Source organism: Haliotis asinina, chromosome 15 (genome assembly GCF_037392515.1).
Source record: "Haliotis asinina isolate JCU_RB_2024 chromosome 15, JCU_Hal_asi_v2, whole genome shotgun sequence".
In the NCBI taxonomy this organism is placed as follows: domain Eukaryota; kingdom Metazoa; phylum Mollusca; class Gastropoda; order Lepetellida; family Haliotidae; genus Haliotis; species Haliotis asinina.
This window is the reverse complement of record NC_090294.1, coordinates 42,596,867-42,885,224: the sequence shown is the minus strand read 5'-3', so window position 1 is coordinate 42,885,224 and position 288,358 is coordinate 42,596,867. Positions and strand designations below refer to the sequence as shown.

General features: G+C 38.3%; 9 protein-coding genes, 1 long non-coding RNA gene and 1 pseudogene across 21 annotated transcripts in view; 8 read left to right on the top strand and 3 right to left on the bottom strand.

Annotated features, from left to right (window-relative positions):
* The window catches only part of LOC137265274 (dematin-like), a 124,062-nt gene extending 7,190 nt beyond the window's left edge, over window positions 1-116,872 (top strand). The window contains exons 2-16 of one of the 5 annotated variants that reach the window (XM_067800630.1): window positions 76,108-76,626; window positions 97,449-97,516; window positions 103,043-103,105; window positions 103,752-103,899; window positions 105,403-105,423; window positions 107,627-107,677; window positions 108,183-108,404; window positions 109,081-109,341; window positions 110,742-110,840; window positions 112,025-112,116; window positions 112,268-112,316; window positions 112,951-112,991; window positions 114,319-114,426; window positions 115,590-115,661; window positions 116,678-116,872. In XM_067800630.1, coding sequence (XP_067656731.1) covers window positions 76,108-76,626; window positions 97,449-97,516; window positions 103,043-103,105; window positions 103,752-103,899; window positions 105,403-105,423; window positions 107,627-107,677; window positions 108,183-108,404; window positions 109,081-109,341; window positions 110,742-110,840; window positions 112,025-112,116; window positions 112,268-112,316; window positions 112,951-112,991; window positions 114,319-114,426; window positions 115,590-115,661; window positions 116,678-116,791 — 1,928 coding nt within the window. In that variant the 3' untranslated portion in view covers window positions 116,792-116,872. Of the gene's footprint in view, window positions 1-76,107; window positions 76,627-97,448; window positions 97,517-102,246; window positions 102,325-103,042; window positions 103,106-103,751; window positions 103,900-105,402; window positions 105,424-107,626; window positions 107,678-108,182; window positions 108,405-109,080; window positions 109,342-110,741; window positions 110,841-112,024; window positions 112,117-112,267; window positions 112,317-112,950; window positions 112,992-114,318; window positions 114,427-115,589; window positions 115,662-116,677 lie in introns of all 5 variants that reach the window. The other 4 variants (XM_067800629.1, XM_067800632.1, XM_067800631.1 and 1 more) reach the window with 4 other exon arrangements.
* Window positions 116,873-129,443: 12,571 nt separating this feature from the next.
* LOC137266461 (dedicator of cytokinesis protein 1-like) lies at window positions 129,444-205,363 on the bottom strand. Of its 5 annotated transcripts, none has more exons than XM_067801959.1 (56): window positions 205,207-205,363; window positions 204,147-204,230; window positions 203,705-203,801; window positions 196,436-196,532; window positions 195,015-195,107; window positions 193,653-193,708; window positions 192,571-192,658; window positions 191,591-191,626; window positions 190,312-190,545; window positions 190,122-190,185; window positions 189,754-189,825; window positions 188,631-188,706; window positions 188,110-188,230; window positions 187,216-187,297; window positions 183,165-183,292; window positions 182,044-182,142; window positions 181,559-181,634; window positions 181,291-181,394; window positions 180,257-180,443; window positions 179,147-179,253; window positions 178,688-178,777; window positions 178,256-178,356; window positions 177,362-177,499; window positions 176,385-176,493; window positions 175,389-175,459; window positions 174,701-174,807; window positions 173,457-173,584; window positions 172,490-172,585; window positions 168,498-168,545; window positions 165,760-165,953; window positions 165,436-165,508; window positions 163,969-164,069; window positions 162,972-163,030; window positions 162,541-162,612; window positions 160,651-160,751; window positions 159,553-159,638; window positions 158,375-158,531; window positions 157,491-157,622; window positions 156,828-156,947; window positions 156,157-156,246; window positions 155,295-155,399; window positions 154,943-155,029; window positions 154,427-154,481; window positions 153,340-153,494; window positions 151,958-152,044; window positions 151,059-151,232; window positions 150,120-150,209; window positions 149,390-149,521; window positions 146,283-146,389; window positions 145,823-145,849; window positions 143,596-143,824; window positions 140,930-140,980; window positions 140,520-140,537; window positions 135,925-136,054; window positions 134,789-134,928; window positions 129,444-129,606 (listed from the first exon to the last, which is right to left on the bottom strand). In XM_067801959.1, the coding sequence occupies exons 1-56, from the start codon at window positions 205,250-205,252 to the stop codon at window positions 129,526-129,528; spliced, it is 5,688 nt and encodes a 1,895-aa protein (XP_067658060.1). In that variant the 5' UTR covers window positions 205,253-205,363; the 3' UTR covers window positions 129,444-129,525. The 5 variants fall into 5 exon arrangements, with proteins under 5 accessions (XP_067658060.1, XP_067658061.1, XP_067658063.1 ...); XM_067801960.1 differs by having other exon boundaries at window positions 168,498-168,542; XM_067801962.1 differs by lacking the exon at window positions 168,498-168,545 and adding an exon at window positions 166,426-166,446.
* Window positions 198,105-202,946, top strand: LOC137266139 (uncharacterized). Its single transcript, XM_067801628.1, has one exon. The coding sequence runs from the start codon at window positions 198,105-198,107 to the stop codon at window positions 202,944-202,946; it is 4,842 nt and encodes a 1,613-aa protein (XP_067657729.1).
* A 25-nt stretch (window positions 205,364-205,388) lies between the features above and the next one.
* Window positions 205,389-223,509, top strand: LOC137266470 (cilia- and flagella-associated protein 206-like). The gene is made up of 17 exons (XM_067801971.1): window positions 205,389-205,515; window positions 208,427-208,569; window positions 209,207-209,290; window positions 209,921-210,011; window positions 211,177-211,365; window positions 212,603-212,761; window positions 213,537-213,629; window positions 214,861-214,973; window positions 215,455-215,574; window positions 216,885-216,989; window positions 217,929-218,015; window positions 218,489-218,599; window positions 219,567-219,709; window positions 221,305-221,404; window positions 221,764-221,907; window positions 222,652-222,740; window positions 223,100-223,509. Exons 2-17 carry the CDS (start codon window positions 208,462-208,464, stop codon window positions 223,242-223,244), a joined length of 1,881 nt encoding a protein of 626 aa, XP_067658072.1. The 5' UTR covers window positions 205,389-205,515; window positions 208,427-208,461; the 3' UTR covers window positions 223,245-223,509.
* Window positions 223,510-224,745: 1,236 nt separating this feature from the next.
* On the bottom strand, window positions 224,746-233,729 carry LOC137265746 (solute carrier family 2, facilitated glucose transporter member 8-like). Its single transcript, XM_067801196.1, has one exon. The coding sequence runs from the start codon at window positions 233,709-233,711 to the stop codon at window positions 232,317-232,319; it is 1,395 nt and encodes a 464-aa protein (XP_067657297.1). The 5' UTR covers window positions 233,712-233,729; the 3' UTR covers window positions 224,746-232,316.
* A 7,110-nt stretch (window positions 233,730-240,839) lies between these two features.
* LOC137265030 (solute carrier family 2, facilitated glucose transporter member 8 pseudogene) lies at window positions 240,840-242,222 on the top strand (annotated as a pseudogene).
* Window positions 242,223-243,086: 864 nt separating this feature from the next.
* On the top strand, window positions 243,087-254,321 carry LOC137265029 (uncharacterized). The gene is made up of 4 exons (XM_067800356.1): window positions 243,087-243,157; window positions 243,778-243,830; window positions 251,553-252,011; window positions 254,251-254,321. The coding sequence occupies exons 1-4, from the start codon at window positions 243,087-243,089 to the stop codon at window positions 254,319-254,321; spliced, it is 654 nt and encodes a 217-aa protein (XP_067656457.1).
* A 1,351-nt stretch (window positions 254,322-255,672) lies between these two features.
* Window positions 255,673-261,361, top strand: LOC137266046 (uncharacterized). 2 transcript variants are annotated; one of them, XM_067801544.1, is made up of 6 exons: window positions 255,673-255,881; window positions 256,725-256,941; window positions 257,396-257,423; window positions 259,162-259,356; window positions 260,242-260,360; window positions 260,622-261,361. In XM_067801544.1, exons 2-6 carry the CDS (start codon window positions 256,744-256,746, stop codon window positions 260,754-260,756), a joined length of 675 nt encoding a protein of 224 aa, XP_067657645.1. In that variant the 5' UTR covers window positions 255,673-255,881; window positions 256,725-256,743; the 3' UTR covers window positions 260,757-261,361. The 2 variants fall into 2 exon arrangements, with proteins under 2 accessions (XP_067657645.1, XP_067657646.1); XM_067801545.1 differs by having other exon boundaries at window positions 255,788-255,881; window positions 256,731-256,941.
* A 3,249-nt stretch (window positions 261,362-264,610) lies between these two features.
* Window positions 264,611-268,752, bottom strand: LOC137265720 (uncharacterized). Of its 2 annotated transcripts, none has more exons than XM_067801161.1 (6): window positions 268,668-268,752; window positions 267,823-268,039; window positions 267,002-267,029; window positions 266,180-266,374; window positions 265,390-265,508; window positions 264,611-265,053 (listed from the first exon to the last, which is right to left on the bottom strand). In XM_067801161.1, the coding sequence occupies exons 2-6, from the start codon at window positions 268,018-268,020 to the stop codon at window positions 264,919-264,921; spliced, it is 675 nt and encodes a 224-aa protein (XP_067657262.1). In that variant the 5' UTR covers window positions 268,021-268,039; window positions 268,668-268,752; the 3' UTR covers window positions 264,611-264,918. The 2 variants fall into 2 exon arrangements, with proteins under 2 accessions (XP_067657262.1, XP_067657261.1); XM_067801160.1 differs by having other exon boundaries at window positions 267,823-268,033.
* A 938-nt stretch (window positions 268,753-269,690) lies between these two features.
* On the top strand, window positions 269,691-274,844 carry LOC137266074 (uncharacterized). The gene is made up of 3 exons (XR_010954963.1): window positions 269,691-269,798; window positions 272,484-272,749; window positions 273,179-274,844. It is a non-coding gene; the product is annotated as an uncharacterized lncRNA (long non-coding RNA).
* A 10,719-nt stretch (window positions 274,845-285,563) lies between these two features.
* On the top strand, window positions 285,564-287,482 carry LOC137266309 (uncharacterized). Of its 2 annotated transcripts, none has more exons than XR_010954971.1 (2): window positions 285,564-286,105; window positions 286,596-287,482. XR_010954971.1 is itself a non-coding variant. In XM_067801793.1 (2 exons), exons 1-2 carry the CDS (start codon window positions 285,796-285,798, stop codon window positions 286,901-286,903), a joined length of 636 nt encoding a protein of 211 aa, XP_067657894.1. The 2 variants fall into 2 exon arrangements, 1 of the variants encoding a protein (XP_067657894.1); XM_067801793.1 differs by having other exon boundaries at window positions 285,796-286,123; window positions 286,596-286,903.
* Window positions 287,483-288,358: the final 876 nt, after the last annotated feature.

The window sequence follows — 288,358 nt, the reverse complement described above, 5'->3', positions numbered from 1 at the left end:
AATGACAGAATTTCTTTGTTAGTGATTGGTAATGTGGGTACTTTTTCTGAATTAGATGTTTTGAAATAAGATATAGGTGAAGGTCAGCAAAAGTAGGTCACATGTGTAGAAGGGTGTAGGCTAAGTTTCAGCAACAATGAACTAATCCTTTCATGGTGACAGAAAGTGGATATTTTAAATGCCTCAGGATAGTCGATTAGGATGACCTCTTATTTTTGTGACTTATCAAGTGGTTAGTTTCTGTTGCATTGGTAAAAATAAATGTCACTTGGCATTTTTAAAAAACATTTTACTATTTGTAAAACATTTCAGTTTTCACAGCATTATTGTGATAATGTCAAAGCTCACTTCAGTCAGGATATACACAGTTTAGTATGTTCATTGAAATTTTTTATAAAATATTTTAAAAAGTAAACATCTGTAGCCAGGAGTGAGTGAGTTTAGTTTTATGCTGATTATTTTAGCACTATCCCAGCAGGGGATACCAGAAATGGGCTTCACACACACTGCTCATGTGGGGGATCGAACCCATGACGAGTTAACACCTTAGTCACTACTGCCCCAGGGCCCACTGTACTCAGGAATTTGCATCACAAAATATTTACTAAACTTACAACTGTGTGATCAAGCCTGTGAACAAACAAGTTTGTAGTCGGATTCAAAGTCATTATTTTCCAGAGTCCACTCTGATAGATAAGATGTTATCACTTCTGAGAGGTTGTGATAATTATCACAGAAAATTAAGAATAATATTCTGTGAATAATTGTTTTTCAAGGTGAAAATCTCTTTGTGCAAAACACGGGTGTTAAAAATGTTTTCATTTGTAAGATATAAAATTCACTATTTGGTTTGATGAGAATTTATTTGTATCTGCTAAGAGGGCACCTGTCGAAAGTTTACTGATCTCATGTGACCTTTATAAACGAGAGCCATTGAAATGGTGCTTTCAGTACCATCACTTATAAAGTCATCCCAAGTTTTAAATGAATCGTTTTGCGTCCAGACCTGTTAAAAGCAAAGGTCAAGGCATTGTAGCTTACGCACTGGTTAGTAATAGACATGTCACAGTTTTCAAATGAATGGTTTTCAATCTAGACCGTTGGCACCTACCATCTTCATTTATGAGGTTGTGCCTCAGGATTCATGGGGAGTTATGTCCTAGAAAGAAAAAGTGAGCCATTTACAACGGAATCCTTCCTCCTGGTATCTACACAGCGTAAGTGAAGCACCCATTATAACAGATCCTTGGAATTCCTGCACCTTGGCTTGAAAGGTCTTTGAGTATTCTACACATGGTGGTCAAAGATGTTCCTGGAAGATGGCTCAGCTGATCAACATCAAACAGCAGGGAAACATATTTTGTGTTCCCTGTGTTAGGCGGTCTCACTTAGCCGATATGCATTCATTGAAGAACAGGACGAAGGATCTGTTCTGCCAATTTGAGAGTCTGTGTTTATTGTGTGTTTGTGCAGAGGCGTTGATGAACCCCACTTGGACAAATTGAAGGAGGCAGGCTTGTTAAGAATTGTAATAAATCTCTCTGTGATTGCACAAACAGTGAGGTTTGTTTGGGCTATTTGAGAATGAAGGGGAGTTTGAATCAGATAGAGGTGGAGAGTTTTGTAGTGATGTTTATGGTTTTAATGTAACTGATTTTATTTTTCTGGTTTTCATACTAAAAATGTATATTTTTGGAAATGAAATGGTGGTAGGAATGTTTTTTGAATCAACAAGTAATGGATGACTGTGATTCCAGTCATTGCCAAGTTTTGGAGTCAGGTAGTATTTTAAACAGGTTTGGCGTCTCAAGGAAATCACAAATATTGAGTCACCCCGCTATTAGTCATAATAACAGATTTGTTAATCACTGTTAAAACTACTGTTGTTCTCGTAGCCCCAAGACTTCCAGGAAGTTTAGGCTTGGAGTGCTGTGAATATAGTAATACCGTGGAAAGTGATTTGCTTGTGTTTTGATGTGTTTAGTGGCCTGATCTTGTCTCTAGTGTTTTGATGTGCAGAAAAGGGTAGTTTATTTACTGCAGGATTGTTGATGTACTATATTTTGGACTAGATGGGGTAGGGTAGGATAGAACAGTATTTAAAGAGTCCGTTTATCATGCCAAAAACCTAGGTTTGATTCCCCTCATGGGTATGTGTGAAACTCATTTCTGTTGTTCCCCACGATGATATTGCTAATAGTGGCATAAAACTACATGCATGCTGTCACTCTCTCTGGACAGGTTTAAAACTATGCGATCTCTGAATATCTCTAATTTTGACTGTCCCAAATTATTCCTGAAAAGGCATGAATGAAAGTGTACGGTTTTAGCAATATTTTGGCAATAACTGGAGACTCCAGAAATGGGCTTCACACATTTTACCCATGTCTGGAATCAAACCCATGCCTTTAGCATAAGGAGCTGACACTTCAACCACAAAACTACTCCACCACCCTAATTAAAAATGAGCCTGAACCTGAGGAATTCTAGACCTGCATTAACATTGCAGAAAGATCTGGGGGGAAAGGAAATTAATGTGGTTCAAGGACTGCGAGACAGACTAGACAAAAGGGTTATGTGTTAGGTTAAGCAAAATGAATTCTTTAAGGAAACCAAGTATTGAGACCCTGAAGGCTCTTTAATATTGGGAGATGAAGAAGGATGATCATCTGCTACTGAAGGTGAAGAAGGGATCAGAATGGAATGAGGGGGCATTGTTTAACTAATATATGCTTGGGGACTTACAAGAGAGACTCTGGAAGCACATGTGTTAATTCTGCTTAGCCTGATGTCATGAATAGCGTTTGTGGTCAGTGTGACATGATGGGCTTTGCCTGCAAATGAGTCTGTGACGCCATGGCAACAGCTGGGCAGGCGATTGAAGACATGTTTCTATTTCTGGTGTTTGCGAACATGGTACAGTGCTTCACAATGTCTGACAATGTCACAGGGACAGTTGGATAAGCTTTGTCTTATTTTAGCTTAATCCAAGGTGTTGTAAATCTTGAACTTTTGGATATAAACAGTATGCTCTTGTGCAAAGAGTGTATGCTGAAAGGTTATTCAATGTTTCCAATCCTGTTGTTATATCTCCAGACATGGACCATCCTATTGATTTTTAAGTTTTATTCATGTTTAGATGAAATCTGTACATTTAAACTTCACAAAAGTAGTTTTGTGTCATAGTGTTTACAACCCATGAAGATCCAGGTTATAACTGGTCTTCATTGACCCATGTTTGTTGTAAGAGGCGACCAGTGGAATTGGGTGGTCAGGCTCACTGGCTCGGTTGCCACATGTCATCATTTCCCATTTGAGTAGATTGATGCTCATGCTGTTGATCACTGGATTGTCTAGTCCAGACTTGGGCATTTACAAACCACCACCATATAGCTGGAATATTATTGATGAGGGCACTAAAGAACACACCAGGTGCCATTGCATGCCTCTACTACTGTTGTGTGGGCCATTACAAAATAGGAAAACAAATCCTTGTAAAAGTTACAAGCTCACTCACTCACTCACTCACCCACCCACTCACTCACTCACTCACTCACTCACTCACTCACTCACTCAAGAGTACATAAACTCACAAATAGTGTTCAACTTTCAAGCAGTGTATCTTTGGGTCATAATGACCCCCCATTTTCATATGTGTGTTTCTGTAGAGCTTATGATTATAAATGAGTGATGGAATAAGGCTCTGTGCCATGTAGCCAAAATCAATAGAAAACGGGCAATAATGTGAAAATTCCTCGAACATTCTGTAGCATAATGGTGTTGCAGACGAAAAACTGCTGAGGCAACAATTTTCTCTTTCCAAATCCAGTGATTGCAACTGATCAAAATTAACATCGTCAAGTTGCCTGCTTGCCTGGTTATTGTTGAATTTGGGTGGTGATAGAGAAGGTGAAGGCATCTTCTGACATTGTAGCACATTTGGGTGGTGATAGTGAAGGTGAAGGCATCTTCTGACATTGTAGCACATTTGGGTGGTGATAGTGAAGGTGAAGGCATCTTCTGACATTGTAGCACATTTGGGTGGTGATAGTGAAGTTGAAGGCATCTTCTGACATTGTAGCACATTTGGGTGGTGATAGTGAAGGTGAAGGCATCTTCTGACATTGTAGCACATTTGGGTGGTGATAGTGAAGGTGAAGGCATCTTCTGACATTGTAGCACATTTGGGTGGTGATAGTGAAGGTGAAGGCATCTTCTGACATTGTAGCACATTTGGGTGGTGATAGTGAAGTTGAAGGCATCTTCTGACATTGTAGCACATTTGGGTGCCAATTGTCTAGGTGAGTGACCGCGTTCTTCTCTGTATTAGTCATGTCGGCGCGACATTGGAATAAATCGAACACTGCATTAATAAATCACATGAGGACCAGGATCGGATATTTATTTCCTTTGTTTGTACGGGAGGTCTTTGTATCGATATTGATATTCTGATGAAAGGTGTGAATTTGTTGGGGCGCGACATCATTAACTGATGTGAAAGCAAATGAACTTCTTTGAAGCCATCCAATAATATTTTTATACAGAAAAATGACCTTGAATATGTGTAACCTTTTGTCCACATCTTGTTGCAAGATGTTACAATATTCACATCCTGAAAAGAAAAATCATTGTTATCTTTTCGGTTTGGAAAAAGACCCCAATCTGTTGACAAATCTGATCATTTGTTTGAATATTTTTACTGTGGTATTAATATCAATGCATGGTAAACAGAAAAATTACAGAAGCAAACATGCTTGAATTGGAAAGCTTGCAACAAGTTTTAATACGCTGTGTCAAAGGCTGTCATTCAGTGAGGCCCGGAATACAAATGTGCAGGAATGACTCATATGAACCCTGTGAGTAATACTGCTACCTGAGGCTTGTGTTTCACAATGCGTTACCCATCCACAATACATCTCTCCTGATTCTATAAGTGCTGACGTCATTGTCATCGCATCAGTAGACATCTGGAGCCTTGTTAGCAAGGTTGATACCTTAGCCGTGGCCATTTTTTGTCTGTTTTTTTCCTGTGTTATTAAAAAATGTGTTTTTATGACCATATAGCTGTGTTGTGGATTTTGATTTTGTGGGCTTATGAGGAATAAATGGATGATTTATGGATCATTCGTTTTTTCATACCGGACAAAGGACTGTTCTTCAGGCAGCTGGTGATTGTTCCCTGACAACTACTCTGAAATGACAAAAAATAATAACAAGAATGTCTTTGTTATTTAATGTGTGAATTGCATGAAAGATTAAAAACTGAAATATGCACAACACTGAATGGATATTATGTTATTTTCTGTTTGGAAATATTTTGAAAGTCCTTAAGTTTGTTACCATCTGAGCTGTTTGGACACCGGCGTGTAAAATATGCTACAAAATCATTCAACAGAGGAAAACCATACTTTTTTGTCGGTTCGTAAAACATTGGGAATGAGGCTGTCTTCACACCTTGGTGCAAAGTTCGGGGACGAAAAAATAAAATAAAACACACCTGAGTCCCATGTAAACATTGCTCGGTCTTCAGGGCAGACATATTTGCCAAGATGACATTGTTGAATGGGGGAACCCATGATAAATGGAAATATAACTTTCTACTGGGGGGTCTGTGAATGAGTATCGTTTTACGCCGCTTTTAGCAATATTCCAGTAATATCTCGGTGGAGGACATCAGAAATGGGTTTCGCACATTTACAAATCAGTGTTCACGAATAGTGTCTGACCCTCTGACAAATCTGGCAGATTTGCCAATGGTCAGACAGAAGTCCCCAACCTGCTGGCCCCAGTGTCTGACTGAATATATTACAATGACTTTATCTGAAGTTGTTATTTGTGGCATGTGACACTTGTTCACTGTTTATAAATTTATGTTTATAATGTTTGTCATCATATAATGCTAATAATTTCAATGCCAATTATGAGAAATGTTAAATCTGAAATGTGTGTTCAATTTTATTTTGTGGGTCCTGTGAATTTTCAGTGGGTCAGACAGACATCTGAAACTTAAAGGACCCAATGTCCTGTTACTTTGAAACACCATTCGTAAACACTGCAAATGTGGGGAATTGAACCCTGATCTTTTGCATGACGAGCGATCACTTTAACCACTAGGCTACCCTACCGCACATGGGACGTCTGTGAGTTTGTTGTCATACTGCTTTGAGTATTCTTATATGACATTTTTTGACTTCAGAATGGTTTGGCACCAAACCTGACAACTGATTGATAAGGTTGGCGCTGTGATATGACAAGGTGCGGTGTACATGGTATTGGTTCGAGAGATTGAACCTAGAATTTTTCCATAGTGAGCAAGCACATGACCCACCCACCTTCCCAAATGGCTCTGCGTAAGACAATGTGGCTGTAAACTAGTCAAAAGAACATCTGATCCTTTCAAATTAGTTTCTTTTAGTGTGACAAGACTGGGTATTGCACTTGTACTTTCTTTTAGACATCTTTCCCTCCCCAGATATAACCAGTCTTGCATTGGCTCGGTACAAAGTTCAGTCCATTCAATCCCAATCAAAATGGGCCATTTATGGTTCATGATACATATTGCAAGGTTAAACTTTCAAGCCATTTTGTCATTTGTCAGATGGAGGTAGTGTTGCTTTTGCGTACAAAATTCAAGTCATTCAATCAGATGTAAGTCTTCTTGCTTTGGTCAAGCTAGACTGACATTTTCGACCCATAGAAAAATGTCAATACTTTATGATGTAATGTTATGTTCAAAATATATATCTATAAAAGAAATAACAATGAATTCCAAAAGGATCTTGGATCATTTCTAACAAATTTCTACAATTGAATCTACAAAACCTAGACCTGATGGATTATTCACTTGGTACGACTATTTCAAGGGTCGGGTCAGGGAGACTGATGGTCAAGCCTGACCTTAACCTGGTATGCCATGGCTGGTATACTCGCTGGTATATACGCATTCATACACGCAGTGTCAGATTTAAGTTGTATAGGAAACCATCATCTAGAACACATTCCACACCTGGTCACCAGTTGGTACATTAGTCGATGAAAGCTGTTACACTTTTCAGTCAGTTAATATACACACAGGCATGCTACAGTAGTCAGGGAAGATGTTTGAAAAGGAAATAGGCTATATGTTTATTCCTGGTTGGGCGTCATCGTTTGTGGTGTGCCTCATCGGACAAGACCACATTAACATACCTGACATGTTGTTGGTTCTTGCTTTCCATTGTGATTTGTAACATATATTCAAATGATCTATGTACAACAGACTGACAGCCTAATTGCATGTTTGGCTTATTTCAAATTGTCAAAGGGAGATGGTTATTGAAATTATTGAGGGCAAGTTAAATTCCATGTCAGCGTCTGAGCAAGAGAGAATAGACTTTAATTAATTTAAATGCTTATGAAACTTGATCTCTCGAGACATTTGTTTGCACTGACATTTTGTCAGTAAAATATCATGGATCTGTGGTCAGTTTCCATTTCTGTGTTTGAATTCAAGTAAAGAATTTCAGTCATTTCTTTAGATGGAATGTAGAAGCTGGTGTGACAAGAACAAGTTGTATTTGCTGCAGCTATTTCTTAATAGATGTTGTTAGAGATGCTAGTATTGTTATCAAGACCTTTTTAAGACTTTTGGAAACATTGTATGTTTTTGTTCTGCATGAAAATGCCAACTTGCCCAAGAAAGTAATACACTAAAACAATACTAGTATATTAGCAGAAATCATGAAGACAGTATCAGGTCAGCAGCACCACAGCTATTGAAGGGCATGCATAATTATTCATTGATCAAGTATATGAAAATGTTATTTTGTTTATTGGGATTTAAGATCCACATTTTCAAGAGGCCATTTTGAAGGGAAAGAAGTCTGCACTGTCTGCAAGTACAACAATGAACACTTTCTACACAAGGGTTGTTTCTGTGTAAATTTAGTGTTATATACAAGAAAAGATGGACTGTAATGTAAATGTTTGTGCTGCATAAAAGGTTCTCGTAGACTGGTGTAGAAACTCAAGCTAGACATGTTTTACATCTGCTTCTGTAGGTAAACAGGTGTGATTTCTAGAACCCAACTGTGATGTATGATATTTCCTATGTCTGAAGGTGTTTGTAGTATGACTGTGAGAATTGTGTGAGAAAGAATGTTGGGTGTTTTGTGAAGATAATGTCAGGTGCCCCTGCTTCATGTTAAGGCCAGGGTGGAAATAGGTTTTGCAGCTGTATATCTACTAGCTTACTGCTCGTTGTAAATGTAAGTGTCTAGGAGTCTTTGTGCTCGATATGGTGTTCATAATATCTATCACTTGTCTAGCTGATAACTTGCACTCACTCAGAGTGGTAGGGTGTGCATGTAGTTAAAGCATCCGCTTGTTATGCTGAAGACCCACGTTTGATTCCCATATGGGCACAATCTATGAAGCTGTTTCTGGTATACCCCTCTGTCATATGGATGGAATATTGCTCAAGCAGTTTAAAACTAAAGTCATTCAGGCAGGCATTGCCCACCCAGTCACCTACTCAGTCATCCACTCAAGTCACCCACCAGCTCACTCACTTTTCATCCATTTTGTTAGATTTCTTGTTTCCTTCTTGGGATCAAGAGCTATGATTACCTTGAGGCCTTGATGTTGTCATTAAGAGTGATATTGTATTGGATCAGTAATTGGAAACAAGGCTAAATTGTAACATCTGTAACCGGCTTAACAGCCTCTCATGTAAGTCTGCTTCAAGAGCAGATATTTTCAAAGTTTACACATAAATGATTAAATTGATGTCTATCTTGACTTGAGCTGTGAGTTCTCATGTTTTTCAAGAGAACTACTGACATGCCTCTGCATGGGTTTGTGACATATGCCAGAAACAGTGCTGGATATTCTCATTGTTGTGTGAACTCCTTTTTATTCATTTTTTGGATGTGATTCTTAAACTCATGCTCATGATATACAATCACCTTCATGATTATGTTGGACCTCTAACTGTCTTGCCTGGTTTTAATGCCATCCTGGATATAATGTCTTAAATTCTCCTGGACAGGTGGTGACATTATAACCAGGGTATACAGTAGTTAAAATCATGATAGCTGATTATGTCAAGGGTTTCATTGTGTTTGTCCACAAGGTCATACCTGTGTTGAGGTCTGGATATCTGATCAATACGACAAGGTGATTCACTCCAACCTATTTTGTCACTTGTGACAATATCTCTGAGTTTGTCATTGTAATGTGGTAACATTTGATCAGATAAGTTTTTCTGTGTGCTTGATACTGCTTGCTTACTACTGATCTCAGGGAGTTAAAGTTGATCTTGATGTCCTTTGCCATGATTCAGACAAGGACTACTGTTTAGAACTGACATAATGTCACACACTCCAAGCAAGCTATCCCGGAGATCTCTTATCAATGCTTTGTACTAAATGCTCCTGTGTTCTAGCTAGACAGATGTTACTGTTTCTTCCTCTGAAATCTAGAACTTGCTTCAGACTAGCTCCAAGGATGGTAGGGTAGATTTTGTGGTTTAAGTGTTCATTCATCTTGCTGAAGACCCAGGTTTGATTCTCCATATGGGTACAGTATGTGAAGCCCATTTCTTGTGTCCCCCGCCATAATATTGCTGGAATACTGTTGCTAAAAGTGGCATGAGCTCACTCACTCCAGACTTGCACACTATATTTGGATGGTTCTCTGCATATCGAAAGTTAAAGACAGATGTCATTGTTTCTTGTCTGATATCTAGGACCTTCTCCAGATGCACCACACTGTATGTGTGACACTAGAGCTAGCAAAAGCTATGGAAATTTAAAGGCAGATGTCTTTGTTTCTTATCTGATATCTGGGACCTTCTGTAGATCGACCACACTATATGTGTGACTCTAGAGCTAGCAAAAGGTATGGAAAGTTAAAGACAGAAGTCACTTTTGCTTGTCTGATGTCACAGACCTTTTCCAGTTTGATCACACTATGTGTGTGACATTAGTGCTAGCAAAAGTCAATTTAATTTATCTAAACCATGCCTAATCAACAACAGAATTAACCTGAAACGTGCAAGACCCAAAACTACATCAGATATGGAACAAGTATGAAATGATACTTGTCTTAAGGATTCCTTTCAACATCAGACAAAAACTGACTTGTACCAAGTTTAACCTTGCTTCACACAAATTAGGAAACAAAAGAACTCGAACAGGTAACTGTGATCTTGATTTTATTTGATTTGTTTAACATAAAGACTAGAAACCTGGCTTTGAAGGTAATCTTTTGTCTTTTGATATGCAGAAACCATCCAATTTTGATTATGACAGAAAGTTCTAGACATTGGGACAAGCAACAATGACATAGGTCTTTCACTTTGCATGTTTCAGGTTAATCCTGTTGTAGCCATTGATTAGGCATGGTTAGATTAATTCAAATCATTCAACTAGTCACACCTATGCCATTTTTGGGGGTTTTTTTGTTCAGGATATTTTTATTCATTTTTTTTACATATTTTATTGTACTGGTCAGGTTGAAATGTATAAAAAAATGTCCATTGCAGTGTGAAGAGTGTTAAGTGCAGCCTGTTTCATTATTTATAAAATATATCCTGTGTTGTCTGACAGTCATGTTTATGAACAAGGAGTATTCAATTAGGATCGTCCAGATCTCCAGTCCACCTGACACCTAAGCTTTGGTAATATGAAAATGATCCCGTTGTCTACATAACAGGGGAGCCATAATTACATGCTTCAGTAACCTGATGATGTAACCCTTTGATCATCTAAGTAGTGTGTGGTATGTTCATAGATCCACGCATGTGTTCAAGTACTGAGAGCAAGCTGACAACATTGTCCTCAGGGTGGGATTAGGTCACTTGTAGACTTATCGCGCCCCAGTTGCTTCACTTGCTGCTGTCTTAGTAAAGTGCAACTGTTATTGCTTCGTAATACCGAGATGAAAGGCGTATTTACAGAGTTACAGCACAAGGGACTAGCTGTGTTTGTTTGAGTTCATCAGGCTACAGGACTGTCAACCCAGTTGTTTGTGGCTTTGAGGTTACGGTGTTGACTATTGACGTGTTGCAGTGACACAATACTAGCGTGTGTTTGTGTGAGCAGTGTGACTATAAACTTGTTACTGACGCTGTGAGTCATCAGCTCTGTGGAAGATACACATGTACTTCATTGGTTAAGGAATGTGTGACTATTAAAATTTTGTTGAAAGAGTTTGTTCATGCATGCATTTTGTGGAGAAGCTGTGTCCTATTTAATCCTAACAAAACAGGTTTGGGATATTGCATGAAGATCTTTGTGTCATTCAAAAGTAGGACAGTTATGTCATAAAATCCCTCTTCCAGCATATTTAGTGTATCTGTTATGATTAACCAGACTGTCGTTTTGAGAGTTATTATGGAAATTATATAATTTTTGTGTAGGTCCTTTTGCCCTATGGGAAGAAATAGCCTTGTAACAAATAAATCATAAATTGGTAATAATGTTTACATATCTGACAGTGTACACAATAGCAACAGCAATATTGTTTGGAAGCCAATATGTACTTGCCGTAATGTACTACCATAAACCTATAAAAACATGAACCATGAACAGCGTAGCTCACCTGCCACTTTGTTGCGAATTAATGACAAAAGCCCTGCTGGTTTATCACAGAGACCATCAAGTTCAATGGCTGAGATCACAAATTGCGAACCCATTGTGGAAGTTGACAGGGTGGTGTATTTGGTCCATGTCTTTTCTATAAGGGTGTGAATAAACTTGCCACTACCATACAGCAACATGAAAAGTTGTTGTGTGATACCTGCCAAGTAAAAGTAATATGAGAGATGTACAGGAAACCCAACATGTTGTTTGTACAAAACTTTGTATTAGGTTTTCAGGAGTACATGATCGCAACAATGGTTTTTGTTGCTTCAGTGGGAACATTCAGAGAATCTTTTGAACTGCTTGTCAAGGTTGATTTGGCTCCTAGGTGTTGAAAATATTCACTTAAGCTACATGTTAAGATTTTATGTTTGTGGTGGTGTGTAAGTCACAAGAGTTTGAATTATTCCATTTGTATAAGTAGAGTTCATTCTTCTACTGAGGAAATGCAACATCTGAAAATATATGCATATGATGGTCATTTTATCATTTATGTATATCATCTATAGATTCAGTAGATATTTAGTCCTTTCATCGTCTTGATCTTGCAGTTTTTCTTGTCTTAGTTAATAGTTTGTTTGACTGTGCGAATGATGTCATCATGGTAAAACCTATGTCGTAGATATATTTTTGAGTTTTGGTATTTCAAGGTTTCACTGAACCGTTTCAATTGGAAAATGTTAATATTTTTAGGTCTTTTGTCATGGTTACACTGTTTTCACTACATAAAACAGGACGTTTTTTATTTTCTGCCCACATAACAGTTATATCTCACCCTGAAAGCACCCTTATGTTGCATGTGTTTATCATGTGTCTATATTGTGATTTGTCCAGTGAGGGACATCTACATGCATTATTCTGCCAGCAGAAAGGAATGCTGTGTTACAGCGGAACATGTGTATGTCGACACCCTGCTGCTTGATGACCATTGCTTCTTACAGGGCGGAACACCAGCCCTCTGATGTGCCAAACCAGCATCCATTTCATACCTTGTTTTCCTTAATTGTGAAAGCATTTGGGCGGAGATGGTGCCATTTTATGGTGATTTAGCAAGAGAGTTTGGGCAGTTTAATGTGTTTGTTGCCTGTGGTAATTTGGAGGTGCTTGAGCAGAAAGAATTTATATTCTCATATCTGTATATTTTGTTACCATGTCAGATTTTGTAGGTGGTTGTGGTAACCTATGGATCTTTAAAAAAGGAAAAAAAACCCCCATAAACTGCAGTGTGATTTGTTATTGAGATATTCTTTTTCAAAGCTGTTGGAATTTTGATTATGGATATTGGCCTGAATTTGTTCCTTTCTAAGAGTGTGGAGATAATGGCACCGGTAGTTACATGAAGAAATCTAACATTGCTTTCCTGAGTCAAATGTGTATCTCTGAGCTATCTTATTCTGCAAGGAAAGGAATTTCAAGATAAATTTTTCAGATCATAAACAAAACACCATTTTGATAAACAAAATACCAATGTAGTGGAAATATGCTGGGCTTTTCCTGAAGTGTGTTTGGGAATCTTTCCACGACATTCTAAGATTCTTCTGATGGCTAATTGAAAATGGTACCCATGTTATGGAATATGTCTGATATTGGTATCATGATACATATCTGATATTTGTGTCATAGTACGTATCTTGTTCTGGTGCCATATTGTATGTCTTTTATCATGGTACATGTCAGGTACTGGTGTAATGGTACATGTCAGGTACTGATGTCATGGTACTTGTCTGGTACTGGTGCCAGTGTATTGGTGCAAATCAGGTACTGATATCAAGTATACATTTGTGATAATGCAAAGGGAACTACTGTGAAGGTACTGGCCAAGCACTGATCTGATGGTACTGAAGGCAATGTACTGATATCAGTGCACAAATCAGGTACTGATATCATGTCACACAGCCGTATAGTTTCCATGGTGCACAGGATACTGATGTGATAGTACAAATCTGGCACCAATCTAATGGTATAGGTGTAAGTCACAGTCCCTATTTGCTATTAGATTTGCCATTGCTCAGCGCACAACCCTCCTTCTTGCTCTGAAACTGTGACCCAGGGTTGATATAGCATCCTCATCCATGACCCTGCTCCACCTATCACTAGCCCACCTATCTGCCTGTGTTATCAGCCTCACCTGATCCTCAGCCTGGCTGCCATTCTCAGCTGGGGCAGGAATGTGGGTGTGTTTGGGTATGTGCTAGAGGGCCAGGAACACAGGAAAAACACAGCGCTTGGGGAACACTTGTGTGTCAGTGCTGGGGATTTTTTTAACAGCTTGGAAGTTTGATAATCCAGGAGATGTGATGTGTATTTACATTGGCTTCCATGTGTTTAGATTAGATTTTGGTATTTTGAAAAGTGTGAAATAGAAGATTGTGTTGTTGTTAGTGTCAAACCAATCTCTGCTAAAGGGTTGTTTAGAATGTTATATGTATTTGTATCTGGAGAAGGTTGCTGGTTATCATAAGAACAGCATGGTTTTGAAATATTTGGCAATATGATCACTGGAATACATTTTGTTGTGTGCCATGAAATGATAATTGCAAAAGAAAAGGTATTATCACTGATTATATACTTAAACATGACAGGAGAAAGAATGTTCTGTACAATACATTTAGTATTGAATTATCCATGTTTAGTGGACTTGTCTTCAAAAGAGTAGGATTTTTTCATCAGTTATTTAAGGTACAGTAATCAAAACATCAGCATTTTGAACAATCCCTTTTCCAACATCTGACAAGACTTTTAGATTTTTAGAATATTTATTTTTTCAACCCTACTGTAATTCTAAAAAATCACAGTGTCCTTGTGTCCTGTTGTTTCTCCTGCCATTGTATGATAATTTTAACAATAGAAAAATATTGTTCTATGGAACAGGTTGAGTAATATCTTGTAGCCTCTTCCCTTAGTTATGTTATCATAAAATAAAACCTTTCACCATTCCACCTCTGGCATGTATTGTTTGATTATCATTTGAAAATGTGAAGCAGAGCGAGTCTTTAAAATGCAGCATAGGTCCCCCCCCCCCCATGTGTGGAACCACTGAAAACCTTACTTCACGCCCCAGGCGAGGGTCAGACGCCCTTTCCTCTATTGCAGCTGAAGGGAAACAGGGCGAGGGTTCTGTTCTTTGTCATCAGACAGTTTCTGATATCACAATGAAGGCCAACGTGAGAATCCAAACGAACAATGCTTGGGAAGAAAACAAGAATGTTGTGAAATTGATTTATCAATGTTTATTACCCAAAGGAGATATTAATTACTGGGGCCATGTTGTGTTAATTACTGGGGGAGGTTTGGGGGCACTTGCAGTGGAGGTATTGTGGGAAAGTGTTTGTTGCTTGGACTTGTCATAAATAGTGCAGACTTGAAAAGTGTATTTTGTGGAACTTGTGGGAGATGTTTTTATGAACTCTGGTAAATTTGATAATGTTTCATTTTGTTTAAATGAATTAATATTAGCTTGTTTATTGGTTTGTTGTTTAAGGCCCAATTCAGCAATATTCCAGGTATATTGCAGCAGTCTCTTAACAACTGAATCTGGACAAGACAATCCAATGATCAACAGCATGAGCATTGATTTATGCAATTGGGATGTGTTGATGTGTGCCAACAAAGTGGCAACCCTAATAGCACAATCCTGTTAGTTGACTCTTATAGACCAGCTTGAGTTGCTGAAGACTAATTCTTACACGTAATTTCACAGGTCATTGAATATTAAGGGATGTTTATGTTGGAATAGGTTCATGGGCAAATGAGCTAATCTTCTGTGTCAGATGAGCTGAATTCTTGTGATAGATGGGCTGCTATCTTGTGACAGATGAGCTGATGTCTTGTGATGAGCTGATATGGTTTCAGATGAGCTGATCTCCTTTGTTTGATGAGCTGATTTCCTCAGTGTCAAATGAACTGATTTCTTGTGTCAGTTGAGCCGATTTCTTGATCTCTTGTGTCAGATGAGTTGATTTCTTGTGTCAGATGAGCAATTTTTTTGTCAGACGGGCTAATCTCTTATGTTAGATAAGCTGATCTTGTGTCAGACGAGCTGATCTTTTGTGTCAGATGAGCTGATTTCTTGTGACAAGTGAGCTTATTCCTGTTGTTCAGGGGAGAAACATGAAAATGTATCGTTTCCATAGTTACAAGACTGATTATAGTGGAACTGACCAAATTGGTTGATGGTGCCAGATGTGTCTATATGCAGACAGTTTGCATGATATAGCGAGACATGATTGTTGCCGTCTCCTGTGATGGACACAGAACTATCACAGTGGATGAGCAGCTGTCAACTTCATAGCACTGGTATGTCAGATGAATGCTCATTCAAATCAGATGGTTTTCCGATCCAGTACCTTTCTCTGTGAGCATCTGATACAGCCTCTATGGGAGGTAACGTCAGCTGAACCTCTGACAAGTCATTCATTGTAAAGACTCCTGAGGAGCCAACCTTCATTTGGAGCATCCTATAGTGATTTCTGCGTCTAGAAAACGAACATCAACAGGCAGTTCAGGATGGAGGTTAATAAAGAATGTGCTCTGTTTGTTGTAGTTTGTGCATATTGTCTTTCATCTTGTCTTGGTAGTAAAATTGCTGATTTTGTATCATTTTTAAGGAGATTGTTTGAAAGCCATGCAAATAATGCTTAAATCTATTTAGAATTAAAACTGTTGCAACAGGTCTGTTATTTTGTGTGTACTTGTGTCACGTGTTCACTTGCAAATTGGTAAATTGAGACACTCCTGTTTTCTGGAGTGATATTATAGACAAAGGTGAGGCAAATCATTTCACACATAATGTAACTGATTGAAGGGACACATTATCTGCCCACTGTCACCTGAAAACACAAACTGTATTCAGTACAGTTGAGTTATAAAGCTGACTAACTCAGGGTAGTAAACATGACTTGTACAGTTGGGTAGTAAACATGACTTGTACAGTTGGGGAGTAAACACGACTTGTACAGTTGGGTAGTAAACACGACTTGTACAGTTGGGGAGTAAACACGACTTGTACAGTTGGAGAGTAAACATGACTTGTACAGTTGGGGAGTAAACATGACTTGTACAGTTGGGGAGTAAACACGACTTGCACAGTTGGGGAGTAAACACGACTTGCACAGTTGGGGAGTAAACACGACTTGCACAGTTGGGGAGTAAACACGACTTGTACAGTTGGGGAGTAAACACGACTTGTACAGTTGGGGAGTAAACACGACTTGTACAGTTGGGGAGTAAACACGACTTGTACAGTTGGGGAGTAAACACGACTTGTACAGTTGGGGAGTAAACATGACTTGTACAGTTGGGGAGTAAACATGACTTGCACTATATACAGGTGGAGAAAGGAGGCACATGCACATAAATAGGTACAGATAGATGAGTACTCAGAAACTTCAGTACAGAGAGTTGTTTAGAAGCCTCAGTAGAGAGAGAGAGGTTACTCAGAAACTTCAGTATAGAGAGTTGTTTAGAAGCCTCAGTAGAGAGGGAGAGGTTACTCAGAAACTTCAGTATAGAGAGTTGTTTAGAAGCCTCAGTAGAGAGAGAGAGGTTACTCAGAAACTTCAGTATAGAGAGTTGTTTAGAAGCCTCAGTAGAGAGAGAGAGGTTACTCAGAAACTTCAGTACAGATAGGTAGGTACAGTGGCTGGTGGAGGGAGCATCATCTCTCACAGCTGGTTTCAGAAGGGAGAATGTGGGGAATCTGCTCAACTTAGTGTAACAGGATAGAGTTGACCTACTCTGGCAGACTTCACCGACTTATCCAGGTCTACAGGCTAATCCCACCTTGCTATAGTTCTCTGTAGATGTAGTCCCACCATGGAAGTCTGTCTTTAGCAGCTGTGGCTGTACCAACCCTTCTGTGTACTTGTGTTGTGCTAAACTGGTCTGCAATGTGGCTTCAGTAGTTGTCATGCTCTTTATTAAACTAATATCTAGTCTCTGAAGTTAACACAAGGTAAGCTATATATCGCATAGCATTCCACAAAGAAACAGTAGCAATATTCTATAAATATAACTACAAATATAAACACAGTAGTTACAAACATTTTAAAATACAGATACATATTTTACAGACCTAAATTATGTTCATAAAGTACTTTGAAAACAAACTCAAAGACTTTCCTCACTTTTAGAAACTGTTCCCACGGTAATCTAGACTTCCCACACATTCTGGACTAGTCTGTCTCACAGTCCAGGAACCACATTATTTCCACTACAACCATTCCCTCCTGCAATGCTAAAGCCTTAAATGAAGCAAGTCATGTCTAGATTTCTTCAGTTTCAGGAATCTGCCAACATACTGGGACTCGTTTTCAGTTTTGCTATCAATATTGTATATATTCAGGAACTAAATGTTTGTCTCATTTTAGACTTGCATGGGCTGCATTTGCAACAGTGGCTGTATTTGTTTCAGGATCTCTATGACAGACTAATGCCTCAAGTACTGCAGTATCACTTGTGCAAGGATATGCTTGATGTTTGTATTCATCTGGTCATTTTGTTGAGCTTGAAGTCAAAACTTTCCCCTGCACATTTCAAGTGAAGATTGTGTTTGTATTGAACTTTAGATAACTAAAAGTGTTTACATAAATCTTCACCAGTGTTTAGCACCTATTGTTTTTATTCAACCTGTAGAATCTCCAGGATTTGGAATGACAAACAAACGGGTGTCAAGTACACACAGATTTAGAAAATTGACGCAGAAAAACATACTCTTGGTCCAGAGGGATGCTTAATACATTTCATTGTATCTACAACACATCTATGGCTTTGCTAAGTGTTTGGTTGTTTCTTTCAGAGTGGTTATATATATCATTTCATCCCTCAGTGATCAATGATTCATTCCAGGTTCCAAAGAAATTATGGAAATGTACCGTTCTTTACACTGTTACTTCACAGGACATAGCAACAAGGACCCTTAATACAATTAATTTGGGTCACCAAGACTGCCATGCTTGTGAGTCAATAATATTCAGGGACCAAGGTGACCTACCAATGTTAAGTAAAATGCAAAGTGAAAATCTAAACTTTTTCTGCCTTCTTCTTTAATGTAGTTTGAGGTGTGCATGGTGGAAAATTTATTCTGAATTCTTCAAGCAAGTTTGAAAATTTTTTAAAAATTTGCTTTCATTCCATTTTTGGATCAGACAGAATGCCAGTACAACATTCATGTCTCTGCATTTATTTGTTTACATGAGTGTTATGGTGAAAAGGAAAGGAAAGGACTCCCACATGAATTATTCTAGAAGTGACTGAATAAATTTATGCCTGAATGTCTTCGCACAGAGATAGAAAAACCCTTGTGGTATTATAGTCTAGACAAATTTCTATACTGCATAAACCGTACTGACTTGATTGCATGCTAAGCTAATATTGATATTAGACCATGCAGTGAATTACACAGTCGTTGGAGCAAGGCAATAACCAGATCCTCTTGTGCTCAATGATGGCAGGTCTTGACGTAATGAGAGCCATGACGATGTCTTGAACGACGTCTCATCTGAACAAAGCTGGTGTTCCAATCAATATGCAGTGGCGTTCTGTAGAACACAGGTGTCACTGAGTGCACCTGAACGATTGATTGACAGTGTGCTTGATTGGATGAGAATAACTAGCTGATGCACGTCTATGCTGAGTGTTGTGTTTTCAGCAGAATTGATCGGTGTATCGATTTGTGTATGTAGGTGTCTGTTCCTGAATGTCAGGCGACATGACCCAGTATGTGTTAAGGTTTGTTTTAGACTGTTGGAATGACAGGTTGGGCATGAACGAAGAGCGTGTTCCATTTACCTAGTCCCAGTGGTTTAACATGACTACTAGTCCTTCAGCCAAAGACTAGTCTTCTGGAGAATAGTCAAGTCCAGGAAGCACTAGCCAACTCCAGGAGAGACCAACCAACTCCTGGAAAGACAAGCAAACTCCAGGAAATACAAGCAGACTCATGGAAGTATCAGTGTAGTATAAAACCTAGCCAAATAATAGGACATACCAGCAAACTGTTGGAAAAAATGGTGAATTCCTAGAAAGACTAGCCAACTCCTGGAAGAGCTAGAATCCAACTACTGACCTCCAGGAAAGTCTAGTGAACTCCTGGAAAGACATGGCTGAGCCATGCGTGTCAGATGACATACTGGTGCATACATCATTAATTATCATTTATGCATGCTGTCATCCCACAGAGTTATAAGTCAGTTGAGATATGCTTTGTGCAAGTCGTTTAGCTTGTCAGTTAAGAAACTGTTAAGAAAAGGAGGCCACTGTGCCACCATCTTAGACAAAATGGCTAGTGTTTCTGGCATTGAACAAGTACCAGCTTCTGTTGGTTTGTTTGATTTTCCCATATGGATAGAATGTAAAGTCCATTCTGATGTTTCTAGGTGCTACTATTGCTCGAACATTGTTAGAGGTGTAAAATTTCTGTCACAGGTACATATATTTATGTATTTGACACACTTTCAATATGAGTTATCTCCCAACTGTTTGAAATATTTGTTTAAGGACTGTTTGGCTGACTGTTTCTACTTTTATACCCGGTACATCACAAGAGACTGGTACTGATGTAATTTGTGTCTTTGGCCTATCAATAGGTTGTGTGTGTATTAATCATTTATCATGAGTCTTCAGAGCCGGGTGGGTTAGATGGTATTTGTTGCTTGGTAACTGGGTGGCCTGTTTAACATGGCTGATGCTGGAAGTAGAGCAAAGTGTAGTCTGTTGTACAGACCCTGAAGCAAATATATCCAAGAAAGCCCATGCAGGTCTAGAAAATGTGGTCTAGATTTCCTTAGCTCCTGGAAAATGGAGAAAGTCTCATGGTGCCATTTCATTATATTATTCTTTTTTACTATGAACTTTTTGGAGTAAAATATGTTCATTTCAGAGGCTGGTTTAGCTTCTGGAAAATGGAGAAAGTCTCATGGTTCCATTTCATTATATTATTCTTTTTTACCATGAACTTTTTGGAGTAAAATATGTTCATTTCAGACGCTGGTTGTTAGTCTAAGGAAAGTAATACATTACTTTAGCCTACAGGTTATTGAGATTGCCTAAAGGTGGGGGTGACACTCTGGACCACCTTCTACTTTTGAAGATCCAGGTTAGAATAGGTCTTCAGCAAAGCATGCTTGTCGTAAGAGGTGACTAACGGGATTGGGTGGTCAGGATCCTTGACTTGGTTCACACATAACATTGTATCCTCGATTGTTATGCTGTTGATTACTTGATTGTCTGGTGTGGACTTGATTGCTGACGCCATATAGTTGAAATATTGCTTAGTGCAGTTTTTTGCAACAAATTTCTGTCTTCTCAGTGATGAATTACATGGGTCAAAAGGAAGGTTCAAGAATTACTTTTTTAATGATTTATAGACACCATTCAATTAATTTTGGGTTCTGAGCAGTCAGTGTGACCTTTTAAAAATGTGGATTTTTAATTCTATCTATCTTTAATGATCTGCATAATCAATGATTTCTTGCATTGAACAGTTCAGTGATTCAGTGTGTTCTGTTTTGTGTTTAAATTGTATAAATACATTGACATTACATATATCTTGTGTAAAGCATATTTACTTGTTTTGTAAAGGAAAAGGTCATAAAATGTGTAAACATGGGACTGAAATGTTCTAATAAATGTAAACACTCTGCTAGAATTCGACCTCTGTAAACAAATAGCTAGAGCTATGTCTAAAAAGGTCAGCTAGTGATGACATAATGAGATGTAAATCAATCGTCTGATTTCACCAAAATGACAAAATATGTGAAGGCACCATATACGTGCTTCTCTGTGTTCATGTTTTATTATGCTTTAACCAGTTTTAAAAATTTGAGAACATTGAAGCATGCATTGATATTTTAACTTTATTGTGAAATGAGGCATCAAGTACATTATCATGCTGCATTACTGAACAGTTTGATATGCTACCACTTGTTAAGTGCAAACGTGGAATGAAAAGGGAAAAAGTTGCGGATGCTAAGTTGCTATGGCAAGAAAAAAGACAGATTCAAGATGTTTTGCTATGGCAAGAAGAAACAGATTTGAGATGAGACAGTACTTAAACTTATCATGCTTTGATGTAAATATTATAAAAAATAACAAGTCTAATTTTAGCTGAATGTGATTGTGAGTTAGATATTGATTTGTGTCATTGTTGATGAGGGCAGATCAGCATTTGACTGTGTTTGACTTGGTGTTTGACGGAGTGTTCTTGGGAGAAGATCAAGGGGAAATTACAAGCCTCTGATTCAGTCAGCTGAATTGGGATGACTCAGAGCTGTGGACACTGGTTACTGTGATGGTGTGCTCTAGAGAAATTATCAAGAGTTTGGATTGAGTCATTGAAGGTTGGACGGCATTGGTAATCGTCTTGATCCCTGGATCCTGCTTTGTGGTGGGGATGGGCATGGGGATGGGGAAACTCTGGGGAGTTGACCAAAGGATGGGATTGATTCATTAAGCATCACACTAAGATAATTGTATTCTTCAACAAGGTTATGTCCTTTGAAGTAGTGAAGCAATGACTGGTCCTGGTGTGGTCTGTTCTGAGATAACAAGGATGCATATTGGTACTATCAGAGAATGAGGACCCATGGGAAGTGACCAGCGGTCAAATGGTTATCCGCTAATGTGTGTATTTGGAATAGGAAAATGGTTTCATTAGATGAGATGGTGAAAGTTTACACTTCTTTAAGCAATAATCCGTTATTATCCTGGTGCATGTCTCTGGAAAAATGCTGTGGATTAGCATCTACATATGAAATGGAACCTTGGTAATGAATGAATACTTTTAACAAAAGACAATTCCACTTCTCAAAGACAATTGAAATATGCTTCAATGACAGTCTAGTGCTATCTTTGTTGTTCACTATGTGGAATGGGGAGCTAGGTAGATATATATGCATGTTGAATTATATATTGATGGTAGTATTGATAATTGTCGTGTTAGACAATAAAAAGAAGTTGTCATCCATACACTTATCATATTCACCAACTTCTAAATGCCTCTCAAGAATCTCAGTATTAATATAGATATGAAAAAAGTTCATTCTAGGATTGAATGAAGTTTATAGGTAACTCATTTTCAAATAGGGGAAGGTGGCCTAGTTGCCCAATGTATTGGAATTTGCTCTGCAGAGTTGCATACCTTAGTTTCCTTAGTTGCTTGTGGGTTTCACAAAGTTTCATCAAGCTGACATACTTCTATAAAGTTTAAACATGAAATACTGTAGAAGGCAGGCTCTGACCTAGTGGTCTAGTTCTGTCCCATCAGTCTTTATACACAACGGGGTGTCAGGGTAGCAGAGTGCCTAAAATGTTCGCTTGGGATGCTGTTTGATTCCCGATGTGAGTGCAAAGTGTGAAGCCCAAAGGTGGAATATTGCTAAAAGCGGCGTAAAACCACTCTTAATCAGTTAGTTACAAACTAACATTCCAGACACATCATTATGGAGTATCTTGATCATGCTGGATATCGAATGTGATCGTAACTCACAAGTATTTCCCAGGGTTTAGGTTTTGTCATTTTTTAATTTTTTAAGTTTGATATTTATGATTTCATCTTGACAAGCAATCTTACAAATATCTTGATACCTCAAAGACATTGATATTACCAGTTTATCCCCAATGGAACCAAGGTCACTCGTTCTTTTCAGCACCTGAGAGTTCAGATATTAATCCTGCGAGAGATCAATTCTGCCAATTGAAGATGTAGCTTGACTGCTAGGAAATCAATCGTGTTGCCTGTGTGTGATATGAAATAATATGAGGTATAGATTTCTCTGATGTTGTCCATTCAGGAGACAGGAGTGTCATTGTCATTCTATCAGCATTTGTTAGTTCACGGCAAACACAAGACTAGACTTAATATAGAAATGAAGGATGGTGTATTTACGTTCTTGATTGTATGAATTGTAAGTGAATATGTCGATAACATTTTTATAGTGAGATGGTGTTGGGATGACAACCACTTAGTATTAAACAGTTTGGAAAAGTGTGTGGAATTGTATCGGAGAAGTGTTTTTGTGATCTTTTTTACGTACTGTAGTACTTTTTGTGACTAAATAACAGTGTCTTTGTGACAAAGATGGATGAAGGAAAGGAGAATTGTTTTTCTTGTTTCATCAATTTGTTCTGATGGTTTAACATTCATAGAAGTTCGCTCGCTCTGAAGGACACATCAGTGATGTAATGTGATAATATTGGACTAAAAATGGGGTTAGATTGAGTCATTGAACCTCGAAAGGGATTTTATTGCGAGAAACTTGATGATTAGGCCATCCTATTTGTCACCAGAATGCAGGGATCTCGGGGGAGATTACTCTGATTTGTCTCACTAGGTGGCGTGCTACTCCTAGTCCTCTGTTCATTGACACTCACGCTGCCATCACTGTGCCCAAATTGGCTAGGTAATCTGATTGTAGTGAAGTGTAAGCATGAAATATTTGTATGTGAGAAAGGCCAAGCGCCAAAAATAATTGAATTTACACCAAAAATGTGTAGAGAATTGATTAGCTGTTAGGTGAGTGTATTTGTACCCTTTTTGTATCGTTGGTTTTTCTAGTTTGATATACAGGCTCAGTTTATCTCTTAATCAATCTGTATGTTTAGTAAACGATATTCTTGTCTAGTATGATCAGCTTTCTCTTGTCCAGATACTAAGACTATTATCTAGAAGACTTATGATAGACTGTGATGTAATCATTTCAAGAGCTATGACAAAATACAAGTCTAAGTTAGTAGATTTGAAAATGTTTGTCACAGACAGCTAAGTGCTGAGCAACAGCTAGGTATGAATAAGTACCGTCTTTTAACATCATTTGTTGAATGATGCATCATCGTCTCATGCCTTGCTTGATTTACCTTGATGAACAACTGCCTTGATTTTGCATGTGTTTGTGATGGGTGATGCTGATGGTATGTTCACCTTTTGATGAAGACCTGTTAGGGATCGATTCAAGAGATGTTTACCTACTTGCACGAGGTGTAACCTAAGATAAGAACATAGTTGCACCAGACAAATTCCAGATGAACTGTTTTTGTTGGAAATGTAATTAAATAAATATGCATTTGAATTATTTAGATATTTTCTTCAAAAGTTTACCCACTCAAATACTAACTTGCAATTGCACCTGGTGCAAGTTAAACTAATATCTGGGTTGCATTTTTAAGTATTGGGTTGCACCAGTGCAAGTAACAAATCGAGCACTGCCTGGTTTTGTTACTTTTTGATACATACAAACATGCTCTTAATATAGATCACATGGAGGTGGATTATCCTTAACATAATACTTATTTTTGATAGATATCAAATTATCTTTTATCAAAAGTGTTAAATATATTTCCAAATGTAAATCATTTCTTTTGAATACGTAAACGGTTTTGTTTCTTTCATTAACAGTGTGAAAGATTGTTTCGAGTCACATTTACATTAGACACAATCCTAGTTAAAATTGACACATCTTCAGTGATTCGAAAACAATGTATTAAATTTGTTATTTATGGTTGCTAGAATTCAACATTTATGAATATTCGTAAGATAGAGTTTTCACCTGGAACTAGTTCGTTATTATTCAAGGAAGATATGCAAAATGCAACATCCCCAAAATTGTATTTTTGCAAATTTCTTTATGACGTTGTTTGTGATTTCTTGCTCTTTTTTTGGCTTTATAGAATGTATTATTGCAGTGTTTCAAATTAAGCAATTGCATGTTTGTTATTATAAGTACTTGATATTATGAATACAGTATATGCATGAATAAATATTCATTTTCATTACTATGTATATCTTGAAGACATATCATAATCACCTCAGAATGTATTTGTTGTAGCCCTACAGACAACTATCGGACTGAATACTGGTTAATCCAACATTGTTTAAGCTCAGTGTAATGTGGAACAATGAAAGATTAGGCAAGACACTAAGACAAGAAATCTATAGCAGAGTTGACTGCTCAGCTGGTTATATTGACCGAGTAAAGATAGATGGACATAGACGGTCAGTTTGACAGACACCTGATTACTGAGACCAGTCTGGTCAGCCAATATCAATAATTAACAAATTGTCTTCGTGGAAGGTTAATGAGTTCCAAATGTTACCTATTATTACCTGGCAATCTGGACCAGGTGTTCTTGGTATTGAGGTCAGTTTCATCCATGGTAAATATGAAAAAGAGGGATTCAGAGAAAATTAGTTTTTGTCACTGGTCAAAACAAAAAGTCGGATTCGGAGAAAAGTAGTTTAACATCACTAGTCAATGAAAAAAGATGGATTTAGATTACACTTTTCAATACTGGTCACTACAAAAAGAGGGACATACTACATACTTTTGGCCATCTGATGATACATGCAGGCTGTTTAGGCATAAATCATATTAGTTGATATTACTGTTATGAAATGAATCATGGTATTGGATCTGGTTAAGGAGATGAGTTTTGATTTATGCATGACTTTGGGCTATACACAATTGTATAATGTCCTGGTTAGGGATACTTAATCATCTTTTATGTCATAATTTTGATTCATAACCAACTGGATGATATTACATGAACAGACAGAATGCTTGATGGGAAAGGATAAGGGAGATATCCTCAGCAGATCAGTGAAAGGTGCTTATCATTCTATGATATCAACTTCCATAAAATCACGTCAAGAGAAATCAAGTATTTGGTGTTTCAGGTATGTAGATATGAATAGTATACAGTCAGCAGTGTTTGGCATCACAAATGCTGTCGGTGATATTTTTCCTTAGAATTTTATCACTCTCCGAATATTCATGATCATTAATGTTTTTGTTCAGTATTTTTACTATAATTTAGGGATAATAGCTTTAATATTGTTTTGTCACATTATTTTTACTATGCTGTTTATTTACTCACTATTCAAGTTACATTGGTATGCTGATGTGCATTTAGTCTGTATTCATTGGTTGGACATGGAGAGTATTATAGGCAGGCATTGTTCTAAGTATGGAATTGAGAACATTTGAAGAAGGGCAAAGCACTAGAGTGAACTTATATCAGTAGCTGCAACAAGAAGCAATGTCTTTTCAAGTATCCTACTCACAAGACTTTGCTTCCTTTTAAAGAGAAAACGCTGTGATATGCCTGCTAGAAAATGCAGAAACCCATTCTAACAGATACTTAAAATTCAATACACAGATTCCAGCCCTCCTGCCTTCAATGTGATAATATCTTTGTGAATGCACGATAATATGGCCGACTTGGGTGGAACTTGTTGGAGGCTGACAAGGACGAAACATTTGATATAGGTTGTCGTGGCTACCACATGCTCCAGTATTGGATTGTTCGCAAACACACCACCACCACATCAACTCAATTTAGAGAATTCGGATACAGAACATTCTGATCTGCTGGTCCACACTCAGAACAGACAGCTTCTTCGGAGGAAGGTGGACCTGCTGGAATTTGATGGGTAAGCTTTAGTGACCAAGTTTGCTTGTGTTTGGATTTGAGTCTCTGTTCAAACTCTACTGCTATTTTGATCGGGAGGACAAGGTTGTTGGGAGGTAAAGGTAAAGGTAAAGGGTTGAGAGGACCATTTGGTACAGAGGAGGGAGGGGACTTCTTGTTTGGGGATGACAAGGGGGTTTTGAGAGGGATGAAGGATTTCATCTGTTTGATTGAGATCAGGAATGGTTTTTGTGTCACTGTTAATAGGGGTCAATCTTGTAACTATTTGATGATGTTTTATTTTTTTGATGATTGTAGATAATTTTCAATGTTTTTTTATTGTTTTTAGATTCCTTTTTGGTGATCAGTATTTGGTTGGTTTTCATTAATCTATTGAAATAGCTATTGTATTGATGTGGTAATTTTGAAATCATAATTTATTTACAGGCTTGTATTGAAGATTCGGATGAGGTCTTTCATAGTCAGTGGGTCAGTCATTTGCTTACTGAAGTGTGAAGACAACAAGCGCTAAATTGTCATGTTTCCCATCAAGGGTTCTGCATCACAGACCATTTTAATGAGAATTCTACAGTAACATTAACTTGTGGCCGATTCCCAATTGTTGATGGAGAAAGTCATTTGTAGAAGTGTCAAGGACTGAAATGAATCTTGTTGATGCGTATCTATGATTAATCCTGTAACTATTTAAAAGGGATGCAATTTAGTGAGAAGCAATTATTCTGTCCCATGTTTATTGGTCTCAAAGATGACATTTCAAGTCATGATTTCCTTCTGTAAGAGTACTCAGATTGCATTGCGTTTTAAGTTTTTGGCTTTTTGTATTGCTGGGCAATGTTTTGTTTTGATGTACATGAAAGAATATTCAAATGTTGATATCATGTTTTGTTTACTGTCAAACCTCGTTAATCCAACCTCCTTTTATCTAACAGTTGACTTTATCTGAAGCTTTTGCTGGTAACAAATTGAGAAAATGTAACTTAGTCTCATTTGTTTAGTCCTTGTTAATCTGACAATTTGTTGTGCAATGGAAGATGTTGAGACTTGACTGGATGATGAAAATTAAAGTCAATATGTTCCTATCGATTCTGGATGAGTGAGTGAGTGGGGTTTTTAGATTGGTGAACATTGTCTAACATGTTTTACAGCATATCAGTTTAAACATTGATGGATACAATGTAGGAAGCCCATATCTGGTGTCCCCTGTAATGATGCTGTTGGAATATTGCTTAAAGCGGCGTAAAACTAAACTCACTCACACACTCACTCTACTGTTGGGTGTAATTTGTTTAAGGTTTTCATATTAATCTGCTTCAGTGAGTTGTAGCACAAGTAATTAGTGTGTGCGTGCATGCGTGCGCACACACAGAAATTACCTATAAAGACCTGCAGTTAATCTCTAAGTAACAACTAGGCTGATCTATCAATTGTTGAAAATTGACACTTCTGCCTTCTCTGTGTCCACCTGAACAAGCGTCGTCTTATATGTTCCTCTTGCATTGAAATTTATGTTAAATATCGATATTGGTAAATTTGAATCTGATATGGTACTGACATGGAACAATTTTTGAATGAAATGTCCATATATATTTATACAATGATATCCAGATTTTGTCACAAATTTATAAATTATTTCAAATAAGAATCACCATGTTCCTCTGCATCACAAGGCCTGTGAAGATGTTGGTTAGAAATGGTCTCCAGGAACCCATACTTGACATAAGTGGTGGAATCAAGTTGTCAGACTTGACAATTTGGTTTAAACATGTCATTTACAGATTGCTGCTTTGTAGCTAAAATTTTCCTGTGTGGTGGGTTAAGCAACAAACAAACTCTGTCACAAGCAAACATTTTGATCTCTTGGCCCTAGCAGTGATAACCACATCTTTGTTTTGAAACTGCACTGATAATCCAAATATTTATTTCAAAGTTTATGTGGCCATCATGTCTGCTTGTACGAGATGAGAGATTACAGTGACCAGACATTGAGCTATAAATGCCTGCAGTTGATAGCAGCCGTGATAAGATAGATGACTGGAAGACACTCTCTCATTGTGTATGACTGACCATCATCTATAAGTGTGGGTATTGTAGAGAATTTTCATGGTTTGATATATTCTGATGCAAAAGCGTATACAGCGATACATACTGCAATATATTTCAAGGATATCTTTTTCACAAAACGTTACTTACAATCAAGTTAATGTGTGATTTATAAAGCCAAGAAGACACCAAACTAACTATGCTTGATTAAGCTGCAATAAAAACTTTTAATAATATCAAAATGAGTGTTTGGAAACAAGGAAAAGTGAGTGAGTGAGTATAGGTTTATGCTGCACTCAGCAGTATTCCAGCTATATGGTGGCGGTCAGTAAATAATCAAATCTGGACCAGACTATCCAGTGATCAAATACATGAGCATCGATCTGCGCAACTGGGAACATGTTGACATGTGTCATGTGTCAACCAAGTCAGCGAGCCTGACCACCCAATCCCATTAGTCCCATCATTTGACAAGCATAGTCGCCTTTTATGGCAAGCATGGGTTACTGAAGGCCTATTCTACCCTGGGACTTTCACAGGTAGGGATTAAAAGACTAATTATTGGTCACTGAAAATATATAATTGCGGTGAAAACAAGCAACTGTATTTCATAAGGCTGGGGAATATCTTGACTTCATTTAGGGTTCAGTATCTAAGGGGCGGAGTGAGTCATGACCATATTCTTTCCCTAGTACTATCTTTGTGGCAGTAGCTTGACATGAAGTCAACAGGGGCTGTTTTTCAATTCAAAATTGAACTTGCAGGTTTCTTTCAAAATCCTAATTTGTCAGAGACATGGCTGGGTAGCCAATTTGGTTCAGCGACTGATTAATGAATTGGTAACCATGGTTTCTTGTGTGGTCCTCACCCCTAAATTGATGTTGCTTGTTTTGTTTCTGAGTTCTATACTTCCCTTGAGGATAATTAGGAATAATTTGTACCAAGTTTCGTAATAAGGCTACACTTGCAAATGTTCCAGCTATGTGATGGTGGTCCTAAATAATCAAGTATCAGATAAACCAGTGATTGACATCACAAGAAGCAGTCCATATTAAGGGATATGATGTCATACAATCAGCAAAGTCTCTGAGCTTGACTGTTCATATCCCTTTAGACTCCTTCCTTTTTCTACTCGGAGTCTTTCTCATGAAGATCCAGGTTAGAACTGGTCAACCCATTCTTGTCACATGAAGTGACTGTCAGGAATAGGTGATCAGTTGCACTTTCTTGGTTGACACGTCATAGTATCCCATTTATGTAGATCAGTGCTCATGATGTTGATCACTGGATTGTCTGGTCCAGACTCAATTATTTACAAAACACTGCCATATAGCTGGAATGTTGCTTAGTGCAAATTTAAGCAACAACGAAAACAAACTAAGAGCCAGTGGTTTCTAAATGAAAATTTCAAGATATGGAGGTCAAAGACACACTATTTGCTGACATTATGCGTAAGAAAGTTTTAATAATGAGTGGAACATTTTCAGCTACAAAAGATTCCACATAAAATTCTTCGTAACCGTTTCTTTAAGGCAAAGCATGGTTAATGTGTACTCATAAGAAACATAAAGATGTCCCTTGTGATTCTTGTTAGTGAGGTTGCTGCTTGAGCAGAGCTTGTAACCATATATGAACTCAGACAATTGAAGCGATAGTATATCCAATTACGATGTTTGCAGTGGGATAAGTGACTACCAAAGCATGTTGAAATCTAATGGCTTGTTAGCCGTCAACACATTCACATGCGTGCAAATGCAATAGAAGCTTCAGGGAAATTTTTATGAGATTAGTCTTCAGGAAAGTGTATTTGGTTGACAATTCAGTGTTCTCCATGGAATCTTGTGGCATTAATTTTGATTGACGGGTGCTAAACATGTCGTAGCCAATGTAATAAATGTGTGTCAACTGTTATCAACATTTATTTCATTGCCGTTAGTTCCAAGACATAAATTGGTTGCTCATTTGACAGCAATGGGATCACAATCGGGCCACTCGCCTCTTCTGACCAGTGGTCATTTCCGTTCCTCATCTTGCCAGTCCACTTAAGCTCTCCTATATCCCGACCTGACACTTGCGGGTAAGCACATAATCCAAGACTTTCAGGCTCTTAGAGAACTGTGTCTTCTGGCGCTGACGTCAGCCTGTGGTCCATCTTGACATGTTTGGTCATAAACTCATCGATCGATTGATGTAGGCAGTTCCAGAATTCATGCATCTGGTTATTAACATGTTTATGGTCAGCCATTTATGGCTCAAAGTAACTCCTTGACATCAGCTCCTTGTATGGTTACATCTCTCACCTGAATAATTCAAGTTCCAAATATGACACGTTTAATTGCCCATTCAAGTTACTGATCTATTTTCATAGGTATAAAACTTTTTTTGCAATAATTTTACCTCTCATGGTATTTGAGTCAAGTTCAGCTCCAGCATGTTTAACACAGTTCACAACTTGTTCTCTTTAATCATATATTGAGTTCCTCCTACAAACACTTAAGATGCTTGTTTACAATAGTTCTTAAAATCCTGCCACTTAGTTGTGGACAATATTTGACCATATTTCCTTTGGCGCCAAAGAAACCACTGATGGCACTGACCATTCCCCAGGTTTCAGGCTGTGCTCTCCTGTGTTGTTATCAGAGAAGATAAGCCAAGAGCATGTAATCTGGTAGACCTTTTGGCTTGTCAAGGGAGCAGAGCAAGGGGGAATAAAGTCTGGTGAGATATGAGAAACTGAACTGTTCTGGGTGAGCTTCTGATACCAGATATGTTTGTTTTGATGTCTATTGTATGGCATCAATCTTTGGTTACTCCCTTATGTGTTCCCTGAAGGATTTATTTGCAGATTTGAGGCAGAGTTTCTTGTGCGAAAGTGTTTTACGAACAATGAGTACATGTAAGTCTTCTGGTAGCTGACAGTGGATCCATATCTTGGATTGATTGGGTATGGACCATTTTTTGTGGGGCCATGATGGGGTTTTATGGCTTATGTTGTACTTGATGGAAGTTGGTGATGGTGCTTGTGTTGTTACTGAAGAAGGTGAATGATGTGTGATGGTGTGATTTGAATGGATAGATTGTGTTGTCATCATGTAGGTTGCTATTCATTCATTCATTCATTCATTCATTCATTCATTCATTCATTCATTCAGCTTGATTGACCCCACGTCACCTTTCCACAATGACCTCACCATGCTTCACCTTACCTTACCTTGTTTCCAAACCGTCACCTTGTTACCCCACTTCACCTTGCCTCAACCGACCTCACCCGGCTTCACCCCACAACCTTTGTCTTGCCTCACCCAACTTCATACTACCTCACCACATTTAGCCTCACCCTGCTTCACCCCACCTCTCCTCACCTCGCCTCGCCTCGCCTCACCTCACCTCACTTAGAGAAGCCAGGATTTCTTTTCTTTCCAAAAATCGCAATCATTATATAACTTGTTTGTCAGTCTAGTTTCATGTACATTTGTGCATGAGTATATTTGTAAATCATATAGTGTCATACGCATCTGAAAATGTTTAAAGCTGATCTATGTGACAGTATTTATTTAGCCTATATGATAAGTCTACACAGCTTATATTTCATACAGCAGACATGCGTCTTCAGAAAATAATTTATGATTATATATTTGTCTGGGTTTTTTTGAAGATCAGCCAGTGCTGTGTTGTGTTGTGTTGTGTTGTGTTGTGTAAGCTAAATACAGTCGACGAATCCTCATTACAACAAGTCAAGCACACATTTAAAAAGGAAAGATTATTTTGATAACATTTCATGTACGGATTCAAAGCATTACTTTAATTAAGGGATCAAGGCCGGAAGTATGGCAACTGTCTGAAATGTACATTTCAACACAGGGAGATTATATAAAAATCTGATAAGATTCTTTCGATGAGTTAGTCATGAGAAATCAGTGAAAAGTGTATCTTATGAAAATCCACTTGTGTGTCAGGTGATATGCAGATAGAAATGCAGTGTCTTTTCCTTAACTGCTAGGTGGCTAGGTGCACATTTCACCTGAAATTGACACCTGAAATGTATGTATGTGTCATCTCTTCTGGCATGCAAGGAAGTGATCATACAATGGTAGTTTCATGTGAATATTATTGAAAACCAGTATTAGCTAGTAAAGATAGTTTATTTATGGAAGGAAGTGACCTAACTTGAGTATTTTCCTCTGAATATTAGGTCAGATCAATTTTATTTCTAGTTTTACAGATCCACCTGTCATATCTTTTCAAGAATGCGAAAAAAAAAAAATATGAATGAATTTTCACTGCTCAAAAAAGAAAATTCTTATGCTTTTATTGACCAAAATGCTAACTTACATGAAAATATTCTTAAATTTTCTTTTTGCCCCATATACACCATGAATTGCCAAAAGTAAAATGCTTGCATTATTTGAAGGGAATATTACTTGTGAAATTTGTTCTATTTCCCTCTGAGTTGTTAGGTTTTCTGAGGATAGATATCCATAAAACAAGAAATAAAATTGGTCTGGCCTTAATGGAAATCAACAGGGTAAAGAGTATAAGTTTAGTAATAGTATGTTGTCAGGTTGGTAAGGTGATGAGGCTGATCAATGTTGGAACAGGTGTCAGGGGTCAACTTGTGTTCATTTGTTCGATGTACCTGGTAGCCTATGGGTGTGTGTTATGGTGTAACCGTGTATTTGAAATCTGCTGAGATAAAGTAGATTGGGTGATTTAGCAAAACGGTTACCTGATTGTTAATAACGGCTGTTGTAAGATGAGCTCACAATGTAAAGATATGGATTTTTTGGCCGCAGTGTTGCACATGCCAGTACAGCTGGTGTTTGTTATGCCTGTAATTGGAGGATAGATAGAGTTCGGGTTGTGTCAATTGTTGCATGTCATTTCCTGCAGATCCGTTTGGTTTATCATCTGAGAGAATTTCATCTGAAGCTTCCTTGCTAACTGAGCTAAATGACCATCTTGATATCTACAAAATTGTGCATACCTAGACTAACAGGTAGTTTCTGAAAGTAACATATTTTACTGAAAAAACGTTCATAGTGAAAAAAATATAGTATAATGAAATGGAGCCGTGAGACTTTCTTCATTTTCAGAAACTATGGAAATCTACACTTGCTACATTTCCTAGACTTGCGTGGGCATTCTTAAATTATTTATACTTCAGGGTCTGTACAACAGACTAGCGCATACCATACCTATGTAAATTTGACTTACTTTCCTTGAATGATTGTGGAAAAGGTGAGGTGAGGTGAGGTGAGGTGAGGTGAAATTGTTTTAAATGTCATATTTATTATTATTTCACTCATAAGACAACCTGCATGGGTGTGTATGAGTGGCTGCTTGTACTAGCCTAGACTTGAGCTGGTTTCATAGGGCTAGCTCACTGAAATACCATGCTGCAGTTAAGCATGAATGAACATATCAATACTTGTTTTCGTATCGTGATACATATCGTTTGCCTTAGAATTGTTAACTTTCACAGTCAATACTTGTTTTCGCATCGTGATACATATCGTTGGCTTTAGAATTGTTAACTTTCACTAGAAAATGACGGTTGTGTCAAAATTTACACCGTTACGTGATATAAAAAATATACAATTATCAAGAAAATATCTAAAGATAGCATATCATGATGTCCGTCGAATCGAATCGTATCGTTTCAAGATATCGTAATACGTATTGCATCGTGAGTCTTCCTTATCGTCACACCTCTATACATTACTTTGAGCTTTTATCCCACACTGAACTATCACGCCAGCATTGAACTGAACCACTTGAGACACATTCTTTTTGAGAGTCTTGTTGAGTAATTAATCAAACTTTGATAACATTTTTTCTAAGGAATATTATATAAACACATGACCTCGATCTGCCATACAAATACATTAAAGCCAAGGTAAGAAATGATGATTCATGATAAAGGTAATTTGGAATACAATTTGTGATCCATGGAGAAATTCTTCTCGAATACGCCAATGAATGAGCCAATGAATGAATCATGCTAGCGGCATTACAACCAAATTGCCCAGCTACTTTCCACACCACCACTTAGATGATTCGCAGAATTCACCTTAATCCCGATAATTGGCTCTTATTATTCAACCCTGAAGCTAGATAGTTATTCCGGGTCACGGCACTAGATGTCAAGTGACCTGCATCAATTACAATTGACATCGTTTGACTTCATGTTTTTGTCATACAATCACATGGCAGTGAATTAATCTGCCATCTGATCCTTGTCATTGATCTGATGGTTGATGTGGGTTTTTTGTGGCAAATTGTGGTATTTTCTTGGCAAGAGATCAGGTCATGTTGGTGTAATTAACAGTGAATTGTTGGATAATAGGGTGAGGATTGTTGCTGTTGGTGTGAACACAGTTGGTACTCTGATGTCAATGAGGAAGTTCTGTTTTTGTAGATATGTTTAACTTATTATGGTTTTATTACATCTGTGCTCGGATTTGTTTTGATTGATGGTTCCTGAAACAGATACGGCAAAGGTATTCTGTAAATGGGAAAGTACTCTAGGATTAAGAAATTGTTTCATGGAGGGGGGCACTTTTAGTTGTGTTTTGAAGAATGATTCTTTTTTAAAAATGTTTCCAAACACCTGTAATGTTTTGTTGTTAAATGCCCCACTCAGCAATATTCCAGCTAATTCCAGCTATATGGCAGCAGTCTGTAGATAATCAAGTCTGGGCCAGACAGTCCAGTGATCAACTGCATGAGCATCGATATACACGATTGGGATACGATAATGTGTCGACCAAGTGAGTGAGCCTGACCACCCTGAGTGAGTCCCCATACATAATCTTTGTGTAATATGTTCAGGTAGAGAGTACTCTCCCATGTCATTTGCATGGGTGTTTAAGCATGTAATGTTTACTTCTAAGCAAAGCAAAATGTAACATGTAACTGCCTTGTAATCACACACTTGAGATAAGCAAAGATTTACCAGTATTTCAGCATAGGTCTCTTAAAAGAAACTTCAATGTCAACTGAAACAAATTCTAACATAAGACAAAATGTTATGGATGTCAACTTCTTCTTTACACAATTTACACAATGTTTCTGGGCTATTCCTTGCCCCCTCTCAAGAACCTGAAACAAATTCTGATCAACATTTGAATTAACTATAAGTGTTCTCTGTTGCTGCTGTAGATTGTTCAGTTGATCGGCTGTTATAAAGATATACGCCCAGATTGTGAAGTGATGTTGCGAACAACAAATGAGCCTATGAGGGAGGGGATCAGTTACATTTCTAGCAGTGATTAGACGAAATAAAATGAAACTGAACAAATAAATAACACATGAACAGTCATGAATTTCCTGATAACAGACATATTTGATTTTTCTGTGAAAGGAGGTGAAACAACTGTGAGATTATTTTCCGTATATTGTCTGGCGTGATTTCTATTAAGGGAGGGTAACCAAAACACCATCCGTAGCCCTTCTCAGGAATGTTGGTCGCGTAAGATAGAAATATTGACATTTTTTGTAATTTTTTTGTTGCATTCAGCTGAAAATTATAGAGTGAGTAGGGTTCACTGAGTGGTCAGATTAAAGATTTGATGTATGGGGTCATGTGAAAGGTGTTTGTGATTAATGTTGTTGATAATAAAGTTATTTGAACAGTGCTACATCAAAGTTGAGGTGGTGTTTACCAGTGTCCATCTTGCTCATGGGTCAAGGGTGTCCTCTGACAATGACCATGGCTTGAATACCTGGCATTCTTGCACCTTGTTGACACTAGGGCGTTACGAGACTGAGCTTGAGCATGTGCATCAGCTGATGTTTATTGACCATGGAAATATGTCTATTGACAAATCCCTTCCCCCAGAACACTGAAATGAGCAACTGTAATTTATTTCAAATTAGCCTTGAGGCTTTACATCCTTTTTCAACATGAGAGGAATAGAATGAAACTGACGAGAATGGGGTAATGATGACAGGATTAGTTTGCTGGTTCAGGAGCTATTGACGAGTGAAATGTATCACAAAACCCTGTAACGGCTCTCTTCACTGTGGTGAAATAGACAAGGCCATGTTGTCGCACATAGCAAATTGACAGTAGCAAAAGATGATATGAACATGGCACTAATCCCCGGTGCAGGACAGGCTATCCATGTCAATATTGGTTCATTGCAAACCAGAGGCATTGTGTTCCCTATAAAGCAAAGGAAGGACTTTGCTGTAGTATTACTTCAACTATGTGTTGGGAACAGAGATGATTTCATCCGGGTTTGCTCTTTACACATGTACAGTTTCTTTTTGAGCTCAGTTCTAACAGAAATATTTCAGAAATTGGTTCTACAGATTTTTCACATATTTAAGGTGTCGTGTTTTGCAAAGCTGTATTTTTCGGCAAAATAACTGCTTGTCATGTTAGGTTTGGATAAATGGTGTGAATTTTAAAATTTTCCCCAAATTTTAATTTACAGCAACATTTGACAAGTGTAGAATATTTTCTTACGCGAAGGCATGAAATAAAGGTCCCTGGGATAAATTCATAAACTTTCGCTTTTTGTAGAAAAGAAAGAGCTTCTTAAAGAATTCATAAAATTCATCATTATTCATAGTGATATTTTAAGCTGAGAAAACAGCTCTGATATGACCAAAATGGTACAAGTGTTTAAGATTGGTAGCATAAAGGATAAAAATGATATAATATATATAATATAAATTTGAAATATGTTTTTGTAATTATAAAATGTGTTCTTTCCCACTTTCAATCAAATTTCAGCCAGAATTTTATTGATTGATGGATCTGGAAACAGATGTGGAAAAGACAGGGTGTCTGTAGTATTGATTGTCATATCATTATGACAGTCAGTTTAACTTAAGGTTCCTGCCCTATTATATCATATTCTTTTAATAACCTGTTGTTCTTAAATTGATTTATTCTGAGAGATTTCATGTACGAAAAGGTTCAGCACCATACAGTTTACAGTACTGGCTTTCTTGGACAGGCTTGGAATATCATAGTATCCTGATTCAGATGTTGCTCATGATATTGATCACTAGTTGGCAGGTTATTTACATTATACATTGGTCGTAAGGACCCATTCTGGTCATAACAGGTGACTAAAAGGATCAGGTTGATTTGATTGACACATCGTATCCCAACCCAATTGCGTAGACAGATACTTATTATGCTAATCACTCAGAATTGTCTGGATTATTTAGAGACCTCCGCCATACAGCTGGAATATTGTTGTATGTGGTATTCAACAACAAACCAACAAACCATATTTTGTATATCAATAAGAGAATGCTGCAGAGTTAAGCTCCTAGCCCCAAATAATCTTTAAATATAACACAAATCTTAGACACAAGACACAGAGTAGACTGTCACTGATACAGATATGTAAACATGTAAATCTGACTCCTTGTCAAATATATGGTCACAAGTTTCAGGTAATTAAAACAAAACAAGGACTTTGGGAGAGTCCAAGAATGACACATTGGGGAGACAGCCCATGTGCTTCAGGACTTTCCACTTTCCAATTCACCAGTTCCTCCCCCCCCCATTGATTAATAGTCCTGTCCATGATTCCAGCTTGCAGGGTTGGGTTGAGACTTGCAAGGTAATTATGTCACTGACGGGCCACATCAAAGAAATGTCATGTCCAGTGATTAACTGGACATATGTAATCTAGGTCTGAGGAATGGGATCAGCCTGAAATTGACACCGCAAGATCAGCTGGTGTGAAATGAACCTCAGACATATGACTGATTTATATTAGGGAATAACATAGAGTTTATATGATCAGGCGACAGCCACAACTGTCTTAAGTTTATGTTAAATTATGGGAGTTAAGACTGTCTTCTCCTATGGTTCCTTTGTGCATATTGCCCTGATTGACAGGGAATAACCCAATCAATGCCAGTTTTACCATTATGTCAAAGCCAATACGAAAATCCCTCGTATATTTTTACATACCATTAAGCTTTGATATCCTACAGAGGTGCTTTTGTTGTTTACCAACACCAGTATCATTTCAGAAGAGTTTAGATTATAGTCTTATTGCAGTAAAAATGTACCGATTCATTTCACTAAACTAACAAGAAAACCAAATAAAGTGAAATTATGATTGCGAATCCTCATAATTTGACCCTGTCGACTGAACATAAAATTTTATTCAATTTAGCATAAAAGTTGTGTAACAACCCCACTTCTTATCTGTGTCTTTCATTTTTTGTAGCAGTAATCTAGATAATGATGTGGATATATTTTAGGATTTTAAGGAGATGTAAAAATCTCAAAATCATAATTTAGGTAGGGGAGGTGAAATTTTACATTGGATAGCGTTATTTGAGCTGTAGAGAGACAAGACTAAATTCACACTTAAACCAAGTAGGTGGTTCGGATATTAATCTGTTTCCAACAGAGACTGGGCAAAGGTGTTGCAAAATTATCCTGTAATCACCTGGTCGAAAAAAGATGTTGGATGTTTATGTATACATCAAACCTACATCGAGCAATCATTTGCATTTTGTGAGAGGATAATTTGGAAAACTGCTAAGTCAGGTAATTCCACTCACAGCTGGTGAATTGGACAGTATTTATAACAACTGGTTTGAAAGAAAGGTTCTATTCATCGCTGTACAATTTATGGCCACATTAGGACCCTTAGTGTTTATTTACATAGGTTAAAGTCAGCAGAAAGGTGTATGGGTGTCTGCTAGTGTGTGTGGAGCATTTACGAGGCATATGTGTCATGTTTAATGAATCTCCGAGGTTTTGTGGCCACTGACTAGTTAATAGTTCAACAAGTACGCTTAGCCTGTTTTCTAGGGAATGTTACACCACCGTCAAGTTATCCCCGAAAAAAGCTTTTAAAACAAGTCAGAGTGCTGTGAAAGGAAAATGACTGAAAGTGACCTTTAAGAAATTTAAGCAAATGGTAAACTGGCCATGCTTAGGATTTCAGCCGTTTTGATATATATGTATTTGAGTATTTGACCTTGAAGGTGTGATACGTTTGTGGTGCTGGGCTTGTGTTGTATTGGGTATCACTTTAATGATCAGCGATTTCCGTCAGGTTTATGAGTAATGTTGGGCCATAGCTTTGCTCCAAGTTTGTACTGATAAATACCTGGACATACAACAATTTTGTCCTTTAGGGCAAGGCCAGATAAGTTCACAGTTCAAGGACACTCATCTTTTCTTGGGACCACTTGGTCTAAAATACATGTAATCTAGATATTATGTTTTATACTGAATATGCACACTAGAATAAAAACTGGCCCATTAAAATGTTACTATTGAAACAAGGGCAGTGGCCCATTCTGAATTCTCAAAATGGCTGATAATCCTGAAAATGCCTCCATGTCAAAGTTCTGAAGGCGTATTGCGATATTCGATGTACATGCCATTCCATGCAATCCTATAAGATGATATTGGTCGACCCAAGACTGGAACACAAGCCTCCTTTCATTTTGTTATCTGCCAATAAGGGAATAGAAGTCCTGATTTTTCTTTCTTTATGGAATTGTAAATAGAAAAAAAGAACAAATTGTGAAGCTTTTTTTAATATCAATTTTGTGAAAAATGTCTAAATGAAGACCAAATGCATTCTGGGAAAATTGATTTCCTGGCCAGATGGCAAAGTTTAACTGTGGAATTAGTTGTGAAAATGAGTAGCTGTGGAAATAGTTGTGGAAATAAGTAGCTCTGAAGTAGTTGTGGAAATGGGATGTTGGGATGAAGACAGTTGAAGTGCCTGCAAGCTACACCAACTTGACGAACATGATAAACAATGATATGTTACGCAGTGCAAATTGATCGTGCTGCCCTCTATTTTGGAATCAACCCGTGAGCACTGAGCAGACGCCATTACTCCAGCATGTGCGTTTGGCTTCGATCAATAAACATTCGGGATCGTGTGAGGGATTGTGGGAAGGGACTGCTGGTACACTGACTTGGATTCATGAACAGACAAACTGACACACTGAAAGGACATAGTATGTTGATTTGCTTATGCAAATGGCCGACGAAGTCTGAGGGTGTTAATTTGTTTTGGGGATTTGCTTAGAGCAACCAATGGCTGAAACTGCATGATGATCGATACAGTAGATGACATGCATGGATGTCATGCTCATGACAATTGCTGTTTCAGATAGAATGTGGACATTTTTTGCCAAGAGCAGCTCTTGGATTTGGGATAAACTGTTTAGTGTGGGTATGTTATTTACAGCTAAAATGGGTGATTACAGATTCCTAAAGAATGTTTTATGACCACAGTGGATCAAGTGTCCATATGTTAGGAATTGGGATGGAAGATGCATCTGGCAGATTTTATTTGTTTTGTTAAACTTTCTTTCTGTTGTGAGTCCTTTACAATTTAATTTTCATGTTGTATGGACTTTCTGTTCCTGTGTTCAAAGGGGTTTATGTTTGAAGCAACAAATATGTATTGTTTTGAGGTTAGTTTTTAAAAGATGTATTTTTTGTTTTGGTTGTTATTTCCAAAACCATTCACTCTCTTTTTCTAAACAAAATTGCTTTTAACACTCTCATTTTTCCATTTCCTCTTTTTCTTTGCTCTCATTCTTCCCCTTTTCTCTCTCAATCTGCCTCCTTCCTCAGTGAGCTGGTGGTTGCTCTTAGTAGCTAGGTAGCTTGTAGCCGCTAGTCTCTCTCTCTCTCTCTCTCTCTCTCTCTCTGTCTCTGAGCAGGTGGTTGCTTTTAGTAGGTAGTAGTAGCCAGTTCCTTAAGAACATGTCTTTAATTTCAAGATTTTCGCCTATTTTCACTCTAGTCAGTCACCCTGTCTAAGCTGAGAAGTTATGTCTTCTAGATAACACATGTGATACCACTACAAAATAGGCATGGATCAAATGGATTGATAGGAAAAGCCCACCGAACACACATATGTAGATACTGATTGCTGTTTGTCACGTGTAGTCATTGCATTGTCATCTCATTGCCTGCAAGAAGTGATTAGTGTCAGACCCAAGTTTGTATCAGATGGCTTTTTGTCAGTCAAGGTGAGGCAGTCATGATCAAGGTCAGTGAATAGATAAATTGAAAAGATCTTAGAGCGTGTTGATATATTAATGGTTGTGACTGCTATTGCTTCCGAAGATAGAGTTTTACTTTGGTATTTTCATTATTATGAGGAGAATTAATTATTTATTGTTGTATTTGATCTTGATTGTCACAAGATTTGTGTGTATTGTTTCTGAAGCTGTATGTGTCTACTGGTGACATTCAGAAACCATTTTTTACCCCTAATCCACAATATAATCCCTGTTATGGGTGTACAGAAAAGTGGTGATGTCACTTCTTTCTCATTGTTTATGAAAATGTTTTTAATACAATGACGAGGAGCCAAGTAGTTTGAACATTTGTTTGATTCCCCACGTTGTAGCAATTCTCCATGGTGTCCCTTGACATGGTATTGCATGAATACAAGGATGAGAACAAGCGAATGTGTTTCACACTGAGGAAAGCAGTCAGAGGGTAGTCGAGTGGTTAATGCGTTTCTTGTCATGTTGTTTTATTCCATGTTGGATTCTAGTTGCCCAATAACATATTTCTTGAACATTTCAAACTGCATAAAATCTCACTAACTCACTTTCACTGTTAAACCACACTAAAAATATATCAGATTCCACAGTTAAGACAGATATTTCAAATCAAAACTTAAATGTGATGTTGATTAAAAACATTTGTAGAACATCTTTGCAAGCCTTAACACTGTGTCCCCAGTGGAAGAGCACTAGTTCTAGAAGGCCTTGAATACAAGACCTGAAGTTTTGCTCTACAACATGATGCATACATATTACTGGCTCAAGTCTTGGTTAAAGATTTGTGATGCTGTCTCAGCTAATTATTCCACAGTCAGGGGAATTGCTCAAGTGACTAAGACAGGATTTCTTTGTTGACAGAAACTTGAAACTATTTCTGAATCTCTGCCTTCAAACAAACTGGTCAGTGAAACCCTTAAGAAATAAGCAACAAAAACAGAAAAACACAAAGAGCTTGTTGAAAAACATTTGCAAGAGCTCGAGAATTTTGTAGTTGTAAATCTGGGATGGAATGAGACTGAGATAGGGCGTGGCGAGGGTGAATTAAAATGTAAGCACACTCTAGACTCGATTATTTACAAATCTAATGTTATACTGGACAAAATAAGTTTGGGTATTGGTGTTTTTATGATTGATATTTTATCAGTTTGTCAATGAATAAGTAGAACATTTTTCACAATTTGCATATATCCCTAACAATTTTTGTCCAGTGTTCTTTGAGAGGCATTTTAGGAAATGTGAAGATGAAGGAAAACAGTGTAGACATCATAGGGCATTGTGTTCAGAAGGGGCTTTGGAACAAAGTCTCATTTAATTACGTAAAAGGGTATTATGACATATTTGTAAAGTTTGTTGTGCTTTAATCAATCAATAAGTCTTTGAAGGCCATAGGCCCATTGTATACATGAACATAGTACACAATATCAAAGGAATAATAATTAGTCACATCACATGTCCTCGCGCATCAAATGTATCATATCATAGGAGAAGATGAGGGTTATCATAATTGGTCTTCAGCAGCCCATATTATTATGTTGTGAAAAAAACTTGCAGGATTGGAGACGCTAACTGGGTTAACATGTTATTGTATTTCAGTTGCTTAGACCGATGCTCATGATGTCAATCACTGTATTGTCTGGTACAGACTCGATTACATACAGACTGCCATTTTACAGTGGTAAAATTGCTGAGCGTGGTGTTAAACAACAAACAAAGACTTACAGCACTTCCTTTACCTAGCTTCCCTATGTGAAGTTCGTGCTACTGTTGTTTGTAAACTGTAGTGTTAGTGATGAACATTGCCAGGAAGTTGGTTGTGAGTTGGTGGTATGTTTTTGTATTCTCTGTAGCTGTGGAAACACGGCTAGTACCTGTAGCAGTCTGCATCACCTCTGTGTGGAATGTTGTACCTGTGTTCTACCTATCTACAGGACGATAAAACACATCTAGACACCCAGCTGAAGATAACTTGCACTGGGAACTTGAGGGACTGTGTTGGTGGTGGTGGATGGATTAGTTGGTGGTGGACGTGGATGGTTGGATGGATGGATGGATGGGTTGGTGGTGGTCGTGGATGGATGGATGGATAGGTTGGTGGTGGTCGTGGATGGATGGATGGATAGGTTGGTGGTGGTTCTGGATGGAGGGATGGGTGGATAGGTTGGTGGTGTCGTGGATGGATTGATGGATGGATAGGTTGGTGGTGGTCATGGCTGGCTGGCTGGTTGGCTGGATAGGTTGGTGGTGTCGTGGATGGATTGATGGATGGATAGGTTGGTGGTGGTCATGGCTGGTTGGCTGGATAGGTTGGTGGTGGTTGTGGATGGATGGATGGATGGATGGTGGATGGATAGGTTAGTGGCGGTCGTGGATGGATGGATGGATAGGTTGCGGTCGTGGATGGATGGATAGATTGGTGGTGGTTGTGGATGGATGGATGGATGGATGAATGGATAGGTTGGTTGAAGGTTCAGGTGGACATGTGGGTTTAAGTCTCAGACTGGCAGATGGGTTTATATCTCAGGTTGGCAGATGGATTTAAGTTCCAGGCTTGCAAGCAGGTTGAAGTCTCAGGCTGACAGATGGGTTTTAAGTCCCAAGCTGATAGACAGCTTTAACCTCAAGTTTCAAGCAGGCAGACAGGTTTAAGTCTCGGGCTTACAGATCAGTCTAACTCTTAGTCTGGCAAATGGGTTTAAGTCCCAGACTGGCAGACAGCTTTAACTTTACGTCTCATACAGGCAGACAGGTTTAAGATTCGGGCTGGCAGACGGGTTTTAAAGTCTGGGTCCTGCAGATCAGTTTAAGCCTTGGGCTGGCAAATGGGTTTAGTCCTAGACTGGCAGACGGGTTTAAGTGCTGGCAGACAGATTTCACATCAGGATTATCTGTCTGTGATAAGTGAGCTATTTTCATGGCCACTGGGGTATGTTGGTATACTAGGAATTCCAAATTTAGAGATTATGAACTGCCATGAGAGTATATGTAGACTCAAAGTTTTACCTTCACACACCATTAGATGTAGAGTATATCTAAATTGTAGATCTTCTTGAACGTGACCTGATTACAGTAAGGTTGAGAAGCTAATCAGTATTCTGCAATGTTAGCGACATCGGTGAACATGAACAGACCCATGATTGCTACAGGGATTCTTGGTTATAAAGTTCACTTTCCTACCTAATTCAACAACAGACCTCACTCACTCCCTCACTGGCCCACTCTCACTCCTCAACTGGCCCACTCACTGTCCCCCTCAATCAACAACTGACCCACTCACTTGACAACCCACTCACTTAACAACTGACTGACCGGCACAACAGCTCAATCAAATAAGCTTATACCTTTCTGAATGTAATATTTCACAAGCAAATTGATACAACCAATTGGTATTTTCTACCTTTGGCAGCATTTATTCAGAATCATATTTGCGCTTGACTGTATTTATTATCTGGCATCTTCCAAAACTTATGTGGTGCACATACATTTGATGTAACATCTGCCACTGATAACAAACCTGCCACAAATCTATTACCGAGCTGGAAAATGGAATGGAAATATTCAAATGTACCAACTTTAGGGAAATTTGAATGATCAGTTTATATATAGGACCGAAGAAAACTCTTTGAGAACATTCTTACTGACAGTCTTTCTATGAATTGAGATTAGTTCTGCCCTGTATAGGTCACCAGACAGTTGCAGGGCCAATTTGCATTTGTTATTGATCAGAGCTCAAAGTGCCAGAATAGTAACATCCAGAATATCTTGACATAACAATATTATTATTCCACTGCGACCAAATCTTGCACAAGAATAGCAAGGATCTGCTATTAATGAAAGACTACACCACTGAGCGGCCTCCATGTGATATAAAGCCTGTCTGTTGCCTAGTGCATGCTTGGTCTGTCAGGAACTGTAATGGATGCAAGATGTCCATATGGTTGCATGTGCATGCACGTGCATGGAGGTGCATTAATGTGGATTAATGTTCTTTGATGTTTGAATAAGGTAATGAGGCATATTGAGCTTAATTGCCTGATGCTGGGCAGATGCACTGTGTTTGGGAGATGCTGGTTGTCTGATTTCATGGTGTCTATAGTAATGGATAGTGTTTTCTTGATGATTGTGTCCTGCCTTTTCTGGTTCCAACAGCTAGGTTAAATAGGAAATCGCACAATTTGTTGAAATTGGAGATTTTATCAAGTTGTCTGTTAATATAAATAGAATGTGAGTGAATTAGGTTTTATGCCGCTTTTTGCAATTTTCTCTCAATATCAAGATGAGGACATCAGAAATGGGCCTCACACATTGTATCCACGTGGGGAATTGAGCCCAGACCTTTGGCATGATAAATGATGCTTTAATGACTAGCCTACCCAACTTTCTGAAATGGAAGAATGAACAACATACATAAGGTGGGCAGCACTACTTTAAGTTTCTGTTTACATCAAAGTGAATTATGGAAGTACCATTCAATCTCAGCGGCAAGTGTGATCATAACTCCTATATTCTAGACCTTAAAGCCTAGAGACTCATAACAATTGTAGTGATCTGTGAAGGTCCGAGGTAGAATAGGCCATCCCCATGCTTGCCAAAAAAGCTGACTGTGCTTGTCGTAAGAGGTGACTAACGGGATCGGGTGGTCTGACTTGGTTGACACATGTCATCGGTTCCCAACTTGTGCTCATGCTGTTGATCACTGGATTGTCTGGTCCAGACTCAGTTATTTACAGACTACCATATAGCTGGATTATTGCACAGTGTAGCATAAAAATAAACCCACCCACTCATAACGATCGTACTGATGTCAGGTTACTGGTATACAGATGGGTAAAACTCTAGCTTGTCGTATCATGCCATGTTGTATGTTCCTGTTATGTTTAAACAAAATAATTAGAATTTGGAAATTTGGGCTATGTCTACAAGTGACCAAAGCTGTAGGAAACATCTCCAGAATGTTCTTCTCCATCCGTTCTACTGGCACTGCATTCCTGAAAGTGCTGGAACTGCCCATTAAGCATGTGCATTGTGCCCAATTACACAATGTCTACCAAAGGCTGGCTAGAGCATTAGATGAAGCATCAATGCTGAGAGTGAGGGCAGAGGTCCCTGATCAGCCTTGAGATCTCTGTGGACGTAGCTGTTTGGCCTCTCATGTTCCATCGTTCTTGGCTTCCAGCCATCCCATCAACAAATTACACCAAGTCTGATAGCCACTCTCTTAACCTTGGTGGCAGAATGTGTGTGTATGTTGGTAGTGCTGTCAGCGATGGAACCTGGTCCTGTAAATTGTGAATGGAGAGATAATTGTACAACTCTGGTTGTAGTTCTTGATTGCTCCACTGGGAGATAGATCGTTAAAGAACAGACTCATACATGTAATGGATAGTTTCTAATATGATGGATGAGACCTCTGTCTTAGACTGTGTTGGAGAGGATAGTGATGGATAGGTTGCTTACAGACTTTGTTATACTGAATAGTGATTGATAAGTCTCTTTTAGCCTACTTATTGTGGATAGTGATTGAAAGGTCTGTGTTTGACTACATTATTGTGATAGTAAAATGTAGGTTTGTTGTAGACAACACTGTTGTGGATAGACTAGTGATTCAAAGGTCTGTTTTAAACTACATTATTGTGGATAGTGAAATGTAGGTTTGGTGTAGACAACACTGTTGTGGATAGACCAGTGATTCAAAGGTCTGTTTTAAACTACATTATCGTGGATAGTGAAATGTAGGTTTGTTGTAGACAACACTGTTGTGGATAGACCAGTGATTCAAAGGTCTGTTTTAAACTACATTATTGTGGATAGTGAAATGTAGGTTTGTTGTAAACAACACTGTTGTGGATAGACTAGTGATTCAAAGGTCTGTTTTAAACTACATTATTGTGGATAGTGAAATGTAGGTTTGGTGTAGACAACACTGTTGTGGATACTGATTCAAAGGTCTGTTTTAAACTACATTATTGTGGATAGTAATGGGCAGATCTTTGTAAGACTGCTTTATACTGGATAGTGATGGATAATTCTTGACAATGGATAGGGATGAATAGGTCTCTCTTAAACATACTCTATGTTGAGGGATTACTCTATCCTACACTTGGTTAGTGATAACTTAGACGTCTTGGATACAGGATACTGATGTATCCACACAATGAAGGTATCTACCACGATTACCAGGGCTGAAGATGACAGTTCTGGATCATACATAGATGAAGCTCAGTCATTCCTCCACCACAGTTACGTTGGAACAGGGTCATATGATAGTGGCATTTCCCTTTAGACGTTTCAGATATGAGGTCTCTGATACTCTCGGTGAAGACTATCTGTGGAGCTGGTTAGCATCAGGTTGTGGAAGCTGAGTAATGAGCAGTGGTGCTTGGGAGTTATTGGAGAATTGATAGTGCTGACGCTAGGGATCAAGAAATGGTGACCAGGCCATTAGGACAATGATTCCATTTGAATGTGTATGTACCTTGATAAGTGGCGGTCTGATTTGCAAACAGGGCTGTGCTAGTTTACTATACATTGCCAGCTGTGTGAACCATTGGGCAATGGATAGAGCTTTATGATAGTGCTTACCATATTCACCATATTGATGGGCCTGCTGTAGATGAGGATCATGATGTAAGCTCTGTTTCACTCTGGTATACTGAATACTGCGTGTGTGTTATTGGGGCAGTAGGTCGATCTGGGCAAGAGGCCTCAGTTCAAACCTGAGCTGTTGTAGAAATGTGGGAAACTATTGTCCTCTTGTTTATTTTGGGATTTCATTATTGACATCATTCTTGTAGCCATCATCATCATCATCAGCAGCAGCATCATCATCATCAGCAGCAGCAGCAGCAGCAGCAGCAGCATAACCAGCATAACCATGCCTCTACTTTTCCAACCTCTGCCATTTGTGACATTGCTACAATGAGTGGTCCGATCCCGGAGGTCCTGTGTCAGCTAGGAGTAGTGACAGCTGTTGCAGCTGCATCTTTCACCACATGGAATGCTGGTGATGATTCACACTGATGAAGCTGGTTGTAATTCTGACAGAAGTTAAACGTTCTGTAGGTTACATGTACAGGAATTAATGGAATTAGGTAGTAGCCTGTAGGGTCTGTGTATGGGCATAAGTGATAGCTTGTAGGATCTGTATGGGGGCATAAGTGATGACCTGTTAGTTCATATATGGAGGCATGTGTGATGACCTGTAGGATCCATGGTGATGACCTGTAGGATCCATATTTAGACAACAGTGATGGCTTGTAGGATCCATATGGAGACATATGGTTGACCTGTAGGATCCACATGGTGGCATAATGATGACCTCTAAGATCAGTGTAGAGGCATAAATGATGGCCTGTTGAATCCATGTAGAGACATAAATGATGGCCTGTAGGATCCATTTAGAGGCATACATGAAGGCCTGTTGGATCCATGTCGAGGCATAAATGATGGCCTGTTGGATCCATGTAGAGACATAAATGATGGCCTGTAGGATCCATTTAGAGGCATACATGATGGCCTGTTGGATCCATGTAGAGGCATAAATGATGGCCTGTAGGATCCATGTAGATATACAAGTGACGTCTGTAGGATCCATAAAGAGGCATTTTCTTGGCTCTATGAATGTCAAGTAAGAATAAATGTGTGAAGATACCATTTTGATGAAACAGATTCAGTGTCGTGTCTCATTAACTGGTGGCACTTGAGACTGTGACATACCCAGAAACTTCAGTGTATCATCTGTCTAGTTAGAATAGAATCCTAGTATGTGATAAATAAACCCTGTAACTTATCTCCTTATTACTGCTTATCATCAAGGAGGTGGTAATTATTTCATGTACATTATACACCCCTGCTGCCGTCCTGTAGATGGCATGTTGTTTTGACCCCAACTCTCTAGAGTCAGAGGGAAGAAAGTCACACCCAGTGTATTGACATGGAGAATGTGTTTGGTATTCATGGACACATCCCAAGCCTGTCTCTTTCTGTAATGACTTGTAATAGGTTGTGCGGGGAATAACACATCAACAATGCTATTAGGGGTTGCTGATTAAAGCAGTTACCTTAATGGATCTAATTAATGGCTTAGACATTGAAAGCATACATTGAAATACATTACTGACCAGAGCTAGTCTTTTGGAGAATAGTGTTCAGAGCAATTTCTGTGAATATGTTTATGATAAATATGGACCTTTTGTGTCATATACAATAGATATTAAACTTTAGATCAGAATTATACTGCTTTTAATGTAATTAAAAATGTTAAATGGGGTTGCACAAGTTAGCAAACATTTTATTACAAAATGGTTGCACTGACTTTGCCTTGTATCTGTATTTGAAAAAAAAAATATCAGGGAACAAACTGCTTTTCTTACTAAAGTTGTAATATTATCTTTGGAATTACATCCCATTGAACCTGTGGTCCTTTGTGGTCATTGTCATCGTATTAAAAATATTATTATTCAAGTTACTAATATGGTTGCGTCTTTGAGAGTTAAAGAGCAAAGTTATGGTCCCAGACAGTTGCATACCAATTATAGTACTTGTTGGATGTCAGCATCATGGGTATTAAACAAGCACTGGTCAACAGGGAGCTAGTATATTGTGTCTGAGTTCGTATCCATGTTGATTTGCAGCATGGTATCTCAGCAGGCTATTCCTAGAACTGGCAACCCATGAGGACCCGTGTTAAAAATTGGCCTTCAGTAAGCCATGCTTGTCATAAGAAGCAACCAAGCAGATTGGCATTTAGGCTCGCTGACTTGCTTGACACATGTCATCGTATCCCTATTGATCAATGCTCATGCTGATGATCACTGGATTGTCCATATAGCTAGAATATTGCTGAGTGCTGCATTAAAAGACAAACCAACCAAAACTGGCTATAGTTTGAACTAGCACACGTGTCCATACACAGAGGTTGATGAAACCCATTTTACCTCCAAGACTATTGCAACCCACACAACATCGGAGATGGTATAACAAGTTATGAAATCTGATGGAAATAACCAGAGCTTATGACGGAAGGACGACAAAACACCAGAAGGACAAATCTCATCCTATCTTATCTAAACGAATTCCAGAGAGGCATTATGGGTAGCAAACTGTGGGATTACAGTCTAATCAGCTCTTGTTACATGGTGCTGAAGTCAACAGTGTATAATATGACCTTCCTATTTTTAAAGTCAAGCTTATTACAGTGATGATATGGTTTGCCTGCCTGCCTGCCTTGACCACTAGGTGGCGTTGTACATGATTGTTATGTCATTCTGTTGAGGCCGCAGTGGCGAGGGCCATTGAAGCTATGAACACTGCCAACAGAATATTCTAGTGGTTGCCTTGGCAAACACTTTTTCCTAAAAATCTATAATTTTGATAGAGACAGACAAGTCCTTTCAATTTGAAATGGTGATCCAATGAGATGGGAGATTCTGAAATCTAGTCTTGTGTTGTTTAGGGTTATATCATTGCAGTAATGGCTGGCAGAAGGGATATTAATCTGGTTCAGGGACTGTGAGACTGACTACTGGTTGCTAAACAGTCAGTGCGTCATTTCAGCTACCTTGTCTAACAATAGACATGTTATTTTCGTTACAAAAATTGCTCAATACGGAGTGATTTTAATGAGAGTGTTGTCGATGTTCCCGAATTAGAGTCAGACGGATATGCTGAAAGAAATAGATTTATTATGTTTTTTTTTGGGTATAGACAGTTATAATGAGGATGGCATTTATCGAGATGGCAGTGGGACAAGCTTGTGTTAGGCTTCTGAAGAATGACTGAACTTTGCTGTTGCTCCTGGTTACCGAATCAGTCTGTGATTCTGAATGAGGTGTTTTTTACACAGGTTTACATTCTGATAAAGAGATGATGAAAGGAGAGGAAGATACAATGTAAGAGATTGTTTGGGATGGAGTTCAGAGATGTGTGTTTTGAAAATGTCATGAACGATACCTGGAGGCAGGTATGAGATGTTGTCCAGCACTTACTTGACCGGCTTGTTTTTTCAAATGTGTGAAATGCGAACATATTCAGGGTGTCTCTACACAGCCAGAGGCTAAGAATGTTAAGAGGGTTGTAAACTGATCTTGCTGATTTAGGGGTTGAGACTGATGTTTGGTAGCTCAGTGGCCATATGTAAGTTTGAGTTCAAACATTTGTACATAACATGAGGCTTAGATTTGTGGTCTGGACACATTTACCATGGTGGTAAGCATTGAATATCTGCATTATTTCAGCATTTTGTTGCTTGTCACGGGAAATGAGGCAGCTAGAGCAACCCATAAAGAAATAGTCTTCAGCAACCATGCTTGTCATAGGAGACAACTCCCGGGATGGGATGGTCAGGCTGGCTGACTTGGTTGACACATGCCATCGTATCCAAATGGAGTAGATCTATGCTCATGCTGTTGATCACTCAGTTATTTACATATAGCCTAAATATTGCTGAATGTGCGGATTTACAACAAACATGGATTGACAACAAATGAACTAACAAACGTAAGTGGAGATTCTGGGAATCAACTTCAGTATGAAACTTTCATCGAGACATCAATAAAAATTATAAACAAAGTCAGGCAGTCAGGTATTTAATCAGCACTGAGCAGTTACGTGGCAAACAAAAAACTAAGTGAAAGAAACAACAGCAAATTACATGCTTAGAGTGTCTGCACTTAGGGCCCAGTAGCATTGCATCATTAATTTCACAAGCTTTTAAATTCACTGAATATATGAGATAATTTGTGCATCAAACACACAGGATTTCTTCAGCAGGGCTAACGCTGCTTGTGTTACATGGCAGTAAATGTTAGCTTAATGATTCCTATTAGAGGTAGTGGGGTGGGTCAGTTGTGTATGTGTGTTCTAATAACACTGTTCCCCAGGTTTGATTCCAAACATACTGTAAGATCAGTTTGACCTTGAACCTTCTTCTGACCATGACCTCTGACACACTTGATCCTCAAGCAATAAACCCAGTCTTCAAATATGGCAGATGGTGACAAGTCATGTCAAATTGTCATTTCAAGGTATCAAAGTCTTTGTTTAATACTGACACCTTGATAGTCCTTGCAGTGTTGAGTGACAGTTTGTCACGTCAGTTACCTTGTTAGACACTCTATTTACATGCCTATATCATATAAAAAAGTTTCCCCTTTTAACATGTTTACAAAAGTCTATTTATCTAACTGAGATAAAGTCAATCTCATACTTCCATCGACAAATAAATGTTACTTTCAGGAAGTCATATCAGCTTTGAGAGAAAATATTTCGATTAACCTTAATGTATACTTGTTTTTGTGTTATAATGAGGTAGGGCAATACACATGGCTTTCAGACATGACAGGTAATGTTGATTGCGGTCTGCAATAGACATCTATTTATAATGTCAGCTAAAAAGCATTAAGTGGTATTCAAAGTAAAGTACACAAATTGAAGTGTTGAAGAGAGACAGGCTTATGTAGCCAGGGGTTGCCATTGATCTTTGGCCTAATACAAGTAGTAATGATGCTTGATTTTTGCATGATAACAGCTTATAAAGGAGATGAAAGGAAATCAACGATACACAAGGCTATATGTTGTTACAGAGTAAATGGTTTACTATAGGGGGTTGATTTATTTCTGAAAAATAACTGCTTGATTCAACAAATGCAAAAGCCATGTAGAGTTTGTTTGGTGTTTGGCTTGGCTATGTTTTATTGAGCTGAGTCAATCCTTATCTTGATACTTGTATCTTTAATGTGTTATCACATATCAATGTTTATTATTGGATTTTCGTTTTGTTGCATTGGATGTCAGTCCTGGGTCAGATAGGGTATTAGATGGTATAATTGTTGTAAGGGCATGAAAGGCCTTTGATCTGCGACATAACATTCATTGTCATTACTTGGATTACTCGGTTGTCATCCAAACCTCATGGACGTTTCAGCAGGAGGCATGCTACTAATATTTTTAAAACAATCTTTAAACATTAAATGTCAACAGATATTACTTGATATATGTATATTTGATAAGTCTAAGGTGTATGTTTCTGGTGTATTACGTAGATAAAGAAAGATAAGGTTCATTGTCTCAGCACTAGGTTTGAGGGCATAATGAATTTGAGACTTGTTTTTTTGTAGGGCAACATGGGAGAAAATCTAACCTGTTTAGAGGATGCTCATGCTAATCATCATCAGTTTGTTTGGTCCAATATTTATTGAGGGATTATGTATGGATCTCATTTTGTCTTGCACAGACAGTTTTTACTGTATTTTGAATTATATCAATTGACTGTCACTGTGTTATAAAGAACTTTAACATTTTATAAGCTGTGATTTGCTTCTTCTAATTTAGAGAGAATAATGGTAAATGGCAGGGTTTGAATCTCTGGCAATATTCCTGGAATCTTATTAGAGAATATGCTATACTGGACAAAAATAGTTAGGAATATTTGTAAATTTTGAAATTATGAATAATGATGTATTTATATATTGACATACTGATAAAATATCAGGAAAAAAATACCAATTTCCCTGACTTATTTTGTCCAGTATATTAAATAGACATTATTGTAGAGAGTTGAACTCCTGTTTTAGGCATGCTGAGTGAACACCTGCATCCTTGGGCCACATTTCTCTTCATTTTCATTAACATTAAATGCCATGGTAACTTCATAGTCCTATTGACAGTGCTACATTTTGAGGACTTAACCTTTAGCCTGCTGAATTAATTTCAGCATAAGGCGCTAATAAGAGGGTGGGTGATTTCAAACACTCAGTGCGTCACTAAATAAGGGACAACTGAAAAAATATTCAGCTCATTAATACTACATACAAAAATAAACATTATTATCAAAAAATATCCAGGTAATTTCAAACGTACAGATATTAATTACAAGACAAACATAAATATAGTAAATTTTCCTGAATTTACCTGAATTACTCAATTGGTAGCCGGATGCGTTTTATACTAGGAACCGTATAAATTGTCCAATTATCGCAAACCGATTTCAATATTCGTATTACTGATATTTCATAAGTATCTAACTTTAATTTCGTATATTTGTATCGGCAAATATCCGCGCGACGACAAATTAAAAAATAATTCTGAAAAAAAATAATCGAAAACGTTCGTCGTAAACAAATAACATTTTCGATGTCATAACAGGTCTTACTGAAATGGCACTATTGCGTTTATTTAAACGTGTCATGTAATGAAAATAGCAGAATAAAATACATGATTCATAAGCATTCATGAGTGCAAATATCAAGTTTTATGGTTCATTAATTTTTGCACAAACCCACAAAAAGACGGTGTTAAATCGTGTTACGCATACTAAAAAACAAACATGGCGCGCTTCGTCGAACCCCTACATAAAATATAGCTTTTTTGGTCAGAAGAAAGATTACAGAACTCTTCTGTGTAAGACCTGGTGAAAGAGGGAGAATTTCTCATTCTACAAGTGTTCCATGTATCATTTTCCGTTTAGTATGACGAAAGACGGACGTAAATTAAGATCGTGAAATCTAACTTGTTTTCTAGTAAGTGCAAAGGTCACCGGATGTGATGTCACAGACGGGGATTGCCTGATGAAATTCATTCGGTATTGAATATGAACATAAAAGTTGGAGATATTTCGTCTGAATTTAGCACAAATAACTGTTTAAAGTGACTAATCAGAGCTCATAGAATTTTCTTGGTGTATTTTTGACTATATAATTCGCAAATAGCCGAACCAGTTTGACCTTGTATGCTCCCGTGACCCGGAAACAGTAGTCGATCAACACTGCAGATGCAAGTTTTTCAGTATCTTTTATTTGAATTTTTGTTCATATTAGGCACATTACTTTATTGTCCACTGAATATAAAGATAGCAAAGATATAATTGTGATGCATGTTGATCCCAGCTTATTCTTTTTTTCACATGGTCCAACACAGAAACGTGTACAAACATCATTCTCAACAACAGGTGCGCGGATATGGGCGTGGCATTTGTGTTTCAAAATAACATTCATGCTTTTCTTTTTATGACGATGTAGTGTAGTAAGAATTGCAGTATACATGTTTTATAAACAAAAATATATTTTCAGTTATAGTTTCACATGATATCGGAGGTGATCTGATAAAAATTGCGTTCATATTACATGATTGGGAAAGTTATATGTCTCACTTTAGAACAAGTTGAATTACATTCATAATTTTATGCAATGAATTAACGTTCTTGATGAATAATTATGATAGATTTGTCAATGCTTTATGTTTCATAACTGGTTACAACTTTAAATCTTTTCATATACTTTAATATGTTAAATGATATTAATAATTTGACAATTATTTTTCTCTCTCAAATAGACAAGGGCAAAGACACTTAAAATCTGTCAATGCATTAGCAACGTGTAAATAACCAAATTTTAATTAATGTCTTTCAGTAATGTGGAAACCTGACAGTTTTGCACAATTTTTTATTACAACTACATGTATGCCATAAAATATATGGATAGATGTTACAAATTATTTTGTGTATTTTATTTCTTCATAATATCATGCCAAAATGTATATCAAATACAAATGGGTGATGAGTTATTTTTGTTTTCAACAGTACCACTTTGTTTGCTGAATTATTTTGAATCACACGTGACAAATAATGTCAATTATGTTGTTGAAGTAACAGTACATGTAAATTTATCAGAAAATGTTATCATTTGATAAAAAAGAAACCATATACATATAAGAAGTTATATTGTCTCTGGTGAAAGTAAACAGGCTTCATATTCTGTAAATATATATTTTTCTACCTTATTGTCTTTTCCTGGGTTTAGGAGCAATGTCACAATATGAAATGGGTCTAATGAACTTTCAAGGATTGTTTCTGTTTGCTGAAGTGTCTGATGGTGATATACTCCAATTATTTAGTGTTCAATAGCCTAAACCATCATGAAACAAGAAACATGAAGAACGGTCTTCCTTGAATAACAAAATGCTAAGGACTGAGCAGTCTTCCGTTAAAGATCTGGAAGCATTTGATATATATGTCTTTGCCATCTACACATGGCAATGAAAAAAATCCAAATTGAAATCTTAAAGAATAGCTCCAAACTGGACAACAAAAACCACTCACTGCAGAGCTCAGTATTAGGAAAAAAGAAATTTACTTGCCACCACATGATTACCTTGATGCCAAAGACTAACATAGGTTGCACCTCCTACTCAACACTTAATTATCTGTCACTTGTAGTTTTGATATTCCATATTCAAAACATCACTACAACAAAATTATTCTAGGTCTGGTATGATAATTTCATATTACTTCATGAAATTTCATCACAAGAAAAAAATGAGTGTGTCTTTCAGTGTAATCACTGCTCCAAGAGTTTGGATCATCAGTCTGTTTCCCAGATGAAGTCTGTTTTAACAGTAAAATATGAACATAGACAGTGTGCAAGTAGGTAAAAAGTATGGCCATAAACATGAGGTACATTTTGCAGTTCAGATTGCACTAGTGCAATATCTAAAAGCTGTATGGAACCACGGACTGAGCCACATGACATGATTTTTTTTATACAAATATGCACACACGTCAAACAATTTGATCTGAAACATTGGCCAACAGAATATTCTAGTGGTTGCCTTGGCAAACACTTTTTCCTAAAAATCTATAATTTTGATAGAGACAGACAAGTCCTTTCAATTTGAAATGGTGATCCAATGAGATGGGAGATTCTGAAATCTAGTCTTGTGTTGTTTAGGGTTATATCATTGCAGTAATGGCTGGCAGAAGGGATATTAATCTGGTTCAGGGACTGTGAGACTGACTACTGGTTGCTAAACAGTCAGTGCGTCATTTCAGCTACCTTGTCTAACAATAGACATGTTATTTTCGTTACAAAAATTGCTCAATACGGAGTGATTTTAATGAGAGTGTTGTCGATGTTCCCGAATTAGAGTCAGACGGATATGCTGAAAGAAATAGATTTATTATGTTTTTTTTTGGGTATAGACAGTTATAATGAGGATGGCATTTATCGAGATGGCAGTGGGACAAGCTTGTGTTAGGCTTCTGAAGAATGACTGAACTTTGCTGTTGCTCCTGGTTACCGAATCAGTCTGTGATTCTGAATGAGGTGTTTTTTACACAGGTTTACATTCTGATAAAGAGATGATGAAAGGAGAGGAAGATACAATGTAAGAGATTGTTTGGGATGGAGTTCAGAGATGTGTGTTTTGAAAATGTCATGAACGATACCTGGAGGCAGGTATGAGATGTTGTCCAGCACTTACTTGACCGGCTTGTTTTTTCAAATGTGTGAAATGCGAACATATTCAGGGTGTCTCTACACAGCCAGAGGCTAAGAATGTTAAGAGGGTTGTAAACTGATCTTGCTGATTTAGGGGTTGAGACTGATGTTTGGTAGCTCAGTGGCCATATGTAAGTTTGAGTTCAAACATTTGTACATAACATGAGGCTTAGATTTGTGGTCTGGACACATTTACCATGGTGGTAAGCATTGAATATCTGCATTATTTCAGCATTTTGTTGCTTGTCACGGGAAATGAGGCAGCTAGAGCAACCCATAAAGAAATAGTCTTCAGCAACCATGCTTGTCATAGGAGACAACTCCCGGGATGGGATGGTCAGGCTGGCTGACTTGGTTGACACATGCCATCGTATCCAAATGGAGTAGATCTATGCTCATGCTGTTGATCACTCAGTTATTTACATATAGCCTAAATATTGCTGAATGTGCGGATTTACAACAAACATGGATTGACAACAAATGAACTAACAAACGTAAGTGGAGATTCTGGGAATCAACTTCAGTATGAAACTTTCATCGAGACATCAATAAAAATTATAAACAAAGTCAGGCAGTCAGGTATTTAATCAGCACTGAGCAGTTACGTGGCAAACAAAAAACTAAGTGAAAGAAACAACAGCAAATTACATGCTTAGAGTGTCTGCACTTAGGGCCCAGTAGCATTGCATCATTAATTTCACAAGCTTTTAAATTCACTGAATATATGAGATAATTTGTGCATCAAACACACAGGATTTCTTCAGCAGGGCTAACGCTGCTTGTGTTACATGGCAGTAAATGTTAGCTTAATGATTCCTATTAGAGGTAGTGGGGTGGGTCAGTTGTGTATGTGTGTTCTAATAACACTGTTCCCCAGGTTTGATTCCAAACATACTGTAAGATCAGTTTGACCTTGAACCTTCTTCTGACCATGACCTCTGACACACTTGATCCTCAAGCAATAAACCCAGTCTTCAAATATGGCAGATGGTGACAAGTCATGTCAAATTGTCATTTCAAGGTATCAAAGTCTTTGTTTAATACTGACACCTTGATAGTCCTTGCAGTGTTGAGTGACAGTTTGTCACGTCAGTTACCTTGTTAGACACTCTATTTACATGCCTATATCATATAAAAAAGTTTCCCCTTTTAACATGTTTACAAAAGTCTATTTATCTAACTGAGATAAAGTCAATCTCATACTTCCATCGACAAATAAATGTTACTTTCAGGAAGTCATATCAGCTTTGAGAGAAAATATTTCGATTAACCTTAATGTATACTTGTTTTTGTGTTATAATGAGGTAGGGCAATACACATGGCTTTCAGACATGACAGGTAATGTTGATTGCGGTCTGCAATAGACATCTATTTATAATGTCAGCTAAAAAGCATTAAGTGGTATTCAAAGTAAAGTACACAAATTGAAGTGTTGAAGAGAGACAGGCTTATGTAGCCAGGGGTTGCCATTGATCTTTGGCCTAATACAAGTAGTAATGATGCTTGATTTTTGCATGATAACAGCTTATAAAGGAGATGAAAGGAAATCAACGATACACAAGGCTATATGTTGTTACAGAGTAAATGGTTTACTATAGGGGGTTGATTTATTTCTGAAAAATAACTGCTTGATTCAACAAATGCAAAAGCCATGTAGAGTTTGTTTGGTGTTTGGCTTGGCTATGTTTTATTGAGCTGAGTCAATCCTTATCTTGATACTTGTATCTTTAATGTGTTATCACATATCAATGTTTATTATTGGATTTTCGTTTTGTTGCATTGGATGTCAGTCCTGGGTCAGATAGGGTATTAGATGGTATAATTGTTGTAAGGGCATGAAAGGCCTTTGATCTGCGACATAACATTCATTGTCATTACTTGGATTACTCGGTTGTCATCCAAACCTCATGGACGTTTCAGCAGGAGGCATGCTACTAATATTTTTAAAACAATCTTTAAACATTAAATGTCAACAGATATTACTTGATATATGTATATTTGATAAGTCTAAGGTGTATGTTTCTGGTGTATTACGTAGATAAAGAAAGATAAGGTTCATTGTCTCAGCACTAGGTTTGAGGGCATAATGAATTTGAGACTTGTTTTTTTGTAGGGCAACATGGGAGAAAATCTAACCTGTTTAGAGGATGCTCATGCTAATCATCATCAGTTTGTTTGGTCCAATATTTATTGAGGGATTATGTATGGATCTCATTTTGTCTTGCACAGACAGTTTTTACTGTATTTTGAATTATATCAATTGACTGTCACTGTGTTATAAAGAACTTTAACATTTTATAAGCTGTGATTTGCTTCTTCTAATTTAGAGAGAATAATGGTAAATGGCAGGGTTTGAATCTCTGGCAATATTCCTGGAATCTTATTAGAGAATATGCTATACTGGACAAAAATAGTTAGGAATATTTGTAAATTTTGAAATTATGAATAATGATGTATTTATATATTGACATACTGATAAAATATCAGGAAAAAAATACCAATTTCCCTGACTTATTTTGTCCAGTATATTAAATAGACATTATTGTAGAGAGTTGAACTCCTGTTTTAGGCATGCTGAGTGAACACCTGCATCCTTGGGCCACATTTCTCTTCATTTTCATTAACATTAAATGCCATGGTAACTTCATAGTCCTATTGACAGTGCTACATTTTGAGGACTTAACCTTTAGCCTGCTGAATTAATTTCAGCATAAGGCGCTAATAAGAGGGTGGGTGATTTCAAACACTCAGTGCGTCACTAAATAAGGGACAACTGAAAAAATATTCAGCTCATTAATACTACATACAAAAATAAACATTATTATCAAAAAATATCCAGGTAATTTCAAACGTACAGATATTAATTACAAGACAAACATAAATATAGTAAATTTTCCTGAATTTACCTGAATTACTCAATTGGTAGCCGGATGCGTTTTATACTAGGAACCGTATAAATTGTCCAATTATCGCAAACCGATTTCAATATTCGTATTACTGATATTTCATAAGTATCTAACTTTAATTTCGTATATTTGTATCGGCAAATATCCGCGCGACGACAAATTAAAAAATAATTCTGAAAAAAAATAATCGAAAACGTTCGTCGTAAACAAATAACATTTTCGATGTCATAACAGGTCTTACTGAAATGGCACTATTGCGTTTATTTAAACGTGTCATGTAATGAAAATAGCAGAATAAAATACATGATTCATAAGCATTCATGAGTGCAAATATCAAGTTTTATGGTTCATTAATTTTTGCACAAACCCACAAAAAGACGGTGTTAAATCGTGTTACGCATACTAAAAAACAAACATGGCGCGCTTCGTCGAACCCCTACATAAAATATAGCTTTTTTGGTCAGAAGAAAGATTACAGAACTCTTCTGTGTAAGACCTGGTGAAAGAGGGAGAATTTCTCATTCTACAAGTGTTCCATGTATCATTTTCCGTTTAGTATGACGAAAGACGGACGTAAATTAAGATCGTGAAATCTAACTTGTTTTCTAGTAAGTGCAAAGGTCACCGGATGTGATGTCACAGACGGGGATTGCCTGATGAAATTCATTCGGTATTGAATATGAACATAAAAGTTGGAGATATTTCGTCTGAATTTAGCACAAATAACTGTTTAAAGTGACTAATCAGAGCTCATAGAATTTTCTTGGTGTATTTTTGACTATATAATTCGCAAATAGCCGAACCAGTTTGACCTTGTATGCTCCCGTGACCCGGAAACAGTAGTCGATCAACACTGCAGATGCAAGTTTTTCAGTATCTTTTATTTGAATTTTTGTTCATATTAGGCACATTACTTTATTGTCCACTGAATATAAAGATAGCAAAGATATAATTGTGATGCATGTTGATCCCAGCTTATTCTTTTTTTCACATGGTCCAACACAGAAACGTGTACAAACATCATTCTCAACAACAGGTGCGCGGATATGGGCGTGGCATTTGTGTTTCAAAATAACATTCATGCTTTTCTTTTTATGACGATGTAGTGTAGTAAGAATTGCAGTATACATGTTTTATAAACAAAAATATATTTTCAGTTATAGTTTCACATGATATCGGAGGTGATCTGATAAAAATTGCGTTCATATTACATGATTGGGAAAGTTATATGTCTCACTTTAGAACAAGTTGAATTACATTCATAATTTTATGCAATGAATTAACGTTCTTGATGAATAATTATGATAGATTTGTCAATGCTTTATGTTTCATAACTGGTTACAACTTTAAATCTTTTCATATACTTTAATATGTTAAATGATATTAATAATTTGACAATTATTTTTCTCTCTCAAATAGACAAGGGCAAAGACACTTAAAATCTGTCAATGCATTAGCAACGTGTAAATAACCAAATTTTAATTAATGTCTTTCAGTAATGTGGAAACCTGACAGTTTTGCACAATTTTTTATTACAACTACATGTATGCCATAAAATATATGGATAGATGTTACAAATTATTTTGTGTATTTTATTTCTTCATAATATCATGCCAAAATGTATATCAAATACAAATGGGTGATGAGTTATTTTTGTTTTCAACAGTACCACTTTGTTTGCTGAATTATTTTGAATCACACGTGACAAATAATGTCAATTATGTTGTTGAAGTAACAGTACATGTAAATTTATCAGAAAATGTTATCATTTGATAAAAAAGAAACCATATACATATAAGAAGTTATATTGTCTCTGGTGAAAGTAAACAGGCTTCATATTCTGTAAATATATATTTTTCTACCTTATTGTCTTTTCCTGGGTTTAGGAGCAATGTCACAATATGAAATGGGTCTAATGAACTTTCAAGGATTGTTTCTGTTTGCTGAAGTGTCTGATGGTGATATACTCCAATTATTTAGTGTTCAATAGCCTAAACCATCATGAAACAAGAAACATGAAGAACGGTCTTCCTTGAATAACAAAATGCTAAGGACTGAGCAGTCTTCCGTTAAAGATCTGGAAGCATTTGATATATATGTCTTTGCCATCTACACATGGCAATGAAAAAAATCCAAATTGAAATCTTAAAGAATAGCTCCAAACTGGACAACAAAAACCACTCACTGCAGAGCTCAGTATTAGGAAAAAAGAAATTTACTTGCCACCACATGATTACCTTGATGCCAAAGACTAACATAGGTTGCACCTCCTACTCAACACTTAATTATCTGTCACTTGTAGTTTTGATATTCCATATTCAAAACATCACTACAACAAAATTATTCTAGGTCTGGTATGATAATTTCATATTACTTCATGAAATTTCATCACAAGAAAAAAATGAGTGTGTCTTTCAGTGTAATCACTGCTCCAAGAGTTTGGATCATCAGTCTGTTTCCCAGATGAAGTCTGTTTTAACAGTAAAATATGAACATAGACAGTGTGCAAGTAGGTAAAAAGTATGGCCATAAACATGAGGTACATTTTGCAGTTCAGATTGCACTAGTGCAATATCTAAAAGCTGTATGGAACCACGGACTGAGCCACATGACATGATTTTTTTTATACAAATATGCACACACGTCAAACAATTTGATCTGAAACATTACCTGCATTATACTAGGCAGAATTAACTCCGAAAGCTCTGCTGTTTGGAGTAACAAAATAATTTCAATTTTGCTCCAAATTCGTGAACAAAAGATGTGATGTTTAGCTGTTTTAATGTCTAAAATAAATACTGATTCACAAAGGCGACGACAGTTGTTTTCTAAGCAGTAATTAATTTTTATGACATACATTTACTGTACGTTACATTCTCACACTAGCTCTGGTTTCGTTCGTTTCTGCAAAAGGAAAAATGATTTTTTTTCATGACATCTTCAATCATCAAAATTGTACTTCTTGTAACGATATACACAGAAGAATATTCTGTTATTGTTACGACACACTGACAATTTATATGTCTCCCCGTGTCAGAACATTCTTTGAAAAAAATAGACCGCGAAAATCATCGACTTCGGATTTGCTAAACTAAAGATCAACACATCGACGGCCAACTTCAGGAGAAATACTACAACACAAGCAACAAATGACAACTGCTATTGAACACAACTAACAGTAAATGACTGAGGATGACTGAAAGGTAATTCTGGTGTATAGTATGGATCTTAAGGGAATTTGAATCAGTTTAGAAAATGTATCAATGGTCGTTTTCCAACTCGTTCACATTTTACTTCCACGAGTGCCATGCCGTGTACGTGCTTCCGGTTTCATCAAGGGTGGGTACAATTACAAATATTGTGATACCGTTTCATGATCTGCATTATATAGGTATTGAGTCGTTTTCTTTCAATGTATATGTGTTCAGATTCTGCTTATGAACGCGTATTTTCAAACATCCTTCGTATCTTGTCACTTAGAAAGACCGCGAGTTTGGCCACGCCCTTTCGAGTCACCAACGGCTCTGAACTTTGTGAATGTTGGAAGGTTTATCAAACCAAATCAAAATAAAATCGCTAAATCTGGTAATTTCTGTGCACAGGCAATAACATTTACCTATTCACACCGTGTAATTAATTCCAGATAAAATAATTGGATATGTCAAAAGGATGGCACATTTTCTTCGGCATCACGATACATGTGGAGTTGTTTGTTTACCGCCGTTGCCATGATCGTTTCTATTCGTCCAATCGATGATATAACTTTGAAATTGGTTTTGTTTATATTTATTTGAGCCGAAAGTTACTAAGTTTTAGAAAATGGGAAACTTATGAGCTTTCTCTTCGTCAAGGAACAAAAAATATCGACTAAACTATCAAAAAATACTTCATTATGAAGAAAATATTAGACTGGGTACCACACGGCGTGGTGCGCTGGAAGTCAACAATGGCCGTTATTTTCGACTGCGTGCCGAGAAATTCGGCGATCTCATTTTTAATTCGCGGGCGTTTCGTTTTAAGGTATATAAACGTATTGAACATTGCATATTTAAATAGTTGAGAATTAGCACATTCCATACATAATTCATATGACACGTAAATCCGACTCGTTGAATAATTATTGCAAGTTTTATTTGGAGATGTCATTATCCTGCACTCCTGTCGAATGGGTTCGACGGTAGCATTGAGAGGATTAAAGTAAATGCTCTCGTCTCGCAATATTGTTATTGTATGATGTTATTCAAGATGTGAATAAACATTCATAAAGATTTAGCATTAATCACCAGTACTGTTTGCATGGGAGACAGTTGATGCTTGGCTTGCAGGTAAACTTGATTGTGGTTGTTCTCAAACATCATTAATACTAATCAGTGGATTTTATGGAGTTTACTTTGTTAATCATTTGTGCAGATAACATTATCTTGTGCGTGTTTTATTATTTTGTTTTGACCAGGCAATGTGTTTTACATCAATTTCATATTTTATCAGTGAAATTGATTTAATGTATTTGATGCTTTTGAAAGAGTATCTAAAGTTTTATCAGGAACTTTGTGAGGCAAGACCTATTGAATTTACTCTTTTATCAATTTAGCCTTTACATTGTACAGGAATACCGGTAGACCATTACTCTGGATTTGAATGAATCTGTGGATTAAGATGTGTGTTTATATTGTTAATGACATTTGTTTCTGTTCATACAACATAATAGTCCCATTCAACTGAAAACTTACTGTTTTGGATGGGATTTGTTGACCTTACTTTGAAAATATTTGCTTTAGGAATTAATTGAAAAAGATCTGCCACATGTTTGAAAAACATGTTGATATCCTTAAATAAGGTGATGTTTCTTAATTAACTGTTTGGCTTCGTGGCTCAGAGAATGTGTTTTAGCTGTAGTGAAATGCCTGTTATATGTGATCTCGGAGTATGATGGTACATGGCATGACCAGATCCAGAGGGGAAGTGCAGGAGTGCACACTTGCAGATTGCCCCCATCACGACTGAGACTCCTGTGAAAACGGATGAAAATGAACTGTGCACCCCCTTCCTCTAACAGCTGTACCCTCCTATGCTCTGGGTGTCTGGTACTTGGGTTGGATGGGTTTTCAGTAGCGCCTACTGGTCTACCGACATACGTAGTTAGTCATATGATTTATTGTTTAACTGCAATAAAAGTTTCTGGATTTCACTACAGCTTACTATTGTTCACATTAGTCTCTGACTTTGCATACATTCCTTAGCTTTTAAAGCTTGCGTAAGATAAAAACTAATCTATGAAGATCGGGGTTAGAACTGAACATCAGCTACCCATGCTTGTCGTAAGAGGGTGTGATTGGGTGGTCAGACTCACTTGGATGACACTTCATGTCCCATTTCCATAGATCAGTGCTCATGCTGTTGATCACTAGATTGTCAGGTCCAAACTCAGTTGTTTACAGACCACTGCAATTCAGCTGTATTAAGGGCAGCTTTAAACAAAAATGTTCAAGAAAAATCTTCTGTCAATATAGTGTTTGCATCATCAGGTTGTTCTACAGACCTTGTGTATCTAAATATTCTTTGCAAGGGCTGTGTTTGATTAAATCTCAGTTGGATAGTTTAACCCAGATCTTGACACCTAGAGATGGTTACTGAGTGTAATGTGTTCCCAACACCTGGGGAATACATTTTGGACTGTGACTATGTTGCATTCATGTGAGATGTTGATTGCTCTTGTATAGAAATACTCAGGTTAAAAAAAAACAAACGATTAATTGAATATTCTAGTAGCAGGCTGTCAACAAATGACCACCTGATCTGCTAGATTAGGTTTCTATAGTAATACTTTGGCGAGTTTTGTGGATAGAGTTACTAGAGAGTAAATAGAGCAGCCATGGGTTGACAGGTGGAGATTGGAGTTACCTCCCATGTCACACTCTCATTAATTACTTGCAACGTAAGATCAGCATGGAATTGTTTGCTTGTGTCACTTGAATACTTGAGCCAAAGTTATGATATTCACACCTGGGGTGTTCTCTTTGAAGTTTGGTGTTGATTACTATCAAGAATGTTTCAGTAGCAGCTTAGTCTGTTTTTTATGTTCATTCAGTGGTTTTCATTTCGCTTGAAACTCAATAGAAACCAGAATGGCATATATGCAAGTTTGTGCATTTCATTCGTTAGGTTTTAACTGCTGAATTGCTCAGTGTCCCTTGCTGTGATATTGCTGAAATATTGCTAAAACTGGTGTGAAACTAAACCCACTCTTCTGAGTTTTGTGGGATACACTTGTGAATGTTTTCAATGGATGTGATTATCAAACAAAATTTCCTAATGCCGATTTACTTTTCGAATTGAAACCGATGGGGTAGCCTAGTGGTTAAAGCAGTCACACATGACATCGAAGACCTGGGTTTGATTCCCCACATGTGTACATGTGAAGCCCATTTTCTGGTGTCCCCCGCCCTGATATTGCTGGAATATTGCTAAATGCAGCGTAAAACTAAACTCATATTGAATCAATTTTTCTAATCACACACTTCGCCAGTTTTTTAAATTTTAAAGTGAAAGGGTCCATGTTATAAAGGTAATGTTAAAAAGTACAAATATATATGACATATTTTTGGTTTTAGGGGGTATAATTCATTTAGTTACTTGAATTAGGTAGTAACGAGATTTTCTGCTGGCATTTCATTTCATTAGTTAACAATGTCTGTTATTCAAACACATCATATAGTGATAGTCTTAAATATTTAAATCTTGTTTTTAGCTTGTATTATTCCTGTTGCATGCCAACTGGAGCTGAAATAAGTATCTGATGAACAATATATCATGATACAAATTGTGTTGTGACCCTTGTGTATAATTTCAGACAGACTCTCTGAATCAGGCTCCAACCATATCATATCATCTGCACAACGTGTTGATGGAAAACACATGAAAATCCATATTGAGCAAGAGAGAATATTTCTTTGCTGACATCCTAATATCCCCTGCGAATCAGATAAAACACAACCACTGATGTAGATTATTTGAGTCACCAAATGGCAGATGGAGTTTTATGTGAGCAAATTCTTTCAGCGGAGCATACAATATTGTCACTAAAAGATGCATAGTTGATTCAAAGGAATAAAAAATGTTTTTGTTCTTTTCGATGCAATGGAATACAAAATTGTTTAGGTCTTTATTGTTACACAAAAATATGAATGAGTGCAAACACATTCTGAAATTTTATGTTCATTTGGCTAAGAATTGGCTTTGAATCTCTTGGCATGATTGTCCAAATCAGACAGAAACAAATATTCAAGTTTCAAGAGCTTCTAAACATGCCAAGTATGTTAGGCTCCAAGTTTGAAGCCGTTATAAGTGCATTGTGTAAACAGTTGTAAGTGCTTTGTGTAAACATATGTTTAGCTGTTTATTTTTGGAATTGTAAAAAGAAAAACACAAACAAATGAAAGATAGAAGTCTAAAGCAGCTGAAGATTCTGTCTGTTTTGAAGGAGTATCCTTTGTGGGCTATATATTTATATCACCTATCTTTTTAAAAAATATAGACGAATGTTTCAGTTTCTTGGAGGCCATTGTGAACACTAGGTGGCTCTGCATCCTTTTGATTGCCGAACTTAATATCCCCTTCTTCACAGTTTATGGTAGCCTGCTGGCACGAGACAGTGAATTTGTGCTGAGGGCAAGTGAATGAATGAATGGGTGTGTGAGTTTTACTTTATGCTGCTTTCAGCAAGGAAACAGCTATATTATAGAAAGACACTAGAAATAGGCTTTACACATTGTAGCGCTGTTGAACCAAATACAGGTCTTGGGTACAATGTGTAAACGCTTAAACCGCTAGGCTGTCCAATAGGAGTGGGCAATAATGCCAGTTAACCTGTATGTTGCAATTCTAACTTCACAATGCAATGTATTGAGTTATACTTTTCATGAACCGGTTTACGATACATCAGCAATTTCCCTGACCACGATTGATAAATTTTATGATGATGTATCTCCTTCATACATTGATAGTTTTTAAAATGTTAATTGTTCATGTAATTGCATTTTTGTGACTTTTAAACCATATAAATAAAAAAGTTTAGATTGGTATTGGCACTCGTTGATAAACAAGTCAAAATGGTGAGAGCCGCTTCTTACGCTTTTTCTCAAGTTCCAAACTTTAGAGCTTAGTCTTTAATTTGGAAACATTTTCAATTTTCGGTTTTAAATCAAATTTAGAGCTATTATTATTTCGTTATATCTCTGATTTCCCAACACAGTATGTTTATCTCCTAACTATCCAACTATACCTGAAAATCCAGTTATAGTGGAACTTATTGAGGTGTAAAATTTAAGGGTTGGATTTCATTGCAAGTTGACAGTTTTTTCATTAACAGAAATTGTAAGAACTCCTTTCTCGCCGTTGGTATTTTGAGTGTTCTGTATGCCATTCTCACAGAACATCAATTTAAGAATTCCCTTTTTGTTTTAATCCCCCTGGGTATATTGTTCTTAACAGGGTTGTAAGAGATAGATTTAATCAGTCATTAGGTGATAAGCATCAAAGATGCTGTTGATATGGAAGATAAATCTAGTCTATCCTTAGGCAACCAGCATCAAAGATTCCCGGGTTATTACTACAGATGAAATCCAATTTTCTTACAGGAGCAAGACAGAAAAGAATTGCCTCATGCAGTTTTTATGAGTGAAAACATGTTGTCTGGGTTTTGAAACAAGATGCATTTGTTCTGACTCTTTGAAGATTTTATTGCCAGGGGTTTCAAAGCAATTACAAGTAGATGAAGTGCAAGTGTAGAAATTTCACTTCCTGACTATTTGAAGTTAGCTTTCATCTGTGGTCAAGCCAACATGGCTGTTTTGTTATGCAACTAATTTCAAGTGATGGTCTCTCTGAATAACAACTGATGAAGTAACTCAGTTATTTGCATTTGTGATTTGGATAATTGCAGTCTGTCTTTTGGAGAAGTGAGTGTTGGTTATGGCTCATGTGCTGAAAGTCACCTTAGCACTATCGGTGGCTATGGCTATTGTAAGGGTGGTTAATGTGCAAGAGGGTAAGAGAACAAGTGTCGTTTAAGCAAGGCAAGTTACGATATTCCCAATGTATAATCGTATACTCTAAGTCATGGGGCAAACCAAGGGTTGATGTGATGAGCGTCATCTTGCACCAGTGTAGTAATATGATAGTTATCACTGGGCTTGTAGAATTTCTAAGAACTTGACTAATATATAAAAAAATTTTGTTATGTGGTTAAGAGATTTAATGAGGTGAAATTCTGTTTATGATTGTTCAAGTTATTGAAGGGCTTCTACATATGGATGCTTCTACCAGTCCAGACTGGCATTCATGCCAGGAGCTCTGGATGCCCCGCACAGATGCAGTGCTTTGACTTGAAGCCATCCAGTCCTTGTTCCATCCCATCAATACCAAACACAGGCAAGGTAATAACAAGTACCCTCCTTTATCTGTTTTGGCCTGACACTGTCAAGAGATCATAGCATTCTGAACAAATGCTGTTTCCACTGAACCACGGTGGTATTTCACAAATGGAGACCTCATTTGTGGAGATTGTGAACTACTGCTTTTGAAGTCACTGAATTGATGACTTTTTCTTCATAGGTTCTTGAACTTTTTATGTGAATTATTCCTGGAAAAAGTCATTCAAAGGATAAGAGTTCGTCCTTAACTGTGCCTCCGTTAAGGTGTTTGAATGTTTGTGATAAGGCAGTGGGGCATGAGGGAGAGAGATGCCATGTTTGCTTTGGGCTGAAAATTAGCTCCTGTAGTTTATGGACGTAATCATGTTTGCTGAGATGGGATTCTGTAATAGAACATTGACTGAAGGGTTATTCAATTTGTTTCTGACTCTATCTCCCACAGAAGGACGGAATGTTTAAGATATTGGACCTTGGTGTCCGGGAAATGTTGTCTGAGAACCTTCACCAACTGGGGAAGTTCCAAGGGGTGTGACAGTCATATATTGGAATATGGAGGAATTGTGATCAGTTTGAGTTAGGGGGCGAGGGATCATTTTAAAATTTTGATCCGCTTGTGTCTTTGAGGTTTGGTTGCTGGTTGTATGATTTCATGAATTTTACTTTACAGTACTCTCCAGGAAGAGTTTTTACAATTATCTAATTTTGTGATGTCCCCATTAGTTAATGAGTTTTATGATGGAATGTTTAAGATATTTTAGTTTGATGTCTTGAACTTTTCACGATCTGAGGCACTTTCTAGGAGTTGTTTTTGAAGGCTTTCATTAGTCTCTCTTGACATGGAATACTCCGTTTCAGATGACAGTTTAAGCTCTGTTCAGATGCATAAACTGTCTGAAGCCTCCAGCAGTCTATAGGACAAGATATATTAGTCTAGATGACCATGTTCTGAGTCAGTCACCTGGCTGAAGGTTGTATGCTGTGCCCTGACCAGTGTGGTTAGCTGACCAGCTGACCCATCAAGACTCAGTGTTACCTGTCTTGCCTGTCACTCCGAGTTATATGGTAATTAGTGGCCACAGGCTTCACAAGATTTGTGGCTTGTCTAACAGGTGTTAGGCAGTGCTTGGCAGTGCTTGGCCAGGCAAGGAATGATCAGTCAGCTGCTTGATTTTGTGGGACTGTGCTAATGTATTTGGCATATTGGTTTAAGGAAGAATTTAGATGAGATTGCTCTGCTGTTGAGGTGGTGTATTGTAGTGGTGCTTGTGGATGCTAGGGTGGTGTGGGACAGTGAAGGGTGGTTTGTGTGCTTGACCAGGGGGATTCCTGTCAGGGGCAGTCTGTTGAACAACCAGGTGTGGTTACCTTGTTGATTTTGTGCCATTGCTCATCCTGACAACAGAGGATGATGCTCTTGATATAAATTATTGGTTTTTGTCCAAACTAAGTCGTGATGATGATACATATGTACTAAGCACCAAAATGACATTTGATCATGTTGAGAGCAAAAGTTGAGAATTCCTGTGAGTCAATGAGTGAGTGAGTGAGTGAGTGAGCATGGGGCTTGTAAGGCTAAAATGCCATCAAGATATGTGCTGTCTCTGATAGGGTATTGGTACTAAAATTACTAGTACTAATGCTCCATCAGAGACAGTATATCCCTTGATGGCAGTTTATAGCTGTCTCTAATGGGGTGTTGGCACTAAAAGTACTAGTACTAATACTCCATCAGAATATACCTTGATGGCAGTTTTTAGTGTTTCAAGCCCATGCATGAGTGAGGGCATGCATGCATGAACGAGAGGGTATGTATATTTTACAACACTGTCAGTATTATTCCATCAATATCACAACACAGGACGTCAGATATTGGCTTCTTGCATTATACTTGGACCTTTTGTGTGACTAGTGAAGGCTTTAACCATTGGGCTGAGTGACCTCAGTGTCCCCATTCATTTTGAGCATGCTCAAAATCAGACAACAGATTTAATGTGTTAGGCATATGTCAGTATGAACACATGTACTTGGACTGTAATGTGGTGTGTCAACATCATATAAAGCAAACATATCTTTTATTAAATCAAAAGGTTCTGAAACAGGTGTACAAAGCATTTTAACAGACAGTATATTTGAAAAATACAACAAAAAAAAACAAGCAGTGGTTGCTGTTTTCGACATCTCTGGCAGGTTAATTCATGATGTGTCATCTTCCTGAATGAAATAAGCTGCCGGAGATAATCCCTTCCACAGACTCATCCAGATGTTGAGTTGTCCACTCAGAACCCATTTTGGCTCACCTGGCACCAGTTTCACAGGCAGTATTGGCAACATGACTTGTAGCTCCCATTCAATATTTGACAGTGCTTGGGCCAAGGTGAACATCGTCTATTTTAGCAGACAGTTGCAACAGGTTTGAGTCGATTGAAAGCTGATTTTGACCTTCAGCTACCAGGTACGATAACAAACCACGATTTCACTGGAATATTGCGAAAAGCAGCATAAAACCCAACCCACCTTACTCTCACCAAGTGAGAGTCTGAAGTTGTTTACCTACAAATAGGGTTGGGGCTTGCTTGCATTGTATGCATATTGCCATGCGTGTTTCACATGTTTAGCATGTGATTTGTTTCAGAATCTGTGCTGACATATTCATAGCATAGTTAGATTCCTTCATTATGGGCTGTTTGACCTTGGATTCTTGCTGTGTTTATGTCAGTATACCAAACCAAACTGTGTTGCCAGGATTTTTAGAAGTTTGCAAGCAGAGTTGTTGATTACAGTGCAGTGGAGATTACAGTTTCAACCAAAGCAATGGTTGCAATCATCATGAATATTTTGAATCCTCTTTGATCTCAAGGTTACATTGACCATTAATGGATCTTACTCAGTTTGAGCCATTGAATAAAACGTGACAGCTGTTAAGATTAATGACCCTAAGTCACGTGAGTATTAAATATTCACAAGATTTGCCATTTTCCTGCCAAGCTCATTCAAATTTCATTTATGTTCATTAGTGTCCGTACAAGAGAGCCTCATTAAGATACAACTTGCCTAAGGTATCGTTTCAAAGAGAGCTGACTGAGACCATGCTGTTAGTATGACGACTTATTCAGATACTGTTTGTAAGGGGGAGGCTTGGATGAAAAACATATATTTACAAGTCCAAGTGTGAATCCTTAAAGACCCCATCTTTGCAAACAAGAGTGTTGACCATGTTTAAACATCAGCTTTGGTTTGTTGACATGAAATACACCTCCAGAATCGGGAACAGAAATGAATAGAATGCTGAATAAACTTGATTTGGCTTTTGGCTGTTGGAAAAGTAGTTGTAGACAAGTAGTATCTTGTAGATAAAAACTTATGACATAAATAGCATGCAGATTTGGTCAAAGAAAGTTTTTGGTTTCATTCGGAGGTGTAAATTTCTTGATTCTGTGGCATGTTAGTGTTAGGTGAAAGTAAGGTTATTGAGCAGACGACAGAACATGAAGTCGTGTAATTTGTTACGAGAGAGTCATCATGAGACTGTTCATTTAAGCATGTTTAATCCTGGCAGCAAACAATCAGCATGCCGCTGACATTCGACAACCACAAAAACATGCAAAACACTGCAGCACGATCATACCAGAAGCTAAGTAATCGGCTTCTGATGTGAAAAAAGTTAACAAATTCAGACGACGTGAACTTATGTTTCAAAATATCTCGCCAAGGAGATATTTTGCCTGCTGATGATCACTGCACAGTATTTAAACAGCTATTTCTGTCTTTGTTTCTGAAAATATACAGGCTATCGGTGTTCTTTCTCAGTGTGCAAGGCACAGGTGTCAGACGGAAGACTCGTATACCTGCGAGTTATTACGAAATCTTTAGTGTGCATGCTCAGCGGTGAGACAGTTCATGTGTTAAACCAAGGGTTCAGAATAGGTGTTCAGATCTTTGGTATGTTTGGACTGCATAAGAGGCAGGGGAAGGAACAGAACGAGTGATGGAGGTTTTCGTTTCTGGTTCAGGATTCGGAAACAGTAGTAAGGTCCTGCTGCGGTATCTAGGTAAGACCAGTTATCGTTTTGGACAAGGTTTTTTGCTCCATAGTAAGAATGTTATCAGTTATGATGTTGGCCAAAGTTTCAAAGTTTTCAGCTGTGTCAGTTTTCAGTACTCGGGTAAGGTATGGAAATTGTTCTGATTTTTACTTGTGAAAATTTTCATTTTCTTCTTGGTATATATAACAAATAGTGTTTCGTCAACTAGCGACACCTGTAATCGAGTGTTTCCAATCTTTACCTCTTTAACGCTTACAACAAGCATTGGTTACTGAAGGTCAATTCTAACCCAGATCCTCATGGTTTGCTGTATTGAAAGATCAACAAGATGTCTGTGTTCAAATTCACTGTATAGAATTTTGTTTTAGTACGTCAGCATTGATGAATGATTTACATCTTTTTTTTTAAAATGTATATTTGCCAGGCTCATAGAGAAATCAATTATGATTGGTCTCTATTTATCTGAAAATTTAGAATGCTTTGGGTTTCCATGTAATCCATATTCAGCCCAGGAGATAGGCTGTTCCTGGCGCCAAGCTTGCCGATTCCAGACTGATTGGTATTCAACAGAGATTGGGGATTGACAGAAATTGACTCATCGTTTATGCTGTAATATATCACTTGCCAGATTCATCTAATTCTGCCCAGATGAGGGATAACTTTTGCTTTTTCAAATTGCAAGAGGTCATATTTTGAATTATTGCATTAAATTTGGTTAGCTCATACTAGTATATATTGACTTCCTGTGTATTTTAACATTTTATATTGGGGCTTCTAAGATGCTTTGGTGAAAGATCAAAGGCGCCGATAGTAATTTATCAGGCAATAATGTGCACTTTTTGCATTGCATCACAATGTGTTTGCAGTTGTGTCACTCAGCTAACATCACAGGTGGAAACATTACATTTATATTTTCGGTCACGACATATGTTTTCGGGTTTCGGTTTTAGGTCACGACACTGTGGTTTGTTTTCTGTTGTTTATTAGTGATATGCAGGCACATGTGTCTTTGTGTCTGGTTGTACCTGTCCAGAACTAGGATAAACAGTTTAACAAAGATACCCCACTCAGACCATTATTCTGTGCCTAGATGACCATCCCGATTATTATACCCTAAATTTCTTATGCCAGGCAAGGTGATATGAAGTACCATCATTTAATCTGTTGGTATGGTATAGCTGGGAATCAAACCACCAACCTTTGTTTTTCTGATAGGTGGTTTATCTGCTGGACTAACAGTGTCAAAACTGTTAAATGAATTATTCATTCATTCACTGATTTACAAGACATAATTCTCTTAATCCAGTGTTAAGTTTGCTGTTTTCTTTCTTCAGGCCAGAAGCATGGGAAACATCGTAGGGAGGGGGACGAAGAGGGAGAAACGTCCCTCACACGTTCCCCCAAACGATCATCTAAGAGGGGGTCAAAGTCGTCCAGGACGCCGAGCCGGGAGTCCACGCCCCCAAACATAGAAACATTAGACCGAGAACCAAGGGCAGGACCAAAGACGAAAGATATTGTGATTGAATCAAAGACTACTGCTGACACTGTGCCTAAATCGGCATCGCCTCCGAAAAAGTCGCCCACGAAAAAGTCCCCATCTAAGGGTGGCAAGAAGAAGGCGAAGATTGCAAATGAGGAAGTGATTGTAAAGTCGGAAGACAAAGGTGTTGAAAGTGGGCATGGCAACCCACAAACCCCGGTGAAGGATAATCGTCCTGAATTAGAGCCAGTGACACCAACGGCTGTGAATGACATGTCAATAACCAATCACCACCCCCAGGCAACCTCTACTCCTGCTGCGCCCAATGGCATTGTCAGCACAGGGGTCACCATCAACAGTCCACATCTAAGTAAGTACTGTGCCACTTTTGCTTCTGATACAAGTCATTTGTTTACAGTAATGGAAAAGAATCATAGGTTTACAAGTCAGTTTCATTGAAAGGTGGGAAATGTTCCCTTTTCCACTCCCAAACATGTCTGGCAGGTCAGGATTGCCTCAGCTCTGTTCCGAGTTCCTGTTGGATGTTGATTTTCATTCATTTATTTTGCATCGAGGGTTGTTACATGGTTTACTACTCATTTGTCTATCAGCAAGTGGGGTAGCCAAGTGGTTAAAGTGTTTGCTTGTCATGCAAAAGACCTGGGTTCGATTCCCAACATTGGGACAGTGTGTACCAAAGCCTAATCTAGGTACCCCAGCTGTAACGGCGTAAAACAGAACTCGCTCACTCCATCAGCACCAAACCCATACACAGTGAAATAATAAATGTCTATCTTTGGTCCCAAATTAAGCAACAGAATATTTGCAACACCACCTAAATCACTGTTTAACCAAATTCACTCATTTGCTTGAATCGCAGAATTACAATCTTTCATCAGGCCCCTTTTGGGTTTCCAGAAAATAGTAAATATATCTATGACTTTCATCGCTTTTAGGTTTTCCTTTGTATTAAATCGATGTGCTGAGACACTATTCACTAGTATGTTTTCAGTAGTATATTAAACTTAGCACTGTGTTCACGTTAAACACAGCACAGCACAGCACAGCTGTCCGTACATAGATTAAGCAAACCTCACAAACCACCAGCCTCCGCACCTAATGCTATTCTGTTTTAGTGTCATGTTTTTTGGTGAAAAAATGTGATTTATAACGTTTCATCACGACAGAAAGAGATTTCATCAGTATTAGCAATCCGATTGGAATTCACTAAATTAGAATCTAAATTTCCCTTGGTAATAATACACCCGGTTTGAAAGGATGACCAGGGTCATCCTAAACCCTCTTTAACACAACAGCCTAAAATGTCAGGGAGTAAGTTAAACAGCTGACCACACTCTGCTGACTGATCACAGTCTTCATTTTCAAGTTCCGATGGTGTCCCCTGTGCGAGCCATCCAAACTGACAACCCAATTTCACCTCTACATGCACGTCACATACTTTGATAAGTCCTAGTTATACAAAGTAAACACCATTCTGCGACCTCATTGTTTGTGGAGGACGACAAATATGCAAAAAGTCTTTCCCTGGGTGACGGAGGGTTACAGTGTTTCGCATATAGTTGGGGTGTCTGGAAACCGACGTACTACCAGCAATTCAGCCATAAACATTTATTATTATGACAAGACCCATCACCAGGAGATTGCATTTTGCATTAGGTTGATTAACTGCCACGGAGCCGATTTGTGCAAGAATGAAGACTGATCTGGAAAGTGATACAGGTTCGGGTGAGGATGATTTATTTTTGATAGTAGCACAGATTTGGTTTGTAATACCCTGTAACATATTGCTTGGGGATGCATTATTGAGAGGCTGATGTTTTGATGGTTGTGGAGCTTTAATTTGAGATTTGTTGATAGTGTTACTTGATGTTATCAGATTGTGAAAATTACAGTGTAGTCATGTCAATTATTGTTGCAGTTTTGTGTTATGTGATTTTGGCAGATTTAGGATTTTTTGATGGTTTTGTGCTGCTGGTATAATTGGTGATGATTAAGGAAGGAGGCTTTAAGAGACAGCGTGAAGAGAGGCTGTTAAAATGAACAACTTTATGATGTGTGTGATTTGTTGCGTATAATATATAAAAAATGAGGTTAGGTTCGAAATTGACCAATCTGTTTGTCAGATACTAGTTTAATTCAGGCAGAGTTGTTGACATGTTACTGTTATAAAAATGGCAGTAGGGATAGGATGAGCTGGATACCTGGGATGGGTGGGTTATGGGTTGGACCTGGGTACCCTTGTCAATCCCTGGACCCAGTATGATCATCTGACTAGATTATACATTGTAATATGTTATTCTTTCATGATTAAAAGATTGTATTTTCTTTGAAGATTCAGACATATTAAGAATCAATTCTTTTGAATAGGTATTGAAAAACATGAAATTTTAGCCTCCAAATTTATTGCCATTTCTTACGAATTTGATGTCAGGAATTCACGTAATTTGTATCCAGATCGGGTAGGTTAACAGGACGTAGGGTAACAAGTGGTGGGATACCCTGGTACAAAATTTGGACCTGCCCCATCCCTAGATGGCAGCATTGCAATTTACTGTTTTTCTTTTTTGTCATTGTGAAAACAAACTGGCTAACCTTGGATATTCAGATAAGTATTTTTGTGTTCATATTTCAGCCCGGAGTGAGATATTTAATGTCAGATTTTTCTTACCTTGAAAATTGTTTTTTATTTCTCTGGTTATTTTGATATACTTCAAAGTGGCCATTATTGTGAAAATGATGTTTCATGTGCTGGAAATACTTCTGAACAGTTACCATTATATTTGTAAATCTGCCGAGTCAGCAAATGTTTCGATGTGATGACCTTTGCAAAACCCGTCCACCAAATGTCACATGACAGTAAACACAAAGGCCAGAGCATGTGCTTCTCTGTTTAACTCGTTCACCTGCCCTAATTGTTGTTTACTGCAACTGTTGAAGAAAAAGATGGTATTTTGTTGTTTTTAGTGATATTCTGTATTCCTTAAACTTTCCTCTCATTCTCTCATCTTACCTCGATTTACCTCACCTCACCTCACCTCACCTCACCTTTTGGAACAAGTACAGTTGGCCCAAATTGAGATCACACTTTGCAAACCCATTCTGGTCATGGTTAGAACTGTTCCTTAGTAACCTGTGCATGTTGTAAAAGGGGATGACTGGATCAGATGGTGAGACTTGCTGATGTATCTGACACATGTATGTGATCATAACCCAATTGCTCAGACTGATGTCCATGCTATGATCATTAGATTGTTTATTAACAGACTGCTGTCATACCCAATATATTGCTGAGTATGACATAAAACAATCAACAAGCAAGTTTTTTATGTCCCAGTTGTATAGATCGGTGCTCATGCTGTTGATCATTGGATTTTCTGATCTGAACTTGATTATTTACAGCCCACTGCCATATAGGTGGAATATTGCTGAGTGCAGACAACAAACCAACCTAGCCCTACTGTAGAGATATTTCATGCAGTGTATTATAAATGAGTTTAATAATGTTTTGATGTTTTGACAGTCAGATTGTAGATTTGTCAAGCATCTTAAAGTTGCCAAGAATATCTAAAACATAAAACTGTTCTGTTCTGGCCTGAAAGTTGTGTCAGTCAATAACATGGACATGTTTCCACTGTATTTGTGTTGAACATGTCGTCTATCATGACTATTTTCCCACACCTGTTTGACATTTACGAACAATAGCATTGCAAGCTTTACCATTGATTGTAGAGATAAATCAAACTGCTAGCCATCCATGGTGGAACTGGTGCCTAGACATTGTTGGGAGCTAGTTGTGCGAGATTCACATTGTGTCAGAAAACACTTATGTAGTGCTGGCATTAAATATGCTGTGGAAAGTATGACCGCACTGTTAGACCAGGTATATTGCAATACTCTTTCAAACGAGATGTGTTTCAATAAGCTTTCCTATTTTCTGGTATAAAAAAAACATGAAATATATTTGTAATGATTTGTATCATCCATCCTACACAGAAATTCATTCACAAAACAATGCTTCTGAGTGAAATTGATTGACAGTATGGTGGAAAGGCAAAGTTTTTCTCACCTGAGTTGTCTCCCTTTATGACAACAAAATGGTGGCAATGATCATGTGGACTTTGATGTTGTAATATTTCATGTTGTATGTAGAAAATTGGTTCTGTATTTACAGTCAGTGTCATTCATTGTACAAAGTTTCACTTCCAAAATATTAGAATATGTTTGAAAAATAAAGTTGCTTCCTCCCTCATGTATAGGGTGATTTTGGTATATAGGAATTTTGTTGAATGATTCTTTATGGCAGATCTTCAGGCAGTGGTGTCAATCATCTGAGGTCTTGTGCCAGGGAAGTGTTGGTCATGTGTTTTATTGGCTGACCTCTGTCCAGCCCAGTTCTGGCCAAAGTCAATCATCATTAACACCCAAATTAGCACCTGGCAACTACCGACATCTGCACATTGTTGGCAGTAATGACCCCATATCTCACAGTAATTAGAGAGTAAATGTCCCTGGTCTGTCTAGTTATGAGAAGTTGTTCATGTAAGGGAGCTTGTTAGATTGTTTTGGAAGTATGGAGACAAATTTCAACCATTATCAAGGATGTTGCCTAAGTTGCAATGATTTCCTTAGCAGCTTGAACAAAATTTATGTTACTGATACACAGATTATTCATTGAAATCAAAAACAAATATTTTATTGTGACCTTAAAGGTCACATGCAACCAAAACATCAAACATTATTAAAACACAGTTATCTGACTTATTCATGATAAAATTAGTGAATCCTTTGAATTCCAATTTTGCAAGCTTTCTTTCATCGCATTCTTTTTTCAACTTTTTTGGTTTAATTGGCACTTTTGGTTATTTTTTCAGGTAAGCGCATACTGAAAAGTATCAGAGTCTGCAAAGTTGTGTTTTATGTTGCATGTGACCATTAAATTTGACCTTGATCTTGACCCAGATCCTGACCCTGTTTCTGGAATGGGTCATTTATCAATGTTTGTGGGTCAAATGTATTTTTACCGTAATTATGGTTGTAACCTATTTATGTACTACTGATTGGGCAGGAACAAAGATCAGGTGTCATTTGCCATGGAGTTCTGATTATGGTGAAGTTTTTCAACACTTATATTTTGCTGGTTCCAGACTTCAGAAGATGAAAAGAAGCTTAGATATTTATTCTATGGAAGAGACAGTCAGTGAGGCAGGCATAATGCTAGAGGGCAATGAGGGTGTTTTCTGACTTTAACAATGTCTGAAGAAGGTATTTTGTGATGTCTTTGAAAATATATATCGTTAGTGTTAATTTAAGAAGCCCACCTCCTAATATCTGGTTCATTCACTCAAGCAAAAAGAGTGAGTAAGTGGCTTTACAACATTTTAGCAATCTACGAACATTTAAGCAATATCATGGCAGAGCAGCCAGATGTGGGCTTCACACATTGTACCTATGTGGGGAATGGGATAGAGCATCTCTCCAAAGAGGAGGACGCAGGTGGTTCAGTCCCTTGTTGTCTGTCATGCCAGAAAAGATGTTACTTGATGTTGCCCTTCCCGGCACTTTGTGCAGTGCATGACAAAGTGTGGTTTTCTTGGAGTGAGTATAATGTGCCTGGGGAAGTGTAAGAAACCTCAGATTGGGGTGATGAGTTTGACTACTGGTTGGTTGACTCATCATGCCAAAGATCTGGATTTGATTGCTCACATGGGCACATTCTGTGGAGCTGATTTCTGGTGTGAAAATTGCTAAAAGCACCATAAAACACAACTCACACACTAACTCTATGGACAAACTCTGAGGCAATCATTAGTTCAGATTAACTAAAAACAGACACAAATTAACAAAAGTGGATGAGTACGTTTGTGAACATCCACATAAAACTTGTATTCTAGACATTGGTACCTAACTGATATAATCTTGAACAGGATATTCAACCTAGATCCACCTCTCCTGCAGCAACAAGTTAAAACTGTGAAGCCAAGTACGAGAAGTCATTGATCAAGAACGTTTATGTGCCTGAGCTGACATGGGTTCTTTCATTGAATGCATAAGTGTTTAGTCTGACAATGATCGCCATAAGTTAATGACTTGGCTCTTATGCTGTGAATGGCAGGAATATGGGTTTTATTGAATGAAGGAATTTGATACGTTGCATGAAAAAACAACTCATTACATTAACCAAAGCAGTACAACAATGCACATATCTGCCCCTGTTGGCTTGTTGTGGTGAGATATTGTTTGTTCAATGAATTAAAGATTTCTCACTGAGAGTGCGCCAGCTGGCTTGAAGCACATTAGACAGGGTAAGGAAAGGTATGTGCTAGTCAATTGGTCTCTTGATGTAATGGGTCACGATTTGTCAATCGGCTAGAAGGTGGCTTGCTTCTGGGGTACATCATCATGGTGTGTGTCAGTATCAGCGTTGTTCAGAAGACACCTACATTGTCTAATTAGACACCTTTGTCTAACTGGACACCTACATCGCTGGAATGGATACCTTCATTGTCTGAATGAATACCTGTATTGGCAAAAAATACAGGTTCTTTGAATGAATGAATGAATGTCTGCATCGGCTCATGAGACACCTAAACGGATATCTTCATTTTCTGAACTGAAAGGACACCCCCATTATCCCATGAAGTTGTACTGTTTGTTACAAGGGATTTTTCAACCTGGAATCACCATTGTCCTCTTAAATCTGTCTGTGCTTGTGGATACAAGTTTGGCTGAAGAAGACCCCTGAAACAAAGACACGCCTTACTTAGTCGAGGCTGTTGGAGTTCTTTGCGATTGTAAAGTGTCAGGGTTTTCCACCAGGACAGTTTGGAATCATCATGGAAAGTCAGTATATGTTTTTCTCCTCAATCTGATTACAGTCAGATCTTAGATCTTACTTCTGAATTTTGAAGGTCACTTCAGAACAAACTTTTGTGGGCTTTTTCCTATGCAGTTAAATATCACAGTACCACCATTAGCCAATCAGAATGCAGCTTTCTTGATCTCTGTGACAAATTTTAACTGATGACTTCCGTTGCATCCTATGCTTTGAAAGATATTGTTTCAACATTTGAAATCTGATCAAACCTAGATTCTGTAATGACTAAGAGATGGCAAAGTCTGCTGTCCCAAGTTACGCCTCTTTCCTTTTAAACGTGAGGAATTTTAGTTAATCCGTTCATGTCATGTATCTGTCAGGATGTATACTCTTGATCACCTGGAGGTGTTAGGATCCATGTGCATGACTTAGGGCCATGTTCCAACCTGTCTGGAAAACAAAGGTGTGAATGTAATCAGTGATGATGAAGGTAGCAGTAGACGATGTTGCAGCTGGGTTGTGTTGGTATGGGGATGTTGCAGGTGCTCTTGTGGAGAAGTGGTTTCAAAATATCATGATTGACTGACATTTTTTATGGAACACATTGTTGGTGGTAAAAATTTGTAGAACCTCCTTTAATGCTTGTGTGATCAATAATATGTGTTTGTTGTATGGAGATCCATGTGTAAAACAGTTTATGGATAAGGCTACCCCATCATTGAGATTTAGGATCAATGAGTGGACTGGTCAGTGTTAAGGTATGGGAATTATAATCATCGCTGGTCCTAAGATCGATTCAGCACAGACTTATGAAAGTTGTAAATCTGATATATTAACCTAGACAGACACTGAGAGAGGACAGTTTATTTCTCATATACTCTGTTCTCAGACTCTGTTCATAGTTGGCCCAACATTGGCAAACGTTGGGCCAATGTTAGATCAACTATGAATTCTCTTTGGGTTATGATCATGGCAGTTATAGAGCCCTGGTAGCTTTTTGGTGAGGGAACTTGCCCTACAGTGGCCATAAACAATACAGCACACAATAACTATGTTCAGGATTATGACAGTGACGCCAGTGGTTTCACAAGCATTTCCAGACATCTTCTCAAGGATGGGGATCTGTGTTCACACTTGGTGCAGTACTGTATTGACCTGTATACAAGTACCTCCCACAGACTACTTCACCTGGGTGTAGTGTCCAGCTGAATAGCCAGCACTAGTCCACCTGTGTCAGGCTATTGATCAAGTGTATTGATGGACTATAGTCTGGTAGATCTATTGTTGGTCCTGGCAGTGATTAATGATTGTGAAGCGTCTATTGACCATCACTGGGACACATGCAGAACATGGAGGTGGAAAGCAGCTTTTGTTTGTACACACTTGGATCACCTCTCGTACAATGATTCATTGGGCATTGTGATGCAATATTTGTTCATGGGATCTGTGATGTTTGGATCACACCTGTCCGTGAATATGATAAGGGCTGGTAAATGTTGACAGAGGGTATTGTCAAGAGATAGATTCTTAATTTTTGGTCCCACCCAAATGTTGAATATTTGTTTTTTGTTGTATGCTGCTGTCACCAATATTCAAGCTCTGTGACTGCGGTCTGTAAATAATTGAGCCTGGAGCAGATAATCCGGTGATCAACATCATGAGCATCGATCTGTGCATCTGGGTTGTGATGACCTGTGCCATCAGTAAGCAAGCCTGACCGCCAAATCCCATTAGTTGCTTCTTGCATCACTCAGCAATGACAGAATCATCAAATGTATCAGGAAGTTTAGTATGGGTATCTATCCTTAAAGGCACAATGTCACACATTTTCAACAATATTTTGGCCTATAGTATATATTTTTGGGCATGTGCTTTCACTTCCTACTGATACAATAAGAGCCTTATTATCCTTTACAACTTGCCTGAAATTGATAATTCAAACTTATATTGTGAACAGCTTCCATCAGAGAACACTTGCCACATATGGAATGTAAAAGCAGTTGTTTCATATATCGAAATGTCTCGCAAGCAGGGTTGTCAGTATTTGCCAGACTAGTTTCAATCACAGGTGGTAGGTAAGATATTTATGAAGAGTGCTCCAAGGGACGTAACTCTGACTTGCTTGAAATAATGTTCAGTTGAGATAATGCAAGAGTTGATTTAATGCAAAGATGTATTAGTTCATTTGAACTTTTTTAGTTAATATTGTGATCTAAATACCTCTTTTTTTAAAATATATATTATGGTGCATCCCTGGGGGCTGATAGTATTATTGAGAGAAATGCATTATTTATCATTAGAGTGTGCTGTGATGTAGTTCCTTTAATGCATCGATACCAGACCCTTGATCTCTTTCACCTAAACAGTCAGTGTGTACATCGTCAAGTGAAGAAGTAGCGGTGAGAGGAACACCTTCGCATTGCAGAATGGAAACACTGACATACTCCTTCCGAAGTCATTAGCAGGAACTACCAATTAGCACACTCTTGTTCAAGTACCATCTTGAAATTTTGGCATCAAAAGCCTCAGAGTGTGACACGTGGTTGTCGAGTTTACGACCAATCAGTGAATTCTTCACTTCACCTTCACCCTCTCTCAAGTCTTTTCACATTTATTTCGGCATTCGATTCTTAGGGGTAATTTTCTCTACCAGACCTGGCACGACAAGCTATTACTGGGACTTTAACGACAATGTAACTAACCCTCCAATCACCTGGCTCGTACATTTCATGGTGTTAGTCGGAACAATTAGGGTACCCACAAACACTCGACTTTTGGTTTATGTAGACGATCTTCATTTCTTAATGCCACTCTGCTTAAGTACAGAAGAGGAGTTTAAAGTACTTAATTGGCCAGGTTTGGGTAACTCTTTAAGATTTTTCTTGTTTACTGTAATGGTTTGAAGTCTGAGAGAACACACTCAGTCAACTCCAGGTTTAGATCAGTTAACAAAACTATTTTAAATATTTAGTTGGCAGAAAGACAGTTGTATTCAGAAGCTTATCTTTAAGTGACCACCAAGATTGAGATTTTGTTGGGATCTGTCCATGAGATGTGTTAAAGTTATTGACAGAAGTTCTCAAGGGATATTACTAGCTGTGGAAAAATTGGTTCATACTTTTGAAAATGCACTGGAACTGGTTGCATAGGAGTGTTTCCGTCATTAAAAGTCACTTCATTTGAGTGAGCCGTTTCCCAGTATCACCATCTTCTTAACTAATCAGAAGCTGGCATGTTTGCTGATGAAGCTTAATTCACTCTCTAACGCATTGGGTCAGATTCAGTGCTAGAAGAAACTTTAAATGACCATGGTGAAATAGATGAATTTTGTAAATTCTAATAAGCTTGGTAAACACAAATTTTTACAACTTGCCACTTATCTCTCATGAGCTTTATTTAAATCAGTGGTTCGCTTGCAACCAGTTTGATGTCAGATTGCCACTAGTTTTCTTGCAGATTGTCACGAGTTTTCTTCCAGGTTGCCACTAGTTTGATGTCATATTGCCACTAGTGTGATATCAGATTATCATTAGTTTGTTATCATCCAAAACATCACAAATCCTCTGCCTTCCTGTCTTTCCACCTGCCCATCCCAAACTCATTGCCCATCCTTCATCTACCTTTTTCTTATCCTTCTCCCAATCATCACTATCTCCACCAGCCCATCCCAAACTCATTGCCCATCCTTCATCCACATTTCACTCATCCTTTTCCCAATCATCACCTCTCTCCACCAGCCCATCCCAAACTCACTGCCCATCCTTCATCCACATTTCACTCATCCTTCACCCAATTATCACCTATCTCCACCAGCCCATCCCAAACTCATTGCCCATCCTTCATCCACATTTCACTCATCCTTCACCCAATCATCACTATCTCCACCAGCCCTTCCCAAACTCATTGCCCATCCTTTATCCACATTTCACTCATCCTTCACCCAATCATCACCTATCTCCACCAGCCCATCCCAAACTCATTGCCCATCCCTTATCCACATTTCACTCATCCTTCTCCCAATCATCACCTCTCTCCACCAGCCCATCCCAAACTCACTGCCCATCCTTCATCGACATTTCACTCATCCTTCTCCCAATCATCACCTATCTCCACCAGCCCATGCTGTATGGTCGCATGAAAAGCTTCAATAAAGTCATTTGTCTTGTCTACAGCACTGTGAGACTATTGTTACTCTTGGGAAAGTAAACAAGTCACAGGAGTAGTGTTCAGTCAGTTTGTTAAATCCTGAGATTACCCCAGCTGTAAGTCTTACTTGTCTGAGCCTTAAGCACAGCACAAAGTCTGCTATCAGTTTCAGTGGAGACCACGAAAAAATTGCCAATTTTCTCCACAAGCGGTCCACGTGTCATGTTGCAGGTTGAGTCCAGTATTGATTCCAGGATGAAGACTTCAGTTCTGATTCTGTTTACCGAGTTCAAATTACCTTTTCTGGCAATCAATTTATCAATAGAAGGTTCTGGCCAAGATACTTGTGTTGCGGATGTAGTTTTCAACACCAGAATGACATGTTCTGGTGCCAGACTGGCGTTACGTGTTCTGGGTCACCAAGGTGCTTGGAATCAGTTAAATTGAACTGAGGAGAATGACAGTTCCTTTTTGATTGCTCTTCTGTTTCATTGATCACTTTGATTTATGGGAAGCCCAATACCAGAAAGACTATTTTCGTGAATACTGACCATCTTTCAAATAAGAAAGGCCGAATGCAACCAATGAAACAGATCACAGTGGGTACGATATTGTGTTTGCAATGGCCAAAAATCACTTAGCTAAAACATAGTGGAATAGCTGTTGTGATAGAGTTACCAAATTTCCTGTTCAGTGGGATTTATTCCTAGAGGTGTCATTGATGCTTTCCTTCTCAAGATTCTGGAATGTGATATATGTTTTCCTCTACTTGTGTCTTTGGCTAAAGTCAGTGTCAGTTGCCATACATATGTTTTTATCAAAATGTGCAGATTGTAGTTGAAGGCAGTCTTTTTGTACTGTCAGAACATTGTCTTATAGAATGCATATTTAGGGCTGATTGAGGTAAGGGATTGGCCGAAAGACAGGGTAAATGGTTTATTGGCACAGACAAATTGTCGAGTCATTACACAGCCATTTTGTCCAGGACCTGATACTTATCTAATGCAGGGTGGAAGAAAGGAACAGTGGCGTCCCAAACTAGCATAGCCATTTGCAAGTCAGATTTATGATGGCTGTGTCGAAATACACAGGAAAGGAATATTCAAAGATGGTAGACTGAAGGCAAGGAAATGGACTTGTGTTCTTGGCCATGACCTAATTTCACCAGGGACATAATACATTATAATTTCGTTTCAGAAGATCTCTTTCACACCAATGTAGGGTCATGGTCAGAATAAGCTAGAGTGAAAAATCTTAAAACATGAAGATCACTGGCACAAAGCAATCTAGTGCTACAACTATTGTAAGTTTATGTTAAAGTAGGCTTACAGCTTTATGTACATTTACCCTGTTTGTGTGTGCTGTTGCCTTTAGTAATATTCAAGCAACAGCATACCAGGGACACCAGATATGGGCTTCACAAAGTGTACCCATGTGGGGAATCAAACCCAGGCCTTTGCCTTGGGCATCTTTGAGCATCAGGCTACCCCACTACCCTTTACATAAAGACTAAGATAGGGTGACACTTTATTGCCTTGCCATCAGGAATTCTTTTTGCAGCAAAGCATTATGTAACTTTTCAGATTTACAGAATCATGGATACAGAATATGCATATTTAAGGTTTTAGATACTGCCAATGTTTATTCAATTGAAAAAAAGTATGAATATGGCTGAAAAAAGGTAGCATTTAACTTTGAGGCCTCTGAAACAGAGTAATTTGGCTTTAAAAAGTGCGATGGGTCATCTAAAATTGTGGAGGCTAATTGATAACTTTTCTGTTTTGTATTTTGTTTTAACATGCACTTCATTTGGAGCCTAATTAGTATCCCATAAGAGCACAGATTGAATGCAGCTTTTATGACATATTAAATTATTGCAGTGTCAGTGGAATAAAAAGAAAATATTTGTCAGTGTGCGCATTTGTCACTCACTCTCACTCACTCACTCACTCACTCACTCACTCACACTTTAGGGGCGATGGGATAACGTAATGGTTAAAGCGTCCACTCATTATGCCAAAGACCTGGGTTTGATTTCCCAGATGGGCTCAATGTGTGAAGTCCATTTCTGATGTCCCCCACTGTGATATTGCTGGAATATTGCTAAAAAGGACGTAAAACAATGCTCACTCACTCGAGCTTACTCACACTCACCCACTCACCTAGGTATTGTACAGGGATTAAAGATGTAACTCTTGGAAAAGTATGCTTTGAGATATATAAGTAAACTTTGGTACCAGTGAACTCCTATACTCAAGGGACATTTGCAGAGCTGACTTGGATATTTTCCAAAACAGAAATTGACTGAATTGCACTCAACTGGAGAATTTCCCACAGCAAATGAATTTAAATCTGGGGAATAGGTTTCAAAGTTTGCTGAGTGCTAAATGCACTGTTTGAAAAAATATTTGAAAAAAACATTTAATGTCCCAAACGCCTATGGAACTGTTGCAATCCCCATAGGTTTTCTACATAAATGGACATGATAATACCTAATGCCATTTCACATGCAGAACATGTTATCGTTTCAAGTTTATGTAACTTTCACACGTGCTCTTGTTTGCAAATTGTTCAAAGGGAAAAAGTGAACTCGGCTCATGTGACCATACCTTACATTAATGCTATCAAATATGCCCTGTGTCAATACTTATAAGACACTCTTGAGACTGTCCCAAGAGAAAACATGTTCTTGATAAATGGGACTTTGGCGCCATTGCAACCTGTTCTGGAAATGCTGTTGGGTATTGCTTTCTGTGTTGGTGAGATTGCCATGGTGTTTTAGACAATTTGATTCTGCTGTTGCAAAGTCAGTGTATCAGTTCTTCTTATCCGTCTGCTCCAAGTGATACATGAAGTGGACTTGATTAGCTGCCGTCTGCTTCCTTGCATGGCCATGTTGACTTAGCATTGAAGATGCTCAATATATCAAGTCAAGTTTTGTGAATAATGGCTGATTTTGTCGATGGCCTAATCATTCTGTAGCATGTTGATAATGTAGAGAAAGGATTAGATACTCAATCATTTGCTATGGAAGGAAAATGATCTTTTGTGGGAAGTTTGGATTTTGCACTGTTTAACCAGCACTGTTATGGTCAATTAATCATTAGATTATTATATCATTTTGCCTTTTCATTGATTTGTTCTAATTTCTGCTGTGTAATCATTTTGATGTGACATATTATTGTTGCATCATCTGTGCAGGTTTCATGTTTTATTGTGCACAGTTGAGTAACTGTAACATGCAGTCAAAACTGAACTTGAAATAGAACTGGTGATAGTTGTTCTGATGGGTAAGCTCCCTGTGTCACATGCCAAAAATTTAACATGGGTTTAAAATTATGTAAAAATTTTATATATCCTTTATTAGGTGGGTAGGAAGACTTGAAATATGGTTGAAACGAACTTGCTACCATTCTCACTCATGTTTTCACTCACATTAGTCACCATTCCAGTTTGTTCACTCACTCACTCACTCACTCACTCACTCAGGATATCTACTAGGGTTTTTGCTGTTCTCACTTTATAAAAGACTTTGCCATGCAGACAAAAGAATGAATACCTTGTCCTTGAGACAATCCCTCGATCATCAATTAGATGGGAATGGGTGATCTTCACAAGTGATGAAAGCTTGGAGACATGTTTTACAAGAAAAGATGATTTCCTCTGCTGTTAGAGCCAAGGAGCTTTGAGAGCTTGTATGCCATAACTCACTGACTTACCCAACAGAGCTCCAACCTGAGTAATGAATTGCATCACCATCGATCCCAGCTGTCATGGCTGCTTCCATGCACCTGACCTCAAATGACCTTGTCAGGCCAAGGTCAAAAGGAGTTGGCATGAAAGAAATCAAGTGTATTATTTGAAAGTCAACTGAAAGTGTTTTGATGCTGGTGTAAAAAAAACCTGATTAATTCGATAGATTTTTTTTGACCCTTTGTTCAGTGGTTCTGGAATTGAAATTGGAATGACCTTGACCTGTTGAAATGTTCCTGTTTGGTTGACGGAAATATAATGAAGTTGATCTTGTCTTTTGTGAAAAATGATTGCGCCCCAGAGACGACTGGATGTGAAAAAGGATATGATAGAATTAGGTTTGATGTTTGCTCAAGTGTACAGTGTGGTAGGAAATTGATTTGGCAAGGAGTGGTATATATAGTTTTGTGAAAAGTACCGATTTGATTAAAGGTTATACGCTTTGTTTGACTTGAAAGGGGGTTAAAACTTGCGAAGGAATTAATGAATAGAATTATATTTTTCGAATGTATAGAATTAGATTGAAGTGTGCATAGCTTTTGATCAAGGCATCTGTCTATGAGTGATTGGGTACAGTGCTGCTGTGCAAATCCATGTTTTGTTGACATGGTATTATACTCCGCTAATCTAAGGGCTAACTTTACAAAGCTCTCTTGGTATTCAGATTATTGTTACTCTCATAACCTTAACATAGATTAAAGATAAACAGGCCTTCAGCAACCCCTACTTGCCATTAAAGGCTACTCTGCTTGTTGGAAGAGGTGACTGACGGGATCGGATGGTCAGGCTTGCTGAAGTGGTTGACACATGTCATCAGTTCCAAATTGGGCAGATGGATGCTCATGATGTTGATCACTGGATTGTCAATCTGGTCCAGACTTGATTATTTACAGACCACTGCCATATAGCTGGAATATTGCTGAGTGCGGTGTAAAACTAAACTGACTTATTCATTAACTTGTTTAATATATGTCATCATGTCCCAGTTATGTTAATGATGTCAGTCACTGGATTGTCTGATCTGGACTTGATTATTTAATTTATGTAATATGGATGAAACATTGTGAGTATCATTAAAACAATAAGGAAACTACAGTGGAAGCTGTCAAAACCAGCATCTGTCCAATCTGGCAAGTTGTCAACACTGGAGTAAAATCTCTGTCCTGTCCCTGGCTTGTACATTTTTTATCAACATCTGTACAATCCAGCACATTGTCTAAACCAGATTATATGTTCAGACCCAATGAGTGCCGGTTTAGACAGCTTCCACTGTATATTATGGGAAGATGGAACTGTATGCCATATTAGGTATATTCCTGCAAGATAGATAGATCTTGAAGCTGTGTGAAACTCACAACGTTTCATTATTTTCATCTTCTGAAACCTTGGAAATTAACAATAAAAAATATGTTGAACCATAACACTTGGAACTGGGTGTCTTGCATACATGGAATGTCTAGAGTGTTTTGAAAACTTCGACCACATGTGCCAGTGCATTCACTCTGATGTGTGGAAAGTTCTGAATTATATCTGATAAATCCTCTCCTTGGTTTCAGCCAGGCATTTAAAATATTTACAACTTTCTTGGCAATATTTTGAGTGGGCAAAATGGAAACGAATCCATCCTCTGATAAAAGTTGATACAGCACAATTTCCTACACTACTGCCCTGGTGCCACAGTCTGTGATTATGAGGATGTGTCAGACATGCTGGTGTTCTTATGGGATGTTTTTATCTAATTGTACTGATTCTGACAAACAAACGTAAAGATAAATATTGTTTGTTTATTGTTTCACACCACACTTAGTAATGTATTGGCCGTGACGACAGTCTGTGAATAGTTGAGTCTGAACAATAGCATGGGCATCGATCTATGTTACTGACCTATGAGGATGTTCATAGTTAGCAAACGTACTCACTCTCCTGTTTCTAGCCATCTTACACCAGTCTTGAGTTGATGAAGTGATGGGTATGCACAGATAATAAAGCAGAACTTCTGAGGTGCTAAAAAATTTAAACTGGGTTGAGGATGACACCGGCTCAGTAGTTAAAGTATTTTCTTGTCTTGTATTTTGTCAGGGTTTGATTCCATATTGGTGCAACAGTATGTTACAGTGTTACTGTCAGCCTCTAGCCTGTTGTTCAAGGTGTCTTCCTGGATGAATTGGGGACGTATTACTGGGTAGATAGGTTTCATTGTAAAGCAACAGCAAGGATTGCTGTGCATAATATCAGTCACGGGACTGACTGCTCCAGAGTTGCTTATGGCTGCAGTAACAAACAATCCAATGGATTTGCTCAACAGAAAGCTATTGTTTGGATTTGGATCCTGGCTTTCCTGAAATAAGTTCCTGGATTTGTCAACTCTATTTCCATGGTTTCACAGTTTGGTTTTCATCTAAGAGCAAATTACTTTATGCTTTCCTCCTACATCAAGCTGACACTCACTCATTCACTCACTTACTCACTCATCACTCATCCACATGTCTCACTCACCTGTCTCACTGACACCGTCTCACACACTGACTGACTGACTGACTCATCTACATGTCTCAATCGCTCGCTCACTCATCCCTGTGTCTCACTCACCTGTCCCACTGACACTATCTCAATCACCTGCTCACTCATCCCCGTGTCTCACTCACCTGTTTCACTGACACCGTCTCAATCACTTGCTCATTCATCCCCATGTCTCACTCACCTGTCTCACTGACACTGTCTCAATCAATCACTCACTCATCTCACTCAAAGTCTCATTCATTCACTCACTGTCTCACTCAAAGTCTCATTCATTCACTCACTGTCTCACTCAAAGTCTCATTCATTCACTCACTGTCTCACTCACCTCTCATTCACTCAACCACTCACTCACACACCCTTACCCTGCTGCAGTACTTAAAGTTTGATCTTCCTGGAACAGGCTTGTTTGCATCTTTAATCAAAAGGAATAGTGCATACATCTTTGTAAACTAGTCCAAATCACAAGATGTTCAGGGTATGATCATCTCCCCTGTATAATTTATTGTTCCCAGATGGGTGGGGGGGACTAGAGACTGTGTATTCAGCAGTGTCTGTCTGTCTTTAAGTATGTACGTACATACGTCCTGTTTCTTGTTGGCGCGATATCTCATGAACTGTTGTACCCAGTGTCTTCAAATTTGGTGACAGCCTACATTGGGGGATTATGTGGATACTAGTCTATTTGGGTGACCTTAATCTTATTTTCAATATGACCACAACACTTTGTGCACTTTTGAAACTTATTCCATAAAACATTGCAACCACAGATTTGTCAACAACCTACTCGGACGTATTTTGAGGTATATTTTTTAAAGTGATGGAGACATTTTCTGAGTCTGCAGCTGCTTTCAAAATGTTTTTAAACGCTGGTCAGGAAAACATGCAAGTTTATTGTGACTTCCATAGGCATCTCTCAACAGTGAGATTGCTTTTAGGGCAATTGCTCCAAGTTAAGTAGGAACCTGAATTTTCAAATGTCTTTCTCTAAATTTCAATTTTTATAGAATTCTTGAACGTTTGCCAAAATTGCTTACTACGATGGTCGTGGAATATATTTGTCTGTGTGGGAGTTGTTGAGTGTTATATATGTGTAACATGTCTATTAAAGTTTTCAGATCGACTCCTTAGGGAGTTTCAGTCTCAAAAGGATTATTTGAAAAGATGAGCAAATAATTTGCTGGGATGATGAGTCCTTTGATGGGAGATGACCCTAGTGGAAATTGTTAATGAACTGGTACATATTTGCCTTGATATCTTAGCGTAATCAGCTCAAAATGTGTTGATGATGACTTGATTTAGCATGTTTGTAGAAAAGTTTCGATCGTGAACTAATAATTGCTCTGTGGAAGAAGGATGACTTTGTTCCTGATGGTTGCGGTGGTTGATGGATGCAACACAGCACTGCATTGGAAACAAGTTATTGCCAGACGTTCTTTTAATGTGTCTGTGGAACGGTCGGCAGGAATGAACTCTGGCATTTGGAGAACATTGCACTGGCCATGCAATGTCAGCTTGACTGTCCAGACGGTTCAATGCTGCCATGTTTTCATTATGCAAGGGAAATAACTTTGACCTTGCTTTGAGGTCTCGTAAATTGTTAAAGATTTGGCATGGAACAGACCAGCCGGTTGATGTGTTTGAAGTATGGGGAAAGATATCAATAATGCCATTATTTGGAACTATATTTTGACTTCACAAAAGTAGCATGCTCCAACAGACCAGCATTGATTTTGTAGATACACAGATTTATCTGGGTTATTTTGGAGGGGTCTGAGATGCCATACAGCAGAGTAACAGAATTTTATTGTATTTTGGGGCAAAGAGGCCTGGAGTACAGTTAAATAACATTTTCAGAGCACTATAATCTTATAATGATACTACAGTGAGACCTCGGATACCCAGACCCCAAATGTCAGGAAACCTTGTCTACCGGTCAATTTTCATAAAAAACAATCTCTCTCTATAAAAGTGACTGTTTATAACGGATATTTGGTTTCCATTTCTGGGTGGTATGTTTTACATACCAACCAGTTAAATCAACACAAAATTGACTCACGTATGCGCACAAAGCTTTGATCTACCTGTGACTGTGTGAAGTGAAGTGTGAGAGTCCCACATGTTGTGCCACGAAACATGGTCTGCAGTTAGCACCCAATCAGCAAGGTATTGGTAATGATTAGTAGGCCCAGCTCACGCTGAGTTAACCATTGTTTTCTAACTGTTAACTTGTTTCTTCAGTCAAAGCAATGAAAGTACAGTGTGTTGATAGTTAAGTCAGTTAGTCATGGTGCTGGCAAAACTTCATACCTTAAACTCATTGAACAAGGGTGGTCAAAAATGGATAATTAGAAAATGAAAACAGTAGAAACTGAATACAAAACTCACCGAGATGGGTGCTCCGCCCAGTGACGCCATGTTTTGATGTGTGAGTTTCAGGACGCGACCCACAAATCACGGAACGGAGCCGAGAAATCTCCGAAGATGGTCGAGCGTGTTTCAAGTATTACCGACATCGCTTCCGATAGGGGAGTTGTGTTTATGTTATTACTGGTAAACTACCGATATCGCTGGAATTGTTTCGTGAGTGGGCAGCGTTTGTTTACATTTGAGATGCAATTCCTTCAAATTTGCCATAATTCCTTCAATTACTTTGGGGGGCCTGTAATCTCAGGTATGGCTGTCACGTTTCAGGTCTCACCATCATATTTCAAAGAAGAATTATGAAGGCGAGGCTGCTAGTGCAGAGAAAGATGCAGAGATGGGTCTGAATTATACTTGGCTTTGAAACCAACTGTAGGAACGAAAAGATCTAAGTAAAGAATAACTGTTGTTTGTGTGCTAATGCCAGTGATCTCTTCAGTTAAACCCCTTTGTCATTGGCAAATCAAGCCCACCATGTTGCTCACTACAGATTCAACACTAAAGCATGGATGACATCTGACCTGTTCAGACCTGTGAAGGTCTGGGGTAGAATAGGCCTTCAGCAACCCATGCTTGCCATAAACAGCCACAATGCTTGTCATAAGAGGTGACTAACGGGATCGGATGGTCAGGCTCGCTGACTTGATTGATACATGTCATTGGTTCCCAATTGCATAGATCAATGCTCTAGCTGTTGATCACTGGATTGTCTGGTCCAGACTCAGTTATTTACAGACTGCCGCCCTGTAGCTGTATGAGTGAGTGCGGCGTAAAAAACTTAAGTCACTCACTCACTCAACCTGACCTGTTCAGCTATTGGCTGATCTACTTTGATAGATAGATGAGGTCCTGTGGTAGGCGTGTCATACTGCTTTTAGACAATGCCGCTACATGCACAATAGTGGCGTGATGATCACAATCATTTTGGATTTTCATTGAGGTGTATGGAAATAAATAGTCCAGATATCCAGATATTCAGTTGTAAGGATGATTTACACAAAAAATGTGTCCGGATATCCAAGGTCTTAAAGTATATGTGCTATAATACCTATTGCTATTTGTGAAAGTGGTCAAATGTTACACATGTATTTTGGATCACACCTTCCCAGCAAAGCACAGACTTGTCTGAGGTACTCTGGGTTTTTGATTGTAATGGTCCTAGCTGTAAACTGTTGAAAGTAACTTTGAAATATAACAGCCATGCTTCATAGTTTGTGTTATTTTATTTATTGTGTAGTATATCAATACTACTTGTTTTAATTTTGTTTGCTGAAACTATGCTTCAAGATGTACTCACACCTCAGAAAAACATTTTCAGATCTTTTTGTTTTTCCACGCTTTCAAGCATCCTCCCGTCATCAGGACTTGATGATGAGAGGCTGTGCAGCAGTCCTGGAACACTGCTATAAGCAATAACGATGTTGTTAGCCTTATGTTAGCCTTCCCACTTCTACAGGTCTGTCGAAGACTCTCTAGTCATCTTTGTTTGAGTATTTATGGCTCTGTTTTTGTCGCAGGCCCTGAGTCCACTGACCATTCCGCAAGTGAGGATGAAGATGAGGAGAACACACCAACAGACCAGCAGGTCAGACCCTTACACATCACACACGTCACACACACGTCACAAGGCATGCACCTCACTGCTGGTACATCTGCTTCTTCTGCTTCAGAGACCCAAGTCAACTTATGTGTAAAAATTTGGATGAAAAATTGCTAGTTTGGTTTCAGTTTCCCAAGTATGGATATGCAAATATTCTTCTTCTGAAACTTTCATTTGGGAACAGGGACAAATTGTCTAAATGTTTTAAAAAGTAGCATTAAGTATGATCTATTTCTCTGTCTCATGAGCGTCCAAAGTTATCTCATTATCTGATTGCATTGAAATACTTTATTTCATTATCTAGTTGCATTGAAAGCCATGTTACAACACAAAGTAGTCTGAGAAAGAGTGTTTTCATGGAAGCTGAGCAAATGGTAGCAGCAGATGTACTAGTTGGTACACTGTCAACGTTGTGTATTGTGGATAGTTGAATATTGTTGAACACATGCCAAATTTTTATCTCCCGAGATGCGCTTTTCTTTGCTTTTTACCTTTTACCCACTTTTGATCTCTTCTTTGCTTCTGGTGTAACTGCCCTGCAACAGGTGTTACTGTGACCTGCAAGCATGACCTTGACCATATAGATCTTGACCTTGACCTCAGTCTTAAAAGCATTTTTGACACCGACTGATCTTTTCTATTGGACAGTGGTCATGGTTTCATGTTATGTATATAGTGCATTTTAGTAATCACAGAAATAAACATGAGGGTGATGTTGAATGTATCAACAGTAATTTAGTTGTGACAATTAAAATTGTTATAATTATGAATTAATTATGCATTTTGACTGTGCCCAACAATGGAGGAAAGTTCATTTGGTCAAAACAAGCTTGAGGTAATTTTCAATATGTGATCATGTATTTGAATAAGTCTTAAGGATGTAGTATTTATTGACAACGGTCAAGTAATAAACCTTTTACCAACATACCAAGCATTATATCAGAAATACCACTGCAGAATTCATGTCAGGGATTATGCAAATGAAGCATCTAGATCCAGTCACATGAGAGGTCAGAGGTCAGAATTAGGACTGATTCCCTAGCGAGTCACTTTCCGAATGCATCCATTTGGTAGTGTAATTGATGAGTCATGTTTTGAAATTTGATGTATCCATTTCGAAGTCATGGCTATTTATTGAGGACCATAAATTTTGCTAATGTTCATAGACGAACAATTGGATTAATTTGGAATTTGTTCGGTCGCATCCATCAGGATTAATTTCCCAGCTGGACCATCAATCAGATCGAAAGAGCTTCCTTCTTGAAAATACTGAAACTATTTTTGCTGTCAGCAGGTTATTAGAAAGATGATATTGATTCTAATCCTGGAACTGATATTTCCCATTCATTGAAAGGCATAGGCTGATTTTGAAAACTGAAATGAGTTGATGTTTCATGGGTGGGGGCTAATTTTAAGGAGAAGGGGGGCTTGTAAGGATGTAGTCAGTCTGATGTGATTCAGGGAATTGGGTTTTATTTTAATCGTGAGAACTACTCATCAGTTTCATCCTCTCAGCATCATGTGCAGACACAGGGATACAGATGTTGCAGATTGGTTAGATTTAGGGATGGATTATTTAGATCATATAACTATTTTTGTGTTGGGCAGTTATCTGACTTTCCTCCGAGATAACTATTATTTATGCACATGTTCAATGTGTTCAGATGGTTAGACTGGTAGATCTGCTTGGTGTTGAAGGAATCCCAGTTACTCATGATAGTTGCAAGTGTTTTGTGATGATCTGATCAGATGTCGGTGTTTATGTGTTCTAGATGCTATTCCCAGTTATGCTACAAAAACATGTAGCCTAAATGATTCGCAAAGTATATTTACAATTCTGTAAGATTTATGTATCCAGATGTACTGCTTAATAAATTCATGCAGTAATATTTCTTGCATCACATGCAAAGCAAATTTCCGTGGAAATTACTGTCAAGTACGTTTTACTAGGCAAATAGAGGTTAAAATTATTATCATGGCACCAACATCTCAGTTTCAAAATGGCCTCCATTTGCCATCCATCTTTGAGTTTTTGTCTGATTAACTCTGATGATGAAATGTGCAGTGTACATTCCTGCCAATTTCTGCTGAAGCTATTATGCACAAGGATGCCTTGAAAAAGCTGTCAAAATTTATTTTAAAAAAGAAAAAGGCTTATTCATACTGTGGGAAAAAATGGATGAAAAAAATATAATTCATTTGTTAAGGCCTGATGACTTATATTATGACTGACTGTTAACAAACTTGTTTGCCTCAAGGCTCACCAGATGTGAAGACTAATATAAAAGAAATTTCTACAGATTGGATTAAGTAAATAGTATTCAGTAATCAGTCATTCCAACATTAAATGTAAATTTGAAAGTGGCGAGCAGGTCATCAATGCATAAAAAAGTGCCATTTTATAATTGTCTGGCATGGAAAAAAATGATTGTTTATAAATATAGTAATAGATTAATGAGTTTTGAACCTGAAGGCGAGCCAACAGCTTGAGTCTTGAGACTGGTCGTTGGTATCTGATGGGAACTGTGCCAGTAGTTGATCTGTGTTGTTTTTTTTTTACCAAAAATATTTACGAACATATGGATGAGTGCTACTTTAACTAATATCCCATTTTTAAGCGCAGTTGATGTTGCAGATACATTTATTTGTAGCCAAGTTGAACTGTTTTGGTTTCTCTGTGATGACGACAGTTTAATGTTGTTGTATTGTTGCAGTTTGATATGTTTGAAGAATTGGAAGTATGGTTTATTATCTTCATGATCAGGGAGAGAATAACTGGTTTGTGAATGTTGAGGATTGTGAAGGGTCATAGTTTTGGAATTATTTTAACAGAATTTGAATGTTTTGAACTTGGACACTTTGAACTTTTCTGGTGGAAATTGTTCTAGCACTTTGGAAATATATTAGTTTTAGGGTGATCGATGCTGGTGATGTTGATCACTGGATTTCTCAACCCTATCATTTACAGAGCAAAGTCGTGTTGCTGAAATATATAGTGTGGAATTGAGCACAAACAAACAGTGTTGGGGTTATGATCTTATATGGATAGAAAAATGAGGAAAGAAGTAATTTTCCTTGTTTAATTTTCCTCTAGGAAAGTCTTGTACAGGTTTGGAATAATTTGAAATCTTGGAATGACAGGGTTAATAATTTATTGTTTATTTCATGTTTGTTTGGAGGAAAAAGACAGGGAAGGAGAAGGATATTGTGATCCTTTTGAAATATGGGTTTTGGAATCTTTGATAGACAACTGAGGCTTGTTCATGTGATGAACAGGCTTTTTACTTTCTTGAAAGTAGTTTGTTGTTAAACTTTAACACCCCCACTCAGTAATATTCCAGCTATATGGTGGCTGTCTGTAAATATTTGAGACTGGGCCAAACAATCCAGTGATCAACAGCATGAGCATCAATCTGCACAATTCAGATATGATGACATGAGTTAACTATGTCAGTGAATCTGACCACCTGATTTAGTCACCTTTTCCAACACATTTAGAAAATATTTTAATGTCAACTTCTGCAATATGTAATTACTCCTTCATCCGGAGTTTGTTCTTGGTCAGGGACTATATATGGATGTGACATGGGGAGTTTGGTTGAGAGACTGTAGAGGATTAAAATCTTTTTATTATTAGTCATGTATTATCTTGATGTTTATGTTCAAGTAAACAACCAACATCTTTACATGCATTACAAGCATCTTTGAAGACAAGGTTCACTAGGTAGAAGCAAGTGGTGACATGAAATGTCACCAGTAAGAATGATTGCTGTGTCACCAACAGGATCCCATTGCTGGGAAGGTGATGAGTGCGTCATGTGTTGTACATAGTTGGAGTACAGGACATATGCAGACTCCTTAACATCCGTAGGACCCGTCCATAGCATGTTTATTTCTGTGATTCCTTGACGAGATATTTTGTGATACGTTGGTGAGTCCTATGTAACCTGTTGTAAAAGATTTGAGATATTTTAAAATATGTTTATATGTATCTAGCAAGCAAATGAAAATATTTTGTTGGTATTTTCATAACTGTTGTAAAGTAAAATTTTGGGCAAACATGGATGTTTATTTATTGACGGTTGACATAGATTTCCTTACTTGTCAATGCACTTTTTTGTGAGTAGTTTCTGAAAGATGTAGTGAATCGTGAAGTGAAGTGTTAAATATTTAGTAAGTGGTAATGACTTTTCTCCAAGGGTCATGTATATGACACATTTAAAACCTTTACCTTGCTATCAGATTTTAAAAGTGTTTATGGAAATGACGGAAGTCTGTGCAAGCTGAAGGTTTTAATATGAAAGTGTTTTGCAGGTAATGACACTGCTTATGACTTTTTTATGGGCAATATTTATGTTGCTTTTTATTGTTGCTTGAAATGAGCTTGTGGAGGTTTGGTTTGAATTTATGTGGAACATTTTTGTTCTACTTTTTGTCAAGGTGAAAGTAGACAGTTTCTAATTGTAAGTAGATTGTAAATATAAACATCCAACCAAAAATATTAAAGAGAGAATGGGTATTGTTTTAGTGGATTCATGCAGTGTTATGGTGGGTTTCTGACACAGTAACTGGTGTGAGAATAAAACCCAGTGTTTTGGTAGACATTTCAGTACAACTTTCACCTTGACAGAAACATTTTGGCACCATTGCTGGTCACCCTTGGTGAGCGTGAACTAACGTTTTAGTTCTTTCTTTCTTGCTGTCCTCTTGTTTAGTTTTCGTTTCGATGCCCGAGCCCCACTAGTTCCTTAACATCAGCCTCTACTACAAGCAGTTGGAGAAGGAATGCCTCGGTATGTACTTACCTCCCTTGGTGAGACTTAGCTCTGTCAGAGTTATCTCCCTTGTGGCAACACTGTTTCAGCTGCAAATTTGATTGATCAGTTTTGAAAAGTATTGGATACTGATTAAAAGTGGGTTTTTTTCTGAGTGTGATTGATATTGTTTTGTGTTTTTGTAGGCATGTTGTGACTGTGTCGATGTTGTGGTATATTCAGTTACCATTAATTCATTAATCATCTTCATGATTATGATAATAAGGATTTTGCATATGAGATTGGTATTACTCTTTTGAAAATATTTTATCATGTAGACTGTTTCACTATGGTTGATATCATGTTGAAAAAATGAATTTTGCTCACAAAAGATATTTCAAAAATGTGTTTCGCAGGTTGAGCAATATTTTGTAAAAAGTGCCATTTTTTGCATGGAAATTATTATCCTGACATTTTCATTCATATACGTTTTTGCAACAAGAAAGATTTAATTAGACAGTTTTGTTAGTCATCTTCATTTTAGATCTGATAATGTTTTCCCACATTTTGCTCAAAGCATGTAGCAAGAGCACCTCAGAAATCGTAAATATTATCATTTCATGCAAAATTGCAAATATTAAGCAGCTTGCATGGCAAATATTTTCAATTCAAACAGTATTTGATTTCTATTGCCGAAGACACAATTGCGTGAAATTGATAAGCTTGACGTTCATCCAGTACATGTTCGTTCTTTTAGTGTTTAATGCATTCATTAGCTGGGATGTGTTTACCGGGAAATCTTTGGTCAAATTCCAAAAAGGTTTGTAAACAAACGAGGCAACATTTTGTGCTTTTTCTCTCGATCTGTTCATGCTTGTCTTTAGTCACTCTGCAAGCAAATTACTTATCACCTGGAAACTATGCGCTTTTTTTTTTCTTGCCACACTTTGCAACTTCTACGATGATGATCAAGTTTATTGCATCTAGTTAGAAATCACAGTTGATGCTAATGTTTAAAAGTTACAGCGATTAAACAAGTCTTCACTTAGAAAAAAATAGGTATGGTTCATCACACATTCACATCGTGTTGTCCAGAAAACTTGAATTATATTCACAATGTGTAGTGAACTATGTTAGTATGTTTTTTGTACAATTAAAGATTCTTTTCCATTGTAATGCCATTGTAAGTATAATGAGTAGGTTATTAGATAATGTCTTTGCTGATTAAATGCTTTTTCTGAAACCTTTCTTGAAGTCCTAGCCATTTTTCTGTCCTATGATGTTTGTTTCATCTCATATTGTTTTGCAATTTTTTCCTTCTTGAAAGGTTTGATTATTGCTTTGTACTAAAACTATAGTTCCATCTTGATCATTATCAAACATTTATACATCCATTGCGTCCTTTCTTATTAACAGAACTTGTTTTATGTCTTCCTGAAACTGACATGTGTTCTTTACATCTGCAGCATGATTCTTCGATGGAAAGAAAATCGGGGATGAACTTCGGTCGGTTCTACACTGGCAGTTATTTGGAGAACAGCAAAACGGATTATTTAAAACGAGCAAGCCTCAACCCTAAGGAAACTCAGAAATCCCCTCATTATCATAGACCACGTAGGTTCATTTGAAACATATTTGATTTTCTTGATTCTTTAAGACCAAAGTTGGTAGACTTTTATCCAGCTTTGGATTTTAGTTGTCATTAGTAGGGATGGTTTCTTCTTTGCCTTTGTTGATTGGATTGAGAGTTAAAGTTCCTAAGTCTCTATTCAAAGGTAGTGGTTTTGTATTAGAGGATAGTTTAAATACCAGGGGCTTACAGTTTCTGTTGAGAGAAGATTGTAGTTAATGAAGAAAAGCGTTTCTTGGTTCTTGATCGTTTTTCTTGAAAGTATTCAGTTTGAGAGAAATTGCAAATTTCCGGTCAGCTGTCATGGAAGAGGTTCCCTCAGTAATCTATGCTTGTTATACAAGGGAATTTAGTGGATGGAGTTAGTAGTCTTTGTACAGTTGGTTGATAGTGTGTCACATCATGGAGTTTTGCTCATGATATCAACCACAGGGTTAGTTATTATTTGGGGCCGTGTGGTTGGAATACAAGTTTTTAATTCCATTGTTTAAGAGAAGCTTATAGTGATGTTGTCATGTTGACGTGCATCCTTGGGAGGTGTGCTAATATGTCATTTTCTGTTGTGCCTTCTTGCGCGAGTGCATGTGTTTAGTTTAACACCACTGTTAGCAATATTCCAGCTATGTCACGGCTTGATGACACTAGGATATGCTTCACACATTGTGGGGAATCGAACCTGGGTCTCTGGTGTGAAGAGTGAACACTTTGTAGAAGTAATCCTTTTTTCTCCCATTCCTACATATTTTAACAACAAACGAGTTTAATAATCAACTGAAAACATGTTATAGTCCTATTTTGTAATCACTGATAGGTTTCCAATTTTCCTTTAATTTACTGTATGAGCTATTTTTAGTCAATTGAGTAGAGATAAGATTTCATATTCAGTATATTTTCAGATTTGTTCAGTTAAATATCAGGTACACACACTGAGAAATTCTTTGCTAAAGGAAATACTCACTTACCTTAATCAGGTTTTTCTTCATGGGCATTTCTTTCTATGAAAAGTATATTGTGGTCATTCCTGATTGTTCTGTGTATCATATCTATATTCTGTTATGATATATACCCCTGTCCACTTAGTCATAAAACAACATTCACCCAGGTTTGCTAGCAGGTATTATTTTTGGCAAGTTAATATGACTTCCTTGGTATTTCGTGTCAAATTGCCATATAAATACAGGGTAAAGGTGAGCTACAGGTCCTACTTTCAGATATCGCCATCAGTTATTTTGAATAAAACATTGATGTTTGGATGCAGTTACCTTGGCAACTGACATCATCTTTGTTGCATATGATGATGTTTCTATAGCAACCACAGTCTAGATCATTGGCTGTTTCATATATACATATCACCACCTTCATGTAAACAAAATGTATCTTTCAAACAGTTTTCGTCTATAATTTTGAGAGATGATGTGAAAATTGAAAGAATCGATTTGTGTATCTGATCATCTGGAAATAAATACATTTTCAATTCTTCTCTTCAGTCGAGCCCGGACGTTACCAAGGTTTATAGACTAATTCCTTCCCTCATTGTCGTCAAATTATTTTCGTAAAGTTGCTGTTTCTGGTTGCTGTGAATTGAACGACAATTATACTGTCAGATGTTTTTTCTTCTCTCATTCTTTTTTTTATTTTGTGCGTGCCCTAAATATTGTTCAAAAAAGTATATTGACATTCATTAATCAAAATCATATATTACAAATAGCTTAGAAAACACTAAAACACTTATATTGACTTGAACTTGACCTGTTTCATCTAATTTTTGTAAGAAAGTTTTGATTAAATTATGTTAATGTCAACATTATTTTCAGTTTGATCATAAATTACAATTCTAACAAGATGCCATTTCATAAATGATTATCGTGAATATCATCATTAAAATACTAAACGGCAATCATCCTTATTTATTTTTTTATTTTGTTTATTTTTAACTGTTTGTTTTTTATGATGTTACCATATCCAGCACTGAATACTAAAGATTCACAGGATGTTGATTTTGAAATATGTAGATGTTTTTGTAATTATATGAATTCAGTGCTCCAGATAGGCTTTGTATTAGACACACTTACAAAAACACAGTTAAGCCATTGACTTTGATTTGCAAGCTTAGAAAATGGCAAGATAATTTAGCCAAACACATTAGTAACTGCGAAAATGAAGCATTATCAATCGGCACTGCTTGCTATAGTAATCAGGTCTAGATCACTGTTAGGAGTCTGTCACAACACACGATACTTCCACACACCGGCGCAGCGATGACTTAACATAACATCACTGCCACAGGCTAATTTGCATATCACGTGACAAGACTTTTCTCTTGTTTGTAAACAAATGTGCATATTCGTAAATAAACTGAGAATGGCATAACGCAAGCGATTTGGTGAGGTTTTCATATTATATTATTACACTGTTACGTAAATATTCTTCAACTGCGTCAATAAGGTTTATGACACTACATATTTATATTTCAAACCGGCTGCATCGTTTGCTCTCCATAAGGCTTCGATGACAGCTCATGGAGCCGTACAACCCATGTATACAAAGAATCGCTGCGCAAATCGAAATAGTGTTACACGTTTTAGGATAATTTCTCAGTGAAACTGAACCATTTTGACAATGATATATAATCAAAATACAGTTATGAAATGTGCACATTATATTGAATGAACTGTGTAAGATGTGAGGAATCGTCACATCTTTCTGGCCTGTGGCACAGATACTATGCTGGCTCGCCGCATGGAACTCTGGGTAGAAGAGTGATGATACTTGCTGTTAAGGGAAAGGCATGAATCGGAAAGTTGGCTGTGAGTTCAAGTCCCCTTTGATGAGAACTCTATGAAAGATATTTTCAAAGATGGCAATTAATGTATTGTTTTTATAATGACATGTAGACTATGGAATGGTTATTCATGCATTGTTCTCAGCATCAAAATAAAAAATGCAATAACTCAATGAAACTGAAAACAATTGAATGACATAACACAATGGCTAGAAATTGTATCTGGAGCTCTGAAAATGGTATTCTTTTGTTTCATTTAAAATGTAGAATTTATGATATATGGCAGGAAATATTTATAAGTTTTGGCCTTCAGAATTAAAAGATATGGATAGTTTTGTATGCATGTCGGCAGTCATGGAAGAAGATGTGTAAATGTATATGGAAAAAGGAGACAAAAAAATATGAAATTCCAGACAAAAACTTAAGCACGTAAGCACGTATGAAATCTATGAAACTCATCTTCTGTATCTGATATGTTCATCTTTGGAGTGCACAAATGCATGCATGTACTGGATTATGTAATCGGTTAGATGATACTTCTCAGAGCGTCTCTGTCTCCATAGAAACGTAAGAGTTTTTTCTGGATTCTCAACATTCATCTTAGCTGCATAAGGAAATAATAATGTTGATTTCAAAATTTCAGTAAAAATGTTTTTTTGTGAATTTTTAGTGGTATTTGTGAGTACACACTTATTTTTGTCATGCTTGACCATGCAGTGTCCTTGTATTCTTAGAGTTAAAGAAATGATCAATTTGGTATGCAACAATGGTAATGAGAATATCGATTAAAATACACATCATCATTTATCATGGCAGGGTAATAGCATCATACTGTTGTTTAAACTGAATTCAGAGATGAGAATCTTGCTTGTTGTTCAGGGTTGTTGATAGATTCTGTTGTTGTATGTTCCTCTCTGTTGTATTTTCAGCTAACTTCTCCTATTCAAGCGACAAACCAGAATTTCTCAAAGCCAGAAAAAGTAAGATCTTGAAATTATTTATTGAACATATTTCTTATGTGAAAATTGAAAAGAATGTAGTCATTCTGTTTAAAATTCTAATTTGATCCTTTGTTAGAGATCATTTTTGATATCATTTTTAGATAAACATACTGATGACAAAAAGAAATGAAGCATTCTTGAATTCAGCTGACAAGTCTGTAATGTAGAGGTAAATGCATCACATCAGCAAACTTATGCAGATCTGAGTTAGAATTGATCTTCAGCAGCCCATGCTTTTCAGAAGTGGTTGATGCATGTCATCGTTTGCGACTTGTGTAGATAGATCTTCATGATCACACAGATTCGATTAATTCCAGATCTATGTTACAACTACAAATAGACATAGCGTTAAATGAAATCTTAATTTTACTGTACAGCAATGTAAATAGTGGGTCACCAGTACTTTGTTTCGTTTCCTAAAGACAGTGAATGGACCTGCACAATTCTTTTCGTTCTGTAGTTTTGTATGTTGTCACTCTTGCAGTATCAGCATCGGGGAGCAGCGGGATGATGGCTCTGGCATCGGGACAGACGCGTGTTGTCAAAGTGCGACGCAGCTCTTCTCCCAGCAGCCTCCGCAACTCGGAGGCAGTCAGGATGAGCACCTACCCAGGGGGCAAGCGACCAGCGCCTAACGAGGTGGAGAAGATCGAGAGGGATGACTGGCCAGGACCTGCCTCCCCAGCAGCCATTCTACCAGAGATCTGTGAGTTCAACTGCTTGGATGCAGTTAGGCCGCCTTAACACAACAAATTTAAGTTTGACAGCACATGTTGTCAAACTTGAGTTTTAGAGTGTGAACGTTCCAACAACTTGCCACCCATTCCAGTTTCAGAAGTGTCAAACTGTTGCCGAGAAAGAGGATTGGTCTCTATTCTGAACAACTTTTCCATCAAACTCTCAGTTTTGTCAAACTTGTGTTTAACTTGTGAAGTGTTGTCAAACTTGTGTTATTCAGAAACTGCCAATCAAAGTCAACAAAACTGTCACATGATAGAGACATTGCGCAAATCAAATAAAACAAAAGTTTGACAACATATGTTTGACGTGTGAAAGCTCTGGTTTGACAGCTTATAAATATTTCTACAACAAGTTTTGCCATGTGAAGGCAGCTTTACTGATGATTGGGTTTTTCAATGTGCTTGACATAAGAGACGACTAACAGGCTCAGGTGGTCAGACTCGCTGACTTGGTTCCCATTTGTGCAGATTGGTGCTCATGCTGATGATCCCTGGATTGTCTGGTCCAGACTTTAGTATTTACAGACCACCGCCATGTAGCTGGAATATTGCTGAGTGCGGCGTAAAACTAAACTCACTCACTCACTCACTCACTCACTCACATGAATAGTGAATATGTTGATTCATGTGGTCATGTTTCAGTGCGGGAACGACGGAGAAGTCGGGGCGAGAAGGATGAAGATGAGGAGGAGGAGGTGCAGCAGGATCCGAAGTTCGAGCGTGAGCTGGAGGAGATCTCCAAGCTGAAGGACAAGTCTGGCATTGGCTCCCTCATCTACAAGGAGCTTGAGGAGAGAAAGTCTCTTCCCAAGAAGCCGATGGACCCCTGGCTCTCCTCTCGGGTCCCTAGTGCCAAATACGTGCCCCGATATAGCACCCGGTTCCAGTCACCCATGTTTGCCTGTAAGTAATAATGATAGTATTAATGACAATAAGAATAAGTGCATTTATAATGCGCTAAATTCCATTCACCAGGTGAATGCTCGTAGTTCTAACAAGTATGATCTGATTTTTATTACCCATGATAACCCAAGCTGCATGAAGGTTAGTAGTCACATGACTCATCCCACTGGGTACCCATGTTCTGCTGGGTGAACAGGTAAGTTTAAAGAAACACACTTGCCCAGTGTACCGCATGTGCTTCATTGTGGTGCTGGACCTAGATTTTTGAAGCTCTCTTAGTGCTAAGATAATTGTAAATTAATGTTAGTGATTGGCACTTATGACTGTCTTAGCATGAAGAGAGCTTTGAAAGTCTAGGCTCAGTACTGAAGTAATAGAAACTCTTTCAGGAGTCAAGCTGCTAAACATGGTCATCCATCTGAACACTGTCTGTGCCCAGTGTTGCTCAACTTTAACTGATTTGTGACCTGAGCTCTATGCACAGGATCATATACCACTGTGTCAGTAGGAAAATTAATGTCTAAAAGTTTTGTCCAATTTCTATAGCAATGTAAGCCATATTTTGTGTCGTGATCAAAGTAAAAATTCTGGAAGCTTGAGGTTTCTCAAAAGCAAATCTTATTCTGTTATAGATGTTTTAAAGGAAGCCTTTAACATGTACATGTACATTTTAAAAACAGACACAACAATCTTACACAAATTCATCCAATCACAGCTGCCAGATGGTTCTATCAGCATTGAAAACTACTTGTTAAATGAAGGGTTGTGTTGTGGTGTAGGAGAAATTGTTGCATTTCTCATTCATGCCTGAAATATGGAGGTTAGGAGTCAGATATGAGTTATCTCCCATAAATGCATACACAAATCCTTGCCACAGGACTAGAGGTCATAATGATGTTTAAAGTCTATCTAAGTATTTAGAGTAATTCAATACATGTACACATCAGTACCGTGTGCATGTCAGTAGGTAGCCAGGTGGTTAAGGTGTTGACTGGTCATGCTGAAGAGTCTGGGTTCAATTCCCTTTGTGGGTGCAATTTGTGCAGCCTATTTATGGTGATATTGCTGGAATGCTGAACGTGCTAAATAACCTTACTATATGATTTTAGTATGGTGGAGTTTTCCAGATGGGAAAAACTATGAACCTTCATACGTTATGTTGTCTTATTACATACATTATTGTTTTGGGAATAAATAAATTTTATGACGTTGCATATGAGTACTGATAACCACATGGAAATATCTTAATTATAACAGTCCAATATATACAGCATCCATATAAGCAAGCAAGCAAGCAAGCAAGCAAGCAAGCAAGCAAGCAAGCAAGCAAGCAAGCAAGCAAGCAAGCAAGCAAGCAAGCAAGCAAGCAAAGAATCTAATTCTGATACTTCCTGTTTCAGCTCCTTCTCGATTCCTTGACCGACCTCGCTACGCATGGGATGACAGCGACATCCGTGGTTACCGATCTCTCTCCGGCATCGGCTATGGCTACAGTCAGAGTGAGGATTTATTTCAGTAAAATGTCACATGATTCATAGGGATTTTACATTCTGGTTGTAATTACTTCATTTATTTGAGATCATGAAATAGTGTTTTTAAGCTTAAAAACATGATCATTTTCTACGATATGACGTCTGAACATCCGATCATAGGAGGTCACATTAAGTGATACTTTCTGATCAGTCAGTCAGCATCAAGGCTTTTTAAACCAGTGAAACATTCTGAACACCTCACGTGATTCGTGTGACTTGAAAATGAACATTAGGGGTCAGTTTTATTGGAAATTATAAGCATGCGAAAATGTTGTGGATGTTTGATGGGGGTTGTTTTTTCTGAGTGCACTACTGAGGTAGTCTTCGTGTTCATTTTGGAAAGCTGGCATGTGATTGGCTGAGAAGAATCCTTGCATCACGCAGATAGCATTTTGGAAAGCTGACATGTGATCGGTTGAGAAGAATCCTTGCATCACGCAGATAGTTTTTTTTGGGGTCAAAGTTCTCTTCAGTCTTTCCTAATGCTGACATTATTTGGAATGTTGGTCAGATCTTCATGATCTCCATTTCAGAGTAAATGAATAGAAGTGTAATTTGTTAGCTGTCAATGCTGTATATCCTGTTCTGTTAGGCATTACAGATGCGAAATTGGATTTAAGTAGTTGCACTGTGTTCATTAAAGGTGTTTCAATGTAACAGGACATTGGGTCTTGTAAGTTTCAGATGTCTGACGCACTAAAAATTCACGGGACCCACAGAATAAAAATCAAGCACACTTTTTCATATTTAACATTTCTTATAATAGGCACTGAAATTATTTTGTTCATTATGTAAAATTTATAGACAGTAAACAGGTGTTGCATGTCACATGACGTCAGTAAAAGTCATTGTGAAATACACACCTGGACGCAAGGGCTGGCAGGTTGTATAGACCATCAGTAAATCTGCTAGATTTGTCAGGGGGTGAGATGTTATTGGTAAACACTACATTGTAACCTTTGAACTTTGATGGTAATGGTTTCTTTTTATTCTCCTGATTTTTCTTACTATTTTAGTTGAAATATTTGATGCAAAGTCAAATTTAATTCGCTGCCCACCCACTGCCCTCCCTGGTCCAGATAAAGGCAGTGTGATATATATTTCCCATGTGATACATATTTCCCATACTAACTCCCATGTGTCCATTTCAGCACCCAAGCCAGGCTACGGACCGTCCTATGGTGTGGCGCCAAGGGCAGCAACTCTGCCACTTTCGGGTCTCTTTGGTGCTAGAGATGAATTTGTAAGTCATATTACAATTCTTTGTGTCTCTTAATATTAAAGGCATATCCTTAATCAATCAGAAAATATCAACACTTTTAATGAGTAGTGGGTTGAAGTTGATGTAGAAAATGTCTAATTGCTGTCTAAGACTTGACTGTGGCTCTTTACAGGATATCTACCATATAAACACAAACGTGTCGGCACAGAACGGAGACAGAAGTGAGTATAACCTCTCATAGTCAGACATATTGGCTATACTGACAATTAGCAGTTCAGTAGTACTGTCTCTCAGTAGCACTTGTGATGTGAATTTCAAGTTCTGTGTTTCTGTTATCTATTTAATCTATTTTGGTACTGAAACGAAATTTATAAAACTCCCAAACAAGGTTCAAGTCCATGGTAGTTTAGACCAGCGAAGTCCTTAGTTAGAACTGCACTTCAGCAACCCATGCTTGTTGTAAGACGCAACTACTGGGATTGGTGGTCAATGTCACTGACACATGCCATCGTATCTCAGTTGCATTGATTGATGATCATGTTGATCTCTGGATTGTCCAGACTTGATTATTTTCAGACCACAGCCATGTAGCTAGAATATTGCTCTTTGTGGCATTAAACCACATTATGCCCCACTTTATGGGTAATATCCTTATTAGATACTATTTTCACCAAACATACTTACGTTTACATCCAGGATGGTAACTGGTCAGGGGTGGCCACGATTAGGACTGCATCGCAGGGGGTTTGGCTTATGTAGGAAATGTACAATTTTGACACTGATTTTAAGGGTCATGGGGGTAATATACAGTATCCTGTCACTAATCATGCTAATCAAGGTTTCTTGTACCCACAGCTACACCTTCATCGACTTTGAATGCTGATGGTGTCCCCAAGGTAGGTGACATTAGTATTATGAGGGTTTATTGCGCTGTAGATGCTTCTCCCTAATATGGAAATTGTCCACTCTGAAACATTATCTTGTTTAAAGCAGTCAAGGGGATCATTCAAGAAATATATGCAAAGTTTGTTCCAGAGCAGTCCAGAGACCTGCTAGTCATGTCTGTGAAAACAGATTCTCACTGGTTTTTGATGTTTCCTTGCATCTGGGCTGAAGTCATTACAGAGATGAAATAGAAGTGCTAATCAAGGCGGTGAATTTTGGAGTATTTATTGCTCAGTCAGGCAGCATGATTAAACTCACACAGGCCTTATATGGCACCGATGAATATCTGGGTTAGAATTTGTCGTAAGCAATCCATACTTGTTGTGAGAGGCAACTAATGGGATTGGATGGTGAGGCTCGCTGACTTGGTTGACACATGGCATCGTATTCCACCAGTCTAAGTAAACTCAGTCTCAGTGTATTTTGTTGCACTCCACCACTGAGTCTAACAAAACCTAGTAGAAGGTCACGTCAGGTAACCTTTGAGCGACCAATGACTGTCCAATCAAATGCGAGATGGTAAAATAGATTTAACCAATCAGACAACGGCTACTGTTTAGGGATCAGAGGGACTTTCAAAGTATTCAGGTCACTGACACCGATCTCAACACAAACAAAAGTCTGCATATAACACAATTATTTGACCTGCAGTATATACGCTTTGGGGTTTCTGTTGACATGGTTACCATTAGCTAATATTTCCACAAAATAACATCCTTGAATATTGCCAAAAACACCATTTCCAGTGGCTGTTTACTCAGCGTTGTCATGGTTGTACCTGACGCCGTTGCATCACTCGGAAGCGAGCGTACGCTAAATATCATTCGGAATCGTTCTGGTACAAACCTTTTCGAGATAAAAACTTCAAAAGGTATGTGCGAACATGCACTTTAAGCTGTGCTCTGATTGGTCAACCTCAAAGGTTACCTGACGCGACCTCCCATAAGGTTTTGTTAGACTCAGTAGTGGAGTGTAACGAAAAGTACTGAGGATAAGATTACTTAGACTGCATATTCCACTTGTGTAGATAAATGCTGATGCTGTTGATTACTGGATTGTCTGGTCCAGACTTGATTATTTAGAGACTGCTGCCATGTATTTCATACTCAGTTATTTACAGACCATCTCCATACAGCTGTATTATTGCTGAGTGCAATAAGTGGCCATAAGTTGGTCATACCCTTGTAAAGTGATAGACTGTTTGTAGCTATATGTGTGGAAAATGTCTTTAGCCTGTGAGAAGTGTTTCAAATGTGGTGAGCTCTGTGGATGTTTCAGCGAGAGCCACGAGTGTGGGGCATCAGTGGTGTATCTGGGTACGAAGGTCCTTCCATATCATTACTCAAGCTGCAGAAGAGCACCTGGCATACTGAGGCAGAACCCCCGGTAAGCATGACACACACCTGTTCATACAAACACACCTGGTATATAGAGGCAGAAACCCCGGAAGTAATACACACACCTGTACATACTGACACACCTGGCATACAGAGGCAGAAGCCCCAGAAAGTAATACACACACCTGTACATACTGACACACCTGACATACAAAGGCAGAACCCCTGGAAAGTAATACATACACCTGTACATACTGACACACCTGACATACAGAGGCAGAACCCCCAGAAAGTAATACATACACCTGTACATACTGACACACCTGACATACAGAGGCAGAATACCCAGTAAGTATACGCCTGCTCATACCTGTACATACTGAAACACATGTCATATAGAGGCAGATCCGACAGAAAGTAATACACACAAATGTACATACAGACACACCTGACATACAGAGGCAGAATCCTGGGTCAGTAAAACACACACCTGAACACGCCTGCTCATACCTGTACATACTGAAACTCCTGACACATAGAGGCAGGACCCCCAGTAAGCATGACACACACTTGTACACACCTGTTCACACCTCATATGCACTTACACAGCAGCACACACAGGCAGAATCCCTAGTAAACATGACACACACCTGTACACACTGACACCCTTGTACACACATACATTTTGGGCTGGAATGTTCATTCAGGATGTGCTAAAGAAAAACAGATGCACATTGCTATGAACAACATTTCAGAACTTAACTTTAGAATCTGTATTTCATGAAATAATCACAAAAATTGTCATATCTCTAGGGACAGTTAAAAATGGGGTCACTCTGGAATGAGTTACATCCCTTTATGAACCGACAGCTGTTTCCAAGGTCTCATAAAAAGCAAACAGTAATACTTCATGAAGTCTGTTTGTGGAAATAAAATAATACCTTTGTAATACATGGGAATATTTCGGCATTAACAGGCTGTATGTTAGAAGAGGGCCAGGCATGACTGTCAGCTCAGTTGTTTGAGTTTTCACAAGACAGTATCTGGCTCGCAAGATCCTTCTGGAGATGATCACATATTGAGGTCATGTGACTTTGTTTCAGAAACTGCTGGTTGTGATGAAAGGATTTATAGTTAAACAGCTTGATATCATGACAACAATAAGCACACGTTACATAAGAACACTAGTGAAAATTTTGCCTCGTGTTTCAGATTTATCCATATGAGAAGTTGAAGATAACAAACTTTGATCTGCCCAAAGACGTAGATACTAACCATTTAGAGGTAAGGAACAAGTTGAATTGGTCTGTTATAGAGTATAAAAGTGCGTTTTAGTTTAATATCTATTTGTTTCTTCTCTCTTGCTCAATTTTTTAACCCGTGAAGGTCTCAATGTGGAATAGGCCTTCAGCAACCCATGCTTGCCATAAAAGGCGAGCATGCTTGTCGTAAGAGGCAACTAACGGGATTGGGTGGGCAGGCTCGCTGACTTGGTTGACACATGTCATCGGTTCCCAATTGCGCAGATCGATGCTCATGTTGTTTGTCACTGGATTGTCTGGTCCAGACTCGATTATTTACAGACTGCCGCCATATAGCTGGAATATTGCTGAGTGCAACGTAAAACTAAACTCAGTCACTCACTCAATTTTTGACATGAAATTACAAATGTATAGGTTTAGGTTTTTAATGGCAAAAATAACATGACATTTATGTTCATATAGAACTGCACAGAATGAACAGTAAGCTGCAATGAACACTTAATATGACACTCCCATATATAATTGTTTTGCCCCTTGGTATATACTGTGAAAAGAAAAGATTAAAGTTTCGTTGAAAATTGTGTCATTTGAAATGAAAGATATGTGCTATCATTACTGTTTAACTTTGAAAATGGAATGGCAGAAGCAAAGAAGAGAATTTTCTCTTGCTTGTTATCTCCCCTGTATCCATGACAACAATACTGAGGTGATTGTTTGCTGCTTTAGTGTGTAGAACATTAGATCTGCATGTAAAAATCACTGTCAGTCACTATCAAGTGTCTTAGCTGACAATATGTTGCAATACATTCCACAACACAGATACTTGTATTGCAATATATTGCATAACTTTTAGCCAATGTTCAGGTGCACTTCCATTTTGGTAAATATATAGTCATTAAAAGACAAATATTCAGAAAATCCCAGTTCAGATTGTGTCACATATTTTAATATTTTCCTTGAGAAAGACTGAAGAATATATTTTTCTTAGTATGAGAGTGCGTTTAACTTTTTTTCAAATCGTTTCATATTCTGTTTCAGATTCATCTAAATGATGAAGAATTCCAAAGTATATTTGAAATGCCTAAAGATAAGTTCTATAGACTAGCAGAATGGAAGAGGAATGACATCAAGAGAAAACAACATTTGTACTGAGATGCTGCTAAGATACAGGCACCATCAGGACCCATCTATCATCCAATCACAGGAATTGTTACAAATAACAAACGTCCAACCGCAAGCCTATTTGCATCTGTGCATATGCCTTTAGTAGCCCATAAATCGGCAGAGACATTCACTACACTTCTCAGCGGTATGTGTAAGGGAGATAACTCCAAACTTGCTTCCTTGGTGAAAAGGGGAATAACTCTGCAGAAGCAGTCCCATTTTGTTATGAAGGCAAATGGGAGATAACTCTTATGGAGGCCTCAAAAGGTTACTAACAACTGCTATTAGTTTCTCTTCTGCATTTTTCGAAATCAAGAACTTATGAAATGGAGTTTCAAGAAGGTCTCTTGATCAATGGAAGACATTCAACAAGTTGACCATCGTTGAAAAGAGACGAGAACTGAAATCTGATTCTTAGTGCTGAAGAACAGGATAGTTCCTCAAGGATTCACTGAAGAAGTGCTATATAAGAATTCCCACCCTGTTCAAGATTCCCTCAACATAATAAGTAGGGAATTGCAGGAATTATAAATTGGTACACCAAAATGGCTGTGTTTAACCTCTCCAGGGGAGATAACTCTGACTGAACAATAGCATGTAGCATCTCATGATCATAGAGACACATGGCCAACCTAAACCCTTCCAGAGGGTTTGCTTCTTCTTTGAGAGCATAATATCTTCATTGTCTATCTAGCACTGCTGGCTAAGCTGAGACCCAGAACTTCGATGACCAGCATATGGCCTGTTATCTGAGAGCAGTGGATGGACATAGAGACTGCGCATGCCTATTGCATTTACAAACATAATCACTATGAAACAGTAAAACTGCTATATATTCAGCCTTGAATGTTACCATATATAGTGTCGACCATTGTAAACTGACGTGGTTAATAAGCGCCAGAATTGATTAAAACAAACAGGCCATATTTTATTTATGCACTTAAGGTTGTGTTTTATTTTGCATATTTAAACTCATGTTATGTATCTTCTTCTTTGCATCTTTCATTTGTCATGTTTTTTTTTGAAGAAGAAGGTTTTCTGAAGATATTCTGTGATCTTTATGAGAGGCATGTTCAAATTTATTATTCTTTGGTTCTCAGAAACCTTGGTATTTGGCAAATGTGGGTATTTGGCTGTTAATGGTATATAGTGTGGAATCAGAATTGTTTAAACATATATTTGTTTATCTTTTGTTATCCTAAACCAGAAGGCATTACTCATAGGTCATATTTGGTTGTGTTTGTATACGAAGAAGTCTGCATTTATTTATGATTATGTCAACAATGAAAACAGTTCACTGCTTGTAAATTATTTTGTGCTTGTATATTTATCATCTGCTTGTTGCCCTATGTTTGTATTGGCAGATTCTTAGATGACAAAACCATTCTGCCATTTTTCAGTTAATCACATTTCTGTAACCATGGTTACTTGTCATGTCCATTGCATATTTGTACATAGCTCTTGGTCAGCATAATTACCACTGAGTTACAGGATAATCAACTTATTTCAGTGTAGATTTCTGTAACCATCTTCTTTCGTGTGAATCCAGAAAATTAGATATTCCGCAAATTGATTCAGTGCTTATATATTGATGCCACTTGATATAATCAGACTTAGAAACACCATGAAGCAGTAGTTATATATAAACTGAATTTTGGAATGTTGTAAATGCAGATGGGTAGCCAAGTGGTTAAGGTTAGCTCATCACAACCCAGGTTCGAATCCCATTGAGATACAGTATGCGGAAACCCTCCTCGTACCTCCGCCATTTTGTCTGGGTTATTGCCAAAAACTGTGTTGCGTTCAAATCACGCAATTTCCGTGACCATATGGTTGAAATTGAATAAGAAGTATTCAAACAATATTTGATACCTTTCAGTCCTTTGAACCTCTTTTTGATCTCTGCCCTGTGAAGTAATTTTTAAGGAATGACATTTTTTACACTTTGTAATATATATCGCCCCCTGAAGCTTGAGTAATCAGCTTGTGCGCCTCTGCCATTAAAATCATGTTTGCGTACAGCGGGGTTTCACGACAGGACTCGAGTGCCTACAGGCGTGGTAGATCTGTACATATGTCGTGTTGATTATCAGTTATTGTTTCAGTTCTTGTACAAAGGATGTAGTTAAAACCATGTACAGATGGATGGATGGATGGATGGATGGATGGTGAGAATGAATCCTCATTTGTGAATGAGTCGGAGGAGTTGAAGGAAGGCGTTGACCCTCGTCTCTTTGTGTGATGGAGTTGGCAGTGTTGTGTGTCGTCATTGTGCAGTGCTTGTGAATAGTGTGTAGATCTTGCTTGACAACATTCACCCTAGAATATTCATAAATTATGTCATGGCATTTTTGTTTTCATCTACCTTTTTTATGTGGTTTGACAAGAAATAAAACATTTGTTTTATCTCTGTCTTTGGATGTACCGAGCTGAAAGTTCACAATTATGGTTAAAGGTTGAATTTGAGTTACAATTGTTTTTTCATTCTCTCAAATCTGTTAATATTTTGTTTGTAGTTATATTTTTTTATTGTATTTATATCTGTGAAAAAAATAATAAGGAAAGAGGTCATAGTGTTTATGGAGATTCATTCTCTAAAATAAGTGTCACAATTCGTCATAAATTATTGTGTTTTCGAGTTTTCTCAGTTTCAACAGGTTTTTATTTTGTATTATTAATTATGTATTTGTGTTGACTGACAGTGACAGTGAAGAATTGCTTTTCCTTATGTATTAGTTCACTTATTCATTATAGGCAGAATTAAAAACACTTATTTACTTTTTCATTTTTTCACATATAGTTTTGGGAGTCAGCAAATGCAGAGACAATGCGCAAAGATAATCTGACACATTTTTAGCTGTTGTAGTGAAAAAATATTTGTAAAATAATCTATGGTGAATGTTTTTTAGGCTTACTAGGATAGTTGACATATTATGCTTATTATTGTCAATGTTTTATGAAAGAAGTTTGTGTTGATTTGGTGCTTTTTACGATTGTAGATTTTTTTAATCATATCTGTTTAATTGGTATTGTTGGTGTTATAAACTTGCAACCCTCTTTTTTGCAAAATGGATTCTCCCATGATGTTTGGTCTTGAAATTAGGGAGACTCTATTTTGAGAATTGGGTGAGATATTAATCTGCTTTGTAAGTGTTGAATTTATGAAAAACAATGTCCCATTGTCCAGTTGTTTGTTGATGAGCGTTGATGTCCGTATGCTTGTTTTAAGTAATGGTATGTCTGTTTATTCCTTGTTAATTTCCATCCTGATCTTGGATTTGTTTGTGTGATATGTCACTGAAACTTGAATCATGGCCATTTTTGCTGTTGAATCATGGCTGATCAATGTGTAATGTTAATTCAACATGAAAATGTGATTGAATTTTCATGTTAATTACAATATATTGGATTACAGGTATATTTAAATTATTGAATTGAGAAGTTTGTTTTGTCATTTTCAGTTGTAATTCCTGATATGGTTGAAAAGCAAAACTTTCACACATCTTATTCAAATGATGGCATCTTTATCATAATGTGGATGAAAGCTTAGAACAAGTGATATTGAAATGTTTTTTTTTTGTGATATTACCATTTGTCGGATGTTGCCTCGGTGACAAGTCGCGATTTCTGTTGCCACTGTTGTATGAAATTAGGTCCCATAGCTATGTTAAGGGACATTCGCTTTAACATATCAGGAGAAATGCTAGTTTCATAGAATTTAGTTTTAAAGATGTTTTAAGTTTAGTCGTTTTTCCTTCCGATTTGATTCCGAACTTTACCAAGTGCAATATATATTATAAGCAAGTAGAGCATGTGATTACATCTTGTGGACATTCATGAATTATGAAGGCCTATCTGTATAATACAGTTCATCAATATTTAAATCGAACCTGAATTATGCAAATTTGAAAAATTATAAAATTTTAATGAATTTTCTGAATATGAATTACCTGAAAAATGTTGTAAAATTTTCAGGTTGTAACAACTTTCAGTTTCTGCGGAACTATTTTTTCTGCGTGATGTTGATTTCATTTAACCAGATCTGAACTACCCTGTTTCGTCACAGCTGCCTGTCACATTGCATCAGTGGACAACACTCAGCTTATACTGTCAATTTAAGGAAATAGTATGATTTAAATTGAAATCATATAAATGGTTTCGATGTAGGATGCAATATTCCATTTACATGGTGTATACATATTTTGAAGTAATGTTTTGCATTGTTATTTATTCTGATGGTTTGGAATATTAATCTGAATTCGGCAAGCTAGTCCCATGCTGACCTTGACAGTCTAGCCTCAACTAGCCCCTGTACTTGGCTTTGGGTAGATTACTCATGGTCTCCTGCTTTGTAGTTCTGGCAACTAACCACATGACTGCCATTGTTTGTGATTTCTGAAAAGGCTGACAAAATCCTTTAGTTACACCTTCAGCAACTTTGTAGTCTGTTAATGGAGCTAAATTAGTCCCTATACAGCAGGAATTCTCTCCAAGGTAAGTGAGGTTGGTGGTCAAACTAGAATGAAATCAAACTCTGTGGCAGTATGGTTTGGCAACTGCACCAATAATTAGATTACAGACACCAGTGTCCCAGTTTTCAATGCGATATCAGTGTGGCAACAGTCGTGTGTGTTTAAGAGTGGGAGATACAATTGTTCTAGTGCTAAGCCCATTGTAAATCTATATGGAATTGAAGGAGTTACGATCTTTTAGTACCAGGGCTGTCGTCACACTAAATGGAAGAAAGGGATTTACGATGTACTGTTACCATGACCATCGTAAGTTTATACGGAAGAAAGAGAATTACGATGTCTTAGTTCCAGCACCATCGTAAATCTATGTGGAAGAGAGTGATTTACTATCTCTTAGTACCAGGACCCTTGTGAGATAAAGGGAGTTACCATGTCTTAGATCTAGGAACATCGTAAGTCCATGTGGAAGAAAGAGTCTTGATGCTGGTACTGTTGAAAGTCTTGGGTGAAGGATTAGTATCAACTTTTTAGTGCTAAGATGGCGGCATTGTGAAACGGGGCTATGGTCCGAATCTGATGATGTTGATAATGCCTAAGTTGTGATCCACTGCAGCCTGCAGATCTGCTTGGTGCAGCCTCTTTCTGTCTCTAGTTGTCCATGTGTGTACATTGATACATCTGTTTGCTACGCTTGTACCAGGCAGTGACAGACATTGCCATCAGCAGATTGGCTTTATATGCAAACAAATAAAATGGATTCCTTCTCTTTAGCATATGTGATGTCTTTTTGTGATTGTCTTCTGAGAAGGTAATCAAATAATGACCAGGCAATCCTGCAACTGACACCATGCGCATCAATCGAAATAACTGGAATACAACCAATCCTGATAGTCATCTGTTCGGACAAGCATGGGTTGCTGAAAATAGATTCTTACCAAAATCTTCATGGGAAAATTCGAAAAGGAATTATAAAGTAGTTTTCATTACTGGTCAATACAAAGAGGGGGATTTAGATTGTAGTAGTTTTCATCACTGGTCACTATGAAAAGTGGGATTTAGATTGTAGTAGTCTTCATCACGGGTTACTACAAAAAGTGGGATTGTGTCCTGGGTAGGCAAACCAGCAACTGATATCCACAACAATCATGCAGTTATGAAAGTCAGAGTTCCCATACAAGAAATTGTGAGGCTTCAATACTGCCTGTAGCTTGTTTAAAAGTAAACATTGCCACAAACTGCATGGGACCCCTGTCTCCCACATACACTAGGCTGTTGTGTTTGAGCGTTTGAATCAAACATGGTGCTGGTGTGCTTCAGCACCCTTGTTTTTCACTGTTCATTTCACCTAAACTTCACGAATATTGAATCCATTGCTTCACTGCATGTTCTAACATGCTGCTTATAGTACATTGTACACTTTAATCACAGAAAAAGTTTAATTTGCCATAAAGTATAAATGACCTCACCATGTTTAAGTTCATCTACAATTATCAAATTTTAGGGTGTTCCCATAATTTTTGTTTGTAGTGTATGCATAGACAGACATAATGAAAAAAAAAACCCAAACAAACTATTTTACAATATTGTGTGACACTTTTACATTTTTCTCTTCACTAGTAAGACATGACACTGACAGTTACACAGACAATCTCACAAGCAGCTCCATGTGCAGTCAAGTATTCCGTCAATCATATGGTCATTCCAGAAGCTTGCAGAACAGAGACATGGCTTTATATGAAACAGTTTATTCCAGTTTCTTAGTGACAGACAGGCAGACTGTTGAGTTCACAGAATTCCTCATATGACTATGTACAATATGAATATGATACACAAGTGCCATAACGGCTACAAGAATACTTGGCTGTCCAGAACAAACATCTGTAATCTCACAAGCTTGAACAATTGCAGTTACATGATGAAGATGGTGATAGGAAATTCAGTATTTTGGCAAAAGAAGCTACACATTTCTTAAATGTCTGAAAACCAGTTCCAAAATCTGGTTCCACAAGCAAATGGCACTGATGATTCAAAGAAATGGTTATTATTATTCAACATCTGGACACTTCTACCTTAAAATAGCACGTATTGTAATTCTATAATAAAATTTGTTTCCAAATTCATTGAATAAAGCAAATCAGCACGATATTCATAAATATTCATTCGTAACTGAATTTGAAAAGACTGCTACTCTGTTCCAAAAATTTCATCTGCCATAATGAAAAAGGAAAGGACATATATACGAATTTTCACGTATACGTTTATCAGTTTGACATCATTTTGACAAAACATTGTACTGGAAGTCGAGCATGACATTTTCATAGCACTAGTCACAGTATAAAAAATAAATACAGTATATACCCGGTAGGTATTGATTTCCAAACGTGATAATGGTAGATTGAGCAACAAACTTTAACGAGAAGGCAGACTGGCCACAACCACTGAGTACATTATAAACTTTAGAAAATACCTTTGATATGCACTGACAATTTTATATATAATTTGGATTCGAACCATTATATTCCATTTTTAATATTTATCTAAATACTTGAAAATATTTTTCAATTTTGGAGCATTAGTTGATCAGAAGGAAAATATGCAATATATGTATTTTAGTAATATATTACATTAATATTTATACATGGGATAAATACGCTGTGTAAGTGATATATGTTTTGCGAGAATATTACCTGTACAATTTGATAAGTTGACTAGTCTCAATATATATAGATAGATCTTAAATTATGTAAACTGGAAATCACTTTGATAGGTACAATATGATTCAGGTCATGAAACAACTTCATACCAGATAAAAAAACCATAAAAATAAATAAATAAAAATAAACCCTACAGGTTCAGAAAAACATTTTTTGTAGAAATTTATCATCTCGTTACAATACAATCTGGTTACATAAACAGACTGTTTTGAGAATTTTAAGTTTTTTTAACAAAACTTAAGTTCACTTTTTTGATAAATGCCATAAAAGAATTCAGAAAATGTAAGCAGTTAAATGTGATCATAAAAACTGACAATAGAGTCAAATAGAGTCAGGTTAACGAAAAATAAGGTAATTTGTTAATAAACATCAAAACAATTTCTAATCTAGGAATTTCAGTTTTGACATGTTCAAATAACATCAATATTAAATGATTTTAAGTACCTGATTATCTGAAAATAGAAGAAATCTTGTTATGTCAATAACAAATACAACGGATCACATGGTCTGTCCGAGAAAATATGGCGGAACAGCTGACACTGTTTTCAGAGAAGACATGTACAGATGTGTCTGTTTTCAGTGAGTTTAGACTTAGCTCTTATGAACATTCCAGCAATATCAAGGCAGAGGACACCAGGACCTATGTGGGGAATCAAACCCAGGTCTTCGGTGTGACAAATGAATGCTTTAACCACATGGCTACCCGCTGCCCCTCTGTTTTCTGGTTTTAGCAGATTACTATATATATAGATACTTACAATACTTTTATAGATGTCTGTTGAAATATACAAGCGATTGTCCGCTAGACTAACCAGAAATCCACTTGCCAAATATTTGGCATGGAATAAATCCTTTAAGGATGCTGTCTATGAAATATACAAACATACAAAATATTGCATAGGTACACCATATAATAGCAACACAGACAATGGGGGAGTTAAATGGGCGTATTCAGAGACTAAAATGAAATGCATGAAGAAAATGCACAAATGAGTCGCACATATATGTTACTGAATGTCAATATCTGCCATAAACAGCTGATCAGAGAAAGGTGAAGAGCACTATACTTGGAAATATGCTGCCGTTTCAAATTTGTCAACTGTTGTCAAGGTATTAGTGTAAAAAAATACGAAAACTTAGTTTGTGGAAACTTGGCTTTGTTAGAACTGGCGGACTTACAATATTATTCTTGTTCAAAATATCAGAAAACACTCAGAAGAAAGGACAAATATGACCTTACACAATTCCCAACTTGAAAAATGTTTGAAACATATCATCTTGTTTTGGACATAGCAAAAGAGACTTATCACCTAAAAGAAATTTGTCATCAACTGAAAATGAATTTTCATCAAGAGAAGTCTCATTAAGAGAAGTCTTCATATGGAAATAAAGACACCCTTACTGATTGTCGAAGGTAGCATTTTGCATGTGCTCCATTTTTAATGGGCTCTTTAGACTAAAACTATTGTGAAGATATTCAGTCACATTTACATACTAATACTATATTTCATACTTTGAGAACAATGCCCCTGTTCTGATATTAACAAAATATACACAGTTTAGGAGAATAATTTGGTATTGCTTAACCATTTTTCTTGTGTGCATGTTTCACAAAACATTGAAAATGTTTGATATTGTAAATGTTAAGACAGCACTCAAAACTTGCACTTTTCCAACAGTTTACATTTTATCTTTATCCATTTACGATTACGTGTTGCCGTGATTCACACTGCCTGAGGTTGAGCGACTGACTGTCAAAGAAAAACATCTTATCAGGTCCTGGCAAAACTGCAGCAATATTTTCGCTTGCCTTTTCATGTTGTCCTCATGAATATGACAATTTATGACAGCAGAATAAACCTTTCAAACAACCATGCTGATTTAAATCAGGAATCACTCACAATGTCAATATTTGACAAAATTTCTAAACATGCGAAAATCATGTTGCCTAGCAACACATCTGTAAATATGGCAGATATCAACCGTCAGTATTATCAAACATCAGGAAAGACAAATGTGTGTAGCACCGTATGAAAGTAAAAAGAAGTATTCAGAACATAAAATTAAGCAAATGCAAGCCTTACAAAATATATTTGTCTTCTTTTGTCTTAAAACCACATCAAAAATACAATCGGTAAAGGAATACATAAACTCCCATAATGCAGCACAATCAAAGGGAACAGTTTTGATGATTTCAAGGTTAGGAACTGTGCTGAAACTAAAGACTACAAATAGTAAAATTACTAACTTTATTAAGACTCATTATTTGTTACTATCTGGTACTATAACTGTGCCTACACATAGATGTTTCTGTCAAATGTTGTAAATGGCTTACAAATCTACAGACCCAAATTTCACAAATGTTGGAAAAAAATCCATAATTCATTACTTTTTTCCAGATTAGTTAAGTGAAGTAATTTAAAATAAAAACCATACGTAAAATATAATTTGGAATTTATTTTGTGTGTTTTGCCTCAATGTAAAATATTTGGAAGAAATCCAAGACAAAAAAAACAATACATTTATTTATTTTCACCTTTGACTAAACAGATCTGAAAAAATGTGTATCTGGAAACCAAATAAATATACAGGCCTCATTGAACCTTGCATAAAAATCACATTTTCACCTTATTATAGAAATCTAGTTGGCAATTGTTTCTAAGAGACCTAAATAAATAATTACCTGACAGAAAAAATAGAATGCGGATGCCAGAAATCTATTTAAAAAAGGATGTGACAGACTTAAAACTTGCAATCTTTTTCCGATAAAATATACAATACCATGAACCAATCAATGAATGGACAAACAAAAGCTATGAATGCATAAAGACACTAAGCTTCGATGATGAAATGACTTTAACACAGAATAATGAGTCTGAACAGGAAGTACAGATTACAGTACTACTCAGTAATCACCCCCAGCGTGTGCAGGCAGCCTTTGTGTTACTTGGTAATCACACGCAGTCATTCAGAATAACTACTGCATTCCTCCATATCCCGGACTGTTTCTGAGTCGGTCACTCAAAGAGGGTTGATGTCTTTCCAAAATGCCAGTCAATACCTTATATGGGATATGGGTATCAACATTTTGACCAATCAAATTACAGCTAAATAATCTGTCGCTTCCTGGAACATTAAGTTAGGAGTATCGGTATTAAAGAACCTCTTTATGTGATTCCTATCTTTGGTAAAGCTTGTCAAGACAGGACACTGTAAAATTACCAAAGAAGCATTACTGACACGCATCATCTGGTCATCAAAAATAAATTCCTCAAGTCAAAGTGAGTTAAATAAACACCCAACAAAGTTGTTAATAAGAAAACCACAAATATTGGAACCACAAATATGGGATTTACATGTATGGTAGATACAAATTTTGAACCACTATCAGTCTTCAAGACCTTGTGAAATATTGCTTTCAAATGTCTTATAGGAAATCATCTTATACTGAGGTTCTTTATCGGCACATAGAAGTTGGTATTCCAGTATAAGCCAGAATATTATGGCTGTCAACTTCTCTATTGTTTTCACATTTCTGATCCTTACCCCTACACCAGGGGCAAAAGCCCAGAAAAATTGTGCCAAAAATAAAAAAGTTGACATCCATAATAATTTCTCACACATACTTTTATTATTTCACTGTATCCTATTATTAAAGTATTAAACTATTCAGTCAATGTAAGCATGTTTAAACTATCCAGTAAGTTAAAGATACAATTGTTTACATGATTTCACACATTTTTGAGATGAAATAACTGTCACACATGTATTTACAGAGTGAACCATGGTTGCCAAAATCAGAGTTTTTCATAGCCCTTTTATACTGTGAGGGATTTTTCAAGCAGACTAAAATTTAAAACCTTCTCATGACTGTTTTAAACAGGTGTGAACCTTGCCTTGAAGTGACAATCATTAAACATGCAGCTGTCTCATGACCCAATGAATCCAAGACTTGAAACTCCCGGATTTATGGAAGAATGCAGTATTCACGTCACCTGCATGACTGAAAGTGTCGTCATAGAAACGGTCACACATGGCATTATGCTAAAAATATTAGTACAAACATTGCAAAAAAGTAGTAAAACTGTGTGTATGATTAAAAGCACACAAATGCTACCATTTCCCTCCAGATATTTCACCTTGGATAAACTCTGGTTTCTTGACAACTACTGCTTGTCAAGACTTCCAAAATGTCAACTCAGTACATTCTTTTGCACTTAAAGAAATGATATATGTTCCAAAAATATTTCAGAAAATATTTCAAATGATACCATTTGGGCAAAAGAAAATACATGTAAAAAATCATCTTGGAGCCCTTTCCTTAAAAGAATTGAGCGATGACTTGATGAAATGTTGCAAGGAAAATATGTTCCAGGTGGCATTCGAACACACACAGAACATCTTCATAATATAGACACAGTATTATGTCTAATGCAAAAGCAGTTGAAAAGCAGAGAAGAGATCCAGAGAGTAAGATGACTATATGAGAAAGAGATCCTTAGCGAAACAAGAGAGCGAAACTTCAGAGAGATCTGTTAAGAATATGATTTCCTTCCAAGGACTAAAATCATTTTGTAAATGTTTTCTTCCACAAATAAATCAAATTGATTCCTACAATATGAGCGACCACTTTGTACATGACAGTTTTTTAAAACATCATTATGTCACTGGACAATCTTTGACACATTTTGTTATTTACATATCGTTCTACAAAGATGGTGCCCTATAGTAAAAGCCATTTAGATTGCTAATATACATCTTGATTCTTCTTGATGGGTTGTTTGACTGTGAGGAAATACAAGGTTGCTGTTCAGGAATTCTGTGATAGCTTTGCACATCATGCAAATGTGAGAGAATTCTGCATAAAGTTACAAGTACATAAACAGCTCGGCAAGATCGTGTTCGGCCAGAAAATATTGCTGACATCCACAGATAACCAGGGAAGTTTGACAACCATACCTATGCTCAATAACCTATGCTTGATAATCTATCCGCATATCCACAATGCTGAAAGAATTTGAGAAGTAATTGATAGTTCTCCAACAAGTACTAGTTGCCATAAAATAGTAAATAAAATGCTGATGATCAAGGCATAAATAGATTACCAAAGTTAATGTTTGATATCATATCTATACATGAGCATAAGCATGGTTGGGAAACAACCACAGATTGACATATCTCAAAGACATAACATTAGACAATGCTCTAGATATAACGAGGCGAGATTATATGGAGTCACTGACATGATGCTCTTGTGGTGACCTACATCTCAGAGTTCAAGGACATGCTCCAATCCCTTTATTTAGCAATGCTTAGGTCATCTAGAAACTGACCTTCATGCTACATAGGTCATTTCCTATAAAAGACTCAGTTCAAGAAGAGGTCAAGGTCAAGAGGTCATGTCCTTACAACCTTCACATGCATCAGGTCATTGCTATGGCTCCAGTTAAGCACAGAGATCAAAGGTGATCTCTGCATGCTGCAGCTGACATTCCCTTGCCCTTCAGGGTTAGGCACAAAGGTGAAGGTCGCAGGATCAGTGGGGTAGCGAAGGTTTTTCAGGCACGGGTGGTGGAATGTCATCATCGTCCGTATCAAGTGGAAGAGGTGGCACTGGCTGCAGTAGGCAAGTGAGACAGTTATTGAAATGAGAAAAAGCTTCAGAAATATTCTCTTGCAAATAAAGTATGTGATAGGCTGACAGAATGTTTGCGTTTATGTGCAGAGGCTAAAGAAGAAATGAACACTTCCAGGTTCCCATGACACACCTGACAATCCAGAGTCTCATGTCTCCATTCTCTTACCTACCCATGGCACTGTTTAACAAAGCAATCTTAGTGCTAAGGTGATTGTAACTCCGTGCCTAAACACTTAAGAGCTGGAGCAGTAAGGAAGGACAAGCAATAAGCACTGTCACTAAGGTGACATAATCTTCCACTGCTAATTATCAAATCAAAGTTCATGCTGATACCTTCAAAGTGTTGCAGTGACCTTGAAAGTAACGTGAAGGTCAACATAATCAACTAGGTCCTATGCCACTTAGATAAAGCTTGGTGTCAAATATGCAAAAATTCCAGCAACCAGTTCTTGAGATATCTCGCTGACAAGAGTAAAACATTAAAGGCCCCTTGTGACCTCAAAATGAAGGTCAAGGTCACCAAACCCAAGGAGCACCTTTCTCATACTGTGATGAACCTGTGTACCAAATATGAAAAGAATGTAGGCAGCCATTCTCTACTCACGGAAGGTATGGAAGGACGGATGGAACTTAATACTCTATCAATAAGACTGACGTTTCAGCGTAGGTGCATCACTTGTTTGCTAACTGTGTAAGAACTGAGACCAAAATGTTGATCTTACTGTTCATCCATATTCTTCCTAACATCATCATACCTTTCTCTTAAGACCAACAAACATGGAGTTAATTTGACACTGACTTGAGTATGTTCACTTGCTTCAGCAAATGATGAAATATTCATGGCTTGATCTGACTTTTTAACTGCATCCTTAATGCAAATACTGCTCCTCTGCTGTCTTAATACTCAGGAAAATATCATTACAACTCAAATTTCTGATTCCATGACACATATGTGTATGTATTGCTTGGAACAAAGCAGTGGTTTGAATGTGGATCTATGCTGAATTGAGAAGAATCAATCGGTGGGATGGAGGTCTAAATGATTATTTGGAACAAACAGATCCCAGTTATTCATCATAACCTGGTGGAGGCTTAGAACACTGGATAATCAAAGATGCTGACAGGAACCTGGATTTGAAACTAAGGACAAACAGATGATGTGAATTAGAATTCATGTCTTCAAATCAACAGGTAAAGGAATAAATGTGAAAAAATAATTTGAGAAAAAAGGAAAACAAACAAAATTTATGCTTCATAGTATCTCAGGTTACAGGCAAAAAACATGAAAAATAATGTAGTAACTGATGAATTCATACTGTACATAAGTCGTAAACCGGAAATATTCTCTGCCTTGAAAATATGGCGTCAATTTACCCCTAGCCTGTTCTCATATCAGAAATAGACCACCATACATATCACTGAGAAATCATTTTAAAACACGTAAATGCATCTGGTTGATGGGATTGAAAGAGCTAATATTGCTGTGCCGAGTATTTTTTGTGTGGGGAAGAGCAACACAAAATCTGCAAAATATACACTAACGCAAAGTTGAATCTATACATACAATTTCACAGATAATTTGGGATATCATACTCAGAATATGCAGACTATGACAGAGTAGATTTTGTAGATGTATTGATAAACTGGTTACTAGCAGACATTTTGTAGCAAGAGTAATCAACAGACTGTTTACAAATAATAATAATTTGTTTAAAGTTTATTATACTGACTCAAGGTCCATGATGCTCCTTCTAGGACTGTGAAGTTTCTACTTCAAAAATTGACAAAATTGTGCTCAGGTCCAGTGAAGTATCTAAATATTGGGTTTGTCGCAGCAATAAGAAATATGCTTTAATCGGTATGAATATCATGAGTGTCATCAATCAATAAATATCTTGATGCTGATGTCACGTATACCATTTTTTCACTGCATTGTAGCTTAAATTTAGTTACTTTTTTAGATTAATCTTTCATATTTTATGGGGATTTTTTTCTTTTTATATTTTTTTGCCCATAAAAAGATCAACATTTTTTATTCTCAGAGACTAAAAAGTTCTCATTTCCCATCTTTGAGCATGTAACATAATTTTAACTGTCGTAACATAAAAAAAAACATGATACAATTGCAAAATGTAAATGATACATAAACATATTTTAAACTGACACTTTCAAAACTAAATACTGATACAGTTTTGAATGTATCAATAACTGCATTGTCTTAGAAAAAGTATTGATGCATTTATGTATCGTCGCATCCCTATTAACAAGTCTTTGTACAGTGACTCGATGATTCCCATATACCATAATGCCTATGATTACCTTAACTGAAACTGAGAAGGTTGTCTGGTGATGTTTAATTGCAAATCTGACATCCTCACTCACAAAGGTAATTTTCTCTTGTTCCTTCAAAGGAAGAATGCTATGTCATTTTATACTACAAGAAAAAGGAGTGGGATGATAGTGTAACCTTTAGAAAAGCTGATTCCTTTCTACAGACTGTATGTTTTGGTTCAAAATTTGTCTGATCAGTGGTCATATATGATAGCTCGTACAGTGTACTGCTTTGTGATGACTGTTAACGATTGACTGACACTGATTTGTGTTCAAATGAAAGTTTCAATCATAATACTGTTATGAACTAAAATACTGTTCAATGATCTTTAGAGATTAAACACTAAAACACTTAAACATGTACCATGAAAAGAGAAAACAATAATATAAAACAGAAAATCAAAGAGGCTGAATGGAAATCAAAGGAAAATGTAAACAAAACATAACAGTGACCAGATATTATGCAGCCATTGTCTTTGGCACATTTCTTTCTAATGGAGAAACCCTGTGGACTAGGCATGAATAACAATTCCTGTTTTTACTTTACTACTGACTTAAAAAAAGCAATGCAACTAAAAACAACAACATACACTAAAATATACCTTTCATTTTTATAATTTAAGGTGCAGTTAAGGAGACAAAAGGATTTTTAACATTTTTAAAAAATGTTAGAATTTAGAGTTGTAATCTTCAGGGCAGGGTTTACAATGTATGGCACAGTATCAGCAGACTTGTCTTGTTTGGACTGTAGTGATGTTTTCTATGTGCAGAGACCGTGCCATTCACTGGATATCCTCCATATTTTTCTTAAGTCGCATCTTAAGAGCAGTTAAGCTATGCCTTGCTCTAATGTAAGACAATATCAGTTTCAATTATTGTGCAAGTTCTAAATTTACCCTGTTAATTTATAGCCTTATATAGAGATAAATATCTAACAACTGTGTAACAAACCAATGACTGACGTGTAACAAATACCACATTGTTTCTGAGTTGTATAAATTATACATGTTATTTAATACCATGCAAGATGAAAGACATTTTCTGTCATTTGCCTGATAGTTGAGATGATAAGTGAAATCTGACAAATCTGAACCCTGATTAGTCAAAACTGTTAACAGGGCCCAGATTTTCAAAGTTCTCCTAACGCTAAGACAGCTGTACGTTTTAATTAACATTGACTTAAGACTATCTTCACACTAAGAGAGCTTCAAAAATCCAGGCCCTGGTTCTTAGGGTTTGAGACAATAGTTAAAATGTACTTATTCGATGATTTCCACCATAATACTTAAAATCACTGACTTTGAGACAAACATTTGACAGACATTATTCAAATGGTGACCACACCTGTATGTGAGATATGCATGATGTTGGAAAATGTTAAGTCTCCTAATCATCATCATCATCATCATCATCATCATCAACACAATGTATGCTCTACTGATACATTGCATTTTGGTATGGTACACATCATATCGTATGATGTCGAACTATGTTTATACTCCTGAATTCCCCCAAATATTGTCATTTTTTGTCAGGTGTTTGGTCTAAAATGTACGCCACATTTGTTTTCGAAATTGTAGGACCCACAACAAAGTACACGTACATGGCAATTCTGTTTATTTATCAGTTTTACTGCTTGGATTTTGTTTTGTTTTTTCGGTTAAACACATATTTTGTTCTGAGGTGATGTTGTCATCAGCCAGACAATCATTGATTCAACATGGACAGTGGACAGTGTTTAGTATTTTGTGAGGAATTTATCGCATGAACACATTCTGGTGCATAATAAAGCTGTGAAACTGACGTGAATATGTACAAATGGATAGACAAAAAAAAAAAAAAAATTAAATCATAAAGTCAAAATAAACTTAAATTAAATTAACATACCTTGGTAAGCACTATTTAAACTTTAAAAACAAAAGAAGAATGCAGTCAATCACCAGCAAAACTATATAATTTGAAAAAACAAACTGTCAGTTTAAATAATAGTACATATTGTAATGAAACAAAGGATGTGGTAACTGAAAATATTAAAGAAAAAATAACACTTTGAAAGCAGATATACATGTCTCAAGATGTTGATGTCACTATCATTGCAAATGTACACAGAGATTGACTAGAACATGATAATTGTTGAATATTTCTACAGAACCACCAAGGACATTTTCTACGGAATTTACAGACCTTTTACATGTAACAATATAAGGTCAGTCTTATCAAGATGGTACCACACTAACAGAGCACTGGGCGACACTATTTTCAAAAATGTAGGTTTTGATGGTGTTGCTTGTTTGACCAGAATGTCAAGTTTTATACTGCTGTAAGCAATATTCCAGCAATATCAAAGGAGGGGGACATCAGAAATGGGCTTCACACACTGAAAATATGTAGGGAATCAAATCTAGGTCTTTGACTAGTTTAGCAAACAGACTACTAGACTGTACCTTTACACATAACATCATATTCACGCATTATTCTGTTTCCTCGATGTCATGAAAGGCAAAGGTCTTGGTGGTTTTAGTGTTGTGTATGACTGACATTTTGAAGACAAAAATGTATGTCCCATAATATTGTTGAAGTCAATTCTATTACATACAATATTTTTTCAAATACTGTTCTGATATGCTGGCTGAACACTTTCATTGCTGCATCAGTTCTGCAGCAGTGAGTGCCAGCCTTTACTGGAGCTTATATCATTAACCAATATTTGTCTCCGGGATGTCTTCATGAAAATATTCCCGCTTGCATTTCTAACATTTTGTTATCATTTACTTTTCTTTTTGCTCTCTTTGTCACCGGTCTTGTAGAATTTGCTGAAAGCTTTGCTGACCTTGTTTTTATGGGACCCTGGTGTGACAGATGTGCGCCTCATGACAGGGGTTGAGTCGACGGAGGAGTTGCTGTAGTCGGCTCCTTGCTTGTCTGGAAGGGGCGGGGGGTCATCGGATGACATGTCGGTGTCACTAGTATCTGAGGGAAGGCATATACTCATTAATCACCAACCAAAAATTTCTGTGTAAATCAAACTGAAACTGGTTATTGAGGTTTTATGCCCTTTGTTGCAAAATTTTGGCAATGTCATGGCAGAGAGACAAGAGATAAGGGTTTACTCTTTGTACCCATGTGGGGAATTGAATCTGGCTCTTGGCATGTCCTTATTTTCTTCTTTGAAAGGCATTTTAGAAGTTGTAGGGATGAAGGAAAACCATGCAATAGTCAACTTCTTTATTGCAATGGGTGCGACATTTTGGTGCAGGTACTAACACCGTTATCGAGCAAGGTGTTAGCACCTGCACCGAAACGTCGCACCCAGTGAAATAAAGAAGTTGCCTATCCATTGAACTTGGCGTTCCTTCATGTAATCATTTTAACCATTAGGCTTAACCATTGCCCCAGTGGAACTTGGAGCAGTTGTTGCTGTCAGATGATGTTCCAGGAGTCAAGCACATATTTCGTCACCAATGAATGAAAACAGCAAAGTTGATGGGCCTCAACATTGAAAGTGCACAACCAGCAGTTAGCACAAGATACAACATTTCTTTGATTAAACTACTGGAATTTATCTGTTTCAGACACTCTATATTTTGACTAAGAATTTCAGTTTCAATGAACGGATAACTTAGTTCTATCTTCAGTATGATGATAGACATGGAAGATAGGACTTCAACTCAAGTCCTATCAAGGTTAAAGAACCTGAATTTCCACATGGTTCAAGAGCCTGAATTTCCACATGAATCAAGCCACTGAATTCTAACATGGTTCAAAAACCTAACTTTTCACACAGATCTCTGCAAGTTCTGCTTTAAATATCAATTGTTTTGCCAAGACTGTAAAAAGGAAAATTTTGAGCATAAAATATCACTGACGTTTAATCAACACCAGGTGCTTGTGGATACCTTGTATCTTGTTCACTGAGGTCTGGTGTCTAATTGAGGAAGAACATTATTAATGTATTAAAATGACAACCTGTTAGGGTGTTAGCCGATGACAGGCTCAAACTGCTTGTACTCAACAACTGATCTGGTCGGAACTGGTTGCTGGGTGGCCGACTTCCTCTGCGTTCTGTCTCCGGTCTGGGTGGCCGTCGTGTTGTGAGCTATAGTTAGATATAAATGTCGTATAAAAAGCATAAACATGAGCAATACTCCACCATACCAAGCTCTCTGTACTGTTGCTAGATCCTCTTCTGTCAGAACTATAAAAATATTTACATAATATTGAAACACGATTGCTCTCTGTCCATGTTTACAGTTGTCATAAGTGTTTGTTGTTTAACGCCACACTCAGAAATATTCCAGCTATATGGTGACGGTCTGATAATAATCGGGCCTGGACTAGACAATCCACTGATCAACTGTATCAATATCGATCTGGGAACCAATGACGTGTTAACCAAGTCAGCGAGCATGACCACCAGATCCTGTTAGTTGCCTCTTATGACAAACATTGGTTGCTGAAGATCAAGAATGAGGATCTTCACAGGTGTCATGTGATGTGAGTGTTATATTACGCAAGAGTCAGAAATATTCCAGCTATATATGATCAGTTGATAGACAATGCATCAAGTAAACTGGTGACTGACAGAATGGTGACCGATTGACGGAGTGAGTATGGTTTTATGCCACATTCAGCAATATTCCAGCAATATCATGGCAAGGAACACCAGAAATGCTTCACTCATTGTATCTATGAGGGGAATCAAACCTAGCTTTTTGGAATGACAAGCGAATACTCCAACCATTAGGCTACCCTATCGGTAGCCACAAAGCCTGACAACCAGATATCCACATTAGTCGCCTGTTAAAACATGAAAGGGTTATGGATGATATCAGAGTCACAAATTTCCAGGAAGTAGTGTGGCGAGAAAAACAACATATCCCTCATGACTAATTCACAAAAACATTTTCAACGAACTAATTTGAAAGACTTTCGGAGACGAAAACTTTAAATTCTTTTAAGGTGAAACAAATTTATGAACTGTAAATAGGTTACAGATCAAGGAACATTCTTCCAAGGTTGTTTTCATGACGCTATTATCTTTAAAACTACACATTTTGTCAAATAATTTTCAGAATTAACAATTATGCTGAAACAGGAAATAATTTTCTTTCTGGTGTAATATAAAGATTCAAATTTCTTACATCCTAACACATGCCTCCTTTCAATTCTATTTTTACTGATGATAATATTTTTATATAGATTATCCTAATCCCAGTGTGTGTACCTTGGACCATGGAAGTATGGTTCAGGTGAAACAACCATGGACCAGGTAAAACACTGTGAAGATATTGTGAAACCAAAAGCTATGTGAGGTACAAAGTATCCTCGACTATCTAGAGTATCACTTCTTAATCTGATTTCATGTGGAAACATTTACGTAAGTACTTTTGTCAAGACAGATATTGACATTTGACAACGTTGCATTTGGTTTTGATGAAAAAGAAAAGAAACTATGTTAATTCACGGATCCTGAAATAAAAATGACAGAATCAAGACATACTACTCTAGATAATCGAGAATTTGATGAAAAAAGGCATTAAAGATACGTGGCACAATCACAGTGAGTTGTAATTTTTAAAAAATTAGATTTTCGTTGTAAAAAAAGCTAAAATTTGACTTCAGGCATCCTACGAGCAACACTATAAACTAACAGCTTGAGATCCCAAGATCCTGAGTAGTCAAGGGGAGGTGATTCACCAAATACAATAACCCTCAAATGACCAGAGTTTTCTTTTTGCCAGATTTGTAGTGGAAATGAGCAGGTTTGTATTTCAAAAAGAGGGGCATAAGCTTTAACAGTAAATAATAAACATATAAGGTAAAAATCATCCATGCATTAAATTTCAGGTCAAAAGCAGACAATCCAATATAACAGCAATCAAATATATGTATTATTATATAAACAAGCATAATATCACAAAAGCTATTAAAACCTGTACACAGACATCAACATGCCATTATTAAATAATCTGCTTCTCAAAACATAATTTTCTAAAATTTGAAGATTGTAAACATCTCTTAAAGTCTTTTCTGACATGATAAACTGACAATTCTTATAAAATATCTCTTTTATGAAATAGTGGTCCGTACACTGTATTTGAACCAGACTATTATTTGTGCACAGAAATTTTTAACAGTTAAATTCAAAACCGTCACCATGCAACATGCAAATGTATCTTGTTATCAAGCAGTTTAGTTTGTTAGTATCATTATCATAATAACAACAACAATAATATAACTATGATGAATGGAAGCTTGTCACACACAATTTTACAATCAAAACTAACTGTATGGTTGTGTTCCTGAAAAAAGTACCTAATGCTTTTACAACTATGACTTGACTACAAAGCTGACATTTTTTATGAAAAAAAAAAAAAAAAAAGCAAAGAGATGCGATAAGATGACCATTTCCATGGAAAAGAAGAGTATTAGAGTTGATCCCAAGAATAGGGTCTGGGAGTATTTTTTGTTGGAAGCCAGATAGATGTCATGTTTTGTATATCTATCTCTCTAACAAACATGCCGTTCATACAAAGAAGATACAGTAAGAAATAGATTCTAAAAACAATCTTAAGAACTGCTTTTCACTTTGATACTCTAATGGTCATAAAATGGTCAGGTAAATAAATGGTCTACTGCCAATATTCATGTAGTTGAGTCTTTGTTTATATATATACTTATATTTTATTGTGACATGGAACATTGACTTACTATGACTATTCTGACAAGAAAGACACAAGTTTCCTGAGTCTGATTAGACAATTATTTGTTTACTGACAACCTATTCTGACATAACCATCATTTCTTGACTGCGGACCAGATCTGATAAGCATCATTTGGACTCGTGATCTATTCTGAGACAAAACGTTTGCTTGAAAATGGCTTTGAAGGGACCTATTCTGACACACAACTCATTGTTTGACTGAGGACAATTCTGAGAAAACAGGCATCACTTGACTTCGGACCTATCCTGACACAATGAGCTTTTGATATCAGAACACCTATCCTGACACAACAACCATTGTTTGACCTATCCTGACACAACAATCATTGTTTGACCTATCCTGGCACAACCATCATTATTTGACCTATCCTGACACAACAATCACTGTTTGACTGAGGACCTTTTCTGACACAACCATCATTGTTTGACCTATTCTGAGACAACAATCATTGATTGACTGAGGACCTTTCCTGACACAACCATAATTGTTTGACAGGGGACCTATTCTGACAAAATCATTGTTTGACCTTTTCTGACACAACCATCATTGTTTGACTGAGGACCTATTCTGACACAAAAATCATTAGTTGACTGATTCTGACACAAACATCCCTAGCACTGATGGAACCACAGCCCAGATTTTCGAAGCACTCTTAGCGCTAAGATGGTCGTAAGTGCCATACATTAACATTAACGTATGACTATCTTAGCGCTAAGAGAGCTTCGAAAATCTAGGCCCAGGTTGTGAACCATGAGAGGGTGTCAATTGTTAACTAGTCACATCACACGATACGGGTTAACTTGTTACCTGTAGTTACACATACTAGTTAATTGGTAAGTTTGCATCAAACCAAAGTATACAACATAATGCATAAAAACAAGGAGTTAAGAAGAATATGGAAACAAAAATATACATCATGTTTGTAAGACAGATCGAGGGTGCTCCGTTGCTGTTACATAGTCAGCCTGTCTGTATCTATTTGTGTTTCTCAACTTTGTCATTCCTCAATCATTCTTGACTAGCTTAGTTCATCAAAAGTGAATTTAGGCCAGACAAATTCCTAAAGTGTGAGATTAGTTGTATGCCTCTTTTCACAATATTCCAGCATAATCATGGCAGGGACACCAGAAACAGGCTTAACACTTTGTACTCATGAGTAGAATTAAACTAAACCCCGGTCTTCGGTGTGACGAGTGAACACTTAAGCCACTAGGCTTCCCATCCAGTATGATGACTTATTTGATACCTAAATCAAGGTGAACTGAATAACTAAGAGACCTGATGGTTAAAATTTTCCCAAGATTGAAAAATAATACTTTTGGCAGCAATACATCCTAATTTTGAACTACAGTTTGTAAAGATTTCTTCCCAAATTGTCCTCAATGGGTACTAGAATCGTTGGAATCCTAGATATATCACTCAAATAACATCCCAACCTTTCAGGGTTTATTTACTAATTGCTTATTCCATAAAAACAATCAACGTTCCTTCATATCATGAGAAAATTTAGACAAGGTCAGCACATCTGATTGTGACTTCGCTCAAAACTGTCACTGTAACTTTGTAGATAGAACACCATCAAGACAAAAAATTGCGACATTTGTTTTTTCTCATATCATAACCAAAAAGCAACGTATAAGTTAGTTGACATCAAATGCAGTCATGTTTTACAATACTTTTTTTAACAGGTATTTTTGACTTTTTTGCTGCTATTTTTGAAGGTTTCTTTCTGTCTGGCTCGTCAATCTTAAGTTGAACCACAAGTTGAGAAAGACATATAAATATCCTAGACAGTCTTTAAGAGGTGAAAAGTGAAAATTTAAAAAATATTATTACATCACTTTCTGCTTGCGGCTAATAAAAAAGATTTGACATGATACTGTTAATAAACACGAATATACCATACTTCATGTATATCCCTTCCACAAAGCGATCCAAACAAGAACACCAAAACTTTATATATGTAAAGTCTATTAAGGAGAAAAAGCTCCCTAACAAGTGGAGGATCTTCATTCCGACTAAACAGGGAGACTTTCATAGTTATATTTCTAGCTTTACAGTTCTAAGCCATGCAGTCAATCTAAAATTACTCTGGTAAATACATGTATGGAAACTCAATGTCAGAAAAAAGAAATTAATTTCTTGAAATTCTAGGTTCACTCTACTGAATTACTGTGTAGCTAGAGATGAGTTAGAGAGTTCGGGAATAACGGCATGTTTGTTATGGAAATAGACGCAAGACTCACCTGTTCGCTAAGTGGTGTGTAGAATTGGGGTTTCCCCTTTGAAGTTCGTCTCTAAAATTATCAAATTTCAACTTATTTAAGTCTGTAACTTCACACATATCTCATTCCTCATGACAGCCTCGAGCTCTCTTGTGATTCTGTTCAAAACTCACTGACATCCGAGGCGTAACAAGCTTGTTTGAGAACTGATTTCAAGATTAAAAGCCCCAGCTATCTTTCAGGTAACATTTTCCCATCAAACAATAAATGTACTTGTACTACTGAAAATTAGCTTTAATAAAATAGCAAATGTTGTTCAGTTTATCAATGAAAAGGATGAACATCGAGCACCATAACCATCCTCAACCCCATGCTTCACTAAAACATTTTAGGAATATTTCTAAAATAATCTTAATATATATTAATAACCGAAACCTGACACCATGTTTCATTCAAACACATTTTTAAAACATCTAAAAATATGTTTACAATGATGAAAAAAATACTTTTTAAAATTTCAGTATTTTTTCTAAAAATAAATGGCTAAAATATTCAAAATATATATATGAAATATAAATGCTTATTTCAGTATTTCCGAGACCAATAAACACTAAACACACCCTGCTTGTAAATCCCACATTATCATCTGTACTGAAATATCATTGTACTGAAATAAAAGCGAAAATCGCCTAAATGCTTCTAAAAGGTAGAGCCTAAAGCTGCAAGGTTCAGAAAGGTTGGACAAGTAGCATAGGAAGCTAGACTTGATTGGCAGCAGAATATATCTTTACAAATAACACAGGCTACCTTCACACCTATCACCTTTGGTAACGTATTACTCAGTACTGGTGGTCCTTCATCTCGGACAGAAATACAATATTGATTTTACACTTGCATACAATGATTTACAATATTTGACATTAAGAATTCTGCCATGTATATTTTAGGTCTACGGTAACTGAAATTTTGACACTTGATGATTTATCAAACGCAAATTACAATTTGACTTACGCTATTGATTCCGTTCCATGAAATGTAGTGAGTGCAACAGCACAGCTGGCGATACCAGAAATGGGCCTCACACAATGTGCCCATGTGGCGAATCAAACCCGGGTTTTTGGCATGATGAACTGACCCCATGAGGTGTAGTGTAGGTGATCATTACACCCATACTTCACACGATCAGCACTTGATTACTTTGAGGAACAAATCCATGGCAAAATACTTAAAAGCAACATTTTCTCTTTCTTCTACCATTTATGATATCGTAATCAAATTTTGCTGAACAATGATTGTTTATTTGAATAGAATCTACCTATTTAACAGCTAATGGTAGAATTTAGTCTGTATTACTAACTATTCTATTTTCAGATACATAGTGAAGATAAAGTTTACTAGAATAATTTAATTATTCTTATTAACTAATTAACGCATTGATGTGATTCATTATCCATAAGAATCGTATTTGCAAAACCTATCTGATACAAATTATGTTATTCAGGTCCATTCCTTGTCATGCTACTCACACCAACACTGACCAATGAGGAACAAGAACCAGAAGTATTCCAGCCAATAGAAATGGGTGTTTCATCAGTCTTTGGTCATGCAGTTGGGGTTAACTGGAATTTTGTTAGTGACTAAGACAGGATATTTGGGGGTAAAGTCAAGGTCAATTTGTTCGACTGAATAGTTAATCAATATTGTCGCATGAAAAGTAAGCAATACTGAATTGCAATTTGTTTATGTATAAATTGAATAAATTTAAATACATTTATTTAGAGCATTAAAGTCTCCTTTTGTTGAAAATCAAATTTTAATTTTGAAAATTCGAATTCTTGAACTGAGGACTTTTTTGCTGAATAATTCAAGTAACAAGATGGGAGAATAATTCAATATTCTCAATATTAGACACAAATGACGCAAACATGGTAAATAAAATATAAAATTCAAAAACTAAAAATATATATCAAACAAATCAACACAAAGCAAATATATTAATAACATACTGCAAAACAAGAAACGGTCAATTATCAAAAGAACATGGGTTAATTGGAACAAATTATTTTACATCACAAAATACCACAGAATACTGAGTGCCTGTAACAGTAGCAAACAGTATCATTTGCAAACCTCATTCTCTCATACTTCTGGAAAGTTTGACAATGATTGTGCGACTTTCTTTCACGCCATCAAATATTTCAACTGAAACCAATAGATAACTTTTCTCTACTTATAATTTTTTCTTCATGAATTTTAAGAGAGCAAGTTTTCTTTCAAATTATCCATAAAACTCTGCTAAATAAAAATGATTAAATTGTGAAAATATTTGAAATTCTACAAAATTAGAAATTTAACAAAGTAAGGTTAGAATACTTTCAGCATTAATATTAAATAAGACTCCTTCTCAATTAATATTTGTTTGAATTATTGTTTTTCTTAAAAAAAAACAATAAGAGGGACATTACTTTTAGTTTAAAAAATAATATAAATAATTTTCAAAATTGTTTTTAACTTTCAAAATCTTATTTTCAAATTTTCAAATCTAATCTTTTCATTTTCAAATTTTGTTTTTGATTTTCAAAGTTTAGTTTTTAATTTTCAAAACTGAATTTGAACACTCAGTATTCTGTGGAAAGCAGAACATATAGACTGGAAGGTAACTAAAGAGAAGAGACAACACTACATGCCTGCTCATTCAACTCAATGGGAGACTCGAGGGAGTTCCTGTGGGAGAGATCAGTGGTGAGCTGATCGGCCACCTGGGATGCACGCTTAATCATGTTGCCCACACGAGATTGCAGACTCGTTTTGCCTGGAGAAGGAGAACTGACCTTGTCCGCTTTCACCCACACTGACTGTGATCGTTGCGTTGGCGTGCCCTTCGTATTAGGTGTGGTCGGGATAGCATAGTTGGCTCTGGAAAAAGAAAATAATCGCTCATTACTTCAATATTTATGAGAAAATAAAAGTAGTTCTTGATACCACAATATTAAGGTGAAATAGCATGCTCTTACCACCGTATGGTATGTAATGTGGTACAAGGCCTGCGGTTTGGTCAGTTTTGATTCAGTCTACGAGACATGGCCACAATACAGAAAACTGACAAGAGAAAAACCCTTACATTGTTTAATAACATGAAGAAAATAACCATAATCTTTGTTATTCCGACAACATAGAAATGATGGTAACGAAAATACTGAATTTTTGGACTGCAAATGTTATACCAACTTGAGGGCAAAATACCACAGTTCTATTAATACGGAGCGATACCCCTACAATGACTGAGTTTAGTTTTAGGCCGCACTACGCAATATTCCAGCTATATGGCAGTGGTCTGCAAATAATCGAGTCTGGACCTGACATTCCAGTGACCAACAGCTTGAGTATTTCACTCCTACAGAATATCAGTGATCAAGTTAGCAATATTGATATTTATGTATGTGAAAGGCATTTATACAAATTCATTTTCTACAAAGAGGAGAGACATTTCTCTGTTATTAAGCAAGAGAAGTACAGCACAGTGTAGGGAGACATATACTCATTGACACAAATAAGGGAACACATCAAAGTAAAAGCGTTCCTTAATTTATTTCCCAAATTTCACTCACAGTGTAATACATACCTTGTGAAGAAACAGGGAACAAATAAACGAACACTTGTACTTTCATGTGTTGCCTTTTTTGTATTCATGAGTATACATACACAGATATGAAGTCATGGTTTTACAATGGAGAGAGAAGCCTGTTACTTAGACTGCAGAGGGTTAATCAGGTTGAGCTGGAATAACAAAACTGCCAGGAGCGACGCAGGACTAGCCCAAGCGATCCGGGTCTTAAGATGAGCCTAATTTAATTTTTTGGCTGTAGTACAGTCTATGAAACTCAACGAAACTTTGGATCAGATCAAAAGGTTGATAATCCACCCATTTGAAAAACAACTGGTCCTATCAACATTGCCGACAAATGTTCTTTACTTATAGGGGAAGCATACAGTCACAACCACTTGGATTCTGCCACATGTAAGGGAGGCCACTCTGAACTACTGGTAAACTGCAGATGAGCCCCACATGAGCCCCACATAAGGTCACCAACATTTACCAATCTGGTGAGTCAGCAAGCGTGTATATTCTGCCATGGGCATATCCTGCCACAAGTAAGGAGGGGAACTCTGCAGAGCAAATTGCAGCAATGGAGACAAACTTGGCCACCCGCATCCCCATTTACAAACATTCATATCAGTCCTTTCGGGTCAAATGATATTATACAATTATGCAATCACAGTAATTTCAAGAAACTTGGTTCCATTTACATAATGGATTACTCAACTTAAAAAAAATACGTTACGAGAATCCATCTCTTTCGCAAAATAATGAATTAGGTGCTCTCAAACTTAAACATCAACAATAATTGATGGACATAAATAAAACTGAAAAACATGAATAAAGCAATACCACACTGTACTCAGCAATATCCCAGCTATAAGGTGGTGGTCTGTAAATAATGAAGTCTGGACCAGATAATCCAGTGATCAACAGCAATTAGGATATGATAATCTGTGTCAACCAAGTCAGCCTGACCATTCCATCCTGTTACTGCCTCTTATGACAAGCATGGGTTCCTGAAGACCAATTCTAACCCGGATCTTCATGGGTGTAATGCCTTTGACAAAGTGTTGAAATGTAACATTGAGTCCCATCTGGGATTTGAAACGATATTCTCAGAGTGGAACTGGTAATGTAGATCACAGATATTATCTACCCACTGAAAAGCAGTTCAACAGAGAAGAATTCTTGATATCTTGAAATGATAACAAACAAAGACACAAAACACCAATAAGGACGAACAACAAACAAATGACAAAGCACCAAAAACAAAAAACACATCTCGAATACTGACAGCAAGAATATTGTTATACCTTTTCTGTTTTAGCATCCGTTTTTTGCTGGCATTGTAAAATAAATTTGTGTCATTAAAAATGCAACATTAATATAGGAATCTAGTGGAATGTTAGGGGCTAGATTAACTGCCTCTTGTCACAAGCACAGGTAGATATCCACACTTTAGTCAACAATGAAGGTATTGTGAGATTTTACAACATGATACAAGGTTCATCACAAGCAAAATTCAACATATAACATTTATTTTTGCAAGTATTTATAAAAGAAACATGGGAATTATTTCAGTGAAAATTCTTTACATTTTCTCAATCCCTTTTAAACGTCAAGGAGATATTTTAGGACATCTGTGATTATCAGAAAACTGACTACAATATAGTGATAAGAACGTTAGTTGGAGGTTAAAAAAATGTTATTGCACAAAATCAATGTCTACAGAAAATACATCGACAATTGAAATAAACGACTTGTCTCCCTTACTCTGCAACAGGGCTGCCTAAGGAAGCGCCACTCAGTCGGTTGTTGGTACAGATTGGCAAAGACTGGTTACGTCTTAAAGTCGCTGAGTGGAAACCCCGGTCTGCTACCTGAAATACAAGAAAAAGGTGAGTGCATGGGTGAGTGAGTGGGTGAGCAAGTTAGTGAGCGAGTGGGTGGGTGGGTGGTGAGTCTGTGAGTGGGTGGGTAAGTGAGTGAGTGAGTGGGTGAGTGGGTGTGTATGTGTGTGAGTGCGTGGGTGGGTGGTGAGTGTGTGTGAGTGGGTAAGTGAGTGAGTGGGTGGGTGGGTGGTGAGTGTGTGTGTGAGTGGGTAAGTGAGTGAGAGGGTGAGTGAGTGTGTATGTGAGTGGGTTTGGTGTGTGTGTGTGAGTGGGTAAGTGAGTGAGTGAGTGGGTGAGTAAGTCGGTGGGTGGTGAGTGTGTGTGTGAGTGAGCAAGCCAGTGAGCAGGTGGGTGATGATTGAGTGGGTGAGTGAGTGAGTGAGTGGGTGGTGAGTGTGTGTGTGAGCAAGTGAGTGTGTGGATGGTGAGTGTGTGTGTGAGTGAACAAGCGAGTGAGTGGTTGGGTGGTGAGTGTGTGTGTGAGTGAGCAAACGAGTGAGCGGGTGGGTGAGTGACTGGGTGAGTGTGTGTGAGCGAGTGGGTGATGAGTGTCTGTGTGAGTGGGTAAGTGAGTGGGTGATGAGTGTGTGTGTGAGTGGATGAGTGAGTGACTGAGTGGGTGGTGAGTGGATGTGTGTGAGATCAAGTGAGTGAGTGGGTGGTGAGTGTGTGTGTGTGTGTGTGTGAGCGTGTGTGTGAGTGAGCAAGCGAGTGAGTGGTTGGGTGGTGAGTGTGTGTGAGTGAGCAAATGAGTGAGCAGGTGGGTGGTGATTGAGTGGGTGAGTGTGTGAGTGAGTGGGTGGTGTGTGTGTGAGTGAGTGGGTGAGTGAGTGGGTGAGTGTGTGAGTGTGTGGGTGCGTGGTAAGTGTTTGAGTGTGTGAGTGGTGAGTGTGTGAGTGTGTGGGTTAGTGAGTGTGTGAGTCAGTGAGTGGGTGGTGAGTGGGTGAGTGGGTGGGTGAGTGAGAGAGTGAATGGGTGGGAGGAATAGGATGGGTAAAAGGTGTGTGATTAAGTGAGTGTGAGTGGGTGATTGAGTGAATTGGTGGGCAAGTAAGTGAGCAGCATACAAAAAACTTGGCTAAAACATCACTGACAATGAAAACATTATTTATCATACTTGACCATACATTTTCCTGCTGCATTATGTTTTACTATATTAATACATTTTCCATGTTTGGTAATGAAACAGCTTAAATTGGCCATGGGTTTGGTCAGTATATTGACTGATTATGGTGTGGGCTGCTGGTACAAGTTTACCCACCATGGATGAATCTGACCTATTTCTCACCTTATTGATATACTCTCTCTTGATGTTGCACACCTCTCAACTTAATGCCATACTCCCCCTTGATGATGTTGCACATTTCTCACCTTAATGCCATATTCACTCTCGATGTTGCACACCTCTCAACTTAATGCCATACTCCCCCTTGATGATGTTGCACATCTCTCACCTTAATGTCATATTCACTCTCGATGTTGCACACCTCTCACTTTAATGTCATACTCCCCCTTGATGATGTTGCACATCTCTCACCTTAATGCCATATTCACTCTCGATGTTGCACACCTCTCACCTTAATGCCATACTCCCCCTTGATGATGTTGCACATCTCTCACCTTAATGCCATATTCACTCTCGATGTTGCACACCTCTCACCTTAATGCCATACTCCCCCTTGATGATGTTGCACATTTCTCACCTTAATGCCATATTCACTCTCGATGTTGCACACCTCTCAACTTAATGCCATACTCCCCCTTGATGATGTTGCACATCTCTCACCTTAATGTCATATTCACTCTCGATGTTGCACACCTCTCACTTTAATGTCATACTCCCCCTTGATGAAGTTGCACATTTCTCACCTTAATGCCATATTCACTCTCGATGTTGCACACCTCTCACCTTAATGCCATACTCCCCCTTGATGATGTTGCACATTTCTCACCTTAATGCCATATTCACTCTCGATGTTGCACACCTCTCACCTTAATGCCATACTCCCCCTTGATGATGTTGCACATCTCTCACCTTAATGCCATATTCACTCTCGATGTTGCACACCTCTCAACTTAATGCCATACTCCCCCTTGATGATGTTGCACATCTCTCACCTTAATGCCATATTCACTCTTGATGATGTTGCACATTTCTCACCTTAATGCCATACTCCCCCTTGATGATGTTGCACATCTCTCACCTTAATGTCATATTCACTCTCAATGTTGCACACCTCTCACTTTAATGCCATACTCCCCCTTGATGATGTTGCACATCTCTCACCTTAATGCCATATTCACTCTCGATGTTGCAAACCTCTCACCTTAATGCCATACTCCCCTTTGATGATGTTGCACATTTCTCACCTTAATGCCATATTCACTCTCGATGTTGCACACCTCTCACCTTAATGCCATACTCCCCCTTGATGATGTTGCACATCTCTCACCTTAATGCCATATTCACTCTCGATGTTGCACACCTCTCACTTTAATGTCATACTCCCCCTTGATGATGTTGCACATCTCTCACCTTAATGCCATATTCACTCTCAATGTTGCACACCTCTCACCTTAATGCCATACTCCCCCTTGATGATGTTGCACATTTCTCACCTTAATGCCATATTCACTCTCGATGTTGCACACCTCTCACCTTAATGCCATACTCCCCCTTGATGATGTTGCACATTTCTCACCTTAATGCCATACTCCCCCTTGATGATGTTGCACATTTCTCACCTTAATGCCATATTCGCTCTCGATGTTGCACACCTCTCACCTTAATGCCATACTCCCCCTTGATGATGTTGCACACCTCTCACCTTTATGCCATATTTACTGTCGATGTTGCACACCTCTCATCTTAATGCCATATTCTCTCTTGATGTTGCACACCTCTCACCTTAATGCCATATTTACTAGCAATGTTGCACACCTCTCACCTTAATGCCATATTCTCTCTTGATGTTGCACACCTCTCACCTTAATGCCATACTCTCTCTCGATGATATTGCACATCTCTGCAAACCGCTGCTCCATGTGAGTGTGGAAGGGTTTCAGAGATTCTGGGGCCTTCCTGCGATGGATGTACAAGGCATCTCGCAGCAACACAATCTGAAAGGCAAAGTATTAGGACATAGTTTTATTTCAGTAATAAACAGTAATAACATCTCACTCTTACATAAAAGTCTGAGCATACAGCAGTGTCTGACTATCTGGCTGATGCATCAGTGAATAGAGTTTGGGTTTGTTGTCTTACACCACACACTAGGCCTGTATGGTAACAGTCTGTAAATAGTCAAGTTTGGACAAGACAATCCAGTGATCTACAGCATGAGCATCAATGCATGCAATCGGGATATGATGACGTGTCAACCAAGAAAGTGCATCTGACCATCTCATCCTGTTAAATGGCTCTTATGACAAGCATGGGTTAGTGAAGACCAATTCTGTCCTGGATCTACTCAGGTACATCAGTGATTACAGTGAGTCAACAATCTGACTGAGGTCTTTGTTGAACACACTCCAGCTAAAAGCAGTCATACTCTTTGCTGGAAAAATATCAGCATAACGCAAGCTACAAAGATGTTGTAAGCAACCGACTGACCTAGAGCGTTCTTCTTTAAACTTGTCAGCATTGTGCGTAATATACATTTCAAAAGATCTCAAAGCTCATTATCTTTAATGTGTTTGAAGGGCAATAATGACAGACCTGCTGGACCGTGAGTTCTCGGAGCTTCTCTACCAGGACTCGGTCTTTCTCTCCACCGCTCTGCAGCACATACTCCTCATTGTAGAACACCTGCAATAATAAAGACGTCAATGAAAGCAGAACACCTGCAATAATAAAGACGTCAATGAAAGCAGAACACCTGCAATCATAAAGGGGTCATTGAGTGAAAAACACCTAAAATCAGAAAGAGACCAATGAGAGATCAACACTTGCAAGGTGGTCATTACTTGTAGAATCTCACACGGAATCATATAAGGGCCCCTGTGTGCAGAACATTCGCAGAGAATCAAACATGGGTTTTGGGTGAAGAACACCTCCAGAGGTTTTGTAACAAGCAGTATTTCCTGGCAGGCAGCATGTAATTCTCATCACATCCAAATTCTATTGTGACTAATAAGGGTGCAATGAATACACTGTGTGGCGAATATGATATGTATCACAAACATCGGGTAATGAATACGAATAATTACTCATGAATATAATATCGTAGTTAATTGACCCATGAACTGTATGGAACCCCCATGTTGACTTTTAATTTGTCGTAGTAATATCTACTGATCTAACATGATACTCAAATTCGGTATGCAGTACACTAGTAGTTGTAGTCCACAGTACCATGTTCAGCCATTGCAAACTGACATGACTTGCACTACTGGAATGCTGGTACATATTGCATTCTTGCATATATCGTTCTAATAAGGGCTGAAGTAAAACATGCCAGGATAAAAAAATTAAACATTCATTCATATTTGGTTCTGGTGACGAGGAATAACAAACTGTATACATGAAGGGCTACAGTTCGATTCCCCGATTATGTGTGTGTATCGTAAGAGCCTTACTGACAAACCAATAATCATTGACATCCCATTACAGTAAACATCAGCTAATAAGAAAGATCAACAACCAATCTATCCTGACCTTGTATTTTGAGATTCCTCCATTGACGGCAGGATCAACTACACCATTCAGCAGCATCCCCAGTGGGTCGACCCTCTGTTCTGAGTCATGCCGATGTTGCTCTATGGCACTGGACAGTTTCTTGTTGGTTGTCTCAATAGTTTCTATTGCACTTTCCAGAGGACTGACAGCCACCTGGTGGTGAATAGACAAAATACTGTGCAATTTCAAAGCTCCAAATCACAGCAAAATATACAAATTCACTACTTATGCTGCATTACTTCTAAACTGAAAGCATATATACTGGACAAAAATAGTTAGGGATATATGTAAATTTTGAAATTATGAATAATGATGCAAATATTCATTGACACACTGATGAAATATCAATCATAAAAATACCAATATCCCGAACTTATTTTGTCTAGTATAAATAATAACAGAGAAAAATATGACAGTGAGTGTATGGAGGCACATGTCTTCATGAAAGTTACGTTCAGCTTCAAAAACAGTGAGTGAGTACGCTTTTATGCCACCTGTAGTGACATTCCAGGGCTTCACACACTGTACCCATGTGGGGAATCAATCCTGGGTCTTTGGTGTGACGAGCAAACGCTTTAACACCTAGGCTACCCCACCACGCATCTAGATAAGATTGTAAGAACCTACATCAGAAGTTGGTTCTATGCAATAAACAAAAGCTTGTTTTATGTATTCTTCAGTATTTACTTACCAATGTCTACAATGATGATCCAACAATTCAAAAGTGTGCACTTACCACATGCAGCCTTTTCACCAGTGTACCAGTTTATACATAAACATCCAATGAGCAAAAATTAGTCCAACATTTTTATGCAGAAAGCGGAAAAAGCACTGTACATCATACTGAAATAAACCATAGACTGGTAGTCTGAACTCACTGTTTCTATCTTTGTGACCGGGTACCAGCCCACAATGCCCGGCAAGGGGTAGGCAGTGATCAGGTTCGTCCTCTCTAGCCACATTTTCTGTAGGAAATACAAAATATGTCTTGTATGCTGATTAGACAACTTTGAACAGACCTTGTAACTTGGACACAGTGCAAATAACTCTGTGACTATAACTAATATTTAGGTTCTGAGGCATTATTCTTGTATAAAGACATATTGAAGTGACGCTATAGCTTCGTAAGTATTTGAGTCTGGACCACACATTCCAGTGATCAACAGCATGAGCATTGATCTACACAATTCAGACACACTGCACATAACTTTGTAACTATAACTGATATTTAGCTCCTGAGGCATTATTCTTGTATAAAGACATATTGAAGTGATGCCATAGCTTTGTAAGTAATTGAGTCTGGACCACACATTCCAGTGATCAGCAGCATGAGCATCAACCGACACAATGACCACCTCATCACTCAGTTGCCTCTTGAGACAAACATGAGCTGTTGAAGACTCATTCTAAGCTGGATCTTCACAGGACAACAGCGAAGTGAGGCAGGGAAAACACTAGGATTAACTTATAATGAACTGACGGTGACATCTCAAATCACCATTAGTTTGTTTAGGCTGTTGTCTACAAGGCCGAAGAGAACCAAGAGACTCTTAACAGAAATGGCCCAACTTCTCGAAACAAACTTAAGTCTGAGATTTTACTCAAATTCAAGAAAACACATTTCCCAGGATGAACTGAAACGGATATTATACTTAGTATACAATTTGGTAGACAATCTGAGTTTGGTGGATAGATAGGTCTTTCTTATTTCAACAAGAACACAAAGTCATCAATGGCAAAATCCTCTTCACAAATATGTCTACTAGTTGCGATGCTGCTGAATGGTTTGGTGTGTATATGGTAAAGTGGAAGAAGAATACTGAACAGTTTTTAAGTTCTGCTCCAGAAAGGAGCACTATCACCAAAATCAGTTGAAGCCAAACTTGTTGACATGGAGACACAAAAAAACCCAATTTAATTCAGAAATCCAAAACTACCAACAGGTAACAGTACACCACCAAACCTATCTATGTGCCATGTTTGGTCTAGAAATAGTTAACAGTTTCCAAGTTCTGCTCCAACTAAGAGTACACCCACCAAATTCAGTCAAACTTGAACATACTGGCATGGAAACACAAAAAGATATTAAATTCAGAAAATAAAAAACTTGAGTTAAAGTTAAAGATTCAGCTGTATCAAACTGAACTTTTCAATATGAATTTTGAGTGAAAACTATGTTTGTTTCAAGAAATTGAGGCTCAATTGTCAACTGATTCTGATTCTGATTGGAATCAACTCTGCATAGGAAGAGCAGACTTACAGCAACGTCGTTACTGCTCTCCTCGGACAGTCTAGAGTATGTGAACTTCTGCACCTCGTTGACACGGTAGTACTTGAGAATCTGCTCGCTGATGTGTTTGTCCACAAATCTTTCCTTCAGCTCCATGACCGGGCTGACAGCATTGATCTGGAGAACTACACGCTAAGGAAATGGCACTATTTGTTTTTACTCCATACACAGAACAGTCCAGCTAATCATGTTAATGGCAGCAGGGTGTAAAGAGTGTTTGTCTAGTAGATCTTGATAAATCCCACAGTTGGTAACATTCAAGCCTATGGCAGCAGTCTGTAAAGAAGTGCTTGTCTAGTTTGTTTCTTGATAAATCCCACACTTGGTAACATTCAAGCCTATGGCAGCAGTCTGTAAATAATCAAGACTGGACCAGACAGTTCAGTGATCAAGAGTATGAGCATCAATCTACACAATTAGGATACAATGATGTGTGTCAACCACATGAGTGATCCTGACCACGTAATTCTGTTCGTCTCTTATAATAAATATTAATAATAACAAATTATGCATTTATATAGCGCCAGCTAATCTAGAAAGTGCTCCTGCTCAAGAGCGCTCAGTCGTATGCTCTTTTGAAGAGGACAGTCTTCAGTGTGGTCTGGAAGCTGCTGAAATTTTCAGATCGCCTGACATCCACTGGTAGCCCATTCCACAGATCAGCACTGCTCTGCTGAAGGTTCTGCCACCATATGTGTTGGTCCGAAATGGTGGAACTGTCAGCATTTTCTTACAAGGATGCATAGATCAATTCTAATCCAGATCTTCACAGGTCTTAACTTTATATGACTGAGGGCTGATCCAATTGCAGCACTGGGAGCAGGTGCACCCATAATCAAACCAAAAGATTCTGGATATCACTATCTAACAAGTCAATACGATGCTTAAGATTCATCTTGCTCTACAGCTGCTACAGCTACGTCTTTACAGCTGCTACAGTTACATCTTTACAGCTGCTACAGCTACATCTTTACAGCTGCTACAGTTACATCTTTACAGCTGCTACAGCTACTTCTATACTGATGCTACAGCTACTACACTTTCTACGTAAGGATACACTGCTTTGGAGACTCTCGGATGTCATCACCAGGAGAGTCGAGAGTTTTCATCAGCTGAAACACAAATGAGATCACATTCATTCACATAAACAGACGTAAACAGTCATGGTTGTGCATGTCAGAAAAAGATCAACTAAATGACAAGTTAATGATTCTGGACAATCATTGCCTTCTGATACACAATGAACAGAAAGACAATACACTGAAATACATCTCGATTCAATCAATTGATTGATTAGGTAAATATATTAGTAGAAATGAATTTGGTAGCTTTATTTGTTATTTTCCAGTTAAGTTCAGAAGAAAGAGTGAGTACAGTTTTATGCTGCTTTTAGCAATATCCCAGCAATATCACAGCGAGGGACACCAGAAACGGGCTTCACACATTGTAAACATGTGGGGAATTGAAAGACGGCTCTTTGACATGACAAGCACACTCTTTAATCATTAGGCTACCCCACTGCCCTCAGTTCAGAAGAACTGGACATCAAGATTGTTGGATTATCTGTACTTACATCAGCATTGGGAAACAGGTTTTGCATCCTGGCATTGAAGTCAGCAAGTCTTTCATACTCCTTGCCTCGGTAGATGAACATCTTGTTCTGAAATGATGGGATGGAATAATTAAAAGATGAAAATGATAAAAGAATACATTTTAGTTACCATCATCTCATGATCATCACTTAGACATTGGGACCCAACCAAGAGACGTCTGATCTCCAGGCAGACGTCAATCCACTAGACCTGTGCCCCGTTTCACAAAAGCTCTTATAAGCCTGAGATCTCACAACTTTTCTCTCCTATAAAACTTATGTCCTTAAAACCAGCATCAATTGCCAGGAGCTAAATCTAACCCACTGGACCAACCTGGAGGAATGATGGGAATCCTAGACCGTAGTAGCCAACGCGGAAATACTCTGGTTCTGGTCGCATCTCCTTCATGACACTGTCGTAGAGATCAGCCTGCTTCTTCTGTGAACGAAGAACAGAAACAGCAGGAAATAATTAACACGTCTGCAAGGTTGATTTTTGAGCTTTTGAGAAAATAATCATGTGATTATCCTTAGAGGGTGTTGAAAATATTCTTTGGGAATAGATGAAAATTGGTTCCAGATGGTCAAGTCTATTGCACAAATTTTCTAAAATCATTCTGGTTATGTTGCTGTTGCATGTAACTTAAGATCAAAATCTGTTTGCATTCTGCAAAAAAGCATGTCACACAGTTCACACCTATTGTCTTTGAAACAAGGCCTGTCTGACTGCCCAAGATGGGCAAGAGTATTTCTGGACTGTCTAAATTTACAGCTCAGTCCAACAGTCTGACGCAAATTTTAGATGTTCCATACATGTGAGTGAATTCTTGGTGTCTGGTCTGGTTAATTCCATTTTGGGTTAGTAACAGTTTGAAGTTACCAACCCTGATATCTGGCTTACTAAATGCACTGTCAATACAGTTCAGTACAGACTGTACAACATAGGTGATGTCTTCAAGCAACTGAAGACTTATATAGATATAGCCAAGCTCAAACCTGTTCCATGGGAAAATTAAACAGTGCTGTTGTACTACTGGGTTAAGGTCAAATCATCTGCATGCTGAGAGCAAATCAGCTCGTCTCCAGTCAGTAAGTCTTTAGTGAGGTATCAGTGCCCTGTGTGGTACTAGCAGAAGGAAATACATTGGCAGGAACACTGCCTTAAGTCAACCGTAATGATTTGTTAAAGCGCTCACCAGAATGAGGCTGAGGTTGGGGTAGTCTATCAGCTCTTCTTCGTACATGCGTGCCAGCTCTTTGCATAGTTCAATGCCTTTCTCCCACATCTGAAAATGAAATTGAATATGTTAATGCAAGAATACACAAAGAACTCACATTAGTACGAGTGCTTCTTTGTTGTTTAACGTTGCGCTCAGCAACATTCGTGCTATAGTAATGACTTGCAAATAATGAAGTGTGGATCAGAAAATCCAGTGATCAACAGCAAGACCATGTGTCAAACAAGTCAGCGAGTCTGATCACCAAATCCTGTTACTTGACTCATACAACAAGAATGGGTCACTGAAGACCAAATCTTATCCAGATCTTCGCGGTTAATGTTTTTAGTTGTGTTTTTTATGTAGAGTTACCAGTTTGCATGCATTTATCACTATCACATCGTGCATGTACATATATGTGGCTGTATATTGATTTCATAGTGATACCATGCCAGAGTTTTAACATGGACATAGCATGAAGAACACACTCTGAGCTCAGAGTCACATAATGTCTAGCACCAGTCAAGGTAACAACAAGGACCAACGTTAATATCTTTCATATAAAAAGGAGACAAATAAACGCACTGTGAAGTTAATGGAGAACATGTCACTGAAAAAACAATAAATCCAATTCAAGAGTCCTGACCTACCTTTCCCTGCTCAAAGTAGTTGATGATGTCATAGTACAGCTTCTCCTTCAGTTCACGGTGGGTGACGCTGTCCTGATACTTGTCGTTCTGCAACATCGGCGGCAAGGACTCCTCTGACCACTGAAACAAAAACATTTGTTTGTTGTGTAAAGCTGCATTTAGTATAGTCCAGTAATTTTACGGCTGTTCGGAAATAATCCAGCTCGGACAGAAAAGATGCAACTAAATAACTAAAACACAGGAACAGGAATACGGTGACATGCATCAGCCAAATCACCAAGCTTTGACCTCATTCCACCCATAGCTCACAGTTAAGTAGTGTTTTGTAATACCACTGACTACTTGCTTGCCTAAATACTAATTGTGCACACAGCAACATGCTACTTATATAGTGAAGGTCTGTAAATAATCAAGTCTGGCCCAGACAAACAATTGAGTTGATAGCATGAACAAGATTATACTCAGTTGGGATGTGATGACATGTGTCAACCAAATCAGCAAGCTTAACCACCTGATCCCATTAGTCATCAAGCATGGGTTACTGAAGACCAATTCTAACCCAGATCTTCATGTGTCATCAAGAATATGTGAACTTGATGAATCATGAATGCCAAAGCCATGTGCGATACAATCGTTTCAAAAGATTTGGTATGAGATACTCACTTGAAGGAGCTTGGCATACAGCATAAGTGTATAAGCTGCCTCAGTGAAGTTGTCGCAGTCAAGGTGAAGGTCACACAGCTTGTGCAAGTAGCGGATGTACATTTCTTTCCGATTGATGTCATGGTAGAAATCCTGCAGCAGACGTCATGATATCAAGGACACAGAAATTAACTAAGTCACTTCTGAATGACAGGGTATATATAGAAGATTCATGTTTCAAGATTTGCAGGATTAACTTTGAATACTGAAATTTGAAAACTGAAAAAATACCCTAAAATTTGAAAACACATACAGTGAGCAAATGTTGTAACAAAGTATTTGTAGTACTATTTTATTTGTTTGCTGTGCATATTTAAACTGATTTATACAGTATGTGTCCTAACCAAAACATCATCTCTACAAAAACTCTTGGGGAAAAAAGGGACACAGTAACAGCCACATTTTAATAACAACACCTCAAAAATGATGAAAGCCAGAGGATGAAATAATCTGAACTGGCAAAGCACATGTCTAGCATGATGGGCGAATAGCAGTTATCTGATAGAGCTGACATCATTTTTCACTGATGTGTACAGAGACAGATACTCATGGGAGGTGGCCACAGCACAATGTTTCAACATCATCTGGCAGCCATGTTTGTAAATGTCAGTTAAAAGTGCAGGATCAAAAGTATTCATTGTCAATGAACACAACAATATTTGTTGAGAATCACCGGAGGCCCAATCAGTATTTTTGTCTGGATTAGTTTGTTTGTTGGGCTAATGTACGACAAAGATCATATATCAAGCCAAAAACAGCGAATCCTGACTCTGATGAGGCATATAACTCTGCTATCTAAAGGCAAACATCAAACTGCAAGGTTGTGTAAAGCAGGTCAGACTGACCAGGAGGTTAACGATACAGCTCATTGTGTGCTCCTTGATCTCGTCCTGGATGATGAGACGGTACTCCAGGAGGCGCTGCAGCAGCTTCCGTATCGTCTCCACGAACACCAGACCCTGGTCCCTCATCGTGGCATGACCACTGCACAGCTGCTTCAGTCTGGAAGACAAGGTTGATGGGTTTGTTTAAATACGTCTCTAAAGAGTATGTCATTTGTGTTACCAAAGGGTTTGCAATGAGTCAACTATGAGGTGAAAAAGATGCATGCCATGAATATTAGGTAACGGAAACAGTAAGAAGTCAACACTCAAGGTATTAGACTGGTCAAGGTGTGGTCTTGTGAATAAAGCTCTGGTCACAAATCAGTTGAAGTTAGGTAAAGTTGGGTTAGGAGAGTCCTTGGATGGATGACCGTGTTTGGCAACTTGACTCCTGAGAGTTTCTTGGACTTCAGTCCTGTCCCCCAATGAAGCACATATGATACACAAGGTCTTTCCTTAGGCAAGTGAGTTTGTTAAAAATTGCCTCTGTTCACCCAGCAGAAAATGGGTACCTGGTGGGATAAGTCATGTAAGTATTAACCTTCCAGCACCTAACAGCTCTGGTTATCCTGAGTTATAGTCAATATACCAATTCATTATTATTGATGTATCATTCAATATAGTTAGTGAAACAATAAGAAACTAATTATTTGACATGTTTTGACCATTTGTCAGTGTTACTGTTTCATGACAACTACAAGTGACATTACTGTCAAATTAAATAAACAGAAGTGGTGGCTATTATTTGGCCTGATTTGAACACATTCCATTTTGTGTATCTTGTTTTGACAAATAACACAAATATTCAATGTAAAAGGAAAAAACTGTTTGACTTTTATGTAATCGCCAAAACATTAATTGAATTTATAAAATGATATGTTCCAGTTCACTGCATAAACGAGTGAACTGCTGCAGCTCTTGTGAGCATAGTTTTAAGCCACTTTTAGCAATATTCCAGAATTATCCTGGCTGGGGACACCAGAAAATGGGCCTCACATATGGTACCCATGTGGGAATCGAACCTTGGTCTTCAGTGTGTGATGAGCAAATGCATTAACTACTGGGCAACCCCAAATGGTCTTGTCAAAAGAGAATAGGGTGACAGCAACCCAATGATTGTGCAGACTCCATGTACTTACATGTCGTACATCAGCTCCATGTACTGCTCGTCTCCACGACCACCTTCTACGAGAGCATCCAGCTGTGTGATCATCTCATTCTCAACCTGGAAATATATGCAAAGTCGTGCCCATTTAAAAGCGCGAGTTTGTTTGTTGTTTAACACCTTATTCAGCAAAATTCGAATATATGAAGAAAGTCTGTATATAATCTAGACCAGACAATTCAGTGACTGACATCATGAGCATCAATTGACGCAACTGGACATAACATGTGTCAACCATACAAGGTTTGCTGAAGATCAAATATTAACCGAAATTTTCATGGGCTTAAACAAGTAATTAACTTTAGTTGATTAACTTAGGTATATTAAAATTTTAACACACTGACGAATCCTGACAGATCAAAGATGAAATGCAAACGCAAATGAACTAAGCTCATTGAACCAAGTTTTAGCTAATTCCATGTCTCTTCAAACTTGAAATTCACTTCTTAAGCAGACATGGCCATTTTGGGCTTTTTTCACCCCAAATGAAATCTCTTAGTTTTTATCTCCAAGCAGCATATCCAACAATAGTGAATGAGTTTAGTTTTATCCCACACACATCAATATTCCAGCTATAGGGCGGCGGTCTGTAAATAATTGAGTCTGCACCAAACAATCCATTGATCAACAACATGAGCATCTATCTGTGCAATTGGGAACTGTTGACGTGTGTCACCCAAGTCTGTGAGCCTGATCAACCAAATCCGTTTGTCACCTCTTACAGTAAGCATAGTCACCTTTTATGGCAAACATGGGTTCCTGAAGGCCCATTCTACCCTGGACCTTCACGGGTCTCCAGCAATAGCGTGGGGTGGGACAACAGAAATGGGCTTCACATATTGCACCCATGTTGAGAATAAAACTTAAGTCTAGGCAACACGAGAGAACCCTTCAACCATTAGGCTACCCCACTGTCCCTCCTAATCACTGACCGTGAGAACTAAAATGAAACAGTACTGGCAAGATTTTAAAAAGGGTACATCTTTGTTACAGGCAACTTGAAAAGAACTCAAATCACTGAGCACAAAATTGAACACAAGCTTTCCTGTCTCCAATAAAACTGAGCACTGACCTGATTGAAGTTCCCCTGCAGAGATTTGGATCTTGGAATAGGCTGTGAGAACTCACACTGCATCATGTCAAAGAAGATCGGAATTGTCGCTTTCCTCAACTCTGCAACAGGGAGATTGGAAAAGGGTGTTAACCAGGAACTTCTTTTGGGGTAACATAAAAAACACTCTATCCACACACACTGTTTAAAAATGACTGCCAGTTCACGTAAGTTTACAGAAAAACTTTATGGATAACAACTTCTATATGTTGTCGTTTCAAGCAGGATTGACAACTGCACAAAAATCTGTACAGAAACATGACACTCAAGAAACAGTGGGTGTGTTTAGTTTTATGTCGTTTCTGTAGCAACATCATGGCAGGGGGACACCAGACATGAGTCACACACAGTGTGCCCATGTGGGGAATCGAAGCTGGTGTTTGGCGTAACAAGCGAATGCTTTAACCACTAGCCTACCATCCCGACTCATGAAATAATTTTATCCTTAAAGTTTGTAATATTGTACTTTCAAACTTCTAAAAGAAGCCTGGATATCTTCTTCTGACTGATGACCAAAAGTTGAAGTTGCAGGCGGTACTGATATTCACATATTTTCTATATGAACCCAGACGATTAAATACCAAATTTAAAAATCGTAATGATATATATAAAATATGTCACCATATAAATGGTTGGCTATAGTGTAATGCCTAACTAAGCAGTATTTCAGTTATATAATGGTGGTCTGTAAACAACTGAATCTGGACCAGTCCAGTGATTAACAGCATGAGCACTGATCTTTGCAATTGCCGTTCGATGACATATGTCAACCACGTCAGTGAGCCTGACCACCCGATCAGGATAACTGCCTCTAATAAAATCTTCACCATATGGAGGAGCACAAATGCCAAATGGGAGCCTCCCCAGTGTAGCCCTTTCACTAATGCTTACAGCAGTTTAAGAAACTCACTGCACATGAATGAAATGGAAAGAGCACACAGTGGTGCAGCGGTTAGCATGATGGCTTCTCATGCCAAGGCCCGGGTTCGAATCCCGGTGGAGACATCCAAAAGTTTGTGTCTTGGGTCTCCTACTGTGTTGTGTCCCTTGCACTTCATCCACATTTTACTCAGTCCACCCAGCTGTTGAAAATGGGCACCTAAAAAGTGGACGTACTGGCCTATGAGGTCACGCTTAGCGCTTAGTACTGCTTCAGAGATGCCAACCCAAAAGTGTTGCAAATAGTAGTTTCAATGTTCAAAATTAGTAGTTTGACCATAAAATTAGTAGTCAACTAAATAAACAAAATCATGATGGATTCTGAGAAAAAACTGAATGATATTACAGTCACGTGGTTAAATTATCTCCGCAGGAACTAAATGTGTCAAATCACAAAGGTATTGAAATCAGTTTCGCAAAAATTACGTTTGTTACTTGCAATCATACCAGTTCAAATATGTCATTAAATATGATGAATGTAAGGTACGTGAAGTCCGAAAATGTATTTCATCATTGAAAATATATGTTTTTGTCTATATATCCGAATTTTAATGCATTTTATTCAAATTTCGTAGGATTTCCAGTGGAATCGTATTGGTGTAGTTTGAAGTTAAAATACGTAGCGACTACGATAAAATCGTAGAGGTTGGCATCTCTACTGCTTGAAAGTACAATTCCATCAGGGTAATAATTTCATGACCGAGAACAGCATCACTTTGGATTGCAGGCACAAAAACTAGCAGCATTATTTTTAAACCTTTATAAAATAAAAAATAAAAAAACCCCCAAAACATAGGCTGTCACATAATTTTAACTCATAAACAGCACTTAAAGACTGCACAAGAAGGAAGGCAGGGGAGGGTTTAATGAGGCTAATACATTAATTTTACATTGTTGTTGACGTGGACTTACCAATTTCTGGTATCAGCGTCATTTCCAATATTGGCCCAACCATTTCCGGAATAAACTGTATCTTATTTTGACCTTAAAAACATAAGAGAAATAGACAGTCATGGTTGAGAATCATTTCACATAACACAGTGTCACAGTGTGAGTGAGTGAGTTTTACAGTATTTAGCAATATTCCAGCAAAATCATGGTAGGGGACAAAAAATGGGCTTAACACATTGTATCCATGTGGGTCATCGAATCAAGGTCTTTGATGTGACAAGTAAACACTTTAACCACAAGATTACCTCGTTACCTCTTGTAACCTCAATCTGTCATGGCTGAGTTTTGAAATACAAGATCCGTTATTACTGACATGAAAGTAAAATTCCTGTCTAGAACATTGTGGGTGACACATAATTTTTTCTTGACAGTTTTTATTTTTCAGTTCTCACCTAGTTTGAACCACATGGCTCTGATCTCAAAGCCTGTCTCCCTTCTCATGTCCTTGTATCTGAAACAGATGGTGTCATCACGTTTATTCCCAACCATTCTGAGATGGACAAATCACCACACATATGTACAGAATTAAACAGAGGGCTGGACTTGTGCACCACAGCACTGATGATCTATGTTTCAGTTTGGAAACTCCTGCACATCACTGTCCAGGATAATTATGACCTAAGTCAGTTAAACATGAAACAAAATTCCTGAGAGCCTATTTTGATGGACTAATGGTTTTAATTAAAAAACTGGTATGTTGCATAAATCAAAAAAGTCCAAAATAATCCATGAACAATGATGCTAATGGTAAGAAATGATAAATATTGTCTTCATCAGCCCGAGTCATCAATAGTTTAAAATCTCGTCATAATCCTGGCATAATCAGATCTAAAACAATGCGAGGCGGCTGCTCTTGGCTAAGTTCCAAAATTAGGGTGTTTTCAAATGGGCGAGCTTTGGTACTAATCATACAATACGACCTGACATGACATGGTATGACATATAAGATATAATATAACTGATGATGTGACATATCATTTTGATATGAGATATGTGATATGACATGACAAGACTAAGGCAAGACTAAAAACATGACCTGAGATGACGAGACAAGACACATGACATGCGGTGACATGAAAAGACACATGAAATGAGGTGACATGACAATGCATTTGACATGTGGTGACATGACATGACATGACATGGCATGAGGTGACATGACATGACATGACAAGTGGTAACATAACAAGACACATTACATGCGGTCACATGACATGACAAGACATATGACATGTGGTGACATGACACAAGATGTGTGGCATGAGGTGACAAAACATTAGGTGACAAGGAAAGACAGACAAAATGAGGTGACATGGCATTAGGTGACACGACATGGCATGAGATGACAAAACATGACAAAGACATGAAGTGACATGACACGACTCATACCGGGATATGATCTTGTGTCTCTTGGAAGGCAGACAGTTTTCAAGCTGTAGGGGATCCTGGATGAGGAATGAGATCGTGCAGTGGAAAAAGTTGTTCCAAAGCTGTAACAACAAAGTAACACATTGCATTAAACTAAAGCACAGACTGAGACATGTCTTGTCAACAGGAGTAGTAAATAGTTAATGACAACACACAGCAGAATTAAACACATTTTCATTAATTCATTCAAACTTTTTAATTTAATATTGCAATCTAATTATGTAATTTTAGGGGAAATAAATAATATGTACCTTCCTAGGGCTGATATCTAGTATTATTGAGAGACAAGCATTATTTATTTCAAGAGAAATGTTGTGTAGAAAAGTGCCTTTAAATATCACTTTGTGAACCGTATCACTAAAACAAACGCTGGATATGCATCAGACCACATGACAGAATCACACAGAAACAATTATAGTAGTCTGTCAGTTTGATCTGTCTATAGCCATGCACATACGTAAATATTGACGTATGCGGGAGAATTTGAAACAACTTAATGGGTACTTTGTACATAAACTGATAAATATGTTATTGAAATTGTATGTCTCACCAGAGGTAGTTTTAACTATTCTTAGCCAATCCTCACAGACATCAGCCTGCATTATATGTGACCATTTAAGAACATGTGGGAATTAACTAAGAAATAACTCTGTCGGTTCCTGACAAATGAATACCAGAGGTTAACACATGCTTATTATTACAAAAAGCATTGTCAGCAAGGGGACACAATCCCCCGCTGCAAATTACAAAATCAAACATAAAAAGTAAGGACAGTGAAGGTCGTCGTTTAATATGTCAGATGTGAATGTCAACAAAAACATGACAAGTCAAAGTATCTTGATATTTAGCTCTGTAGTTGTTCAAACGCACAAATATTTTCAAGACTCACTTTGACCTTGACATGAGTGTCATGGTGTATGAAATAAGCCAAAATAGTTATAAAGAGAAGCTTGAAAGTCTATGAAGAAAATCAAATGAACTGTTCTTAAGAAGGTTTGTAATGCACCCAAAACTCCATGACTGCTCATGGTGCTCCACAAAATTAAAATTTGCTGCAGAACATGCCTTTATTTTCACTGGTAAATCCCTCTTTACAGAACTTTTGGATAAGGTTTGTTTTCAGGCAGCTATTAGAGATTGTTGGGATTGGGAATTCTTAATTCCCAAGAGAAGATCGCTCCAGAGAGGTAAGCAAATAATCTCTTTCTATACTTTTTTGAGGCAGATCAGCAGATCTTTGTGTCTGAAAAGGTACATATTTCTCAATCAGTTCCCTCCGACAGGCAGGAGCAAGAAATACCCTCACTGGGAATGGCAACAAGACAATCCAAGTACAGCATGGTCATTGCTCACACATTTTGTAAGTTAGTTCATTTTGTGGATGTACAGACAATGGTACTGAAGATATTCCGAGACATCTAGACTCACCTGTTGTTCAAATGGACTTGAGAACTTGTCATGGATGGTGTTTGCAAAGAAACGCAGAGCTCGTAATATTATGCTGTGGAACAGAAACTTTGAAAGACAGACTGTCTTGAGAAAAACAAGAAAAAAATTGTTCTGAAAAAGCTAAAATCTGATTGGCTAAAAAAACCCCGATATTTTTCATTTTGTTTTGGTGGTCAAAATTCTCTGAAAGTCAACCAGAAGTTATCTGAAGAAATGATTAAATGTAATAAAATGATGTAAGGAATCAGATATCCAGAGTTTACGAAAATATATCCAGATAACTTCACCAATCTTTCCATGTACCTATTTTGCAGCATTATCATCTCTAGCCAATTGGAGGGGTAGACGTTGCGACTGACAAGGTCGCGGAATACCATCAGAATTTCCATCAGAAAGTCCAAAAGGTCAAAGGTTGTTGGGAAGCTCTTGATGTAACCTTGGTAATGGTTTTCTGACATCTGACGAAGAATGCTCATCATGACTGCCACGCAGTTGCCCTGGAAACAATGGACACCACAAATGTTACCATAGCAACAATGACTGACATTATAATATTCAATCCTTACTTGCTTTGCATGCAGCTGAAAAGGGAAATGGAATTAACTAAAATTATCATCAAACAACCTTGAGCATAGCAAGATTTTTCAATCATGTTAAAAGCAAATATATACTATAACAAAAACCTCAACAATTAAATTAAGCGCAAAAATGTTTAAAAAATATGTATCAAGTAAATTTCTCCTGAGAGGTGTGAATTATTTTAACGAATCATGTAGTCATTTTAATATATCAGTCGTCTGATGATGTACAAGTTATCAGTTGTATGACATGTGAACATTATCCTGTACATTGTGGTAAGCATGGTTACTGTATACTGCAGTAGTCTGGGTAGGTTATACTCTGTTAATGTATTCTTGAAATAATCACCAAGACTAGCATCACTAGTTTTGTTCCTATCTTACAACTTGCCTGCAACTTTTTTGGGTCTCCCTTTGAGATGCAAGGATAGAGGAAAGATTCTCATAATTACAATTCATATTTTTCATAACCAAGAAACAAAAAAGTTCGCTAAAAGGAAAAAAAAAAGATTACGAAAAAGTACCCCAAACATTTAGAACACAAAACACAAATTTCTGCTAAAACAACAGTCATGGATAATCTATCACATATGATTCATCATTGATCCTTAATTACAGATGATTCACTGTTGATTATTCATTATAAGCCATTAATCACAGACCATTCATCCTAGACCATTCATAGACCATTCATTCTAGACCATTCATAGACCATTCATCCTAGACCATTCATTGCCAACTGAAATGCTCCAAGGCAATTTCCAAGGTTACTTTATCAATTACCATCTGTTAAAGATCATTCATCACAGATCATTCATCGTAGACTATTCCTAAAGTCATTAAAATGAATTTTATTTTCACTCCGCCTGTATTCTGTTGCATTAGAGGTAAAAATGTACATCATTATGAACAACAAAAATCGATTACAATCTACTGAAGATCATTCATCTCAGAACATTCATCTCACATTCATAACACCAGTTTACAGATCATTCTCCACAGATCATACATCAGATTGTCATCTGTAACAGATTAGTGATCACAAATCACTTCTAATATCTATCACTGTATAATATCCATCAACCCAAATCCTCTGTAACCATGGTAACATAATCAATTCAACAAGTCAAATCAATTGGATATAAACAAGCACATGATAATAGCAAGAAAAACACATAGAATACAATTATACATTTGAAATTAGCTCTGTAAGCTGCAAAAGGAATGGTAGTTTATTGTGATGAACGACTGTGATGAAGCGGCAGATACTTACGTTGATGGTTTTGTAACATACATTCTGAGGAGGCTGATGGCCAAAGAATTGCTGCGGATAGGATTTTGTGTTAGAAAATGCTGCAGTTTGTTACAGTGGAGTAAAACAAAAGAACTGAGTAACTCAAAGAATTTAAATGCTGCTTAACTAATATGAAGGTTAGTTAATTAGTATAACTTAAGATAAATTTACATCAATATGAAATTAAGATGAGAGCAGAATTGATAAAGAGATAAAATAAATTTGAACATATTTTGGAATTTTTCAAAAATTCTTGAACCAAATAAAATTAAAATCACGTCTTTGAAATATTAGTATACACAAACAAAACTGTTTGTGTCGGATGATTCATTAAATAAAAGTGCAAAAGGAACAAAAGATGTTTCGACAGATGTTACCATGGTAACAACATTCCTGTTTACAAGACAAAACTGCAGCCATACTACAACATTACTATGTCAAGGTTACTATGTCAAGGTGATGACCTAGAGTGCAAATGTGATGGGGTTGTGAAGGTCAAGGTTACATGATGCTGTGAGTGGATGGGTATGGCTAACCAGTTGGTCAGTAGTAGTAGCAGCAGCAGTAACAGCAGCAACAGCAGCAACAGTCTTGGAGACATTAGCAATGTTATGGCTTGAATACAACATAGGGTTGTGGATCTTTATGTAAAATAAGCAAGTACACTAGAATAAAGTTCAAAATAAAGTTCAGTATAGTATGAGAATGGCATATCATCAATAATGAGAATGAATATTTTCGTAAACATAACAATCTGTCAGCCCAAAAGGAAAGACATTCTCTTACTTCTCATATCAAAGAAATCTTCTCTGTTATATTCATTCATCTTTGTGGGCTCAAGATTGTAAGAGTGAAAATAAACCTTTTCTATTCATGATACCCACCCTCATTGTCTCCCTGAAAGATTTTACTATTTAATGTTCATTATGTCCACGAGAGTCATGTTTATTCATAACCCTATCAGCACGCCCTACCCTCTCCATAATCTTGGACAAAACAAGTAATAGTATAGGTTTGTTTGAATCTTTTCTTCATGAAAGTTTAATGGCAACCAACAGACATGAAACCAACACTATGATGTTTTCAATACCACATTTGGATACACTGCTAATTATATGCATACAAGGGAGGTCAAGGTCATATGCTGCTGTGAATTAAGTGAAGCTTACACCAACATCATGCACTGTTCCGTCCTCAAGTTCTTGTGAACTAGACTGCTGAAATGCAGGGAGATCATTCAGGGGTGACTGCCATGGGCATGCCTTCGCTATGATTGACAGTTTGACAGTTTAACACATTTCTCAAGATGACAAATTTTAAGTTGGTTTGATTTGTTTTTATACCGCCACATTCAGCAATATTCTACCTATATACCAGCAATAATTTTAAAACATTATCACATGCAAGAAGCCAATAAATTAAAACTGTCAAACTGTCAATTGTTTTCTTTAATAATAATAATAAAAAAAAAAAATTAGTGAGTGTTTCGTGGAAGATGGTGATAAAGATCAGCTGATTGCAAGGTGAGTGAATATACACTGTGATATGAACAATATATTAACAATAATGACACAGACACCTGGTGAATCCAGGTGAAATTGACAACACCTGTGATTGACATCAGTGATATACACAACAGTTAATATTCAAAGAAATAATTCAAATCATGGAATACAATATCAAGGACATGAACTCAATCATGAGAAACAGTGTTCCATATTTGTCAAAGAAGAGGCACTGATTTGCAGACCTTGCAAATTGATACTTTACCTGTTCCATTTAAATTAAGAATCAATTTAAAGGATAAATTTGTTGTCCATTTGCTGAAAGAATTGGTCTGTTCATAAAAATGCTAATTCTCAGGAAGACTAATGGTGAGAAAAAGTGTTCCATCGTTGTCAGAGAAAAGCACAAATTTTAGCACCAAAATTATTGTTTTTCAACTCATTACTGACTCAGTGTCAATTGTAAATAGATTATTTACTTCTTCAAACCAGATTTAAATCATCATGTTGAATTAATATCTGCAAACACTGATTCTCAGTAAAACACACGGCGAATGACATTTAACAATAACAAGGTAGGGTTGCGAGCACTTGCTGAAATGGTGTTAAAGAAACACATGACGGATGCTAAAGCTTGGACAAAACCCTTGTACCCATATTAAACAAACATTTCTCATATAAAGGTGTCGTTGTAGCAAACCTCCGATCCAATGAACTTAGCCATGGCTACTAGGTACTACTTTTTATCTGTTTCCAGGAACTACTTTGAATCTGCACACATCGTTCATAATTGAATGTTTGCCTTCTTAGTTAACATTCAATAAAAGTTTAGATAGGTTTTATTTCCTGTGTGGATGGTATTCTACGTCAATTGTTGCAAATTGTTTGGAACTATATTTTGAATGGGACAGTTCACTGAAAGAATGTCTTCATACATATTTTCTAAAGATTTCATCAGAGTGGAGTTTCATTTAAAACATTATAATAAGAATGATGTTATGCTTTATTCTTGAAAGATTCATTATCTGACTGAAATACCCAACATACAAAAGTAGAAAAAGTATTACAACATGGCTGCTGAATGTGGAATAAATCCTCAAGTTGTGCTAACATTCATCCAAGTTGAGTTGGCATTATTTCATCAATGTGATGACAAACATTTAACCAACAAGAGTACCATCGTGAATATCTATTTTGGAAATGTTTGATCTCATTGTCAATGTTCTAATAACTTTCAATTTAGTCCCACTAAAGTTTTGGATAAACCTACAAATGACGTTGACGTTACCATTGAAACTAATCAAGCACATGTAACCATGGGAACATTTTAGACCTATGATTGAGGAAATATACGGGTTTTTGGATTCTAAAACAGAAATTAAATGAGATGTGCTCTTCAAAACACAAACTTTCATAAACTTGTACAGCTTAACACAGCCGTTAGTCTGATGAAGACAAGATATACCCATATAATTGACATGAAAGAGATGGAATTCAGGTAGAATATGCTCTGACAAAGAACTGGTGCCTTTCATTTTAGTGTGTGGAGTGAGTATGGTTTTATGCCACTTTTAGCAATATTCCAACAATATCATGGCACGGACACCAGAAGTGGGCTTTACACATTGTACCCATACGAGGAATAGAATCCTTAACCCCGGATATTCTCTGGGACAGGGGCGTACTTTGGCCTGTTACACCTAGTTCTTGGCGTGATGAGTGAACGCTTTTCCACTACGCTACCCGACTGTCCACATTCACACATTCAAGTAATCACTTGGCAGTGATCGTAGAATCTATGTCGAAATGTCATTTATACAGAATATATAAGTTCTATGTCAATAAACATAGCCCTCATTCTTCATCTACCCAACTTCTAGAATACCAATCAAAGAAGTGAATAAGCACTTTGAAATTAAATAAACATCTCTTCCCATTTAAGAAGTTCCAGTGATAGTTGGTGTCCGAAGCTTTAACATGGTGTGATGCAGTTAGTAGAATGGTGCTATATAGGGATGGATGGTAGGTGAGGGCGATATACACATGACAGTTGACGACAGCTCAGACCACTATGCACACGATTCCTGTGACTGCAAAAAGACTGATGCATCTATCGAAGACAATAGTCAAATACCTGTAACCTGCGGTTCTATGATCGTTAGTTGCGGAGAAGAAACAGAAAACCAAACATTAATAGTCCAACCACAACACGGATGCTGCTAAGGTTTGTAAGGATCCCAACTTTCTACCAACTAACACTTAGAAACATATACAGATGAAGGACAAGGCCAGATGTGTGTGTAACCATGACAACAGACACTACAATTGACACTGACATTGAATGCATGACAGGTGATTGATGAGGTGAAATTGGCCAATGTATATTTCAGCTTATGTGTAGGAAATTCAGTTTTTGAATGTGTTGATGGATGTTCATAAGGAAATTTTTTTTCATAAATCTGTGAAAAATAATCTTACAATATTTCAGCTAAAGATCTTTAATTTACAACTCATATACTATACACCACAGGGTGTGGAGCAAAAAGTAGTTTTCCTTACTCAATGAAAATGATCTTACCTCAAAAAATTTCAGATTCAGACCTCTAATTTAATTTACTTGACCTTTGAAGTTCATATTATACTCAATAGGGCTGTTGTACAACTAATTTATGAAAAAATTCCATGCCAACAGTGGTTTTGTAAATTCACAAATTCCTTAAAAGGGCTGTTGTACAACTTAACATATGCTATCTCAAATAGAGTTATTACACACTCATTTCATTTTTCAAACAACATACATGTACATATCCATTCCCTAAAAGGATTGTTGTACAACTCATAAATTGCATACCAAATGAGGCTGTTGTACACATGGCATGACTCATTACATAGCCTATACCCCTTTGTTTTGTAGTACAACATATGGCATATTACATTCTGGCTACAATAGAGCTGTTGTAAAACTGATTTTAATCTATACCTCATATATCTGTTTTAACTCAGTAACATCTAGGATAGGACCTTTGTACAACTTTTATGCCATAATAAATAGGGCAGTTGTACTACTTATACCATATGTATACAACATGTTATGTCATACGCTCATTTGTGTTATGGTACAACATGTTATATCCTTTCCCCTTCCCTTCTTTTGTAGTCAGGGCTGAACTCATTATATTCAAAACCTTCCGCAATTGTGCTAATGTACAACCTCTGATAGTGTATGCTGTATAGAATTGTTGTAACTCAATATGTCTATCCAGGATAGTGCTGCTGTACAACTCATCATATATACATACTAAATAGGGCAGTTGTACAACATATTATATGTACAAGTAAATGACATCCTTTTGCAATACTTTGCTGTTCAGCTCCTTATAGCACATTATACACCTGTCACAACTAAAAATATCTTTCAGTACAAGGCTGTTGCACCTCTGATGCTATCCTACCCTAACAATCTAACAGAACTTCATGTGCAAAATTTAAAAATTACAGAAAACTAGCAACACTATTTAATCAAACCAACAACCTTGTTTATATACTGGTATGGCTCAGTCATCAGGACTACACAGCGATGAAGCGATGACGATATAATGTACACATGATATACTGACACAGACTTGATGATGCTGCGATGTGTCTGGTGTACCTACCGCTTGTTTTGTGCTGCGGTCCATGCCAATGACAGACTGGATGACTGTACGCAGAATGATCTTCTGTATGACGCTGATTTCAGCCTCGTGTGTGGCCTAGGGCAGGAAAACATACATTAAGACTTGGCCAATTCAATGATAGAGGATGATCAAATTTTTTGTTTTGTTTTTGTTTAAAACAAATTATGTTCCACCTACATGTCAGCTGTCTGTAAATAATTGAGTCTGGACCAGACAATCCAGTAGTCAACAACATGAGCATGTATCTACACTACTGGGGTACAATGGCCATCCAGTTCCATTACTTGCATTTGCGACAAACATGGGTGACTGAAGATCAATTGTAAACTTTAACTTCAAATGTTTATAGTCTGTATGGTATTATGTCAGTTTTAGCAATATCCCGCTGATGTAACAGTGGGTGTCACCAGTAATGGGCTTCAAATATTGTATAGTTATGGGGAATCGAACCTGGGTCTTTGGCATGATGGGCGTGAACTTTAATGTGAACAATTAATGTAAATAACATAATCAGATGCACATAACACAGTTATTGACCCTCATCATGACCAATTGCCTCTTAGGAAAGGTATTGGTTGTTGAAGATAAATTCTAGACCAAATTTGCTGATCACATGTCAGGACTGGGAAAAACGTAGCACACGCACGCACGCACGCACGCACGCACGCACGCACGCACGCACGCACGCACGCACGCACGCACGCACGCACGCACGCACGCACGCACGCACGCACGCACGCACGCACGCACGCACGCACGCACGCACGCACGCACGCACGCACGCACGCACGCACGCACGCACGCACGCACGCACGCACGCACGCACGCACGCACGCACGCAATGATTCACAGTAAAATGTAGCAAATTACAAGATCCTGTATTCCTGAGTATTAGACTAAATATTCTTGATATGGAGGTATATGTGAAAGTTGCCATCTAACTAACCGGTAATGGTGTCCACAGGATGTGCATGACGTCACTGAGGACGGTGACACAGTCCTCCATCTCTTCCTTGTTCTCCATCAGCAGCTGGGTGTGCTCCAGGATCGGTGCCAGCAGCACCAAGCGACAGTCTGAAGGAACATCAGCATCAGGCATACACAGTGATACAAGACACACTGCACAAACAGCATCAGTCATACACAATGATACAAGACACACAGCAAAAACAGCATCAGTCATACACGGTGATACAAGACACACTCTACAAACAGCATCAGTCACACACAGTGATACAAGACACACTCTACAAACAGCATCAGTCATACACAGTGACACAAGACACTGCACAAACAGCATGAGTCATACACAATGATATAAGACACACTCAACAAACAGCATCAAACATCAGCATCAGTCATACACAATGATACAAGACAGACTCTACAAACAGCATCAGTCATACACAGTGACACCAGACACTGCACAAACAGCATCAGTCATACACAGTGATACAAGACACACTCTACAAACAGCATCAGGCATACACGGTGATACAAGACACACTCTACAAACAGCATTAGTAATACACGGTGATACAAGACACACTCTACAAACAGCATCAGTCATACACGGTGATACAAGACACACTGCACAAACAGCATCAGTCATACACGGTGATACAAGACACTCTACAAACAGCATCAGTCATACACAGTGATACAAGACACACTCTACAAACAGCATCAGACATACATGATACAAGACACTCTACAAACAGCATCAGTCATACACAATGATACAAGACACACTCAACAAACAGCATCAGTCTTACACAATGATACAAGACACACTCTACAAACAGCATCAAACAAACAGCATCAGTCATACACAATGATATAAGACACACTCAACAAACAGCATCAAACATCAGCATCAGTCATATACAATGATACAAGACAGACTCTATAAACAGCATCAGTCATACACAGTGATACAAGACACACTCAACAAACAGCATCAAACATCAGCATCAGTCATATACAATGATACAAGACAGACTCTATAAACAGCATCAGTCATACACAGTGATACAAGACACACTCAACAAACAGCATCAAACATCAGCATCAGTCATTGACACAATCATGTTTCTGACAAAAGGAAGACGCCCTGCAGAACTAATTGAGGTGCCTCGAACAGCTGGGCCAGTCATATCCCTTATTTCAGGAAGACTCATCTCCACCTACCAGGAAGTTTGAAGAGATCCGTGTGGATGATGTCATCGATACATTTCATCTTCTGGCGGGTCAGACGGTCTTTGGGCACGTTGTTGATGAATTGAACCAGAATGTGACTGCAACGGCAGAAGTATGTGACAGAATAGAGTGAGTGTGTGTTCAGTTTTATGCCACAGTCAGCAATATCCCAGCCATATGATGTCAGTCTGTAAATAATTGTCTGGACCAGACACTCCAGTGATCAACAGCATGAGCATTTATCTGCACAATTGGCCTTGTGAAGACCTATTCTACCCTTAATCTGAGGGAGTGAGTGAGTTGGTGAGTGAGAGAGCGAGTGAGTAGCAACTTTAGGCAATATTCCATTAGTATCATGACGAGGAACAAACTAAATTCCTCCACTGTACCCATGAGGGGATTAGAACTTAGAGCTTTGGAATATAGCAGCGTGAAGACTGGACTACATTTCCAACCATGGGCCTGGGTACACAAAGACTATGACACCACATTTGGGGTTGGGGATGGTTGAGATCTGGTTGAGATCTGGTTGAAGATCTCAGTGACATTGTCTTCTGATGAACTCTGCTTCAAAATCATACAAAAATACACATAAGATGAATACACATGGCCCTTATTGCTATGTTTATTCCGGATATATTCTGTAAACATTATTTCATATTCTATCAAACATACTCACCTCAGTTCCACAGGTTCAAAGACTGTCATGATGTCTGTGATCGTTGCACTCATGTATTTCAGTGCTGCCCCCTGGAGGCGACAAATGGAGTTTACATCAACATACACTTCATGCAGATCCCTCACAGATCCATAATCATAGCAACAATGACAAGCCAGTTTAATTGCACACAAGGGGAACAAACAAATAAAAAGATATATAATTTGTACAACAAGGGACCTATATGGCTGACCTGTGTTATACTCGGTTCTAGGTCACTTTTGTAAACCCTATCTTCTCTCCTCCTATATAAACTTCTACAACCATCGGTCTTACGGACCGGGTGTGCCAGCTGTCTAAGGCATAAGGCTAGTGATCCAGCAGGCTTGAGGTGCCCGGGATCGAGCCCACCTGGTGTGATCGAGACTGCATGTCAAAACCTTGGAGTCAACTTTGAGTGCAGACTGTTTCAGCATTATCACAGCCTCCAGAGTATAGTACACAGCCCTGTGTGCTAAAAAGAATATATCTATCCAGTAAATGACCAGATGGTGGCCATGAGAAAACATGCAAACGCCTAGTTGCGAGTACAGAAATATGCAGTAAAAGTTAGACAAAGTTCTGTAACTATGTCTCCCAGTCCACACAGCTGTGGATATTAGGAAAGCCACACCTAGTAGCTGTAAGAGTTAAGATTGATAATATCATGTACTCTTTGAGTTTGACATCTAATGATTGACAAAAAATCAAAGTAAGCAGCTGGGCTGTATTATATATATAAATGGTAGTAGGATAATAACTATCAAGGCACCTCTCCAACAAAACATTGTCCACAACAGCTGACACAGCTGCTAAAAACAATGGCAAATGACAGTTGAATGTTACAAAATGTTTTCAGTAAAGTCAATTATTTGTCAGTCTCTTAAACTGTTTTCTTTCCATGAATACAACACGTAAATAACTACAAGTCAACCATGTGAGACGGGGATACCTTTCATTGTGCAAAAAGTTAGTTACCTGTATCAGCAGTGTGTGGTCTGTGACGTACAGCATCATCGTGTTGATGGACTGAAGCAGGTTCTTCAGTGTGATCTCAAACTGCTGCTTGCCACGGCCTTCGTTGATCCTGCAAAGATGGAAAAATGAAATTATTGACATGAGGGTCTATGAGATGCCAATTAACTGGCATCTGACATCCTCAGAGCGTTGACGCCATGTTTGGTCTTGATGTCAGAGTGAATGAGTGAGTTTAATTTTAAGCCATTGTTAGGAATATTCAGCAATATCATGGCAGGGGATACCAGAAATGGGATTCACACATTGTACCCATGTGGGGAATGAAATGCAGGTCTTCTTGATTCTGAGTGAACACTAGAACCACTAAGATAGGTATTTTAGTCGTGTTTTAGCAAACTGCAGCTAACAGAACCATGTATTCAAGATCAATGACACAGTTAATGCATCCCAACAGTGTATATAAATGCTCATGATGTTGATCATTGGAATATCTGACCTAGATATATAAACCTAAAGTATGCATCTCACTACATATTAGGTCATCTCCTGTTTTCCCAGAATAACTGCATTTGAGGTTTTTGTTTTGGAGGAGCAGGTTTTACTTTTTGCTAGAAAGACATCTTCCCAGGTTTTACTTTTCGTTAGTAAGATCACTTCCCAGGTTTTACTTTTTCAAACTTTATATGAACATAAACATTCAAATGATACATGGGTGTTTGAAATCAATTGAAAAATATCATTCAAGATTAAGCTCACAGAACAAATGCTTCAGTTACTGTTATGTAGCTTCATTAAATGATCATCTACATTGTAATTACTCATCATTTACAGTATATATGTTAGAGTAAACTTGAAAACACTTCTCTCTCTTTTGGTAGACAATGTAAAACCTTCGGGGTGACAGGTGCAGGAAAAAGCAGAAAAACACAAAAATGCAACACAGGTGTTACTACAAATCAAGCTGATAGTACACTTACATTGCAAAGAGAACTCGAGACCGAATAATGAACTTGAAGATGTATTCCAAGGACTTCATGGCACGGAGAAGAGAGTCATTCCTGATGGTCTTCTCGTTTGCGTTGTCTACATAGTCCTTCAGGATCACCATCAGCTTACTGTGGGACAGCAGAAACAGTACAATGATCACTGGCAGATTTAGTACCAAACATACAACAAACATTTCTAGTGGGTTGCATATTTATGACCCTAATTATCTTCCTTGGTAAAACTGAACACTCAGGCATTATTGTTAATGATAATTTGTGTTGCTTGCATATGAGGAAACGTGGAGCATGAATTTCCCTTGGGTTCTGACGCCTTTAAGAGAGCATACTAAATTCTTTTGCTGTTGCCAATTCAACAACAACAGCAACTACAACATCAGCAGCAGCAACATATTAACACTCGGTTCCATCCAGGCTGCTCACAAGTGCCTTTAGATTATTATCACTCATATCAAAGGATCACTGGGCAATCAAATTTCATTCTCAGCTCCTTGAGGATTATACAACATAGGCTGCGGGTTGCTACAAGGTGAACAGTCACGGTTTGGCTCAGGGCCAAAGCTCTAGAAATTTTCAGGAAAGAAAGTGCCAAACAAGGCAACCCATCCATGTCAAACTTGTTGCCGTGGAAATGCCAGAAATATTTTATTCAGAATTCCAAAACTATCAAAAGGCTCCAGTACACCACTAATCTAAGTTGGGTGAAGAAAAATTGAACGGTTTTAGAGTTCTGATCTGGAAAAGATAAATGTGCACTGATGGACGGGTGCATTTCAATCCGTTGTTGGGGATAATAATGGAGAAATGTTTTATTTCTTGTGACTAAATTGTAATGGGCAAGAACAGCAAAAGTCAAACTTGACTTACTTGTATGCCATGGCAAAGCTGAATGTGCTCTCAATGTAGGCATCTAGCACAGGCCGAAACTGGGAATACTTTCGGTCTGAGATAAGTGCAATGATGTACACCTAGGAAGAAGAGGCAATCATGCTAAAACAGCTGGATGAGTGTTATGAGATACAAAACAGCATATAAAGATTATAACCTAATCTTTAGCTACATGATGTCCACATGCATTATTAGTGATAAAAAAATCAGTTACTTAAATTTTAAGAAGTAGTCAAAAATAAGCAAAATCTTCAGCCCTTATCATGGAAGATCAAAAACACATTGCCATTTCAAGGCCTGTGTGAAGTTTCTTGCGGCTACCACGTGGTGTAAGATATTTCACTGATATCACCACTATCAGAGTGCTGGGCACAGGTATTGAGATGGTGAGTCTCCAGGCTGTATACTGACCAGAGCATCAAAGACGAGGTTGTCGCAGGATTCTGAGTTTGTGTTCTGCATCAGGATATTGAAGAGGGAATCCAGCAAATCTTGAAGAAACTGTAAAACACACATAGAGAGTAGTCAGTTAATACACTGAAACCTTGCTAATCTGGACCTTGTCAATGTAGGCAATAAAGCTGAGAATGATGATTGTCATGAAAGGGGTATTACTCCTTTATAATGAGTGAATGAGTGAGTTCATTTTTATGTGTTTGCAGCAGTAATTCCAAAACATAACAGAAAACTCAGAAATGGGCTTCAAACATAGTACAAGTGGAGGATTGATGACGAAAACATGAATGCTTATTTTCATGATATTTTTGAAAAGTGTCTCTTTTGATGCAGATACATTTCGGTCAATTTGTTACAGCTGCAAAGCAAACTGTCCCTTCCAAGACTAGAGAGACGACTAAGCCTTGTTCTTACCTTGACTATCTCCTCTCCCTCCTCCTTCATCACATGCCACAGGTGGCGCTTCAGAGCCTCGGTGTCGTTCAGAACCTCATGCCACTTCAGCAGCCCCAGCAGGTCAACTGTGGACAACAATGTGGACATGGGGGCACTTGATGAAAGTATATTGAGTGAATATGGTTTCATGCCTCTTTTAGCAATACTGCAGCAATATCACAGCGGAGATGAGAAATGGGCTTCACATGTTGTACCCATGTGGGGAATCGAACCCAGGCCTTCAGCATGATAATTGAACACTTTAACTACTAGACTACCCCACTACCTGATGAAAGTCTAGGGGCACTGGTCATAAACATAAAGTGAAATCTCATTGGAATCTGATTTTAACCATGACATTTCCAAGCTTGAAAGTGTCACGGAGGGATATTTTACGATTTTAATGGATGATTCACCCTAAAGATTTGATTTTATTTTCCTGCATGTACGCTAAAAAGAAAGGAAATCAGAAACTACACAGTGTTATCAAAATTTTGAATCAGAAATTAACAAGATCAAACTAGCTAATGTGGTTGATGCATGTCATTGAAAACCGGATGTGTAGATCGATGATGATGATGATGTTAATCACTGGACTGTCTGCTTCAGTGTCAATGATTTACATATCGATCAATGCTCATGATAACAATCACTGGATGGTCCGGTTCAGTGTGAATGATTTACAGATGAGATCAATGATAATGATGTCAGTCACTGGATTGTCTGGTTCAGTGTTGATGATTTACAGATCAGATTGATGCTCATGATGTTGATCACTGGATTGTCTGGTTCAGCATCAATGATTTACCGACCACAGTGATGCTCAAGATGTCAGTCACAGGATTGTCTGGTTCAGTGTCAGTGATTAACAGACCAGATCAATGTTCATGATGTCAATCACTGGAGTGCCAAGCCTACTGTCAGTTAATATGAATTATTTACAGGCTAGATTGATGCTAATGATGTTAGCCTCTGGCCTGTATGGTCAAGCAGATTACCATGACATTACTGGTACATTTTATATCATGGCTTAATAACAAACTGAAAAACAAATGATGGAAAACTTCACTTTTGCAGCGATATACATACCGTTGTGTGTGAGTTTTGTGGAACAGACGAAGGATGTTATGTGGAAGGAATCTCTGCTGCTGAGGGTGTAGGAGCCAGCTTGGATTGACTGGCGGCTTTTGTCGTTTGCCTGTCGGTGTTCGAGGTCCGAGCGGGTTGATGGCAGATCTAGGTATGCTGGACTGTCATCATGTTTCTTACTTTCAATCTGCAAACATAAATGCTGGGTTAGTGCATGGTAGTTCATGGTAATATCTGGTGCTATGCGGGTCTGAGTTGCCTTTCTTCAGTAACAGCCTAGCCAACTGGAGAGAGAAAGAATGGATGACCATCTGGATGGACTGACTGACAGAGGAATATATGGGCAGGAAAATGTACTCAGAGTCCATTTGGCTCAATAGCAGACTGATGCAATGTAACTCGAAAACGAATACACATAACACACTCAATGAAACGCTGATCATGATCAGAACATCATACCAACTCTGTGAGCTTTTTGCAGAATTTTTGTCCTAATAATAAAAAAGTTGTTTAACAAACTATCATTAAAATACTGACACAGTCACAGTATATTACGAGGGAGGAGTGCAGAGAAAGGCACAGACGGGTGTTTGAGAAGTACGTTATTTATTCATTAATCTGTGGTGTGCTGTCTCCATGTTTTCTCACACACCTGGCTGTCCCGTTTCATTCAGTATGTTGTTCGAGCTAAACTGCAATTCATAGGTCCGCTTTTGAGCCAAACGGACCATACACATATATGAAGACAGAGACATACAAATATACCAGCACACAGACACTTAAAATGTCACACAACCTAATGGAGATGTAGAGAGTGGCAAAATGGCACAAAAGCCTGATGGAGACATACAGGTTTGCAAAATGTCACATTGCCTGATGGTGACATACAGACTGGCAAAATGTCACATTGCCTGATGGTGACATACAGACTTACATTAAAGTCTTACATTTGGCTAGGTTTGGGGCTTATTTCATATACTGTATGACAGACAAACAGGGACACCAACAAACGGTAAATAGAATAGGTGCAGTACCTTGTACACCAACAGTTCATGAGATAAATCCTCCAGGGTTGTCCCATTCTCATTCATCAGGTTTACAAAGGACATTGCAAATGGCTTCTCTGACTTGTCTTTAGCTGTAACACATCACAAGAAAAGTAAAACATCACTTGGCTGTTTGGTCATGTTGACAATAAAACATACAATATCTGGAAACTCATAAACAAAGCACTGTGGAGCTCCAAACAACTCAAATGAACCATCTTGTCAACGCTTAGAAGCTTAGAGATTTGCAACATACCTTCTGAAGACGACCTGTGTTTGAAGAGAAACTTGAGATGGAGACCCTTAAATTCTTCATCTGTCGATATGGCAACCTGAAAAATGGAACTTAGGAATCAGAAACACTTTTCTTTCTTACCAAGGTTCTGGTTTTGATCATCTAAATTTGCGAAACTGTAAAAAGAAAAAATCTGAAACATCTAAATTTTAGCGTTTGAAAGACACATTAAGTTCTTCAAATTATTTTTCTTTTTTGAAAGTCCAAGTTTGCTTACATATAGATAACATTTACATATATAATGATTGGCAGAGTGCAGGTAAGGGGCCCTGTTTGGGTGAGTAAACTTTTGACTGTTCTTGGGAAGGCAGGAAAAGAGGTATCCTTTCAACCTCCTAAAGCAAGGGAGATAAAGAAATACGTATAAGTCAGGATATGTAAGAATAGCCACTAATGAAAACATAGATGAAAACTTGAAATTGAAAGGTTGATATTTTTGTACCTACCTTGACAAACTCAAACCACTTGGGCTTGTCTTCGTGATAGTACACCATTGACTTGTACTCCGACATCATGCTGTCTCCGCAGCCATAGCTGATCACGTTCTGAAGCAAAAATATATGATTGTAAATACACCTTGTTTCTATATTTCACTGACTTCATGTTAATTTTGATGTAAGGATACAAGAATTAGAAGCAATATCATGGCAGCAGACACCATAAATGGGCATTGTACCCATGTGGGGAATCAAACCTTTTATGTGATGGGTGACAGTCTAAGTAAACTTAGTCTCAGTGTTGTTCGTTACACTCCACCACTGAGTCTAACAACCCTAGTAGAGGGTCGCGTCAGGTAATCCTTGAGTGACCTATGACAGTCCAGCAGTATATACACTTTGGGGTTTCTGTCGAAATGGTTACCATTAGCTAAAATTTCCACAAGATGACACCCTTAAATATTGCCACAACCACTGTTTTCAGCAACTGCTTACTCACTGTTGTCATGGTTGTAACGTGCACCGTGTGCATCAACCAAAGCGATCATATGCTAAATAGCCTTCGGAATCGTTTGGGTATGAACCTTTTCGAGACAAAAAGTTCTAACGGTATGTGCGAATGTTCACTTTCACGATTTGGTAAACTGTGTTCTGATTGGTTAATCTCAAACGTTAGTGTGACCTCCCATAAGGTTTTGTTAATACTCAGTAGTGGGGTGCCACGAAAAGTACTGAGGCTAAGTTTACTTGATGCAATAACAACCTGGGCCCAAGAGGGGCCACACAACGAGGAATCATATAAAAATTAAAACCAAACATGACGCTTATGTCGTTTTTCGAACTATGGTAACAATATCTGAAAAAAAATGCAAAAGTTGAATTCTTATTGGACCTTTTGTGCCTATTAGCCAATGAAGGCACTAATGGCGACTTCACACAAATTAGACAGAAGAAGTAAGGTCACTTACATTTCAGCAAATGAAACACCTGGCCAGTATGTAACATATTTTTTGACTTCAATAAACAATAAAGCAATGTCACGATAAACATGAACATTATCCACCGGACAATAAATTACTGTGAGAATCCAACATGGATCCTGCTTCATTATAGCAACAAGGAAATCATACCTGCAACACCCCTCCCTGTCTGTTGCAAACAACCATGGTAACTTCAACGTTCTTGTCTGCGGTTTTGGCTGGCCCCTTTGTGAACTCTCCATGCATCAACGTCACGTAGATATCATTTCTCACATCGCCTGAAACAAATACAGGTATATACAGCATGTTAAACATTTCGTTCCAAGATCTGGGACCCGTTAACAAAACGTTTGTAGAGGTACGTCATTACTAAGTAATATAGCTTGGGACCCATTCCACAAATTCTTATGCCATTTAAACACTTTGTTATTGAAAAGTCAAAATTACAAGAATGGTCATGTTAAAATGGTTGTACTCTGAGAAAGAAGTACTACACATATTATGAAAAAATGTAATACTTAAGATGTATTCACATAATAGTGATGATGATGATTGTTGAAAAATAAGTTCAGTCATGAACCTGTTGAAAAAACGTCGCCCATGAGGATATATCATATTCTTCAGTAGATTTCCCCCTACACACATTCACCCATGACCAAAAATGGAAGAGATCATAAGTCTGTACTAATATGCATAGAGTTACTAAACATAGCAAATTACAATTAGAATTGAGGGTCTTGTCTTTAACATGTTCAATAATTTGTTTGAAAAACAAATAGGATGAAAATCTAATGAGATGAGATCTAATGCATAACTCACATCTCAAACGTTAACTGATAGAAGTTTAAGATTGGTAGCAGTTGGTAAATAATTGGGTCTGGAACTGACAATCCAGTGATCAATAGTATAAATGTCAGTGTACTTAAGTGGGATATGAGGACATGTCATCGAGTCTGACCACTTGATCCTGTTAGTCGCCTTTGATGACAAGCATGTGTTTCTGAAACCAGGGCCCAATTTCTCGAAACAAACTTAAGTTTTCACTCAAATCTCAAACTGAGTTTGACAATTTGAAACAGCTGAATTTTTAACTCAGCTGCATTTTCTAAAATAAAAACGTTCAAACCACTAAAGAAATCTGTCCACAAAACTCAGATTTTCAACTAAGTTTGAGTTTGATACCGATTTCCGTCCATTCTGGAAAATGCATGTTCCTGTGTTTTCTCAAATTTGAGCAAAAGCTTGAACTTAGGTCAAAACTCAGAGATACAGTTCTAACTCGGTTGATAATATTGATATTGCTGGAGGCACTAGAAAAGGTTTTCTCATATTGTACCTCATATTGCTGGGAACCGAACCAAGGTTGTTTGCACGATTTTATGCCACGTTTAGCAATATTCCAGCAACATCATGGCAAGGACATTTAAAAGGTGCTTCGTACATTGTACCCATGTGGGGAATCAAACCTGGGCCTTTGGCACGACAAGTGAATGCTTAAACTGCTAGGCTACCCATGCTGGATGAAATCACCCTGTTAGTAATCAAATCTGGACCAGACAAACCAGTGACAGATTTTGACCAAAGTGAGTAAAGAGTTAGTACTACACTCCACTTAGCAATTTTCCAACTATATGGGCTGGGTCTATAAATAATTGAGTCTGGATCAGACAATCCAGTGATCAACAGCATGACCATTAATCTATGCAGTTGGATTTGATCAATAAAGTTAGAGTCTGACCAATTGTTACTGCATATTTAGTGGAACAAATATCAAGCAAAGGCAAATTCCATCCTAACAATCAGCAGATCCTGGCATAGAAAAGGGAGGTAACAATGAATTGTTTGGCCTCAGACCATGGGTGTGACCCTTTTCAAACATAACTTCATAAAGAATAATGACTTATACAGAAAAAAAACCAACACCACAACAAGAGCACAACGAAAAAGGACAATAAAATGGCATATAAACATCTGATTTCAACCAAATGCTGAAGTAATGTTCACACCATCAACAACACTGTCAGCATGGTCAGTGATCAGCTAACACTGAAAATGGCATCAGGGCTTTGCCAGCATGAACAAATGTTGACGCAGACAAATTCACTGTGTCCACAATATTGTTCACTGTACCCATAAGACATCTATGGGTTTGTAAAATGTTTGTTTGCTTGTTTCCTTCACAGCAGTGATGGCACATGATGAATGATTCATTCCAGGCTTATAGAATTATCAAAGAGTGCAGTTCTTTAGACTGTTACCTTATTTTGCTTATCCTTGTATTGCAAGCAAGAACCCCAAAAACTAATAACTATGGGTCCCGGGGACCCCCATGTTTTTGAGTAGAGGTAAAACCCTGAGCATTAATTTTTCTTTTCTGCTTTCATGCGAAACGATATGATGTCATTTTGTTACCACCAGCAGACACCTTATACTGGCATATGGTCTCAGCCACCAGATAACAGTGTGACATAAGTGTAACCTGTAGATAACCTGACCTCCTTCTACATACTCCATTTACTGTTCTAAAAATTCAGCGGTCATATACGGTACACCTTTTGCTATTAAATTCTGACCAGAAAAATTACATTAAAAAGAATATTTCTTTCATGTGTGAATAACTGACAACGACTAGTGTCTCATTTTCTTCGCAAAAATCAAGTTTCCATTAAAGTGTTTCCACTGAGATGGTAAAAATAGTGCCAAGACACTGGACCTCACCTGGCTGTTTTGTCAATGATTTAAAATGTCAATGAAGAGAGTGACATAACAAAAGCTTTAGCTTCATCTGATGTTCCCAAAACAAAATATAATTTGAGAGAACCTAATTGCACAGTGATAGTGCAAAGGTCATATCAAGTCAAACTTAAAAGGTAATTGTTGTGTCACTCTTCAAACATGGCAGAATAATTGCAACTGTCAGGCTTTCAAAATGGATGCTGAGATGGCCATTTTGAAAATCATATTTGTTAAAGCAAATTTGTGTACAATCACGTGAAAATGTTTCAAGTTGATGACAATGAAGAAGGAAAGACAAGCAGATCATGACTTTCAGTCGTGTGAGCTAAATAAATTCCCAACCACCCAGTACATGTGCACTAACACACACACACACCATGAAAATGTAAAACAAATAAGAACTAGATGAAAACAGAAAATATCACACATTTCGTGAAAAAAACCCATGAATATGGCCTATATGACATGAAAAAAATAAGGGAAAAGAAATAGTGTGTAACAAATACTAACAAATGTGAACTCCTTCAACAAATAGTCGAACATTAAAGAGGATGAATACAAAAATCACAGTATCTTGATCTGATTTGTTAAAAACTCAAACTGAAAAAATCATATCCACTGACAGTACATCTTACCTTCCACTAACAGGGCAGAAAAAACAGGTCACATATTAGCTATTGTACATTTAAATAACATATGGGCCAGCAGGTAAAGCGACTTATAAGAAATCAACAGCTCCCGTAACCATGGCAGTGTTATCATTATTACTTAAAAAATTATCCAAAACATGATACATGTGCTTTTAATAAGCATTTATTTTCAAAAATATTTCGAATAAATCCAGTAGAATTAATTAAAACTGTCTATTATTAAATTAATGTTAAGTTTATTAATGTTATGAAACTGAAGGAATAATTATCACTTATGTGAATTTGTAACAAATATACTGATGGCAAAAGGTAACGCAACAAACAATTTAACCACACATTCTACAATGTGAAAGATTTTCACAATGACAAAAGCATTTAGGTATAAAAATATTTGTATTACTGGGCAAGACATGACTTTTGTGAATGTAGGGATAGAAATTAGAAGTAATGATGGAAATCTGAAGTAATTTAGTTCCATAATTGATACAGAGAATCCGGATAGATACATGATGGCATAACTGTCTGTCATGAAAAGCAAATGTCACGAAATGAAGAACCATTTTTACCAAGGCATTTTATCATGATTAGGAGGATTTGAGGTTCCAGTTATAACTGGTTTATGAGTTGACCAATCACAGCTGACTTGGTTCATCCAGTTTCCAAAGTGTTTCTAAGAAAAGCATGGTTGCTTAACTTTTGACCATCAGTATGAACCTGATATCCGATGACATTGTTAAATTGTTATGATGAAGTGATGGAAGATAAGAGTCATATGTATCATGATAAATATGATACATCTAAGGGAGACAACTCACCTGGCATAATTACTTCAGGAAATCCCATCTTGCGTGCGATGGGAGTGTTGGCACCGACAATATGGGGAAAGTCTTCTTGTACCTGCAGGATACAGTTTAAGAATGGTCACCATAAGTTGAGCTGACTGGTACAGCATTTCATTTTCATTTAAATTTCACTGAGTTAGTATGGTGTAACGTTTTAGCAATAATCCTGCAATATCATGGCAGGGATCATCAGAATGGGCTTCGAACCCACGTATTCATCATGATGTGCGGATGACTTAACCATTAGGCTACCCCACCACTCCTATCTGAATTTGAACTGGTATCTAAAGGTCAAATTCATTGAAAATGAACTTTGGTATTTTTGTGCAGTACAGTGAGACCCTTGATATTCGGACACATTTGTGTTTGTGTAAATCATTCTGATAACTGAACATACGGATATCTGGATTTGTGTCCAGTCTCCATTGCTGGTCACTTCCAACACAACATGGTCAGTTTGATTTGTCAATTACAATTCACTGAGTGTGAGACAGGCCTACTGATCACCATCAATACCCAGATCTTGTCTCGTGTCAAACCACATGGACATGCAGTAGATCAAAGCCTTAATTTTGTGTGGATTTAGCTGGTTTGTTTCTAAAATTTACCGTCTGGAAATGGAAACCGAACATCTCTTACAGACAGTCACTTTTATAGCGTAGGAGATTGGGCTTTGTTAGGAGGACTGACTGGAAGGGGAGGTTTCTGGATATTTGGGGTCCGGTATCCAGGGTCTCGCTGTACATGGTGTAATGGCTTAGACTCCTTAGGAATGATTTAAACACTGGTCCACCCATACTGTGTTAACAAGAAGGTGGTACATTTAACATTCAGTGCTAAAACACAGCTCCAGCTAGCCACACCCACCTGCTTCAGGTCCCCGGGGAGTATTTTGAGCGACACCCATATCCCTTGTCCTTTGTGGTTGATGTCTTTAGCTGTGATGACTTTCTTGATAACATTTTCCATGAATTCTTTCTCTCCACATCTTAAAGGAATTTAAATATGCTGTAATACTTGTGGTGGATAAAATAATGAAGTAATGACTGGCTGTACAACTGAAATGAGATGAAGTGATGTACAACTTACTGCAGAAATGGGACGAGTGAGTCTAGTTTTACGCCACCTTTAGGAATATTCCAGCAATATCATGGCAGAGGACACCACAAATGAGCTTCACACATGTACTCATGTAGGGAATTAAACCTTGACCTTCTGTGTGATAAGTGAACACTTTAACCACTAGGCTACCCCACTGCGCCACAAAAGGGATAAAGAGAATGTACATAATTGTACAAATTACAAGTGAAAATACATAAAAGTGAAGTACAAATTGTACAACCTACAACTGAAATGGTACGTCATGAAGTACAAATTGTAAAACTTACTGCTGAAAAGGGATGAAGTATTGTTGGTCCTCATTGCACTCTTTGATTCCTTGAATGTAGTCTGAGATTTCCATAGCTGACAAGGGTGAAGATAATCAGTAGGTAATGAAAATGAACATGACAAAACCAACCTTCTACCTTTAAACTGGAAAAATGAAAAATGTGGACAAATGGATCATTTTGATCATCTGCAACTGTGACAATCATTTTTACTACATCAAACCAGACAATAAGAAAAACGGGCACAATTTCCAGGACTTCTGTGTTTTCATATTCGTAACATCATCGTATAACAATGTTAAACTGGAGCAAAGACTGTTCAGCAGACTATGTGCCCAGTATTTATTATTCAGTGCTGCATTAAGCAATATTTCTTTATCAAATATGATTTGGCACTAAACAACTAACAATGGGCATGTAAACAACCAAGTGGACCAGATAATCAGGTGACAGATATTGTGGGTAACGGTTCATGTGTGGGTAAAACAACCATGTCACAGAATTTCAGCAAACAATCCTTTTGGACACCACCTTTGTTATCCATTTGGTTGACTTTTATGCCAAGGTTAGATGTACAGGAGAAAACACGTCTCTGAGGTTTTGGTAGACAAAGTAAAACCAGTTGGGGAATTACCTGACGGTTTCACACTGTCTACCAAAACTGAGTAGAAGTGTTTTCTCTAGCATATATATCGTCAGTGATGGGTAATTACAATGTAGATGATCATTTAATGAAGCTACATAACAATAAGTGAAGCATGTGTGTAAAATCAATTTAATGACAGTAACTATAAACAGATAATTTCAATTCCATTTGAATGCTGATGTTCATATAGAGTTAGGATAAGATGATAACAAAAAGTAAAACCTGGGAAGAGGTCTTACTAACAAAAAATAAAACCTGGGAAGAGGTCTTATTAACAAAAAGAAAAACCTGGGAAGAGGTCTTACAAAACAAAAGCCTCAAATGTGGCTATTGTGGGAAAACAAGAGATCACCTTATACATAGTGAGAAGCACACTTCAGGTTTATATTGCTGGGGAATTGTAAATAATCAGCAATCCCCCTGCGGTTGAAACAATTATGTCAAATGAAATGTTATAGGGAAGATAGACAAGCAGACCTGCCACTCCAAATGGACGTCTGATTCCCTGAGTTTGTTTCTTGTTGTCTGCATCTTTTGGATCCATCACACCTGACAAAACAAAAACAGTTTTCAGACAAGGTACTAAACTGATTTTGACTGTTGATTACAAACCTCCATGTACAAGCCATAGATATCCATAAATAATTCAAACAAGTGCCAACAGACATGATCGAAGTTGTCTCCCCTTACAAATGAGCCCCAACCTCAACCCCAAACCAAGCATTGTGTATGTAAGGATTCCCAGCATGTTGAGTGAAGGCAGTTGAGTGAAGTGAGTCAATCAACCTCTATCCTGTTACTGAAAAGGCTTCAGGCCTATAGTACACTATAGTGAAGTGGCTTACCTATTCTGATAATCTGGAAGACCAGACACACCTTCTCCCTCATTCGGTCCTTTGTTCCAAGATCCTAGAATGAAATCAAACATCATAGATACAAAACATCACTGTTTCACTTATTAATAATAACAATGAGCATAACTTATATTGAGTTCATTACTCTTCACAAGGTTTATGTTCAAAGCAGCTAACTTACCGTGAAAACGACTCTAAAGTTGTTCAACATTTCGATATCCTTGGGCACACCCTCCTTGCTCCACTTCACAAGATAGTTCTCACTGATGAATTTGCCCTCCTTGGCATCGAACAGGTTCATCAAAATGTCTGCATCTTCACCAATCTTGCACACAAAGTTCCTTAGCATTACAAACAGGTTGAAAGTAAGGGGTAGGGAGACTTGTTTACTGATCTCTTCACTGATGACAGCACTCTGAAAGGACAGAACATGATCTGTATGACCCTGTTTGATATGATCTGTATGCACATTTGTCTGCATGAACCTGTTTGCGCTAATATTATGACATGTATGAACCTGTTAGTGGTGATATCATGACCTTGTGAACCTGTTAGTGATGATATCATGACCTTATGAACCTTTTTGTGATATGACAGGAATGAACCTGTTTGTGGTGATATCATGACATGGATAAACATGCTTCTGTTGATATCATGATGCGTATGAACCTGTTTGTGGTGATATGCACTGATGGAACCAGTTTGTGGTGATATGACACAAATGAACCTGTTTGTGGTGATACGACAAGAATGAACATGCTTTGGGGATATCATGACCTGTATGAACCTGTTTGTGGAGATATCATGACCTGTATGAACCTGTTTGTGGAGATATCATGATCTGTATGAGCATGTCTGTGGTGATATCATGACCTGTGTGAATCTGTTTGTGGTGATATTTTGATCTGTATGAACTTGTTTGTGGAGATATCATGACCTGTATGAACCTGTTTGTGGAGATATCATTACCTGTATGAACCTGTTTGTGGAGATATCCTGACCTGTATGAAACTGTGGAGATATCATGACCTGTATGAACCTGTTTGTGGAGATATCATGACCTGTATGAACCTGTTAGTGGAGACATCATGATCTGTATAAGCATGTCTGTGGTGATATCATGCCCTGTGTGAAACTGTTTGTGGTGACATTTTGATCGGTATGAACTTGTTTGTGGAGATATCATGATCAGTATGAACTTGCTTGCTGAGATATCATGACCTGTATGAACCTGTTTGTGGAGATATTATGATCTGTTGGAACCTCTTTGTGATGATACCGTGCAGTTCTGAACAACGCATCTGTAAATCTTTTAAGGGTCAACTTCTTTACTGTGGATAACACGATGTGTCGCAGCATATCAAGGAGCAAGTATATGCTCCGACATGTCATGTTCTCCACAATAAAAAAGTTGAAATCCTCAAATCTGGCTTTTCTAAAACATCTGTAACACTACTTACTGTCTGCCTTCGGATTCTTTCTGCTGCATTCACATGCTGTAAAACAACAAGGTCGAGGTTAAATTATATACCAAGAGTACCTCATAGCAACCGATAACTTACAATTCTGGTTTGAACAATACTTCAGCTGAGGTGTGTTCAGAATTGTGAGTGCCCGTGAACCATCCTCACAGATGCCTCTCCAAGCGAACAAAGATGACGACCATGTTTAATGGAAACACTGGATAGCAGACGAAGGGGCAAGGAATAGCCAAGAACCGTTGTGTAAACAATAAAGAGAAGTGAGTGAGTGAGTTTAGTTTTACATCGCACTGAGCAATATTCCAGCTATATGGCGGCGGACTGTAAATAATCAAATCTGCACCAGACAATCCACTGATCAACAACATCAGCATCGATCTGCGCAACTGGGAGACGGTCGCTCTTACGCCTTTAATGGCAAGCATGGGTTCCTGAAGGCCCAATAAAGAGAAAGTTGACATCCACAATATTTTGTTTTATACAAGTTTAATATCATTCATCACCCCCTGCCCCTTTCCGTAACCTCCCACAAGAAGACAAAGAGGTGTTGGGGTTTTCCCAGAATAACACGAGTTGGTCAGGAATGATTTAATGTAACCAGACACTCGCTTCCGTACATGACCCATGCGAACGCTCGCGGTTCTGAACACACCTTTGTTGCAGCATGAGAGTTATTCCAGTCAAACCCACAAGATCACTGTGGTGTTGCATCACCTTGAACCTCAGGAACACCATGACAACAAAGTCAAAATATTTTAAGCTACACTTGTGCGTGTTTTTAACCATTTTATGGACACAAAAGTGACCTGAGAAACAGACAATTTTGACACTAGTCAGTACAACAAAAGTCTAGTTATACAAGAGACCGTTTACAAGAAAACAATTCCTCTTGTTGTCGAAGAGGCATTTTCTGAGGTTGACATTTAACGTTAATACATGAGCTTGGTGGCAATACTTACACATCTGTACACCTCTATTACACTTGTAGACTCGGGATTGAGGATATTGCATTGGTCGTCTCGCACCGTCATGTCTAACTTCAAAAGACTGAAACACATGTACAGTAGGATGAGAATCAATGGTTGAATTTCCATTGGTTGTCTCATGTCATTTCTTAGTCAAGTCATCTTCAATTCTGTTTCGTAAACTTAATTTAACAGCCCTTTTAACAATACAACGAAAAACTATTACAAGAATGGAGGATGTTTGATATGCTGGATCAGGTTTTCAAGGTGTCACGGTCACTGTGTGTGGAATAGGTCTCCAAACATAGAAAGATGAAGGTATTGGTCATATGTCTTAAAGTGCCCCTAATGTCTTAATTACAAGCAATTTGAGGTAAAGGACTTTTTCAAACTTCAACTGCATTGTTGATATGTGTTTTTTGCAAACCAGAGTTGTTGTTAATAACAATGTTATTGAGCCAAACCGTCAAATGATGGTCTGTTTATTGTTTAATGAGACACTCAGCAATATTCCAGCTATAAGACAGCGGTCTGTAACTGTGTAGACCGGACAAGCTAGTGATTGACATCATGAGCATTTTGGTCTTTGCAACTGAGATACAAGGCCATGTATTGACCAAGTCAGTGTGTTTGGCCACCAGATCCTGCTAGTTACCTCTTGCAATAAGCATGGATTGTTGTGGATTGTTGTGTGTTCTAACCTGGATTTAACAGCATAAATAGCACTCATGCTTTGAGGTTCTTGAGAGGCATTAACTGATTTAGAAGACGGTATTCTAATATACGACAAAATGTCATGGATGTCAACTCCTTCTTTACTGTTTTCACAACGTTTCTGGGCTATTCCTTGCCCCTTCGTCAGGTGACTGCATGTACATTACTAGTATATATATCCTGTTTAACTGTTCATTAGCATCCATCTAACAAAGGGGCAAGGAATAGCCCCGAAACGTTGTGAAAACAATAAAGAAGAAGTTGACATCCATAACATTTTTGTCGTATACTCACATTCTTCAATATCATCCAATGATATCTGAACTATCTACAGCTGCGTTTTTCATTTTCAGTTAACTTACTCGTTGCCAGCATCGATCCTTGACGTTATCTCCTGCTGCAGTACCTTCAGCTCATCCTGAAATACGGCGAGTTATAGTGAGTTAGGTTTTACACCACTTCCAGCAGTATTCCAGCAATATCAAGGCAGGGGACACCAGTAATGGGCTTCACATATTGTAACCATCCTGGGAATCGAACCTGGTTCTTCGGTGTCATGAACAAATGTTGTAACATTAAGGCCAACCCACTTCCCCAAAGTATGGTTAATGTCCCAACAAGCATATCCGTTTCCAGGGAAATCATGAAAAATATAAATGCCATATATCTGTAAGCAGCAAAGGGCACCACTTCAAGATCTATCTAAAAAATCTGCCAAGTTTTGCTGAAAGATATTAAATAGTTTTCAAGTTGTGCTCTGGAAATGAAGCCCATCCCTCCATCTTGAGATTAAGTCAGAATCGTTTCTGTGGAAACTGAGATGTTGATAAATCACAAAAATCTGCAAATAGCAAAAGGCACCACCTTAAGGTCTGCCTCACATATCTGGCAAGCTTTGCTGAAAGATATTGAGAAGTTTTCGAGTTGTGCTCCAGAAACAAAGCCTATCCCTCCATATATAGACTAGGTCTAAATCGCTTCCATGGAAAATGGGAAAATGATAAATCACAAAAATCTGTAAATAGCAAAAGGCACCACTTTAGGGCCCACCTAACACATCTGCCAAGTTTTGCAGACAGACATTAAGAAGTTTTTGAGTTCTGCTCTGGAAACAAAGCCCATCCCTCCTTTATGAGACAAAGTCCATATCGTTTCAATGGAACCCAGAAAATGATAAATCATAAAACCTGTAAATAGCAAAAGGCACCACTCTGGGGTCTGCCACACATATGTACCAAGTTTTACTGACAGATATTAAGAACTTTTTGAGTTATCCTCCGGAAATTAAACACACCTCTCACTTTTTAGACTAAGTCCGAAACGTTTCCAAGGAAACCCATAAAATCAAAAATCACATATCCCTGTAAATAGCAAAAGGCACCACTTTAGGTTCTGACTGATATGTCTACCAAATTTTGCAGGAAAATATTGAGTGGTTTGTGAGTTCTGCTCTGGAAATGAAGCCCACCCCCACCATTTGACTAAGACCAAAACGTTCCATGGAAAAACAAAAAAAAATAAAAATGTCAAAATTCTGTAAATACCAAAAGGCACAACCACAGGTTCAGATTACTGTATCTATCAATCTTGACCTAAAAATATTGAACGTTTTTTTGAGTTGTGCTCTGAAAATGAAATGATTATGGACGGACGAGGCGTCGACTATATCCCTCGCATTACATGCCGGGGGGATAAAAAGCTGTAAAGGTTTCAGGAACACTCACATTTGTAAGTTTTCGGGACAGGATCTTTCTCCTCCAGGAAATCAGTTCCAGCATCATATCTTTGATCTTGTCAAAATCCTTCCTGCTCTTGTTCTGCAACAGCACCAAAGTCATGAGGTGACCGATGCTTTAGTTTTGTCTGTCTGTTTGTTGTTTTATACAAAACCTAATTACCACCAGTACTGTTTGGGTAGCTGATGCAGCGATACAACCAGTGGACTCTGTGAAAGACCTCAGAGTTACACTTGACTCAAAACTGGTGATGGACACAAATGTTAATCAGCTCTGCAGAATAGACATCTGATCAGTCGTGATCCAGCACATGGTCTGTTTGTTTGTTGTTTAATACAGGCACATGGCAGCTGTCATTAAATAATTGAGTCTGGACCAGACAATCAAGAGATCAACATCCAGAGCATGTATCTACACAGCTGGGACGTGATGACGTGTCAACAAAGTCAGTGAGACTGACAGTGATAGTGACCACCAATCTTGTTGGTCGCTTCTCATGATAAGCATGGTTTGCTGAAGACCAATATTGACCAAGACTCTCAATGGACTTTGCTCTTGTTGGTGTATAAAGTACAGCCTGTTCAGCTTGGCTGTATCAAATGAAAACTCATGCAATGTGTGACCTTGTCACAACTGGTTGGGTCTATTATTGTGAAGGGTGCACACACAGCTGAGAAAAGGTTGCCATTTAACATTCTCTGTTCCCCTATTTAATGAAATTAACTCAACCTGCCATTTGTGCCATTTGACCTCCCAGGCCATGCATATGTAGAGTAGGTCAGGTCAAGCCGAACAAGCTGTATATACAAGTATTTGAGATACCACTTTCCTACAGTATAACCCATGCTGAGCTTACGTCAAAATGTTCATGGTGTTAGAAATTTGATTAAAATAAATCATTAAACTATTCTAACTGTACTTGTGACTTAATCATAAGTGAGCATTTCTGATATAATTTGACATATATACAAGACTAGAGTATGTGGAAGCATATTGTACCATGATGGATGATGGAGGCAGTACAAATGCTGTAATCTAAGCATTAAAACATTTGTGGACAACACATCTCACACTGGTTTGTTTAATGCCAAACTCAGCATTAATCCATGTAACTGGAACCACCTCATTCTGGATCAGATAATCCAGTGTTTGTTCTTACGACATTTTATTAACCACAATGGCCTACAGATTCTTCTCATTCTTATTTTGAGCAATGATACACACTACTGGAGCACATGGACAAATTATTAAACAAATCGCCAAGTCTTACCTCCAGATCCATTTAATCTTCTCTTACGACAAGCACTGCATTACCTGGGTTTTTTTCAAAATGAAATTCCCTGACATCAAACACCCAATAACACTAACAGCAAGTCAGAAAACATGTTTTTTTTCCTATGTATACTGACCACATAAAGCTGTTTCCATATGCCATGCCATTCTCTCAGCACAGTGGTCAGTTCATGTACAATCTGGGGCTCCACTGGCGTGATCATCTCGTTCGACCTGCATATAAGACATGTATCATCAGCCATTGTCAGCAAATTACATCCAGTAATGTTTTGCAGGTTTTCGCTTATCTGAGTTACTAACCCTCCAAATGATCTAAAACTGGAACATATTTTTTTATTTCAACCTGAGGTCTTTCACCTGTTGGCCCTTAATGACCCAACATAACAGAACATCCAGTAAGATTGTGCAGTTACTTTAAGTTGATTAAATGTGTTCAATAACAATAAGGTGTCACTGAATTTCCATCCACGTCAGTAGTATGTGCGTAATTGTGCGTAATTGTTGTGTCACAATTTGTCATTCACCATGTCAAGATGGCTAGACACGCAAACTATCAACACCCATTTCAGTCATGTTTTACGGCACACAAAGTATCATTCTCAAGATGAAAAGGGATAAGTTCTCTACAGAAGCATTTTTGGCCTGTCTGTCGTAACGAATGCTGGTACAGAGGGGTTCCACTGTGTGTAGTTCCTTACATGTCGATAGTACCTAACCAGCAGTGTTCACGATGGTGTTTTAAAGTAACACGACATTGGGTTCTGTAAGTTTCAGATGTCTGTCTGACCCACCGAAACTTAACAGGACCCACAGAATAAAGTTAAACATTTCAGATTTGACATGTCTTATAATTGACATTGGAATTATTTACATTATATGATAACAAACATATTATTTCTAAACAGCAAACAAGTGTCACATGCCGAAAACAACAACTTCACACTAAAACATTGTGAAATATTCAGTCAGACACTGGGGCTGGCAGGTTGGTGATTTCTATCTGACCACTGGCAAATCTGCCAGATTTGTCAGAGGATCACACACTATTTGTGAACACTGAACCAGCCAAGTCAGCTGTCAATATTACTTACGATAACAAGTCTATAGTACCCACCCAGCCATGTCAATATATCGGACAGACAGACAGACAGACTGCTAAAAGGCCCTTTGTTTATCATGGATCACTGGATTTCCATCACAATTGCACATCATATTTTCAACTTCAACTCTCTAGGAAGCATACAACTCTTGCTGCCTTCTAAGTGCATAGAGTTAACGTGGGTTTCTCATCCTTATAAGGTACCCATTCACACCCATGGACTGGGACCCATAGTCACAGTACTTCCTCCGAGGTTACTGCACGTTGCTGTACCCGCAACTGGGTGTTTGCACACATTCATGTGGCCACTATCTGGTCATCTACCAATGGATTCGTAGGTTCTTTTAAGTGCACAATAGTACCTTCACAGGCATAACAATAGTACCTAATAACCAGCGCCAATATTAGTAGTGGTTGGCAGTTATGATGTCCGCGGTTGCTCCCCTTCCCCTGTTTTGTAACATGTCCGCCTGATTAAACACGTGTGTTCCGGTGTGAAGGTATCGGTATGATATTGGTCTAACTGGCGTGGTGGCAGCGTGGATACGTATTCACCCTTCTGTAAAGTCAGAATTTTCTGGTTAAGACCCATTCAAGACGAAACCGTAGCGTCACGCTCTCACTGGTGTCAATGTCGCAATTGATCTGGATAGGCACACATTAGTATCGTTCAGCGTGTTGTCATAATGGCACAAACACACAGGGCTCCAAAACAATGGATCCTTACCAAAAATGAAACCATTAATTCTTTCGAAGGTTGGAAACAAAACTTACTGTACACATTGTCCACAGATGCAGCGTTTTCCCCATTGTTAGAAGCGGGTGTAACTTGGCTGAAGAAATCTCGTGCCAACCCGAACAGGGGTTTTACAAATGATGGAGAAAATGTCGCTGTCGCTCAACGCAAAACAGCAGTACAAAAAGTCACTACTTTAGAACTTATGCTCGGCCAAATCGCAAACTACTGCCCTGTCATATCGAGAAACACCATAGTGAAAAATTCTACCTCTTTACCGTACATATGGCAGTCAATTCGCCTCCATTTTGGTTTTCAATCAACCGGGGGTCATTTTCTTGACTTTGATGACATTCATTTGGGAGTAGATGAGAGACCGGAGGATTTGTATCAACGCCTGACAGCTTTCATAGAGGACAATTTACTTCTACGTGACTCAGGCATTACTCACCATGGCGAGGCGATTGCCGAGGACGAAGAAGCCTCTCCTACCGTAGAAAACCTAATAGTGCTTACTTGGTTGCGATTGTTACACAAAGACCTCCCCCGTTTAGTGAAACAGAGATATGGGACGGAGTTACGTTCACGCACATTAGCGTCAATCAAACCCGAAATTTCTCAGGCCTTAGACTCCTTACTAGATGAGATACGTACATCAGAGGATGTGAAAGTAATGCGCTCTCAGACATCCACTCGTAACCAGTACACAAAACATTCGTCCACGACTCAGCGGTTCAAATCTTGTCCACTTTGTACAGCAGCAAAGCGCGCTAGTGTGAATCACTTCCTAAGTGAGTGCAAATTCTTGCCCGACCGAGATCGCAAGTATATCATGAAAGCACGGCAAATTGTACACATTTTGGACGACGTGCCCTCCAGTGACGAGGAAAATACATGTCATGATACAGATGCACCTATTGCTAATGACCCTAGTAGTACTACAACATCGGCAAGACGGGTCCATGTCGAGGAATCGCCATACATGGACACTTTCTATCACCACATTTGCGTTCGCCTCACTCTTGACTCCGGTGCTACCGGCAACATGATCTCTGCCGATACTGCCAGGTATCTAGGTACCCCCATCAATAGGAGTACTCAGTCTGCAAGACAAGCTGATGGTACTTCAAAGCTGAAAAGAGTCGGTGAAACAAAGTTCACTGTCCACAGAGATAACAGAGAGTTTTGTTTTGAGGGTCTGGTTGTAGAGTCTCTTGATGTCGGAATACTCGCCGGTATACCCTTTTTGTCACAAAACGACATTACAATACGCCCTGCACTCAAGCTTATCATTTTTTCGGATAACACTAGCATTTGTTACAAGTCTGATGAGAACCCAGACATACACACGGTGAGAAGAGCCGTCGTAGTGAGAGCTCCTGAAAATGCAACAACCATATGGCCAGGTGAATACCTGGAGGTTTCCGTGCCCGTGGAATACAAACATGAACACTTTGTTGCAGTTGAACCCCGTGAAGACACTAGACGTTCCTGTTCATCACTATCCAACTTGTGGCCCCCCCCTAGCATTTTGCCATGTTTGTCCGGTCGTGTAAGGATACTGAATATGTCCGATCACCCTCAGACTCTGAGGAAAAACGAACATTTTTGCTCTGTACGTGGAGTCACGACGACAGATTCATATGACACCGTCCAGCCCAACACACCAGCTACTAACTCATCACACCATGCCACTGGATTTTGCTCTGACAGTGTACAAGTCGATCCACATGACATACTCCCAGAGGACGTTTCATACAAGTTTCGTCAACTTATCTGCCAATATGATGAAGTATTTCAGCCAATTGCGAAAGGATACAATGGAGCATCAGGCCCATTCCAGGCTACAGTCAATATGGGACCTGTACTACCTCCCCAACGGAAGGGACGGTTGCCGCAATATTCAAGAGGTCGTCTCGTAGAGTTACAGCAAATGTTTGATGATCTAGAGTCAAAGGGAGTATTCAAACGCCCTGAAGATGTGGGAGTGAACGTGGAATACTTAAACCCGTCTTTCTTGGTCAAGAAACCATCTGGTGGATTCCGTCTGGTAACATCCTTTGGAGATGTGGGACGCTACAGCAAACCTCAGCCGTCATTGCTTCCGGATGTGGACTCTACTTTGCGACAAATTAGTCAATGGAAGTATCTAGTCACCACAGACCTATCCAGTGCATTCTATCAAATACCCCTATCGAGAAACTCTATGAAATATTGTGGAGTGGCAACACCATTTGGAGGTGTCAGGGTATACGTACGATCAGCCATGGGAATGCCGGGCAGTGAGACTGCTTTGGAGGAACTCATGTGTCGGGTACTTGGCGACCTCATTGCAAAAGGAATAGTGGCAAAGCTCGCTGACGATCTGTATTGTGGCGGATCTACACCTGAAGAGCTTTTGGACAACTGGAAGTCGGTTCTACAAGCCCTCCAGAAGAACAACTTAAAGCTTTCCCCCAAGAAAACATTCATTGCTCCACGATCAGTCACCATCCTTGGATGGAAGTGGCAAGATGGATGTATTCAAGCAAGTCCCCATCGAATCGCAACCCTATCTTCTTGCAGTCTCCCCAAAACTGTCTCTGGCCTCAGGTCATTCATTGGAGCTTACAAGGTCTTGTCTCGCGTTCTCCCCCAATGTGCACCCACAATAGGTCCTCTTGATGCTCTTACCGCAGGACGACAGTCGGGTGATAAGATAGATTGGACGACTGATCAAGTCGAAACCTTTCAGTCAGCTCAGAAGTCATTAGCCATGAACAAGACAATCACCCTCCCATGCTCAGATGATGTATTGTGGATTGTGACAGATGGAGCCCTGAGAAAGCCTGGTATTGGTGCCACAATGTACGTGGTCAGGAATGGCAAGACAAAACTGGCAGGCTTCTTCAGTGCCAAGCTGAAACCGCGACAAGTTTCATGGATACCTTGTGAAATAGAGGCATTATCGATTGCTGCTGCGATTCGGCATTTCAGTCCTTATTTGATCCAGTCTCGTCACAAGTCTCATGTGCTGACAGACAGCAAGCCATGTGTCCTTGCCTTTCGAAAGTTATGTCGAGGGGAGTTCTCAACCAGCCCGAGAGTGTCAACTTTCTTATCTGTCGTGAGCCAGTATCAAGCTACTATCGATCACCTTGCAGGTGCATCCAATGTCCCGTCTGATTTTGCCAGCAGAAACGCTCCAGATTGCTCAGATCAGTCTTGTCAGATATGCTCTTTTATTGACACCATGGAAGAATCCGTTGTAAGCAGTACCTCTGTCGAAGACATTGTGTCCGGAAAAGTACGACTACCCTTCATGACTCGCACCACATGGCGTTCCTTACAAAGTGAGTGTGGTGATCTAAGACGTACCCATGCGCATCTGCTACAGGGTACACGTCCTTCCAAGAAACTGACCAATATCAAAGACATCAAACGCTACCTCGCTGTTGCTACAATTGCAAAAGACAGACTGTTGGTTGTCAGGTATGCTGATCCCCTGCAACCTCCAAGAGAATGCATCATTATTCCCCGCCAGATTGTCGACGGAGTCATAACTGCCTTGCATCTCAAGCTCAACCATCCCTCTGCTTACCAACTGAAAAAGGTCCTTCATAGGTACTTCTATGCTCTTGATTTTGACAAGACAATTGAACGCATCTCTTCAACATGTCACCAGTGCGCTGCCCTCAAACAAGCACCTGTAGTGACCTTAGAACAGTCCACTTCTGAGCCACCAGAAGTAGTTGGAGTTTCATACGCAGCTGATGTGATGCGTCGTGAGCGTCAGATGATCTTTGTCCTGAGGGAATGTGTGTCATCATTTACCCTTGCATGTCTCATTGAGGATGAGAAGGCTTGCACATTGCGTGATGCTCTCGTTCGCTTATGTGTCGGAATGTGTCCCCTAGATGGACCAAGATGCGTAGTCCGTGTTGATCCAGCTCCAGGATTTCTTGCCTTACACAATGACCCCTTGCTGTCGAAACACAGAATGACACTTGAAATTGGTCGCGTCAAAAATGTCAACAAAAACCCAGTAGCTGAAAGAGCTATTCAAGAACTAGAGTTAGAAATTCTGAGAACCGATCCATCAAGGGGTGCCATCTCTTCCACGGCCCTAGCAGTAGCAGTCGCCTCATTGAACTCGTGCATTCGTCACGGCGGGCTTTCGGCTCGTGAGATTTGGACTCAACGAGATCAATTTTCTCACCAGCAATTCCCCATGTCAGACAGAGCATTGATATCCTCTCAACACGATTCTCGCTTGAAGAACCATCCCCACAGTGTCAAAGCCAAAAGTGACAACGGCGTGTTTCCATTACCTCCTGTGTTAAAAGTTGGGGACATTGTCTACTTGAAGTCTGATAGAAACAAGGCGTGTTCTCGTTCAAGATATCTCGTCTCCAATATTGATGGCCCATGGTGCGATGTGCGTAAATTTGTTGGAGTACAGCTACGCGACACAGCATACCGTATTCACTCCTCAGATTGCTATCTTGTTCCACCTACACTTCAAGAGCCGCAGGTCACTCAGGAAGAAGACCGAGAGGAGCCTAGTGTACCTGTTGTTACTGATACAGATCTGGAGGTTAATATGAACCCCACAGTGATCCATCACCCAGTGATTCCCAGTGAAATTGATCCCCTGTTTAGCCATGACCTTCCACCAAGCTCGGAACCTCCTTCAGAGATAGTACAGCCTCCAGAGCCTCTTCTAGACACTGACCCTGCACAGACGTGTAGTCGTCCTAAGCGCAACAGGAAGAGTCCATCTTACCTTCAGGATTTTGTGTTGGATCTTTGAGTTTTGTGTTTTCAATTGGGGCAGAATAATCCCCAAGAACCAGAGGGTAGTCTGTCCTATGATGGTTCTTTACTAGTTTTTGTATTTGTGTTCACATTGTGTTAGTTGCTCAAGTGTGTATTACTTGGACCCATTGAGTATGCAAAGGGACTAAATAATCCCCACATTACTGACGTTTGTTTATCCAGTGTTGGTTCCTTTAAACTGTTCTAGCTCTTGTTGTTTCATACCAGTGACACTTGTTATAACAGTGAAGTCAATGACTTTTAATCATTCCTTACAACTTCGCGTTAAACAGCAGTCATATGTTGTATCTGTTAAGGGTGACCCAACTCCTATCTTTAAGAGAAAAAAAGGTGGTCATGCCAATATTAGTAGTGGTTGGCAGTTATGATGTCCGCGGTTGCTCCCCTTCCCCTGTTTTGTAACATGTCCGCCTGATTAAACACGTGTGTTCCGGTGTGAAGGTATCGGTATGATATTGGTCTAACTGGCGCAGCAATGTCAACAGTATCTAACCAGTCATGTCAATGAGTCAATAGTACCCATCCACCCATGTCAGTACTTCCTATCCTTCCATGTTAATTTTTACCCATGCAACAATATGCTTCAATAGTTAATACCTGCTATGTGAGTACTACCTATTCAGCCATGTCAGTAGTGCCTACCCAGCCATGTCAATAGTCGATATCACCTACCCAGGCATGTTGACAGTCAGTATTAATTATCCAGCCATGTCAATAATCAATAGTACCTACCCAGCCATGTCAATAGTAGCCTCCTTGACATGGACGAAGGACTTGGGGAACACACCCACCTCCGACCGGTCCCTGATGAGGAAGCCATGGTACCAGTCTAAAGCAGAACACGATGATAACAAATGAGTGATAGTAATATAATTTCTGCCCAATAAAAAGCTGTCATCGCAGGGCATTAAAATACTAGCAACATTTGATTTGACCCACCAGAACATATATTCAATATTACATAAACTAAATAAGTTGGAAGAATGATTTGGGGTGAATATTACAGTCTCACACTTGGGTTTCTTAGTGTTCCAAATTTTCCTTTTTCATTCAAAATGTTTTAAAATTGCTTCTGTTGTGGACTTTCATTAAATAATGCCAATATTTTTTTTAAAATAAAAGAATCATCTGATCTTTACATTGTAAATCTATCTTTTCTGTTATATAATCCTACCATCTGTTTCCTGCACAATATGGACTGTGTCTCCAATGTCCAATTTCAAGCGATGTTGCGTTTCATCTCTGAAGTTGCAAATTGCTGTAACAATGAAACAAAAATGTATTCAAATTCCTGAAATGGTGTTACTTGGAAAATGACAAAGATGACAAAGATTTACTATCTTAACTTCCCCATTGTCTGCAATCCACACATAAAGGTAATGTTCTAAAAACTTAATTCAGCTTAATAGTGCTTAATAAAGTTTGACAGTAATACATCACTATCACTAGTATCAGATGTAACACAAAAAAGGGTTTACCAGTTAATTATCATACAAACCTACATTTGTTTAATGAGCAAAAGGAATCAGAAATTGAAATGGAAACTTTACAGAAAGTAGATTTTGTTTCATCTCCTAAGTTTCTAAAAGTTGCATTGCCCTTTTCCTTTCTCATCATGACGACCATAATTGTTTATCTTGTCTGAAAATATTGACTTGTAATACTGTCTATCCTTGTTTAAAGTTAAACAAGATGTGTGAGATCTATTTTCAATATGATATATCATGGCTATATCCTTCATGCTTATCTTGGTCACATGTATCACTAATTACTTCCTCAAATTTCCACAAGTCAACAATAATGTGCGTATCAAGAGGTTGAAAAATAATGACATCACTGGAAGGTTTTAACAATTCTGTCTGTCATTTAATATATAAACAGTGAAGTTACATTTAAATTGTGAACCAATTTTGTAAGATAAATGAGAATTATTTATCATAGGTATTGACACATTGATCTCTCCAAAGTAATAAGTTCGGCGTGTGTACATGTGAGATTTGAGGTGGGTACACACCCCGCGACTGTTTATTAGACGTATTACATAATAATTAGAACATGGATCTGACAACACATATAAAACGACAATCAAATACATCATATTTCAGCCATAGCATAATTTGAAGTGTTCACTTCCGATTAAATGTCAGATTTCATTTTTGTCACTTTTGAGACGGGCAGGTTCGCCTTCAAAACGATGGTGCATACACAGTTCAGAAGCAAAATTAACTGCTCACCAACGCCAAATTTTGACCTGCTATCGCTCATTCGCCAGATCGTCATTTTTAAATAAATGCACGATCGTTCAGACGGTGACTAACACATCTTCATCCTGCTTCTATCCCCTTCATTTACCAACAGCAGCCATTCCCTGTCACGTGACCAACTTTATTTCCGGGTTTGGCGTGCGCAGAAAATCAATTTCCCCACACTGCGCACGCATTGATCGTCATGGTGATGTCAACATCATGGCGGCAGAACGAAATCATTTGTGAGATGCATTCTGCCTAAACTTTCACTCGCACGACAACTATTGAATCAAATAAGTAAGTACATTTGAAAGAGACGTGGGTATATGCTATTATTTATCAAATTTCGACAATATACTGTATATTTCGTCTTTTGGATCTCAATGTCAATAAGCGTGAAAATTTAAAACGAAAGTCACAAGTGTACGTGTCGATAATATTTCCTTTTCAATTTTTTGTTCATGAAAGAAAATTATTGTAATGTACTGGTTCATATGTTTTGATGCACATACAAGTAATTTCGCTAGTAATTTCGCTCAGTAACAGTGACTTATAATTTGATCTATGATATCATTTTGACAGGTGCACGATTGCCAGTAGATACATGTAATGTTATGTTAAGGTCGTCAATCTGGACACATATGTGATGTTCATCCTTTGATTTTAATGTTCAGTAACTCTTGCTTCAATAAATTTAAACTGTCCTCATGCATCCAATGTGATAACTAACAGATAATAGAAGGTTAATTCTCATAACTGAGGCAGTGGATGGTTCAAGTTGTGTAGAAATTCTGTAAAACAGTGAAAAACTAAGCTGTGAGCTGAAAGTGATTCTGTATTTTGTCAAATTCACTATCTACATTTGACTAAATGACATATTTACAATCAAACACACCAGTTAGGAGGAGGCAAAAATCATTGACTCACATAAATTGTGTTTTATTAGCCTTTGTCAGTTTTCAAGACCTGAAATGTTATGGACATCAGAAAGTATTGCTAGTGTGCAGTTGTCATACAAACTGAAAGGTAATGCCAACGAGTAATTATAACACATGCTAATCACTGATGTGTTAGCTTCAATAACTATTAACAGGTATATGTGTCTCATATGCTATAAAATGGATGCACGGTGGCTGAACTGTCTAAGGCACCAGGCTAGTGACCCAGCGAACTTAAAGGTGCCGGGATTGAGCTCATCTGTGACCAGGTGTAAAAACCTGAGAGTGAACTTTGTGTACAGACTCTTTCAGTGTTGTCACAACACTTAAAAGGGACATTGAATCCATTGGTGGATCACAAGATGGTGGTCACATGAATTTGTGCAAAATACTAGTTGTGGGTGCAAGAACATGCAGTGAACTTGGACTAAATTACTGTGACTATGTGTCTGAGTCCACCCAGCTGTGAATGCATACTTCGGAAGGATGGTGCGACTAGTAATCATCAAGAATTGTAAGGCTGCCAGGGAGTTGTCAGAGATTGACAATACAATGTGCCATTGATCGAGGGAAAAACAAAGCACCTTTAAGCAGCTGAACTTGATATCGGCACTATATGTATATTTGCATAATAATAAAAACTCACTATGAAAATGCCTCAAATGGCTTTGAGAAATAAGGTGGTGGAATGGCTCTTGGATCAAAGGAATGGCTCTTAGTGACAATGCATAGTTCCTTCTGACATGACATAAAGCATGGTATGAAAATGCCACAAAATTACCAGTAAGATTTTTGCGAACTCAAGCGAAGGAATGGTATGTCAGGTTTAATAACTACAGAAATATACTGACATGTGGATACTGACAGAAACAGCATAAATTAAAGTTTGTGTCACTACGTTCCCAAGTATTTTCATTCATTTGCCCAATGTTGCCAAACCATTACTTTTGTTATTGCTTGTAAACCCGTTTCTAAAAATGAAAAAAACCCCGTTGTTAGACCAGATCAGTGTAACTGCACAGAAATACAGCCTTTATAAATCAAAGCAATTTTTCTAATTTTTGTATTTGAAGATCTTTATGCAATAGCATATACTGACAACATAGGTATGGCTTGATTATAAATGATTAGTGAATGAGTTTTATAACAGTCCTTTTTGTGATTTTCTTCATGCAATTATTTTTTGTTGCTTCTTTTTCAATTCACTCAAATCAGTAGATACAAATACACAAAATACATAATGCAACAGTACAAGTACACAATACAATACTGCAATAGTGGTGACCGTGTTTGGTCAAATTGCAATATTTTATTATTCTTAGTAGCAATAAACTTTTCAGTTTTGAAAATATCACCTAATATTTTTAGAAATGTTACAAAATGAGATAAGTTCATCATCAACTAATTTCATTTTCAGTAATTCTTTTTTTGTATAGATAATATTATGAATAAATTTAAATTGAAAGACAATCTGTTTAGTATTTTTTGTGCATTTTTTATATTTTTTGAAAATACGTTCCCAGGGGATTACAGTGTCAAAGAGTTGTCATTTTTTACACGTAGAAGGAAAGTTTTCAGTACTTATAAGTTTATCATAACACATCTGGATCTCTATGGTGCTGAAAGTAAACCTATCAGTGATATGCTAAGATAATGATGATGAACAATCAATAAACTATTTCTAATAATATCTTTCCATTTTTTGGTATAGTTGCAATAATAATATTAATAATCAAGAAAAGTGCCTTTGATTTTGTAAGGTTTCTTAAGTTCATTAAATGACAAAATACCTTGATCATTACACAAGTCTCTTATAGAGTGAATACCTTTGAGATGGCAATGTGTCATAATAAAATTACTATTTTGGAACTGATGGCTCTTTATACAAAGTTATCCTATGCTCATGACTCCCTTGAGGCAGAATAATGAAGATCCAGGTTAGAACTGGTTTTCAGCAACCCATACTTGTCATAAAAGGAAACTAATGGGATTGTATGCTCATGCTTGCTTATTTGGTTAAGACATGGCACAGTATCCCTATTGTGTAGATTGATGCTCATGATGTTGATCACTAAATTGTCTGTTTCACATTCAGGTTTTTACAGACCACTAATATGTGGCTGAAACATTGCTGACTGCTGCATTAAACAAAAAACAAAGTCTTCAATGCAGATAAGGAGTCAAGATGACTCACATATTGGGGAGTCAAGGTCAGTTGTTGGTCTATGAAGTCTCTGACGATATGAACATATGCGCTTTTCTTCTTTTAGATTTTTCATGGTGGAAAATCACTGACACTTTCAAGATGTCCCGTGCACAGGCGGAGAGCGTCATTAAGAACATCATCCGCGAAATAGCACAAGAATGTGCCAGCAAGGGACAGGCTGTCTCCGAAACCCTTGTTGCTTTTATGGTAAGACTTTGCAAGATTGGTTTGAAGTATATCTCGGCAGTATTAGTTTTGAAGTTTTCATATCAAAATATTTTCAATGTGATGCAAACGTCAGAATCAAGTCCTTATGTAGTGTCTTCTATGACATCAACAACAATCAATGATATTTTTATTTCCATTTCCTTGTTATCTTGCCTTCATTATTACCTGCCATTGCACCTTCTTTGAGGGTGAGATGTCACAATCTTAATTGCTCCTGGGCACAAAATGTTGCTCTTTCATGAACGGAAATCAGTCTCAGTTCAGCAAATATCTGCTTTGAAAATAATTTTTTTGTAGAAAAAATCAAATGTCATAAAAGTATGCATTCATGTGTACATACTTGATAAGCCAGAGTTGCCTTTCCTTTTGCGGTTCAGTATAGTTAATTGAATCAGACGACTTTAACTTTTTCCTTAGGGTTATTGACATTGGCTGATCACAGAAGATTATGGTTTAGACTGCATGAACTCACGGTGCTGATTATGAACCTGAAGATGTAAGAACAGTCTTATGTAAGGTTGATGATTGCCCTGTCAGGATTTGTTGAGAGTTGCTGTCAGATTTGGAACAAAATTAGGTCTTGTGTATTGTTTCATTACTGTTCCATTTATTTCAGGTGAAAGCAGTGGTGTTGGATCCTGCAAACGAATTCAACGTTGACCGGACATTAACCAAAGAAGATGTTCAGAAACTCATCAAGGTAAATTGATTATGGCTGAAGCATTATCACCACTTGTGTACAGTCTCAAAACTGTCAAAATACTGTGGAAGCTATCGTAAGCAGTAGCTGTCCAATCTGGCAATTTATCAACATCCGCATAAAATCTCAGTTCTGTCTGTGGCTATTTATCATCATTTAAGAGCTCTGCAATCCAGCAGTTGTCAGTTCTGTATCTTGACAGGAATTGAGCTGTCTGAGCATGTTTTTATATAGTAGTCTTATCAGGTGCTTGGTGGAAAGTCAGCCAGATGTGTATCGTCACCAATTAATCCTGTGTTGATTTTACTACATGGTTGCTGACAAAGACAGTTTGATCATAGCTGAGTATAGGTTGACTTGTACATCACAGTAATTAGTGAGCTGACTTGTGAGCTTAAATCTGTGTCTTTTATTGTCATTTTGTGCAGTAATTGAGACAACCAAGTGATATAACAATGTGTATGAGAGAGACAGAACTGGTTCAGTTCTAGGTGTAGGTAACTGTGTCAGCTCTCCAATCCAGCAAATAGTCTGAACCAGATTATTTCCTTGGTTTAGACAGCTTCCACTAAAACCAAAACACAGAGGTATCAAGGTATATCACTCTCTTATGAGAACTTAATGTTTTAGCTATGTGTTGACTCTCTGATGGACAACCGGTCTCCATCACTGGACACTGTGAAGATGCAGGTGTACTTCGACATGAACTACACAACAAGATGTAAGTAAACTTGCATGGAAGAAACAACAAAGTAACAATTCTGATTTTGATTTTCTCCCATGTTGATGAACTTGTGACCTTGTCCAAGGTGTAGTGGGTTGAGAGTCTGCTCATTGGGGGAGATGGTTTGATCCCAATCAGGGTAAAAGATGTCTAAGTTAGTACACTTGGTGTTGAGAATTAGGGAGCAGAAACAAGCAATGGCTGTCTGTGTATGAGAAAGATGTTCAAGTACATGGTTGTACTGTCATTGTGATGCCGTTATGTAACTGGTGTTTAGCCTATAACTGGACCTATTTGTTATATAACTGGTATTCATTACACAGATTATGAGTATTCATTATATAACTGTACCTAGCCATTGTATAACTGGTATTCATTATATAACTGTACCTGTTCATTATTTTACTGAACAGGTATTCATAATTTGCTCAACTGGTATTCATAATATATGAGACTGGTACTAAGTATATATAACTGGTATTCACTATGTAAGTGGATTTCATTATATAGCTAGCATTCTTTGTATAACTAACATTGTTTATATAACTGATATTCTTTAGAAAAATGGTACTTGTTATATAACTGTATTCATTACAACTTATCCTCATAAGTCAGGAGGCACTCACAAGTAACCCACACTCTAGAACTGCACTGAATCTACTGTCCAAACACCTCTCTCAGTAACCATGGCAACAAGGAAATAATACCTGTAACACCCTCCCTTGTCAGTGACTTGGTTGACTGCATGTTACACGTAATGACAGAAGGGTTGTTCTCTATAATCAACAGACTGTCTTGATGACCATGTTCTGGTCCTGCTATCCTGTCACTGAAGTGTAACGTTTATGTTTTGTTGGTTTTATGCAATTTTATTGTTCAATTGAAACGTTTCCATATGTGTATCATCTTTCCACAAGCTGAAAGTCAGATGTGGCCTTGTCTTCAAATGTGCACCAATTAGCTGTTTAGAGTTATCTCCCTTAGGTCTATGATCACAATGTGGCCATACCAATGTTTGTGAGTTTTGTCAAAGTTGTATACATATGTTTGAGACTAAGCATTGTTTAGGGCTTTCCTAGAGATCAAGTACACACGATAATGTATAACTGAAATGCTGCAATGGAGTAAATTGTAACTCAGATTTGTTCACTCACTCCACTAGCTGACTTCCTGGAGGAACATCGCCGTGTCCTGGAATCTCGACTTCAGCCAGTCATCAGGGAGATCACAGACAGCCGTGCCAGGACGCGGGAAGAACTAGAGAGTCTGTACCGCAAGATCGTATCTGCTGTTCTCCTCCGATCTGGTCTGGGGAGCCCCACAGACATCGCTGTCGTGAGGGAGGCAACAGGTAGGTGTGCATTATAGCACTCATATAGCTTCACAGATCAAGTGAAGTAACTTCTCAATATAGAATTTAGAGGCTCATCGTGTTGATTGAGCTGATAAAGTTGAATGATGCCACATAGCTTTTGTTGTTGAGAGCAATTGTATGTGTCAGTCATTGTTCATGATGTCACATGTTATCATGTGAGTTACACAAAATGTTGACTAACAATAACTCCTAATTATGGATGATATGTCCCATTTTCTCGTTATCATCATGTACTTGTCTGATCCAGACTTGCTGGAATGTAAGCAGCTGTTCACAGACTCAAGTAAAGATTGTTGCTCATGCTATAGATCACTGGATTAGGGGACTAAGAATCGATTATTTTCAGACCATTGCCATATAACTGGAATATTGCAAAACAGAAACAATACAAAAAAGTTTTCCCACATGGGAAAAGTGTGAATATTGTTTTATAATATTGGATGGATATTGGTAGCTTTAACTTGAAACCATCATCACCCACTTACACCCACAAACCTTTCACTCACCAGTGAGCATAGATTTTCTTGTTTTCCATCATTTGTTTGTCTGATCCAGACTTGCTGGAATGTAAGAAGATGTTTGCAGACTCAAGTAATGATTGATGCTCATGCCATTGATCACTGAATTGTCTGGTCCAAACTCCATTATATACAGACCACCATCATTTAGTAGGAATATTTCCATGTGCAACATTAAACAGCAAACAAACAACAATCGCTCTTAAATTAGTGTGATTAAGCTATACCAGTTTTATTGCTTCTTTTATGGATCCACCATATTTATCCAGAATATGAAAAAAACCAGTTTATTAGTCCTGCTCAAAAATTAAAATCTTTATGTTTTTATTGGCCAAAAATATAAACATACAAGAAAAGTTTTGTTCAGGTTGTATTTTGCCTCATATGCTATTCATAAATTGCCAAAAGTAAAATACTTTTAGCACTTAGAAGAAATATTACTTTGACTGGTGATTTTAATTTTTATTTTTTTCCCCCTCCTATAGGTTTTCTGAGGAAAAATAATGTGTAAAACAACAAATACAATTGGTCTGGCCTTAATGAAAATATTTGAGTGAACAAAATTGATGCTGAAGGTGTAATGTTATTGTACATACCATTAATGATTGTATTTCTGGAACGTTCCATTATGAAAACATCACTGCCGCCATACAAATTCAATTTTCTCACAATGCGAGTATGACTCATTATTTCAGCGGCGCTTCAGAGTGTGTTTCCCCAAACGGAGCTGGGCACGTTCATGTCACTGACCAAGAGAGACAAGGAAAGACAACTCCTGGAGCTGACGATGATTGTGACTGGAATCCGACTGTTCAACAAGGAGTGTGGAAAGGGTGGGGAAGGGATTGATGACTGTGAGTAACTTTAGCAATGGTCATTAATGTAAACTTGGCATTATTTGTCTGTTAAACGAGGCATTCAGCAATAATATCTAGCTGCAATGGATCCGTCTAAACCGGCATTCGTATTGACCATAACAAAATGCTGGTATAGAGAGCGTGCCAATTTAGGGATCTTTTAACTTTTTAATCTGAGACTGATCTTCCGTGTGCCATAAAATATGACTGAACAACATGTCTATAGTCATCATACTGTTTTTGAGTTGGCTGAGGAATTGCATCAAAATCTTTTATCAGCTGAATTTTCTTTTCAAGAGTTAATTCCAATGTAGCCCACATGGTGAGGGACCAACAAATTATGACATGACAACTGATTTATAATACAAATGGGAGAGCCAAGACACCTGGTTCTGATTTAGAGAGCATTAATTACTGTACAAACAGTCAATTGGGCAAACTTTTTTGTGCCGCAATACAAAATACTGACTAGCACTGGATTAGAGGGCATGTAAATTATCACAAATTAACTAGCTTCTGTTGACTTCTAGTGCCAATATTTAGAGCGTGCTGACTGAATGGGGTGATGCAGGGTTTGAGGGCTTTCACTGAATATGGTGCTGTCAATTATAGCTGGAATATTGCTTAGCGTAGCATAAAACTAAACTCACTTAATCATACAAGGGCGAGACACACACACAGATGACCTCCATACATTATAATTGCATGAATGCTAACATGAGACATGGATATTTTATATGTGCTTCACTTCTATTTGTTGTCATGTTGTCAGTGCCGGCAATCCTGAATGAAGCTGTCCCAGCCACAACTCAAAGTGTGGACACTGAGATTCAGAGTACTCTCAAATGTGCTTACGAATACACAGGTAAGAACACTGGTATTATACTTTAGGCATCCTTTCTATGCCTGATAGATTGGGTCCTAGGCAGATGTGTATATTATGTGAAGTGACTTAATAGATCCAATGTTCTAAGATGCTTCGGTGAAAGATCAAAGGCACCGACAATACTTTATCAGACGATAATGTGCACTTTTTGCATTACGTCACAATGTGTTGACGTCACTGTGCCATTCCAGTCTGCCCCATCGTAATCAGACTTTTTTTGCATTACGTCACAATGTAACCGGCGTCATGATGGATTCAGTTGCCATCGCTTCATACAGCCTCCCACAGTAAACTGCTTTGTTGCATCCCGTTTCTTGGTTTGCAGTTGCATCACACAGTTAACATCACTTGAAGAAACATTACATTTATGTTTTCCGAAGGATAAAATGTCTCATAGTTCAACTCAAAATTTTACAGAGACAGGGTAGTGTTTGCAATGTTTGCATTCCCACAATGCAATCGTGGAATGTCACATGACTAGTCAGAGATCTAACCTTAGAAGAAGAAGAAATGAGACGGTCATATTGCCTTGTATGGTTTATGAGAACCACAGATGTAATTAAAATGATCTAGAGAAGATGTTGAACCGTCACCAAACTGTTCATCATTTGTTTTTCTAGTAACGTTTGTCTTAACATACAGGGTGCTGACACATCAAAAGAACAGCGCATCAGTTAGCCCTGTTCGAGGATTCTAATAATTTAGGTCACAGACACCGTTGTGTGTTTTCTGCCATAGATTAATTGAAATAAGGCTTAGAAATTATTATATACGGTATCTTGGAAAAGAAATACAGTTCGTTCTACCACCATGTATTGTGTAATAAAGCACACTTTCGCCCTGAACTATTATATCGTTAAAGCACTAGGGCGCAAGTGTCCTCATGCTTTAACGATAAATTTCAGGGCATAAGTGTGCTTTAATACACTATACATGGTTGTAGAATTAACTGTATTTCTTAATTTCATCACATTAAGACTGATCATTTTAATGTGTTGTTTTGCATGTCACACAAATGTTTATAAGTATTTGAACATAATTTAGATGTTCACAAGACTGTATTCTTTAACTGATGTAAACATAAACAGACTTTCATTATTCCATGTGACAACACAACAAAATTGGAAAAACACCTCATAATCTGCTTGATCAAACTGTCAGCTTTGTCATTAATACAACTTTGAACTCAGATTGACTGTGTTTTCTTCAGCTTTGATTGAACACATTTACCACAATGAGGGATTTGATGGTCCGTCTCTGCAGCTACTGAAGGAGGCTCTCATCAACACTCGCCAACATGAGGCCTTCCTCAGGGTCATACTGGTGAGTGTCCTGTGTTCTGTATGGAGTATCCCAACTTCTTGCCTTTTGATATCTAGTATAGCAGTATGAGTCAGGACTCTGATGCTTGTCAAGGAGTTTTAAACCTTTTGAAAGTGTGTATGCATTTACTAGTATTAGCAAAATTGAGAGAGTTTAGTTCAACGCTGCTTTTGGCAATATTCCAGTCTATATATTTGTTTGCAGAATTGACAGATTTTAGTTCATCGCCACCTTTGGCAATATTCCAGCATTATGTGTGATGATTGGGACACCAGAAATGGGCTTCACACATTGTGAACATGGGGAATTGAACCTCGGTCTTTGGCATAAACCTCTTGGCTACCCCACCTAGTGTACAGTGTGTAAAGCTGATTTCTGGGGTACCCTGCCATAACATTGCTGGAATATTGCTGAAGGCGGGGTAAATCTACACTCACTCACACCATGTACACAATACTGACTCCGTCATCCATTCCTTCAGAATGACGTCATCAGCTGTGCCCACCAGGTGGAACAGCTGGAGAATCAGCTGGCACAGCGTATGGAACAGCTGCAGGCAACTGTACAGTCCAAGACAGCTGTGCCAACAGCACAGGTTTATGTGAGTAGATCTGGATCAGAAACATGATCTTAATGGGCAAAGTGTATTTAGCACGTTTGGTCTGGCTTAGATAGGATCTGATAGATAGATTTGGTCTTTCACAGGAATCGGAAACAAATCTTGACAAAGTGCCTGCTGAGCTGAGGTCTTGACAAAGTCTATGCTAAATTTAGATATGTTTTTGTTTGTTTAAAGGTCACATGCAAAGTAAAACACAACTTTGCAAATTCTTACACCTTTCGGTATGCATTTACCAAATAAAATCATCAAAAATGTCAATTCAAACTGTGAAGTTGAAAAAAAGAATGCAATAAAAGAGAGCCTGTAAAATTGGTGTTCAAATGATTCACTAAGTGGTGGGGGGAAAAGTGGATCAACAGCTATGCTCCGCTGTGCTCATAACATATGTGCATTGAATAGGTTCACTGAACTTGAAACAATATAAGATTGTGAGCAGTAGTCTAATGTTTTTTTGTGATAAGCAGACTCTGTCACAGAGAAAAGTCAGTGTTTGGTTTATTGACACCTATGTGTCTGCCCGCTTGTCTGCTAATGACTATATGCAATATAATGAATAGGTGATAACTGTGTTTTAATTATGTATGATTTTTTGGTTGCATTTGACCTTTTTATGTTAAATGCAGCACTCAGCAATATTTCAGCTATGTGGTAAGTGACCAGACAATCCAATGATCATCAGCATGAGAGAGGGAGACTCAGGTATTGGTCAAGAAAGTGGCCAGAGTCTGGACTTGGTTTTCATGACCCCTGGGACCATTTGCACAAAGGGATCTTACAGCTACAACTGTCTTAAGCCTATGTTGGAAAATGGGAGTTACAATCATTGTAGTGCTAAGATTGCTTTGTGCAAGTGGGCCCAGGACCAGAAAATGTGCATGTTTTGTAATTAAACAGGGTTGGTAGGTTCATTTATTGTTTAACATCACACTCAGCTATGTGGCAGCAGTCTGTAAATAATCAAGTTTGGGTCAGACAATCCAGTGATCAGTCAAAAAATACACGTGGAAGAGCCAGAGGTGGTATCAGTACTTCAAGTCTTGAAATAAATTTCAGACAAAGAGGAGAAGGTGGTGAATCTGAAGGCTCAGTCTAAAGAAATACAGCATTGAATCAATTGATACACAAACAGAAGATAATTCATATCACACTGTTGTGTCAACAGAGCTTGAGGGCTGACACCATTTTCTGAACATCCCACAAGAAGTTTTCCTGCCACAATCTTCTTATTACTAGTTATTTTTGCCCACTGTTATTGCATTGAAACTGAATGTGTATCTTTCGTTTTCCAGCCCCAGTTCATCCATCTGGCCCAGCTGTGGAGCGGCTTCCAGGACGAGATGGTCCTCCTCAGTGTGCTCAGCAACATCCTCGCCAGTCTGGAGCCCTTCACCAGGGTAAGGGAGGTCACAGATGGAGGATCTGTGTTTGTTGATGGTGATCTGTAGACTAACTAAGTCTCTAAATATATATAATTTTGACAGTAACTGATAATCCCATTTATACAAAAGGCACAATACCTTATAGATAACAACTTCTTTATTATACCATGATGGGAAATTTCAGTAAAGATTGTTATACTGCTGTCAGAGAGATGCTAAGTCTCTAAATATGTAATTTTGACGGTAACTGATAATCCCATTTATAAGAAAGGCACAATACCTTGTAGATAACAACTTCTTTATTATATTATGATGTGAGATTTTTGGTAAAAATTGTTATACTGCTGTCAGTGAGATGTGAGATTTGTATCCTGAAGAAATCTGGACTTGTATCATTTAGGTTTACAGTGTTGTAGGAAGGGCTTGGTAGTAGGGAAAATAATGTGGTTCAGGGACTGTGTGACAGACTGATCTGTCACTGTAGTTTTTATGGCAGTGTTGTTTGCATATGTTAGCATATTGTTGTTGTGTCCTTTTCATGGCTTTGGTTTGCTGCATTGATGGTCCATCATTAATGATTTACCGGTAAGAGATGAAGTTCAATGTAAAGAGTGAACAAAGATTTTCTTTGAAGGAAATCCAGATTAGTGATTGATCTGTCAGTATTCCAGGTCTTCACTCATCATTCGTGGGTTTGTAAGCACCACTGTTGTACAGGCTTTCCAGCACAGAATAGGTCCACTGTAGACTATGGTAGTTTAGGCGTAGCAAGAGATAAAAGACAGAAATGTTTCATTGTGGATGTCTGCCCCTACTTCAAAACTTCAAAAAAATTTAGTTCAAATATAAAACTGACGTCTGGTTATATAATCGAAGTCCTGTCCAGTGTAGCCTTTTAATCAACTCACATATATGTGTTGGTGTTCAATGTATATAAATGTGCTTGTATTTCAGGGTCACAAGGAACTGTTCAGTGATGAGATTCTTAGTCCCTACCTGGAGAATCTCACCATCCTGAGTGATGAGGAGCGGATCAAGCAGGTAAATAGTTTGGTATTGTTTGTTGGATGTGTTACACCTTATATTGTTGGAATATTGCTAAAAGCGGCGTAAAACTAAACTCATTCACCTCTATCAGTACTTCGAACTTCTCTTCTGCTGATACCCTCAACCAGCAGACTTTTTAAAAAAAAATTTTACCTTCACCTCTGATTTATACTGTTTCTTCAGCCATAAACATTCAGCTCTCCTTGTGCCTTCAAGCTTGACCTTTACTTGCACCTTCAACCTTGACCTTTACTTGTACCTTCAACCTTGACTTTCTTATACCTTCAACCTTGACCTGTCTTTATACCTTCAACCTTCACTTCTTCTGATACTTTCAACTGTCACCTCTTCAAGGGTCCATTCAACACTGTAATCCTAGTTATGGTTGTGATAGTTCTACCATTTCTTTCTTGACCCTTGACCCTTGACTTTGAATGTTTTGATCCTTATTGATTTACTTTCTACAGACCTCAACCGATGAGCAGAGAATCAACCCTAAGGACTATCAGGTGGAGTCGTATGACTGGCTCTTTCCAGAAACCACCAAGAACTTCAACAAACTACCTCTGCAATATCGGGTAAGCTGGGAGTTTTTGTTTATGCATGGAAACCCAGGCATATGATAAAAAAGACAGTGGGGTTAGGGGCAGAAATCTTTCCTTTTAGCCTTTCACATTAGGCAGTAAGCTACGTGTTTTTAGTTGCTTTGTAACAACCTGCTTTTGGTAGTTATGTTGTGCGTGACAGATGTCAACAGTTTGTAGGGATTATGGGATAAAACGTTAATTGACCAGCCCTTCTTTTAATGTCATGGTATTACAGTGATATTTTAATGTCAGTCATAATATCAAGCACTGTTTTTCTTTGGGCCTAGATTTAACTTTTTACAGGCCAAGGTCATATATAGTTGTAATACAATTTTATATTGCTAAGTGCAGCCTTAAAACACCAAAATCATATGCATTCTCAAAAATGATAAGATAATTTTTGACAGTAATGATGTATTCCTTTATATATAGCAGTCATAAATAGTAAAATGGTTACCCTGGAAACACCCCCAAATGACATGTTGTCTGGCAGTATTGGTTTTGGAAAACTAGAGACTCCAAGCTTTTAAATGATACCAAACACATCTTGCTATATCGTTTTAATTTTTGACACCAGAAACCTCTGCTCTATAAAGAAATATCTCAGGACATGTCACCTGATCGGTAATGTCACCATCTCTATCTTGTTTATTTGTTTGTTGTTTAAATCTGCACTCAGCAATATTCAAACTGTATGGCTGCGACCTGTTGTGGACCAGTCAATCCAGTGATCAACATCATAAGCATCGATCTATGCAATTGGTATACCTTAAGTACAACATGTTTCAACCCAGTCATTGATATCAATCCCATCAGTCACATCTTATGACAAGCATGGTTGCTGAAGATCAATTGTAACCCGCATCTTCATGTGTCTACACTCCATAAGGATCCTCATCCTTGTCAGTCTAGCGTCACCTGTGCCTTATTTGATATCAGTTTGTGTTGCTGTTTCCAGGGCTACTGTGCATTATCCCTGGCCAAGTATGACCGTCTGCTAATCCCTTCCAACCCTGAGATTGGTGTCCTGAGATTCCGAGATCATCACTACGCTTTCTCCAGCAGAGACGCAGCCTATGAGTTTGCTCAGAACCCTGCAGCGTATGTCTTTCATTTTGGAATACATATTTCCTGTTTCCGGTAGAAATGCAACATAATTACACTATGAGGCAAATGTGATGTGTTTTAAGAGAATATAAAAAAATATATACAAAAAGGAATATTTATTCATGAATACTTTATCTTTAATATCAAGGAAATAAACTAACAAACATGTCATGTGATTATTTAGGTTGAAACATTCCACTGACAATTTCTGTGAGGCAAAACTGCGATAAATTGAGAACAATGCTGCATATGAGTTGAATGACCCTATGATAGGGTAGTAAAAGACCTTGGCAAAATGCGAGTATTCATTTAATTTTATATATTGCATATCTCACTTGGTCAGCTGTCAGTTCACCTGATGAAGGGGTCTGCAATGACCCTGATACGTTTTGTGTCCCAAGAATTAAAAGAAGATTTATCCATAAAAGATCTTGGTCAACAACAAACTAGTTCACGCCTAAAACACTCCTACAAATAAATATTCAAATTGAGTGGCCTTGAGTAATGAATTGAATTTATGATGGGATACAGTTTGATTTACTGAATATCCATGTGAATTATTTTGCTTAATTAGATGTAGTTTTCTTTTTATTGCTGAATAGTACGTGACCCTGGAACTGAACATAAACATGGTACACATACCTTTGCACTCAATCTAAGTAATCTTAGTCCCAGTGTTATTTGTTACACTCCTACACTGACTCTTGTAGGAGGTCCCAGCATGTAACGAATAACACTGGGGCTAAGTTTACTTAGATTGCCTTTGTGGGATGCAGCAGGATGACAATTTAGAAATAGGACAACGGAGTTCCAAATTATGAGATTAGATCATTCAGATTGCTTTTGTATGGATGAATATGTTTAAACCTCCAATATGTCTTGATGGTTGTTTAAAATCAAAACAGTGAGGTATACAGTATACACACACTGGGTAATTTTATAATTTAGTACTTGATATAAATAGTTCTGTTTAGTTGAGAAAAATATGTAGATTATAATGTTTTGTTTCAGCAGCAGAAGCTGATTTTCTGTGTTGGTCTAGCAGACACACTTTCTAGTCAGGAAGCAGGAAATGATTTTCCAATCCGAACCTCTATACTGAATGTTAAAGAAATTCATTAGCATAAAGAATTAACACTCCATATATAGAGCTCATATGTGATGACATACTGCAACTTTAGGGACACATTATCAAACATTAAGACTGTAGTGTTTTTCATCAGCTTTGGAAAATGAAAATGACGTTGATTTGTTTCAAGATGCTCTGTGGGGTGGAGCATCCAAAAGCAAAATTTAGCAAGATGGACGAAAAAGGCAGAAAATAAACCTTTGAAACCGTCCCTATTGAGGAATTTTGTACTCATTCTTTATCAGCATGTTGGAAAATATTTGGTATTCTGGCCCTCTGATATTATAATACAGAGCAAGGTGTTTGAATTTGATGAAGTATAGGACAGTATTACAGTGTTTTTATAGTATCCTAACTCTGATCACTGCGGTTAGGCAGATTCAACCTGTTTGTGAGCTAGGTTTTCAGTTCATTATGAACCTCAAACTCACGAAACCAGTCCTCTTTGTTAATATTGTAGATACATCCAGTTAGTCGCTGAAGGAGCCAAGAGAAGCCCAGAACTGATCCAACTACTGGAGCTGCATACACAGTTCTCCACTATTTCACCATATTCACAGGTAGGCCATGTGCAGTGAGGAGTTATAGACCTGACATTTCTTTTTTTCTCTCAAGTATGGAATATATGTGTAAGTGGTCATAATTTCATAAGGTTCAACTCTGTTAAATTATTAGGAATCTTATGTTGTTAATGTATAAAGATTCATGTGAGCATTTTTGTACGAATAAAATAATTATTTCATTTTCATAATTTTTCGATCTGAGGCTGTAGGCATATTTTTTGTGTTTCTCATATTTGATTTGTAGGCATGTGTTGCCTGGTATTTTTCTAGTGTGTTGTTTCTCCATCCTGATATGTTTGTACGAATATGATGTTTTCCTCCCCACTTCGGTTCAGTTGTTGATACTTTGTGCATAGGGCAGAGATACAGGAAAGATGATCGAGAAGCCCGTCACAAAGAATGACAGCGGGACACAAACAGACACTCACTTCATGGAGTCCAACATCGTGAAGACTTACGAGTGGAATGAATGGGAACTCAGAAGGAAGGCTATCAAGCTGGTGAGAAGGAGATTCATCAATGCCGAAATATTTGTCACATTAGTACAATGCATGTTTTGTTTTTTTGTACAAACATATCTCAAGATACGGGAGGCAAAAGATGTCATGGTTGCCATTTGAGCAGCATTAAACCCTAGCAGATATCAGTGTTAATGTCCAGTAAGTCATCATGCAAATACAACTTAGCGCTAAGGTGATCGAAACTCCAATACCTTTAGACAGGCCTGCAACAGGTGTAGCGCTATGTTTGACTGGTACAACAGAACTAAGGGTCAATCTTTTTCCTTTGCTTAATGAAAGATTTATAGTTGTTAGAACAGAAACCATAATACATTTGATCAGTTATTTATTGTTAATTTGATTGTCAATAACTTTCATTTTGATTTTGTTTGTAGTTAATTTACTGATGTTATTTTCTTAATGTAACTTTTGGTTGGTCAGATCTGTAGCTGATAAATGTACAATTAACCCAACTGTCAATAACTTTCACTTTGATTTGTTTGTAGTTAATTATAATTTCTACAAAATCTTCAAAAATGGATGGTTATGCAAATGAGAATAAATTTTAACTAATGTTATTCTCAAAATGTAACTTTTGGTTGGTCAGAGCTGGTATATTTCTATGAATTCAATTACTTTGGTCTTTATTTCATTACTTGATGTGATGTAGCCGGACTTCTGTTGAATGCAGTCTTACCCAAGCACACTGACCCCAATAACCTCCAAGATGACCTTGTATTACAGTCCAACCTGAGGACAAAGGTGACCCACTCCATGCAGACGAACCTCAGCAACTTGAGGAGGGATAATGTCACGCAAGTCTACCTGCCTAAGTAAGTCTAAAGACACCCGTAGATGTGACTTGGATAATATGTGCAAAATGATCGAAGTTGGATGAAGTCTTGTTCTGAATTTTATCTGTTCAGTATTTACATCGTCAGATTGGTTTAATAATTTATCAGAAATGTAAGGTTTGGGTCAAAGCAGACATTTTGTTCTCTTAATATCAAGTTTACAGAAAAATTGTTGCAAAAGTAACACAATCCATATTGCAAAACCATAGACATGACACAGAATATTTGTTGACTTCGCTCGTTGTACCCGTCTTGAAAACAGAAACGAGCATGGCAAGTCACTGGGCTACACCACAGCCCCTACCACATTGTGACTTAACTTGTTTGTCTTCTTTCAGAGACCAGAACACGCAGACAAAGGGAGATAACTATAGCAATGTCCCGAAACCACAAGTATTCTTGGAGGGTCTTCGTGGAGGTGGCATGACCAAACCCACTGTCATGACCAAGGTCGACCTCACCATTGATGTGGACCAAACATAAAACACACCTCTCCAAAATATTGTGTAAATAGTAATTTTATTTTCGTGTGAAGCTATCAATGCTGAAGAGAACTTATTTGTTTCAAGGATGTAAATCAGAAATCTGTAATCAAATAGAAAATATTGTCTTGGATTGCATGCAAACTTCAGAAGTTCATATCATTAATGAATTGCTGATAATTTGAATCACATAATGACACTGGCAGAATTTGTATGTGTACAGAAATATATGCTATGAATAAAACACATTTTGTATGATGTTGTTATTTGGAGTTTTTGATAGGCATGAAAAGGGCTTTATGCTGAAAGTTGTTTTTGGTTTAAAATTTGTTGAGATTCAGATGTGGTGTTTGCTTGCTGACTAGGTTGACACATGTCATCATATACAAATTACATAAATCTATGGGTGGTGTTGTAGCCCTTAACAATATCACAGCAGGGGACACCAGAAATGTACCCAAAAGGGAATCAAACCATGGTTTTTGCCATGACAAGTGAATGCTTTAACCACTAGGCTACCCCACATGCTTGCTATGAGAGCTGGATTAAGGTTGTAACAGTAGATAGCTGATGGAAATAATGCTCACAGTGTCAACCACTCATTCTCCTGGATCAGTTTTTCGCAGACTGGTGTGCTGTTGCTGGACTGTTGTGTCAACAATATTCTGATGCCCTTCAGTCACCTAAACTCCATGGTGATTCCTGTATAATGAGTTTGAGGAACAGGAACTGGATCCGATCAGGGACAGGTACTGCATCAGGAACAGGATCTGATCAAAGACAGGAACTGCATCAGGAACAGGATCTGATCAAAGACAGGTACTGCATCAGGAACAGGATCTGATCAAAGACAGGACCTGCATCAGGAACAGGATCTGATCGACAGGAACTGCGTCAGGAACAGGATCTGATCAAAAACAGGAACTGCATCAGGAACAGGATCTCATCAAAAACAGGAACTGCATCAGGAACAGGATCTAATCAAAGACAGGAAGAGCATCAGGAACAGGATCTGATCAAAGACAGGAACTGCATCGGGAAGAGCATCAGGAACAGGATCTGATCAAAGACAGGAACTGCATCAGGAACAGGATCTGATCAACGACAGGAACTGCATCAGGAACAGAATCTGATCAAAGACAGGAACTGCATTAGGAACAGGATCTGATCAGGGACAAGAAGAGCATTAGGAACAGGATCAATCATTATTTCCACACAGGTGTGCTGGTGGTAGACTATTGCCGACTACATCCTGATTCCTGTATAATGTGTATGAGGAGTAGGATTTTCATCTGGATCTGATCAGGAACAGTGACAGGAACTATATCAGGAATAGGATCTACATCTGGAACAGGATCTGTCTCATCAACATTACAGCCTCAATACAAGTGTAACTTGACCTAGATTTCTCAGAACAATTAGCACTGTGAGTGTCAGTGTATTATTCAGATTTTAACAACTTTGTGTCCGCAAAATGAAAAAAAGAACAGACAACATTGCTGTACATTGTTCCCCTTTTATCCATCACAATCAACAGTATAACATGCCAGTCCATCAGGTCTATAGTATAATGACAATATCACTGGATGTCTCACAATACAATCAACTGACATTGACAAAGAACCAAACAAAGTTCATGATAAACAATATAATAAACCTGTAAGTAGAGATTTCTTTCTCAAGAACATAATGGCATTTCTTTTCATAAGGAAATATAAAATAGCTGCATGTGAATACAGTCTTGTTGTAGTCGAAATATCAATTTCAAACCACAACACTTCTGAAATCTGTTTTGAAAACCAAATAATTCATACCTATAACTTCTTCATCCAGTTAATCTGAACGATTCATGCTCTGGTAATCAAAATAATCATTAGAATTTTTAGACATGGTCTGAAAATGCGCTTCTTTTTGCAAAAACATTCCAGCCTTAATAAAACAGTAACAAAAACATAAAATCAGCACATATTGCAGCCTGCAGTAGACTGAGACAAGGGAAATGCAATATAACAATGCAACCAGGATGAAAATCAATAACCTGTATGCCAATTTCCCTCACAAAATATAGATTCGTATGGATTAAAGCCAGCTGGTTAATTTCCGTGAATCTGATGATCTGGATTTCTAGCTGAGTTTCCCAGAATAGAATCATTTATACTCAACTTTGTCGCACCACATGAATAATATTTCAGATAAACACTGAGTCAGCATCAATAGGATATCTTCAAAGATGGTCGTACAGCTTTGATGAAACCAACAAAGATCATTTTAAACATACCTTGATAAAAATGTGGGTCAAAGATGGAATCAAATTAAAAATAATATTCCCATCTTCCTTTGAAATCTAAATCATCTAAATTTAAATTTCAAAACCCATTATAAAATTGAAATCAAACATAGAAGAGTTCCAATGTCTTACATATTTGAATCTAAACAAGGACAGTTCAGACAATAGTGCTGTAGTACAAAACCTTAGCGCTACCACAAGCAAGTCCATGTTAAGGTATGGGCGTTATAATCGTCTTAGCCCAAAGGCTGCTATGTACAACTGAGGTTATAATGAACTTGACACCACAGGCCCTTGTGTCACTGCAAGGATTACAGAGTTTTTAAAAAAATATGAACATTCTGAGATGACACCCCCGACTTGAAACGCTTCTCAAAATTTATATATATTTTTTAAAAAAAATCTGTAATCCTTGCAATGACACGAGGACCTGTGCTTGACACCACTTTCTTACATGATATAACCAAAAACAATTTTATATGTATTTCAAGTACATACACAACAAATGGTCAGAACAAGAAATATTTCGTCAGTTTATTACAAGTGTGATTAATGTAAATATATCGTTATTAATAGTTTGGTGTTATTCATAAATCACTTCTGTCTATAAGAATACCTTTCATCCTTCACCATGCTTAGAACTTAAATCAACGTTTAATGCTTTATATACAAGTTTAATTTTTTAGAAAATAAATAAATGATACTGGAGTAAAATAACAGACTATTATATCCTTATACAGAAAAACTAACTAGCATGACCACCAAAAATGTCATCTACCAAAATACATGTGTAAAAATGTTGCAAAATAAGTGCATCTGTTACCAGGGTCACACAATGGCTAAAATAATCCTGAATTATATCATGATTATGCATTCATGGTGTTGTCATGTAGCTCTTATGCTAATGTAAATTCACTGATAAATGTCAGTTGTATTGCATAATCTCAGGAATGAATGCCTTGGTTTTGAAAATCAATGATAAATAATGCTTTTGTCATAACATTAAGAGATAAGACTTTCCTACCAATGCATTCAGAAGGATGTATATAATCCTTAGGCAATGCTAGTAGCATAAAACTTTTTAAACTCTGTACTACTGGTTTAGACTGATTCTGGAACTTAAAGAGATAACTATACACGCCTCGGGCAAGGAGCCAGGATTACAAAGGAACAGGGTTTTATCTGGGGTAATAAACTAAGAGCCCATGGTGGTCTATGATGTCATGTGACTTGGGTAGATTTTAGTTCAAAAGTTTAGTTTAAAATTTGGATTTTGAAATTATCCCCTTTCACTGATACTGTAATCAACGTAACAGGTCGCCTCGCAAAATCACTGGATATAAATTTAAAACTTTTAACTTATGAATTTTAGTTAATTGAATTTTAAGTTTACTAACATTTCTTACAGACTTTGAGTCTAATGAAGTTGAAGGAAATCACTACACATCAGACCAAAGCAAGATCAGATAACCTGAATACTCTCTCCAGCAGGTCACCAATTAAAAATAGAATAAATCGAGAGTAGTGTTGGCAAACTGGCAGCAGACTTAACATGAAATATGTATGAAACATTGTATTTATCTTTATTGTGTCGAAAAATAACACTGAAAATACATATATTTGAATTCTGATTGAGTAGTCTTGAGACACAATGAAATATTTGCAATTTATCTGAGCAAGTAAAGAGAATGGTTAAGTCAGACAGTAGGGTGCAATAATAAGTAAAATGCCACTGCCAAGTTGAATGGGATGCCATAACCCACACTGAAGTTTGAAGCACTGAACACCTTTCTTGTCAAAAACATTAATGCAAAATGATAAAACTACCATAATTACTTCCTCCTGTAAACACAGTCTGCACCCAATGTATATTTCTTACAATCTCTCATAAGGCTAAATAAAAAAATAGTGAAATGTTTCTCCGACATCAGCGCATCACTTTTACTTGTGCATGTAGCAATTTTTTTATTGCCATTATAAAAAAATTTTAATCTGGCCGCATCCCGATCATCAATTAGTCCAGTGTAAGTATGAGTGTTTGATAGCAGAAGTGTGACTCATTAACACGTGTTCAACTTCCCAAGCTGGATTTTTGAGAGAAAACAAAAACAATGAGTTCCTCCCTCATCACTTTCTTTCTATCAAAAATGAAAAATAATGTCCTGTCGTCACTTTTGAAAAAAGTGTGCCCAAGAAACATATAATTTTTTTATGCAGCCAAATAAATATAAAAAAAAGCCAGATTTCTATGTTTTTCAAATTTTACCAATATTATGAAAATCTGTATCCAATCCTCATGACAGCCCTTTGTGAAATCACTGCTACATACCAGTAAGTAATAAACATGACTTGATGCATTGGTGTGATGTTACACACGGTGTGAGAGATTGCCCAGAAACATGCAAGTCAATGCGATAATATTATATAAATTTATTGCATTAACAAACATAAATGCTGCAGTTCTAACCTTTAAGTCCAAGTCAATTTCTCTTATGTAATTCTCTCACAACATAGGCTCAACGCTTCTTTCTCAATCATTTAACAGAAGCTGACATTGTCAGACCCATCAACTGGCAAATAGCATAACAATACTCTTAAAACAAAACTGACAATAACCATTACCAGGCTTTAAGTATCATTTGAATTACGTATATTAGGCCAGAACAATTTTAGTTCTTTTTTAACAGATCACCGGTCATATTTTTACAAAAATAAGAATAAAAAATAATTTTTTTCCCCTAAATATATAAAACTGCCATGTTTTTATTCACCAAAAATGTAAACTTACAAAAAACCATTTTTTGTGTGTGTTAACTGTTTTGTCCCATATACATTTAAAATTGCCAGAAAGTAAAATATTCTTCATATTTAGAACTAATGCTACTTTGATTTTATTACTTTTTTCTATTCTGCCTCAAGGTTTTCTGAGGACCCAAATCCATAAAAGGAGAGATAAAATTGGTCTGGTCTTATGTACAAATAATCACACTTCAAAATATCAGTTTACAACATTTTGCAAAGTGGTCCAAAACAATGTTATATTACTCACTGACATGGCATTGTGTATTTATTCACACTTATCAGAGTAGTACACAAAGCATGTGATCTGGACTATCAGTTGTCAGACTTCCACTTTGGTTGAAGCTGTGGTGGCTAAGTGGGTTAGATGGCCAACTTTATGTGCTGGAGATTAGGTGCCTCACTCTGAGAGTGTGTGTTTGTTGTTGCATGCATGGTGTAAATATGTGTATCCTCATCATGAACTGAGCTAGCAGATATTCACAACAATTAAGTAGCAGCCATGCGAACATTTGTTTGGTTCAGAAATTTGACCCAGCTGACTGACATTACCAGCATACCCACTGACATTTGAAAAAGTAATTTCAAGAGAGACTTCTTGCCCTCCATTAAACTTAAAGAGGATGCAGTAATTTGAGGAAATCTTTTTTTTTTGCAAAAATAAATACCTCTCTGATGATTCTGGGTCAAAGTAGCTCCCCTAGAAAATACCTGATTGAGTACCAGCTTTAAAGGATTGTGTGATCATAAGGTTTGACGATGTTCTCAAACAGCTCATGCTATCAACTGCTTGCCTTGAGGACTTCAAAGCCGAAAGGAAGACAGTAAGTGAGTGAGTTTGATTCGATACCGCTCAGAATAGTATGCAGGAGGAAAGTCGTAAGTAATGCAGGCCTTGAAAACTAATAAACATATAATACTCAGTGCAACACTCATTATAACCAAAACATTAGATCAACACTGATTTTATTTTGCAGAATTTACGTCCTAAGAATAAAAAAAACTTGTTTAACAAACAATCATTAAATACTTACACAGTTCACTATCTGTTACGAGGGAGGAGTGCAAAGAGAGAACAGCCAGGTGTGTGAAAAAGGATGGAGACAATGCACCTCAGGGAAATGAGCAAGTGTGTGAGTTTAGTTTTATGCCACACTCATCAATATTCCAGCTATATCGCAACAGTGTACAAATAATCCAGTCTGGACCAGACAATCCAGTAATCAACAGCATGGGCACTGATCTGCACAACTGGGAAGTGATGCCGTGTCATCCAAGTCAGCGAGCCTGACCACCTGATCCCATTAGTCGCCTCTTCTGACAAGCATGGTTGCCTTTAAGGTAAGCATGGGTTGCTGAAGGCCTAGTCTATCCCGGACATTCACGGGTCCCTCAGGGAAATGAATCAATAACTTAGTTGACACTCATGCACATGCTCCGTGCACTCTTGGCTGTTTCTCTCTATTTTTAGAACATAAGTAAATTTTGGCAAAAACTCACAGTTGGTCTGATGTTTTAATGATCAGCATTTCATTGAGTATTATGTGTTTATTAGTTTTTGAGTCCAACTGCAATTCATCAGTCTACACCTGGTGCAACCTAACGTAATATCATTGTTGCACATCAAAACAGGCTACACCTGTTGATTCAGTGTGCAAGTGTTGGAAACAGTCAGAAAGCGGTTGATTGGTTTGGTTCATGAAGATCATTCATCGCGGTTAGGTGAAGTGAAACTAACGCACAGCTTTAGTACTTTCTCCAACTTCAAACAAAGTCAGCACTGAATTCATCTGCTATAGATTGTTACAATGTATGTTCCACTGGATCTAACTTGACTGTTTATCATGACTATTGAAGAATATCCTTCTACTCGAGTATTTCAAAACTGTCTGACATCTCAAAAAGTCCCTAGTGGCTGCACAACTTTGTTTAAAAATTAAATTTAATGCTTGAGCATTAATAAGGGTGACTGAGAACATTATGAAAGAATTATTCTGGATCTGAGAAGATAATTTAAGCTCAAAAAAATTTCAGAACATTTCATGATATGAATAGTAACAGTCATTTAATAACAGTCTGTGTAGTCATAGACATTGCTCTAAGTGAGTTAAAACCTTATTCTTCTTCCCAAATTAAGTCTGTTTTGTTAAACAGCAAAATACTAACATACAGTTGGTTTAAGTTGATTTAAATTTAAGATTTCATTCTGCAGTTTCGGGGTGCACCAGAGCAAGTCCTACATGCTTATATCAAGCCCTGCATGACCACTCATGCATTAGAAACAACACAGTGACACAACTCGTTGATCAAGACCTGCAAATATTTACACGATAAACATGGTAAACAGTAGTAAACTGTGGAACAAGGTGGAGGTAAAACATGATCAGAAACAAAATGAGGATTAAGATGATTTCCTAAGCGGGCCTGCACTTTACCTGTACCTAACCCTAACCCCAAACCCTTAGGATTGTAAAGGTTGCCCAACCCTGACACTAAGGATCATAAAGGGTGCCTAACCTTAACCCCAAACCCTAAGGGTTGTAAAGGGTGCTGCGCCCAGTTAACCTCCTAAGCAAATGGAACCCAAACTATACATACATAAAACATCCCTCTTTATCTTCAAGCCTATATTGATGTGGTTTTGATTACATTTAATTTCAAACAAAGTTAAATAAGTTTCAATACTGCAGTCATCTTGCAGACTTACTCTGACCTCTGTGAAAATGAAAGTGACATTTCGTTAGCTTGGTTATGAACCGTGCGATCTTTCTTTTGGCCATAACATGCTTATCGTATAGAGAGGATGTATTTTAGAATTCCAGCAATATCAGAATGTGAAACTGGTTATCATACCCCAGCTGATAATAGTGTCAGAGTGACACTTAAATGTGTAAATGCCTTAAATATTTGGCTATCCCACTGCACCACTTAATGGATTAACATCTGATAAAAAGTTTCTCATGTCCCCTCTTCATACAGACACTGAACCAAAAAAACATGCAAAAGACTGCCAACTACAAAGGAAGCTGTCAAAACCAGCATCTGACCAATCTGGCAAGTTGTCATCAATAGCATAAAATCTCAGTCCAGTCCGTGGCTTGTACATTTATCATCCAGTCTACACTCCACCACTGAGTCTAACAAAACCTTATGGGAGGTCGCGTCAGGTAACCTTTGAAGCTGACCAATCAGAACACAGCTTACCAAATCGTGAAAGTGCACATTCACACATCCCTTATGAACTTTTCATCTCGAAAAGGTTCGTACCCGAACGATTCCGAATGTGATTTAGCATACGATCGCTTCCGGGTGATGCACACGGCTTACGTACAGCCATGACAACGGTGAGTAAACAGTCGCTGAAAATAGTGTTTTTGACAATATTTAAGGATCTTACCATGCGGAAATATTAGCTAATGGTAACCATGTCATCAGAAACCCGAAAGCGTATATACTGCAGGTCAAATAGCTGTGTTATATGCTGATTTTTGTTTGTGGAGAGATCTGTGTCGGTGACCTGAATATTTTGAAAGTCCCTCCGATCCCTAAATAGTAGCTGTTTTTTGATTGGTTAAATCTATTTAACCGTCTCGCATTTGATTGGACTGTCATTGGTTGCTCAAAGGTTACCTGACACGACCTTCTAGTAGGTTTTGTTAGACTCAGTGGTGGAGTGTAATGAAATACACTGAGACGAAGTTTACTTAGACTATTTTATCATCAACTCTACAATCCGGCATGTTGTCTCAACCGGATACTTCCTTCAGTCCCAGTGAGCGCTGGTTTAGACAGCTTCCACTGTATCATGATCAATATGATAACTATGTCGATGGGTAATGTAAAATTATGTTCATCAATATTGTTTTGTGCAGTCATTATGTTGACAGTACATTTTTCATGTTTCTAGAGGAACAAAGTCAGCAAAATATTACTTCCAAAAGTAATCCCTGCCCAAATGCCACCATCATGTTCATACATACAAAAGGCTTACTTATCAATCAATGTTCTTCCCAGAAAGTAGAGCTCAATATCTTCCAATGACTTTCCTTTTGTCTCTGGAAGATATTTCACAACGAACATAACAGACATCAGACAAAAGAGTGAAAACAGATAAAAGGTTCCATCTTGTCCAAGAATCGTTTGCATGGTCATGAATTCTTTAGTAACCACAAAAGCCACTAGCCAGTTACCAAGGATTGCAATTGAGCTTGCTGCTCCCCTTGCACGAGAAGGAAATATTTCAGACATAACAAGCATTGGAATCGGACCCCATCCCAAAGAAAATCCGACAATATAGATCATGAGTGAACAGACTGGTAGCCAGGTTTTCATGGTGCTGTTCAAGGAATTGCTAGCTAGCAACCTGTAGTAAAGTCCAAATATGAAGAGAGTTGCTGACATGATTAATCCAGCGATGATCAACAGTTTCCTTCGTCCAGCACGATCCATGAGGAGACAGGCAGCAAATGTAGCTACCACTTGAACAGCGCCAACAGCCACGGTAGCACCATGGGCAAGATCTGGAATGGCAGATTCAAATATTGACACAGTGTAGAACATAACAGCATTGATTCCACTCAGTTGTTGAAATACAAAAACAGTCAGTGCAATGAAGAGAGGCCTGGATAGTTCCGGTTTCTGCAGAAATTCCGACCAAGCAAACTCCTCTTGTGGATCAAGGCCTTCTTCAATGTCTCTGCATTCCTCTTGAACATCCATATGTGAATCGCGAAGAACCTTCAAGGCCTGGATTGCTTCAGCTTTCATGTTCCTCCCCAACAACCATCGGGGTGTTTCTGGGATGGAAAATGACATGACCAGTGCCAAGGCAGCCTGGGCAGCACCTATAAATGCCAGGCCACGCCAGTCAAAGTGAAGTCCACAGGCATATGCCAGTAAAATTCCCACTGTTATGAAAAGCTGGGTGCATGATCCAAGAACACCTCTCATGGATTTCGTGGAAATTTCCGCGATATAAACAGGAACACAAACTGTTACTAATCCCGATGAGAATCCGGTAAGAAATCGTCCAGTGTAAAGGTATGTCAATGACGATGACCACAGCATTGCGACCCATCCCAGTAAGAATGGAACAGACGCTATCATCAGTGATTTGCGTCGACCAAACTTCTCAATACACCACCCGCCGGCAGGCCCCCCAAGTATTGCTCCAACTGTCATGAGCGACCCAAACCAACCTGCGTTTTGCTTTGTAAAAACACCACTTTTTATCATGCTCGGAATTGCCGGGGAACTGTATCCGATGACATATCCAAAGCACAACGCTCCCAGACATGCTACGAAAGTTGTCCAAATCAAACGACGAGGAGATCCTTCATATTTTGACTGCACCAAACGAGCACCACCTTCCAGGGAAGCCATCTTGTTTCTGTATGAAAGCTCCCTCTCGCGATTCATAGGACTCGCTCTCCGTTACTGCCACGCAACAATCGGAAATTAAGTCACAAGTTGATGTTGAGCAAGTGGTTTGGGCTGTCTGACGTGTCAACAGACGCAGCTGTGATTTCTAGGCCGACCTACTTATATTTATTCGCCATGCAGAAGATTATGAACTGTGGAATATGTATCACGTGATCAAGCTAGCGTTTGTACCATGTGTGGTTAAGGATCGTGTGTATGTTGACATCATCTAATGTTATTATCTGTTCTTGGTCGCCACACGTTTTCAAACGGCAGTGTTTACACGCGTTAAAAAGAGGCGGTCTGGGCTACATACAGAGACTCTGTAAATACTCGGATGATAGCCTGCGTTTAAGTTAAAGTTATTGACAATTGTACAATTGTTCGCGAGATAATCCAGAAAACAACGGATGTTATTGAGCGTTCGAAAATCCACCACGCGAGGATACGTACTGTACTGCAGCATACGTATTTGTTGTGACTAAATGCCGACACACATAAAGTAACAAACACATTGCTTCTGAAAACAGTGTGCATGTATTTTCAGTTCCATTTCCAGGCTGGGGATGCGAATAGAAATATTGATTAAAACATTATGAATTTACATTATCGTTTACGTGAAAGCAGGGATACTCTATAACACTCTATATAGGCCCCCTGGTGAAAGGTATAATATTGAAGACCGCATTCATCATTATCAGCAGCATGATAGATAGATAGATAGATAGATAGATAGATGGGATATTTATATAGCGCACATATCCACGCACTAGTGCATGCTCAAGGCGCTGTATTTTTCCCTCGATCACTGGATGTCACACTCAACAGCACATCGTATTTCAATCTGAACTCCCTGGGGAGTATACAACTCTTGCTGCCACTCTTGCTGCCATTATCAGCGTACCCTCTACTACTACTGCTTCTGCTGCTACTACCATTACTACTACTACTAAGTACCACTATCATGACTATATGTACTACTACTGCTGCTGCTACTACTACTACTACTACGACTACAACTATGACTACGACTAAGTACTACTACCACCACCACGGCTACATACTACTCCCACGACTAAGTACTACTACTACCACCACGACTAAGTACTACTCCCACGACTAAGTACTACTACTAGCAGCACAGGTACATACTACTCCCACGAGTAAGTTCTACTAGTACCACCACGACTGAGTACTACTCCCACGGCTAAGTACTACTACCACGACTAAGTACTACTACTACCACCACGACTACATATACTACTCCCATGACTAAGTACTACTACTTCCACCACGATTAAGTACTACTACTACCACCATGACTACATACTACTCCCACGACTAAGTACTACTACTACCACCACAGCTACATACTACTCCCATGACTAAGTACTACTACTACCACCACGACTACATATACTACTCCCACGACTAAGTACTACTATCACCATGACTACATACTACTCCCATGACTAAGTACTACTACTAACACCACAGCTACATACTACTCCCACGACTAAGTACTACTGTCACCATGACTACATACTACTCCCATGACTAAGTACTACTATCACCATGACTACATACTACTCCCACGACTAAGTATTACTATCACCATGACTACATACTACTCCCACGACTAAGTACTACTGTCACCATGACTACATACTACTCCCACGACTAAGTACTACTATCACCATGACTACACACTACTCCCACGACTAAGTACTACTATCACCATGACTACATACTACTCCCACGACTAAGTACTACTACTACCCCCACAGCTACATACTACTCCCACGACTAAGTACTACTATCACCATGACTACATACTACTCCCACGACTAAGTACTACTACTACCACCACAGCTACATACTACTCCCATGACTAAGTACTACTATCACCATGACTACATACTACTCCCACGACTAAGTACTACTATCACCATGACTACATAGTACTCCCACGACTAAGTACTACTACTACCACCACAGCTACATACTACTCCCATGACTAAGTACTACTATCACCATGACTACATACTACTCCCACGACTAAGTACTACTACTACCCCCACAGCTACATACTACTCCCACGACTAAGTACTACTATCACCATGACTACATACTACTCCCACGACTAAGTACTACTATCACCATGACTACATACTACTCCCATGACTAAGTACTACTACTACCACCACAGCTACATACTACTCCCATGACTAAGTACTACTATCACCATGACTACATACTACTCCCACGACTAAGTACTACTATCACCATGACTACATACTACTCCCATGACTAAGTACTACTACTACCCCCACAACTACATACTACTCCCACGACTAAGTACTACTATCACCATGACTACATACTACTCCCACGACTAAGTACTACTATCATAATGACTACATACTACTCCCATGACTAAGTACTACTATCACCATGACTACATACTACTCCCATGACTAAGTACTACTACTACCACCACAACTACATACTACTCCCATGACTAAGTACTACTATCACCATGACTACATACTACTCCCACGACTAAGTACTACTATCACCATGACTACATACTACTCCCACGACTAAGTACTACTATCACCATGACTACATACTACTCCCACGACTAAGTACTACTATCACCATGACTACATACTACTCCCACGGCTAAGTACTACTACCACCATGACTACATACTACTCCCACGACTAAGTACTACTACCACCATGACTAAGTACTACTCCCACGACTAAGTACTACTACCACGACTGACTACTATTGCTACATCTACTACCGCTACTACTACTACTACCAGCACCATGGCCACCACGACTAAGTTCTACTCTCACACCTAAGTACTACTACTACTAGTACTACCACTTCATTTTATACCCATTGTAATGTTGGCACTATGTAAAAGGTTTATGTTAATTCTTTACCTGACAAAAAAAAAAGAAAAAAAATATGCGCAGTGATACTGCTTACTGAAAATGTCAACGTTACAACGTTTACGCCGCACTCAAGATTCTAGCTATGTGGCGGCGGTCTGTAAACAATCAGATCTGGATCAGTCAGTTCAGCGATCAACAGCATGAGCATCGATCTATGCAACTGGGATACAATGAAATGAGCCAACCACGTCAGCGAGCTTGTCCACGTGATCCCGTTACAGTCTCCTCTTACTGTTCCTTGGCTGCTGTTTTACGCCGCACTCGGCAATATTCCAGCTATATGGTGGCAGTCTAAGTAAACGAGTCTTTTCTAGACAACCTAATGATCAACGGGATAAGCACCGATCAACGCAACTGGGATACGATGACATGTGTAAACCAAGTCAGCGAGCTTGACCACCCGGTCCCGTTAGTCGCCTCTTACAAGCATGGGTTACTGAAGATCAATTCTAGAAATGGATCTTCACGGTTCCCACTGGAATACACACTTTTACATTTTCAGACAAGTACATTTTACTCGTCACTTAATTCATAAAATATTGTATGACTGTTGACGCCACAGTTTCATATCTCCTTTTATGACGTCATATTCATATGACGTCACCATTTCTTGTTACAGATTTTAAGAAAAATTGCTGTCTCCTTAATCTGCATAGGATCCATTATATCTTGAAAAAAACGCAATGTGATTAAATTATTATATCATAAATGGTGAGGAGTGAACGAAACCGCGTTTACAACCAAGTAATAGATTATGACGTCACAATTATGCGTTACCTTTGACCTCAGAACAGACTGTCTTGGAGCAGCTGTGACAGCGTGGGTACTTGCATCGCTGAAGATCCCTACTCAAGTTTTTCTTGGTACGTTATATACATATAGTAATGCGTTTTACACATAAGAGCTTCGTGATGTGCGTTAAAAACTTTAGAAAGGTTGTTAAGTCCATTTCTGGTGTCCCCGCCGTGGATATTGCTGAAAGCGTTGTAAAACCATACTCACTCACTCGAAAGGTAACTTATGATGCTATCTAACCAAATTTCTCGCGGGGTTAGAACTGTTTCCTAGAAATGTTTGTTTCTTGTACCTCTGCACTGCAATATTCCAACGACATGGCGGCGGTCTATAAAATACAAGAATCGGGATCAGACAATCCAGTTATCAACAGCATGAGCATCGATCTTCAGAAGTGGAGTGTGAAGGCATGTGTCAACCTAGTAAGCGAGCCACGGCTTACTGTTCGGACCAATTCTACTCTGGACGTTTACGGCTTAGCCATGCTTATTACAGGCGTCTTATGGATCGACTGGTCAGGCAGGCTGACCTGGACGGTTGCGGGTAAATACATCCCCAGCACCTCGGGCTTCTCGTAATGTCAATCACTAGTGTGCAAATTTTAGAATTGTCTGGTCCAGACTCACGTATTCTCAGACCACCGGCTGAGATGAAAGAATGCTGAGTGTGGCGTTAAACAGCAAAGAATGTAATACGGGGATTTGAGTTTATAGTGATGCGGATGTTAGTATCTTTAGCACATCTATCTTTAATCACCCGAAGAAGGGACAAGAAGCAGCCCAGAAACGTGTTATACAATAAAGAAGAAGTTGCCATCCGTATACATGCGCTCGTCTTATATGCTGAACAGCAGCTTTTTAAATAGAAGACCTAAACATAAACACTTACTTTTATGAGAGTTCAATTTTCCGAAACTTGCGTTTCTTTTGTGGTTCAGTATATATTCACCAACTTCTAAACGCCGGCTACAACTTTGAGAAAACTCACAAGCAGGGCTATGGTGAAGAAGGGTCTTTGAGGACTGGATCACATTTGTGTCTGTGCAATGAAAACGTTTCGTGGTCAGCAATTCGCACAAAAACGAAATATCAACGCACATGTCGGTGTCTCAACTTAGATGTTTATGCTTTTTTTTCACATTTTGCCCATGCATGTAACGACGATGTGTATCGAAACTGCTTAAATATTATTCTCGTTGCCCAAATGCAACGAGCGACGTCGTTCGTGTGAGGTACGTATAGGCATTATGACAGTAGATCCCGTGCACCAGGTGGGTTTTGTCGTATGGACGTTCATGGATTCCCCTGCTGACCCTCAAGTTGGAACGGACGAAGTTCTTCACTGATGCAGAATGAGGTACACTGTACACAGACGACATTGTGCACATCTGTACATCAAATGTTTTCAGCATATCTCCATATGCGGGTTAATCGCCAGGCACTGCAGGTACTTCGACATACGCATAAAGGATCTTACAAACAAGCACATTATGCTTTCGGTAGAAGCAGGAAGTCATCTGCTGCAGTCTACATCGAAAAAGCACCCCGCCGTCTGACCCGGACCACTGTCATAGGATGTCTTGGGGCGTTGTTTTGGACATGTTCTCTGGAACACTTCTAGTCTTTCTTTAATGCGGTTGAGAACTGAAAGATATATTATATTTGACCATGCCGATTTAACCGTTATTGTTGAAAGCATTTTGTGTGGGGGTAAGCTGGTATAGAAATAGATGAGTTCGATGAAGATGAGGTTGGAACAGGATTTGCAGCCCCCACATGATCATTTCCATGTTGTGAAGACGTCCCCGGAAGCATTTTAAAAAAGTTTTAAATATATGGGGTCAAAGATACCGACAAGCAGTTATCCATAATGGTTTTTTTTTTCAACTTTGAAGTTTTAAAAAGAAATTAATCTTAAAGCACTTCCACACATCTTGTTTAAATGGCCTGTTTTCTGTTCAATATTTTACTTTTAATATACTTCCTTTCAAAGTTTACACCCTCCGAAAACACTCACTATATTGTATGGATATATATGGTTACATCGAAGATTGATTTCTCTACTAACTTGGGGGAACCAACTACAAAGCTCATGCACACGAGAATCATGTGTTAAATTCCAGAAAAGCATCTGCAAATATAGTGCATGTTCAACAGCAGCATTTTGCTGTAAAGTTTTGCTACTGTTTCATCACAACAACAGTTCAACGTTACGGTTTTGTTTTACATCTGTTCTTGTATAAACAGTATTCAAAAATTTTAAAAATTTAGTTCTGGACAGTTTAATGTAAGATTCCATATTTACACTAGTGAATCTAAAGTTCTGAAAGAAGGTGTACTAGTATGTAAAATATTAGTATGAAATCAGATTGATTTCTGTGTAATATGTGTATGATATATGTAGCTTCATGTTTGATATCATGTGGAGTACGTGGTTTTCTCAAACCTTTGCAGGGATTTACTTTTGGGACTTTCACTTTCACGATACATAAAGACAACTGTAGACTTTTAATGATTCACCAGTTTTGATTGAAAGGCAGGGACCATGCAACTGTGCTTTTAACTTAGTTATTTTGTCATTACAAATTCACTTCTACCTCTAAAGCATTTCTTGTGGACAAACGTGTGTTAATGTTACATGAAAGTCACAACGCAAAGTGCGTGCATTTGTAAAGAAACCTGTACAGAAATATACAACGCGTTAGTTCAAATGTACAATTACTTCAGCCATATCGTGACTACATATGTTTTGTATACCACACATATACAAAAACATGAACAGTCGTCGTTTACCAGCATTAGGACAGATTTGAATGCAGACACCCTTTGAAGGAGAGGAAAAATAATGTTCACAAAATTCATTATTTTGCGTGGGAATCTTACTGATAACTACAGCCGCGCAGGGGCTGTTTTTTAATTTATATTTTCATGGAAAACATGTATCGTTACGCACAGTGAACCATGTGGATTCAATCAATGGAATTTTTGTATTAGTTTCTAGGTGGGAAAGGCGGGATGCCAAATAGAATTCACTTTTCTTGTTCTTTGTTAACATAGAAAATATTATCATTGTCTATTCAGTCGACAATCCCCGAATGATAAACTATTGGTGTCGGTTAATATTTCTAAATTAACACAAGGTGGTACATAAACCGATATTAATAAAGTATTGTTAATTTAGAAGATTCTTGTTTCTGCAACATGTGTTGGCTCGTCCGTTCAAGCACATTCTGTTGTATTGACTTTCATTATTGACATCATGTACTGTTGCTGCTTCGCGATGTTTTACATGCCATAAATGAGCTTTGAATTCAAACAGACACAGGATGGCTTCGTTAGCAACAGAAAGTCGTCTGCTGCAGTCAGGATGTGAAGTAGCACCACGTCTGATCCGGACCACTATCATAGCATGTCTTGGAGCTTTGTGTTTTGGATATGTCATCGGATACAGTTCTCCGGCAATTCCGAGCATGATAAAAGCGGGTGTGATGGAGAAGCAAAACTCAGGCTGGTTTGGGTCGCTCGTAACAGTTGGAGCAATGCTTGGGAGCCCTGTCGGCGGGTGGTGTATTGAGAAGTTTGGTCGACGCAAATCACTGATGATAGCGTCTGTTCCATTCTTACTTGGGTGGATTACGATGCTGTTGTCATGGACGTACCTTTATGCTGGACGATTTCTTACCGGATTCTCATCGGGAGTGGCATTAGTTTGTGTTCCTGTTTATATCGCGGAAATTTCCACGAAATCCATGAGAGGTGTTCTTGGATCATGCACCCAGCTTTTCATAACAGTGGGAATTTTACTGGCATATGCCTGTGGACTTTACTTTGAGTGGCGAAGCCTCGCATTTATAGGTGCTGCGCAGGCTGCCTTGGCACTGGTCATGTCATTTTCCATCCCAGAAACACCCCGATGGTTGTTGGGGAGGAATATGAAAGCTGAAGCAATCCAGGCCTTGAAGGATCTTCGAGTTTCAAATATGGATGTTCAAGAGGAATGCCGAGACATTGAAGAAGGTCTTGATCCACAAGATGAGTTTGCTTGGTTGGAATTTCTGCAAAAACCGGAACTATCCAGGCCCCTCTTTATTGCTTTTACACTTTCTGTATTCCAGCAGCTTAGTGGAGTCTCTCCAGTCACATTCTACACTGTGTCAATATTTGAATCTGCAATTCCAGATCTTGCCCATGGTGCTACCGTGGCTGTTGGTGTTGTCCAGGTGATAGCTGCATTTGTTGCCTGTCTCCTCATGGATCGTGCTGGACGAAGGAAACTGTTGATCATCGCTGGATTAATTATGTCAGCAACTCTCTTCATATATGGATTTTACGACAGGTTGCTAGCTAGCAATTCCTTGAACAGCACCATGAAAACCTGGCTACCAGTCTGTTCACTCATGATCTATATTGTCGGATTTTCTTTGGGATGGGGACCGATTCCTATTCTTGTCAGGTCTGAAATATTTCCTTCTCGTGCAAGTGGAGCTGCAAGCTCAATTGCAATGCTTGGTGCTAACGTGGTGTGCTTTGTGGTGACTAAAGAATTCATGACCATGCAAACGATCCTTGGACCAGATGGAACCTTTTATCTGTTTTCGCTCTTTTGTCTGATGTCTGTAATGTTTGTCTGGAAATACGTACCCGAAACCAAAGGAAAGTCTTTGGAAGATATCAAACATTACTTTCATGGAAAAACAATAATGACGTAATATCTAGATTTTCTATATATATCTACTCCATGGGGAGGCGGTGAGATAGTCTAGTGGATAAAGCGTTCACTCGCCACGCCCCAGACCCAGGTTTTATTCCATACATGGTACAATATGTATGGCACATGTTTTATGTAAAGCTTTAGCTATGAACCAGCAGTGGGTTAATGTTTCCAAATAAACACTACATGGTACATAAATCATATTAATGTAATATTTTGAATTTATTAGGTTCTCGTTTTTGCAGCAAGTCAGCAATATTCCAGATATATGATGGCTGTGTGTAAATAATCGAGTATATACCAGACAATCCAGTGTTCAACAGCATGGCTATCGATCTACACAATTAGGATACGATCTTTCAGCCAAGTCACCGAGTCTGACCACAGGATCCTTTAGACAAGCATGGTTTACTGAAGATCACTTCTATCCCGGATCTTCATTGGATATTTTTCATAATGACAAATTCATTTATAGTCCCCAAGGCATTCCAAGTAAATATTTCTCAAAGCCAATTGTGTTTTTTTCAAAGAGTTAAATGTTGTGGGTCATGAAGCTGGTACAAATTCCGATTCCGTGCATGCTTATACTGGAGATGTGCACAAAAATACAAAGACATCAAGGATTATTTTAGTCTATATTATGACAGTGTTGAATACAGATATATACTACTCAAAAAAGAAACGCAAAACTGAAAATTGTTATCACTTTATACATGTAAGGTTCAGCAATACAGGGCAGTAGTGAAGAAAGCCTGAATGAACATTAACGGCCCAAGGCTGCAAGAAACTGTACGTCACAAATGACAAGTATTCCAAGGTCAGGGTCGCAGAGCAGTCAGCATCTTGTGTGGCCACCATTAGCATGGCATCGGCGTCCCATAGACTGGACCAGATTCCTAATGAAGTGCCTGGGAATGAGTTGTACTGTGAGAGGTAACGTCTGTGAGTGAGGGTCACGTGCCGCACACGACGATCTAACTCATCCCACAGGTGTTCAATAGGGCTAAGATCCGGTGATCGTGAGGGTCAATCAAGAACCTGGACGTTGTTCTGGGCAAGGAAATCCATGGTTATTCTTGCTGTATGCGGCAAAGCGTTATCATGCTGAAAAATGACGTTCTGGCGGTTCATGAAAGCAAGGACATGATGATTTCATCACGGTAACGTCGAGATGGACCTGAATGAGATCTGTCCTGCCACTGTATGAGATTACAACCCAAACCATGACACTGTCACCTCTAAATCTGTCCACTTCCTGTACACAATTTGCATAGTAGCGTTCGTTGCGATTTCGATATACACGTGCTCTTCCGTCGGGACGTTGCAGCATGTAACGTGACTCATCACTGAAGATAACAGTTCTCGACCTTTGCAATGGCCATGGGAGATGTTGGCGATACTGTAGTGAACCTGTTCTGCAAATGTCGAAGCCGAATAAACCTGTCCTGAGCTGGCGTGGACACACGGGGTCGACCTGATCTGGTACGGCTGGTACCAATGCCAAAGTCTTGCTATGATACTCTGTGACACATTCAGTTGCCTTGTAATCACAGACTGAGACTCCCCAGCCTCCAAATGACCAATCGCATTGTTGGGATGAGCCCCAGTAAGTTTAGGCATGATGACTTTATCACCAAATTTTAGATTGTCAACTCTCGCAAGAGAATTGAACCCCCTCCCCCCCACGACTTGTATTGGAAATGATGTATGGAATGTGCGTGCAAAAGGAAACGCATGAATTTCTTCCCGTTCACAGTTTAGTGCATGTATTGAGGAAAACATATTTTGGTGCGTTTTGGCGAGTCAAACTCGGAAATGTTTGCAGACAGCGTTCACCATAGATATACTGATTACATAGACACCAATGATTCAAATTCGAAAAGTTACATGGAAAAATACTACCTGTGCGTTTCTTTGTTTTTAGTAGTTTATACTGACGCAAAAAAATATAGCATTATTCATTCGTTCGTGTGGGAAGTCAAACGTTACTGATAACTTCAGCTCAAAAGCCGTCGATGGCTTTTGCGATATGTGTAAAATCAACAAGGACTTCCAATACATTTTTAAATTACTCTTTTTTCTGTACAGTTTTGTAAAGACCGCCATCACTATAACCATTGAAAGTTAGTATGAATGACATCTAACCAACACGGAAGGTAAAGCGTATTGTTTCTCAATCCTAAATTGTTTCTGGAATATATTTTCTGATCATATCTGGGATAGGGCTGTGTACTGGCAAATATATTCTATTGTAATGAATTGTAGTTCGGGTGCCCGTATTCCAATAACCTACAGCAATATATTTGAAACTTTGATCGGCGGTGAGTGTCAGATTGTATATGTAGAGCTTATCTACAATGTACTAAAGCCCCAAAATTTATGTTTTGGTTGTGACAACAGAAATCTCGAATTAAGACTTAATTTTGAGGGACTTTATTTCATAAAATTTATTGTAGGTATTCAATGAAAACTTCATTATGAAAGAAAGTTTGTAGACTTTATTTTAGCCCAATGAGATATGCAGAGAACTCAATAGATCTGTAGTACCAATGTTTCAATGAAAAACATTACAATACGTATCGTTTTAAAAGCGTATTGTAGGACAGGTATAAAAACAATCAATAAATTTATGTCAGTGTTTGAATGTTACATCGGTACGGCAGCGTATTAGGGCCACGGTGAAAATTGTTTTTGGTGTCACAATCTCCTACGTAAGACTTACTATCTCCTACGTAGGACTTACTATCTCCTACTTAGGACTTATTATCACCTACGTAGGACTTACTATCACCTACGTAGGACTTAGTATCTCCTACTTAGGACTTAGTATCTCCTACTTAGGACTTATTATCACCTACGTAGGACTTACTATCACCTACGTAGGACTTAGTATCTCTTACGTATCTCCTCCGTAGGACTTACCATCTCCTACTTAGGACTTACTATCTCCTACGTAGGACTTACTATCACCTACGTAGGACTTACTATCACTTACGTAATATCTCTTACGTAGGAGATACTATCTCCAGTGTAGGACTTGGTATCTCCTACGTAGGACTTACTATCGCCTACGTAGGAGATATTAAGTCCTACGTAGGAGATAGTGACACCAAAAACTTTTTTCACCGTGGCCCTAATACGCTTCCATACATCGGGGAAGGAGCAAATGTACTGTATGAAAATATTGCGATCAGTAATTCCAACAGTTCTACATATACTGAGAACAATATCGATATTGAAAATACCAAATATCCAAAATGAAGTTACATTGTTTATTGTTTCGCTTCATTGTGAAGGAAAAATGTATCTCTTTGCATAACGAAACGTAGCATTTCAATCATTTGTGTGTTTGATACTACATTGGCAAAGGTGGATCGATAAATAAAATTCACTTCTCGTGTCTCTTTTCATTATCTGAAATATTAACATTGTCTATTTCGATAATTGCCAACCTCAGGCGATAAACTAGGAGTGGAACATTAATTATTATTTATTATTTCATTCGAATTAATGAAAACTCCCATGATAAAAGGGGGAGAGTTTCGCCCGTTCCCCCATCCCAATCAAAAACTAAATTACAAACAGACGTGCATTGCTCACCTTAAATGCAGTACAGTATAGTACAGTACAGTATAGTACAGTACAGTACAGTTTAGGTTTGAATCCCATCCGGGATTCGAACCCACATTCTTAGAATAAGGCAACTAAGCAGACTTTCATTTAGTGCCCTGTCACCTTCTACTCACAGTAGCAGATTAATTCTTATGACAACTTGTTCCATTCTGGCCCATACGTTTACACGGTTGTAAAAGGGGTTGTCCCGGAGTGGACCCTGAACACAACTAATCACCTGACCAACGCACCCACCTCGGCATCCTCAAAATCGGAGTTTGAGTGAATGAGGATGGTTTTTTGCCATGTTTAGCATTGTAAACCAAAAGTCACTGTGTTCTGTAATCTGATTGGTTGAAAAACGTGATCAAATGGTATTAGATTCCCGGAAACTGCAAGACTATTCACTGCGTAGTGACACGCAGAAACAGCGCAAACAATTGTTTTGTTGCGTCATCTGCAGTGGTGACGTCATTCAAATCATATTGAGATGTAAAGTTGGAATGACTCCAGATGCTACCATGGGAACCAGCTGAAACGGCCCGCTGATGACACTCCACTGCTGTACCCGTACTCGATGTAGACGAGTGCAGATAGTAAAACCGGAGGGTTTTACTGGGTTTTAAGCATAAATACCCATGAGAAGAATCGAACCCGGGTCAGGCGTTACCCGTCTACCGCTTCAACCACTAACAACCAAACCCCCTTTACAAATGGAAGTGGGACAACTGGTTGCTTAGACCTACTTCGTGCACCCCTCTGTCAAGTGTAAACTGAAAGAGTTAGGGACATAGTTTAACGTCGGTTTGAACAACACTGCTCTGCTTAGTGAGGGAGGGAATTCCGGGGTCATGCAGGTCTTAGATTCCTATACAAATTCAAAACCACAAGTGAACATAAACACATAATCCTGGTGAAAATCCACAAGCCATATTGGCCTAAGCTTGCCTTAAATACACTATACACTAAGAGTTGATATTATTTAAACACTTCTGATTTGTTTAATACATACTGCAAGATTTATTAGGAAATAACATAAACCATAAACATATATGTGAAATGTGGAGAACTAACCTGGTTTACATGCTGGTCCAGCAGCGTGTTCGAAGACAAAGGCAGTGAGACAAAGACTGAATTTAAAGTCAGCTTGGCCAATCAGTTAAAGGTCTCATGGCTTGGATATGCCAGAGACTTGAAAGGTCACACTGACCCTGTATAACTTTCCTAACCACTAATTACACATACAAGTTATACAGTATACCTGAAACGGAATGAAATGGTAACTAATGAAGGATATGTAATGTACAACTGTTTCATCGGACAAACGCGTTCTCGTCAGGTTTACAAGAGTTTTAGTGATCGTAAGTGGTGACACGGGTAGCCAAGTGGTTATAGCGTTCGCCTGTCACATTCAAGACCAGGGGTCGATGCCCATCAAGGGTACAATGTGCGACGCCTTTTTCTGTCACCCCCTGGCGATGTTGCTGGAATATTGCTGAAAGCGGCGTAATATCATACTCACTCAGGCAGTCTACGTTTAAGTATGGGAATCAAGATCACCATAGTCCTACGATCGCTTTGTGAAATGGGGCCAGGGACGCGAGGATCATTTAGTGAAACATGGCCCTGGCTTAAGAAGAAGGCCATGGTTTCCAGGTCAGACCAAGCGATATCTCATAGGCGCTCTCGGTTTTTGTAATTTTTGAGCTAAATGCTAATTGGTCAGTATTTTCGGACTACTTTCACCTCCCTATATAGCGAGACTAAATGTTAGCACTAATTTTTTGCTTGTTTTCTTTCAATGACGTTATGGTGTCACTCGTCTCCTCTTTCGTCACTCTTGTTCATTTGGGTGTATTTATACACAAGTCTCCAAATGATTATGTTACAGGTAACGTTTGCAGTTTCTCTTGAACGACAAATTAAGTATGATATTGGATGATAAATCGAATCTCACCCTCGCGTCTTTTGATATCAAATATATCACCATATATATCAAAAGACACTCGGGTGAGATCCTCTATTAAAACATTCTCTCCCACTGGTAACGAATATTTATCTTCAGCTTGTCGTAAATGGCGACTAACGGGATCGGGTGGTCAGACCCTCTGACTTGGTAGACACATGTCATCGTTTCCCAGTTGTACAGATCGATGTTCATGCAGTTAATCACTGGGTTGGCTGGACTCGATTATTCACTGACCAACGCCATATAGCTGGAATATTGCAGAGTGTGGCGTAAAACTAAAGTCTCTCACTCACTCACTCACTCACTCACTCACTTGTGACATGAGGAATGATTAACATCATTTGACACGAGAAGCTGAGGTCTGTAACTCAGGGGAATTAACACACCTACCCTGCCACCCTCATTAACGCAAGTCGGCTGTAATCCTACAACGTGGAAATGAATATTTCCTGTTTTCAGTTGGACAGATGGCGAAGGCTTGAGATTACGCAGTCATGTTCCAAAGGCAGCCTCGGCGACAGTAACGTCATGGGAAACGTCATCACCAGTAAGTCCTTAATCACAGCATTAATGACCTAAATAATCTTTATGGGCTATGGCTCTGTTGCTGACCAATAAAAAGTGCAGGACAGCTGTGGTAGATCGGGATACGAAACAGTAAGGCATTTGGAAGCCACATGGCTATCAACATAACTATGCTTACATTTCTGGGTCAGGAAAGGTTTAGATTTACGTAAAACACTCACTATACGAATCATGCATAAAATTGCTGCAGATATCATGCATGTGAATGGCCACGTCTTGAAGTAACTTTTTAAAAAGAATTTGCCAATGTGCGCTGATTTTAACCTTTATGAAACTCATGGCAATAATATTTTCAACTTTACGAATTTGTATTACAATACATCAATTTATGTGTAAACACTGTCTTTGAACAGCATGGAATATTTTGAAGAACATTGTTTAGAACAGTTTGATTGACTGCATTTGCTCTAGTGAGTCTAACGTTTTGAAAGCAAGCATAAATCATCAGGGATCTTGTGATTAGACTTAAAGCGTTTCTAAAGACTGCAGCAAGTGTGTCGAGGAGCAGAGGCGGTCTAGAGTTGGCAGTCCTGCCTACTTAAAAACAAACTTTATTTTAACGAAAGATGCGCCAGTAAAATTACCGATTGACGTGACGCGACATCTCAGTGAAATAACTACAGAATATTACCTCCCTTTGACAACGACCTTCCTTCACATCTTTCTCGCGCTATGAAACATATGTTGTCGGATATTCGAGACTTGAGATTTTTGTTGGTGTTGTTGTTGCTGATCTTTTATTTCTTATTTTTTTAAATCACTTTCTTTTTTTCATGTTTCATTTCACTGCTCATATACGTTACACATGGCAAGGCAATACATATCACACCACTGAAGCATATAGTCATGCATATATATGCATAAATACATAGAATATCGTTACATTTTCTGTAGAGGATATATATGCTTAAAGAAGTAAGGCTACTTACAACCAGTACATTGGGAAGAGATTGGAAATATCAATTGATATTACTGTAAATCATGAAATTAATATATTAGTGCGAAAAATGCGTCTGTACCCTTGTCGCGTTTTTAAATTGACGCATTTCTGTCTGACCAAGCGTACTTTTGATAACTTATTAAACGTCAGAAGACGAAAATCTCTTCTTGTCTTTATTTAGACATATCTCAGTATATTATAAGAGCGCTTCATTGCTAACATACAACAGCAGATAAATGTTTCCACTTCCTTATAACGGGATCTAATTTACTCTTTTTCCTCTCTCTATACCTTTCATGTACATGTGTCTTTTAGTATCCCAAGACATCTCTCAAAAGAGGGCTGAAATCACTTTCTTGTTAAAACGTACTTATCTGTTGCATATGTATATTCCAACTGACATCAAGCAGCTACCAAACAGTCGTTATCAAGACGTTATCAAGGGCTATCATGATCCAAGTTAGCATTGTTCTCCAGTAACCCATGCTTGTGGTAACAGGCCGTCTAACAGGATCGGTTGGTCAGACTCGCTGACTTGGTGGACACATGTCATCTCAACTGTGTAGCTAGATGCTCATGGTGTCGATCACTGCGTCTGATGGTCCAGACTCGATTATTTACAGACTACCGTCATGTAGCTGGAGTATTGCTGAGTGCGGCGTAAATCTAAACCCACTCACTGTTATCTTTTCATTTCTTAAGTGGGACTATTAACTTAATGCCAAAGACCATGGCTAGAGGTGTTTCGTGTTTTTTCCCCTGGGTTTCTGAATACTGCTGAGTGCGGCGTAAAACAACAAACGAACAAAATCTTAAGTGTAACTATTAACTTATCGCCAAAGACCATGACCTAGATTTTCGAAGCTCTCTTAGCGCTAAGATGGTCGTAAATGCCGTACATTTACATTAACTTACGACTATCTTAGCTCTAAGAGAGCTTCGAAAATCTAGGCCCATGGTTAAAGGTGTTTCGTGTTTTTTCCCTGGGATTCCCATCTCCTGCCCGCCCTGACATGTTATTATAATCGTAAATTAAATAATGAAAAGTACTAAAATCTTGTCCTAACTCACTTGTCCTCGTTTCGATAAAAAATGCTGAGATCAGCTTGTGTTTTCTTCATCAGTGAGTGAGTGAGTGAGTTTAGTTTTACGCCGCACTCAGCAATATTCCAGCTATATGGCGGCGGTCTGTATATAATCGAGTCTGGACCAGACAATCCAGTGATCAACAACATGAGCATCGATCTGCGCAATTGGGAACCGATGACACGTGTCAACCAAGTCAGCGAGCCTGACCACCCGATCCCGTTAGTCGCCTCTTACGACAAGCATAGTCGCCTTTTATGGCAAGCATGGGTTGCTGAAGGCCTATTCTACCCCGGGACCTTCACGGGTCGTTTTCTTCATCAACATCTACTGAAAATTGTTTCGACTAGACTAGATCTACATTACAGATGACTTTCTAAAATTGTTGTTACACAAATAGTGAAAAATACTTTTTTCTGTTTTTACACAAATGTTTTAAAGAAATAAACTCTTCGTTATTATTTCACGTGAAACACATACAAAGATACGACCCACCTTGCCAGTAAGAGTAAGTTATAGATATATTACCCTGGGCCTAGATTTTCGAAGTTCTCTTAGTGCTAAGATAGTCGTAAGTGCCATACATGAACATTAACTTACGACTATCTTAACCCTAAGAAGGCTTCGAAAATCTGGGTCCTGTATGATATCGGGGCTATGGGGTAGCCCAGTGGTTAGAGCGTTCGCTCGTCACTCTGAAGACACATTTTGGTGTCCCCACCCTGCCGTGATATAGGGACATGACGTTAGAAACGAGTTCGGGATTCTGGATTCGAATCCCGAATCTGAAAAAAAATATTTGAATCCCGAATCTGAATTATTTTTCGATTCCCTATATGGGTAAAATATTTAAAAATAATCAGATTCGGGTTTCGAATATATTTTTCAGATTCGGGATTGGAATATATTTTTTTATATTTATATTTTTAAATATTCAGATTCGGGATTCGAATATTTTTTTTCAGATTCGGGATTCGAATCCCGAATCCCGAATCCGTTTCTAACTTCATGTTCCTCAGTGATATTGCTGGGATATGGCTAAAAGCTACGCAAAACCAAACTCACTTACAGTATAATAACGACCAATTTTAACACCTTGTTATTATCAACATCTGTCGTTTCGTCCATCGATACAGGCAAAAACAGATTCCTCGATCTAAGAAACCGATCTCTCGGCTTCAGTGATGAACATGACGATCACATAACGCTCAGCGAGGACAAGAGGACAGCGCACTTGAGCTTGAACACCAGTCAGTCAGATGAGAGCGGCCGGTGCTATTCCAACCGAACACTTCACGCCTACGAGCTTGTCCGATTGTCGATCCGAGGATCTGGGTTCTTTGACCTCGGTTTGACCGACGTTCACCCTGCTCAGCTGTACAGTAACAGAAATTTCATCTTCAAATACATCGTCAGTAAAGTGTTGTATTTCGACCCAATTGTGCTGGAGTTTTACATCACACCGGAAGGAAACGTTTGCCTGACTGATGGGAGTGACCCGGAAGTTACTATTGCACTCGGCACCCCGGCGAATACTCATTGGCTAGCGATGAAGCTTGGATGTGGAGAAATAACAGTTACATTTTTATCAGCGGGTAAGTGTTGGAGATTAATGGAGATGGTATTAATGTTAGAACTACGTTTTCCTTCTGTAGTCAGTTGGGTGATAGCCTGGTGGTTATAGCGACCGCTCGGGTTATAGCGAAGACCAGGGTTCGATTCCCTATATGGGTAAAGCTAAACTCACTCACTCACTTTGTCGCCAGGAACTCGTAATAGTGTACCACAAATAATCTTGAGAGTAAGTGAGTTTAGTTTTAAGCCGCGATTAGCTACATATCCAGCCATATCACGACAGGGGAGACCAGAAATGGGCCTCATTGAACCCAAGTGGGGGATCGAACCCAGGTCTTCGACGTGGAGAGCAAACGTTCTAACTACTAGGCTACCCCACCACCCCTTACTTTAGACAGCGCATTCACATTTACAATGACTTGTGACAAAGAGACTATCTTTTTCAGTACATGCTCTCAGAAAAAAATGTACCAAATTAGCGAGCCTTGTTCTACGCAAACGGTTGAAACATTTTATGATTTTCTTATATCTGCAGTTTTTCTTGAAACTTCTGAACAAAACGGAAAAGGTCGATATGTTATTATCATTTTTGAAAAAGATATTACACTTGCCAAAAAACCGGCCCTAGCCCCTTGAGGCTTGTGGTTAAAGAGTGCGTTCGTCATGCCAAAGGAATCCAATGTATGCTAACCGCCAAAAGAAACGCTACTCTCCATCCTTAATGACGGAAGTACCTATCTTCAGCTGGCGTTAAGATGCATGGAAGTCAACTCCTCGGTCTGTCTATGGACTCCTGTCTGTCTGAAGGGCTGAATAGGTCTTATACCAATGAGACGGTGGCATCCGAGGGCGTTGTCTGCATCATTGCACGTCGATCCCATCTGCATCATTCCGAAGGCTCTTTCTCTCTTTTCAGCTAAAATCGTCGCATATTTCCCGTACTTGTGTACCACATCATTCATTCAAGTCTCTCGTTGTGTAATTATTCTAGACGTGAAAAGGATGCAAATAGTGACTGAATATTGCTATATTTTGGCGACTGATATTGTTATGTGTAAGCAGAAAATGGAAAATTCTTACTTTCCACCCAAATTGTTAACAAACATAATTTTAAATGTTTCTTAACACGTTTTTTTTCACAATATGAAACTCACGTTTTACTTATTTTCACTAATGCAAATCAGCAGAAAATGGTTCATAAGACTGAAATCAGCAATGATTCTTTCACAATTTTTGCAGTTATTTCTTGTTTTTATGATTGAAAAATGGTGACTCTAAATGTTTTCTCCTTGTCTCAAAGCAGAGTTTTATTTCAACCTTTCTTTTGGATATCTACATCACTGTTATTGGTTTATTTAGGCCGGGTCGAAAATAGGACAATTTAACTCTCTTCTGTAAAAGATGCATTTCACCTAAATATGAATGCATTTGAGTAACTGCTTGCGTGATTAGCTTAAAGATTTGTTTTTAAGCTTTCTTAATGAATGCCTTCAGCACCTTTCAACATGTCTTTTATAAATTTTAAAATGATCCATAAATGTACTGCTTGACAAGTTTTAGACCTGGCGAATGACCCCAGTTTGCATAGACATGTAGGAACGCCGTCCAGAACATTCCATTTGAAACAAAAGGGAAACATAATATTTAGTTTCCACGTGCAAATCGTGTCCTGATGGTGACTTGCTGAACTAAATCGGTCTACGAGACACGTGTTTAACAGTAGCAGTATTGATTTCACGCCTTGGTCTGCATGTATTGCACGTGCTTAATCGCCAATCTACCAAGTGTATTCGTCCAGATTACTTGCCTCGCCTGCTTGTCTATACGCGTTCACTGCGCTGGCTTATATCTAATAATTGTCAAGCAGTAAAAGAGTAACGTTTCTCTTGGCGTTTAGTTACACAGCCTATATCCTTTGTATCCCGCCATGATACTGCTGTACCATTGCTCAAAGAGGCTTCACACACACACGCACATACGCACGCACGCACGCACGAACACACACACACACACGCACACACACACACCTGTATGACACTGTCCGTATATAATCGTATCTGGACCAGAAAATCCAGTGATTAATAGTTTGAGCATCGATTTAATGACATGTGCCAGTGTGCCTGACCTCCTGATCTAACTCGATTCGTCAAGTGTGGACCTGACCAGGATGTGTTCAGCTCGATTTACGTTTACATTAAAACATCTGAATTCGATTATACGTGAGAAGAAATTTCAAACACAGATTATCTTTTGTTTCAGGTGAAGCAGCTTCTAGTTCAGAGACGGAATCCGAGTCAACTTCAGAATCTGAGTCAAGTGATCATCATTAAAGTTCGTTATGATATCAATTTGGCTTGGCAATTTCATCATGTCCAGAGAAGGGAAACCAATTGTATGTGTGCACATTCGTATATCTGCCAAGAGTCACTGTGTTCCAGTTATCAATGCATCATGCAACTGTTTGTTCTTGTATTAAAAGATTATTAGATTTTCACTTGATATTTTTTATTTATTTCTGTGAAATTCCTGGTCAATGTAATCATGGCCTCGAATGTATCATGTTTGATAGGATATTTGGATAATTTGAATTTGCTCTTCACTCGGAATTGGAATCCACCCATCAAAGTTTCAATAGTTAAAGGAAATACCAAACTGTTCTTCGCGAACGGCTTGTCACTCAACCTCGTTCTGAATGTTATTGGCCTGATAGCCTTAACCTTGTCAGTCACAAGGTCAAGCCACCTTCTTACCAGTTCTGCAGTACAAAAGTCGACGACTAGTATAGCCCGAGGCGGTAAGCGGTCAGCGTTGTCGTAGACGATGTCAAAAGAGAAGTCATGAGCACATGCTCTACATGCTGGATGATGCAAGTTGTTTACATCTGTTCTTAACGAAAGAATCATTATTTACCTAGATTCTTCAAATGTTTTAGCTGAGATCCAAACGCAATGTAGAAAGAGTTAAACATATTTTTGCTCTTTTTAGTAATATTATCTTGTAAAAATGTGACAAGAAAACGTGTGTTCACAGATTTCGAAAATGTATCGCTGCTGTCACCCCACATCCACCACACGCACACACGCACACACACACACACACACACACACACACACACACACACTACCACCACAATCATATACATACACACGCACACAGAGAGTTGTATCACTTCACTTTTTGAAAGCGTTACTACATTCAACGGGGACGCACAGTGTTCCATGCTCGCGAAGTATTGGTGAGTGAGTGAGTGAGTGAGAATGATTCCTCTTCATTGTGGAACCTCAGTCTAAGTATCGGTCAGATCAGTACGTTTTTTTATCAACATTATTACACAGATTTGGCTCACTGGATTACAGAAGAGATACTCGTTGCATATCCAGTCATCATACGATAACAACCCATGCGTAATGCAATCACCATGTTCTTCTGTATTCCCACTTCACCAAGGTTTATAAAATTTGTGTACTCCCATCTTTGCTTGCAAAAGAGATGAATTGTACAGTGAAAAAGTAGTTTAATATTGTGTTGGTAATATGTGGTTATTGATTACGATTCGTCAATAATATTGCATCTGACAATGACAAACATAAATATTGAATCTGTTCATATATCTGACAATAATAAGATCGTTATTACGTATACGTATTTGTCCAATAAAGAGTAACTAAATCAAAAGTTTTCACAATAATATCGAATTTCTCAATGAAGTTCAGCTAAGCATTGCATGATTGCTTCACTGATATAACCGTTATTACTCAATATCTGTCGGGTATAAAACTGACCATCGATCAATTACATCAGGCAATCATTGTCAGAGCAGGGATTGCAGTTGGCACCTCTTTCAAGAAGCTTCTTGGATTCAGAGTCAAGAGGGCGTCCAAAGTCAGAAGGTGAGAGTATTAATGTCACGGCGGGCTTGGGACCTTTGGTCAAATATGGGTAAAGTCTGCCTTCTTGTTATAACCAGGACTGAAATTCAAAGATTTGTTGATATTTTGTCGACGGATTATGGTTATGACTTTACGTGGAGCATCAAAATTTGAAATTCAACATATTCTTGACATGGTAATTTCCTTGTTTTGTCCTATGTGATTAGCATAAATGCTAGTCCTATCCTCACGATTGGAAATACGAGTACTTCACTTGCCACCATACAATGAGTACGTTTAGATACAATACTGGCTGTCTTTACATGTCCATATTGACTACCCGGGCCGAAAATGCATATCATACACAATGCACGGCTACTAAACTGATACTGAAAGAATGCACCCACACCACGAGTAAGTGATCGAATATGTGAGTTTAGTGTTTTACGCTGCACTCAGCAATATTCCAGCTATATGGCGGTATAATCGAGTTTGGACCAGACGATCCAGTGGTCAACTACACGAACACTGATTGAGCCAGTGGGTTACGATGACATGTGTAAACCAAGTCTACGAGTGTGACCTCCCGATCCCGTCAGTCGCGTCTTCAGACCAGCTCGGGTTACTGAAGATCAAGTCTAACCCGGATTTTCACATCTTCACGTCTCAAACGTTCGAAATTTCAGCGAACGGAGCCTAGTTTATGGAGTTACGTCCCTTGACGAGGTATATGATAAAATGATATGACAGTTTTCCTTTCGCCAGTCATGTCAGCCCGAGTGCTGATATGGCAGTCTCTGGCTGATATGAGAGGCGAAACGAAAGCTGTCATGTAATGACCTCTTAAAATTACTCAATGAATAGTTTCAGAGCACCGCGCAGAATGGGATGTAAGGCAGTGTACGGAGTCCTTCTTACTATAATGCTGTGGGCAAGCGTGCAATGCGGCAAAGATGACAAGCTGTTCTTCATTGAGATATCTTTTCCTCCGATGCTCGGCAGAAATGAATCAGATGATATATACGCCATGAAGCAGCTCCTCTACAATACTTCTGGAGTGAACACCACATATGCACTCAAGGTGAACGTTGTCATTTGTTCAAATATTAATGTTGAACTGTGAAAATAAACATTTGATGGTTCAGCACACAGTCGAATCTATCTGCGGAATGATAGCTTTCTTTGCAATGAGGGACGGCTGGGTAGCCTTTTCGTAGCCTTCCGTTCGATTCCCCACAAGGAGTGGAACCCATGTCTGGTGTCTCCACAATGATATGATGGAACATTGCTGAAAGAGGCGTAAAACCATACTCACCCACTGTTTCTTTTTGGAATGAACAACTTATAAGGGACCCAGTTGTTCGCGTACCGATCACAGGGACGTGTATCGCGTAGCAACAGTGTTAGAAAGAAATGGAGGTGTATAGACCCTACCCTAGTACCGTAGGAAAGGAAAGGGGTGTATTATTATTGCATTATTCACCAACACTAGAATAACGTCGATGGCAATTCGTTTCTTTTCTGATTAATTTTAGGAACTTGGTAACCCGGTCGTTGTTGCAGGTAAGTTTATATGGTTATTCATGAAAAAAACTCCTCACATATACTCCTTGCAAAAACATAAGCAACACAAATCTTTTGTCCCATTACATTATCATTTATTAGAATTGCTGATCATGGTAATAGCTATGATGAAATAGAAAGGTAAAAAGTATGTACACATGATTAACAAACTGATATGAAATGGTATCGAGCAATAATGCCGTCTTATAAATCACCAAAAGCATGTACCTGTGAAACAGTCGTACACTATGTGCTGCAGCTATGAAGTAAAATGTTAAAGTTCAGGTTGGACGGTGAAGTCATGTTTGTGGACGGTGAAGTCATGTTCGTGGACGGTGAAGTCATGTTCATGAACGCGTATGACCACCAGTGACCCGAATCCTTCTACGCGTCTTGACGTTGACCAAATGAACCTGTCATATTTGCTGTTGTGAAATGTTCTGCCATTCTCTCTGTAACACCTGCTCAAGTTCATCCAGTGTCTGGGGGCGACCATGGAGACCCGTAAACACACCCTCCAAAAATGTCCCAAACATATTTGATGAGATTAGGACCATGTGACCTTACAGGCCAGTCCATATGTGTGGTGTGGATGGGCATTATGCTCAAGAAAAATTGCAGTTGGGATCCGCTTGCTGTGGCAGAGTAGAGATTACAGGCAGATGATATCTGATCAGGCTGCATGTGTAAAGTGTGGAGCATATGCATATTGTTTCTGAGGTTGCTTGTGTTCGGGTTGTCGATGTTATCAGATAAATCAATTTAAAATCACTTGTTGCTGAATTTTTTTGTGAGGAGTATATATGTGAGCTAGCACGAATAATGTACCAGAGAACATCTTCATCTTTCACGAGGATAGGGTGTTACGCAAGGCTGCATAAAAAAGTAACTGTTTCTCGGGCACATTATTTCCAAAAGTGACGAGAGCGGTAGGACATTACTTTTAATTTTTGATAGGAAAGAAAAGTGACGATAGGGAAAAAAAAGTGACGAGGTAGGAACACATTTTTATTTCTCAGAAATACAGCTTGGGAAGTTTTGCACGTGTTAATGAGTTGTAGATTCATTCACACTCGTTCTTACAGACACTCATTCTTACAGTGGACAAATGGATGATCGGGGCGCAGCCAGGTCAAAATTATTTTAAAATGGCAATGAAAAGTTACTACGCGTGCAAATAAATGTGACGCAAAGATGCCCGAGAAACATTTCACTCTTTTATTTAGCCTAACCAAAGTAGGTTCATTTGCTTGTTATTTGTTATTTGTCGGCGGTCTGTAAATATTCAAGTCTCGACCAGAAAATCTGATCATCAACAGCATAAGCATCAATCTAAGCAACTGGGATTCGAAGACATGTGTGAATCAAGGGGGCGAAACTGACAACGTGATCACATTAGTCGCCTCTTACGGCAAATATGAGTTGCAGAAGACAAATTCTAACCCAAGTTTCTTCGCACTGTTGACTATAGAAAGAAGATGCACTTGGATCGCATATGGATCTACTTTGTTACATCTTTGCATTATGTTACTGTATCTTACTGGGGTAGTGGGATGGTCCAGTGGTAAAGCATTTGGTTGCCGAAGACGCGGGTTCGATTCCGACATGGGTACAATGTGTGAAGCCCACTCACTCACTCACTCACTCACTCGCTTGAAAAGGGTCAATGATGGTCCCAAAAAAGAAGTCTTACTTTAGAGATACATGTTTACGGTACTGTCAACATGTGTACTTTTAGTTGTGAAGGTAGAGAACGACACTACATGGGCTTCTGTAACTAGTGTGCTGGCTCGAAGAGGTGACAGGTACTCCGCCATTCCTCTCTATCGATGTGAAGACTTCGCCAGAGCCATGAATGTGACACTACACCCACAAACACAGGAGTTCGATAATGTCACCATCTTTCTGGCAGATCTAGTCTTCTATGCGAAAGGTAAACGATATTCTTACGGCATATTAGATATTGATGTTGGAAATCAATTGTAGTACAGTATAGTTAGCTAATTCATTTTGCAGCACTCTTAGTGGTCATTTATTAGTTCATTGCAACTAACGAAATTCATGGATGGTTCTCATGCAAATGAATATTTGATGCTGTATGGAATGATATCAATGATATCAACATGGTCATGAGAACTGATATTGAAAGTCTGTGACTGGAACAGTTTTCGGCCATCTTGAAATACAGCAACCATCTTGTAATTTTAGATGTGGAGTGAATTCTGTCAACACACATAATTCTTCTTGAATCATTTGAAGATAATATGGTATTATATTTTGTGCACTATGTCAAGAATTATACGTCCATTTCCCATTTATATATTGAATCTAAAAAACGGTATTTCAGCTGTTGTAATACACGTTTTCATTTTAGGTTCTCAGAGCCTATTTAGTACACTGCTGCTTATAGCTATCTTGTTTTATTACAAATGATGTATCCTCCCATGAGCACAGATGTGCAATAGTTCGAAGTTTACACTTGTTATCCGGTAATGATTTATTCAATCTCACAGTTGATTGAGTTTATGATTGACTTAGCATGCCATATGCTTACAGGTTATACGTCCAATTTTCACAGCTTATTAAATACCTTGGAAATCACGATAATACCGGTGTCTTCACCAGACAGCAAATATTAACGTTTCAGCAAATTATTTAGTTGAAAGAGTGTAACCTTAACTCACACACTCACCATGATCTGTGTCGAATTACGAACTATATTTATATCATTCTGTATGCATATGTAAACGTATGTAATGCCTAGAAGTGTAGAATTGTTATCCGGTAAGGACTGGGTTTGCATTTCACATGCTAACAGGTTATACAACAGCTGAATACACGGACATTCTGAAGAGTCATCTCCAGACCACCAGTAACTTGCTTCGAGACGGGACAATGATGCACTGCTACAGAGACATGGGAGACGTTCCTATCAGGGTGAGATAGGATAGGATAGGGTGAAAGATATATTCAGAACGTGTATACATCCATACCCCGACCCTGACCGACCTTCAAATAAGGACTAGAAGAAATAGCTTGAGACATCTAACAGAAAGAAAAGACAGCCTTTAAAAATAAGCATTAAAAAACGAAGCAAGCCTTGTCATCTCATCCCCTTTCATCAAGGTTTTGTGAAAACCCACCTGAAGAACCATGGTCATTTTTATGGTTTTCAAGAACTCACTTTCTTCTTTCCAGATGTTTCACTTCACAGAAGCCAACCCTTCCGACAATATTCGACTGGAACAGATAACAAGGGCTTCAGAGAGGTTCCACCTGGACGTTCGATCTTACCAACATCTGTACCTGTACCCGAGTAGCTGGCTGATCTAACCACATCATGCTGCGCCCTGACTTCAGCAAAACAGAGACAACCCTGCAGCAGTGTTCTATGTTGTTATGCATAATCAGATTTCTTCTTGATAAACTCCATTCTTTACTATTGGCCTTTCCACAATCTTTATTCGGCTTGTCACGGAATGAGACAACTGTGTTATGAATGAATTAGCTTCAGTTACTAAAAATAAATATTCATTACATGTATGAAAACCAGGAAGATATGGCCTGATGCTAAAATATCAATAAGAGAACCAAATAAATATATTTAAGGCTTCCAACGTGCACTGTTTTGTGAAACACACATATAAATCTGTCTGTGTTTTCTCATCTTGAGCCAATGACGTAGAACATACAATGTTAACATAGAATCTAGACAAGTTGCCATTTATCACTGAAACGAGCACTAATACTAATATCTGGATGGACTCCTGGGTTGAACAAAGACTTGCAGTACCTTCTGTTGGACAATACTTGGAAGATTTGGAATGTCAAGGTCATGAACACCTTTGTTTGTATCGTTGAGCTAACTAACGTTTGCTTTTCGCTTTCACTTTACTCTCAAATATTGTAACCAGAATACAACATTCTTTGAACACTTACTTCGATTTTTTTTGTCTCATTTATGGCGTGTTCCCGGATTTCAATGGATAGTTGCTCCAGACACAGGTTGACCAATGTAACCTGACCAAAATGGGTAACGTACGCAACACATAATATTCTTGAACACTAATGCAGTTAGGGGTTGATAAAACAATAGTCAAGGCTTTTGTTTGGCTTGATTGTCGGTGTAAGATAATCACACTGAAGGTCAAGGGAGGCTAGAATGCAACCAGATGAGAGAACAGGTTGCGAGAAGCAACATGAGAGATATTGAGAAGTGTGAGTGAAATTAAAAGGTTACATCGCACTGTTGACTATACTAACAATTACTGCAGTTACTATGTATAATTATCCACACACAATTATGCTTCACATTTTCGTACCATATTTCGTCTTGGATGAGGTGCAATTTTAGATGATAGGAGACCGTGTGCAAATTTGTTGCTGGATGGATATAGGTATCAGAGACGAATTGCCAACAAGAATGGTACCATGTGCTTATGGAGATGTCATTGCCTGAAAACGAAGTGTCCAACCTCAGTCACTACAACAGCAGATGGGACTTGTGTCAGAAGAGGTACAGACAGAACCTGTTCAAAGCTCTATTTGTCCACTTTGACGAGATTGACTGTTTTAGCTTTAGTCCAGTTCGTTTTACTCTTACATTTTATCCGAAGCTTCTGTGACTGGTCCCACAATCACAAGCTAATTAGTTAGCATGTTTGAGCCGAGGACTATCAAAATTGCTAAGACCGGTAAACTCACTGTCAAAATTTGGACTGTTAATGTAGGGACTGAAAGCAAAATACTCTGAACGCCCTTTGATTTCTTTTCGTTATTCATGGCGAATTCCTGGATTTCAATGTTACTTCACATTTAGGCTCAGGTTGACAAATGTAACCGCATTTGACAAGGGTGATAAGGTTCCACTGAACATGATGGTGACACATCCAAGACACATATTTTTCTGATTATTGGAAGGCAAGTTTTCTATAAAGTAAAAAATACCTGGCTATAGTCATTCAGCAGCGGAATGCAGATTTACTTTCACTCGTGAAATGGCTGAAGATTTTAGCAATGCCGATAAGTTGTTGCCACATTCACAAAAAAACCAAAAAACCAAAAACAAAAAATGTGAGCGGTGAGCGGACAAGGGGGAGGCTGGGTAAGAAACCTGATACTTGTGATAGAATGTAGAAAGGAATTTCGGTCCGTACAGATTTATTAAGCAAACAATGACAGTTCAGGCTCGCTGACTTGGTTGAAACATGTCATCGTATCCTATTTGGATCGACGCTCATGCTGTTCATCACTGGATTGTCTAGTCAAGTCTCAATTATTTACTGATCGCCGTATTATATCAGGGATATTGCTGAGTGTGGCGTGAAGCAACAAACAAACCAATCGAAAACTGCGACTCGTTTTGTACGAATGTATCCCATCTACTGCAGTGTGGACGCATGGACTTGGATTGATTATTCACGCTTTGCTTTGTACTCAAGTAAATAAACTGACGAGCAAAAGAAACTACACAGGCGTAATTGTTGCTGCAATCCTAAATTTACGTTCTAACCAGTAAAAGTATTGAAGAACAGTGAGTGTATAGAACGCAAACGTCATGTTTCATTTGCAACCGAAAACATTTGTACGTGTTTTGCACGAATGTTTGCAAATTTGTGATTAAAAAGAAATTGTCCTTTGTACGAATAATCAAACGAGTACACAGGGTATCAAACCTGTTTGTCGTGAAGAATGAGCAATCCCTTGACAAAAGCCTCACGAGGAAATGCCAAGATTCAACGAGATTCAATGCAACGAGATTGGGCAACAGGAATATCCTCAATGGGTGCTTCCAACATTTTGCAAGGACACTGGGTTTCACAAGGCAAGTCCATAGCTCGGCTATTTGATCGTTTCAATATGACAGACCATATATGTGATCGACCAAGAATTGGACGTCCCAGAGTAACAACACCCCAAGAGAACCCTATATGCGAGTTATTCACCTACGCAACAGGATTTTGACGGTGCCGTTACCAGCAACCACATCTTTGGGTCATCTCATGAGCCGATTCAGGACAAGACGACATCCTGCTGCTGGCATATGGGCCCTCCGATATATGCGTTGAATAACTTTGAGCTCCCTACATCGTAGGAATATCCTGCAGTGGTCACAATTACATCGCATGTTGTTACAATGCCATTTTCCTGATAAAACATGTGTAGTGCAGTGTGCAACAATATACTTTTTCAGTTTCATTAAAAGGTTTTGTTATTTTCATCTCACTGGAAGACACACAACATGTGTACTTTGTTCCGCTCGTCAGTTCATGTACTTTAATGTTTTTCTAATTCGGTTAAGTTTTAATGTCATGAAGGAGAAACCACACCATCAGTAAACACTACACAGCAACTTTCAGTGTCATGTACCAATGAAGGAAAAGCCACTCCATCAATAAACACACAACACAAAAGGTTTCAGTCACATACGAATCAAGATGAAATCAAGACACGGTAAACATTGCATATCAATAATGCGAGAGGACAGGGAAGCAAGTTTTCATGCACAGCGAGATCGTGCCGGATTTGAGTAAATGTACAAGGAGCTCATCCCTCTTCCACGGAATGACGCTGTGAGTAAACATATATGTCTGGTGCTAAATTCATGCACAATATGATGTACTGTTGACCTGTTGAAATTCCATGATCAGAAAATCGTGTGTCTTGGATGTTGTTAACATTGTTGACAAAAGAAACGTAAACAGCGCAGTATCATTCCTTGATATGTGTCAGCAAAAACAGGAAATCCTACATTCAGTGCGCATGAAATATTCAATGACAAATTATTGTATTTTGGGCCATTGGCCTATGTATTGAAAAAAAGCTTGTCTGTATCGGTCACTATATAAAAGCTTGTCTTCCACTGATTAGAATGTCTTGAATGTGTCGCCATCATGGTCAGTTTGAACATATTACCCTTTACATTTTCACCTTCCCATAAATGACGAAATCGAAGTAGGTATTCAAATAGTTTGTATTGTTGCTCAAATATTTAAGAGTAAGATGAAAAGGACAAACATTTATGCTAGCCAGATCAACGATATAACCCATGGTGTTCATGGCCTTCACATTCAGCATGAGACTTCCAAGACTTGTCAGACAGAAAATACTGCAAGTCTTTGGTGTATTGGTTCTCGTTTCGGTTATAATTTTACGCCATTTGCTCAAGATAATAAGATACACAAAGATCAATGTGTGTCATATAACATCCAACACTCTACGCTGGAAGCCATAGACGATATTTATTTGGTTCTCTTAAATGATATTTTTTAGCAGCAGATCATATCAGTAAAAGTAATGAACATAGATATTTAATAACTGGAGATAATCCATTCGTGACCTACTCGTTTTATTCCTGGACACACCGAATGATGGTTATACAAAGGCAAATAGTAAAGAATGGAGTTTATCAAGAAGAAATCTGATTATGCATAACTTAGGCAACTGCTGCAGGGTAGTCTCTGTTTTACTGAAGTCAGGGCGCAGCATGATGTGGTTAGATCAGCCAGCTACTCGGGTACAGGTACAGATGTTGGTAAGATCGAACGTCCAGGTGGAACCTCTCTGAAGTCTTTGTTATCTGTTGCAGCCGATCATTGTCGGAAGGGTTGGCTTCTGTGAAGTGAAACATCTGGAAAGAAGAAAGTAAGTCCTTGAAATTGTTTGCAGGGGATTTCTTACATACATTTGTTTCATAAAATGATAAAGTATCATCCACTGGACGTTCACGGGTTCGTGATGAAAGGAGGTGAGATTCAAGCATTGATTCGGTTATTGCTTATTTATCAAAAGGGCGCTCTTTGCTTCCCTCTCCACCCCCACCCTACCACCCCTCTCTCTCTGCTTAGTGTTCGTGTGTGTGTGTGTGTGTGTGTGAGAGAGAGAGATAGAGAGATAGAGAGAGAGTGTGTCGGGGTAGGGGGTAGGGATGTCTATATTTTATCTGTATATCCTTTATTCATCTCACCCTGATAGGAACGTCTCCCATGTCTCTGTAGCAGTGCATCATTGTCCCGTCTCGAAGCAAGTCGCTGGTGGTCTGGAGATGACTCTTCAGAATGTCCGTGTATTCAGCTGTTGTATAACCTGTTAGCATGTGAAATGCAAACCCAGTCCTTACCGGATAACAATTCTACACTTCTAGGCATTACATACGTTTACATATGCATACAGAATGATATAAATATAGTTCGTAATTCGACACAGATCATGGTGAGTGTGTGAGTTAAGGTTACACTCTTTCAACTAAATAATTTGCTGAAACGTTAATATTTACAGTCTGGCGAAGACGCTGGGATTATCGTGATTTCCAAGGTATTTAATAAGCTGTGAAAATTGGACGGATGGTTCTTGATGTGGTGGACAAAATATATTGTTTAAATATCAGGGTATTGTTCAAATAAAAAAGAAAAGTGTCAGCAAAAATTCACTACACACGTAAATTACAAGATGGCTGCTGTATTTAAAGATGACAGCCAATTATTCTAGTATGTATCTACTGTTAACATACAACATTTTCGAATTTTGTTTTTAATGCTCTTGGCCATGCTTATGCCGAATGAAAACTTCTTGTATCGTTGATATCTTTCTATTTGCACGAGAGCTATTCAGTACTGTCATCCGTTGCAATCGAATACCTAATAAATAACTTATAAATTGTCTCTCAGTAAAATAATTTGCTTACACGCTGATAAATGCTACACAATATAATTGATTTCCAGCTTCAATATCCAATACTCCGTAAGAATGTCGTTTACCTTTCGCATAGAAGACTAGATCTGCCAGAAAGATGGTGACATTATCGAACTCCTGTGTTTGTGGGTGTAGTGTCACATTCATGGCTCTGGCGAAGTCTTCACATCGATAGAGAGGAATGGCGGAGTACTTGTCACCTCTTCGAGCCAGCACACTAGTTACAGACGCCCATGTAGTGTCGTTCTCTACCTCCACAACTAAAAGTACACATGTTGACAGTACCGTAAACATAATCCCCCAAAGTAAAACCCTTTTCAAGTACGTGAGTGCGTGCGTGAGTGCGTGCGTGCGTGCGTGCGTGCGTGAGTGAGTGAGTGGCCTTCACACATTGTACCCATGTAGGAATTGAACCCGGATCTTCGGCAAGGATATGCTTTAACCGCTAGACCATCCCACTACCACAGAAGACCACAGTATAAAAGATACAGTAATTAATGCAAAGATGTAACAGAGTAGATCCAAATGCTATCCGAGAGCATCTTCAGTTAACAGTGCGATTCACTCATGAAGAGACTTGGCTTAGTTATCTGCAACCCAAACGTGTCACCATCATTGACTCTTTTCAAGTAGACCCCACTGAGGGTGGTTTTATGCCGCTTTTAGCAATGTACTATTACAAGGGACACCAGAAATGGTCTTCACATATTGTACCATTGTGGGAATCGAGCCCGGGTTTTCGGCGTGACGAGCTATGGCATTAACCCCTTGGCTACCCTCCAGTGACCCCAAGCATTATGAATGTATATTTGTCACCCGACACATGTGTGAAATTTTTCGTGATAAAATCAACATCATTTACCGTATAAATAGTCCTGAAAACTTACCCGCAACTACGATGGGATTACCAAGTTCCTGAAAATAATCAGAAAAAGAAAGAAATTTATATCGGAATTACTCTTGTGTACATCCAAAGAAGAACAGCATCTTCCTGGTTGATGAACGAGCATGCTTTTACGCCGCTTGTAGCAATTGTCGAGAAAAAAATCACGACTGGGACACCAGAAAAGCGTTTCCTGTACTGAACTCATATGAGGAATCAAACCCCGGTCTCGGCATGATGAGCGAATACTTAAACCTCTAGCCCACCCTCCCAGGTGAATATATTGTAATCTTAAAAGCAACCAGACATCCTATTTTAGCAGTTACAAGGCCATCATTCAGGACTCATCTCATGTCTAACGAAGAAGGCTGGAATACATTTGACAGAACCATATTTTTCAGAAAATATTCTAAAGAGAGAATAAATATTGCTTTTTGATGTGTTGCATGAAACTAATCGGCTCTCTCAGTGTGAGAAAACCGGCTCGACTGAAACAAGTCCCCAACAACTGTATTTCTCTAACAACAGTTACTTTTAACATTAATGATCCTTATAAGCTATGGGCAGGTTCATATAAAAAAGAGTGAATATGACTTTACGCCGTTTATATCAATGACATTGCAGGGGACACCGGAAACGGTTTCAGAGATTGCTCCTGTTGGGACTCGAACCCGAGTCTTCGGCGTGGCGAGGGAGAACGCTTTACCCAGCCGCCCCTCACTGCATACCGAACCTCGTATTTCTCATAGATAGGTAATGTACTGAAACAATTGCCACACAGTAGAAGAGTTTGACTTTCAAATTTGAACAAATGAGCATATTTACCTTCAGTGCATATGTGGTGTTCACTCCAGGCGTATTGTAGAGGAGCTGCTTCATTGTGTATATATCATTTGCTTCATTTCTGCCGAGCATCGGAGGAAAAGATATCTCAATGAAGAACAGCTTGTCATCTTTGCCGCCTTGCACGCTTGCCCACAGCGCTATAGAGAGAAGAACTCCGTACATCGCCTTACATCCCATTCTTCGTGGTGCTCTGAAACTAGGCGGTGTTATTCATTGTGGAATTCTAAGAGACTATTACATGACAGTTATCTCCTGACACCTTTGCATTGATTTGTATAGTCTAGAGGACTTGGTCAATACTAGAAAACAGTCTTAAATCATAGTATTTTCCTTTATTGTTTCTTGGTTTAACAGCTTGCTCCTTTAAACATTTTAGTTACAACTGGGTAAACAACACGTAAAAGTTCCTTGTATCGCCTTTTCGAAGAATTTATTTCCATGAATATTTCATCTGTACATATTGTTTATTGTTGCATGTTTCATGACTCCCTGTGACATCACGACTTGCTTTACATCAAACAATGCACTGTAAATGATAAGGAATATATCAGGTCTCTAAAGGTTTCCATTCTTTGGTGTCAAGGGACGTATCGAACATATTTTAACCCACATGCAGATCCAAACCAAGGACAATTACAAAGTCAAGAATACACTGAAGCTCAATTTTTCAACAGCCACGTAAAGCCATAATCACAATCTGTCAACAAAATGTCCTAGTAAATTTTGAAATATCCATCCTATTTCTTATAACTTTAAGAAGAAGGCAAATCTTAACTCATGTTTGACCAAAGGCCCTATGTTCGCCTTGGCATTAATACTCTCACCTTCTGATTATGGACGGTCTCAAGACTCTGAATCCAAGAATCTTCTTGAGAGAGGTGCCAGCTACAATTTCTGTCCTGGCAAAAAAACCTTGATATGGCTGATCGATGGTCAGTTTTATACTCGACAAATAATTAGTAATAAAGGTTGTATCAGTGAAGCAATCATGCATTGCTTGGTTGAACTTCATTGAGAAATTCGCTATTACTGTGAAAATCTTTGTTTTAGTTAGTCTTTATTGGACAAATAAGTATACTTATGACGATCTTAAAAATTCAGTTTATTGTTAAAAAAAGGACCAGATGTTTCACTATAATGTATCTATGAAATATGATGGTTTAATTGTGATTTACAAATTCAATAACTATGTTTGACATTGTCAGATGCAGTAGTGTTGACGAACCGTATCGACTACCATTTATTACAAACATGGTATTTAACTACTTTTTCATAATCAGTTCATCTGTTTCGCAAATACATTTTTAATCCATGATGAAATGACAAAGCACCACATGATGATTAACGCCTGGATTGTTACCGTGTGATGACTGACTATGATTAGAGTATCTCTTCTGTAATCCAGTGAACCAAATCTCTGTAATAATGCTGGACAAACACATACTAGTATTGGTCTGAGAGATATATAGATTGAGGAACCGTGTACGCCATCTTGCATAAAGTAATGACATTGAGAGAAAACTGTCTTTTTAAAAGGGTAGTGTGTGACTGTTTAAATAATCATAATCCAGTGAATCTGTTTTCAATTCAGTCTTGGACCTTAATATGTGTTTGTGCAAAGTGGTCTTATTAAGGAAATACACATTTCTCATACCTCATACATGTAGTTATAATGGGATTTCTAAATGTGTTTGAGTGTCCGTTTCGAGTTTGGATGATTCTAAAATATGACTCACTATATCATTCTTCCATTCTGTTCTTCCTTCATGTAGCTGAAACATTTAATCGTTTCGGATTGGGATACATATTTTGTAACTGACAAATTTAATTGTTTCGGCTTGCGATCCATATTTTGTATGCCCAAGGGGCAAGGGAGGTAACTTTAAAGATGGGAATGAGAGTGGACCATGTGCTTCGCTGCGGCGAAGATGGAACTTTGTGGGTTTACAAATTTTGTGAGTATAATTTTTTAATTACAAGTAAGGTAATACGCAGTTTGTATCTGTTACAGTTATATGCATAAACCTGCTTCGTTTAGTCACAAATGTGCAGTTATTTCAATGTAGGAACGCGTGGGTTAGCCAAGCTTAGCGTCATGTTTTTCACGTGTTTATTTTTTTTTTCTTGACTGTTGCACGTGAATAGTACCCTCATATTTAGGGTCTTTGGACATGTAGGAATTACAGTTGTTCTTGCAGAAATAATTTCACACTCTGTCATGAACTTGTGAATCATAATGTTCCATGTTTAATGCGTTGCATTACACCAGCCAGTGTTTGTAATGTTCGTTTCTGGCTACTAGAGTAAGTGTATTTCATCTACAAAACATTATCCGAGGATACATTGTTTACCATGATTAGGTAATTGGGGGGAACATTTGTCAGTAGGTATTATGTGCTATAAAGTATAAAACATCATGTTTTAGCTTGAACCGACTGCCGCAACTGCCGCGATGACGACGGCGATGATGATGATGATTAATAAACACTGGTGTATGTAATGATGATGAGATGTCGAGTACAAGAAACAAACTGAACCCATATGTTTGTTGAATTATAACACTTCACATGGGTACATGTTTTATGCCGCACTTAGCCATATTCTAGCAACCTGTGTGATTCCCTTTATGGTGTGTAATGTGGTGTATATACCCTTCGAAGTTATATTGCTGGAATAGTGCTTAAAGCGGCGTAAAACAGTACCCACTCACTCCATGAGATCGGTACTTAGCTAGCGTGTAACACAATGCGTCTCCGTGGAATGTAGTAACGCAAATCCATAGTTAACTTGTACCACTATGTTCCCGTGTTTGTTTAGGTTTAAATATTAATTTTGAAGGTACGTCTAGGCTCCCATTGTTTATGCTTTGTGCCTGAGGTTACGCTAACCTTGAACACGATAACACTTATGTAGTTTGTATTCCCATAGTTGTGAGCACAATCAGGTTTAATGTTTCAGTATAACGCGACTCGGGATCGAAGCACGGACCTCCCGCTGTCTTTTTGGACACTTCATCCTCTAGTGTTTCATTCTCTACTCGGCGAGGATGGTTACTTCGATCATCTGATGTGATCCAAGTATTCAGTCGTTTTTCGTCGAATGAGATTATGACGTTTGTTGTGAACTGTTGCAAAATGTAACAACTGTTCTGAACAGCACCACAGGCCTGGCTACGAAGGCATGTGGCAGCGTTATCGGTTTTGACAACGGCACCTCTCAGCCTGTAGAGCATGTGTTGAGGTCTTCCTCGTTTGACCTCGTCTTCGACATTCGTGATCGGTCATCTTGACATTTATCATTCAAAACCGTGTTCCGCAGGCGATATCGCTTGGGTGAGGATAAACAATACAATCGATAAACAGTGCACTACAATGACGTGAGAGGACAAGGAAGCAAGCTTCCATATACTGCCACATTGTGACAGACCTGGGTAAATATAGAAGGAGAACACCGTCCTTATACTAAATGACGCCTTGAATAAACACGTGTCTAGTGGGCATGATACATTCATTTTTTTAACCTTGTCTGTCCTATGTACACTTCACGTATTTGCCATGATTCACTTACAGCTGCGTCTCTGGGCATAATAGTCTCATATACATGTATAATCAATACTCAACAATTTGGTTTTGATCTCTTTGTGTGTATTAATACATATATTTGTCGCATGTGCATTTTTTACCTCACTGGAGATGAATGTCACTTCAGGTTTGTATTCAATGTTCTGTTTGCTGCAAGCGGTTTCCTAAAAGATAACATTAGATATCTTCTGTATTCAAGCTATACCACGGCGGTCTGTATATAATGGAATCTGTACCAGAAAATCCAGTGGTCAACAGCATGAGCATAGATATACACAAGGGGGATACCATGACAAGTGTTACGGTTAATAATTCGCCGTGACAAAGGGTATACGAAATCCCCTCAGAACCAGCAAAATATAACACAGACAAGTCTGCAATATGCAATAATATATTGTGCAAACCGTGACCAATTTACAATGATTCACAACAGAAGTTTCCAGTACAATGATACGAAACATGACCCATAATAATTATCACTTATTCAATAACAATACAATTTACAGAAGATCACTCTCGTAACACATGCATAAATAACAGCGAGTCTGAAACTCGATCCCGTTTTTCTCCTTTTACGACAAGCATGCATGAGGGTAGACTAACATCAAGTATCTGAAATGAACATATTTTACTGAAAAAACGGTCATACTGAAAAAAAAAATATATAATGAAATGCAGCCCTGAGACTTTCTTCATTCGTGAAGCTATGGGAATCTAGACTTGCCACATTTTCTAGACTTGCGTGGGCTTTCTTGGATATACTAGTATACTAGTATACTTCAGGGTCTGTACGACAGACTAGCATATGGGTGGCAAAAGACAAATTCTAACCCGGATCTTCACGGTCCTGTGCATTTATTTGCACTGATGCACTACACTATATTCAGCTTCAGCACACAGATGTTTAATAATAACATTACTGATTATGTCCTAACTTTACCTTCCCGGTAGTATCATTTCTAAAAATATAACGACCTTCCTGGCGGTTTTTATCACTGTGAACCAAATCGATACATTAAGTGTGAAAATCCCTTCCGCTTTTTATTGATACAACCACAGTTGTCCTCGTGGTGCGACCTGGCTGCTGAACAATATCTTCGTTCTGCTGAACATCCCGAATCAATGACAGAAATAGCAGCGGATGAATGCAAGAGAATCCTTAATCCCACAGACATCAAAGACAGCTGTGACAAAGTGAAACAAACTATCGTTCTCGGGTGACGAAAAGAGATAAAAACGTGAACGACTTGGTTCCTTTCACCAAGGGTTTTTGAGACTTAGGACGTTGGACTGAGATCACAGCATGTTTCAAGTCAGCATTTCAGGTGAGGTCTGTTTTGTTGTTGTTGCATGCAGCACTATTCCAGCTGTATGGCGGCGGTCTGTGAATAATCGAGTCTGGACCAGACAATCCAGTGATCAACATGATACCCATCGCTCTTAGCTAAGTCAGGGAGTCTGACCACACGATCCTTGCGACAAGCATGGGTTACTGAAGATCACTTCTAACTCGGACGTGGGATATATTTCACACTAACAAATTCAGTTATAGTCCCCAAAACATTCTAAGTAAATATTTCTCAAAGCAAATTGATATTTTTTTTCATAGCGTTAAATCTGGTGGGTCTTGTGGGTCATTTGACATGCGTCAAACAAGTCAGCGAGTCTGACCACCTAATCCCATTAGTAGCTTCTGTAGGAAAGCATGGATTCCAAATGACAAATTCTAACCCTGGATATTTACGGTGTTTCAGGCAAGGATGACATGTCCAAGAAGTGTCACCTAAAAGGCTCCTACAGACTTTATGTTGAGGTTGACAGCTTGTGTCTGTGTGAGTCAAAGAGCAACGTGGTCGTCTGCGAGTGGCCATACAACTGCATTAGGGGCTACACGAAGACGGATAGCTCATTCATGTTTGAATGTGGGCGCTCCTTCGCCATGGGAGAAGGTGTATTTAGTTTGAAAACGAAAGAAGGGGGAAAAATCTATGACGCTGTTCACCAGAAACTCCTACTGATGAAAGGTGTTGGTGGTTACACTGACTAATAATACTGACGTGAATATTTGTGCTCCAAACATATCGTATTGTCCAGAAACAAAAAAGTGAGACTGCAGAAGTGTTCGGTAACTATATGAAAATGGAATTATGCAAAGTGATGAAAGACCCGTTCCACAAAACGATCGTAGTGCTGAGATGATCGTAACTCCCATACTGTATCATAGACGTACGACTGTCTTAGCACTAAGATGATCGTAACTCCCATACTTTATCATAGACATACGACTGTCTTAGCACTAAGATGATCGTAACGTCCATACTTTAACACTGACTTACGACTGTCGTACATTAAGATGATCGTAACTTGAATACTTTGGCATAGACTCACGACTGTCTTAGCACTAAGATGATCGTAACTTCCATACTCAAACATTGACATACAACTACGTACGCTAGGATCATCGTAACTCCCATACTTTAACATAGACGGACGACTGTCGTAGCGCTACGTTGATCGTAACTTCATATTTTGACTTAGACTTACGAATCTTCTAGCGTTACGATCGGTTGTTTTGCAATGCCATTTTAACCTTAAAGTGATCGTGATTTCAGCATGAGCTTAAGATCGCAGTACCATCTGTATTTACGTATCATTTCGTAGGCCAATATAGCTAACACAGGACGTCAGTTCAAATGCATTCCTTGACTTGATTATCCTCAGAAACAAATTCTGATCGATGTAAAGGAAAACATCTTGTTAAAATGATTGAAAGGATCAAGGAAAATCACCGCATCAAAATCGAATAAAGAACTTCTTATGATCTTTATTTCCCTGTCTTGATAATTCTCAGAAACAAATCCTTTTTGGTGTAAATTGAAATTATATGAAATGAATGAATAATAAAGGAAAATCACTCTGTCATTGGAGTATAAAACACTTCTTTTGACTTTTGAATCAAGGGAGATAAACCCGTGTGTCATGTTTGTGAGAGTTGTTTTCCTTCATAATAGGATCGCTGACTTAGTTGACACATATCATCGTATCCCACCAGATCATCACTGGAATGTCTGACCCAGTCTTGCTTACAGGTACATGGCGAGTGGGGCGTTAAACAGCAAACAAACCAACCAAATCTGAGCATAGTCCACAACTGCCCGTTAATAAATCTACAGCGTGTAACGTTTGTTACATGCTGTATTTCAATACTGCACCACTTATCATATATACGATACGAGTTTGACCGGTTAAAGTTTAGATATTTCAGTTTCATTTACCGTGTTTTACTCATTTTATTTATTACTTTTATTATGTTCCCTCCATAAACAGAGACTCGGGTGAATGAGTGAGTTAAGAGTTATAGTCATATCTGCAATATTTCAGCCATATTGTGACTTTAAAAGTCATAAAGTAACAATAAAAGCAATTAAATTACATAAAAACCTGCCGATAAAGGACAGTAAAATAACTAGATTATCTCAGTCAGAGAATTAAAACCAGCAAATAACTTTCAGAATTCGAAAAATAGTACAGTCAATACAATATAAAACTGGTTGAGATCTCCTGCAGCAGTTGGGGACCATGGTGAGCTACAGTGCCTAAGCTACCTGTATGGACAACAGGGAGTCGATCTAACAATCACTGGATCCTGATGTGGTAAAGGATGACAACTGTACACTGAGTTGTGGGGTAGTTTGGACTGTTTGGTAAACCGTGACGAAAAATCTTAAACTCTACCCACCCGACGAACACATTCAAAAATCTACAACACTGTGCTTGAATGCATGTTTTGGTTGTCGATGCAATTGTTTACTCTATCACTGCTGTCAAAGGGCTTTGTTCCCCTGTTCGTATAGTATAAAGCAGATAAGATTGAGAAGTTTTCCGCCCGTCGAATGCACTACCATTCAATAGGCTCTACACACGCGTGTATCTTACGTGCTTCTATACAAAATACACAAAATAGGTTACTCGTGCAACTTAGCAATTATCTAAACAAACATAACTATCAGTAAATGACTCAACACCTGGGAAAAGCATGTGATACCCATTTGCCACGCTACAGTTTGATAAAAATTCAATATCCATACCGGATGCTTTATTTGAAAAGAAAAAGTTCACACGTGACTCACTATGTGAAATGTTTACATTAGCATAGATCAATGGGTGGCGTGGTTACCTCGAGTGAATGCAATGAAAGCGTTTGGTATGTTGCTATTACGGGGACGGAGTTTATACACATATGTGTTTTGGTATGTCCTGCAGCACTTTATTTATGGTTGCAACGTATTAGATGTATGCACCCTTACAGGTGCAAGTGTTAGATGTATGCACCATTACAACTGCAAGTGTTAGATGTGTGCATCCTTACAGCTGCAAGTGTTAGATGTATGCACCCTTACAGCTGCAAGTGTTAGATGTATGCACCATTACAACTGCAAGTGTTAGATGTATGCACCCTTACAGCTGCAAGTGTTAGATGTATGCACCCTTACAGCTGCAAGTGTTAGATGTATGCACCCTTACAACTGCAAGTGTTAGATGTATGCACCCTTACAACTGCAAGTGTTAGATGTATGCACCCTTACAACTGCAAGTGTTAGATGTATGCACCCTTACAGCTGCAAGTGTTAGATGTATGCACCCTTACAGCTGCAAGTGTTAGATGTATGCACCCTTACAGCTGCAAGTGTTAGATGTATGCACCTTACAACTGCAAGTGTTAGATGTATGCACCTTACAACTGCAAGTGTTAGATGTATGCACCCTTACAGCTGCAAGTGTTAGATGTATGCACCCTTACAGCTGCAAGTGTTAGATGTATGCACCATTACAACTGCAAGTGTTAGATGTATGCTCCCTTACAGCTGCAAGTGTTAGATGTATGCACCCTTACAGCTGCAAGTGTTAGATGTATGCACCCTTACAACTGCAAGTGTTAGATGTATGCACTCTTACAACTGCAAGTGTTAGATGTATGCACCCTTACAGCTGCAAGTGTTAGATGTATGCACCCTTACAACTGCAAGTGTTAGATGTATGCACCCTTACAGCTGCAAGTGTTAGATGTATGCACCTTACAACTGCAAGTGTTAGATGTATGCATCCTTACAGCTGCAAGTGTTAGATGTATGCACCATTACAACTGCAAGTGTTAGATGTATGCACCCTTACAGCTGCAAGTGTTAGATGTATGCACCCTTACAGCTGCAAGTGTTAGATGTATGCACCATTACAACTGCAAGTGTTAGATGTATGCACCCTTACAGCTGCAAGTGTTAGATGTATGCACCCTTACAGCTGCAAGTGTTAGATGTATGCACCCTTACAGGTTCAAGTGTTAGATGTATGCACCATTACAACTGCAAGTGTAAGATGTATGCACCCTTACAGCTGCAAGTGTTAGATGTATGCACCATTACAGCTGCAAGTGTTAGATGTATGCATCCTTACAGCTGCAAGTGTTAGATGTATGCACCATTACAGCTGCAAGTGTTCCAGCTGGCGAAAACAATATGGCGTATCACGAATAATGAAACATGTTTCATTATGTCACATCGGAATTGATTTCACAAACCAGCTTTTGACATGACGCTTAACAATTCAAGCAATCGATATACAGTAAGCACGCTATAAGCAATGTCGCCATTTGTGAGTGCGTTGTTTCACGCCGCTTTTTGTAATGTTCCACTATCACCGTGAGAGTCAATTTTGGAATGGAACCAGTATCTTCGTGATGAGCAAACGCTTTAACCACTAGGCTGCGGCACCGCACCTGAAGTCAACTAACTGGACTCCCGCTTGTCATTTATCAAGGAACTGCGGACCTATGTCAATTCAATTCAATTCAATGCTTATTCCGACAGACCACTATTGGCGGTATAGGAACAGTACAAATAAAGTCATCATATAAATGATACATTGTTATGATCACTTGGCAACAATGAGTTTGTTAGTGTGTTATCCATTTATGGTGTTATTGACAGTTCTTATAAATGTTGAAATATTCTTAACAAGTGAATATCATCTAAGGTAAACAGTAGTTTCATTTTTGCAAGGTTCGGCCATTTGCTGTAATAAGCAGGGATATATTGGGATCTTTTACTGTCAAAAAACGAACATTTAAACAGGTAGTGAAATTCGTCGGCTATCTCCCGTGAATTACAAAGATAACAATTTCTGTTTATTCGCGGTATATTTTTCCAGCGGCCAGTCTCTATGGGTAATTTGATGATTTGATGTCCGAAATGACATGATGGGCCGAGAAACGTATACAGGTAGTAAACGATACTTTTCAAACGATGGCAGATCTTTCAACAATCTATAATAATTACCCTTTGGACTTACATATATATCTTCTCTCCATTTTTGTATAAAATGATCTTTAAGAGTTGTTTCGACCATTGAGGCTAGCCACTGTTTACAAACACTACTGGGGTTATCAAATACATACGATAGGCCACAGCTGTTTAAAATATTTTTATGTGAGATACCCATACGTCACATACGTCATTGTTAGCTAGATTAAGATAACTGTCAAAGTTGAAGAGTTGAAATACACGTGATGACAACCTGTACGGGGAAGATGTGGTTTGTAGATTATGCCAAAATGTGATCATCCTTTTAGCGATTGCAATGTTCACAAGGAAACGACCCAGCTCGCTATAAACCATAAAGTTAGGGGTTGATAACCGTAATCCAGCGGCAAACTTAAGAAATGTAAGATGAGACATTTCAATACTTACAGTATTTTCATACCCCCATATTTCGCTCCCATATAGGGCAATTGGTAATACTAAAATATCGAACAGATTGATTACAGTATCGAGTGCCAGACTTAAGTTCCTTGATTTCTTTAGTAGTGCAAACATAGAACATGCTTTCTTCGAGCTACACAGTAAATCACTGATTGCGAAATTAAATCTCTTATTGCAGTGAAAGTTGATGCCAAGGTACGTATAAGTATTTACAATTTCACTTGGTTTAGAGTCAAACTGAAAGGATAGTGTAGATTTATTACCGACATCCCCTCCAAATATGATAATCCTAGTTTTTGATATGTTTACACGTAGTTTCCATGTATCACAATATGCTTTGAATACATCAAGGGAATTCTGAAGTTGTTTCTGGGTTTCGCCAAGAAGAATACAACAAAATAATACATTTGATACACATGTACACAAAATCTTCATACACACAATTGACATCGACGCCTTTACACCCTTTGTTCTCGAGAAAAACGTCCAAGTCATTGAGAGAAATCGAAAATAATAATGGTGAGAGATTTCCCCCCTGTCGGACACCAGAATAAATATCGAAGAAATTGGAAATTTGGTTGTCAACCATAACACAGGATTTGATATTATTACACATACTTTGAATTAACTTGAGAAATTTACCACCTATGTTGTATGATAAAATTTTGTGCCAAGGACCTACTCTCCACACGCTGTCAAACGCGTTTGTAAAATCGATAAAAGCGCAAAAATGCTTTCGTTTACAGGTTTTGAAGTACTGGTTTAACATATATAAAATGAATATATTATCAAGTGTTGACATGTGAAGCCAGCCTATGATGGACTGAGAATGTTGTTTAATTCTAGTTTAACTGTTTAACCTGGAGTTCAAGAGACAAGTGAACAGCTTTCCTAAACAACTAAGAATTGTGATGGGACGGTAAGAGTTCGGGTCAGCTACGTCACCTTTTTTCTTATATACTGGTTGAATCACCCCGGTCAGCCATGAATCAGTGATTCAATCAGAAAATCAGGGATTCAATCAGAAAATCAGATTGAAGAATGAAACACAGAAGTCACCAAGGATATCAAATGAATCAGTGAGAAAAGTCATTTTCAATCAAATCAAGCCCTGAAGATCTTTAACGTTTCAGACACGAAATAGTACACTACACCAGCTTCCATATCCTGTGCAATCTTAAGCAGTTTCCTCGAGATTTTGAACCAGAGAATATACTCGTTTTCGTGATGTAATAATGTAATATATTGTACAAGGTTATTTCTCACCGGAGTGCAATGCCTCCAGAACGCCTAAATGCAGAAGAGTGATGTTGCAGAAGTATTTTATAACCATCCAGCTTTAAATCATCATGTGAGTTAGTCTTTGTTTCCTGAAAGCATAGTGAGTGAGTGAGTTAACATTTAACGTCACATCGGCAGTATTGCAGCCATATCGTGAGGAGAACATTCTTAAAAAGGAATCTATGTATATCATAAAAACTTGTCAACGAAGGACAGTAAAACAACTAGAATATCACAATAAGAAATAAAACCAGCGTGAAAAGTTAAAGCTAATATTCCTATTCAGACAATACAATATAAAAACAGGCTATATAGATCACCAACAACTGAAGGTAGATCACCATACTAGGGGCCATGGGCACTTACAGTACTTCTGCTACCTGCATGGTCCCTAGCTGGATTTACATCATCCCCTCAGCTGCTGGTGATTGTATGCAAGATTAGCCACAAATTAAAATGACACATATTCTACGGCTAAGACAAAATGGAAGATCAAATTTGACTTCAAATGTTTTGGGACTTACGTACCCTCTCAGGAGGACAATAATTTTACAGTGCTTTAACCCCCCTCGAGGATACAGCCACTAACACTCTAAGTTACTAATTCAAACTTCCAAGCATAAAATATTTTTCTATTTACAATTCATTTAGCAAATCTAATTCTTTAATAAATGCAGTAATTAAATGAGAGCTAACAGAAATAAAAAGATCCTTCAAAGTGAATTAATATATTTATCCCTTGTGATGGAATATTCAACACAGTCAAGCAGGACATGCTTGACTGTGATTCTTTCATCACAAGGGATACAACACGGAGGATCTTCACCTTTTAATAGATACTCGTGAGTATACCTCGTAAGGCCAATGCGACATCGTCGCATAATGACCTCCTCAAATCTGGACTGACAACCCAAGTAAGTATAACCGATATAAGGTTTTATTTCATGTAATTTATTTATACCTACTTGAGTGTCCCACCTCTTCTGCATCAGATCACGGATATACGTTCTAATGCAAGCTCTGTAATCTGAATATGGAAGAAGATGTGGTGTCACAGATTTGGTGAGTGCTGCCTTGGCAGCAAGATCGGCCATCACATTCCCAGAATTACCTACGTGACTGGGTAACCAACAAAAGACGATGTCGTATTGGCCAGTAGCAAGAGTATTATATAGTTCCATAATTTAAATTAAAAGTGGATGTTTACAGGAAATATTTTTAATAGCTTGAAGGTAAGAAAGAGAGTCGGAATATATTATATACTGTTTACGTTTCGGGTGTCTTTGGATATATTTAAGAGCTGTTAATATGGCGTTCGCTTCTCTTGTAAAAATAGAACTATTATCTGGTAATCTAGAAGATATTGTTCTGGATCCAATGACAGTAGCACAAGCAACTGCACCACCGTCCTTGGAACCATCTGTAAATAAGGATTTGTAATTGTTATATGTATGTTTCAATTGATTATATTCTTGTTTATACTGTAATTCATTGGTTTCTGATTTTTAAATGTAGTTAATGTTAGGTCAACCTGTGGCCTGACCAACTGCCAAGGGGGAGAGGAAAGAAGACGGAAAGGAGCTATATTGTTCAGCTCAATACCAGCAGCAGCAATAAACGGCTTTATTCTGAGCCCAAGAGGTGGAACAAGAGAAGACTTTTGCTATACAAATCCTCAAAAAGAGGATTGAAGACACAGTTATATGCAGGGTCGGATTCGTTAGAGTATAGTTTTGTGATATATTGTAAAGATAAATTGATACGGCGTTGTCCAAGAGATGCTTCATCGGCCTCAACGTAAAGACTGTCAATAGGTGAAGTTCTGAAGGACCCAAGACAAAGTCTTAGACCTTGGTGATGGACAGGATCAAGAGGTTTAAGATTGCTTTTGCAGGCTCCACCATAGAGGATGGAGCCATAATCAAGTTTAGAACGAACGAGTGATCGATACAGATGGAGAAGAGTAGCTTGATCCCCTCCCCATTTTGAATTTGAAACCACTTTCAACAAGTCAAGAGCTTTCAGGCATTTAGTTTTAAGTGATTAATATGTGGTAAAAACGTTAAATGTGAATCAAAGATTAGACCCAAGAATTTGGCTTCCTTCACAACTTTAATGGGCGTCCCATCTAGAGACAGTTCAGGGTCTTTATGTGGTTTGTATTTACTGACAAAAATGTATGCAGTTAGTTTTCGATTTAGACCATTTATTAATCTTGTTTAAACACAACTGCAATTGCCGTTCAATGGTATGCATATTTTTACCACGACAAGACATATTAAAATCATCCACAAATAAGGATCCATCAATTGAATCGTTTAAAACTTTTGATAAACTGTTGATCTTGATGCTAAAAAGAGTGAGAGACAAAATACTGCCTTGTGGAACACCCTGATCCTGACTGTAATGATCAGACAGGGTAGAACCCACACGGACCTGGAATTGTCTGTTATTTAAAAACTTGGCAATAAATTCAGGCAAACGACCTCGCAAACCGTTTTCAGAAACGTCCATGTCTTCAAGAGACCCGTATTTATTGAACAATTGAATTTTGTTCTGTGACCCTTTTGGAGCTCTGCCACTTTGTTGTTTTGAAGCATCAGGGTTTGGCTTCGATTTATTTTTCACAGTTTGTTGACTATCAGCTGTGGATTGAGACTTTGAGTGTGACTGAGATGATGATTTGTGACCAGAAGAAGACTTTGAGGTACTAGGAAGTGATTCCTCAGTCTGTGATGATATACCTGGGTACAAAAGCTGTGGAGAATCGCAATTTACCCATGTCGAGGTAGTTTGGCAGCCTGTGGTTGATGTAGTGTTAGATTTAGATCCCGATGATGTTTTTGCTACTGTAGCATAAGTTTGTGGAAGATCAGATCTCTTTACCAGTTTTTTGGCCTCGCAAAAAGAGATATTTTGAGTAAATTTGATTTTATTGATTTCCATTTGCTCTTTTTAAATAGGACATTGCTTAGAAAATGAAGAATGGTCGCCTGAGCAATTGGTGCATTTTTTATAATGACTGTCACAATCTTCTGTTGTGTGTGTCTTCTCACCACAGTGAGCACACACAACAGACAATGTGCAAGTATGCACGCCATGTCCATATTTCTGGCATTTAAAACACCTGAGCGGGTTGGGGATGTAGGTATCAACTTGTATGTTACAATAGCCTGCCTTCACTGATTTAGGAGCATTTGGACATGAAAAAGTACACAGATAGGTATTAGTTTGAAATGTTTCATTGTTTTTTCGGGTTGAAAAGCGCTTCACATACAGCACACCTTGATCTTTCATTTCTGATCCTATGTCAATTTCGGACATATTAGCAAACAATCGATCACGATCTCTGATGATACCTTTACTAGTATTCAAGGTCTTGTGAGCAGAGACCGTGACCGGAATGCCCACGAAAGATTTCATGTTCATCAGGTTCGTTGCTTGTTGCTTTTTCACGCATTCGACTAGCAGGGCACCCGAACGCAAGCGTCTAATGTTTTTCACCTCTCCAGCAACACCTTGAATACCTTTGGATACAGCAAAGGGGTTCAACTTTAACGGTGTCTTGTCAGGAGTCTCAATAACAACGAAACGCGGCCAATATTCAATCGATGCAGACGGTCTATGGTCAGTATCAACAGGGTCGATATCAAGTGGACGTTTTGTTTTTTTGGTTGGGGTTTCATACGCCATAGTTAGTGGAATATGGTTCATCATCCGAGCTCCCCACCCACCACGGAGTATCACAAGGACAAGGCTAAAGCAAGCGGGCCTCCAGCTTGCAGCACCAAGGATACCCGGATGATATACTCCAGTAGAAGAATTACAAAGAATTAATCCACCAGATTGACCCATGAGCCACCGCCTTCTGGGCATAAGACTCTAGGCAAAATTCAGAACTTCAAATACATTCCAAAACCAGAAAAGTCGATGAATAATTCAGCCAAGACCGAAATTAAAAGTTCAAATAAAATTTGTGCAATGACATACATATATAATCCATGCAAAGGGCTTGGCATGACCAGCCGATTGGTTGAATCGGGACAATTCAACCACCCGTCTAGGTGAAATAAGGGCCAAAGTGGTGTGTTGGGCAAATGGAAAGCAGTTAAAAGCCCAAATGCCCTCAGCCACCAGGTTCCCGTCCTCCACCGACACGGGACGCAACCCACGGCAAACAGGTTGCCCAATTTAGTCGCCTCTTACGACAAGCAATGGGGTGCTGTGGACACATTCTGTCCCGGGTCCACACGGGAGAAGAGCACTTAGCATTACCCAGCACCCACCACGAGGAGGTGGCTCTTCATGGGTGCCCCTGAAAGCATAAGATATCATTATTTTCAAATAAACTTATAAACTCCGGATACTCGAGTCGCCAGCGTAAGCCACAACAATTCAAACTAACTAAACGGACACCTTCCTGACATAAATTAGTATGACCATTTTGGTCAGATGTTGAGCTCTCATTGCGTGAGCTAGAGTCAGAGACAGTGCGTGCAGTCTCCTCACCACCAGCGCGCCCCTATTACGTGTTGACCTCTGTACTGCGGTTAACTGTCCCAGATGGCCTGCACGGTGGGGCTCTATAGGGGTGAGGCACAGGCACAGTTTGGAGGAGGTTTTCCACAAAGAGCAATGTGCACTCTCTTTTTCTCAGCTCTTGCTGCTCTCATTAAGGGCATAAGGACATTTTTCTGTATTCAGGAACTTCCTCCAGAAACTGTTCTGCTATTCCACAGGGTTTGCCAATTAACATTTTACCGCATCGCTTGACCGCATCTCTCTCTATTTTGTAACGAGGAATTTAGCAATGATCGGTCGGGATTTGATTTTTTCACCTGTGTACCGTGGAACACGTCTCTGCCATTTCCTATGGACCCGCTTGAACAGTATATTCTCACTGTCAAATTTCAATTGTTTTTCAATAAAGTCTCTGAGAACTTTTTCGGTGTCCTCGATCTCAAAGTGTTGGTCGTTCTGACCTCGTACCGTGGATAGACTTTCCTCAATATTATTAAAGATTAGATTATCTCCCACTGACCTTCACCTTTGATCGATTAGAGATTCTTTCAGCCTGAGATTGTTTAATTTCAAGTCATCTAAAGCACCTGTCTTTGCATTTAGCACAGCAATGTCGCTCTTCGTGTGTTCAATGTCAACCCTCCACTCCTCGAACGTATCGCTGATGTACTTGGTGCTAGCTTCCAGCCCCTTTAAATCGTTCTGCAACTCGTCTAGAGCTTGAACTGTAAGTTCAAGTATTGCAACGTTTGACTTGATGCCACGGATATATTTTTCAATAATATTGAGTCGTGACACATACTTTTCAATATTTTCCAGTTTTTCAAGTATAAAATCATTTGGAGAGGGGACCTGCGTTGTGAGCAGCGGCGACTGCATGAAGCCCGTCGGTGGATAGCCTCCGAACACCGGCGTGGAGTTAACCACATGAGGGTGTAGGGCGACTTGCGTTGGCGTGGCTGTCACATTTTGTTGCACAATGTTTTGTGATGTGGCGGGAGACATAGCATTGTGGTTGTGATCGGGTGGTGTGGGAGGAATAGACCTTACTTTGGTCACTGATTCTCTTTTCTCATTGCCCGTGTCTACAGCCGACAGCGGTAGGGTGGACGACTTTTGCCGTTTCTTCTTACTTGGGCGATATCTTGGCATGGTTTAAGGCACGGGGTCGTGTAAATCCGCTTCTCGTCTTTAGTTGAGTTAAATGAGTTCAAATAAAGTCGTAGTTTAGGGGAAACGACGAGAACCGATGTGAACACGTCCACTCACCAAGTGATCACGTGCAACCTACATGACTCAACAAAGGCGAACATAAAATTTATTAATGCTCATCAGTAGAGGTGTTTCTCAACAGGATTTACCCATTTGGTTTTGTCGAGGGAGGTAGGGCAGGCTGGTGGTTAAAGCGTCACGGTGAAGACCCGGGTTCGATTCCCCATGTGAGTTCAATGTGTGATGTCCATTTCTGGTGTCCCCCTCCATGATATTGCTGGTATATTGCTTACACACTCACTCATTCACTTACTCACTCACCCTCGGCACCCTCATGAACAGTCAACATAAAATCTGACAAGAGCACCTTGAGGGAAGGTAGGATTAGAGATGTCTAGCCTAGACTTCAATGTGACAGACTGTAGCAACACTAGATCGCAGTCATAGCAATGGCAGATATATGCCCCGCCGTATTTGACCTCATGTTGTCAATATCTTCCTTTGGACATGCAGGTTCTCATGCTTCAATATTAGGACATGTTTCTAGAGAACAGTGTGCTATTTAACAAAGGGAAACCAAAGCAATACTCAATCGAGATACTATGTTCAGAGTCTACATCAGTGGAAACAATGAGACGTCGAAGAGATGTCATCTCAACGGTGCTTATAACCTTCTGGTTGAAGACTCACGTTTGTGCCTCTGCGATCTAACGTCTAACCGGGTCCTTTATAAATCGCCGTACAAATATATCCGAAGATATGGGAAAACACGTTCGTCATTTCATTTCGAAGCTGGAAGAAAGAGTTCAAGTGGTGAAGGTATTTTCGATATGGAAACAAACCAAGGTTCCGAAATTTTCAGACGTGTCGTAGGAAAATGGAAAACACCTACTGAAAAAGTGCAGACAAGAGGTATGTCGTATTCGGATGGTGAGTTTTCATGAAGTAGTGAAACAGTAAAACATACCATTACAGTAAAACCCCTTTGTATCGAACTTTGATGTGTTGAACATACCGATGTCTCGAAGTAAAAGCTTGGTCACTTTAAGCACTCGTTTGGCGTTTGTCTTGTACTTCGGATAACTTGAAGTATTTATGTAGAGCATGCTTACATTGACATGTATGAATAGATTTTAGCGAACTGACCACGATCGTGTTCATCTGGGTACCCTTTCCACAAAGCTATCTTAGCGATAATATGTCCTTAACTCCCATACCTTACTCATCGTGGTGCTAAAAATACTTTTGTGAATATGGGCCTGCAAACTAGCTATGATTATATTCAAGCAGGACCCTGTACCCAAAAGCGACCTTAAAAGCCAAGGTGTCTGAACTCCTAAATTATGCTAAACCTTTACAGTCTACGCCACGCCTGTGAACTGACCTTGATTGTATTTACCAGGTTGTGAGGGTATTCAATCTGCTGATGATTCGGGCTTAAAGGATGAAGAACAGAGAGTTGCCGGAGCAGCCGAAAGCCACACGTACGCGAATATCATCGGTGCAAGACAAGGCTCTCTGGACGTGAAAAAGGCTGAGGGCACCGTCGGTGTTTACAGTGAACCGTATACAACAGACACAGGAGATACTTATCTGACCGCAGTTGCAGAGAAACAGTATTACAATAAAGACACACCCGATGGCAATCGTGCTGGACGCCCTCCCAAATCAGATGATGAACACGTATACAGCGAGCCATACACGTCCTAGTCTGTTTTTCACAAAAAAATGGTTTTCTTAAACGCTTAAACCAATGTGTTTCTTTCTTTATTGTTTAACGATGCACCCAACGACATTCCAGCAATATGATGGCGGTCATTAATTGGCTCTGTACCAAGCAGCCATGTATTTGATTTTGCGAGTATCGATCTGTCGAGTATCGATCTATGCAAATGGGATACTATGCCGTGCATCAACTAAGCAGTGTGCCTGACCATCCGACCCTTGGACACAGATATGACATTCTGTTGATGGGAAAAGTGTATGTGCATGTAAACTGCAATACTGTTTGTAATAATGCTAACATATTTCAATTAACAGGCCGATATAATAGCAGCCGGTACCTGTAGTAACAAATAAAAAAAGGAAGATAGTCTCATGAAGGAAGCGCCAACAAAAAATGAATATTATACGCACACACACACACACACACACACACACACACACGTGTGTGGATATATGTGTGTGTGTGTCTAATAGAGAGAGGGGGGTGTATATGAGAAAAAGCATTATATGTCCACACAGATGTAACATTTACAAATGGATGGAATAAATTGTCATTTATTTTCTTCTTGGCGTCAGCATTTCCATTTTTGCAATCTCGTAAATCCAATAGCCTCCACTATATATATAAAATGTAGCAGTCATACGCTGAATTATATGTGATTACACCACTAGGGTGTGTTATGTCCATTGTTCTGGCAGGTTGATTTTCTGTGTATCAACCTTCTATCTGCACGTGCAGAGGTTGATATGATGTTAACAACCGGGTATGTTATTTGGCGGCTGGACTGGCTAACCTGGGGTAGATAAGTCACACCTCGGCTTCGCCTCGGCCATTGACTTATCTCCCCACGGAATTTTGGACATCGGTAATTTTCAAATATTGTTTCTCGGCTTCGCCTGGAAACAATATTTGAAAATTACCTCTATAAAAGTATCAAAAGGGTGTGTATACAGCGATTCCGTCCAGGTGCCAGTCTAAAATAATAACATGAACAAGGATGTGTGGATTTATTTCATTGTGAAATTTACAACGCAGTTGTCCATGTGAATCTGGTGCCTGGTTTGTGCTGCCAAACAGCGTGACGGTGGAGCTAGATGTCACAGAGGTGGCCTTGCCATGTGCCTGGTCTGGCCATGATGCGGTCTCCGTTGACGCGCCAGTATCTCCCAGCTGTTCGTCATTCAGTATGGCGTTTACTATGGCTTTCTGGTCCTCACTGGTTCTGGTGTAACTGTGCACACCTGTTTGAAAGAAAATTGGATCAAATTAGTATTGTAGCATATGTAGTTAAGCTCAACAAAACCGGAAGTTGTAAACTGACGAAACACTTACCAACACTTATCTGTCGGAGACTGAAGAGCTTGAAGGTAGAAAGCGTCATCATGGCCGTCTGGAGGACACAGTAATAAGTGCTTCTTAAATAGACGAACATCGCATCG

What these genes read in the sequence shown, in the direction of transcription:
- LOC137266139 (XM_067801628.1), top strand. Translation starts at nt 198,105, where the DNA reads ATGGCACAAACACACAGGGCTCCAAAACAATGGATCCTTACCAAAAAT.
- LOC137266461 (XM_067801959.1), bottom strand. Translation starts at nt 205,252, where the DNA reads ATGACGATCTGGCGAATGAGCGATAGCAGGTCAAAATTTGGCGTTG. An exon ending in CAGGTCAAAATTTGGCGTTG is followed by an intron (nt 204,231 to 205,206) that starts GTGAGCAGTTAA and finishes TCATTGTTACAG; the next exon opens with CAATTTGCAACTTCAGAGAT. An exon ending in GACAGGGAGGGGTGTTGCAG is followed by an intron (nt 182,143 to 183,164) that starts GTATGATTTCCT and finishes TTTTTGCTTCAG; the next exon opens with AACGTGATCAGCTATGGCTG.
- LOC137266470 (XM_067801971.1), top strand. Translation starts at nt 208,462, where the DNA reads ATGTCCCGTGCACAGGCGGAGAGCGTCATTAAGAACATCATCCGCGAA. An exon ending in ATGTTCAGAAACTCATCAAG is followed by an intron (nt 209,291 to 209,920) that starts GTAAATTGATTA and finishes TTAATGTTTTAG; the next exon opens with CTATGTGTTGACTCTCTGAT. An exon ending in CATGAACTACACAACAAGAT is followed by an intron (nt 210,012 to 211,176) that starts GTAAGTAAACTT and finishes TCACTCCACTAG; the next exon opens with CTGACTTCCTGGAGGAACAT.
- LOC137265746 (XM_067801196.1), bottom strand. Translation starts at nt 233,711, where the DNA reads ATGGCTTCCCTGGAAGGTGGTGCTCGTTTGGTGCAGTCAAAATATGAA.
- LOC137265029 (XM_067800356.1), top strand. Translation starts at nt 243,087, where the DNA reads ATGGCATCGGCGTCCCATAGACTGGACCAGATTCCTAATGAAGTGCCT. An exon ending in AATGAGTTGTACTGTGAGAG is followed by an intron (nt 243,158 to 243,777) that starts GTAACGTCTGTG and finishes TTGTAATCACAG; the next exon opens with ACTGAGACTCCCCAGCCTCC. An exon ending in AGTTACATTTTTATCAGCGG is followed by an intron (nt 252,012 to 254,250) that starts GTAAGTGTTGGA and finishes CTTTTGTTTCAG; the next exon opens with GTGAAGCAGCTTCTAGTTCA.
- LOC137266046 (XM_067801544.1), top strand. Translation starts at nt 256,744, where the DNA reads ATGGGATGTAAGGCAGTGTACGGAGTCCTTCTTACTATAATGCTGTGG. An exon ending in ACACCACATATGCACTCAAG is followed by an intron (nt 256,942 to 257,395) that starts GTGAACGTTGTC and finishes GATTAATTTTAG; the next exon opens with GAACTTGGTAACCCGGTCGT. An exon ending in TGGGAGACGTTCCTATCAGG is followed by an intron (nt 260,361 to 260,621) that starts GTGAGATAGGAT and finishes TCTTCTTTCCAG; the next exon opens with ATGTTTCACTTCACAGAAGC.
- LOC137265720 (XM_067801161.1), bottom strand. Translation starts at nt 268,020, where the DNA reads ATGGGATGTAAGGCGATGTACGGAGTTCTTCTCTCTATAGCGCTGTGG. An exon ending in ACACCACATATGCACTGAAG is followed by an intron (nt 267,030 to 267,822) that starts GTAAATATGCTC and finishes GATTATTTTCAG; the next exon opens with GAACTTGGTAATCCCATCGT. An exon ending in TAATCCCATCGTAGTTGCGG is followed by an intron (nt 266,375 to 267,001) that starts GTAAGTTTTCAG and finishes GTGTACTTTTAG; the next exon opens with TTGTGGAGGTAGAGAACGAC.
- LOC137266309 (XM_067801793.1), top strand. Translation starts at nt 285,796, where the DNA reads ATGTTCAGAGTCTACATCAGTGGAAACAATGAGACGTCGAAGAGATGT. An exon ending in AGGTATGTCGTATTCGGATG is followed by an intron (nt 286,124 to 286,595) that starts GTGAGTTTTCAT and finishes TGTATTTACCAG; the next exon opens with GTTGTGAGGGTATTCAATCT.